The 266605-nt window shown below is 39.3% G+C and overlaps 1 pseudogene; it reads right to left on the bottom strand.

The window, feature by feature from the left end:
- Window positions 1–68050: 68050 nt before the first annotated feature.
- LOC128666875 (cytochrome P450 2G1-like) lies at window positions 68051–242277 on the bottom strand (annotated as a pseudogene).
- Window positions 242278–266605: the final 24328 nt, after the last annotated feature.

Below are 266605 nucleotides of genomic sequence, written 5' to 3' on the forward strand. Positions count from 1 at the left end.
TCTAGCCCTGCCAGATATAAGAGCATATAATCTTAGCTTCTTGGCACGTATAGCAAGCGATTGGATCTTCTCTAAAAACTATGTTCTAAATAATCATCTTGAAATAAATGTATGTAAACCATATCTTCCTGTAGCATTGCTTCATTCCTCCCCCAAAGAGTTACCATCAGAAATTAAGGGACTTAAAACGATTTCTAACCCCATCAAGGCATGGTGGAGAATATCAAAACTTCTCTCAGTTAATACTAGGATATCAAATTATCTCCCCCTAAGAGGGAATCCGAGATTCCAACCTGGGTTAAACTCTGAGGTCTTTGGAAGATGGCACAAGAATGGCTTAAATAAGTTATCTTATCTGATAGACAAGGATAGAAAGAATGTTAAAACATTTGAGGGGTTGAAAGTAGAGTTTACTTACCTAATAAAAATGTTTTTGCGTATCTGCAGATAAGGCATTTTCTCTCAGAAATAACTAAAGAAGCAGGTTGGTGTTGGGTATTAGGCAAATTAGAAAATTGGCTCACACTTACAAGAACTGATCGGATGTCCATTTCCCCATGTTATCATCTACTTGATATTAACAGGGGAATCCCCATCTTGGCAAAGCTAGTATTAACATGGACTTCACTCTCGGCTCAGAATATGATAGATCCAAAGACTTACAATATACTATAGATAAAGTAGCAAAGACCACGCTCTCTGCTACTTGGCAAGAAGCACATATTAAACTTCTTCATAGAGCATACTTCACCCCAGAAAAAGGTTACAGGGTTCATAACTTGGAGTTCAATAGATGTCCCAAATGTTCACTCCCAGCAGCTGACCTCGAACACATGTTTTGGCTATGTCCAAAAATTAGAAATTTTGTTTGAACAGGGTGTTGAAAATCCCCTCATTGACTTTATCTTTATACCAGATTATATTATGCTTAGGGAACTCAAATGAACGACATGCAAATGAAAAATTGGTGTCTATATCCATTCTGGCTACTAGATATCTAATATGTAAAAAATGGAAAATGCAAACAGTGCCCAGTATCTCTGAAATTAAGAACTGCCTGAAAAAACAGTGTATATTGGAATAAAAGGATACAGACATAGACAATGAAGCAGATATTAAGAACTTCTTTAATAAGTGGGCAGTGTATATTAAAACACTCCCCGAGAACGAAATATAATATATGATCTTCCTATTTCAAAACTCAGAAATAGTCCTGTTGGGAATCTGGTAAATGGAGTAGAGGGAGGAGAAGGTAATTCCCAGGTTTATTAATTTTTTTCCCCTTCCCCTCCCTTTTTCTTCCCCACCCCCTTTTTTTTTTCTTTTCTTTCCCAGGTTGTGTCTGTAGGTGTTTTGGTTGTTCTCTTGTGGTGGGGTTATGACAAATGAAGAATTAAAAGGAAAAAACCCAACATAAGGTGTTTTCAAAACATGTATTTTTATGGTCTGGGCTATAAAGATAGTAAATTTCCTTTTTGGGAGGACCCTTTGTTCGGTATCATGTAATATGTCTTATTTTTGTAAAACTGTCTGAATATTGGAAGACATCAATCTTTCTTTTTGATTTATGTCCGCAGTATTGTATAACATTGCCTTTTGTTGGTTAATAAATAATTAAAAAAAAAGAATTGCATGCTCTGTTTGAATCATGAAAGAAAAGTTTTGGGTTTTATGTCCCTTTAACAACCAGCGCTGTACCCTGTACGACGCTGGTCGTTATGCCCTAAAGGACCAGTGGCATACCCTGTATGTTGTTGCAGTCCTGGGGCACTGCAGAAATAAAGTTGCAGAGTTACCGAAGCACTTACTCTGTGGCCCTCTCTGCATCGGACAGCGGTGGGACTGATCGTTGGTGGGTGGGAGGTTAAGGAGGGAGGCGGGTGGGTGGCCCATTGCTGGAGGAGGCAGGAGTGGGTGGGACCGCTTCGCCACGCTACAGGGAAAAAAAACAATTTAAAGCTGCATGATTGAGAGGAAAGGAGGGCAGAGGGAGGAGGGGCAATGAGGGGGATCCTATGTAGGATAATTTGAGGAAATGGGATCTGGGAGGGGGGTTTGGGTATTGAGGGGGGGGCAGCTACACTACAGAAAAATGTTATTGTATGTGAGAAGATGGTGTGCGCTAGGAAAAGAGATATTAAACACCTCTCTAATAAACAATATCCCTAGGTATTGTCTGAATAGGTAAAGATGCAAAGTAAAAAAACTGAGGTATAGAGAGGGCGCCATTGGCTAAAAATATCAACACTTCCAGGAGTTAATAATATAACAATTATTTAATTTAAAATACAAGAAATAAAATTAATATTGAGGGACGTCTCCCTACAAACACATAAACAGGATATAAGATCTAAAAAACCTGACTTACAGTCACAAAGTGTACAAAAATCTAATATAGGTATGATGCAAAATTGTACTTAATATTGTCGGTAATATGGAACCTATACTATGTATAGATACAAATATAACTTGTAAATGAATGTCACAACGATAAATTCAGAAAGTTTGTTGCCAATGTCACTCCTATTTTAGTAGTAAACAATGTCACAGATTGGAAGTTTGTTGCCAATATCATTCCAATTGGAGGAATACTTAATGTAGACTTGATTTTACTCAGACATCTGATGGTAAATGTAAAAACAATGGGTGCTCTTAGTGGAAGCACATTGCCGTTCGTAAATAAAGGAGAGAAATGGTACCTGTGTCTCTATGAGTGTTTCTAACTTGCAAGCAGGTACTTTACCCTTCTCTTGTGGCGGGTGTATTACCGGGTCTTTCGATGAGACGCTTACACTCCTACACTGAGTCACTTGTCAGACGAGTATCACTTGACCGATGGCGTCTGACGTCACGGCTTGCCTCCGTCTCAATGGAATAGACGGGTATTGCTTCTTCGGTGCGATCAATTATTCCCAGTAGTCAGATGTAGAAAAAAGATGATAACCTGCACTTAGTGCTTATGCACGCAGAAGACTGTTAAGGGGCAAATGAAAACCCTCCAGCTTGTAATGCAAAAGTGAAATTTTGTCAAATAATAACCCGGGTTATGGAACACAGTTCCTGAGTAACAAATAAGTGCTGGAGTAAACAATAAAATATCACAATGCTATATAGTCGATGCGTTTCGCCCATCTCTGGGCTTTATCAAGATCTTTATGGCATGTGGTATATTCCTTATAAACAATATCTTTGGTGGTGATTGGTGGAAACTTAATTAGTTTAGAATATTTAAGACCTGAGTTGAATCTTTAAGATGTGATTTTAGATTAAGTACGTGTGGTTGCAAAACCTATCCACATATTGAGAGAGGTTAGCTGAGACAGAATTAATTCCAGAGATTATGGTCCTCTCAGGGGGGTTTATTAGACATTTATGGACCTTAGGCAAAAAGGTAAAATATTGATATTCTGGGAAACTTAGGTGTTAAGTATGCAAATTATGTATCATTTAATATCCCATTGTTTTTGCCCTCAGTTAGAATTTTATTTAAGGAGCTCATAAATTTATCAGTTGGATTAATTTGTAAAATCTTGTAAGTTTTTACATCATTCAAAAGTCTATAGGCCTCAGTCATATATTTTTCTATGTCCATTATCACTATCCCCCCGCCCTTGTCCGCTGGCTTGATGGTTATTTGGGAGTTGGTTTGTAATTGGCTTAATATTTCTCTCTCTTTCTTGTTCACATTTTGTATCTTGAGTTTAGGGGGTTTACTTTTTTTCACTTCTTTTAATACAATTTTTTCAAATGTGTCAATATAATTTCCTTTGGCATAAGTAGGATAACATTTTGATTTGGGTTTAAGGTTAGTGTGTTGAAAGGCATCCACTGTTACATGTTGGTGTGTAACCTATTTCTCTAAAGGGCTTTTCATAAAGAACCTCTCTCACTCTTGAGAGTGAGATTTCTTATGAATTTTTTAATATGTATGTGGGTATTAAATGTGTTCATCCTTACTGTTGGGGCGTATGATAACCCTAAATTAAGTAATTTCTCTTGATCCTTAGTTCTATTTTGCTTAGGTTAAAGATACCATTATTTCCTTTATCTATCTCCACCATTTTGCTTCGTTTAGTGTTTCCTCCTAATCTCTTTCCTCACCTTTGTTCTAATTCCACTATTTGTAGATTTCTTGAGGTGCCCTCCTTTAGAGGGCTGTGATCTAAAAAAGATTTCTCTTCAGTGGTTAAGTGTTCATCGGTCAATGAATTATTCCTTAAAGGTGCAAACCTATTTTGTGTAGGTGTTATATGTGAATCGTTTCTTGGAGGTACAAATCTATTGTATGTAGGTGTTTGTGTGCCTATAATAATTCCATCTATTAGTGCTTTTATATCTTGGATATTCCCATTCATTGGCTCCCGGTGCATATTCTTTTTGTGAAGAATTGTTATAATTGTAGTTGTTACGTGAATTGGTGTATCGGATATAAAGGTGAGGGTATGGGTTGTGGTGGTCTTTGTGTTCATAGTAGTTCTGTGTGTTTAAATTATGATAATTCCTATTAGGGCCATTATTGTAGTGAGTTCTATTATAGTTTGAATTATACATATTCTGATATGTGCATGGATAGGGATATCTAAAATTCTGCATATAGTTATCATTCCTAGATGTGTTTGTGATAGTGGATTTAACGGTTTCTTTTTTCTAGTTAGTAGCTCTCATCATATTGGCTGATTTCAACAGCCAATAGGATTTCAGAAGCTCTCTGTAATGCTCATGGGATATCTCTCTATCAGACCAAACTTGCCCAGTAGTCTTCTTATCCCAGCGTCAAGTGGAATGATAGGAAATATCCCAGAGCAGAATAAGTTAGGGAAATAAGGTGATCAGTACTCACGGTAGACAGGGCAGTCCTTCAGGGCAATAAGAAGAAGGCAGAGAATGGTCAAGACAGGCTGAGTCGGGCAACAGGAAAGCAATCCAGCAGTGCAGCAGTTCAGGGGTAAACCAATAGAGTGGTCAGACAGGCAGAGTTTAATAACAGTATGGCAATCCAGCAGTTCAGGGGTTAAGCAAGCAGAGTGGTCAGACAGGCAGAGTTCAGTAACAGTATGGCAATCCACCAGTTCAGGGGTTAAGCAAACAGAGTTGTCAGACAGGCAGAGTTCAAAAACAGTATGGCAATCCAGCAGTTCAGGGGTTAAGCCATCAGAGTGGCCAGACAGGCAGAGTTCAATAACAGTATGAAAATCCAGCAGTTCAGTGGTTAAGCAAGCAGAGTGATCAGACAGGCAGAGTTCAATAACAGTATGACAATCCAGCAGTTCAGGGGTTAAGCAAGCAGAGTGGTCAGACAGGCAGAGTTCAGTAACAGTATGGCAATCCAGCAGTTCAGTGGTTAAGCAAGCAGAGTGATCAGACAGGCAGAGTTCAATAACAGTATGACAATCCAGCAGTTCAAGGGTTAAGCAAGCAGAGTGGTCAGACAGGCAGAGTTCAGTAACAGTATGGCAATCCAGCAGTTCAGGGGTTAAGCAAGCAGAGTGGTCAGACAGGCAGAGTTCAATAACAGTATGGCAATCCAGCAATTCAGGGGTTAAGCAAGCAGAGTGGTCAGACAGGCAGAGTTCAATAACAGAATGGCAATCCAGCAGTTCAAGGGTTAAGCAAGCAGAGTGGTCAGACAGGCAAAGTACAATAACAGTATGGCAATCCAGCATTAAGTAACACAGCACCCAGGAGCACACGAAGCAAGACCTATACTTGGGCACAGGTGAATGTAAGTGAGGTACTTACACAGCTGCAGGCTTCGCGCCACACAAGGAATCTGGACAGGCATCAGGAAGAGAGGCACGCTGCGGTGACTTCACTGCCAGCACCCGAAGCTCACCACAGCAGCCATGGCAACGGACGAAGTGGCCGCCGGGCAGCGTGACATTCTCATCTTATTGGCTGATTTGAATTTGAAGAATCAAATCAGCCAATAGGAAGGCAAGGTTCGTCAATTTGAAACGTCTACCTTGCATTCAACTTCAGTGTACGGCGATGACTGTATGAAGAGGACGCTCCACACAGGATGTCATCACCCTCCAGGATAGCTCTGCTGGGATGAAGATAGAAGACGTCCTTGAGATGGTTGAAGGTGTCGCCGACCTGGATGAAGATGAACGTCCAGACTTCAGGAACCGTGAGTAGTTTTTCTGGGGTAAGTGTTAGGTTTTTTTTGTTATATTAGGGCTATTGGCATTTATAAAAGAACTAAATGCCCTTTTAAGGGCAGTAAAAGAGCTGAATGCCCTTTTAAGGGCAATGCCCATACAAATGCCCCTTTAGTGGCAATGGGTAGCTTAGGATTTTTTAGAGTTATGTTTTTTATTTTGGGGGTTGGTTGGGTGGGGGGTGACTTTTAGGGGGGACTTTTTTTCTAACACTCTCTTCCCATTGATGTCTATGGGGGAAAGCGTGCACGAGCACGTCAAGTCAGCCCTTGGCTTTTGTGCGGTACGGAGCTTAACGCACCATAACGCGCAGCACAAGGAGGCTTTTCAGTAACTCGTAATGGCAGCGCTATGGAGAGTGCAATAACACAATTTGTTTTTACTTTATTTTCGCACCCTGTTTAGCGCAAAACTCGTAATATAGGTGAGTGTAAAGTCAGTGTGCCTTTAGAACATCCATTATTCAATTGGTAGCATGGATGGATTGTTTGATCATCTCACTTGAGCGGAGAACTTTAGATTGTGGGTCTCAGGCTTTTGTTATATTTTTATTGTTTAAAAAGATAATCCCTTTATTACCCATTCCCCTGTTTTGCAAAACCAACACAGTTATAATAATACAGTTTTTACCTCAGTGATTACCTTGTATCTAAGTCTCTGCAGACTGCCCCTTATTTCAGTTATTTTGACAGACTTGAATTTTAGCCAATCAGTGCTGACTCATAAATAAAGTGAGCACAAAGTTATCTATATGGCAGACATGAACTATCACTGTCTAGTTGGAAAAAAAACCTGTCCAAATGCACTAAGTTAAGAGGTGGCCTTCAAAATTAGCATATGAGCCTACCTAGGTTTAGCTTTCAACAGAAATTACCAAGACAACAAAGCAAATGTAATGCTAAAAGTAAATTAGAAAGTTGTTAAATATTGCATGCCCTATCTGAATTATGAAAGTTTTATCATTTTGACCAAACTGTCCCTTTTAAACTTTTTTTTTTACAGACAGTACATTGATTTGAACATGAACATTTTCAAGCCTCTTAAAGGGACAATCTACACCAGAATTTGTATTGTTTAAAACAATAGATAATCCCTTATTACCCATTCCCCAGGTTTGCCTCTGCAGACTGCCCCCTTATTTCATTGCTTTTGACAGACATGAAGTTTAGCCAATACAGACTCCTAAATAACTCCACGGGAGTGAGCACAATGTTATATATATCTATATGACACACATAAACTAGTACTAACTGTAAAAAAAATCAAAATGCACTGAGCTAAGAGGGGGTTTTCAACGGTTTAGAAATCAGTTTGAGCCTAGACTTCCTCAGTGTGTTGTATTAATTTGTTTTGTAATTTTTTTGGGGGTTAACTGTCTGGGACTCTGGGGATGGTGTAGATACCTGTGAGTGCTAATGAGCACCCAGGGCTGTGCAGGTTGCAGGGTCATGGGATGTGTACCCAGTCCAGTCTGAGAGTGCATTCCTCTTCCATGTTTTGTATATGTCTAGGGTGATTACATAAGCCTGTGCATCCTTGACTTGTTCCCAGTTTGTTTTATTGAGAGCTTGCATTGCATGGCTGTATTAGGGACCCAGGAAGAGGAGAGACCTTGACGTGGTTCCTGGCCTTTTCCCATTTGGTCAGATGAGGTAACTAACTCTTCCAGTTTTGCTTTTAATCATAGCTGAGTGCTTGCAAGTGAGTGCCAGTCTTCCTCTGTGTGTTGTTAATTTATTTTGTAATTTTCCCTATGGTCTTTGCACCCAGACTTGTCTGGGGTAAACTGCCTGGGCTCTTGGGACCAGTGTTAATTTTGTAGACTAAAACTAGACTTAAATGAGACATAGAGGCCCATTTATCAAGCTCCGAATGGAGCTTGAGGGCCTGTGTTTCTGGCGACCCTGCAGGCTCGCCAGAAACAGCAGTTATGAAACAGCGGTCTAAAGACCGCTGCTCCATAACCCTGTCTGCTGTTCTGAGTAGGCGAACAGAGATCATCACAATTCGAGTATGATCGGGTTGATTGACACCCCCCTGCTGGTGGCCGATTGGCCATGAATCTGCAGGGGGTGGCGTTTTGCTCTCCGCATTCAGCGAGGTCTGTCAGACCTGATCCGTACTGTCGGATCAGGTCCAACAGACCTTTGATAAATAGGCCTCTAAAACTAAAACAATTCTGATAATTTAAATATGACTAAAATAGCATTTAGTCAAAAGACTAAGGGGTGATTTATGAAAGTGTGAGTGGACATGATCCTCTGTAGCGAATCATGTCCGCCACTCAACGATAAATGCTGACAGCATGCGCTGTCAGCATTTATTATTGCACAAGCAGCTCTGGTGAACTGTTCGTGCAATGCCGCCCCCTACAGATTAGCGGCCAATCGGCCGCTAGCAGTGACTGTCAATCAACCCGATCGTATGCGATTGTGCGGATTGCTGTCCGTTGCCTTAGAGGTGTCGGGCGAGTTAAGGAGCAGCGGTCTTTAGGTTTTGTAGTGATGTCCTGGCACAATTTTCGTATTGCCATAGTTAGTCTCAATAAAGTTTCCTTTGCACAGGAACACTTAAAGGGATACTAAACCCATATTTTCTGCTAGCTGCAGAAACTTTAGGTTGTGTTGAGTTACTTAATTCTTGTTTTAACCATTAACAGCAAACTGTTAACGTTTTTATATTTGGGTAATATGTGCAATGGCGTTACAGACGATACAGTTTACCGCTTATTTTTTTATATTTTAATAGTTGCACTTTTTTGTTGATGAAACTTGGTTTTATTTCATTTTAAGCTTAATAAAGATGGCTAAATCTGTATCTGTATTGGATGTTTAAACAGGTTATTAGAGGTTTACTCCTGGGGTATATAATGAGTTTGGAAATGATAGGGAATTGGTTAAATAATACATTATACTTTAACTGGAGATTTAGTCGACTAAAACTATACTAAAACAATTCAGATGACTAAAATATGACTAAAACTAAAATGTTATTTTAGTCCAGCATATGCTGTCGGCATTTATCATGGCACAAGCATTTCTGGTGAAATGTTTGTTCAATGATGCCCCCTGCACATTTGTGGCCAATCGAACGCTAGCAGGGGGTGTCAATCATCCAGATCGTATCTGATCGGGAAGATTACTGTCGCCACCTCAGAGCAGACCTTAAACTTCTGTGGTAGATTGCAGCATCCGCTGCTTGATAAATCTACCCCTAAGACTAAATTAGCACTGCTGGGGACTGTACAGCTACCTGAGAATGCTATTGAGCACCCAGGGCTGTGCATGTTGCAGGGCCATTGGATGTGTACCGGGTCTGAGAGTGCAGTCCACTTCCGTGTTTTGTATGTATCATGGGAGATTACATAAACCTGTGCACCCTTGGGAGGTTCCCAGTTAGTTTGAGAGCTTGCATTGTTTGGCTTTATGAGGGACCCAGGATGGGGAGAGACCTTGACGTGGTTCCAAGACTTGACCTATTTGGTCAGATGCGTTAACTAACTCTTCCAGTTTTGCATTTAATCTTAGCTGAGTGCTTGCAAGTGACTTCCTCAGTTTGTTGTATTAATTTGTTTTGTAATTTTCCCTATGGGACTCTGGGGACTGTACAACTACCTGAGAGTGCTATTGAGCACTTAGGGCGGTGTATGTTGCGGGGTCATATGATGTGTACCCGGTCCAGTCTGAAAATACAGTCGACTGTTTTGAATAATTTATATATTCACACACACAATACATTGATAATAATAATAAACTTTTTTTTTTTTTTGTACTTGACTTTCTATGATAATTTCTTCTTCCCAAACATCAATTTTCCAAAGGAGGCTGATGTGCACACACACACACACACACACACACACACACATATATATATATATATATATATATATATATATATATATATATATATATATATATATATATATATATATATATATATATATAGCAAACAGGAGACAGCACTCTCTGGTCTTAATAATCAAGTAAATTTATTTTCCCCCAGATGCAGAAATAAAATGTCTTCCAGCGATTGGGATGCTATACACACTCTGATGGCAGACCCCTCTATTGTTATACGCCCGGCGGACAAGGGCGGAGCTATAGTCCTCCAGAATTACCAAGGCTACAAGAGTGAAATAGAGAACCAACTAGCTGATACCACCACCTATAAGGCTCTCCCTCTTGATCCAACTGTCACAGGCTGATAGAACATGCTGCACAGATGAACTGGATTGACTCCACACTACGGGATTGGCTAACTACACAATATCCCATCAGACCGATATTGTACACACCCTAAAATTCACAAGAAGCTCCATTGTTTCAGGCCGTGGCTCATTACTCAACCCCCTGGCAACCTACATTGACTCATTATTACAGTCGATGGTATTGAATATCAGATCCTATATACGCGACTCATCAGCCCTTATCACCAGCCTGACTAAATTGACCAATGTACAACCGGGGGACGTGCTTGCCAGCATTGATTTAACAAGCCTATACACTATTATCCCCCATGAATTGTACATGGTAATAGTGGCATCATGCTTAGACAGATATCCCTATGTGGGACCCCCAACCGGATTTATTATGGATCTGATTTCTATGTGCCTGAAATTGAACTATTTTAAGTTTGAAAAAATGTTCTACCTGTAGCTTATGGGCACCGCTATGGTCTCTAATATGGCCCTGGCCTTTGCGAACCTTTTTATGGAGCACATAGAAGTGAACATTTTCAAAATATACGACCACAGCCAAGTGTATTTCTATAAACGGTATATTAACATCATCATTGTGGTATGGCGTGGCACACTGGAGTCTTTCCAAGAATGGACCAATACCCTGAACAACATTGGGGGACATGTCAAATTGAAGGCTGTCTCAAGCTACACATAGGTGGACTTTCTTGACCTTAGAATCTTTAAGGAGGGTACGTCTCTAGGCACTACCCTATTCAAGAAGAAGACAGACCAGAATACGCTACTGCATGCCTCCAGTTACCACCCAAGTTCACTGATCAAAGCCATACCGAGGGCGCAGATGCTGATGTGCAATAATACATAGGAAACACGACGGGATGTCCAATTAAATTAAATGGAGAACAGGTTTAGGAACAGAGGGTACAACAGCAAACTAATCAAGGGAGCTAGACTGCACCTGAACGCAGACCACACCAACAAGCTGAATACATAGAAGAGGATTAACTTCATCACAACCTATACCCCCAACACTAGAACATTGGGGATGACCCTGAGGGAAAAATGGGACATTGTGGAGTCTGACGGAATACTGCCATACAAAGGCTATGAACCACCGAGGATTGGATACAAAAGAGGAAGGAATTTGAAGGACATCCTGATGAGGACGGATCCTATACACAGCTATAGCAAGGTAACAACTACTAGTAAAAAGGATCTTACAAGTGCCCTAGTTGTGTCACATGTAATGCCATGCTACAAGGAAGCTAATTCCGACATCCACACACTAATGAGAGATTTAAAATCAAACACTATCTCACATGTTCAACTAAATTTGTGATCTATATATTGAACTGCAATTGTGGCCTGTCCTATATAGGTAAGACCTCAGATGACATTAAGAAATGGATGGCTAACCATAGAAGTGCCATACATACTGCAATTGATAAGGGAAAACGTGATCAGCCTGTGGCCAGACATTTTATGGTGAAAGGCCACTCAGTGGAGGACCTTAGGTTTATATTGATCAACCATGTCCAACCTCTTATCCGTGGGAGCAATAGTGGCAAACTGCTATTACAGAAAGAGGCTGAGTGGATATACAGACTGGGCACTATCCACCCCAGGGCCCTGAATATGGGCATCGATTGGCATTGCTTCTTGTGAGAACTCATCATGACCATCTGCCTTCGCTGCACTCTGAACTATAGTATCCTCTGTATTAAGAAGGTCATTTCTTTCTAAAAATGGGCTTCTTTCCCATGATAAGCTAACCTTGACTTTGTTGTTTATGCCTTGTTTCTGTGTATGTTGTTATCCCTGCTATTTCTCCACTGGTCATGTCAGATATATTACTTGTGTAACCTGTATCAGCTTGTCTGGTGGGTTAGGTGGCAGTGGCCCCATCTGTCTGTTTAACGGGTACATATTGAGGTTTTTGGGGTTCCACCTAGGTTAATAGTTCTAGAAGTTGCGGATGGGGACTTATATCCCCCCATCATTTCCCCCATTAGCTCCACTTTGTACTTGCAGGGACATCCTCCTTTAAACATCTTTAGTGGCAGCCTCCTTTGCCCTACTAGACACGCTTGTACATCACCCAAGTGGGTCCTATTAGGCAGAAAACACACGGTACCAGACTATCTGCCAGGCACACTTTATAAACACACTATATGCAGTATGTCCGGTACGCTTTAGTACCTTTGATATATGTACATTATCCCACATATCTTCCTTCCCCTAGTATGACAGCCAATAATTATATGTTTCGTATATATATCGTATAGATCTCATATATGTTTAATTCAAGGCCAACATGCTTCTAGACTCATGTTTAGGATACAGTATATCCACACATAGGAGGCATACTAGGTTATCCTTATCTGGTGCTAGCTTGTTACATATGTCCCTACATGGTTTACTACATACATTTCCAGCTATTACCCTGTTTGGGTTTTGACCAGCCACATAAGGGCTTGCCCCTCACAACCTATCCTACGGTTGTTCTCTAAGACAGGGGGCGGTTCCCCACATGTGATACGAATGCGCACGGAGCAACGGCAAAGCGCTACTACATAGTGGCCTCCTCTATCCCGGGTGTATAACCTAAGTAGCCAGGGGGTCAGTTACTGCTACAGAGGGCAAGGAACACATTCCTAAGGTAACCGCTCAGGGATCGCGATGTGTTTGTTTACGCAAAGTACTACATTTCCTAGGCAACAATTCCAGGATTGCCTTATATTGGTTTGCGCTAAGAACTAGAATGTACCTAACCCAGTGGCCTGTTACTACTATATTGAGCATTAGTGGGAGTCTTCTGAATATCCCCTGAATGATCCTCCTTGGGATATACGGTATTACTACATTTTTCTATGTCTATGCTTTATGCATATTGGCAAATTGTTTGATGGTAATGATTATTATTAGTTACTGTTACATGTCCCTATGTTAGCTCTGGCCCATAAGTCGTTTACAGTTCTAGTGCACCTCCTGTGTCATGGGTTTAGTCTGTGGATTCAGATGTGGTGTCTAATCCTGGCCCATTTATGGATCTAACATACGTCTTTATAATGGAGCTTACAGACTTAGGAAGAGATATTGTTGCAGAATCTAAAATTTTCTTGTAAAAATGTTCATGTAGATATCTGTTATATATGACTAAACCCCGATGCATCCTTTCACCCTACTTAGTTATATTAAGAGTATACCCTAGAGCAGTCCTGTGGTTAAACTGCTCTAGTTAGTTAATTAATAATTTTTTTTTGCAATTTTTGCTATGTATTTGCCACTTTGTATATATTTTAATTGTATAATGACACTGTGTTGTTTACCTGGACTGGTTGCCTAGGCAACAGTCTTTGGCGTTTTTTTCACAGGGGTAGGGTCTTGTGTGAGGGTATAAATGTTTGATTCACTGCCTGTAACATTGGTCTGATGAAGGGGAGCATTCCCTGAAACGTCACTAAATAAATTTACTTGATTATTAAAGCCAGCGAGTGCTGTCTCCTGTTTTCCATATCCTTTCCTTATTCTAGCACCCTTGTATATATATATATATATATATATATATATATATATATATATATATACAAAACACGGAAGGGAACTGCACTCTCATACCGGACCGGGTACACATCCTATGACCCTGCAACATGCTCAGCCCTGGGTGCCACTGGCACTCACAGGAAGATGTGCTGTCCCCAGAGCCACAAGCAGTTAACCCCAGACATATACAAAACACGGAAAGGGAACTGCACTCTCATACCGGACCGGGTACACATCCTATGACCCTGCAACATGCTCAGGATGTGTACCCGGTCCGGTATGAGAGTGCAGTTCCCTTCCGTGTTTTGTATATGTCTAGGGTGATTACATATTCCTGTGCACCCTTTTTTTGTTTTCAGTTTGTTTGGATTTGAAAGCTTGCATTGTGTGGCTGTTTTAGGGTCTCAGGTATTGGAGAGGACCTTGACGTGGTACCTGAGCTTGTCCCATTTGGCCAGATGCGGTGACTAACCTTTCCATTTTTGCTTTTAAATCTTAGCTGAGAGCTTGTAAGTGAGTGCTGGGTTTTCTCTGTGTGTTGTATTAATTTGTTTTGTAATTTTCCCTATGGTTCTTGCACCCAGACCTGTCTGGGGTTAACTGCTTGTGGCTCTGGGGACAGCACAGCTTCCTGTGAGTGCCAGTGGCACCCAGGGCTGAGCATGTTGCAGGGTCATAGGATGTGTACCCGGTTCGGTATGAGAGTGCAGTTCCCTTCCGTGTTTTGTATATGTCTAGGGTGATTACATATTCCTGTGCACCCTTTTTTTGTTTTCAGTTTGTTTGGATTTGAAAGCTTGCATTGTGTGGCTGTTTTAGGGTCTCAGGTATTGGAGAGGACCTTGACGTGGTACCTGAGCTTGTCCCATTTGGCCAGATGCGGTGACTAACCTTTCCAGTTTTGCTTTTAAATCTTAGCTGAGAGCTTGTAAGTGAGTGCTGGGTTTTCTCTGTGTGTTGTATTAATTTGTTTTGTAATTTTCCCTATGGTTCTTGCACCCAGACCTGTCTGGGGTTAACTGCTTGTGGCTCTGGGGACAGCACAGCTTCCTGTGAGTGCCAGTGGCACCCAGGGCTGAGCATGTTGCAGGGTCATAGGATGTGTACCCGGTCCGGTATGAGAGTGCAGTTCCCTTCCGTGTTTTGTATATGTCTAGGGTGATTACATATTCCTGTGCACCCTTTTTTTGTTTTCAGTTTGTTTGGATTTGAAAGCTTGCATTGTGTGGCTGTTTTAGGGTCTCAGGTATTGGAGAGGACCTTGACGTGGTACCTGAGCTTGTCCCATTTGGCCAGATGCGGTGACTAACCTTTCCAGTTTTGCTTTTAAATCTTAGCTGAGAGCTTGTAAGTGAGTGCTGGGTTTTCTCTGTGTGTTGTATTAATTTGTTTTGTAATTTTCCCTATGGTTCTTGCACCCAGACCTGTCTGGGGTTAACTGCTTGTGGCTCTGGGGACAGCACAGCTTCCTGTGAGTGCCAGTGGCACCCAGGGCTGAGCATGTTGCAGGGTCATAGGATGTGTACCCGGTCCGGTATGAGAGTGTAGTTCCCTTCCGTGTTTTGTATATGTCTAGGGTGATTACATATTCCTGTGCACCCTTTTTTTGTTTTCAGTTTGTTTGGATTTGAAAGCTTGCATTGTGTGGCTGTTTTAGGGTCTCAGGTATTGGAGAGGACCTTGACGTGGTACCTGAGCTTGTCCCATTTGGCCAGATGCGGTGACTAACCTTTCCAGTTTTGCTTTTAAATCTTAGCTGAGAGCTTGTAAGTGAGTGCTGGGTTTTCTCTGTGTGTTTTATATATATATATATATATATATATATATATATATATATATATATATATATATATGTATTCCTAAGGGTACTTGCACTCTCACTTTCAAAAGTTAACAACCAGGGTGCCAGATGCATTATATTGATACAAGATGAAGCAAAGAACTGCACTTGCTGGATTTACAAGTATCACATTTCTCATCTTTAATTGATTCCAGTGAGTGCAGTTCTTTGCTTCATTTTATATATATATAAACACAAACACACGCATGATTGTATCTAAAAATGTGATTGTGTATGTATATGTATATATATATATATATATATATATATATATCTGTGTGTGTATGTGTTTGTGTATATGCATGTTTACATACATACAGTACATTGATAATAATAAACTTATCTATGATCATTTATTTCCTTACAAGGGCCTAAATCAGGGGCGTATTATGGACTAGGTCAACAAGGCCAGTGCCTAGGGCAGCAGATCTGGGATGGGGCAGCACATCTGTCCTATCATCTCTCTAAAAGCCAGCACACAGTACAGTGAGTTATAAAGTGCAGGCTTTTACAGAGAAGACAAGGCACATGCGCTGATTAAGGTCGCTCTTTACAGGCAGTGGTCCTTTAAACCGTTGCTTCATTTAGAGCCATCAGCATTTTTGCAGTGGAAGTGTTCTTGGTGAGAAACTTGTCCGGGGATATGCTTACAAGGTGAGGCTGGAGGAGAAGACCTTGTGCCGATACGCGGCCTCGCCTTGTCAGCTGTGGTGGTTCTGCAAGCGCAATGCTTATTGCAGGTCTTAGTAACTAACAGACTGGATGCGTCTGTGCACTGCTTAGATCAGCTTGTGATGTCTAATCATAAACTCTCAGTGCTAATGTATTGTAGCTACTAATAGCTAGCTTTTTCTGCTTCATGTGATGTCTAATCATAAACTATCAGTGCTAATGTATGTTAGCTACTAATAGCTTTCTCTGCATTCATGTGATGTCTAATCATAAACTCTCAGCGCTAATAATGCATGTTGGCTACTAATAGCTAGTTTTCTTTGCATTCATGTGATGTCTAAACATAAACTCTCAGTGCTAGTGTATTTTAGCTACTAATAGCTAGCTTTTTCTGCTTCATGTGATGTCTATTCATAAACTCTCAATGCTAATGTATGTTAGCTACTAATAGCTTTCTCTGCATTCATGTGATGTCTAATCATAAACTCTCAGCGCTAATGTATGTTAGCTACTAATAGCTTTCTCTGCATTCATGTGATGTCTAATCATAAACTCTCAGCGCTAATGTATGTTAGCTACTAATAGCTTTCTCTGCATTCATGTGATGTCTAATCATAAACTCTCAGTGCTAATGTATGTTAGCTACTAATAGCTAGCTTTCTCTGCATTCATGTGATGTCTAATCATAAACTCTCAGCACTAATGTATGTTAGCTACTAATAGTTAGCTTTCTCTGCATTCATGTGATGTCTAATCATAAACTCTCAGTGCTAATGTATGTTAGCTACTAATAGCTAGCTTTCTCTGCATTCATGTAATGTCTAATCATAAACTCTCAGCACTAATGTATGTTAGCTAATAATAGTTAGCTTTCTCTGCATTCATGTGATGTCTAATCATAAACTCTCAGCGCTAATGTATGATAGCTACTAATAGCTTTCTCTGCATTCATGTGATGTCTAATCATAAACTCTCAGCGCTAAAGGCACTGTAGGGCCCAGCATGGGCCTGTAGCAAGCTAAGGGTTAAGGCAAAAGGGAGTGATATAGGAGAAGAGGGCAGGCTAGGGAGGTTAGTAGCAACATTGTTGCTCAGGAGGGAGGAGCCCCCCGTGCTTACCTTAAAAGTGGAGAATACAGCTTCCTGGCCCTCTTCTTCCTGGATTCCGGAGCAGAGACGTTTTTCTGCTATTGTTCAGGGAGATATTAATTTTCTCTTAACAATGCAGCATTCAAGATGATCCACACTGCCTCCAAAACGTTTTCATGAGCTGGAGTTCAGAAAATATGGGACAGAAAAGCAGAAAAAACAGATAAGTGAATTAGATATTATTGATGAGCTACAGGATATTATCCCATCAACACAATACACGCAGTCACAAGCCATTAAAACGTCTGCAATGTCAACACATAAAACCCATGCAGTTGTAAGGGCTGATATTCATGCCCCTAGTGATGGAGATTACTCAGCCTCTGCATCTTCAGCAATGGCTCGGCCTTCTCAGAAATCAGCACATCTCCAGGCTCAAGGCCAGATTGCTAGTGACCATAGGCCCCAGTCTTATCCAACATTCAGGATGGGCCTGTGTTGGTATCAGGAGATCAAATGGCCTCCCCGATTGCTAGGCCTCAATCCGATAGGCCTCCCCTGATGCAACAAAGATCCCCAGAGGCTTTGGCCCACTCAGCTGCCCACATGGCCTTCCCACTGCTAACTAGGCCTCAATGTGATAGGCCTATTCCAGTGCTACAACTACCTTCAGAGGTGTTGGCCCACTCGGCGACTCACATGGCCTCCCCACTACTAGCTAGGCAACAAAATCATACAGAGGCTTTGGCCCACTCGGCCTCCCCAGTCGTGCCCCCCTCGGATGGTTTACACCTAGTTGCCCATATGGCCTCTCCAACAACTGCCCTTACAGGCCCAGGCATGGTCCCAGTTGTAGGCGTCGCTGCCTTCCGGAATCTTACCTGAGACAGCAGTGTCTTCCCTGTTCGCCGCGATCCCTCCTTCTGCAGTGTCAGACGTATCTTCATTCTTGGCATCTATTGCGGCGGTGATGTCCCCATCGAATCCTCGTGTGCCGGTCCAGGCCTCGTCTGCGTCACCGGAAGTGACCATCATGTGGGCTCCCACTTCCGGTTACGTCACCGACGGTCATATCAGCATCAGGAATGGAAGCGATCAGTCGGGTCCTCAAGAGGTCACAACAGGCGAGCACCAACAGAGGACGTCGGCCAGGGAAGGTTTAGCAGGCTCAAGGGGGGCAAGTACATGGCAGCGGAAGGCTAATACTAGGGGTCCCTCAAGATCAAGAATGATAAGGGGTAGGGTGCTTTGCGGTAACGCTCGGGGCCTAAAACCTGCATCAGGTGCAAGCAGAGGGAATGCATATAGAGGGCTCAAAAAGCAAAGAGGTAACACTGCCCAAAGTCGTAAGGAAAACCCCATGGTCAGAGGAACCAGGCTTCTTTCTGTGCTGACTCATAATAACGATAATATGCAGAATAATGAAGGACAAATGAATGTGAAACAAGCACAAGGGAGAATTAATTTGAATGAACGGCCAATTCATGATGGTGTCATCATAGGGGAGTATGTTCCCCACAGTTTGGCTACTAGCAGCATGCAAGGCACAAATGATGCATCATCAGGGACATATATGGATAGGGGGACTGTGAATGTCACTATACCACCACAATTTCACACAGGGCCTTCTAATAGTATGAATGCTGAGCTTATGAGTGGTACTATGAGCAAATTAACTGCGGACCATGCAAGCAGGGGTGTGCAACAGGCAGCAGCTTTAGGGGCTACTAACATTGGCACTAGGAATGAATCAGCTGTAGAGTATGCGAGAGGGAATGTACAACATTCAGTAGGATTAGGGGCTACTAATCCTTCCATTCCCTGCGTCCGTAGTGCTTGCGATTTATTTTCTTTATTTCAGAACACAGCACAGCCTGAGGCTCAAATGCATGACATGCCTGGCCCATCGGTTTCTTCTTCAGCCTAATGCAGTTCGTCCAGGATACCAACAGAATTACAGTCAGGGCCATGTCCACAGCAGGGTGTTGCCAGTACTTCAAACCAACAGGATGGGGTTGATCCGGTTGGGGTGTCTACATCCGCTATACCATTACAGAAACAGTGTCAGGTCCCGGTAAGTCAGGCACATTTACTCATGACAGACCTGATTTAGCTGACTCGTCATTCTCTGACTCAGAATGTGACAGTGACACCTCACTGGGGTTGAAGGGTAAGGGCCAGAAACGCATGTTTTCCATGGTAAAAAGAATGTGGCAGGAATTTCAATCAGGCTCATTCAAGAAAACAGAACAGCCACAATTGGCGGTTGCATTATCTGAGTCCTCGCACGTCCCAAATTCCCAGACTGAACAGCGCCCACCCGTTAGTTTAGTCTCTGAGCATAAAGTTGCTCTCCATGGTGATTCTTTGTCATCTTATACTCCCTCATTACATGGGCACTTAAAACAGAAAACTGTTAGTAAAATACAGCAAGGTAAATATGTGAACATATTTGAATTGTCAGCAGAGGTTTGTAGGCAAAGGGAAAAGAGTGCAGATGGTACCGGGCCCAAAGATTTAAACGTCCAGAAGCCTTTGAGGAGTGGCTGATAGGCTTTAGAGTGTTTTCCTCATGTTATTTAGAATAATACCACAGCCAGTGTCACGCTATTCTGAAGTATACAGAAAATATACACTGGATTCAGAGGAAATTTGGTGAAGGAGCATGGAGAGAATATGATGCAGAATTTAGGCAAAAGATGGCTGGTAACCCAGTCCTCACGTTTGACACCACAGATACACACTTGTGGCAACGCCTTGGATCTCATGGGTCTTCCACTAATTTTTCAAACCAATCCTTTCGGGCTCCTAAGGGTAAACATAGGGGGGGGGCATCTGCAGGGCATTGCAGGAAAATAGATGTGACAGAGGTAGTTCTTGCGCATTCAGACACACATGTAGGTCCTGTGGGGGAGCCCATGCAGGGGTTGAATGTGCAAAGAAACGAGAATACACAGCCAGCAGACCACAAGGTAAACTTGCTCCTGTTTCAAAGAGCTCCAACTTCGGTGAAGGTGCACGCTCTTGAACCTTGGCTCAGGGAGTATCCAGACCGCCAGGCAGCAACCCTGCTATCTGACGGTTTTTCTAGTAGTTTCTGTATCCCCGTGAATCCCAGGCATGAAGGGATACACATGCATTCGTAATTTAAAATCAGCTTACCAATACCCGGAGGTGGTGAGGGAAAAATTTAGAAAGGAACTTAGCATGGGTCGTATTATAGGCCCCTTCCCTTCCCCCCCTTTGGCAGACTTCATAATATCACCCTTGGGAGTAGTGTCCAAAAAAGAAATAGGAAAATTTTGACTGATACAGCACCTCTCTCACCCTAGGGGCAGTTCAGTCAATGATGCAACTGATCCTGAACTCAGCTTGGTACATTATCAATAGAGCTGGTATGTAGGGTGGGACCAGGTGCTTTGTTGGCAAAATTGGACATTGAATCTGCCTTCCGATTATTGCCCTTACATCCATCCGCATTTCATCTTATGGGTTGTAAGTTTGACGGTGGTTTCTATGTGGATTAGTGCCTGCCCATGGGCTGTGCCATCTCCTGTGCTTTGTTTGAAACATTTAGTACCTTCTTGCACTGGGCAGTAGCTCATTCGGCGGGCACTGATCACATAGCTCACTACCTAGATGACTTCCTCCAAGTGGGAAGACTAGGGACTGAGGAGTGTCAGCAATTAATGGAGTCAATGCGTAGCCTCATGTCTCACTTTGGGGTTCCTTTAGCGGAGGATACGTCTGAAGGCCCGGGCACTTGCCTTACATTCCTGGGTATTGAAATTGATACCGTAGCCAGGCTTTGCAGGCTACCCTCCGGTAAAGTACACAATATGCTTGAGGCGGTTAAAGCGGCCGTTTCTAAAATAACCATAACACTTAGGCAGCTGCAGTCTCTCCTTGGTTTTCTTAATTTTGCGGGTAGAGTCATTCCGATGGGAAGGGTCTTTAACCGTAGATTGGAAGCAAAACTTAAAGGTAAAGTTAAACCATCAGACAAAATTTGGGTAATCGAAGGTATGAGAGCTGATCTAAAAGTTTGGGAGACTTTTCTCCAGCAGTTCAATGGGATTCGACTGTGGCACTCTGAGCCCATTCATCTGTTTACGGATGGTGCAGGATCCAAGGCTGCCTCTGAAGGCTTACCTTGTCGCGGTTTCCTTTGGCAGCTCCTCCATCCTGGATATCCCTGCTCCCTTTAGTACAAGCTTCACTAGCCCCAACTACCTGGCGCTCCTACGTGAGACTGTGGCAGGAATGGGAAGTATTTTGTCGTCATCAGAACATTGAGGCAGCAGAGGCATCACAAGTCACTCTGTGTGACTGGCTGGCGAGTCTTTGGCATGCAGGCGCCCGTCAGGGAGCTGTTCATTCACGCCTAGCGGCCTTAACCTTTTTCTACCGCACGCTCGCCTTGCCGGATCCGGCTAACTAAAATTTTGTGCTTCAAGTTGTGAAAGGTTGGAGTAGGTTGCAACCCCAGCATAAGGACTCTAGGGAGCCCATTACGCATGACCGGCTTGAGCGGCTGGTAGAGGCTTTGAGGCATGTTTGCTCTACCGCCTATGAGTTTTTGTTATTTAGAGCTGCGTTCATGTTAGCCTATTCAGCAGCCCTGCGGGTAGGAGAACTCGTTTCGCCATCAAAAACTAGGATGGATAAGGGTGTTCAATTAGGCCACATTAAAATCGGTGCAGATTCTATGTTACTGTACTTGCCGAGGTCGAAAACGGATCAGGAGGGTAAGGGCATGTGGATTTCCATACCTAATTCGGAAGGGCAATGCTGCCCCGTAATCTCACTGAAACAATTCTTAGATATAGGCCTGCGACTCAGGGCCCCCTTTTAATGCATGATAATGGTACTTCTCTATCATTATTCCAATTCCGCAGAATCCTAGCTAAGGCGGCCTCTCAAGCGGGTTTGGATGTGACTAAAATTGCCCCTCATTCATTCTGTATTGGGGCTGCCACTAATGCTGCTTTGCTGGGCTCTTCGGTAGACACTATTCATCATCTGGGAGGATGGCGCTCTAATAGATACCGTGGTTACGTTCGACCTGTTGTTTGACTATTGTTTTTAGTTTGGTTGCTAACTTTGTTTGTTTTTACAGGAGTGGGGCACTCGTATGTGCACTGGGCCTCCATCCGTAGTTTATCACTTTCCGGGGGCAAAATTTGGGCTTCTCCTCTTCCAAAGCGTCAGTGAGATGGTTGGGGGAAAGAGGGATGTGCTGGCCTACTCTTCCATCCTGTATATCGGAGGCCCTAGTACACTGGGGTAAACCTCATGTAATTATCATCCATCTAGGAGGAAATGACCTGGGCGCCATCCCAGTCTTGGAATTAATTAAAATCATGCAAGCGGACATTACATGGATCCGGGCTCGAATACCTGACGTGTTGGTGGGGTGGTCACAGGGAATAAGGGATTTATAATTAAGCATGATTCCATTACGGCTGACAAGTTACATTATTACAGGTGAGATAGGGTGCATTTGGAGACTGTGGCCCTAGATATCTTTATAAATGATATCCGTAGAGCTATAGCAACCCTCCTGTAAGTCAGGTTGCGGATAGTTGCAGATGGCGGCACAGTTATCATTACGATGCTACCTTGTGGCGGGAGGTAGCGGCCCTGTTGCGCTGGAAAGGGTGAACGGGAGGAGTGATGACCAATCTAAAAGTGAGAGGGGTGGATAGCCTCAAGTGCACGTGGGGTGCCACTCCTTCCCCTTGCGGTCACGTGATCTCAGCAACCCCTTAGTAGCATTTCCATGAGTAGAGGTCCCCCTTTGCTGCAGATTACATTTTTGGGCCACTTGCCTCCTGCAGCGCTGGGTTTATTGTAGCATTCTTTCTTGCCGCCATCATAGCCCTTGTCGGTTCGTTATTATTTAAGTTTAATAAATATTTTTAACCTGTGACGGTTAAAATTTACCCATGAACAGTTGTGTGTTTTTTCATTTAAGTTAGTTATTAAAAGTTTACCCTCTCTGCTGGTAATGACTGTTAGGCATTTAATCCCTTATGTATGTTAGCTACTTAATAGCTAGCTTTCTCTGCATTCATGTGATGTCTAATCATAAACTCTCAGCACTAATGTGTTGTTAGCTACTAATAGCATTCTCTGCATTCATGTGATGTCTAATCATAAACTCTCAGCGCTAATGTATGTTATTGTTAGCTACTAATAGCTTTCTCTGCATTCATGTGATGTCTAATCATAAACTATCAGTGCTAATGTATGTTAGCTACTAATAGCTTTCTCTGCATTCATGTGATGTCTAATCATAAACTCTCAGCGCTAATGTATATTAGCTACTAATAGCTTTCTCTGCATTCATGTGATGTCTAATCATAAACTCTCAGTGCTAATGTATGTTAGCTACTAATAGCTTTCTCTGCATTCATGTGATGTCTAATCATAAACTCTCAGTGCTAATGTATGTTAGCTACTAATAGCTTTCTCTGCATTCATGTGATGTCTAATCATAAACTCTCAGTGCTAATGTATGTTAGCTACTAATAGCTTTCTCTGCATTCATGTGATGTCTAATCATAAACTCTCAGCGCTAATGTATGTTAGCTACTAATAGCTTTCTCTGCATTCATGTGATGTCTAATCGTAAACTCTCAGTGCTAATGCATGTTAGCTACTAATAGCTATCTTTCTCTGCATTCATGTGATGTCTAATCATAAACTCTCAGTGCTAATGTATGTTAGCTACTAATAGCTATCTTTCTCTGCATTCATGTGATGTCTAATCATAAACTCTCAGCGCTAATGTATGTTAGCTACTAATAGCTAGCTTTCTCTGCATTCATGTGATGTCCAATCATAAACTCTCAGTGCTAATGTATGTTAGCTACTAATAGCTGGCTTTCTCTGCATTCATGTGATGTCTAATCATAAACTCTCAGTGCAAATGTATGTTAGCTACTAATAGCTTTCTCTGCATTCATGAACCCACAGAGTAAATAGTAAACAGACACTTAAACAGTTTCATTACTTGAATAATGGTAATTACTGTATGTTGTTGCATGTAAAGGGCAGTGATTGTTTCAAGGTGTATTCTTCTTTCCCTCCCTTCCTCTCTCCCTTCTTTCCCTTTCTCCCTTGTTTCCCTCCCTCCCTTCTTTCTCTAAACTCCCTCCCTTGCTCCCTTCTTTCAATCTTTTCTTTCCTTCACGACTTTTCTCTTCTCTCTCTCTCTCTCTCTCTCTCTCTCTCTCTCTCTCTCTCTCTCTCTCTCTCTGGGGCCCATTTATCAAAGGGCTTGCGGACCTGATCCGACACTGCGGATCAGGTCCGCAAGACCTCGCTAAATGCGGAGAGCAATACGCTCTCCACATTTAACATTGCACCAGCAGCTCACAAGAGCTGCTGGTGCAACGCCGCCCCCTGCTGACTCGCGGCCAATCGGCCGCCAGCAGGGAGCTGTCAATCAACCCGATCGTATTCGATCGGGTTGATTTCCGGCGGTTCCTGTCCGCCTGCTCAGAGCAGGCGGACAGGGTTATGAAGCAGCGGTCTTTAGACCGCTGCTTCATAACTTGTGTTTCTGGCGAGTCTGAAGACTCGCCAGAAACACGGCCCTTCAAGCTCCATACGGAGCTTGATAAATGGGCCTGGTACTCTCTCTCCCTCTCTCTCTCTCTCTCTCTCTCTCTCTCTCCCTCCCTTCCTGCTTTCCTTTCCCTCCCTTTTTTCCCCTCCCTTCTCTCAGGGAGAAAATGGTATGAGATAAATGCAATTCAACCCACCTGTATGCAAGTGTTTTACTAGTGCATTTTCTTTTTAATTGTTATTAAGAAACAAACAAAACAAAAACATTATACACAATGATCCAAAAAAAATATTAAGTGGAAAAAAGGTCTAAAACCTTTGAGGGGGGGCAGCAGAATTTTGAGTGCTATATATATATATATATATATATATATATATATATATATATATATATACATACACACACACATATACATACATACATATTTTTGTAATAATATTTATTAGATGGTGTTATTATGAGTGTAACTGTACTTTGTGATATATTTTTGATATGTTTTGTGACACTCTTTTGTTTAGCAAAACAGTTAACCAGATCTCTAAAAAAGTGCTAACCCGACGAGCGTTATTTTGAATTGCGCTCAAGTGATCGCATTAACTTTCAACTTTAATGCTTGCAATAAACCCGACGCTCACAAAGCCCCGCAGTAAAACCTCTTATCGTTCGCGCACAGACGTTAGCTCTGCAGTCGTAAGTAATCTGGCCCATTGTGTGCAGTACATTACTCCCACCACAGGAGTCGCTGTGGCTTCTGATTTTACTGTATAATAGCACATTGCTTGCTGTATTATTATTATTATTAATATTATTATTTCTGAGACCTTATCTGTGATCTTCAGTTATGATGAAGTTTATTAGTGTGTAGTCAGGTGTCAGGTAAGGAGAAGCCATGAGATATATAATACCAGGGAGGGGAAAAGACAAGGGGTGCTGTAGAAGTGACACTTACATGCTCTATCTGAATCAATAACTGACTCTCCTATTACATTAAGCAATCAGTATGGCAAACAGTATGGCCACATTATACTGCTAGTATTTAATGAGCTTGTTTTGGGGGGTCTATTTGTTGGCAACTATGGTTACATTGTCAATACAATTATGCAAACATTTTAGTGCATATTTATTATAAGTTTAAAAGTAGAAATGCAGTTCACAGAAACTTGGAAAAAAACAATAATTTAAAGGGATAAAAAGGTAAAAAATGAAAGGGGGCATTTCAATTTGAAAAAGAATAATTTTTGCAGTATACTTCCATTAACAAAAATGCTTCTTATAAAAGCTATTTCTCTTTTTCTGTGGCGTACAAACATATCCTATGTGAGCCGTGCACAAGTATTTAAATATTACACCTTCTCAGAGAGTCAGCAGTAGCCTGTATGACACAATTTATGTCTTCAGAAGCAAATCACACCACAGCCACCTCTCTGAGCATGCGCAGTGTTTGAATAATGGTGCACAGGACCTCGCAGAATATGTGCGTATACGGCAGGAAAACAGTAATGGCTAGATTTAGAGTTCTGCGGCCAAAGGGGTGCGTTAGCTACGCGTGCTTTTTTTCTCCCGCACCTTTTAAATACCGCTGGTATTTAGAGTTTACAGAAGGGCTGCGTTAGGCTCCAAAAAGGGAGCGTAGAGCATAATTTACCGCCACTGCAACTCTAAATACCAGCGGTGCTTACGGACGTGGCCAGCTTCAAAAACGTGCTTGTGCACGATTCCCCCATAGGAAACAATTGGGCCGTTTGAGCTGGAAAAAAAACCTAACACCTGCAAAAAAGCAGCGTTCAGCTCCTAACGCAGCCCCATTGTTTCCTATGGGGAAACACTTCCCAAGTCTGCACCTAACACCCTAACATGTACCCCGAGTCTAAACATCCCTAACCTTACACTTATTAACCCCTAATCTGCTGCCCCCGCTATCGCTGACACCTGCATATTTTTTTAACCCCTAATCTGCCGCTCCGTACACCGCCGCAACCTACATTATAACTATGTACCCCTAATCTGCTGCCCCTAACACCGCCGACCCCTATATTATATTTATTAACCCCTAATCTGCCCCCCACAATGTCCCAGCCAGCTACCTACAATAATTAACCCCTAATCTGCCGACCGGACCTCGCCGCCACTATAATAAATGTATTAACCCCTAATCCGCCTCACTCCTGCCTCAATAACCACCTGCCTACACTTATTAACCCCTAATCTGCCGAGCGGACCTGAGCGCTACTATAATAAAGTTATTAACCCCTAATCCGCCTCACTAACCCTATAATAAATAGTATTAACCCCTAATCTGCCCTCCCTAACATCACCGACACCTAACTTCAAGTATTAACCCCTAATCTGCCGACCGGACCTCGCCGCTACTCTATTAAATTTATTAACCCCTAAAGCTAAGTCTAAACCTAACCCTAACACCCCCCTAAGTTAAATATACATTTTATCTAACGAAATAAATTAACTCTTATTAAATAAATTAATCCTATTTAAAGCTAAATACTTACCTGTAAAATAAACCCTAATATAGCTACACTATAACTAATAATTATATTGTAGCTATTTTAAGATTAATATTTATTTTACAGGCAACTTTGTAATTATTTTAACCAGGTACAATAGCTATTAAATAGTTAATAACTATTTAATAGCTACCTAGTTAAAATAATTACAAAATTACCTGTAAAATAAATCCTAACCTAAGTTACAATTAAACCTAACACTACACTATCAATAAATTAATTACATAAAATACCTACAAATAAATACAATTAAATAAACTAACTAAAGTACAAAAAATAAAAAAAGAACTAAGTTACAAAAAATAAAAAAATAATTTACAAACATTAGAAAAATATTACAACAATTTTAAGCTAATTACACCTACTCTAAGCCCCCTAATAAAATAACGAAGCTCCCCAAAATAAAAAAATGCCCTACCCTATTCTAAAATTAAAATAGAAAAGCTCTTTTACCTTACCAGCCCTGATAGGATTCTATCAGCCAATCGGATTGAACTTGAATCTGATTGGCTGATTCTATCAGCCAATCAGAATTTTCCTACCTTAATTCCGATTGGCTGATAGAATCCTATCAGCCAATCGGAATTCGAGGAACCCATCTTGGATGACGTCCCTTAAAGAAGGATGTTCCGCGTCGGCGGGATGAAGATGGATCCGGAAGAAAGAAGATTGAAGATGCCGCTTGATAGAAGACTTCATCCGGATCATGGACCTCTTCAGCTCCCGCTTGGATCAAGACTTCATCCGCATCATGGACATCTTCAGCCCCCCCTTGGGCCAAGACTTCAGCCGGATCATGGACATCTTCAGCCCCCGCTTGGGCCAAGACTTCATCTGGATCATGGACATCTTCCGCCCCCGCTTGGGCTTGGATGAAGACTTCGGAGCCTGGACCGATCGGTGATACCCGGCGTGGTGAAGATAAGGTAGGATGATCTTCAGGGACTTTTTAAAGATAGCATTATTTTCATCATATCTTATAATTTACTATAAAAAAAATTATAAAATAGGATTTTTTTAAAAAACACACTTTTTCTAACTTTGACCCCCAAAATCTGTTACACATCTACAACCACCAAAAAACACCCATGCTAAATAGTTTCAAAATTTTGTCCCGAGTTTACAAATACCTAATATTTACATGTTCTTTGCAAGTTATAGGGCAATAAATAAAAGTAGCACTTTGCTATTACCAAACCATTTTTTTTTTTCAAAATTAACGATAGTTACATTGGAACACTGATATCTGTTAGGAATCACTGAATATCCCTTGACATATATATATATATATATATATATATATATATATATATATATTTATATATATATATATACTTGTGCAGCTTCGAAAAATTCGTTTCGGTTCAGATCGATTCGGATCGATTCAAATTTCGGTTCGGATCTATTCGAATTCGGAAAAATTCGTTTTCATATTCATTCGGATTCTTTCGGATTCGGAAAAAAATCGGTTCGGTTCCATTCGGTTCTGTTCGGTTTGAATCGATTCGGAAATTCGGAATTTCGGTAAGTGTTAGGTGGGATGTGCTGTGTATTACACTAGTATTATGTACTGTATATTAGGTTTAACCCATAGCAGAGTGATAAAACCTAATATACTGTACAATACTAGTGTAATACATGGCCATCCGAATCTACCGAATACATCCGAATCGATTCGGATGTATTCAAATCGATTCGGATGTATTCGAATCGATTCGGATGTATTCGAATCGATTCGGATGTATTCGAATCGATTCGGATGTATTTGATTCAATTCGGATTTATTCGGTAGATTCGGCAGTATTTTAATTCGGAAATTCGAATCGATCTGAATCTCCAAATTTTCCGAATTTTCCGAATCGATCCAAAACGAATCGCACATGTCTATAGACAACCCGAAGTATTGATCTAGGCTAATTTTAATATATTTCATGCCACCATTTCTCCGACAAATGCGATCAAATAAAAAAAATTGTTAACTTTTTCATAATTTTAGGTTTCTCACTGAAATTATTTACTAACAGCTTGTGAAATTATGGCACAAATGGTTGTAAATGATTTTCTGGGATCCCCTTTGTTCAGAAATAGCAGACATCTATGGCTTTGGAATTGCTTTTTGTTAAGTAGAAAGCCGATACATTCTGCTATGCACCACACTTGTATTATGCCCAGCAGTTAAGGGGTTAACTAGGTAGCTTGTAGGGAGCGTGAAGGTAAATTTTAGCTTTAGTGTAGAGATCAGCCTCCCACCTGACATATCCCACCCCCTGATCCCTCCTTTGACTCCCTCAAAAAGCTCTCTTCCCTCCCCCACCTCACAGTTGTCACCCCTTTCTTAAGTACTGGCAGAAAGTCTGCCAGTACTAAAATAAAAGCCTTTTTTTAAATATATATTAATAGTTTCTGCAGTGTAGGTTCCCCCCTAACCCCCCAACCTCCACGATACCCCTCAAACAGCTCTCTTATACTCACCCCTCTTCCTATTTGTGGCCATCTTGGGTACTGGCAGCTGTCTGCCAGTACCCAGTTTGCAAGAAAAAAAAAAAAGAAAAGTGTTTTTGTTGTTTTTTTGTCATAAAAGCCAATTTTCTGTAGTGTAGCTGTTCCCCCTCAAAAAACTACCCCCCTCCCCTCCCAGATCCCTTTCTTTATATTAGAATTACCCCCCCCCCCCTTTCCATCTCCCTCCATCCCAGGACCTGTATATGGAGACTTTTGAGATGAATATCTCCTCTGACTAGAAAATATAGTGATTGGTGAATTGTGTGAATTTGGGATAATATTTTTCATCCCATGAAGATGAAGTCTATAAGGATGTAACTTCTGTACATGTCAGTAATATATTTTAAGGTTTTGCTGCATTATAAAGAACTCTCAAATTGTCATTTTTAATGAAGAACATTAGCAACATCAGGGATGTTTGTTGATGAAAAGCTCCATAGCAACCACTCATGAGAGTCTATGAGTCTATGAGGTCATCACTACAGGGTCTTGTGATGTAATAATGCTCTGAGTACATAAATTTAATGTTTCAGTATTTTCTTAAATCATTTGCCAGAGAATCTTAAGAGATTAAGATAATCCAGCCATTTTCAAGAGAGAAGACAACAGCTACAGTCCAGTAAAACGGCAGCAGCCAGTGTCCATTAATACACAAAGAGTCAGCATCTATTGAGAGGTAAATATCAGCATCTATTGACATTTAAAGTTTTTAGAAAAAAGGCCCTAAATCTAATCTGTATCTAACATTGTTTTGCAGTTTGCCAGTCCTCCTCAATAATGAACTGCCAGCTGATCTGCATCATCTACTTCCTGCTGTGGTCTGAGCTCTATGCCAGACCACTCCCTGCAGACTGGAGTGGAGAGTCAGTGGAGGTTGAAAACAGCGTTGATCTGCTAGAGACCTTGCGGGAGAAGCGCTCCATAGTAGGAAATATTCTGAAAGGAGCAGCGAAGAAAGCAGCAAAAGCGGCAGCAAAGAAAGCAGCCCAATTGGTGGCCCAAAAAGCTGCCCAATTGGTGAAAAAGAAAGCAGTAGAGGTTATCAAGGGAAAGTCCAAGGACTCGAGTAAAGATGAGGCTGTTCCCACAATTGATTCTAATCAATAAAAATATAACCTTAAAAAATGATGGATTAGGACTGGTCTGTTTATACAAAATATGAAGTTTTCCTTAGTGTTAGTTATATATAGTCGTGTATGTGTCTGTGTCTCTCTGGTAGGTGCTTATATCAGTAGCAACAAAAGGCTGTAATAGGTTATATGTACAGCAGGGTTTGTGGGGTGTGTAAGTGTAAACTCACATATAAAAGTGTTAATATTTGTGTATGGAATTCAAGAGTAACAACGCCCTTAAAGTGCATGTGATACATTTATAGTTCATCCTGAGCATCTCTATGTAAAAAAGGAAATATTTTACCTAAAAAAAAAATCATCTCCCCAGAGTAAGTGCTGTGTAAACAGTTAGACTTCAGCTACTGTCCAGCTGAGAATTGAAAGAAGAAAAAATAGCTAATCAGCATCATCAGTGCTGAGGTAATGTGTTGCCTTTGATATGATCTCATGAGATTTCTTAGAACTTATTTAAACTGAATAGGAAAATAACATGACTGTGTCTGCACATAACAGATGCACTCTCCCTTCCAAGTCCTAGGACAAGCATCCTGACTGGCTGCTTAAAGTCTCTTTTACAGTGGGGTGTAAATACTTAGGATATCTGAGGTAAAATATCTTCCTTTTTTATATAGAGATGTTCAGGTTATAATTCTAGTCAGCATTTTACAGCTATGCTGCATCACTTTCATGTGCTTCAAAATCTGTGTATCATGTCACTTTAAGGGTAGGACATCCATGACAAAATAATTCCTTCATTCACCAGCCAACACCAGTAATGGGTTAAAATAAAAGAACAGCTTTGAAGACATCTGCAGGCACAGGAGGAAAACAATGCTACTGTAGTGGTACCCATCAGTTTCATGCCCATTTAACTAAAATATTCAAACTAAAAGGTTTGTCCACTTTTGCAAATCATTTTTCAGGACAAATATTATAGGTATGAAACCAACAGATGACTACAAAATGTATTAAACAAGCATCCAACAAAACACCAAACATACAAATAACCTTCTGTACAGGGCAACTGTAACACACAGAGTGTTCAGTATCAATAACAAGATCCCAGAGACTTCATCCCAAAGAGGGAATGTACCTTCATAATAGTTTATTTCCTCTCCCTTGTGATTAGGTCACTTTATTCCTACATCAGACTGACCCTTTAACCCATTAAACATGTCACTGTCATTAGGTCACTTTGTTCCTACATCAGACTAACCCATTATCCCCTTAAAGGGCCATTATGCACTCAAAAAATATTGGCTAATTAAATAAAGCATTAAAAGAAAATAAAGTTTTAAATTAACATGTATTATCAATTTTACTGCTTAAGGTCCTAAAAATGATGTTAAAGTTTAAAGTCCTCTGACTTCATGAGAATACGTTTGTAGTACCCAGTAGCTGCAGAACAAGGCTTTTTTCCACAGTCCCTAACTTGTGTTTAGAAAGCCCTCCTGCTGGAGCGGTCTCTGTAATGTGCTTTGTAGTGCAGAAATATTTTGAAAGGCAGAAACTATGTAGATATACACAGAAGCTGAAGAATTCCACTTCCCTTTCCCTCTCCGGTTACCACAGATCTCCTCTAGTCTCTGCACACCCTTATAAATGCCGTGGTAACCGAGAGGGGGGAGGGAAGTGGATTTCCTACAGCCTTAGAACGGACAGAAGGGAAAATATGCTGCTGAGTTTAGTAGCTTCTGTGTATATCTGCATCTGCTGATTTCACACAGTCCGTTCTAACGCTGCAGGAAATCCACCTCCCTCCCCCCTCCCGGTTACCACGGCATTTAATTAGAGTGTGCAGAGACTGGAGGAGATCTGTGGTAACCGGAGAGGGAAAGGGAAGTGGAATTCCTCAGCTTCTGTGTATATCTACATCGTTTCTGCCTTTCAACATATTACTGCACTACAAAGAACATTACAGAGACCGCTCCAGCAGGAGGGCTTTCTAAACACAAGTTAGGGAGTGTGGAAAAAAGCCTTGTTCTGCAGCTACTGGGTACTACGAACGTATTCTCATGAAGTCAGAGGACTTTAAACTTTAACATAATTTTTAGGACCTTAGAAGACATTCCAAAGTATTGATCTAGGCCCATTTTGGTATATTTCATGCCACCATTTTACCGCCAAATGCGATCAAATAAAAAAAAAATTTCAATTTTTTTACAAATTTTTTCACAAACTTTAGGTTTGTCACAGAAATTATTTACAAACAACTTGTGCAATTATGGCATAAATGGTTGCAAATGCTTCTCTGGGATCCCCTTTGTTCAGAAATAGCAGACTTATATGGCTTTGGTGTTGCTTTTTGGTAATTAGAAGGCTGCTAAATGCCACTGCGCACCACACGTGTTTTATGCCCAGTAGTGAAGGGGTTAGTTAGGGAGCTTGTAGGGAGCTTGTAGAGTTAATTTTAGCTTTAGTGTAGTGTAGTAGACAACCCAAAGTATTGATCTAGGCCAATTTTGGTATATTTAATGCCACCATTTCACCGCCAAATGCGATCAAATTTTAAAAAAACTTAATTTTTTTTGCAATTTTAGGTTTCTCACTGAAATTATTTACAAACAGCTTGTGCAATTATGGCACAAATGGTTGTAAATGCTTCTCTGGGATCCCCTTTGTTCAGAAATAGCAAACATATATGGTTTTGGCGATGCTTTTTTGTAATTAGAAGGCTGCTAAATGCCGCTGCACATCACACGTGTATTATGTCTAGCAGTGAAGGGGTTAATTAGGGATCTTGTAGGGAACTTGCAGGGTTAATGTTAGCTTTAGTGTAGACATCAGCCTCCCACCTAACCCATCAGACCCCCTGATCCCTCCCAAACAGCTCTCTTCCCTCCCCCACCCCACAATTGTCCCCGCCATCTTAAGTACTGGCAGAAAGTCTGCCAGTACTAAAATAAAAAGTATCTTTTTTTTTATTATTATTATTTTTTAGCATATTTACATATGCTGCTGTGTAGGATCCCCCTTAGCCCCAAACCTCCCTGATCCCCCCCAAACAGCTCTCTAACCCTCCCCCTCTACATTATTGGGAGCCATCTTGGGTACTGGCAGCTGTCTGCCAGTACCCAGTTTACAAAAAAAGATATATTTTATATTTTTTCCCCCCACTTTTCTGTAGTGTAGCTTCCCCCCCCCCAGACTAAACCCCCACCCCCTCCCAGATCACTTAGATTATATATTTTAAATTTTATATACCCCCCTCTCTCCCTCTAAATATAAACAAAATCTGTTCCATAGTGTAATGGTTCCCACCCGCTCCCTCCCCGTGCATGCGCGCGCCCGCCCGCCTCCCCCGTGCGCGCCCCCAGCGATCCCGCCCACCTCTGCATTACCTCTGCATCAGGATCGATTCCAGCCGCTTTCAACCCCAACATCGTACAGGGTACGTAGCTGGTCTTTAAAGAACAGGTTGTGTGCGACGTACCCTGTAGGACGCATGTCGTTAAGGGGTTAAACATGTCACTGTCATTAGGTCACTTTGTTCCTACATGAGACTGTCCCTTTAACCCATTAAACATATCACTGTCATTAGGTCCCTCTGTTCCTATATGAGACTGTCCCTCTAACCCATGAAACATGTCACTTTCACTAGGTCACTTTGCTCCTTTATGAGACTGAACCTTTAACCCATTAAACATGTCACTGTCACTAGGTCACTTTGTTCCTACATGAGACTGACCCTTTAACCTAATAAAGCTGGTCTTTAAAGAACAGGTTGTGTGCGACGTACCCTGTAGGACGCATGTCGTTAAGGGGTTAAACATGCCACTGTCATTAGGTCACTTTGCTCCTACATGAGACTGACCCTTTAACCCATTAAACAGGTCACTGTTATTATGTCACTTTATTTCCATATGGCACTGACCCTTTAACCTATTAAACATGTTACTGTCACTAGGTCACTTTGTTCCTATATAGCACTGACCCTTTAACCCATTAAATATGTCACTGTCATTATGTAACTTTGTTCATACATGAGACTGATCCTTTAACCCATTAAACATGTCACTGTCATTAGGTCACTTTGTTCCTACATGAGACTGACCCTTTAACCCATTAAACATGTCACTGTCATTAGGTCACTTTGTTCCTACATCAGACTGACCCTTTAACCCATTAAACATGTCACTGTCATTATATCAGTTTGTTCCTACATGTATATTTATATGTTTAATGGGTTAAAATTCCAGTCCCATGTAGGAGCAAAATTACCTATAAATTCTCAAGGGTACTTGCACTCTCACTTCCAAATGTTAACAACCAGGGTGCCATATGCATTATATTGATCTAAAATATGCATGATTGTATCTAAAATCTACTGTATATATATATATATATATATATATATATATATATATATATATATATATATATATATATATATATATATATATATATAAAAACATAATTTATGTAAGAACTTACCTGATAAATTCCTTTCTTTCATATTGGCTAGTGACGTGAGGGGCAAAGTTTCCCAAACCTCAAAATGCCTATAAGTACACCCCTCACCACACCCACAATTCAGTTTAACGAATAGCCAAGTAGTGGGGTGATAAAGAAAGAAGTAAAAAGCATCAAAAAAAGGAATTTTGAAATAATTGTGCTTTATACAAAAAATCATAACCACCATAAAAAGTATGGGTTGCATGGACTCTTGCCAATATGAAAGAAATTAATTTATAAGGTAAGTTTTTACATAAATTATGTTTTCTTTCATGTAATTGGCAAGAGTCCATGAGCTAGTGACATATGGGATAGTAATACCCAAGATGTGGAACTCCACAGAAGAGTCACTAGAGAGGGAGGGATAAAAATAATAACAGCCATTTTCCGCTGAAAAAATTAATCCACAACCCAAAATACATAGGAAGCAAATACATCAAAACAGTAGAATTTAGTAAATATATGCAAAGAAGACCAAGTTGCTGCTTTGCAAATCTGATCAACTGAAGCTTCATTATTAAAAGCTCACAAAGTGGAGACTGATCTAAAAGAATGAGCTGTAATTCTCTGATGCGGGGCCTGACCTGACTTCAAATAAGCCTGATGAATCAAAAGCTTTAACCAAGATGCCAAGGAAGTGGCAGAAGCCTTCTGACCTTTCCTAGAACCAAAAAGATAACAAATAGACTAGAAGTCTTCCTGAAATCTTTAGTAGCTTCAACATAATATTTCAAAGCTCTTGCAACATCCAAAGAATGTAAGGATCTCTCCAAAGAATTCTTAGGATTAGGACACAAAGAAGAAACAACAATTTCTCTATTAATGTTTTTAGAATTCACAACCTTTGGTAGAAATTTAAATGAAGTCCGCAAAACTGCCTTATCCTGATGGAAAATCAGAAAAGGAGATTGACAAGAAAGAGCATATAATTCGGAAACTCTTCTAGCAGAAGAGATTGCCAAAAGGAACAACACTTTCCAAGAAAGTAGTTTAATGTGCAAAGAATGCATAGGCCCAAGAGGTGGAGCCTGTAAAGCCTTCAAAACCAAATTAAGACTCCAAGGAGGAGAGAATGATTTAATGACAGGCTTGATACTGACCAAAGCCTGTACAAAACAGTGAATATCAGGAAGTATAGCAATCTTTCTGTGAAATAAAACAGAAAGAGCAGAGATTTGTCCCTTAAAGGAACTTGCAGACAAACCTTTATCCAAACCATCCTGAAGAAACTGTAAAATTCTAGGAATTCTAAAAGAATGCCAGGAGAATTTTTGAGAAGAACACCATGAAATATAAAACTTCCAAACTCGATAATAAATCTTCCTAGAAACAGATTTACGAGCCTGTAACATAGTATTAATCACTGAGTCAGAGAAACCTATATGACTAAGCACTAGGCTTTCAATTTCCATACCTTCAAACTTAATGATTTGAGATCCTGATGGAAAAATGGACCTTGAGACAGAAGGTCTGGTCTTAAAGGAAGTGGCCAAGGTTGGCAACTGGACATCCAAACAAGATCCCCATACCAAAACCTGTGAGGCCATGCTGGAGCTACTAGCAACACAAACAATTGTTCCATGATGATCTTGAAAAACACTCTTGGAAGAACTAGAGGCGGGAAGATATAAGCAGGTTGGTAACACCAAGGAACTGCTAACGCATCCACCGCCTCCACCTCAGGATCCCTGGACCTGAACAGGTACCTGTGAAGTTTCTTTTTTAGATGGGAAGCCATCAGATCTATTTCTGGAAGACCCCACATCTGAACAATCTGAAAAAACACATCTGAATGGAGCGACCACTCCCCCGGATGTAAAGTCTGACGGCTGAGATAATCCACTTCCCAATTGTCTACACCTGGGATATGAATCGCAGAAATTAGACAGGAGCTGGATTCCGCCCAAGAAAGTATCTGAGATACTTCTTTCATAGCTTGGGGATTGTGAGTCCCACCCTGATGATTGACATATGCCACAGCTGTAATATTGTCTGTCTGAAAGGCCAAACCTGAAGAGCCCTGAAAATATTGATTGGTAACCTCGCCTCTTGAGATTTCCAAACCCCTTGTGCTGTCAGAGATCCCCAGACAGCTCCCCAACCTGAAAGACTTGCATCTGTTGTGATCACAATTCAGGTTGGATGAACAAAGAGGCCCCTTGAACTATACGATGGTGATCTAACCACCAAGTCAGAGAGAGTCAAACATTGGGATTTAAGGATATTAATGGTTATATCTTTGTATAATCCCTGCACCATTGATTAAGCATACAACGCTGGAGACGTCTCATATGAAAACGAGCAAAGGGGATCGCGTCCGATGCTACAGTTATGAGACCTAAAACTTCCATGCACATAGCTACTGAGGGGAATTATTGAGACTGAAGGTTCCGACAAGCTGAAAACAATTTTTTTTAATTATTTTTTTAAGGTTTTTATTAAGAAAATAAAACATGAGATTACAAATCATTGACACATTACATCAATCCATAGTGCAAAAATAGGAAAATCATACAGAGTCATACAAGTAGTGTCAATTAACCGGAGTTGACATATTTACTTATATCTATATATATATATATATGTATCATCCTACACAATCGTGTTACAATACTCCTCCCACAGAAAGGTCATGGCTAGAAAATCCTCTAATCTTACTGTATTAACATACCTGGCTTTTTCCAGTACTAGGGTGTGAGTAACTAAGGAAGACCATTCAGAGACAGTTGGGGTTTCGGTAGACTTCCAGTGTCTCGGGATTAACCTTCTGGCAAAATTTAACAGAATAAGTAATAGCTTGAATCTGATTTTGCATTTGATTTTAGGGAGATTATTGAACAAAAATACAGTAGGGATTAATGGGATAGAGACACCCACAACTCGCTCAATAGCTGTTTTAATATGCAACCAGTATTGGGAAATGTATGAACATGACCACCTTATATGTGGGAAATCCCCTAATTTTTTACAATTTCTCCAGCATTTAGGAATTGTGTGTTTGAACATATATGATAATCTAGCAGGTGTATAGTACCATTGATATAGTCTCAGGTTGGTTTCTAAATGGGTGCTTGATGAAGTGAAACTACTCATATTGAGAAAGATTGTGCTCCACTCTTTCAGGGTGATCTGTACTTGAAAGTCCTCCATCCATTTATCTGTGTATGGCAGGAGATTTCTGGAGTGATGGGCAAGGAGTATTTTATATATAAATGAGTGTGAGCCGCTAGAATATGTGTGGCGTTGCACAGTGCTTCAAACAATGTTAGTGGTCTACTAAAGCAAGCTGTTTTCGTATGAGTGGAAATATGATGACTAATTTGGAAATATTTGAACCGCGGAGCCCAGAATTCTCCATAGGTTTCTTGTAGTTCTGTTTTGGGTTTGAGTTTGCCGTTTAGTAAAACGGCATGGCATGGAATTGTGTCCTGAAAGGAGGCCATGTCGGTGCGTGTTGCGTTAGGTGATATCCTAAGTTCGGGATTATTTTGTCGAGGTGTCAGCGGGGAAGGTATAGAAGAAATATTAGGTGACTTAGCAATGTATTTATCCCAGGTAGAGAAAGTCAATTTAGTGAGCTGAAAGGTGTAGGGACCCAATTGCTTTTTCTGAGCTAGATCATGTTCCATGCTTATCCATTCTTTATGTGGGGCATGTTTGCACCAATCAATAATACGTGAGAGGATGCATGCCGTGTGATAAAAGCGAAGGTGTGGCATACCCAACCCCCAGCTAGCCTTAGGCCTATATGTTATGGGTTTAGCAATTCTTGGGTGTTTGATGTGTCAAAGAAAATTGTTTAGTATGCCCTGAAGTTTATTAAGATAAGAGCTGGGTAAGTCAATGGGTACTGTTTGAAAATAATATTTTTTTTTAGGTAACACAGTAATTTTTATCGCCTGTAGTCTACCCAACCAGGACAGAGATTTGTGGTACCCGCTGTTTAATTCTTGTTGTACATTTTTCAATAGGGGTAAGTAGTTACTCTCGAATAGTTTTTGTGGGTCAATGTTGATCTGGATCCCCAAATATTTTAAAAGGTTTTTCGGTATGCGTAGGAGTAAGTCTGATTTATCAGGGTGTTAGTGGCTTCTGGCATTGCTACACTCATACATTCTGATTTGGAATCGTTTATTTTGAAGTTGGAAAATTGGCCATAAGTATGAAACTCCTTATTGAGTTCTTTTATAGACTCTAATGGGTTGGTGATTGATAGGAAGATGTCGTCGGCATATAGCGAGACCTTATATTCCTTCTTGTTTATTGTGATACCTGAGATCCTTCTATTATTTCTAATTCTGGCTGCTAGGGTTTCCATGGCTAGTGCGAATAGCAGAGGGGACAGGGGACATCCCTGTCTCGTGCCATTGCATATCATGAAGGGATTGGAAAAGGAATCATTTAGTTTAATTTTAGCATTTGGGGCGCTATATAGGGTGGTGATTTTTGATATAAAGAACTCTGGGAAGTCAAAATTAGTTAGCGTGTGCTCGAGAAAGATCCAATCCAGCCGATCAAAAGCCTTCTCCGCGTCCATTGATGCAAAGACCGCTGGTGTCTTTTGTTTTATGGTGTGCTCTATAATTTTAGTGATTTTTTGGGTGTTGTCACAGGCTTCTTTGTAGAATGAGATGGGATGAAAGTTTTGAGGGGTATCAGGTGTTTTGCCCGCTTTGGGCAAGACCACTATGTTTGCTTCAAGCATGGTGGCAGGAAAAGGGTGCAATGTGGAGACCTCATTAAATATTGTATGCAACTGTGGTATAAGGATGGGGGCGAATACTTGATAGTATTTGGCGGTAAAGCAGTCAGGACCTGGACCTTTTTGAGATCCTTTACTGCTAACGTGATTTCGGGAATCAAGATAGGGGTATCTAGAATCTACCTTTGAAGTGCTGTCATTTTTGGTAAATTACAAGAGTCCAAAAACGCCTGTAAAGAAGTAGTAGCATCTGCATCAGAGTTTATGGGTATCTTGGGAATATTGTATAGCTTTAAATAATATCTCATTTTAAGGGTCGTTTGGACAACGGTGTTTTGGGAGGTTTTGATTTTGTGTATAAATTATATAAATTTAGACCGTTTTAAGGCCCGAGCTAGCATTTTCCCTTTGTGATAATATGTTTGTTTCAATTTTAAGGAGGCTTTTTGATATTCTACGGCAAGATAAGTGTTCAATTGTTCTCTGGTTTCACGGATTTCTCTGAAAATATTTGCGATGGTTGTGTCGTTTATATGGGCGGTGACCAGCTGGGCTAATTTGGAACACAAAGTAGAGTATGTTTGTCTAGACATTTTTTGGAGATGTGAGAGGGTTCACTTATGAGCTTCCCATACTGTGAAAGGGTCTGTGACGGAGTTAATGTTGTTATGAAAGTATTCAGATAAAAATGGCGTTTCATTTATCAACAAATGGCTGGTGTGACAATAGGGAGTCATCTAGACGCCATTGGAATGGGCCTGAGGGTGCATTAGGCCATTTAATTTTTATTACTACTGCCGAGTGATCTGACCACGATATGGGCACAATGGTGGCACGTGATACAAGGGAAAGGGCAGACTGATTGGCCAAAATATAATCTATTCTGCTGTACGTGTGGAAGGGATTAGAATAAAAAGTATAGTCCCTACTAGAGGGATGTATAAATCTCCATACATCGTATAGATTGTTGTCTCTCAGGCCCCTCCACAAGTAAGCTGTCGTATGTTTCGAAATTCTAGACTTTGGATTCAAGTTATCTAGGGTTGGCTTTAGGGGAAAGTTAAAGCCCCCTCCCCTAAGTATACTGGGCCCCTATGTCCAATAGTTTCCAAAACATAGATCTGGAAAAGGGGATATGCTGAGAGTTGGGGGCGTAAATATTGACCAGAGTGACCGGTCTCCTGTATAGTAGGCTGGTAATTCCTAAGAATCTACCATCGTTGTCTTTAACAATTTGTGTTAGCACAAAGGAAACATTCTTACGAAACAAAACACTTACCCCACAGTGTTTAGTAGGAGCTGTGCTGTGGTAATGTTGAGTGTAGTGGCTGCACATTTTTCTAAAAAATTAGATATACAATCAGATGTCATGTCAAAAACGTAATATAAACCTAAATAATGTTAACAGAACAAGTAGAGCAATAACTTAATTAGAAAGAATAAACAGATCTTATTGTAATATTCAGAGCCTGGCATAAATAGCCAGAAAGGCGAGACAAGTGTTATATGCGTTCTATAGTGGGGGGGGGGGGGGGGGGCACTTGTCTCATCACCTTTACTGAATGACTAAACAAGTAGAAAAAAGAAAAACAGGGGGTGTTGGGGTAAGCACTATAATTATCTATAAGGTGAAGGAAAATAAAACAAGGGGGCACCTTTTCATACGATACTGTAACTAGGTAAAACATTCAACAACGAATGAAGCAGGAACAGAATATTAACAATGTATATGCTACTGTATATAACATTTTTAGCAGACGCAAAAGTCTTGTACCTCTTGCTGGTACATTAATTATGCTTCGGGATACTCAGGTCCTATAAAGGGGGTCTGATGTAGGGAGTTTGTCTCAACAATCATGTTCCCCAAGTGTTTCTGACCTAATGTTTTGAGGCAGAAGGTGTAAAATAGCGGTGTTGTACTCACTATTAGGTGATCAGGGGTACGAGTTACCTCTGCACTCCAGGTGCCGGAGTAAGCTTTCAAAGTCCTCAGACATTTTGAGACTTTTCTCTGTTATGCGTAATGATAGTAGGGTATCCCTAGGATGGGTGTCTAAGGTCTTTGACGAGGTGGCTTGGGATGTACTGATCGTATAGGCGTAGGTTCTCCATCCTGAAGTGATTAGGGTCTTTTTTGTTGCTTGGAGCAGTAGACCATGTGTTAGTGTCGTTCTGTTGGGAGCTTCTAGGCAGATCCGGTGTGGGCATGTCAGGCAGATCTGGTGGGTCTAGACCCAAGGTTTCACAGAATCTCTGAACATATGAAGCATCCCTGCATAGCAGGCGTCTGTCTTTGTGAATCACTAGCAGGTGTGTTGGAAAGCCCCATCTGTATGGAATGCACTTATTGCGAAGCAACTGAGTGAGAGGGGAGAATTTTTTGAGTTTTTGAAGTGTCCTTTGGGCTAGATCGGCATAAAATTGAATAACTGTGCAAGAAATCTAATTGGTTGTTTTTCCTGGAGAGGGTAAGGAGTTCTTCCTTGTCCCTGTAATTCTTAAATTTGATAATTATATCTCTAGGTGGTGCTAAGTCTGGAGGCCTAGCCCTCAGGGCTCTGTGTGCTCTATCCCATGGGATTTCCTCTTTAGAGTTATTGCCCTTAAAATAAGTGAACAGGGCTGGCAGGTATGTAGGGAGATCTTTGGGGAGGACTGATTCGGGCACTCCACGGATGCAGAGATTTTTCCTCCTGCTCCTGTTCTCCAGGTCTTCTATTTTAGTATGTAAAGAGTCTATAGCATGGTGATAGTATTCCACTTGTGATTGCCAATTATCAAACTCCTCTCTCATAGTGTCATTGCCGTCCTCCAGTGCTTCCACCCTAAAACCTAGTGTGTTGATATCCTGTTTTAGGTCGACCAGCTCTTTGCGGGTGCATGCATGGACTATGTCCGCCACATCTTGCTTGGAAGGCAAGGTAGATGATATCTGTACTAGATCTTGTGGAGATATGGTTGCAGGTGGATTTTGTAGCGGAGAGGGTGGTGATGTGGCAGGAGAGGTCTGAGAGTTAGGTGTAGTGGATGTGCCTGTGGTACTGAAAAAGAATGCCACAGAAGGGCCAGTGCTTGGTGTTACTTTCGGCATTGTATCCCTCTTGGTGGCTCTTTTGGAGGCCATACTGCAGTTTATAGATTAGGTATGCTGTCTCTGGGATTGTATATATGGGCCTGTCCTTTTCAGTGCAGTGGGCTTCAATATGGCACCAAGCGGTATTCGGCAAGAGGCTTATTTGTAGCTCCACGTGCAGACACTGTAGAGGCTCCGTAGACAGGGTATAACCAGTAAGTCAATATGATCTGTGTTAAATCTGAGGGCTTAGGTCTTATCTGGTCAGTTTGGAGCCCTATTCTCTATCCTTAGTATGTTCTATGGTAAGGAGTTTAGCACGTGGATGGCGTGATACCGTATCTAGTGTTAGTCAATATGTGGTATTGTAGGCAATGTTCCTAAGTGCATACGAACCCTTGCAGAAACAGTGCCATGATATTGACTTATCTTATATATCTGTGGCGGTCAGGGAAGGCCATGTTGAGTCTGTGCAATTATTACTGTCAATAAACTTAGGCCCGAGAGCTGCTGCACCTCTGTTCTATGACGTCAGTTTGAGCCGACCAATTTTACGGGTGCAGGTACTGTTGTGCGCAGCTGATGTTCCGCTCCTCAGGGTGATAGTTAAATTTTCACCAAGTTGATTTTTAAAGCATTAATGCCCCTTTATATTGCATGCTTACTCTGAGCTAAGAATTCATGCGGCCATCTTAACCGCTACCGGCTCCGCCCGTGTGTCAAGCTGAAACCAATTTAATCGTCTCTTGTCTGTTAGAGACAGAGTCATGGACACTGAATCTACCTGGAAACCTAAAAAGGTGACCCTTGTCTGAGGAATCAAGGAAATTTTTGGTAAATTGATCCTCCAGCCATGTCTTTGAAGAAACAACACTAGTTGATTTGTGTGAGTTTCTGTAGAATGTAAAGACTGAGCTAGTACCAAGATATCGTCCAAATAAGGAAACACCTGAAATACCCTGTTCTCTGATTACAGAGAGTAGGGCACCAAGAACCTTTGAAAAGATTCTTGGAGCTGTCGCTAGGCCAAATGGAAGAGCGACAAATTGGTAATGCTTGTCTAGAAAAGAGAATCTCAGAAACTGATAGTGGTCTGGATGAATTGGAATAGGAAGATATGCATCCTGTAAGTCTATCGTGGACATATAATGACCTTGCTGAACAAAAGGCAAAATAGTCCATATAGTCACCATTTTGAAAGTTGGCGCTCTTACAAAACGATTCAAATTTTCAGATCCAGAACTGGCTTGAATGAATTTTCTTTCTTTGGGACAATGAATAGATTTGAGTAAAACCCCAGACCCTGTTCCTGAAATGGAACTGGTATGATTAGCCCTGAAAGCTCCAGGTCTGAAACATACTTCATAAAAGCCTTTACTGGATTTGCTGGGATGCGTGAGAGAAAAAATCTTCTCACAGGAGGTATTACTCTGAATCCTATTCGGTACCCTTGAGAGACAATACTCTGAATCCATTGATTTTGGACAGAATCTGCCCAAATACTTTGGAAGAATCTTAATCTGCCCCTACCAGCTGAGCTGGAATGAGGGCCGCAACTTCATGCAGACTTGGGGGCTGGCTTTGGTTTCTTAAATGGCTTGGATTTATTCCAACTTAAATAGGGTTTCCAATTGTAACCAGATTCTTTGGGGGAAGGATTGGGTTTCTGTTCCTTATTTTGTCGAAAGGAACGAAAACAGTTAGAATCTTTAGATTTACCCTTAGATCTTTTTTTATTTTTTTTATTTCTTTATTATACATAGCCAACATAGAATATAATAAGCAAGAATCAAGACATTCATCATTACACAGGACTTAATAAGGGGAACCTCCGGGTCCGCGAGCATCTACCTTAGAAGTTGTAGCTCCTACCTTTGTATCTTATGGTATAACTCTAAAATTTCTTATCCAAGAGCCGGGGAAGACTTGTAACAGGACTAGTTCAGCGAAGCTGATAGAGGAGACAAATGGAGACAGAATCCGCCGCTGAATTTGTAATGAGTAAGTCTTAATGATAGGTGCCCACTCTACCAAAAATATCTTAATTCTTTTCTCTGAAGCCTGGGATAAATGAAAAGATTCATATATAATTTGGGATTGTATCCCTTTAAGAATTAACACTAAGCTAGGATTGAAAATATTATATCTAACTATTAGTATGATGGTGTTTAAGATCCGAATTTTCGAGTCTGTCCTGGAATTGAGTACCAAACAGACTATATCTTCCAGGGAAAACGAGTAAACCCCATTATAGAGTCTATTGAACCAATATTGAATTTTCTGCCAGAGTTGTTTTATTTTGGAGCAGTGCCATAACATATGCATGAGATCTGCTTTACCATATGAACAGAGCTGGCAATCAGCCCCTTTAAGAGGATATAATTTAGCTATCCTAAGAGAAGATAAATAGAATTTATTCATTAATTTGACATGAGATTCTTTCCAGCTTACCGAAATAGGATAACTGGCTACCATCTCAAGGCTATGAGAAATCTTCTCCTAATCAATTGTAGGGATATAAGAGAGCCATGAATTAACCAATTTTTCACCCGCCAGTATACCCTGTTTAGTGAGCATAATATCGTAGATTAGAGAGATTGATGTATCTCCTGCTATGAATTTTTGGACACAGATCTTGACCTCGGACCACTCAGACCTAATTGAGGAGTACCAGCTTTGGTAGCTAACATAATGACGGATTTGAAAGTACGCAAAACGATTCCCCTTATGCAGAGAAAATTGTGGAAAAATCACTTCCCAAGGTAGAATCTGGTATTGATCATTCAATAACTGATGAATATCCTTGAGGCCTTTATCCTGCCATTCTTGGAATACTTTTTGGTCTATTCCTGGAATAAAAAGCTGGTTACCCCTAATAGGTAGGAAGTCAGAAAATAAAGGATCAATTTCTAACATATGACAAAACTTCTGCCATACGCAGATCAGGTTTTTAAAAGACTGTAGGATGGAGACTTTCCGAGGAAGTTTATGTACCGGGCAGTGTGGAAGAGCCTTCAAAGACCATGGATCAATCAACTGGGATTCAAAATCGAGAGAAGCAACCCTATTAGTTTGTGCTAGCCAATCTATAGCTATCTTAAGCAGTGTAGCAAAATTGTAAAATCTAATATTAGGAAGAGCTAAACCAGCATTCAGGATTTTTTGTGACAGTCTTTCCAATGATATGCGTGGTTTTTTAGATTTCCAGATAAATTTGGAGAACCAGGAGTTCAATTTGCGTAGATCTTTATTTAGTATGATTAGTGGCAAATTTTGCATAGGATAAAGAATCTGTGGAAAATTATAGTTTTAATCAAATTAATGGACGCTGTGATGGATAAAGGAAAAGCAAGCCATAACTCAAGATCTTCTTTGATCTTTTGAAAAAGAGCACCGAAATGTGCTGAATACCAATGTTTGGGATTTTTATGGATCTCCAGCCCCAAATATTTTATGGCGGTAACTGTACGAAACATTGAATTAGTTTGTTCATTATTATGTTTACCTAACCACATAAATTCGCTTTTATCCAAATTAGTCTTATATCCCGCAAAGGAGCTAAATTCCTCCAAGGTACTTATGACCTTAGGGATTGTCTCACTGGTATTTTGTAAACATATTAAGATATCATCCGCATAGAGTAGTACTTTTAAGTTTTGGTCTAAGGCTGGAATCCCGGGTAAGATTTCTCTCAACCTAGTTGCAAGCGGCTCAAGGGCGATGTTAAACAAAAAAGGTGAGAGGGGACAACCCTGTCTTGTCCCCCTCTTTAATATTATCTTAGGAGAAAGCATACAATTACCCTTAGGTCTTTTATCCTGAGGCCAAAAACTCCCTTCCCCCCAGTGACAGTTGAAATAATTGAATCCAACTGAGAACAAAATATCTAGATTTAGATACCATGTCAGCATTCCAATATTTGAGCCACAAAGCTCTTCTAGCTAAAATAGCTAAAGACATAGATTTAACATCAATTTTGATGATATCAAAAATGGCATCACAGATAAAATGATTAGCATGTTGAAGCAAGCGTACAATGCTAGACAAATCAGGATCTGTTTCCTGTTGCGCTAAACTTTACAACTAAAAAGTTGATGCAGCTGCAACATCAGCCATAGAAATGGCAGGCATGAGAAGATAGCCAGAATATAAATAAGCTTTCCTTAGATAAGATTCAAGTTTCCTATCTAAAGGGTACTTAAAGGAAGTACTATCTTCCATAGGAATAGTAGTATGTTTGGAAAGAGTAGAAATAGCCCCATCAACTCTGGGGATCTTTTCCCAAAACTCCAAACTAACTGCTGGCAAAGGATACCATTTTTTTTAAACCTTGAAGAAGGGATAAAAGAAGTACCAGGCATATTCCATTCCTTAGAAATCATATCAGAAATAGCATCAGGAACTGGAAAAAACTCTGGAGTAACCACAGGAGGTTTATAAACAAAGTTTAAACATTTACTAGTTTTAATATCAAGAGGACTAGTTTCCTCAATATCCAACGTAATCAACACCACTTTTAACAAGGAACGAATATACTCCATTTTAAATAAATAAGTAGATTTGTCAGTGTCAATATCAGAGGTAGGATCTTCTGAATCAGATAGATCCTCATCAGAGGAGGATAATTCAGTATGTTGTCGGTCATTTGAAAATTCATCAACTTTATGAGAAGTTTTAAAAGACCTTTAACGTTTATTAGAAGGCGGGATAGCAGATAAAGCCTTCTGAATCGCATCAGCAATAAAATCTTTTATATTCACAGGGATATCTTGTATATTAGATGTTGAAGGAACAACAGACATTGTACTATTACTGATGGATACATTCTCTGTATGTAAAAGCTTATCATGCCAACTATTACATACCACAGCTGGATATATAATCTCTACAAATTTACAACAGATACACTTAGCTTTGGTAGAACTGTTATCATGCAGCAGGGTTCCAACAGTGGTTTCTGAGATAGGATCAGATTGCGACATCTTGCAAATGTAAGAGAAAAAAACAACATATAAAGCAAAATGATCAATTTCCTTATATGGCAGTTTCCAGAATGGGAAAAAAATTGCAAACAGCATAGCCCTCTGACATAGAAAAAGGCAAGAGGCACATAGGAATGAAGTTTTAAATAATGAAATTATTTGGCGCCAAGTATGACGCACAACGCAAAATAAAATTTTGGGCCGCTAACAACATCCGGAAATGACACACTCGCGTCATTGCAGATGCAACCTTGTGCAAGGAACTCGGCATCAACTAAGACGCCGGAAATGATGAACTTGCATCACCGAACATACCTTTGCGGCAAAAAAATTCTCGCACCAAGAATGACGCAATAAATATCAGCATTTTATGCCTCGCGAGCCTAATTTTGCCCGTAAAAATTTAATGAAAAAGCAGTCAATTTGAAAAAAGACTAAACCCCAGGTAAGAAAAATATTTTCCTAAATATGTTTTTTCCCAAATATGAAACTGAATAGTCTGCAAAAGGAAATATACATAAACCTGACTCATGGCAACTATAAGTACAATACATATATTTAGAACTTTATATTAATACATAAAGTGCCGAACCATAGCTGAGAGTGTCTTAAGTAATGAAAAACATACTTACCGAAAGACACCCATACACATATAGCAGATAGCCAAACCAGCACTGAAACAGTTATCAGTAGAGGTAATGGAATATGAGAGTATATTGTAGATCTGAAAAAAGGGTGTATTTATAGGCATTTTGAGGTTTGGGAAACTTTGCCCCTCCTGGTCGGATTGTATATCCCATACGTCACTAGCTCATGGACTCTTGCCAATTACATGAAATATAAGAAAATGGCAGGCATGCGAAGATAGCCATAGAAATGGCAGGCATGAGAAGATAGCCAGAATATAAATAAGCTTTCCTTAGATAAGATTCAAGTTTCCTATCTAAAGGGTACTTAAAGGAAGTACTATCTTCCATAGGAATAGTAGTATGTTTGGCAAGAGTAGAAATAGCCCCATCAACTCTGGGGATCTTTTCCCAAAACTCCAAACTAACTGCTGGCAAAGGATACCATTTTTTTTAAACCTTGAAGAAGGGATAAAAGAAGTACCAGGCATATTCCATTCCTTAGAAATCATATCAGAAATAGCATCAGGAACTGGAAAAAACTCTGGAGTAACCACAGGAGGTTTATAAACAAAGTTTAAACATTTACTAGTTTTAATATCAAGAGGACTAGTTTCCTCAATATCCAACGTAATCAACACCACTTTTAACAAGGAACGAATATACTCCATTTTAAATAAATAAGTAGATTTGTCAGTGTCAATATCAGAGGTAGGATCTTCTGAATCAGATAGATCCTCATCAGAGGAGGATAATTCAGTATGTTGTCGGTCATTTGAAAATTCATCAACTTTATGAGAAGTTTTAAAAGACCTTTAACGTTTATTAGAAGGCGGGATAGCAGATAAAGCCTTCTGAATCGCATCAGCAATAAAATCTTTTATATTCACAGGGATATCTTGTATATTAGATGTTGAAGGAACAACAGACATTGTACTATTACTGATGGATACATTCTCTGTATGTAAAAGCTTATCATGACAACTATTACATACCACAGCTGGAGATATAATCTCTACAAATTTACAACAGATACACTTAGCTTTGGTAGAACTGTTATCATGCAGCAGGGTTCCAACAGTGGTTTCTGAGATAGGATTAGATTGCGACATCTTGCAAATGTAAGAGAAAAAAACAACATATAAAGCAAAATGATCAATTTCCTTATATGGCAGTTTCCAGAATGGGAAAAAAATTGCAAACAGCATAGCCCTCTGACATAGAAAAAGGCAAGAGGCACATAGGAATGAAGTTTTAAATAATGAAATTATTTGGCGCCAAGTATGACGCACAACGCAAAATAAAATTTTGGGCCGCTAACAACATCCGGAAATGACACACTCGCGTCATTGCAGATGCAACCTTGTGCAAGGAACTCGGCATCAACTAAGACGCCGGAAATGATGAACTTGCATCACCGAACATACCTTTGCGGCAAAAAAATTCTCGCACCAAGAATGACGCAATAAATATCAGCATTTTATGCCTCGCGAGCCTAATTTTGCCCGTAAAAATTTAATGAAAAAGCAGTCAATTTGAAAAAAGACTAAACCCCAGGTAAGAAAAATATTTTCCTAAATATGTTTTTTCCCAAATATGAAACTGAATAGTCTGCAAAAGGAAATATACATAAACCTGACTCATGGCAACTATAAGTACAATACATATATTTAGAACTTTATATTAATACATAAAGTGCCGAACCATAGCTGAGAGTGTCTTAAGTAATGAAAAACATACTTACCGAAAGACACCCATACACATATAGCAGATAGCCAAACCAGCACTGAAACAGTTATCAGTAGAGGTAATGGAATATGAGAGTATATTGTAGATCTGAAAAAAGGGTGTATTTATAGGCATTTTGAGGTTTGGGAAACTTTGCCCCTCCTGGTCGGATTGTATATCCCATACGTCACTAGCTCATGGACTCTTGCCAATTACATGAAATATAAGAAAATGGCAGGCATGAGAAGATAGCCATAGAAATGGCAGGCATGAGAAGATAGCCAGAATATAAATAAGCTTTCCTTAGATAAGATTCAAGTTTCCTATCTAAAGGGTACTTAAAGGAAGTACTATCTTCCATAGGAATAGTAGTATGTTTGGCAAGAGTAGAAATAGCCCCATCAACTCTGGGGATCTTTTCCCAAAACTCCAAACTAACTGCTGGCAAAGGATACCATTTTTTTTAAACCTTGAAGAAGGGATAAAAGAAGTACCAGGCATATTCCATTCCTTAGAAATCATATCAGAAATAGCATCAGGAACTGGAAAAAACTCTGGAGTAACCACAGGAGGTTTATAAACAAAGTTTAAACATTTACTAGTTTTAATATCAAGAGGACTAGTTTCCTCAATATCCAACGTAATCAACACCACTTTTAACAAGGAACGAATATACTCCATTTTAAATAAATAAGTAGATTTGTCAGTGTCAATATCAGAGGTAGGATCTTCTGAATCAGATAGATCCTCATCAGAGGAGGATAATTCAGTATGTTGTCGGTCATTTGAAAATTCATCAACTTTATGAGAAGTTTTAAAAGACCTTTAACGTTTATTAGAAGGCGGGATAGCAGATAAAGCCTTCTGAATCGCATCAGCAATAAAATCTTTTATATTCACAGGGATATCTTGTATATTAGATGTTGAAGGAACAACAGACATTGTACTATTACTGATGGATACATTCTCTGTATGTAAAAGCTTATCATGACAACTATTACATACCACAGCTGGAGATATAATCTCTACAAATTTACAACAGATACACTTAGCTTTGGTAGAACTGTTATCATGCAGCAGGGTTCCAACAGTGGTTTCTGAGATAGGATTAGATTGCGACATCTTGCAAATGTAAGAGAAAAAAACAACATATAAAGCAAAATGATCAATTTCCTTATATGGCAGTTTCCAGAATGGGAAAAAAATTGCAAACAGCATAGCCCTCTGACATAGAAAAAGGCAAGAGGCACATAGGAATGAAGTTTTAAATAATGAAATTATTTGGCGCCAAGTATGACGCACAACGCAAAATAAAATTTTGGGCCGCTAACAACATCCGGAAATGACACACTCGCGTCATTGCAGATGCAACCTTGTGCAAGGAACTCGGCATCAACTAAGACGCCGGAAATGATGAACTTGCATCACCGAACATACCTTTGCGGCAAAAAAATTCTCGCACCAAGAATGACGCAATAAATATCAGCATTTTATGCCTCGCGAGCCTAATTTTGCCCGTAAAAATTTAATGAAAAAGCAGTCAATTTGAAAAAAGACTAAACCCCAGGTAAGAAAAATATTTTCCTAAATATGTTTTTTCCCAAATATGAAACTGAATAGTCTGCAAAAGGAAATATACATAAACCTGACTCATGGCAACTATAAGTACAATACATATATTTAGAACTTTATATTAATACATAAAGTGCCGAACCATAGCTGAGAGTGTCTTAAGTAATGAAAAACATACTTACCGAAAGACACCCATACACATATAGCAGATAGCCAAACCAGCACTGAAACAGTTATCAGTAGAGGTAATGGAATATGAGAGTATATTGTAGATCTGAAAAAAGGGTGTATTTATAGGCATTTTGAGGTTTGGGAAACTTTGCCCCTCCTGGTCGGATTGTATATCCCATACGTCACTAGCTCATGGACTCTTGCCAATTACATGAAATATAAGAAAATGGCAGGCATGAGAAGATAGCCATAGAAATGGCAGGCATGAGAATATAGCCAGAATATAAATAAGCTTTCCTTAGATAAGATTCAAGTTTCCTATCTAAAGGGTACTTAAAGGAAGTACTATCTTCCATAGGAATAGTAGTATGTTTGGCAAGAGTAGAAATAGCCCCATCAACTCTGGGGATCTTCTCCCAAAACTCCAAACTAACTGCTGGCAAAGGATACCATTTTTTTTAAACCTTGAAGAAGGGATAAAAGAAGTACCAGGCATATTCCATTCCTTAGAAATCATATCAGAAATAGCATCAGGAACTGGAAAAAACTCTGGAGTAACCACAGGAGGTTTATAAACAAAGTTTAAACATTTACTAGTTTTAATATCAAGAGGACTAGTTTCCTCAATATCCAACGTAATCAACACCACTTTTAACAAGGAACGAATATACTCCATTTTAAATAAATAAGTAGATTTGTCAGTGTCAATATCAGAGGTAGGATCTTCTGAATCAGATAGATCCTCATCAGAGGAGGATAATTCAGTATGTTGTCGGTCATTTGAAAATTCATCAACTTTATGAGAAGTTTTAAAAGACCTTTAACGTTTATTAGAAGGCGGGATAGCAGATAAAGCCTTCTGAATCGCATCAGCAATAAAATCTTTTATATTCACAGGGATATCTTGTATATTAGATGTTGAAGGAACAACAGACATTGTACTATTACTGATGGATACATTCTCTGTATGTAAAAGCTTATCATGACAACTATTACATACCACAGCTGGAGATATAATCTCTACAAATTTACAACAGATACACTTAGCTTTGGTAGAACTGTTATCATGCAGCAGGGTTCCAACAGTGGTTTCTGAGATAGGATTAGATTGCAACATCTTGCAAATGTAAGAGAAAAAAACAACATATAAAGCAAAATGATCAATTTCCTTATATGGCAGTTTCCAGAATGGGAAAAAAATTGCAAACAGCATAGCCCTCTGACATAGAAAAAGGCAAGAGGCACATAGGAATGAAGTTTTAAATAATGAAATTATTTGGCGCCAAGTATGACGCACAACGCAAAATAAAATTTTGGGCCGCTAACAACATCCGGAAATGACACACTCGCGTCATTGCAGATGCAACCTTGTGCAAGGAACTCGGCATCAACTAAGACGCCGGAAATGATGAACTTGCATCACCGAACATACCTTTGCGGCAAAAAAATTCTCGCACCAAGAATGACGCAATAAATATCAGCATTTTATGCCTCGCGAGCCTAATTTTGGCCGTAAAAATTTAATGAAAAAGCAGTCAATTTGAAAAAAGACTAAACCCCAGGTAAGAAAAATATTTTCCTAAATATGTTTTTTCCCAAATATGAAACTGAATAGTCTGCAAAAGGAAATATACATAAACCTGACTCATGGCAACTATAAGTACAATACATATATTTAGAACTTTATATTAATACATAAAGTGCCGAACCATAGCTGAGAGTGTCTTAAGTAATGAAAAACATACTTACCGAAAGACACCCATACACATATAGCAGATAGCCAAACCAGCACTGAAACAGTTATCAGTAGAGGTAATGGAATATGAGAGTATATTGTAGATCTGAAAAAAGGGTGTATTTATAGGCATTTTGAGGTTTGGGAAACTTTGCCCCTCCTGGTCGGATTGTATATCCCATACGTCACTAGCTCATGGACTCTTGCCAATTACATGAAATATAAGAAAATGGCAGGCATGAGAAGATAGCCATAGAAATGGCAGGCATGAGAAGATAGCCAGAATATAAATAAGCTTTCCTTAGATAAGATTCAAGTTTCCTATCTAAAGGGTACTTAAAGGAAGTACTATCTTCCATAGGAATAGTAGTATGTTTGGCAAGAGTAGAAATAGCCCCATCAACTCTGGGGATCTTTTCCCAAAACTCCAAACTAACTGCTGGCAAAGGATACCATTTTTTTTAAACCTTGAAGAAGGGATAAAAGAAGTACCAGGCATATTCCATTCCTTAGAAATCATATCAGAAATAGCATCAGGAACTGGAAAAAACTCTGGAGTAACCACAGGAGGTTTATAAACAAAGTTTAAACATTTACTAGTTTTAATATCAAGAGGACTAGTTTCCTCAATATCCAACGTAATCAACACCACTTTTAACAAGGAACGAATATACTCCATTTTAAATAAATAAGTAGATTTGTCAGTGTCAATATCAGAGGTAGGATCTTCTGAATCAGATAGATCCTCATCAGAGGAGGATAATTCAGTATGTTGTCGGTCATTTGAAAATTCATCAACTTTATGAGAAGTTTTAAAAGACCTTTAACGTTTATTAGAAGGCGGGATAGCAGATAAAGCCTTCTGAATCGCATCAGCAATAAAATCTTTTATATTCACAGGGATATCTTGTATATTAGATGTTGAAGGAACAACAGACATTGTACTATTACTGATGGATACATTCTCTGTATGTAAAAGCTTATCATGACAACTATTACATACCACAGCTGGAGATATAATCTCTACAAATTTACAACAGATACACTTAGCTTTGGTAGAACTGTTATCATGCAGCAGGGTTCCAACAGTGGTTTCTGAGATAGGATTAGATTGCGACATCTTGCAAATGTAAGAGAAAAAAACAACATATAAAGCAAAATGATCAATTTCCTTATATGGCAGTTTCCAGAATGGGAAAAAAATTGCAAACAGCATAGCCCTCTGACATAGAAAAAGGCAAGAGGCACATAGGAATGAAGTTTTAAATAATGAAATTATTTGGCGCCAAGTATGACGCACAACGCAAAAATAAAATTTTGGGCCGCTAACAACATCCGGAAATGACACACTCGCGTCATTGCAGATGCAACCTTGTGCAAGGAACTCGGCATCAACTAAGACGCCGGAAATGATGAACTTGCATCACCGAACATACCTTTGCGGCAAAAAAATTCTCGCACCAAGAATGACGCAATAAATATCAGCATTTTATGCCTCGCGAGCCTAATTTTGCCCGTAAAAATTTAATGAAAAAGCAGTCAATTTGAAAAAAGACTAAACCCCAGGTAAGAAAAATATTTTCCTAAATATGTTTTTTCCCAAATATGAAACTGAATAGTCTGCAAAAGGAAATATACATAAACCTGACTCATGGCAACTATAAGTACAATACATATATTTAGAACTTTATATTAATACATAAAGTGCCGAACCATAGCTGAGAGTGTCTTAAGTAATGAAAAACATACTTACCGAAAGACACCCATACACATATAGCAGATAGCCAAACCAGCACTGAAACAGTTATCAGTAGAGGTAATGGAATATGAGAGTATATTGTAGATCTGAAAAAGGGTGTATTTATAGGCATTTTGAGGTTTGGGAAACTTTGCCCCTCCTGGTCGGATTGTATATCCCATACGTCACTAGCTCATGGACTCTTGCCAATTACATGAAATATATATACAGTATATATATATATATATATATATATATATATATATATGTGTGTGTGTGTGTGTGTGTGTGTATGTATGTACAATTGCAAGAAAAAGTATGTGAACCCTTTGGAATGATATGGATTTCTGCACAAATTGGTCATAAAATGTGATCTGATCATCATCTAAGTCACAACAATAGACAATCACAGTCTGCTTAAACTAATAACACACAAAGAATGAAATGTTGCCATGTTTTTATTGAACACACCATGTAAACATTCACAGTGCAGGTGGAAAAAGTATGTGAACCCCTAGACTAATGACATCTCCAAGAGCAAATTGGAGTGAGATGTCAGCCAATTGGAGTACAATCAATGAGATGAGATTGGAGGTGTTGGTTACAGCTGCCCTGCCCTATAAAAAATACACACCAGTTCTGGGTTTGCTTTTCACAAGAAGCCTGATGTGAATGATGCCTCGCACAAAAGAGCTCTCAGAAGACCTACGATTAAGAATTGTTGACTTGCATAAAGCTGGAAAGGGTTATAAAAGTATCTCCAAAAGCCTTGCTGTTCATCAGTCCACGGTAAGACAAATTGTCTATAAATGGAGAAAGTTCAGCACTGCTGCTACTCTCCCTAGAAGTGGCCGTCCTGTGAAGATGACTGCAAGAGCACAGTGCAGACTGCTCAATGAGGTGAAGAAGAATCCTAGAGTGTCAGCTAAAGACTTACAAAAGTCACTGGCAAATGCTAACATCCCTGTTAGCGAATCAACAATACATAAAACACCAAACAAGAATGGATTTCATGGGAGGATACCACAGAGGAAGCCACTGCTGTCCAAACAAAACATTGCTGCACGTTTACAGTTTGCACAAGAGCACCTGGATGTTCCACAGCAGTACTGGCAAAATATTCTGTGGACAGATGAAACCAAAGTTGAGTTGTTTGGAAGAAACACGCAACACTATGTGTGGCGAAAAAGAGGCACAGCACACCAACATCAAAACCTCATCCCAACTGTGAAGTATGGTGGTGGGGGCATCATGGTTTGGGGCTGCTTTGCTGCGTCAGGGCCTGGACGGATTGCTATCATCGAAGGAAAAATTAATTCCCAAGTTTATCAAGACATTTTGCAGGAGAACTTAAGGCCATCTGTCTACCAGCTGAAGCTCAATAGAAGATGGGTGTTGCAACAGGACAATGACCCAAAGCATACAAGTAAATCAACAACAGAATGGCTTAAACAGAAGAAAATACGCCTTCTAAAGTGGCCCAGTCAGAGTCCTTGACCTCAACCCGATTGAGATGCTGTGGCATGACCTCAAGAAAGCGATTCACACCAGACATCCCAAGAATATTGCTGAACTGAAACAGTTCTGTAAAGAGGAATGGTCAAGAATTACTCCTGACCGTTGTGCACGTCTGATCTGCAACTACAAGAAACATTTGGTTGAAGTTATTGCTGCCAAAGGAGTTTCAACCAGTTATTAAATCCAAGGGTTCACATACTTTTTTCACCTGCACTGTGAATGTTTACATGGTGTGTGCAATAAAAACATGGCAACGTTTCATTCTTTGTGTGTTATTAGTTTAAGCAGACTGTGATTGTCTATTCTTGTGACTTAGATGATGATCAGATCACATTTTATGACCAATTTGTGCAGAAATCCATATAATTTCAAAGGGTTTACATACTTTTTCTTGCAACTGTATGTTTACATACATACTGTTCATTGATAATAATAAACTTATCTATTGTAACACACACTAACTTAAAGTTAGAAGTTTAGAAATGAGTGTTATATTGTTTAGCAGACCTTACAATTAGAGTGTGTCTCACGTAGATTATAGTGAGGTTTAATCTATGAAAACCCACATATAATCTGGGTGAGTGGAATTTAATGTGAGATCTCCTGCTGTCATGAACAATAAAGCTGAGTGTGATTGTGGTTCTCACTAAACAAGTAATTGAAATGAAGCAGTTAAGGATCTTAATACAAACTGCAGATAAAACTAACATGCATGCTAAAAATATATAATAGGCTTTGACACAAAAATAGGTAGGTTTTTGATATAAGTGTAAAAAAATGTGGATGATACAAAGTCTAGATAAGACTCACCTCCGGAGAGTAAAAGTAATCTATTTCAGTGGTGATTCAGTGTGCTGAAAGGCAGACAGCAGGGAGATGGGAGAGCAGCACTCAGAGCCGCAGCACAGAACGAAGACACAGCGTTCAGGTCCGTGAAACCGGAAGTTTGGGTGACGTCACGAAGACAGCATGAGTTGGTCAGCGTATGCCGACAGGAGAGCAAAGAGGGAGGATCCACTTAGGATGTCCGGAATTGGCTGAGAAAGGAAGCATGTAACTTCAATACCAAGCAAGGTATTGAATGTTACCAGCTCCTTTATGGCCAAGTGTGTTAGCGTGAACCGCCCCTTAAAGAGACATGCTCCTATTGTGACATCTATGATCATTTCTCCTTCCCAAACTACAATTTTGCAAAGGAGTCAGATTTGATTAATATCTAGCTATATAGGGAATTAACTGTCCATAACTTTTGTGTTTTTCTTACAATATGATTTTAATATTTTTATTTTATATTTATTTCCTTACAATGGCCTAAATGTATAGTTTGTAAACATTTGAGTACATACATAAAGAAATCATAAAGAGGAGTATATAAAGAAATTAAAAGTAAGTTTTCATTTACTATTTTATTTTCCTTTTTTATATTTCCTCTTTCTCTATCTCTTTCTCCAACTCCCACAGTTTTTTCTTTCTTTCATTCCTTTTGTATCTCTCTATTTCATAAGCTGTCATGATAAATGCTTTATAAATAGGACTTGATATTGTTTTTTAAAGGAAGATACACAATTACCAACTCTAATTTCTTTGTACTTATTTTCTTTCGGATGCAGAAATGTATTGTGAAAGGTTGTTAATCAAGACAGTGTTACAGAAAATGTTCAGGAATAACTTTACACGTCTTTCCGAAATAACCAAGAAAAATTCTAAAGTGGTTTGACAACATAGGCAACATGGCTGATGATGTTGGAGCACTTGTAGGAAAAATGAATGACAGAAAATCTAGAGGTAATATATGTGTTTGTACTTTATATTCTGAAGACAGATGCCCTCTTCATTGTGCTACTAATAGAAACTCTAGACAGATTTTGCTGCCCAGGGAAACAGTGGACAATCACAAAACAACAATTCCACACCAACAACTACAAATGTTTCCTCTTCAAACGATTATATACAGGATTTTATATTGCGTTCATACACCCCTAAGTGTGCTTCAGAACATAATTCTTCTAAAATTCTACTTGAAAACACTTCAGAAACGTTACATTTGAAAAAGATACCAAAGAAAACACATACTGTTGGCACATGGACTGGCCCTTACATATTTTTTTGAGAAGGTTTCAAATCAGGCTTGTATTTTTTAAGACGTGAACACTGTCTGTGCCTTAAACCACCAACTGCAGTGCATCAAACAGTTGACAGTACAGAAAAGTTTTTTAGATAAATCAAACGATGAAGATATATGTCAAGCAGATGCTAATTCATTGAAAAACTTTGTTGAACTTGACACAAGCTTTGTCAAGGCAGATACATCCATGCTTGAGATACCAGAGTTTAGCAGTGTTCATCAGGAACTCTTCTGAAGACGACAACATAATGAATGTCATCTATTTCATATAATTTTTTATTGTATTTGAAAGCTGCTTGGATATACTTTTGTCCTATATGAAATGTAAGCATAATGGAGGATGTGATCGCCGTGTATATGAGGTATCAAAGAGACTTGCAGGAACTGCTCTGAGTGCTTACGTTTTTTGTAAAAAAGGGTCACAATTTCTTGCGGTGGCAAAGCCACACAAATGTTGGTAAGGGTTAAGTTGGCAACACTTTATTGTGTGCTGCAGTAACTTGTACAGGTAATCACTTCCACAAGTTAAAGCAATATTTCAAAGTATTACACATCCCATATGTGTCAGCACAAACTTTTACAAACATCAAATAACTTATATATACCCAGCTATAGATTACCACTGGAAGAAAGATAGAGAAGGGACTTTACAATTCATGGAAGGGACTGGACTATATTTATCAGATGATGGGCAATGTGATAGCCCAGGTTTCAGCACAAACACTTTACCTATACAATGATTGAAAACACAACTCAAACAATAATTACATTCCATACTGTTAAAGTTACAGAGACAACTTCATCACTAGCCACGGAGACCCTTGCTTTTAGAAAATATTTAGACAGTCTCATCAGTGATGAACATACCATTTCTATTCTTGCAACTGACAGACAAATTGGTATCAGAATTACCCACATATAAAAAGGACAATAGGAGAATGAGGAAATTAGCTAAAACTTGTAAGTGTACTTTTGTTGAATAGTAGTAATGCACTACTCAGAGCTGGCTACTGTTTGGTGGCTGCTGAACATTGAAATCCAGCTAGCTACCAGTAGTAGTGCATTACTGCTCTACAACAAAGTAGTGCATTAATGCTCTTCAACAAAGGACACTTACAAGTATTATAAAAGTTGCCTCATTCTCTTAGTTTCCTTTTGTTGAAGAGCAGTAATTCACTACTATTGGGATAAAACTGGAAGCCAAAGTTCAACAGCCAGCAAACAGTAGCCAAATCCAAGTAGTACATTAGTGCTCTTCAACAAAGGACACTAAGAAAATGGGGCAAATTAGAAATTAGTCAATTGGCTTTATTTTTCAACGAAAAGTAAAGTATGCACATGACCTAGGCGCACTTTTCATTTAGGGACAACAAAATAGTGAATACAATTGTTTTATTTATTTTTTATTCTTTCAACACCATGAAATAAACAAATTATTTACAATTTCATTTTTCAAATATACATGTATTTCACATACAATGTAAGAGAGCTGACAGAAATTAATCCAATTGACATGAAAGGGAACAGCGCACCTGTGCACACTGAAGAATTAGATTAAATTAGGAAACATCCGATTGGAGCAGCGACCTTGTCCATCAATGTGAGCCAATCCTCCTCCAGACTTGGGCGGTAGTGCTGCAGAGACATACCGTATTTTTCGCTCCATAAGACGCACTTTTTCTCCCCTTAAAAGTAAGGGGAAATGTCTGTGCGTCTTATGGAGCGAATGTGTGTGTGCCCTGGAGCCAAATCACCAAGTGCAGGGGAAATGTTCCCTCTAGTGAGCGCGGCAGCACATTGATTTGATTGACACCGCGCACAAACAAATTATTCCCGCGCACCAAGAGGCAGTTGAGATAGCACCTCATATGTGGAGGGTGCTGTGGCCTGGATAAACGGAGCTGGTGCGGAACATCTAATTGTAAGTTTAGACAACTTATTTTGGGCATGTTTAAGGTCTGTCTTGCACAATATTGCATTACAGAAAGTACTAAATCTGATTACTTATCAGCGGGCTCTAAATTTTATAAGTGCTCTGCTCTGGCGAATGGCGAGCAGAGAACTTATAAAACATTGAGCTTGCTAATAAGTAATCAGATTCAGTAATGTCTGTAATGCAATTACATTACTGAATCCACGCAATTTTCCCCATACTTTTAGCCCTCCTGTGGGCTAGCACTGCACCGGAGCGGTCAAATTGCCAATACAAGTGTAAATATTCGTTAAAATCTCATGTATTGGCAATTTGACCGGTCCGGTGCAGTAGGGGTAAAATTAGGGGGAAAGATAGTGAGTGCCTTTCCCGCTGTATTACGATTGCTCTCCTGCTGAAGGTTACCGGATATGCTGCAACTCCTGCACCTTTCCTACTTCTGGCAAGGAAGCTTGTCAATATTTACAGGGATTGTTTGCTGTGTGTGTTGCTAGTGTACGAGCACTCGCCGGACACCGCTCGGACTTTAGGGGAAATTAAACTGTGACACAACTGTAGTCTTTCCCTCCTGGCAATCACTAGTATAAAAATCAGCAAACAATATTTCTTACTGGAGTTGTGGCATTCACGGTTACCACGGGATCTGTGTGTAGATTCTTGCCCTGGCATCTGCTTCAAGCTGTTACAACTGCATGATTTGAAATCAAGTCCCCCAACAGTTGGCAGAGTATTAATGTCAGCAATTAAACTTCACAGAGGGTCCATTTATCTGAGCGTCAAACTATCTTCCTGTTGTGTGTCAAAAACTTAATGAAAGTCAAATTCCATATAAATGAATTTTTATCCAAAATATTTTAAATCAAATTAAAATGTATGGAATGCACAAATCTCAAGCCATAATTTAAAACTTTGCATTCTATTTATTAGTAATCTGATAGGAGGATAGATTTCTTATTGATGTTTCCTCCTGTTGTATGTCTTGTATTCCCTCAACATGTACCTAGGTTGTCTCAATTCCATATTTTCCTCTACTCCTCCTCCCTCTCTTAGTTGTTTTGGGGCCCTCTGAGTGTGCTTGAGAATGTGAGTGTGTTTGAGAATGTAAGGGAGAGGGTGTAAATTGATTCAGAATATTTTTTTTCTTGTTTTCCTCCTCTAAAAACTAGGTGCGTCTTATGGTTAGGTGCGTCTTATGGAACGAAAAATACGGTTTTAACTCTGAAGTTAAAAGTAAGTTTATATTTAAAATTCACATTCATAATTACTCATGTAAGTACGCAAATAGACTATATACCAACTATGCGCTAGTACATTTATTCAGGTTTTCAAATAAACAATCATTGAGTGGTCCTTTAAAAGCAGAGTTCGGTATGTCTGATCTTCGCAGACGTGACAATTTTTCTTGGCTTTTTTGAGTGAGACAGATTCATTTTTATTTATTTTTTTAAATGTTTTCTCTTGCGAGTAGTTTTTTTTGGAAATATAATTCTGTACCTTATTAACTGAATCTGATATTGTCTGTGACTGTTTGTTTAAAAGCCTCAAGAGAAGACTTAATCATGCTCTGAACAGCTTCCTCGGAGTACTGAGGTTTATTATCCTCAGATTCTAACCAAATGTTGATTGCAAATAAATATATGTAAAAAAGGCAGGAGCCTGCAATACAGGTGACTCCCCAAGGGAAAGTTTCAGGGAGTCAATAGCTTCTTATTAACTTTCTGTTGAAGGGATTTTTTGCCGAGGTTGGTGAGGGGTTTTGTGATGACACTATAGTGCAGCACAAACTTCCTATAGTACCCTGCAGTGCCTAGGAAGGACATAACCTGCTTCTTAGTGTTAGGGGTGGCCAGACCTTTATTGCGTCTACCTTACTGGTGGTAACTTTCCTCCCCCTACTCTATGTCCCAAGTATTGCACGTCTGCCATGCCCTGCTATCACTTATCAGGTTTTATGGTTAGCCCAGCTGCGGCAATGAGGTCCAGTACACTGGCTAGGTGTGGTAAATGTTTACTATCGGTGCTAAAGCTGGAGTGGATGTCACAAGTAGTAATCAATAAATTATAATAAATAATAAGTAGTAATCAATCATTTAAAATAAGCAAAGTAGCGTGGAAAATGTAATACATCATGAAATTTAATGACAAAAGGTATCACATAAAAATCAAATACCACATGGAAAAGACAATAAAAACTATTTTCTTGAGATATGCACACACGCCTATAAAAACACAACTGGGTGTCCAAGGTACCTCGGTTAAAAGTCTGAGCAGCATTTGTGTTTGGCCAAATTCTTATCAAGGTCTGCCCACTGTTCAGAATTTGGTTTGGCAATAAAATTCCCTTCAGAAACTATCCCCGGTGGAATATTGTATTCGTCTTTGTATCAAAGTACTTACAGGTGTGGAAGTAAGATCCGTACCTGCATGAATTCTCTTGCAGTCTGTATCATTTGGTAACAAGCAGATGCTAAATCCAGCATTTCTTCTCCTTACCCGTCACAAAGTATAGTGTTCGCTCTTGGTTGGGTGAACCTCCTGGTCACCTGAACCTTGCTCATATCACCCCAGTGCTGTTAAGGGATTCCCTTCACCACTTTCTGTGTCGGGGTGGAATCTGGAATTCCCTTCCAGCCAGGGATGGTGTTTTCCCGACTTAGCTGGTTGTGTAGGACCACACACATTGAGTACTATGTACTCAATCTGCTCCTATGCATCAGTATCTTCGTACATGCCATCTGATACGTGTCACAATTTAGTCTCTCAAATCTACGCGTTTCACCCGTAAGGGCTTTTTTCAAGATATTGAGATGCTTGTACTAAGTGGATTTTTTAACTATTTTCCTTCTTCTTGATTTGTTAAGCAGATGATTGGAATCCTCCCTTAAAGTAACAATGTTCTTTTTTAATTGAATTGCTGTCATTTAAGGCGGAATATTCCATCTTATAGATTCCCAATACTAAGTCCATAGCCCTGTATACATCATAGCAATGAAAATTACATTAGACTATTATGATAACAAATGGAGACACACATTTTGATAGATTTTAGATGTTATTTATTACCAGATATATTAATATTGAAATTACTAGCTTTATAGTTCTCTGTTCAATCATACATTATTTCTAATTCTGAGTTGAGACTCCCAGGAAATATCGTCTTCAATCTATAAATACGTTCTGCTTCCCTCTTTAGAAGTTTCTTATCATAATCTCCCCCTCTGCAATCTGGTTTGACTCTACATATCCCCCAGAATTTGAAGTCTTTTAATTTATTTTGGTAAATCTCACTAAAGTGTTTAAAAGATGAGTCTCTCTGTTTCCTTTCTCAATCAGACACAAATGCTCTATAATCCTCTCTAGTAGTGTCCTAGACGTCTCCCCTATATATTGCTTCTTACAACTGTACTCTATTAGGTATATTACTCCCTTTTCCTTGCATCTGATTGTGTTCTTAATTTTAAAAACTTCACCAGTCTGAGTAGAGAAAACATTCCTTTATCTTACTGCTATAGTGGCAGGATCTGCAGCAGAAACATGGGTAGACACCTAACACTTTCTTACCAATTACATCTAATTGTTCCTGTTAAATTCATTAGGTGCAAGCATGTGTTTCACATTTTTTACCTTTTGTAGATAAACCATTGTGAGCATATCTCCTATGATTTGGTCTGCCCTGGCTATGTGCCAGTGTTTCCTAATGATTTTCTCCACATAACTGTGCTAACTATTGTAGTTTGTAATAAATGGAACTTCTAACTTAAGACCTGTATCTTCTACTACATTACTAGCTTTCGCTTTATAATTCAACAATTCTCTTCTGTCTTTCATTTTTGCTCCTATATATGCATCTTCCACTATTTGTTCATCATAATCCCCTTTTGCTAAACCTCTCCCTGAGAATTTTGGCCTGCTCTTCAAAGTTCACCAATCTTGAGCAGTTCTTCCTTACACTTAGAAACTGTCCCTTAGGTATATTCAATTTCAATTTCTCAAGATTGCAGCTATTCGAGTGGATGACATTATTAGCATCCACTTTCTTAAAAAAAATCCTAGTATAAACACTACTTTCCGATTTTCAAATATTTAAGTCTAGAAAATGTATCTGTTCTTTACAATATTCAAATGATCATGCATAAACATAACATTTACAGTTACCCAGGACCCAGGCGTCCTGTAAGAGAAAACTAATTCCTGAAGAAAAACCTGTGCAGGACCAGATCCCCGGAAATAGTCCAAGCAATTAGACAAAGAGAATTTAGAAACTGATAGGATGAGGTTCTGCTATATGATTTGTGAGAAGATAGGGAAAAAGAGGAAGAAAGATACAAAATTGATAAGACATTTCTAACAGGAAGGGATACTGAGGTTGAGATGGCCAAAGAGGGGTTATTAGAAGAAGGGAATTGCCATTTCTGATAACGTAAGTTATCGTTCTGGAAATCATTGAGTAAGGAGGGACTGAATAAGCTCCCTGAAGGGACCAAGTCTGAAGAAATACGTCTACATCTAGAACTTTAGGATCTGGGTGTCAGCTGTAAAAGGGAGGTATATAAAAATTCAAGATAGAGGCAAAAAGGTCTAAAATGAAAGGAACTCTTAGAAATTAAATTTGAAGAAATATATTCCTGTGTAATTTTGCTTGAAGCTCTGAGGTCAAGTGGACCCCAATCTGCTGCAGTTTTCCATAATCCTAGGATATACACTGCTGAAATAGAAATGTTGTAAAGAAGACATTGAAGAAATATCTGAAAGTAGTTTTGATTTGGTACCCAATTTAAATAACAAACTGCAAAAAATGTCCATTCTTAAAAGAATAGAAATAAAAGTAGGAAGGTGAGGTTGAAAGTGACGAATTGTAAAATGTACATGTAGACCTGAAACAGTTTGTAGAACCCAAGGATTTGAAGGAAGAAGAGACACATTTTCTAGAAATATAAATGTCCTCCCACCTATTGTTTAATGAGAAAAAAAGGGGTGTGATGTGTAGTAAAATTAACTACCTGAATAGGGTCTAAGTCTGATCTAGTTTGTCTTTTAGGGGTCTGGAGTGGTCTGTTTTGAAAGTGAGACCTGTTAATCGAGGGCATCAGAATCTACATTTTACGACCGTAGTGAAAACCCATTGTTGGAGGTAAAAAAAAAAAATATTGGTAGAGGTTTTGACCTTATTTAGAGAATAAAATGTGTTAACATATTTCCCTAGTTCTTTTAAGCCTAATTCCCCAAACAAAATACCTTTGCTTTAGGTAACATTTCAGTAGGAGTGAAATCTGCAAGCTTTGGATCAATTTTTCGAAGTAAATATCTATGTCATTGTGTAGCTATAGCAGTATTTGCATTTCTTGTGTTTATTTGAATCCATTTTATGATTATGTTTGGATCTAATGTAGAATCATTAGTGATTGCTGCCTCCGATAATTCACATTTTTTTTGTGATGGGACCAAGGGAATATAATAATTTATCCAAACAAGATTTAAGAAATCTGTCAGGGCCATGGTAACTACTAAATTTAGGGGAAGCAATACATTTTAAAATGTTAGCATCTATGTCAGGAGTTGAATAAGATTTGTGAGGAAGCCCAGGGCAAGAGCATTCTGAACGTAAATTGTTCCTAGTTTGTTTATCTAAAGGTTTTCTAATATAGAGGTCAAAGAATTTAGCAACAATTTTAAAAGTATACTATCTAGTAAAACAAGGATGTTATAAATCCTCTGGTTTTAAAGAAGGATTACCTAGATTACCAAGTAAAATATGTTGGAAATTTTTAGAATTTTTTTTCTTTTAGATTTTTAATTTTATGGAGAAGACTCTGATTCTTTAGATAAGTCACGGGAATAGACAGACATACCATGATAAAGAATCATTGTTAGAATCTGAAAAAAAAGTTTAAAAAAAAAATTAAATTATCCTCTGAGTCAGAAGAAGAAATCATATGACTAGTATAAGTTAAAGGGTGAGACTTCTGATCTATGTAAATGTATTGCCCCTTTAAAAGATTGAAACAACGGAAATGGCAACCCCTGTCGATCATTCATATAGCAAGCCACTGAGCTGTTTTTCTTACCTGGCAGATTGCTTCTCTTTCTGTATGTATTTGTATTGTGACCCTGGGAAAAGTCTCCCTATGGGTGATGTAAGAAACCAGATGGGGACTCCTTACCCAATGTGCTTAGAGGGCTATGGCAGCTCCTCACCGACGAGGCCCAAAGGAGGCCAAAATTATCTTCTGGGGTCGATGTTTACCGTGTTCAGAGGAGAATTGGCTGGTATTTTGGGGCTAGACTGACCTTGTTAGGCGAATCAGACTGATATACTTTAGAAACAGTTTTCTTTGTGAAAAGCACAATTGGGCTAAAAGAAGCTATTCCAAGGTGGTAACCGGGCCATAAAACAAGTCACTGAGCTGTTGTTCGTTCCTGGCAGAATGCTTCCATTTCTGTATATACTGGAGGATAGTATGGATATTACAGAGTGAATGAGAGTAACAGCAGTATTAAAGCCTTTATTTAATGTTTAACTTCAAGTTGTAGATATTATTGGTTAATTGAAAATTACAGAAAACACATTTCAATCCATTAAGAACCTTTTAATTATATTTAGAATAAATTTTATAAAAAAAACAAAAACATTAAAGTGGAAAAAGAAAAAACTTCAATAGCGCATTAACAAGGCTGTATAAAATTAAATGATTTGGAGACATTTGTATTATTCTTTAACTAATTAAGCCATAAAAGCATGTATTAATAATGTGCAAGGGCATCAACAACTACAATAAAACTAATGGGCAGATACTTTGAATAGAAAATATTATCGTGGCACAAAGGAGATTTCAAATGATATGGGGTGATTGAGAAATCCTGTTAATTTTGGGGCAATATCGTCATCAGTAAATTTTGTCTCTGAGGTCAGGGTGAAGTTCTGTAGAATATTGGTTAGGAAAAGAAACAGCTCAATTATAGCGAGTCCTTCTCCGGGACATCTCCGCTTTCCTGTAAAAAATAGAAAACAGTTAGATGCCAGCAGCTCTATGGTGACCATGGGAAAACTAAATAAACATCAGCAATCTACAGAGGATAATTATTGTTGAAGGTTATTACCTGCAGAAAAAGCCATCATAGCATCATTCTTCTTGAATCCACCATTCTCATCTAAGAAGTGGTTGGGGTTGAATTTGTACGGTGTAGAGAATTGGCTCGGATCACGGTGAACAGTACAGAGCAATGGGTAGACATCAGTGCCCTTAAAAAATTAAAGTATTTAATCATTATTGTATTTTTTTTTTTTTTAAAGAAACTGATATTTTACTTCATTACAGGAATATATAAATGACAGTTCTTGGAGGATCATGGGTCTTATACAATAACCTCAAACTCCTAAAGATTTAATTTATTATGGGTCAGATTACAAGTAAAGCTCAAACATATTAGCTCTATTGTGTGTTAACATTGCTCGAGAGCAATCAATAGTGTCTCTAGTTTTGCACTGACAATATAATATATTTCTTATCTCTCAAGCAATAGTTTAGTGTGCACTAACCTTTGCTTGTTGAAGAGCACAGGTTCATTAAATCTCTCACATAATAGATTACTATGAGGGTGCAAAGTAAACTTCATAGAGTACTACTCTTGAGCACTAAGCCGACAGGAGGAAAAAAAAAATATGTAGTGGAGTTCTTCATTTAATTTAGTGCTATACTATGTTAAAGAAACTTAAGCATAAGACACACACACACACACATATATATATATATATATATATATATATATATATATATATATTACCCCTTCCTAGTCATGCCTCTCAAGTACCATATCCCTTTAATTCTGCTACAAATTAATTTAGTTAATAATCTTTAGTTTTCAAATTATTACGTCTAAATATAACCTAATCCTTCATTTCCATGGCATTTTCATGTGTTTTGTTATGTTAACTAGCAAGTGATAGTCATTTTCTTCCAGTCTCAAAAAGCTCTAAATTTGATAGCAATATTTTAGATTGCACTTGAGTGCAACACTTAATTAACCAATTTTAATTTGAGCACAATGAGCACACTATGGGGCCGATTAATCATGGCCGAATAGGGCCAAATCCCACTATTTCCACACGAGCCTTCAGTCAGGCTCGCCGGAAACAGGAGTTAAGAAGCAGTGGTCTTAAGACCGCTGCTCCTTAACTCGTACACTGCCTCTGAGGTGGCGGACAGCAATCCGCCCGATTGCATACGATCGAGTTGATTGACAACCCCTGCTAGTGGTCAATTGGCTGCAAATCTGCAGGGGGCGGCATTGCACAAGCATTTCACAAGGAATGCTTGTGAAATGATAAATGCCGACAGCGTATGCTGTCTGCATTTATCGATGACTGGTGGACATGATCGTTACAGCGGATCATGTCCACCAGACAAATGATAAATCGGCCCCTAATAGTTCTCTCTGCACTAGCCATTAAAAGTATGACACAGTAAAAAGGTTTCAGTTGTGTTAAGATGTTTTTGTATATATTTTAATTATACTGTATATCTTTTATACTTTTTAATAGTAACTTTGCGTTATAGAATTTATATGTAGCTAACGCTATATATTGGATTTATGTGTATTTTTCACTAATTATAGATTGGTCACTTTGGTTATCCATATTTCCCCTATCAATTTGAGACCATTATTATTTTCTTGAGTGTTGCGCCACTATTAGTATGAGACATCATGCCGGGCACAAGAAAACAGTAAAAAACTGAAATTTGAGATTAGAATCAACGGGAATGTCGTCTTCAAGGAAATATGTAATAAGAGTTCACTGAGTTCTTTTTGTCAATGTCCATGCTTAAATTGTTCCATGATATCTTATAGAGGCAACATAAAATGGGTGTCAAACATAAGGGTTAAGATTTAACATATTACTATATCACATGTGCATCTATTTGAATTTCAGCCATTCCAACTGTTGAAAGGATATAAGGGGGGAGGGGGGGTCCAACTGGGATAATGAGCGGTATTCCTTTTGTCTGTTTATAGTTAGTTAGTAGGTGAGTGAAGAAGGGCTTGCCAGTAGAACTGTATGTTATGGTATAGAGGCAAGCAGTCATTTTTGAAGTAAGAGTATTCCTCTACTGAAAGGAGTTCAGATGTATTTAGTAACCAGTCTTGCAATGTGGGCACAGCTGTGGACTTCCACCTGCGGGCAATAAGTAGCCTGGCACTATTAACGCAGTACTGCAGGAGTTTCCATCGAATTTTGCATATTTTACCTGGGTTAAGGCTTAGAAGGGCCGTAAGGGGAGACAGACTAAACCGTTCCCCCATGACAACTTTCAAGTGTGCGGTGACCGCCTCCCAGAAGGGAAACAGTTTCGGGCAATGCCACCAAATGTGTGCTAGTGTACCAGGAGACCCACAACCCCTCCAGCATGTCACATTAGTGCTTGGGTATAAATATTTAAGTCTGACTGGAGTAAGATACCATTGAAACAAAATTTTATGGTTAATCTCTAGAATCCTAGGAGAGGTCGAGGATTTAGAGGAATGGTAGCAGATATTTTCCCATTGTTCTTTGGATATGGGGAGGTTTAGATCAGATTGCCAATTAGAGTCATAAGAGGAGGGAGGCAGTGTAAGGCTGTTATCCAACATCTTTTTTACTTTTGATAAGGAACCTCTGGGTACTGTCCCTTCATAGAAGAGCCGCTCGAAACAAGTCAACTCTCTCAGTAGCTCATGTTTTTGGGGTGAGGATCCCAGGAGATGTGTTAATTGGGCATACTTTAAACACCGGGAGAAAACTCCCCCTGCAGTGTCAGTAAGCTGTGGTCTCGATATCAGGTTTCCCCCCTCGGTCAAACATTTAAACGGGATTGTCTGGTTTATGTCCAGCTGGCCTGGTTCTGTTGGGATTATCCCTCTACTGAATTCTGCATTAATTGGCACAGGGGTCATGGGCAAAACAAACAATGAAATTCCCTTAACCTTAGCCCGTACCTTGTCCCATGTTTGAAAGATATGTGAATATAGTTGTGATGATCTAGCATAGACGAGTCTACATTTGTGGTTAATCCAGCATGGTGGGCCTATAGTGGGGGAGCCTAGTAAGTGGGAGTCTATAGAAGCCCAGGCCTTGGTGGGAGCGTGTTCATGCCATTCCCAGACTCTCTGTAGCGTCACTGCCTTGTAGTATTGGGAGATCAATAGGACCCCCAGCCCTCCCGCACCCAGTGGTTTTATAAGGACTTTCTTGCTTATACGGGGTTTGACATTACCCCAAATAAAAGAGTTTATTACCGACTGTATTTGGGTTAGGTATGACGTGGGTAAGTGTATTGGAGCAGCTTGGAGGACATATAAGATCTGCGGGAGGGTGGTCATCTTGACCGACTGAATCCTACTCCACCAGGAGATAGGTCTGGTCTGCCAGGTATCAAAGTCTCTCTTAAGTTTATGCAAAATGGGTAAATAGTTGTATTTGAATACTTTATTGATAGTTGGGGCAAGGTTAATACCTAAGTATTTGATTTTATCGTGTAGAAGTCTGTATTGACATTGGGCTCTAAGGGCTTCAAAGTCTCCTCCACGCATATTAACGTTGAGAACTTCTGATTTTTGGGCATTGATCAGGAAATTGGAGTGACTGCCAAATCTATCGAATTCACCTAACAAATGTGGCATGGATTCAGGTGGCTGAGTGAGTAGGGTGAGGACGTCATTAGCATAGAGGGTAAGTTTATATGTGTTAGGACCTAACCTCAATCCCGTAATATGGGGATTATTTCTTATGTGCAACGCTAGTATTTCAATCGAAATAGCAAAAAGCAGAGGAGACAGAAGACACCCCTGTCTCGTGCCGTTTTGTATGTTGAAGCTATCAGATAGTGTCCCATTTACCCGTACTCTTGCGGTGGGGTGAGAGTATAAGCTAAAAATCCTTTGGGTCATAACAGAACCAAAGCCGAATGCCCCCAAAATATGTTTTAGGAAATTCCAGTCCAGCCGATAAAACGCTTTTTCAGCATCTGTAGAGATTAGAATAGAAGGTATGTCTGACCGGCTGGACTGTTCAATCAAATATAGGACTCGAATAGTATTGTCTCGCGCTTCTCTTTTTGGTATGAAATCCGTTTGATTGACGTGGATGACTTGGGAAAGAATTAGATTAATTTGAGCTGCCAGTATCTTGGCGTAAAGTTTTAGGTCAGTGTTCAGCAGTGAGATTGGTCTATAGTTACCTATCAGAGTGGGATCTTTACCGGGCTTAGCTATTACCGAAATATGAGCCTCGAGAGAGCTTTTAGACCACGTTTCGCTTTTGTCTTTGGATTTTCTATTTTGTATTTTAATACATTTAGAGCCGGCAGTTATCTTACAGATTCTGATTATGTTTTTTGAAGCTTCTACTTTAACAAATTAGGATCATATTTTATATATTTCTGTATATCTTTTACAATTTAAATTGCACTTTGCATTTTCTCTTTTGTAAAATAAAAACACAGCTTCAGAAAATGGGAGGGGCAAAGGAGTTCCCTGGGCTGAACAGGGTATTTCTGAAGCTCCCTAACAAGTCGTGAAATGCTGTAAGCATTTTAAACAAGCTGGTCTCAAAGATTTTTCTTCCCAACTGTATACAGGTTAAGTTTTTCTCAAGATTCAAAATACACTTATTTAATTGAATAATAAAATAACATATACTAAACTACAAGTAAAAACAAGTTAAATTGTAATGAAAACATTTAAGTTTAATTTGTAATTGATGCAAACTGATCATTTATATCAGCCTTAGGTATTCTTCAGTTACCTCCTCTCTTCCATGTTAAATTCTGTATCACAGAGAGCTTCATCACTTTCTATGAAAGGTATATCTTATCTCAGGTTCCGCCCTTTTTCTCACTCAGTAAGTTCAGCCTCTGTGAGGTCTGCACTATAATTTCTCTCCAAACTAGAGAATATTTACTTATTGGTCCCATAGAAAGTATTGAAGTTCTCCTTTAAATAAAGGAAATACAAAGTGCAATGTAATTTGTAAACGTACACATAAATATACAAAGTATAATCTTAATTTGTTAAAGTTACACAGAAACTATGAAAGTATAATCATAATTTGTAAAAACACAATCCTAAATGCACTGCTGTATACAGAATAAAAGACAACATATTAAGTGCAAAGTTTAAAGATAATAAAACTTAATCTGAAGTGTAAAGTAATATAAAATCCAAAGCACAAAGTATAAAGCATAAATGCAGCAGAACTACCATGTCATGCAGTGCTATATTGCACTGGGCTTGTCTCTCCACATTCAGAAATGCAGGAAACACTCCTTGAAGAGGTATAGCAAAATCTGCCTTTTTAAGAATTTTACTAGGGATCTTGCAGTGCTGGAGGATCATTTTGGATCATCTCACTTGAGTTTAGAGCTTTAGATCAACAGGCCCTATGTGAGATTCCTGGATAAAAAAAACTTCCATGTGTATGAGCTATTGCAGGCTTTAAGTTTGTAAGTTCATGTGTATATATAGGATTACTGATTATAAAATGTTCTCTAGATAGCCTTTATATGTTGAGTTGCACTGATCCCAAAATGTGAGAATTCTAGTTATTTTATCTTTCCCTGCATATGTGTTTACTAATTATAATAATTAATCTCTCGCACTCACAAAGATGGTCACTCCCTTGACCTGATCTTTAGCTATTGATGCACTATTTAAAACTTCACTAACTCTCCTTTTCCTCTCTCTGACCACCATCTCCTCACTTGCAACATATCATACATCTCTACAACTCTCCCTCCTTCTACTCCTCACACCAAATTTCACAGAAGCATTATGTCATTAGATCAGCAACAGCTTGCTGATTCCCTCAAACCTCCATCTCCTCCTTCTCCTGCCCTGACCAAGCTATCTGCTAATATAATTCCACCCTTACATCCGTCCTTGACAATCTGGCCCCTCTTACCATAGCTTGGAAATCACACACTCATCCTCAGCCCTGGCATACTCCTCTGACATGGTACCTACGCAGATATTCCCATACTGCTGAGCAGCACTGGAGAAAATCTCGGAGTTCAGCTGATTTCCTTCACTACAAGTTCATTTTGAACTCCTACTATTCTCCCCTTAATCTCTATAAGCAACATTACTTATCTACTATTATCTCTAATCCTTCTTCAAACACAAAATGTCTGTTCTCCACTTTCAATACTCTTCTCCGCCCACCCCCACCCCCTAATACAACTTCTCTGTCAGCTCAAGACTTTGCCAGCCACTTCAATAACAAAATCGACTCCATCAGAAACAAAATCAGCTCTCAACATACTTCCATTCTCTCACCCCCTGAAACGCTCGCAATCAACCACAACCCACATAGCCATAAATTTAGCTTTTTCTCCCCTGTAACTGAAGAAGAAGTTGTGGCACTTATATTGCCCTTCCCTCTCTTCTACCCTTACCCCTATACTCCCACACATTTTCAACCTCTCCCTCAACACCGTTATATTTTCCTCATCCCTGAAACATGCATTGGTCACACCTATCCTCAAAAAACCTTCTCTTGATCCAACCGCCCCATCCAACTACCACCCTATTTCCCTACTCCCTCTTGCCTCAAAACTTGTCGAAAAGCTAATATATGCACGTCTATCCCATTTCCTTACATTAAACTCCCTCCTCGACCCACTGCAATCTGGATTTCATCCCCATCACTCCACAGAGACAGCAATCATTAAGGTTACCAATGACCTACTTACAGCAAAATCAAAAGGCTACTTCTCTCTTCTTATCCTCCTTGATCTGTATGCATCCTTTAATACTGTTGATCATCCTCTTTTGATACAAACCCTCCAATCCTTCGGCATTTGTGACACAGCCCTCTTGTTGTTCTCTTCCTACCTGTCAAACCGTACCTTTAGTGTAGCCTTCTCTGGGGCCTCCTCTGCCCCATCACCACTTTCTGTTGGGGTACCGCAAGGCTCTGTCCTCTGTCCCTTTCTCTTCTCAATCTACACGTCATCATTAGGTTCTCTAATAAAGTCTTACGGGTTCCAATATCATTTGTATGCCGACGACACCCAAATCTACTTCTCTGCACCAGACCTATCTCCTTTCTTGCTAACTGCCTTTCTCACATCTCTTCACTACCTCAATCTAAATCTCTCCAAAACTGAGCTCCTTATTTCCCCCCCCTTCTTCCAAAATCTCCACCCCCAATTTCTCTATAACTGTCGACAACTTGATCATTACTACTACGCCGCATGCCAGATGTCTTGGGGTCACACTTGACTCAGATCTTTCTTTCACTCCTCACATTCAGTCCTTGGCTAAATCCTGCCGCTTCCACCTTAAAAACATCTCTAAAATTAGACATTTCCTTACACAAGACACTACTAAGATTTTAATCCACTCTCTCATCCTTTCCCGCCTTGATTACTGCAACTCTGTCCTCTCTGGTCTCCCCAGCTGCCGCCTAGCTCCTTTACAATCCATAATGAATGCCTCTGCCAGGCTCATCTTCCTTACACGTCGCTCTTCATCTGCTGCACCACTCTGCCAATCTCTTCACTCGCTTCCTCTTGCCTCCAGGATTAAACACAAAATTCTCCCTGTGACATACAAAGCCCTCAACTGCACTGCACCCCCCTATATCTCAGACCTTGTCTCCAGATACTCTCCCTCCCGTCCCTTTCGCTCTGCTCATGACCTCCTACTCTCTTCCTGTCTTGTTACCTCCTCACACTCCCGCTTACAGGACTTCTCCAGACTGGCTCCCATCTTGTGGAACTCTCTGCCTCGCTCCACAAGACTCTCCCCTAGTTTTGAAAACTTCAAGGGCTCCCTAAAGAGTCTACTGTTCAGGGATGCATTCAACCTACACTAACCTTTCTTTATACTGTTTCCTCTCCTCCATTGCTATTTTCTTGAACCCCCTTAGCATGTAAACCTAAGAGCCATGCTGTTTGTAGATCACCTTCTTTAGAGCTGACTACAACAGTGCGACTCTTGGCAGGGCCCTCTACCCGTCTGATCCCTATAAATGTTTCCTTGTATTCTGCCTATGTTTATAGCGTTGCAGAATCTGTTGGCGCTCTACCAATAACCGATAATAATAATAATAATATTAAGAGGCATCCAGCCTCATATATGTTGTGTTACTGGCTATATACTTGTTTTATTTTCTGGGTGAATTAGCTATATACTTGCTTTCTGTATTATGACTAGCTTTATACCTACCTACAGATGTGATTTTAATATAGAATTCTAAATGGGTTGCTAAATGTATGTCAGCTTACTGGCAACTATATAAAACTCCTCGGGGGGCGGAGCTAACAGCCAACAAGAGCAGTCGTGTTTGAGAAGAGCTCCTGACATTGTGCCTTACAAAAGTGACTTTATAGTCAATCTACCCTATTTTATGGCCAAACTTTTGTCAAATAGTCCTTACTGAAGACAGTCGTCATACTTTCGGCTGATAGCCGGACTACCCAGCTGAGATTTTCAGGCTCAAGCGACACCCTGACCTGACTCGACTCCAGCACCGGGGGAAACATCTTACAGCTGCTCCGGAGGGTCGGGGATCCGCTCCGGATCCATTACTAGCTGTAATCAGCTTGACTAGGTGCAAGATTGAGCCTCCAGGTCCTCCCTTACGAAGCCGGCGAGAGGAGCCAAGCGGGTCTGCCGTGCTACCCCTCACTACTAACCTAGCCGCCCGCGGTAGCGCATCTGGAGAAACCGCATCACCCTGCATATTCGCGGCTCATCAGGATCGCCTACTCCCACCTCTACAGTGAATCCTCCTGGGACCGTCGTAGGCCTGGATCCACGTACACCCTCAGGCTGCGCTGTTTGGCGCGAAACCCCGCCATCTTGTTGGGGGCCTATCTAGACCTGCAGTCCGTGCTCACGGGAGCCTGGCCCTCACCGAAGTAGATCCAGACACCTCCTTGCTGACAAGAAGCGAAACGGAGCCTGAGAAGTATTGGTGAGTGAAAGCCTAGCGGCTCCAAACACCCAGTGACATACGACACACGCTGCCCGACACCCTAACCGAGCCATCAGAGGGGAGACTAGCCAGACATGGGACTCAGTGGATTTTAAGTAAACTCCCTCATTAATGAAGCCTGGGCCCCTAAGTTAAAGCCTGCACTTTTCCCTGCCACTGACCGGCATACCTAAGGGAACCAGACGGGCACAATTCTCAGTGAACACAACCGTTAATTTTTATTAGCCTAGGCTTTGGCAAACTCTGGTCCCTATTTACAAACTTTCCTGGGCCTTCTTGTTTTCATAGCTATTGTTGGGCTCTGAGATGAATCCCTACTCTATCCTTTAAGCCCTCCTGGTCGTATCCACTGTTTCCGGGTTATTTTTTTGTGCTCAACCTGTGTAGGGGAGTTTCGGCCGACTCCTGCCCCTGCATTTTGATTCCCGCTGCCTCCTTTTGTATAGGCAAGATCTTGGTCTGGTTTTGACTATAAGAGATGGAGGGGTAGAAGCCGGGTGGAACTTCAGGGCCTCACTCTTAGGATGTGTGTTCAATCCCGTCTCTAAATGTAACTAAAGTGTCTTAATGTAACCTTATTGAATCTGTCTATACAATCTAGCCATACATTGTCTAACCTACTTAGCAACTTGTTCATAGGTTTGTCAGTCGAGTGACCGCTTAATTGAAGCAAACATGCCTCACACTGCTAGAAGGCAGTCTAGGGCCCCAGGTCCATCCAAGAAAACTGTCTTGGACCACTTCACACAGCCATTGCGGAGGCCTGATGAAGAGTCTCACAACGACCTTAGTGACTCAGAGTCAATTGCAGAGAGATCTCAACCTGAAACTACTTCACCTTCCAGGTCCCAACACTATATCACAGAAGTAACTCTCAAAAAAATATTTGCACAGCAGACGCGCTCCATCACTTTGGAAATACAAAGGAGCCATGCCGAACTTAAGAAAGATATAGGTGAAATTGGGGACAGAGTAGATTCATTGGAGAGGCGACAAGATGACATCACTACAGACCAGTCTAATCTACTGGCATACTCTGAGTCGTTAGCTGACCAATTGAGCCAATTAGAATTCAAACTGGCGGATGTTGAAGACCGGGCCAGACGGAATAATATCAGATTCCGGGGCATCCCAGAAGATGTTTCGCCTGCAGATCTACAACCCTACTTGTCTGAACTCTTTAATAATCTGCTTGATTCTACCGAAGGTATGACCACCACAATGGAGAGGGCACATAGAGCCTTGCGCCCAAGATCAGTCTCACAAGACAAACCTAGAGACGTCATAGTCTGCTTCCACAGCTTCCTTTTCAAAGATAAGCTCATGCAGGCCGCCTTCCGCAAGCCACAATTGGCAGAGAAATTCCAGAATCTCCAGCTTCTACCGGATCTATCGGCTCATACTTTGCAAAGCCGCAGGCTCTACCAACCAGTCACTTCCGAGCTTAGAAAAGCGGGCCTTAAATATCGCTGGGGTTACCCTGCCAAGCTGATAATCACCAAGGACAACCAGACCCACACTGTCTCATCGCTGGCCCAGGGCACTACTCTGCTTGCACAATGGGGCCTCATAAAAGGCAGCACAACAGAACCAGCTCCACTCAAAGCAAGATTGAGGGCCACGGCGCCTGATTGGCCGCTTGGGGTCCAGCAACTTAAAAGACAGAAAACCCAAGCAATTCAGGATTCTCAGGATTCTTTGGTGACTCTACCCTGACCATTGGTCACGTCCAAAGTGGAATGAGGTTCCACACCTGACTTTCCACTTTATGCTTCTTTTCCCCAACATGGCCATCTGGGGGACCCCTGACAGAAGTCAGGCCTAACTTGTTTCAAGTACATATAAGCTTTCATCTTTTGTTATATTCTAATCAAAACTAAACTGTGGTTGATGTCTGAAGACATCTAATTTTCTTGTTGATAACCTTCTTTTTACAGGTTAAGCTTCACTAAATGGTAACAAGGGGCCACCCTAGCACAGGTTTAGCAAGCAAGTCCAGTTGGGGAGACACTGATAATGTTGTTGCTAAAGTTGTTGATGTTACTAAATTTGTTGGCTAATGTATGATTATTATTGTTTATGTTTACATAGTATTATATCAGGGCACTTCTAAAGGGACCATGACACTCCTTAGTTGCATACAACTCACACCTTCCCTCAGCATGAGCTCATTGTCAAGTTGCCTTCACATTAATGTTATTGACGAAAATCATTTAATTTATAGTTAGAGTGAGGCCGGATACCCCGGCCCATCCTCATATAGCTCCCCCCCAAAAAAAAGGCAGCCCACGCCAGGGTTCCACCTAGGTGGACTATTTCCACCTCAAACCTTAGTACAGTACTCACAGACACAGAGTATACACTGAATTTCTTACATCATCATACCCCCATTCTTCCTCCCCCCCCCCTTCCCTTTCACGTTAAACTAATGGCAAATCAACTCAGACTACTCACCCATAACGCGAAAGGCCTCAACTCCCCTCACAAGTGGAGGCTTCTGGCCAGAGAACTCCAATTCCATAACCCCGATGTTGTCTTTATACAAGAGACTCATTGGAAATTAGACGCCCCGCAGCGTTTCCACTCCCGTTCTTACTGGAGACCTGATCACTCCCCTTTTGTCAAGAAAGCCAGGGGCACAGCCATACTCCTACATCGCAGAGTAGCATACGAACCCATTCAGACGTTCAGAGACCCTCAGGCCAGATTCACCATACTAATCTGTAAATTAAATCACGTGCTACACACATTGGTTTCCATCTATCTCCCAAATTCTCGCCAACCTACGTGTCTCCGCAAGATTCTCCAATTAGTAGACCAATATAGACAGGGACGAGTAATTTTAGCGGGCGACTTTAACATGACCTGGGACCCCTCATTGGACCGTAAAACTAAGACCCCGGACAACTCCAATCCCCAAGCAAACAGTCTCTCCGCTAAGTTCCGGGCTGTAATGACCCACTATGGCTACTTTGATATATGGAGATCCTTGCACACCAGAGACAGAGACTATACTCAATACTCATATCCTCATAAGACCTACTCCCGGTTAGACCACATGTTTTGTCATGCAGAGACCTTAGACTCGGTTATACGTTCAGAGATTGCTGTAAGCTCCTGGTCAGATCATGACTTAATCTTTACAGACTTACACCCCATGGACAAACCCACACTTCAGACAGGTTGGAAGCTCCCACGTCATATCCTAACAGACATCGCGTTTAGGGAAGAACTGAGACATGACTTATCCGAACTAATCAGACAAAATGACAATGGACAGACCCCAGCCGATACCTTATGGGGTGCCATCAAAGCAATGGCCCGCAGACTTATTATCCGCAAACAGAGCCAATTGAGAAAATTGGCTGGCCTAACGCTTGCACAGGCGCATGCCAAACTCAGACACCTGACGGACCTAATACATCCTGATCAGGTGGGGTTCATCTACAACAGAGAGGGCCCAGACAATACCAGACGCCTCATTAACATCATGAGCGAGTCAACCAGGATGAAAAAGCCCTTCTCGGTTATCTCCTTAGACGCCGAGAAGGCTTTCGATCGAGTCCGGTGGGACTATCTATGGGAAACGCTCCAAGCCTTTCAGTTTCCGCCTGAAATCTGCATGGCTAGTAAAGCCCTGTACTCGACCCCAACGGCATTTGTCAGAGGGTTGGGTTTACGAACCTCACCGTTCAAAATATCTAATGGCACCAGGCAGGGGTGTCCTCTTTCGCCCCTGTTGTTTGCTTTGGCGATCGAACCTTTGGCCATGACAATCCGGTCGGACACGTATCTCGCAGGGGTTAGACTCTCGGGCTCGCTACATAAAATAGCACTGTTCGCAGACGACGTAACAGTTTTCACCACGGACCCGGCCAAAACAATACCTAGATTGCTGGAGACTTTAGAGACTTTTGGAAATCTCTCCTACTACAAACTTAATACAAACAAAACAGAAATTTATTGGTGGGGATATCCGCCAACCTACATCCGCGAGCTAACGGACAAATATCACTTTAAGTGGTTAACCGAGCGGATTACCCACTTAGGGGTTAAGCTGTCTCCTAGTGCCCAACAAATGATTAAAGATAATTACCTCCCCCTCCTAGTGGAACTAAGGAAGTTAAAGGACAAGTGGGACCACAAGTCCATTTCATGGATAGGAAGAATAACTTCTCTTAAAATGTCTTTCCTCCCCAAACTGACATATCTGTTTCGCTGCTTGCCAATTAGAGTGCCAAGACACCTTCTCCTTCAATTCCAGAGCGAATTCACGAAATTCATCTGGCAAGGCAAAACTCCCCGAATCGCCCATAAGACACTGCAGTTTCATATCCCGTTAGGAGGATTAGCATCACCGTCGGTAGTGAAATATTATGAAGGTGCCATGCTAACGCATATCTCCCAATGGGGAGTGCTTCAGTCTCGCGACAGGTGGAGGGTACTTGAGCAAGCATCACTGCCGCCCAGTGTTCTCCTCCGAGATGTTCTCTGGATTCCACAACACAGTCGCAGATCATTGAACATAAGCAATCTGGTCATCCTGGAGTGCTTATCAGTCTGGGACAGACTAAGACATCGCCAACTTATTGCCCCCCACCCTTCCCCAATAACTTTGGTTGCCGGTCTACTCCAGAATTTACCGGACACCCATCCGAACACGTGGGCTCGGTTAGGGATCTCTAAAGTCTCAGACTTTTGGTCCACCACTAACCTGGACGAGTTTTTAACCCTGACACAGCTTAACCCGCAGACAGATGTCCCTCAGTTTCTCAGGTTTGAAATATGTAGGATTCAGAGCTTCCTGAGAAGTTGGAGATTTCTTCCATCTGCTTCTCGCCCCCTTACTCCTTGGGAGTCTACCTGGCAGGGTGGACGCAGACTTATCCGGCCACTTTCAAGGCACTATGCCCTACTAGATGGCACTTCTCCGCCGACACTGGCCCCACATCTCTTAAGATGGAATATCCTTCTGGGTTTTGAAATCACTATTGAAACTTGGCAAAGAGCCATCCAGTTAACCAAGAAGACACTACATTGTGTAACGATGTTTGAGACATACTATAAGGTCCTCTCTCACTGGTACTTTGTCCCTTCAAGATTGTCTAAAATGTTCCCAGGAACCTCTCCTCAGTGCTGGAGAGGCTGTGGTCATCGTGGCAGCCTACTGCATATCTGGTGGGAATGCCCCATTATTAGACCCCTATGGGAAAGAGGAATACGGACCCTCTCAGAATATGGCATTAGGGTGACTGCTGGCTCGGCGTTAGCCCTTCTCCACTTAAGACTACACGCCCTACCCAGTCACCAAGGTCGGTTTGGAGTCTATCTCCTGGCCTCAATTAAGACCAGTATAGCCAGGGCCTGGAAAAGAGAGGCCCCTCCTAGCTGGGAGGACATCATCCACACAATGGCTTATCTGTACACAATGGAAAAGCCCATATATTTTGATCTCAATAAATCTGACTTATTTGAGATGATTTGGGCTGACTGGAAGAATGATCATGATACCTTGTGGCACCCTCGAGCTCTGGGAACGGACACCTAATCTGACGACAGGTGACTGGACTATTCTATCTGACAGGTACCGTATGTAGGTGCCTAGAGACACCCACTACATCACGCTTCCCCCCCCTTCCCCACCTCATACTTATGAAGCCCTCCCCTTCCCCCCCCCCGTGTTGATTTACTATACTCAAAACTCATTAGCTAAAGTGCTCTGCTGTACTCTCATTTATTTATTTATTTTATTTTCTTATTTTCCAAATGAGTGAAATTTCATGTGCTGGGTCTTATGACCCAAATTCCCGTTTATTTCCATTAATGAAAAAAGGGGTCCTGCGAGTCCCCAACTGTTATGTTATGTATTCGTAAAATTTTGAATAAAAAATATATTTAAAAAAAAAAAAAAAAAAAAACTCCTCTGTATATATGTGGTTACTGGCTATTTATCTGCCCTTTGTCATTATAGTTTTTTATATTATATAGTTTTGGATTGTCTAGCTCAGGGCAGTTTCTAAACCATAATATTTGAGTATGGAACAATTTTATCACATAGATAAATATCAAGGGTAAAACGGGTACTGGTTGTGAACTGTTAAGCATTTATACATGGCATCTGCCATGGGCGCTTATCCATCCGGCTGGAGCCACATTTTGGAGATGAGCCAGTCCTGGCCTGAAGGTTTGGAGGAGGATCCAGAGCTGTGCTTGAGAATCTCAATGTTGGTGTGGGTAGTAGCACAAGATGTTTCTGCAGCATCTCTTTGAGGACTGGTTGAGTGCCTTTTTTAGAGCTCTTGTTTTATGTACTTTGTGCATGAAGTGATCCTTGCACGTCTTCCTATCACCAAGACTGTTTGATATGTCTTCTAATGCCCATGCTGTAATCTGTGCTTGATTATATGTACCATGATACTAGCATACCTATGTGTGTCGTGTCCTTCTGAATCTGACCCTAAAATGTACCCTGGCATATGTCTTGTGCCTTCTCCTTGTCTGTACCTTGTACTGTGGATTGTTTATCTGGATAAAGAACCTTGGAACTGTTTCCTGATTTATCCTGGTAATCACCCCTTTTGCTATGAATACTGATTATATGGTGCTGACCCTTGGCTTGTCTACTGACTACCTTCCTGGTTTTACAAACCAGTAAAACACTGCTGTTATCTGAGGCGGAGTAAAGTCCTGACCTGCTCAAGTCCTGTAGAAGTAGTTCCAGCTATCAAAGCAGGTAATTATTTTATTATCTTATATCAGTGAGGGTCAACCTTTTAACAAATGGGTTCTACAGATCAATATTTTAGAACTCTTAAGGGCCCAAATCCAAATGTTAATTACAGACTCAATGACACTTTACTGACTGTTACAGATGAGGAACAGGACTTGGGAATTATTATTTCAGATGATTTAAAACTTAGTAAACAATGTAGTAATGCAGCGAGTAAGGCTAGCAGAATTCTTGGATGTATTGGTAGAGGTATTTGCAGCAGAAATAGTAAGCTTATTATGCCACTTTATAGATCATTAGTTAGGCCTCATCTTGAGTATTGTGTGCAGTTCTGGAGGCCATATCTTCAGAAGGATATTAACAAACTTGAATCTGTGCAAAGGAGGGCTACCAAAATGGTACATGGTCTAAATAAAACTTACCAGGATAGGCTCAATGACCTAAATATGTATAGCTTAGAGGAGAGAAGGGAAAGAGGTGATATAATAGCAACTTTCAAGTACATTAAAGGGTTTAGTAAAACTGAGGCTGTGGGTATTTTACATAAAATGGAAAATTCAAGAACAAGGGGTCATGAGCTCAAGCTAAAGGGTAGTAGATTCTGGAGTAATTTGAGGAAGCTCTTCTTTACAGAAAGAGTGATTGATTTATGGAATAAACTTCCTCAAGAGGTAGTAGCAACAACCACTGTGGGGGACTTTAAAAATGTTTGGGACAAGCATAAGCCTATCCTACGAACTAGATAAGTTTATACTGTTAGGTAAGGTTGGTCAGACTTGCTGGGCCTATGGCTCTTATCTGCCATCAATATCTATGTTTAAAGAGACAGATTTAAAGGGACATAATACCCATAATGCTAAATCACTTGAAAGTTCTGAAACATAACTGTGAAAAGCTGATGAAAATATCACATGAACATCTCACATGAACAGTAAAAAGGAAGATATTTTATCTAAAGATATATTAAGCTTGCAATAGTAAGTGCTCAGTAAACAGTTATTCTTCAGCTACTGTCTAGCTGCAGGTTGAAAAAGAAAAAACAACAGCCAATCAGCATCAACAGTGCTGAGATCATGCTTAGCTTTATTGTGATTTCATGAGAATGAAATCACACAATATTTCCTAGTAAACTTTCTTAAAAGGAAAAAAAACATGACTGTGCCTGCACGTGCCAGGTGCACACTCCCTTGCAAGTCCTGGGACTAGCATCCTGATTGGCTGTTTTACAGTGGGGTGTGAATACTTAGGATATTTTTATGTAAAATCTCTTCCCTTTTTTACATATAGATGGTCAGGTAATATATTCTAGTCAACGTTTTATAGCTATGCAGCATCACTGGCACTATTCGTGATCCGTTTGGTAGAACTACAGGTATTGCTTGGAATACACTTACAGTCACATTCATGTATTTGCCTACCGCATAGAGGTCTGATAATGGTTTGCTGTTTTAACATGGTGATACGGGGCTCACTCATAACAGGCATCTATATCCCATTTTCAAATCAGTGGAGTTCTAGTTGTAATAATAACTTTTGGCACGTTACCCACCACCATTTATATATTAAATATGTAAACTATGTTTGATTACACGTGTCCTCTGTGGGGGCTTTCTCTGACCTCTCAATTATATCACTTCATCCCATTGGGGGCGGGCACTAGACTCGCTCTGTCTGGAAGGGCTGTAGGTACTGTTCAGACATCACATACTGTCTTATTTATTTCTGTACCGCTTAGAGATGTAGTAGAGTTTTGTGCAATAGGAACTTGTGACACATTATGTTTCGCTACGGGAATTGTCCCCAATCACTAGCCAGTCTGGTATATCTAATATTACCCTCTAATATAACCCTCACATATGGGCTACAATCTGTACACAATGGTACATAATACACATTTATACATATGACATTACTCCTACCAGGCTCAATACACCCTAGATAAGACATTGGGTGTTTTTTGGTTTATCCACAATTACACAGTTTACATCTATAGTGTATGACACATGATACATTGTTTCCAAGCCATATAGTATGTACAATGTTATTTACTTTGGTAACTCCTGTTCTACAGTTAATCACTGTATTCTGTATTTTGTTGTTAATAATTAATGCATTGTATCAACATCAACTGTCAGTATGTGGCTAGCATGTTAAGAGTGTTTTTCACTAATTGTTCATTGTTTTTTCATGTTCACTTTTTTCAGGTGTTGTCTGTGGTTTTGATTTTCTTAAATTGCTTAATTGGTTACCAGCCAGCTATATGTTGCCTAGCAACTAATTTTGGCGCTTTTTTAACAAGGGGATGGGTCCTTGTATGTATAAATGTTTGGCACTTTGTATTGTTCTTTGGTCTGAGGAAGGGGAAGCTTATATTTAAGACTAGAGAGTGCTGTCTTCTCTTTACTATATTATTACCCACATTCAAGCACCCTGGCATTTGTGACACAGTTCGTGAGAGTGCACTTGTCCTAGTATCATATATATATATATATATATATATATATATATATATATATATATATATATATATATATATATATAACTCTGCTATATACTTTCATTATTTATTGTGTCCCCTTTTCATGAAATTCCATTATGAAATTGTGAGCTTTTCAGTTCCTGTTAGAAATGGAAGTGCAGAACACTGTTATATTCTGCACAGTCATTGGCTGCACACTCTAGTGACCTATTTATAACTGTTCCTAATTGGTCACAGCAGAGAAGGTAACCTAAGTTACAACATGGCAGCTCCCATTGTTTTATAGACACTAAAACTTTACAATTATTGTATCAATATTTCAACAGCTAATGAAACGTTAAAATAAATCTACATGCTATTCTCAGACTAATCTTTTCTTTGAATGTATCATTCTACCTACCATTTTTTATGGCTAGATTACAAGTGGAGCACTATTTAACACTCCCGCTAGAGCGTTAACTGCACTAAAAGTAATCTTTTTACATGTCTCGGGTTGTGCTTGTATTATTGGTTAAAAGTAAACTGTTTTTGCTTGCATAGAAGTCAATGGAGCAAAAAAAGTGACAAAAAAACACCCTACGCGCGTGCAAATTTAATTGCATATTTTCAAGCGCCCTAACCGGACATGAAAATATTAATATTTTACATTTCAATGTTCTGCACTGAGCAGAATATGTTCTACCTATTTATAAATACTACATCTATCAGGACCGACTCACCTCCAACCCATGGCTCCAGCCGGATAGTTAAGCGCCTGGTGGTATCTGAATGCTTAACAGGGCCCCCTCTTGTGGTATTTATTTTTACCTCTTTTACCTATCTCCTACCAATGCATAGAATGCTACCTTGCACATTAAAGTCAGATGGAACCTTTACGTTTAGCGTTTTGAACTTAAAGAAACATGAAACCCAAATGATTTTTTTTTTCATGATTTAGAAAGAGCATGCAATTTTGAACAGCTTTCCAATATACTTCAATGTTTTTATTTGCTTCATTCTCTTGATATCCTTTGTTGAAAAGCAGTAGCTGTTGATTGATGGCTGAACATTGAAGCCTCGTTTGATTGGCTGACCCATGTGCATTGCTATTTCTTAAACAAAATAGATCTAAAGAATTCTCCTGCAGCCCCAAGAAACACCATTTCGGAGGTTTAAAATTCATAGAGAATGAGATTTTTATGCAAAATGTTGAACAATGGGTATTTCATCACAAAAGTTACATTTGGTAGCACCTCAATTTTCTAGAACCACTTGTGAGTAAAATACACAAATAAGTCAGATTTCACTAACAATGCTACATAGTTTAATTTAATTTACCTTGGGAATGGTATATCCTTGGAATTTGGTGTCTTTCATAACTGAATGTGTGACGTTTAGTGGAGCAATATCAGCGAATCTCTGTACTTCATTGATTACGGCTTCTGTATAAGGCATCTGGCTCCGATCAGACAGCAATGGAAGTCTGTTTCTTCCGATCACCTGGTCAATTTCCTTGTGAAGTTTAGCTGTCACAGAAAATATTTCTATTAAAAACTTTCAAATATTTTAAGACTTTTTATCAAAGGGACACTAATATCAAAATTAAACTTTCAAGATTCAGTTAGTGCATGCAATTTAAAAAAAAAATAATCTAATTTACTAAAACTATCAAAATGTGCACAATATTTTCATATGAACACTTTCTGAAACACCAGCTACTAATTAGTTGACAGTATATACTGTATACTGTATAGATACACAAACATTTTGTAATTGGCTGAAGGCTGCCACATGATACAGGGAAAATAGAAGTAACTTGAAATTTGTCAGAAAAAAAATGTACTACTCATTTGAATTTCAGACTACAGATCTGATGATCAAAATCTCACTAGCATGGAGAGAATGATGTAAAATATTTTTTGAACATTATATAGTAATGAGTCTCTCTTTTACACCCAGAGCCCTGTATACTGAGTTAAACAGCTCCCAAGCTAAAATTAGCTTTTTATAAAATAGTTTGAGGGACCTTACAGTAGTTCATGGATAATCTCATTAGAGTGGAGAGTTTTAGATAATCAGGTAGAGTTAAATTATTCTGGGGTGATTGACAAGCCCAAGGGTGGGCCAAACAAAGAATTGCTTGGGCAATTAAATACAGGCAGCAGATAATACCTTACAAGCCCCTAATGTGAGTGTACAGGTTCTCTAGCTTGGAACTTTGACCACATTATGCTAAATGGGTTGGTGATGACGGTTGTATTATAAAAATCTCAACTCATTCCATGGGGCCAAATTATCAAGCTCCAAATGGCCCCTGATGCCCTTGTTTCCGCGCGAGCTTTCAGGCTCCCCGGAAACAGCAGTTATGAAGCAGCGGTCTTAAGACCGCTGCTTCATAACTGGTCTGCCTGCTCTGAGGCTGCGGACATCAATCCGCCCGATCCTATACGATCAGGCTGACTGACACCCCTGCTAGCGGCCAATTGGCCGCAAATCTGCAGGGGGCGGCATTGCACAAGCAGTTCACAAGAACTGCTTGTGCAATGATAAATGGTGACAGTGTATGCTGTCGGCATTTATCAATTTGCAGCGGACATGATCCGCTATATCGAATCATGTCCGCTCGCACAATCATAAATATGCCCCTAAAGCTTGAAAGAAAAAATTTGGGTTTAATGTCCCTTTAAAGGCGAAAGTCTTTTAGTGCAGGCCCTGGGATCTGCCGCACTTCTATTACCACCCCCTGAGCCTCTGTGAAGAAGGGCCGGGATAAGCGCTCCTATCTAGCGCGCTAGAGCTAAGTATTTAAAGCTACAGGTGAATTTTTTTCACCTTTAGCAAAGAAACAATTACATTAGTTAATGAAAACAGATGTAAATGTTTCACAAATATTCAGTACAGTTATAGCTAAAGGAACAGTCTCGTCAAATTTAAACTTTCATGATTCAGATAGAGCAGCAATTTTAAGCATCTAATTTACTCCTAGTATAATTTTTTCTTCATTCTTTTGCTATCTTTATTTGAAAATGCAAGAATGTAAGCATAGGACCCGGCCGATTTTTGCGGCAGCACTTTTTGATTGGTGCTGAACCAAAAATGGGCTGGCTCCTAAGCTTACATTCAAATAAAGATACCAAGAGAGAGAAAAAAAAAATCATAAATTACAAAGTTGCTTAAAATTGCATGTTCTATCTGAATCAGGAAAGTTTAATTTTGACTATACTGTCTCTTTAAAACAAAACAAATACCAAATGGGAAAAGAATATTTGAAAAAAAACAAAGTATTTTGAATATTGGTTATGAAAGTTTCGGTCAAACCCAAATTTAATAAAAGCTTTTATTGTTTTGGTGAGAGCTGTTACTGTGCACAACCTGATGGATCATATTTCGGTATGTTCCGTGCACCAGCATATTAAAAAGTATGTCTGCTCAGCGTGTTGGTGGCAATTTGTATCATGTTAATAGAGTCATAGCTTATACACCAAGAGAGACAACTGGATCTCCGAACAGATAACCTATTTACAATGCTGGTGCATGAAACATATCGAGATATTAGGCATTTGCAATATTTTTTTTCAGAGATTTGTGTAATGAGTCCCAAATATGGCCTTAGGCAATGGGATTTGGCAATATTTGGCGCCGGATAAATTAGTGATATAGTGCAACAGACATATGTCTGTATAAATCCAGGTATTTTAGCGTTGCACTTTATTTATTTATTTAAAATGGGCCATATTACGAGTGGAGTGCAATATTTGTGCTCCACTCAGTAATACCAGCGTACGCAAATGTGCGGTGGTATTACAAGTTGAGCGCAATGCGAACATGATCTTACATTCTCATTGCAGGGAAGCTTTGTGCTCACAAGAGCGCGCATACATAGGGGCCTATTTAAGAACGTGCGAACGGACATGATCCGATATTGCAGATCATGTCTGCTGCACATTGATAAATGCCGACAGCATACGCTCTCGGCATTTATCATTGCACCAGCAGTTCTTGTGAACTGCTGGTGCAATACCACCCCCTGCAGATTAGCCGCTAGCAGGGGGTGTCAATCAACCCAATCGCATTCCATCGGGTTGATTTCCGGCGATGTCTGTCTGCCGCCGCAGAGCAGGCAGACAGGTTATGGAGCAGCGGCCTTTAGAAGGCTCGGCAGAAACACGGGGCATCAAGCTCCATACGGAGCTTGATAAATATGCCAATATGCTCCAATGGGAGCCTCATTCTCATGCAGTCTGTTATAAAAACATTTTGCTGACAGGGCAAAAGACTGAATATGTAAATTGTGTCCCACTTTCTGCCTGTGAAGTCAAAACCTAGTTGCAATAAAATATAATATATTACTCAATTAAATGTTTATCTTAATGACTAAAGACTTAGAATCTTGCATACAGATCTAGATTAAGTCCTATTCTTTCTTTTAAACTCTGAACATACTCTAATATTTGTTCATCAACTTTGCTAAAGCAATTTGCAGGGTTTGCAGACAGAAAGGCAGATTGCTGAAGTTTGTAGAACACAGTACACCCCTGTATGTAAAGCAACAGTGAAATTTGGGATTTAAAAAAAAAAAAAAAAAGTTTAAAAGAAAAATTAAAAAAAACATTATTGCTGAAGATGGGGTCCCTCTTATGGGGGACCTCCCGGGGGCCGGTCGGTAGTTCCGTGGCTGCCCAAAATAAATGAGCTCCTCTCACCTCAACAAGAAAATAAATGAGCTCCTCTCAGCTCAGTTCTATTCAATCATTTTTCGCGCACTGTTGAGGGGGAGGAGCCTTGCAAAGCATCATCACGTGACTTCAGTGATGACGTATCCGGACCGGCTTAGCACCACCTCACTCGCACAGGCTGAACTGTGCGATTAAGCCAGTAAAGGGATGGGTTGGAGGGTGGGAGTGGTGTCTGCATGAAAAGTAATAGCTAATATGACACAGGAATGTAGGCTCTACCGCACGTGCGGTTAAATTAAAAAAAAAACTGAAAAAAAATTACAAAAAAAACAGTTTGCAGCAGAAAAGAAAGAGAAAGCGCACATCCGATTCAAGGTAGGAGTACTTTATTCAGGCACAACACACGCTAGTAATGCACTTACTAGAAAAAAGTAAAAAGACAGCAGTGTACAAAAAATCAATACGGCTTCACCAGAACATAAGGCAGCGGGAGATCCAGGGCGTCCAATTGCAATTTTCAAACGATACCCGGCAAAGGGAAAGTTCTTTCAACCAATCGGATACGTCCTTGGGCCACCTGACGTCTGTATCTACGGATCCTTTGGACAGCCACAATACCTCTACGCGTTTCGCCGGTGACACCCCGGCTTTTTCAAGAGTAATAGGCTGTAGTGATATCAGTCCTTTTATAGCTAGTAGCATTGTTCCAATTAGTCCACGGAAACGCCACATACAAATAAAAGGTAAGTTTAAATTTGGGAGGCTCAATTGACACAGAAAAAAGGTTAAAATGATAAAATCAAGACATTTTCTAATTCCACAGTGAAAAAATCAGTAAGTGTATATAATATAAAACACATATATATAAATATAATACAGTCATCGATGTTAATGTATACAAACATTATTTACAAATGAAAAATTCATAGTGACATTAAAACAGCTATATTAAAACTGTAATTGCACACGAGAAAATCAATTCATAGAAGAAAGTTGATAATATTCTACTACACTCATAATTGTATCTAAAAAAAATATAATATGAACCATATGTTTAATGTTTAAAAGTTAAATGGATTTAAGTTAAAATGAATTCAAATGGATTTAAGTTAAAATGAATTCAAACTCAAAATGAATTTAGATTTAAAATTTAAAATAATTCATAAAAGTTAATAATACACTAAATGCTTCCTTTCTTGTTACAATCTACTGTTGTTAGAGAAACGCTTGAACATCTAGATCTATATTTAAACCCAGGGGTGTAAGGCTTTTAAGTCTATATATCCACTCAGTTTCTTTTCTCCTTAGATGAAGTAACCTATTGGTAGTACCTGGTGGGACCCAATCTATTATTTGTATACTTAAGCCCTTGGTATCACTGCCATGTACCTTGGTGAAATGTACTGGTACACTATGTTTATCAAAATTTACTTTGATGTTATATAGATGTTCGCTGAATCTCTTAGATGTTTTTCTCTTTGTATGACCAATGTAAATGTGGTTACACTTACAAGAAAGCAAATATACTGTGTAAGTTGTTTGGCAATTACACCTATATTTCATATTGAAACTCTCAGTCCCATTATAATTAAAAAAGAGATCGCCTCTTTTAACAAAAGGGCACATTGTACACAGTGGTTTATTACACTTAAAGGTGCCTTTCGCAGCTGATACCCAATTGACTAAACTACCTCTGGAGCTTGGTGGATCTTCAATATTATCCCTAAGCCTACTGGGAGCTAAATAGTTCTTAAGATTTTTTTTTTTTTTTTAAAGTTATGACAGGTCTATCTCCTATCAGACTACCCAGGATGGGATCCGATTTTAAAATTCCCCAATGCTTGTTTAAAATCTTTTTTATTATAGGTGCCCCTTCATTGAAACTAGTTATAAATCGGATATTATGATTATTCTCTTTAAAGTCAAGACTATTATTTCTATTCGTACAAACCACTCTTTTATCCCTGTCTAACAGTTTGTTTCTATCACAAAGATCTGCTTTATTTTTCACTTTTTTTAGGATATCTAAATCGTAACCCTTATGGATAAACTTATTGTCCAATATTCTGACTTCTTCTTTATAGTCCTCAAAATTAGTGCAATTGGGTTTAACATGAATATACTGGCTCACTGGTATATTGTTTTTCCAGCTATTCAAATGTGCACTATTTGCATGAACAAAACTATTTTTGTCCACTGTTTTTCTGAAGTTACGGACTGATATCATATTAGTTGATTCATCTATATATAAAATGATGTCCAAAAATTCAATACTTTTATTGGAACTATTGCCAGTAAACTTCAAATTATAATTATTGTTATTGATATATTCAGTGAATTCAGTTAATGACTCTTCAGATCCCTTCCATAAAATTATTATGTCGTCTATATATCTGAAGTATTCCAGCATATTCTTACTGAAAGGGTTATTATTCCAAATAAACCTTTTCTCAAAATTATCCATGAAAAGGTTTGCGTACGATGGGGCAAACGTAGTCCCCATCGCCGTCCCCTTTAATTGTAAATAATATTTTCCTAAAAATTCAAAATAATTATGTGATAGAATAAACGAAATGCAATCCAATAAAAATGTCAGATGAGATTCAGGGATATCAAATCCAGTGAACGCTTCTTTAATGGTATCTACTCCCTTCTCATGGGGGATAACCGTATATAGTGAAGACACATCAAATGTAGCCCACCTTAGATCATCCTCCCAAGACCGTCCCTCGAAGATTTTTATTGTTTCTGCGGTATCCTTAAGATAAGCCCTGGTTTTAAAAAACCAGAGGTTGCAAAAAGTAATCCACATATTTGGACAAATTGTGGCATAAGGAGCCAATGCCAGAAATGATGGGACGTCCCGGAGGGTTTACAAGATCTTTATGGATCTTGGGAAGATGATAGAAGGTGGGCATAGATGGGTCAGATGGCTTAATGAAATTAAATTCATCCTGGTTTATAATATTTTCTTCTTTAGCTTTCTTTAATAGAAAATCCAGCTGTTTTGAAAAATCAAAGGTAGGGTTAAACGTTAGACACTTATAAGTTAGGTGATCGCTGAGTATATTATAGGCTTCACCTGTATAAGCATTGCGGTTCTGGATCACCAGACCACCGCCCTTATCGGCTGCTCTGAAGACTATATTGTTATTTTTCTTTAATGTGTTCAAAGCAGCTCTCTCTTTAGGAGTAAGATTGTCATTATATTTATTGAGTTTACATTTAGTGAATTCTACTTCAAGATCCTTACACACTAATTTATTAAACAAAGAAAGTTGTTCACCTTGCATCTGGTGAGGATAAAAACTTGATTTGCCTTTTAAATTTGTGTGTCTTATTTGTAGGTCCTCTTCATATAGAGACAAGTCTAGTAAATCTTCTTCAATATTAAAATTGATGTTAGCACTAGAGTTATTATGCTCTAAACTGGAATTTTCTACAAGATCCCCAGTGTTCAGTTCAAGACATTTTAGAGTACTAAGTATATCAATGTCACCACCCTCCAAATAGTTTCTATTGCAGGGTACTTGTTCACGGTTTTTAGGGTCCTTAAAGAAGTATCTCTTAAGTGTCATATTTCAGATGTACTTTTGAATGTCCATATAGACTTCAAATTCGTTGGGCTTCGATTTCGGGGCATAATTCAGACCTTTTCCCAACAATCGGACATCATCATCAGTCAGAACTACATCCGAGAGATTCACAATCTCCTTTCTCATACACTCTAGTTCAACCTTCTTCTGTTCCCTTCTCTTCTTTCTAAGTCCTCCTCTTCCCCCTCGTCGTGTTCTAAGGCTCTTTTTAGGGGTCTTTCTCTTATATCCCAATTTACTGACTTTTCTCCACCCCAGGATAGTTTTCTGTCCCTGTAATGATTTGATTGGCCCCTGTCTAAAAAATATGTCTGTACGGGGGACTTAGGTTTAGCTCCTAATCTATTCCAAGATGAATAAGTCGGAGTAGGAGGGGCATTATCGTCACTCAACACTTCATATCTGTTATCATTGGTACGATGATTATGATCTCTTTTGTTGTTAAAGAACTGACTATTTTGGCTCTGTCTGTTAAATGAGTGTTGAGGCATAGTATGATTCTCATTTCTTGATCTAAAATCATAGGAATCATCTCTATTATGTGTGTTATGATTCCTAGAGTGGTTACGCCATGGTAGATCCCTAGGACCCTAATTCAAATTGTCTCCCCTGTATGGACCGGGATTCTCCCTTCTTTCACTCCAAGATCCATTGCTCTTAGGGTTTTTATTATGATTGTTATTATTATAATTATTGGCAGTATTGGAATTAAAATTGCCTTTCTTCCCTTTATTACCAATTGGTGTTTGTTTTTTATCTTTATCGTGATAGCTACTATTCATTATACTATTTGAATAGCTATTTTTCCTCATCATTTTATTCATATGATTGTTTGCTGTTTGCTCTCTATAAGTATGTTTCTCCTCTATAGGATTAGCATTAGTACTATTATTTCCAAGAGATTCAGCGAGTGTATCATAATTATTAGCTTTATTATAAGTATACACAACATCATCTTTATAATCTCTGACATCTCTTGTCAATTTCTTCTGTTTTTTTAGGCTTAAATCCTTTTCTAATTTAGCTAATCTAGATTGAATATTAGTGTTGAATGTTTTCCATTCTTCAATTTCGCTATAGGGTTGTATCTTATCAACTGCGTTTTTAATCTCGGTTTCTAAACATTTCAGTTTATGTTCCCTATATCTGACTAGTATTTTAAGAAGGGTCGTGGAGCAATTGTGAAATGCTTTCTCCCAATCTAGTGAGAATTCCACCTCATCTAATCTAAAAACAGGAACTTTAAAAAATCTAAGACCCCTGGGTATAACATCGTGTAACAAGTAGTTGTCTAAAAGTAGCAGATCCTGCCATTCTCTTATATCTTTTTCTAGGAGGTCTTCAAGATTCCTAAAAAGATTGACAGGTTTCTCAATCTCAGGAGTAACTGAGTCTTCTAAGTTTAAAATATTGATGGATCTTTGTCTATCTAATCTTGCAAGATATTCCCCAAAGCGATTTTCCACTGCCATACTAAAAGGCTGGATAGATCACACAATGTATGTTAAAAAGTGTTTAGCTGGAGGACACTTTTGCCTTAATGGGACAAATTTACAAATATCCAGCAAACTGGTTTCCAAACAATTCAAAAGCTTGCAACAAGTCTAGGTAGCTAAAACACATATGACATGTAATTGAAGCAATGTGCAGACGATGGGGAAATTTTATACCATATAATGAAAAAGTTATATAAAAATGCAATACAATTTCATGCAATGTAAACCGAAGATCTCATCTATATATCATCTGGAGACACAAATGAAAAAATCGTTTAGAGGTGAGACCATTAGAAATGGAATTAACAATGCTGTTACAAACAAACCTGATGTTGTTAAAAGGCAATCCTAATTCAAGTGTTTTACTATCAGGCACGATATAAATTAAAAAATTTAAAAATGAGAGCAGCAGCCTAAAAGGAGACTAGATCTATGGACACATACAAAATACACAAAAAAGTAAGGCTGCGCTGCAATAAAAGACACAAAAATCACACTACGTGACTCACGGAATATGGCAGGAACGTCAATGGTGATAGTAGAAAACTTCCACAGTAATATCCCAAACAGTTGGCTTTCACTGTAATATCCAAAACAGTTTGGCTTTCACTTTTTTGGGGTATAAATGATTTATAATTTTTCCAATGGGGGGGCTATTGGAAAAATGATATTTTCTTCAGAATTTTTTTCTTCTTCTTCTTTTGACTGGGGGTTCATGTGCGGCTGTTTACATACGGAGGAGCCTCCACTGGTCAAAGGCCTTCAACATTAATATATCTAGTGCAGAATGCTGCAGCCAATTTTGGGATTTGTTACACATCTCCAAATAACAATAATGCACATGCCTAAAAGATATGCTCCAAGTGTCGGTGTTCAGTTAAAACCCTCACTTGTTTGCCTGATTTTTTTTTAAAGTTTGCCATTATAGAGTATTACACTGGCCCTTGCATTGGCAGACTTAAAGGGACAGTGTACCCTAAAATGTCCTTCCCTTTAATTGGTTCCAAATACTCCATTTTACCTGCTGGAGTATATTATACTGTTTAAAAATAGGGATACAAATAAATGAAATGATACCAAAGATTTTATAGTTTAAGTTCCAGATTCATATTCCTTTACACATTCGACAACAGAAGGAAAGGTTCTAAATTAAGGTAAGGGTAAAAATAGAACAAGACAGAGTTTTTGGTTTTATGTAATAAGAAAAATGAGACACTATTGGCAGAAAAAAGTTTAGCGTTAAAATCTAAAGATCTAAAATCAGATATATACAGAAAAGAGAGCCATTGTTCCAGGAACAGCTCAATAGCTCATTCTATGGTATAGTTGCAACCTGGGAGTAGCTTAACAAGGTCAGTCCAACCCCAAAATACCAGGCAATTCTCATCAGAACAAGGGGAATGGCAACCCCATACAATTGTTTCGGCCTTGTCAGTGAAGTGCAGCCATATCCCCCTAGGCACATTGGGCTAGGAGTCTACGTCTGGTTTCCCTGCGTCACCCTTTCCCCAGGGTCATAATACAAAGAAATACAGAAAGAGAAGGCTTCTTTCAGGAATGAACAACAGCTCGGTAGCTTGTTGTATGGCACGGTTACCAGCTAGGAGTAGTTTAATCTAAAGATCTAATATCAGATAATATATGAGAAGACATAATAAAATGGAAAGCTTTGCAGAAAGTTGTTTGAGAGAAAGAGATTATCAGGCCAGGATTGAAAAAAATAATCATTCCACATCACTAAGAGATAGTGGTCAGAAACTGGGTGATATTTACGTCTGATAGGGAATATACTCCCAGAAGTTCTAAGCTAAATTTGCGGCATATAAAAAAAGATACATAATTAACTATTTGATTTACATGAGATTTATATTGATTTACATTTCTCAATGTGGAAAAGTAACATTTTCTAGTTTCTGGGGCCCAGGATTCTTAAATAAGATCATTAGCTTCCCATGAAATAATAAGACCAGGATCCACCAAAATTGTTCAAGCAATGAATCAGAGAAACAGGTATAAAGATCTTCTTTAACAATAGAAACGATTCTGGGAATCACAGTAAATGGATGGATCACTCTTTGAGGTCTCAGGAATGCACAGCTAACAGTAGCTTAAGGTCAGTGTGCCAGCTAAAATACAAAGTTAAAAGTTCAAATGAGATGTTAAAATATCCAGATCAAATTTAAAATGTCTACATTCAATTTGAAATTTCAGGAGTCAGATAATGAGAGCCAAAGACCCCTATGGAATTCAAAAGGCTGGGAAGGTTTTATGCTTTAATAAGAATGTTTCTGTCCAAGCAACAATGAATAGTTTCTTCTGTGATGTTGGATAAGTCATGTAATTTCATGCCTCCAAGATGATTGATAATGAAACACAAAAACATTGTTCATATGAAGAACAGGAATTGGATTTGATTAAACGTTTGATGACATATGTAGGAAATGGGAATAATATCTGAAAAAGGGAGTTAAGTGAATTGAGAGGAAAATATAAAATGCAAAAGGATAATACAATTATATAAAGACCAGTATCAGTAGCAGAAATACTCAACAGGGGGCCCAGGTACAATATTTTTATGGGCCACCCAAAGTTAGTAAGTAATAATATAAGTGATGCTCTATATAATTATTTTGAAGATAGATAGATATATAGATAGAAGATAAACAGATAGATGATAAAATTGATAGATAATAGGTAAACAGATATATGATAAAATAGATAGATAAAAGATAAACAGATATATGATAAAATAGTTAGACAGCTAGAAAAAAGATAAACAGATATATAATAAAATAGATAAAATATAGATAGGTGAAAAGATAGATAAAACATAAACAGATATATGATAAGATATATGATAAGATGGATAGATAGATAAAACATAAACAGATAGATGATAAAATTGATAGATAGATGATAAAACTGATAGATAGATCATAGATAAATACATATATGATAAAATAGATGGATAGATAGATAGATAGATAGATAGATGGATAGACCTCCATTCCCCACACATAAAGGTTCACCGGCATTAGGATTGTACACATTCTGCACACATAAAGGTTCACCGGCATTAGGATTGTACACATTCCGCACACATAAAGGTTCACCGGCATTAGGATTGTACACATTCTGCACACATAAAGGTTCACCGGCATTAGGATTGTACACATTCCGCACATGCCTAAGTAGATACTCACTGCCATGGGCCCCCTAGAATTTGGGCCCTGGTGCCACTGCACCTGCTGTACTAATGGTAGCTCCGCCCCTAACCAGTATTAACAAGATGTATGTGGGTTGTGGTTACTAAGAAGTGCCTCCAAATAGGCAAAGGATTAAATTTATCTTGTGAACATGAGGTCCCAAATATGGTAGTGTATATGGTGCTTAGGTTCACAAATTTAAATGGATATCTTGGATTGTAAGTAACAGTGCTATAAGTGCACAAATACAATGAATAAAATATCTTAAATAATTTATTACACTTTATAGTAGAAGAATAATAATCAATAGACCGGTTTAAAAATATCTAGCATAAAAAACATTCATGGATCCATGTATAAAAAAACATATGCAAACAAAATAAGATCATATATCAAAACACATAAATAATAAAAGCAATGCGAAAAAATGAGAAAGACCTAAGGAGAGGCCGAAACGCATTGGCTATTCAGGTAAGCCTCATTTCATTTGTTTATGTGATATTTTTAGCAATCTTGCACTATTTTGTGTTTTTTGTATTTTACAGGTTAACACTGGGAATTTTTTGTTCTATTTTTTATTTTTTAACCATTTTTTAACCTTTTGGATCACAGTATCACCTATAAGTTCAAGGATTTTTCCTATAACTAAGGAGTACTACTGACTATTTTTCATATAGGATTATCATTATTATTATTCCATTTTTTTCACATCCACAGTTGACACATGTTTTGACACTTTTTCTCCATTGGAACAGAGGATTTTAATATTAATATTTGATACACAAGTTTCTTTTTTTCACTTTTGGCTTCAGTTACTTCACTGAGACTTTGTTTATTTTTCACGGAACCCCCTTTTTTACACACGTGTGGACACAAACTCATCATTTTATGAATATACTGGAGAGAGGTTACTCCACCACCTCTATACCTAATAGATGTATATTTTATCACAATTTGACTGATTCTATATTTATATGTGTTTTTGATATATGATCTCATTTTTTTCGCATTGCTTTTATTATTTATGTGTTTTGATATATGATCTTATTTTGTTTGCATATGTTTTTTTTATACATGGATCCATGAATGTTTTTTATGCTATATATTTTTAAACCGGTCTATTGATTATTATTCTTCTACTATAAAGTGTAATAAATTATTTAAGATTTTTTTATTCATTGTATTTGTGCACTTATAGCACTCTTACTTACAATCCAAGATATCCATTTAAATTTGTGAACCTAGGCCCCATATACACTACCATATTTTGGACCTCATGTTCACAAGATAAATTTAATCCTTTGCCTATTTGGAGGCACTTCTTAGTAACCACAACCCACATAGATCTTACTCTCAAGATATACTAGGTATCCTGACCCTAAGGAGCTATAAGGATTCCCCCTTTTTTTTTTTTGAGTGGAGCGCAGTGAGAATCTCATCTTTCAGTATTAACAAGATATAAGGAAAATGAAAATCCATTAATTGATAAAGCAAACAACTAAAATTAAATAAAATATGGTAAGGAACATGAGTATCAGTTTTCTCATCTAATTAAAAGAAAGAGGAATTTGGAAAGCATATTTGTTTATTTATGAACACTACAATGAAACTGATTGGTCTATTTAATTTTTTTGCAGAGCAGCCTTTTGATTGGCTGTCATTTACTGGACATTTTTATTTACCTTATTATAATGTTGTATTTTTTTGGTTATTTAAGTTTTTCAGGGTAAAGGTGTTAAAAATAATTTAGTGGGTTGGCATAAGGATTTTGAGGGGTATCAATGGTATGTTTTAGTATCTGATGAGTAATTACCATGTGAAAAAAAGTCTAGTGGATTAAAATGGTTAAAATTTTGAAAAATAGCTCAGCCAACTAAGTTAACTTATGCTAAAACATATTTTTTATAATCATGTAAAGGGGCATTCAAGTCAGATAGAGCAAATCATTTTTTATTTTTTTTAAATAAATTTTTTATTGAGGAACAAAATAAGTTTAACAAAAACAAGATGACAAAGCGAAACATAAATGTAGAAGTTACAAATTTTGTGCTGTCATCTAACAGAAGTCAGTACTAGAATATAAATGATACAACATCTTTGATCTATTATATTAATATACTTGGTACATTTTAAAATAAAGAGAAAAAAAAAAAAAAGCCAAGATGTCTTTATCGAGTAGTGATGATATATATCTATACATGTTCTTTCCTCATTTTTTTTTTTCAATTTTATGCTTTTGTAAGGATACAATCTAGCTCAATAGCTAAAGGAGGAATAGAATCAACTACTAGACTTGTATCTTAGTTTCTAGATATCCAGCGTACCCCTGTCAAAATAATAATCGTCGTTCCCTCAGTTTGGGTCTGTATCAGACTGAACTTAGTGTGGCTTTAATAATCTTAAATAAGAGAACAAAATTACTTAGTTGGAATTGATATGTAGTCGCAGTAGATATTATGTGCATTCACTGTAGCTTTACAACAGGGGGGGAAAGAAGCAAGGAAACAAAAGAGGAGAGGGGAAGGGAAAGAAGGAAGAGACCAGGAGGAAGAAAAAAAAAAAAAAAAAAAATTACTCATTCCTTTTCCTCATTACTTTTAGGGGTCCCTTAACGTGCAATGTACTAAATGGTTCCCTGTCATCTATGAGTGCTGTAGCGCATTCCATTTGTACCAAATTTCATGGAAGAGTTCTAGCTTGTTTAGGTATCTGAATGCAAATTCCTCCATTTGTCTAATATGGTCTATTATAGCTATTATTTTTTTGGGTGATGGAGAGGAGGTTTGCTTCCAATCTCTGGCTATAGCCAGCTTCGTAGCCATAAGAATGTACAGGGCAATATGTTTGTCAGGTTCTAACATCTTCGGGAATTCGTGATGCAGGAGACCCACTGTAGGGGTTGGACAGAGAATTATGTCTAGTGATTTGAGGACATCAAATGCAAATCCCCAAGTTTTCCGAATTATAGGACAGTCCCACCAAATATGGACCTGTGTTCCCAAGTGACCACAATTACGCCAACATAAGGGAGAGGCCTGCGGGTAGTATTTATTCAGTGTAACCGGCACAAAGTGCCACCTAGTGGTAATCTTATAGTAAAGTTCCCACAGAGTTGCACTATGTAGAATTTTCCTCGCGTTAATTAGCTCTCTAAGCCATACTGTGATCTCAATGTTAACGTTAAGCTCCTTCTCCCAGGCTTTGTATTGACTGTGCTTAGTTTTATCTGTAGGAGTTATCAGTAAATTATAGTGAAAGGAGAGAGATCCTTTGAGTGATTTGCCTATATTCCATCTTTGTTCCCATCTAGTAGAAGGTCTAACTGTTTGACCTGATAGTCTCCATGCCTTGAGAATACTTGCCAGTCTGATAAATTCAAAGTGCAGGGAAGAGGGTATGGAGAGCTTAGCCTTGGCCTCTTCAAATGACAAGAGGAGATCTTCATTATAAAGAGATGTGACTGGTTCGTTAGCTGCCTCCTTCCATTGGCCTATATGTGTTTCAGGCATAGAGACCAAAATGTGCCTTATTCTATAGAGTGGGGAGGGATGTGGTGCAACTGATTCCATATTTTTTCTGGAATCCCAGTGCAGAAGAGTATTCAAAATGAGTGGGTGTACAATTTGTAAAGATCTACGCACGTGTATCGGTATCCAAGGGAGATCCTGAAGTACAAGGGCCCCAGGGATCAGAGACTGCTCCACCTCATACCACCTGGGCCTGTCACCCTCGAGGCTCCACCCAACCATATGGGCCAGTCGTGCAGCATCGTGGTAAATTAGAACGCTAGGGTAGGCTAATCCCCCTCTGTCTAAGGGTTGCTGAATCGTTGTAGTCGCGATTCTGGGTCTTCCTCCCTTCCAAACATAGTTTGAAATTAGGCTCTGTAGTTTATTCAATATAGGTCTGGGAACTGAAAGGGTTATGCACCTAAAAAGGTAAGTAATTTTAGGGATGAGCGACATTTTAACCGCCGCTATACGCCCTGTCCATGAGAATTCTCTGAATTCCCAGCTTTCAAGCAGTTTCTTAAATTCCGGAATACGGTCTGTGAAATTTTTCTGGATCATAGTTTCCGGATCTGGGCTCAGGTGAATGCCCAAATGTTTAACAGAAGTAGCCGACCATTGGAAATCGTATTTTCTTTTCAAGAGTTTCAACTCAGATTCGGGGACATTAATGTGTAATACTTCGGTTTTAGAATAGTTCAATTTATAAAAACTACATTTAGAAAATGTGTCCAAGCAGCGGAAGACTGCTGGTAATGAAGTAGACGGGGATGTGAGTAATAGAGTGACGTCGTCAGCAAACAACGCAATCTTGTGTGCTGACCTCCCGAAGTTTATGCCTACTATATCGGGGTTTGCTCTGATCAACTGGGCCAGGGGTTCAATAGCCAACGCAAATAGCATCGGGGAAAGAGGGCAGCCCTGTCTGGTTCCATTGAGGATATCAAACTGGGCGGACTGAAAACCGACTCCATTAATCCTCGCTGTAGGGGCTAAGTATAAGACTTTAACCGCTTTAAGAAATTGTGGGGGAATTCCAAAAGCCTCCAAGGTGCACCAAAGATAATCCCACCTGACCCTGTCAAACGCTTTTTCAGCATCAAGCGACAGGGCCAGGAGGGGAATCCCTCTTTTCTCAGCATCGTATAGGATATCAAATAATCTTCGAGTATTATCTGGGCCTTCTCGGCCTGGGACAAAGCCTACTTGGTCCGGGTGGACTAATTTACACAAGACTCTAGCTAATCTATTAGCCAGAATTTTGGAATATAGTTTTGTATCAGAGTTTATCAGAGAGATTGGTCTGTAGCTCTGGCATAGACTAGGGTCTTTGCCCGGTTTCAATATGGTGATGATGTCTGCTTCCAAAAATTCATTTAGGCAGACTCCAGTGTTAATAAAAGAGTTATAAGTTCGTAATAAAATTGGTTCAATGGTTTCACTAAAAGTTTTGTACAAGTGACCCGTGAATCCATCCGGACCCGGGGCCTTGTTTCTCTTAAGCTGAGCGATCGCAGATTTTAATTCTGCCAGAGAGATCTGTGAGCTTAACATGTCAGACTCCTTCTTATCTATACAAGGTAAGTGCAAAGAATGTAAAAGAACTCTAATTTCATCTATGGAGTAGACTTTACCAGAGGTCTCATCTGCCAGGTTATACAGATTAGCGTAAAAAGCTCGGAATGCCTCTCCAACATCTACAGGAGATGTTACCAGTTTATCTTCCCACGCTATGGAAGCTATAGTTCTCTGAGCTTGTCTTAGTCTAAGTTTAGAGGCTAACAAAGTGTTAGCTTTGTTATTATGATAATAGTAGGTTTGTTTAAGCCTGAAGAGAGATTTTTGTATCTTAGCGAGCTCATATCTATTGAGTTCTTCTTTTAGGAACTCAAGTGTCTTTGCGCCTTGTACAGATGGGTTTGCTTTTAATATAGATGTTTGATGTCTGAATTCACATGTTAATTCTGCTAGTGATTTGCCCTGTTTTTTCTTTAAGATAGCAGCTCTGTTAATTAGAGCCCCTCTAAGGTAAGCCTTAAGAGAGGCCCAGATGTACTGCACATCTGTCTGTGCATTATCATTGAGCTGAATAAACTCCTGCAGACTATTTTTAACTTCCTGCAAAGTGAGGGGATGCGATATCAACCATTCCTCGTATCTCCACTTTTTAAAGATTGTAACCTGAGGAGTGGAGAAAGTAGCTGTCACGGGGTCGTGATCTGACCATGGAATGACTTCAATTCTGGAGGAACTAATTTCATTCAGAGTGAGCGGCTCAACAAAGATAAAATAAATTCTAGAAAACATCTTATGGGCACTCGAGTAGAAAGTGAAATCATTGTCCGAGGTATGCTTAGCTCTCCATACATCATATAGGCTATATTGGGCCATCAGATTTCTAAATGCGGCAGATAGAGAACTGGTGGAGCGGGCCGGAGCTATTCTGGGGGTCCCTTTTTTGTCTTTAAGGGGATCCATAACAAGATTGAAATCTCCTCCAATAATTAATGTTCCCTGTTTAATTGTGGCAATAAGTTTAAGGACATGTTTTAAAAAAGGAATTTGTCTAGAGTTCGGGGCGTAAAGATTAGCTAGAGTGTATTTTCTTTCATTTATTTTACATATAAAAATAATGTATCTAGCTTCAGGATCTACTTCTGTATGTATTTTCTCAATCTGAAGGTTATCTTTGAGGAGGATAGCCACTCCTCTAGATTTAGTGGAGTGAGAGGCCTCTAATTTAGTAGAAAAGTTTTTAAAGGAGAAGGGGATGCTTTGGGTTCTGATCCAATGGGTCTCCTGGAGCATAATGATATTAGCTTTGAGTCTCCTAATGTTGGTTAATAATAGACTTCTCTTGGTCGGGGAATTGAGGCCTTGGACATTGTGAGTGAGGACTTTAATTTCCATATTGCGAGAGGAAGAGAAAAAAAAAAAAAGAGGGGGAGGAAGTGGCGGGAAAGAGGAAAGTAGGGATATAGGGGAAGGTTGATAAAGCTATATACTATCTGTGCGTGTGGACCTGTTACAAAATTCACATTATGTGAGAGGGGGTAGATGAAATTTTAATAAACAAGCTATACAAGGCCAAACAGGGACTGAGGATGGATTCTTTTAAGTTCAGGGCGTGCTGGAGATCTGAAGATAGTAAGTAATAGTTTGGGGGGAATAGGGGGATATTCAGCGGGTAAGCACCGCTATAAATTAGGGATTTAGGTAAAGATATGTTTACGTACTATATGTTAGAATGCTGAAATAGAAACAATGGTTACCACCTAATATAAGGGGGGGGGGCGGGATAACCAACTTATATGATTATTAGGCATATAGATTGTACGTTTCAGTTGAACAACAATAAACTTGGGACCGGATTAATTCCGGATCAAACTTAACCAAATACAGTATAACCTTAGTAACAATAGCTCATACCTTGTCACATGAAGATCTAAAATATAATAAAAAAATATGTTACAAGTATATGTTTTGAAAAGGAAAAGCATGCAGGAGTACATTGCAATAACACTTCGTCATTTGTGAGGAAGATAGGATATTATTAACAACTATATACCAGTCCAGAGTGTAAAAATATAGTGCACAACTACCTAATTACAGGGTAGAATTGCATACAGGTCAAAAGTTTGTGCCTGGTATAGGGTGGAACGTTTTATTGGCGGCAGGCAGTCCTTACAGGACTTTTTTCTCTTTTTCTCTTTCCTCCTACTACCTTCGTGAAACTAGAGAGAGACAGAGAGATTGTTCAGTGAGAAAAAAATTTGTATGTCTAGTTAGGTATGGCCCTGTAGTAAGGGGGTAGTGTTAGAGATAAATCTTATTTCCATATTAAATATTATTAGTGCCCATAGTAGTGTTATAAGTTCAAGTTTTCAGTTACTCAGTATATGATATATCCTCTCTTTTTAGTTTTAGTTTAATCTTACTGATAAAGAGGATATTAGAAGACACTTAAACTTTGCTTTCCTAGAGACTGAGTAGCTTTTACTCTCGTGTGTAACAGCTATGGAGATGAGGCTGCTACAAAAATTAGATATGGTAAATACATGAGCTAGAGGAATATCAACTATCAGAATTAAAACATAAATTACACAGTCTCTACTATAATTTTAAAGTGGACCTGAAAGGGAAGAAGAGCAGTATGACACAATAAGACTCTACAATTTTATATGTTATAGGTCTGAGAATGTCTTGCGTTCGCTCTTAGTAAGCGTTGACCACCATTATTGTAAGGGATGTCTTAAGGGTAATGGTGGCTCAGGACTGGAAGCTGCAAGGGCAAGTGCATAACTCCTACTTAAACTTAAAGTTAACTCTATATAAGATAGAACAAGTGTATATATTTGTGTTATATAAACAAACTGTTATTGTCAATGAATATAATATACAGTATCAGTTTAAACTCATAAATAAACCTGAAAGGAAAGAAAAACATTAGCAATATCAGCACTTTGTAGTATTGAATTTAGAATGTCTGGATATAGCACAAGTTCATATGAAATGAGGGTTATCCCTCATTATAAAAGGACATGAATCTTGAACACAGGTGACTCAGGATCCAGAGCTGCAAAAACAATATGTCATTAGCTATTACAGAATATACTTAGGCATTATGGTGCCTAAAAGTAAGCCAACATGAGTAAGATAGCTTTGATGTTAGGTTCAGAACATGCGACCTATGGTGTTTATAGTCATATTGTTTATCTTTCTTTTTTTTTCTTCCTCTTCCTCTCCTTTCCTCCTCTACCTTTTTAACTCTTGCTAAGGTATTTAAAATAATAAATAGGAGCTTAGCACTTATTTATGCCCAGGACCATCAAATTATTATTCCGCTTGACAGTGTGGGTTAATGACCTGCTGAGTGGTGTTTCGTCTCTTTGAGGCAGGAGAAGATCTTCTGGGTTTAGGGCTCCACTCCGAGGCATCAGTCCGTAGGGAGGTAGGTTCCAGGGTTGTGGGGCTGTTAGTAGGAGGGTCATTTTGAAGAGGTTTGGGGTCCTGGTGTGCAGGTCCTGAAGCTTGGGGTTTTTGTAAAAAGTTTAGTTTGCTGAGTATTTCCATCCCCTGAGTCAGGTTAGATACATTATAAGTAAGTCCATCATATTGGAAAATAATCCGGACTGGGAAACCCCATCTATATTTAATGGAGTGCTTGCGAAGGCATTGTGTGATCGGCTGAAATGATCTTCTTTTTGATAGAGTATGAGTAGATAAATCAGGAAAAAATTGTATTTCTTTATAGGGATCTGGTAGGTCTTTATTCATGAAGGCTGCTCTAAGAATCTTTTCCTTAAAGGTATAGTGGTGAAATCTGACAATTATATCTCTCGGTTGTGCCTGGTTAGAGTTCCTTGGCCTGACTGCTCTATGGGCTCTGTCAATTTTTGCATCTTGGTCTAGTGGCGAGTTGAGTAATGCTGCAAACAGCTCTTCCAGGTATTTATTCAGGTCTACGGTTAAGATACTTTCAGGGATACCTCTAATACGTATATTATTGCGTCTAGACCTGTCTTCAAGGTCAGCTAACTTTACTTCAAGGTCAGATATCATTTCAGCTAAGGATTGAGAATAAGCAAGGAGATTAGAGTGATCAGTTGCCAAATCCTCATGTTTGTGTTCCAAGGTGTCGGTTCTATCCCCCAAAGATGAGATTTCTCTTTTAAGGTCTGCAACCGAGGTTCTTATTTCTTGCTTCAAAGAGGAATGGTGGGAATCCATTTTAGCAGAAAGTGAGTTCATGAGTTCTTTGAGGGAAGTATCTTCTGAATTATAGATAGATTTTTTTCCAGTCGGGGGTATTTCTTCATCTCCTGGGCCAGACGGGGAATCTCTGGAATCATCATCTGAAAGGTCCCCTTCTAGTAGAAATTTACTATGAAAGTGGTCTGCTACAGTTCTTTTAGGACCTATATTATGTTTACCAATGTTTTTCTTTCTGTTAGAATGAGACATTTTTAGTACGTTATGTCTCAGGTATAACCAGCAATCTGCCTCAACAATTCTCTGGATGTAGAAGGTGTTGGCAAGTTACTCTCCCTTCTCTTCTCTCACCTCTTCCTCTTATTCTCCTTTCTTTATCTCTTCTCCCTCTCTCTTCACAGATACGCTACTCCTCAGGATAATTGCCCTCACAGGGCCATCACGGGAAAAGGAACTTGGGGTATGACCTACTGCCACAACTGACAGCAGGAAAGGGAGGAGGAGAGCATATCATAGGCGACAGTAAATCAAGAAGCTTTGTAGGAGGTACCTTCCTCTTTTTTTTTTTTTTTTTCTCTTTCCCCTTTTTTTAGGTTCCTGCACTCTTTCAGTGATAGGTGTCACAATTATATATGAAACAACAAGTGGGTGCTAAGGCAAAACAGTGCTATGAAAATATACTCAAGAACTATCTGGGAGCCCCTTTTTTCTATTTTCCTTTTCTTCTCCTTTACTGGCGTTGAGGTAGCACCTAAGCTCACTCTTTATAGTGTAGTTGTGAGAGCCTGAGCTATATTATGCTTATTATACAGAGCAGTGAAAATGACACAAAAAACAAAGCAATAGAAACAGCAAAAGGGGTACAAGGTTCCCAGGAGTGAGTTGTCAGGGGTTATGCTCAGTTTGAAATAAGCAAAAATTTGTAGAAGTTTGTAGTCTCTTCAATCATTAATACTTTATAAATATTTGCAATGAGAGATATTGGCACATACAAATATATTCCCTTAAAGTGTTGTGGATTGGTACCTCTGGGTATAAGTGATCAAGAGCAGCAAACAAACTCTTATAGATAATCTTAGCTGCTAGCTAGTAAACTCTTACAATACTTATAAGGCTCCTGTCTTTTACTGCAGCAGTGTTGTAGTTCGTATTGGTTAGGCAAGATTAATAGTATAAAGGAGTACAAATTAGTAAGCAGGGTCAGCGCCTATGGTTGCAGCTCTGCTTCTCTATTAGGCAGTTAGAAAGTTTATGAGTCCTGCACGCTGATTGCTGATGCCGTATGGTGTCTTACAAATAGAGCCAAATAAGTCTCAATTAAGGGGAGATTTGCCAGGCGCATATGATTGAATAATAGGGCTAACTAAATATGCCCTTACCTTTCTCCTCTTCCGTTGTCTTGGTACAGTTTGCGCTTCCGTGTAATGTGCTTATGATCCTCCTGGATTGTAATGGCGGCTGTTCGCGCCAAAGTAGTGTGAAGAAGATGCGGCCTACGGGAAATCTTTCAGAGTCCTTTGAATCTCCGCAGTGGTCCGGTTGTGAGCCAATCTAGCTCTAATTTCAGGTTTCTTACAGATGTAGTCACTGTGGTCGTTGCGGAGAGGAGATCCAGCAGTTAGGCGATGACCCGGCTTCTCCGTGCTGTAAATTTGTCTGATGTGTTGACCTGTAATTGCAGGCAAGCTGGGCGGACAAAATAGGTATACCGCTGATTCCAGATGCTCCTATTCTCTGAAGCCTCTTATGCGGGTTCAGCTTGCCGGAGGTGGTGTGTCTGCTGCAGAGCGGACCCCCGCTGCGAACTGCTCCCGGTCAGTGTAGTTCAAAAATCCTATCTATAATTATCTAGGATATCTGGAGGTGCAAAAGTATATATATTTTTTTTAATTTTTTAGGCTCTAAGGTCACCTAATAAATGCCTAAGTTAGCTAACTGAGGGAGAGCTCTTTCTCAAGACGTCTCTCCTGCTTGGCAGCTGGCTCCGCCCCCGCAAATCATTTTTTTAATTAGTTATGACATTTTCTGTGTTCTTTTGGTATCCTTTGTTGAAGAGAATAGGCACATATTCTCAGCAGCAGCAATGAACTAATGGGAGCTACAGTAGCTGTTGATTGGTGGCTAAACATATGTCTTGTGTCATTGGCTCATCAGACGTGTTCAGCTAGATCCTGGTAGTGCATTTATGCTCTAGAGCGGACTTTAACTATGTATTTATTCCCTTTGCAGGGGATGAACATATTGTTATATGCATTCAAAAGTACATTAACAAAGTGTTCTACCATATAAGAGCATATTAGAGACAGCACAGAAATAGCCATTATCCTGCCTACTATCCTCCCAAACCCCTTCTCTGTTGCAACCCCCTCACCATCCTGAGTCTCGAATAACCAGCCACAAATATTGAGAGGTTTGCTCTTGTAAACGTAGTCCTACCTTGTACATCTGGATATGTCACTAGGATTAACATCGTGTGTCTCAGTGTTGTAGCCACAGTATCTCCTGCACCAAGAAACAGGCTGTGAACTGATAGCAAAAGATTTTTTATGGTGAACTGTGAGTTAGGATTCGTTTTTTCCTGCACAAGACACAAAGAATATCCTCATTGTTATACTATTAATAATATGCAAGTGAGGGCTAGATTACAAGTGGAACACTAATTTATACATATATAAACACATAAATATAGATATGTATATTCATATACATATATATATTTGCTGCCCATTGCTACACGACTTACCCCCTTCTCTGTGCTAGTTCTTATGTCGTTTCTCACAGAATAAGATTGAGACTCCAATATAGAGGTGGTGTACAGAGCACCTAAAACTGAAGGCTAAGGTGACTATAGTGTAGTGAGTCTCATACAGTATCTAGTACTAAAAAGATAATAATATAGATTTAAAAAGAATATAAAATCCAAAAATGTAATACATCAAAGTAGAATTTAAAACCATGGATCCATGAGTACAATAAACCATAAAAACATCAAAGCAAATTACGTTAACCTGAATACATATGTGTAGACAACTTCAATCAAGATTGTACATGGATGGTCTGCTCATCAGCAAACGATAGCACTATATAATATGGCAGTGTGTCCCTACCAGTCCCAATGAGGGAACATATACAAAAAAGTGGTAATATAAAAAAACGTGTATGCCAAAGGATGTGTATAACACTGGGAATCTATTTAAAGAACATCCCTAGATCCTAATAAAAAAGGGAAAACAGGTCCAAAAATGTTTTATGTGTACACAGAAATGGAAAAATTAAAAATCCAAAACTTGCGATGTGTGCAAAAAGTGAAAATGATGCAGAAAAAAATGCAGAAAAAAAAAAATCAAAAACAAAACAAAAGTTCTTCCAAATAAAAAAGGTGTAAGGTTATAAAGTATATAATGAAAAATATCAAACTTGTATTCCTGGTGGTGAGATTTTCTGTGATTTGTCCGATGTCCCAAAAGTCTTTAGAATTATTTTCTAGAAGTCCTGAGATATCCTGTGAAATTTAAAATAGATAGTGCAGATTGTTTCCAAATTGTATGCTAATATCAGAATTAAGCTTACCAGGTCGAAGTCAACGCGTTTCGGCCTTGTAAACAGGATTTTCTCAAGACTAAGTCTTGAGAAAGGCCTGTTTACAAGGCCGAAACGCTTTAACTTCTAATTGGTAAGAACATTTGTTTTGTTTTTTTCTGCTTTTTCTGCAATTTTGGATTTTTCATTTTTCCTTTTCTGTGTACACATACGAAATTTTTTTGGACCTTTTTTCCCTTTTTTATTAGGATCTAGGGATGTTCTTTAAATAGATTCCCAGTGTTATACACATCCTTTGGCACACATGTTTTTTTATATTACCACTTTTTTGTATATGTTTCCTCATTGGGACTGGTAGGGACACGCTGCCATATTATATAGTGCTATAGTTTGCTGATGAGCAGACCATCCATGTACAATCTTGATTGAGGTTGTCTACACATATGTATGCAGGTTAATGTAATTTGCTTTGATGTTTTTATGGTTTATTGTACTCATGGATCCATGATTTTAAATTCTACTTTGATGTATTACATTTTGGGATTGTATATTCTTTTTAAATATATATTATTGTCTTTTAGTACTAGATACTGTATGAGACTCACTATACTATAGTCACCGTAGCCTTCAGTTTTTAGGCACTCTGAGCCAATGGAAGCACGTTCTTGTGAGCTCAATGCTTCCGTGCAATGCAAATGCGAGGTTATGTTCACATTGCACCTAACTCATAGTACCAGCGCATATTTGTGTGCACTGGTATTACTAAATTGAGCGCAGATATAAGCTTTTGTAGAAGCGATATTTTGCGCTCAACTTGTAAACTAGCCCATAATGTTTTATGTCTATAATAGGATTTTGTCTTGGAATCCAAAATGTCACTTAATAGTTTAGATGTAAGACGTTACATGTAATAAAGAATTTCTCAATAACGTTTAGAAATACTCAAATTGCCATTTTAAACTTGCTTAAATACAAAAATTGTCTATAAAAATATTAGGCATGTGCATTTGTTTTGCTACTAATGCAAATTCATTAACAAAATGTGGATATTCTCTTCGTTTTCACGACACAAATATCCTAACAAATGCACCCTGGATTTTAAAGAAAATGGATAAATACTGACAACATTTTTGAGCATTCATTTGTTTCCTTTAAATGGTTAAATACTTATCTTTAACCTTCTGGAGAGCCACAGTTACCTGCTCCTATTCTTGACAGAGCCCCAAAGTTGATAATACGAAGCTTAGATATATTAAATAATAATTATTTATCCAACATTGTGTTTTATTTTATGACTAAGTAGCAGCATATAAATAATTTTACTCCTCTTTAACCCTTGCCTTTAAATGCTTCCCATTTTCTAATATATATGAAATATACTCACAAGCAAGTGTGTGAAAAAACTGCCAGAATCTTATTTACATCGAAAGATCTCCAGTTTAATTAAACCAAATATAAAAAGCTCAACACAGATAAAAAAACACATTACCGGTTTCGGTGGGTAAACCACCTTTTTCAAGAGTGATAAAGAGTTTTTCAGCGAGCTGTGTTGGTTGTTTCTTTGTTGAGGTATAACTGACTGAAAATTTACATTGAAAATCTTAAGAGGGGAATTAAAAAACATTCCCAAACCCTGAAGAGAAACTGTGCATGCTAATTTTGAGAGATTACACTCATAAAAAAACTATCTAATAAAAGTTATTTTTAAAAAATGCATAAAAATGTTACAAAAGCTCAAAGATATTAAGTCTCAGGAAAAAAGGGGCAACAAAAAGCTTTAACAGGGATATATTCAAACATGCATGATGGGGGAAACCAGACGTGGACTCCTTGCCCAGTGTGCTTAGAGGAATGTGGCTGCACCTCACTGACGAGGCCCATAGGAGGCCGAAACGATCGTCTGGGGTTGTCATGTTCCTTGTTCAGAGGAGAATTGCCTGGTATTTCGGGGCTGGACTGACCTTACTTGGCAGGATCAGACTGATATACTTCAGGAAAATTTTCTTCTGTGAAAAGCACACTGGTCTAAAAGAGGCTGCTTCCGGGTGGTAAATCGCCATAGAACAAGCCACTGAGCTGTTGTTCGTTCCTGGTAGAGCACTTCTCTCTTTGTATGCAAATTATTATGACCCTGGGGAAGTCTCCCTATGGGTGATGGGGGAAACCAGACGTGGACTCCTTGCCCAGTGTGCTTAGAGGAATGTGGCTGCACCTCACTGACGAGGCCCATAGGAGGCCAAAACGATCGTCTGGGGTTGTCATGTTCCTTGTTCAGAGGAGAATTGCCTGGTATTTCGGGGCTGGACTGACCTTACTTGGCAGGATCAGACTGATATACTTCAGGAAAGTTTTCTTCTGTGAAAAGCACACTGGTCTAAAAGAGGCTGCTTCCGGGTGGTAAATCGCCATAGAACAAGCCACTGAGCTGTTGTTCGTTCCTGGTAGAGCGCTTCTCTCTTTGTATGCAAATTATTATGACCCTGGGGAAGTCTCCCTATGGGTGATGGGGGAAACCAGACGTGGACTCCTTGCCCAGTGTGCTTAGAGGAATGTGGCTGCACCTCACTGACGAGACCCTGGGGAAGTCTCCCTATGGGTGATGGGGGAAACCAGACGTGGACTCCTTGCCCAGTGTGCTTAGAGGAATGTGGCTGCACCTCACTGACGAGGCCCATAGGAGGCCAAAACAATCGTCTGGGGTTGTCATGTTCCTTGTTCAGAGGAGAATTGCCTGGTATTTCGGGGCTGGACTGACCTTACTTGGCAGGATCAGACTGATATACTTCAGGAAAGTTTTCTTCTGTGAAAAGCACACTGGTCTAAAAGAGGCTGCTTCCGGGTGGTAAATCGCCATAGAACAAGCCACTGAGCTGTTGTTCGTTCCTGGTAGAGCGCTTCTCTCTTTGTATGCAAATTATTATGACCCTGGGGAGGTCTCCCTATGGGTGATGGGGGAAACCAGACGTGGACTCCTTGCCCAGTGTGCTTAGAGGAATGTGGCTGCACCTCACTGACGAGGCCCATAGGAGGCCGAAACGATCGTCTGGGGTTGTCATGTTCCTTGTTCAGAGGAGAATTGCCTGGTATTTCGGGGCTGGGCTGACCTTACTTGGCAGGATCAGACTGATATACTTCAGGAAAGTTTTCTTCTGTGAAAAGCACACTGGTCTAAAAGAGGCTGCTTCCGGGTGGTAAATCGCCATAGAACAAGCCACTGAGCTGTTGTTCGTTCCTGGTAGAGCGCTTCTCTCTTTGTATGCAAATTATTATGACCCTGGGGAAGTCTCCCTATGGGTGATGGGGGAAACCAGACGTGGACTCCTTGCCCAGTGTGCTTAGAGGAATGTGGCTGCACCTCACTGACGAGGCCCATAGGAGGCCGAAACGATCGTCTGGGGTTGTCATGTTCCTTGTTCAGAGGAGAATTGCCTGGTATTTCGGGGCTGGACTGACCTTACTTGGCAGGATCAGACTGATATACTTCAGGAAAGTTTTCTTCTGTGAAAAGCACACTGGTCTAAAAGAGGCTGCTTCCGGGTGGTAAATCGCCATAGAACAAGCCACTGAGCTGTTGTTCGTTCCTGGTAGAGCACTTCTCTCTTTGTATGCAAATTAATATGACCCTGGGGAAGTCTCCCTATGGGTGATGGGGGAAACCAGACGTGGACTCCTTGCCCAGTGTGCTTAGAGGAATGTGGCTGCACCTCACTGACGAGGCCCATAGGAGGCCGAAACGATCGTCTGGGGTTGTCATGTTCCTTGTTCAGAGGAGAATTGCCTGGTATTTCGGGGCTGGACTGACCTTACTTGGCAGGATCAGACTGATATACTTCAGGAAAATTTTCTTCTGTGAAAAGCACACTGGTCTAAAAGAGGCTGCTTCCGGGTGGTAAATCGCCATAGAACAAGCCACTGAGCTGTTGTTCGTTCCTGGTAGAGCGCTTCTCTCTTTGTATGCAAATTATTATGACCCTGGGGAAGTCTCCCTATGGGTGATGGGGGAAACCAGACGTGGACTCCTTGCCCAGTGTGCTTAGAGGAATGTGGCTGCACCTCACTGACGAGGCCCATAGGAGGCCGAAACGATCGTCTGGGGTTGTCATGTTCCTTGTTCAGAGGAGAATTGCCTGGTATTTCGGGGCTGGACTGACCTTACTTGGCAGGATCAGACTGATATACTTCAGGAAAGTTTTCTTCTGTGAAAAGCACACTGGTCTAAAAGAGGCTGCTTCCGGGTGGTAAATCGCCATAGAACAAGCCATTGAGCTGTTGTTCGTTCCTGGTAGAGGGCTTCTCTCTATGTATGCAAATTATTATGATCCTGGGGAAGTCTCCCTATGGGTGATGGGGGAAACCAGACGTGGACTCCTTGCCCAGTGTGCTTAGAGGAATGTGGCTGCACCTCACTGACGAGGCCCATAGGAGGCCGAAACGATCGTCTGGGGTTGTCATGTTCCTTGTTCAGAGGAGAATTGCCTGGTATTTCGGGGCTGGACTGACCTTACTTGGCAGGATCAGACTGATATACTTCAGGAAAGTTTTCTTCTGTGAAAAGCACACTGGTCTAAAAGAGGCTGCTTCCGGGTGGTAAATCGCCATAGAACAAACCACTGAGCTGTTGTTCGTTCCTGGTAGAGCGCTTCTCTCTTTGTATGCAAATTATTATGACCCTGGGGAAGTCTCCCTATGGGTGATGGGGGAAACCAGACGTGGACTCCTTGCCCAGTGTGCTTAGAGGAATGTGGCTGCACCTCACTGACGAGGCCCATAGGAGGCCGAAACGATCGTCTGGGGTTGTCATGTTCCTTGTTCAGAGGAGAATTGCCTGGTATTTCGGGGCTGGACTGACCTTACTTGGCAGGATCAGACTGATATACTTCAGGAAAGTTTTCTTCTGTGAAAAGCACACTGGTCTAAAAGAGGCTGCTTCCGGGTGGTAAATCGCCATAGAACAAGCCACTGAGCTGTTGTTCGTTCCTGGTAGAGCGCTTCTCTCTTTGTATGCAAATTATTATGACCCTGGGGAAGTCTCCCTATGGTTGATGGGGGAAACCAGACGTGGACTCCTTGCCTAGTGTGCTTAGAGGAATGTGGCTGCACCTCACTGACGAGGCCCATAGGAGGCCGAAACGATCATCTGGGGTTGTCATGTTCCTTGTTCAGAGGAGAATTGCCTGGTATTTCGGGGCTGGACTGACCTTACTTGGCAGGATCAGACTGATATACTTCAGGAAAGTTTTCTTCTGTGAAAAGCACACTGGTCTAAAAGAGGCTGCTTCCGGGTGGTAAATCGCCATAGAACAAGCCACTGAGCTGTTGTTCGTTCCTGGTAGAGCGCTTCTCTCTTTGTATGCAAAATATATTCAAACACGTCTTAATATGTATATGTATGTATATATATATATATATATATATATATATATATATATATATATATAAAAATATATATATATATATATATTTATGTGTGTACATATGTGTATTATATTTTTGCAATATTCATATTTCATAAAATGTTTAACTGTATTTGTATTGTAAATATTTCATATTCCAATGTTCTTCACATAGGGGAATATGTTTTAAGTATTTTTAAATATATATTCCTATATATTTATCTGTATATATCTATACTTATTTATAATCTTATAGATATATAGGTAAAGATATATTTTTTTACCAAAATACCATCAGATATAGGTAGAAATATGTATTTATGAATAAATATAACATATTTTTCTATGTGAAGAATATTGGAATGTAAAATATTGATATTTCAAGTTGGGTTAGTGCACGTGGTTAAGCGTGATTTGTTTGGTTGCTTTTCACACTCCTTTGAAATCTATGGGGGAATGCGTTCATGCGGTAGTTGTACTCTAACTGTAGCATTTTGAACACGGCTTAGCACGCAAGTGAAAACGTTATACTTTCAACTTGTTATACACGTGGTACCGATGCTTGCATAGTTGACGTACCAAAGGGGGGGGGGGGGGGGGGGCGATAAATTGTGCTCCACTCGTAATATAGCACATTATGTGATAGAATTATTCCCTATATTTCCTTCTATTGGTTGATATAACGTGTCAATATAGTGCCCCCTTTTTTCCCATGTGGACCCACATAATACAGGGGAGGCACATTTAGAGTTTCACAAACCTGTTCCATCTTGATAAGGAAACAATCAATAAAATCTCTGGGGTCATCAGGGTCTATTGATTTCTGGTTGATCAACACTTTGTCTTGTAGATAGCCAATCAGTTCTTCTGATACATTATAGATCTTTTGGTGTGGTCCTGGAATGTATTTCATTAGCCCAGGAATGGTGTCCTCCAACTGCAACAACAAAAGTTTAAATTGCATTCAAATATGAAAGAGCAGTAGACAAACAGTATTTAAATTGTACATTGTGTTTATAGATGGTAGGAAATTAATTAAAACTGCATCTACAATTTGCAAGTTGCTAATCAAATGAATCACATAAATTGAAAGTTAAACCAAAATATGTCTATAGTTCTCCTATAGTAAAAACAAATATGTTAAATAAAAGTAAACATAAAAAATAGATAGTTTTGTTTTATTGCAAAATGAGCAATTAGAATGTCTACTTGTAGCCCCTACCTTCAGGGAGATAAGAGCAGGCATCTTTTAAATGTAAGTTGCATTCTGCCTCTATTGAGCATGAGCAAAATAGGTAAGGAAATGTATATTAAGAGGGCGCTAAACAAAGCTTAAGATACTAGATACAATGCTCTCAAAAAACTAGTTTATTTATGATCTTAGTAACAATGCGTGTTATTCACAATCTAATAAGACTTGGGACGTCTCCCTATGGGTCTAGAATACAATGATTAAAATGTATTTAAAAATCAGACATTAAAACATACATCTTATTTGTATATTAGTAGTATATTGCTACCTTACAATTCTTCTCCAAAAACATTCCCAAAAAACATCACTCTCTGTAACCATGCACTTGCAAATAATATACAAGACTTCCTTAGTAGGTAATTTTGGGTCTAAATATTCAATATCACCTTATTTTGTGTCTAAATGTAAGAGATTTCTAAGCTAATGTCAGAGTGTCCAGGTGGCTGTATGGCAGTTTTAAAGTTAGTGAGTTCTCATAGATCTCCGTTCTATGCAGATATATTAAGGTGGGCTATCAAATACCTTGCTTCAGTGAAGCTTCTGTCACAATGAATTCTGTGGGGGGGGATTTCTGATGTCCCGTTGAGTCTGTAACAAACAGGTTAGTTCACTTACCCTCCTGGCAGTGTTGCAAAGTATCCACTTGTTCCCATGTGATCGTGTAGTAACGTCACAGTTATAACGTTTTTTTGAATGTGGTTGGATTCGTCGCTTCTACAGTATTACTGGTGACACAAAGTTGATTCCATTACTTGCTCTTAGTGCTATATAGCACGCAAGTTAGGAATAATGAATTTCACTTGTAAGTTGATTCAATGCAGAATAACAAGTTAACAGGTGAATCCACGTTGATTCTGTGTACTTGCTCTTAGTGCAGCATAGCACGCAAGTTAGGAATAGTGGATTGTAGGTTAGTTTGATGATGATAATAGTATAGGTTATATGTTGCAACAATTGACAGTTCATGTATAGCTGATAAACTGTAAAATCCTGTAAAGTCCTTGGTGGGATATACCTCACCCTCTGTGAATATAGCTGCCTTTTAACCTTCAACGCGTTTCACCCTATTATGGGCTTTTTCAAGATAAGTAATAGGCAGGTATACTGAATCTTTTATAGCCATGTGAGACTTTCTTATCGGTCTGGCTTTAATTAGTTTTGCTTAAGGTGGTATTGCTTTCCAATATTCATTTCTAATAAAGGTGGTATATTGCTAATTTCTACATACATCTGAAATACATAAATCTAAAAAAATGTTTTAAAAAAGAATACATATCTAATAAAAATCTGATAAAAATGATTTATAACACTTTGTCGCATGTTAGTTAGAAAAAACTTTAAAATTCATGTTACATATTACTCTGACCTGTAATATTAATATAGGTGTTAATTTGTGTGTCTACTATGATATTTTCATGAGCAAAAAAGACTGTCTCTCTATAATTATCCAAATAGTAAGCCAGATCAAGTTGCTCTAGAAGATTTATGACATCACGTTAGATTTGCCTTTTTGTAAAGGCCATAGTCTCCTTGTACGTCTGTGACAGGACGTAATTGACAATACACGAAATAAATAAATAATTAAAAAAGTAAAATCCATTTAAAATTATGAATAATACAGGTTGCAATCTATTCAATTTTCAACTTGCGTTTCTGGCTCACCTGAAACAATGGGCCTCCGAAGCAGAAACCACTACTTGATAAATGGAGCGCTGAGTGTAAACAATAATATCTTGTCATTTAGGCAATATTTACATAATACATGTTATAGATGCAACCTAAGGTAGTTTTATATAATTTTTAATACTTTTGTATACATAGTATTATCAGAAAGCTAGCACAGCACTGTCACTGAGGTAATAGTTATTGTTTTAATAAATATAGACTAGAATTTGCATTCAAAAAATATTCAGGCAGAGATTATTGTGTTTTACTGGAAAGAAACATTGTAATTTTGATTAATTTAAAATAAATAAATCTATAAATGAAAAAAGTCTGTATTTTATAAAAAATCTGGATTTTGGAATTCTGGATTTGGGGGTTTGTATCTGTATATACATATATAACAATTATTTAGATACAAGTGCCTTATCTTGATATATAATTGCTAGTATATAGTTGGCTCATTTATTTGCATTGTTACCTGTCCCCAAGTTGAACTCATAAGACTGAAGGTCTCCTCCACTAAGCTGATTAGCTTTAGGAATCTCTCGTCCTTGTAGTCAAGGCTGTTTCCAAATATAATAGATAAAAAATACCTTGGCTACGGCATCCACAAACATTGTAGATGGATTTACTGGTGACCCTAAAAAAAATATATCAACAATATTTATTTAATATTAGGCAAAATATCAATCAAGATGCAAAAGAGAATTTAAACAAATCGATTTTAATTATTTACTTATTACCACCTAAAGCAGGGTTCTTCAAACTTTTTTTCTCACGCCCCAATGCAATGATACCTTATACATTTGTGACCCTATTTTTATGCTTTGTTTGAACATTTCTGAAGTAATATACAACAGGGTAGCTGCAATTTTCGCCAAAGTAACTTAAATGTGTGAGTACTTTATTTCTGATTGTAGTCAAACTTTAAAGTATTGTAAAAGGTAATAATACACATACGCACACTTCCATACAATACACACACACTCTTTTACAAAACACACAAACACCACACACACACATTACAAACAATTTCATACAACCCACACTCTCATATAACACACATCACACACTCTCATACAGCACACGCAGACATACCACACACACTCTCATATAACACACACACACTCTCATACAACACACACACTCATATAACACACACACAAACACCACACACTCGCATACAGCACACGCAGACATACCACACACACTCTCATATAACACACACCACACACTCTCATACAGCACACGCAGACATACCACACACACTCTCATATAACACACACCACACACTCTCATACAGCACATGCAGACATACCACACACACTCTCATATAACACACACACACTCTCATACAACACACACACTCATATAACACACACACAAACACCACACACTCGCATATAGCACACACAGACATACCACACACACTCTCATACAACACACATTACAAACAATTTCATACAACCCACACACTCATATAACACACACACACCACACACTCTCATAAAACACAAACACATTACAAATACTTTCATACAACCCACACACTCATATAAAATACACCACACACTCTCATACAGCACACACAGACATACCACACACACACTCTCATACAACACACACACTCATATAACATACACACAAACACCACACACTCGCATACAGCACACACAGACATACCACACACACTCTCATATAACACACACACACACTCTCCTACAGCACAAACACACAAGCTAGAACCCAGCAAAATGGTGTTGTGACCCAGTAATGGGTCCTGACCATTGGTTTGAAGAACCCTGTACTAGAGAGGTGCACCGTTGTATTGTACTATAACTTACAAAGATTTAAGGTGCTACTATACCCTTGCTATGCTTACCACCACATAAATATATATATATATTAAAAATATATACATCTTTGCATATCCTTATATATATAAACTTTTAAATAAAATATAATTTTTCATTACCTAGATATTTTTCATAAGAAATGGCAAATCTCAAAATCTCTGTTAAATCCTTTCTGAATAAGGCTATCTAATTAAAAAATCCTAGTCTATTTAAAATGCCTATTGTGTCTCATCCCCCCCCCCAACCAATGTCGGTTTCCATAGCAATTCCCATAATAACTAGAGCTTTAGGGTTATAATTATGTTTATTTTTTAAATGTACTGAGATAGGGTTTTCTTATTTCCTTTTACAATACATAGGACGTACCACCCCCACAGCTAAAAACAAGAATATCTGAACATATATATATATAATATTGGAAAAGGAAGTAAGAAACACCCTATCTCACTACATTTCAAAAAGAAACATAATTTTAACCTAAAGATGTAGTGTTTATGGGAATGGCTAAGGTAACACATTGGCGAAGTAGAGACATAATAGGCATTTCAAATAGATTTAAAATTAAATAGATTTTTGAATTAGATAGCCTCATACTAAAATGATTAAACAGAGATTTTGAGATTTGCCATTTCTTAAGAAAAATATCTAGGTATTTAAGAGTTTATTTATATAAAGGATATACATATATCCTTTATATATATATATATATATATATATATATATATATATATATATACAGGGAGTGCAGAATTATTAGGCAAGTTGTATTTTTGAGGATTAATTTTATTATTGAACAACAACCATGTTCTCAATGAACCCAAAAAACTCATTAATATCAAAGCTGAATAGTTTTGGAAGTAGTTTTTAGTTTGTTTTTAGTTATAGATATTTTAGGGGGATATCTGTGTGTGCAGGTGACTATTACTGTGCATAATTATTAGGCAACTTAACAAAAAACAAATATATACCCATTTCAATTATTTATTTTTACCAGTGAAACCAATATAACATCTCAACATTCACAAATATACATTTCTGACATTCAAAAACAAAACAAAAACAAATCAGTGACCAATATAGCCACCTTTCTTTGCAAGGACACTCAAAAGCCTGCCATCCATGGATTCTGTCAGTGTTTTGATCTGTTCACCATCAACATTGCGTGCAGCAGCAACCACAGCCTCCCAGACACTGTTCAGAGAGGTGTACTGTTTTCCCTCCTTGTAAATCTCACATTTGATGATGGACCACAGGTTCTCAATGGGGTTCAGATCAGGTGAACAAGGAGGCCATGTCATTAGATTTTCTTCTTTTATACCCTTTCTTGCCAGCCACGCTGTGGAGTACTTGGACGCGTGTGATGGAGCATTGTCCTGCATGAAAATCATGTTTTTCTTGAAGGATGCAGACTTCTTCCTGTACCACTGCTTGAAAAAGGTGTCTTCCAGAAACTGGCAGTAGGACTGGGAGTTGAGCTTGACTCCATCCTCAACCCGAAAAGGCCCCACAAGCTCATCTTTGATGATACCAGCCCAAACCAGTACTCCACCTCCACCTTGCTGGCGTCTGAGTCGGACTGGAGCTCTCTGCCCTTTACCAATCCAGCCACGGGCCCATCCATCTGGCCCATCAAGACTCACTCTCATTTCATCAGTCCATAAAACCTTAGAAAAATCAGTCTTGAGATATTTCTTGGCCCAGTCTTGACGTTTCAGCTTGTGTGTCTTGTTCAGTGGTGGTCGTCTTTCAGCCTTTCTTACCTTGGCCATGTCTCTGAGTATTGCACACCTTGTGCTTTTGGGCACTCCAGTGATGTTGCAGCTCTGAAATATGGCCAAACTGGTGGCAAGTGGCATCTTGGCAGCTGCACACTTGACTTTTCTCAGTTCATGGGCAGTTATTTTGCGCCTTGGTTTTTCCACATGCTTCTTGTGACCCTGTTGACTATTTTGAATGAAACGCTTGATTGTTCGATGATCACGCTTCAGAAGCTTTGCAATTTTAAGAGTGCTGCATCCCTCTGCAAGATATCTCACTATTTTTTACCTTTCTGAGCCTGTCAAGTCCTTCTTTTGACCCATTTTGCCAAAGGAAAGGAAGTTGCTTAATAATTATGCACACCTGATATAGGGTGCTGATGTCATTAGACCACACCCCTTCTCATTACAGAGATGCACATCACCTAATATGCTTAATTGGTAGTAGGCTTTCGAGCCTATACAGCTTGGAGTAAGACAACATGCATAAAGAGGATGATGTGGTCAAAATACTCATTTGCCTAATAATTCTGCACTCCCTGTATATATATATATATATATATATATATATATATATATAGAGAGAGAGAGAGAGAGAGAGAGAGAGAGAGAGAGAGAGAGAGAGAGAGAGAGAGAGAGAAAGAGAGAGAGAGATAGAGAGAGTAACTTATGTTACTACATCTCATATACCACCTTAAGAATCAATTATCTGGCTCTTTTCCTTTAAAAGCTTTCCATTTCCCATACACCTTTGCTGGTTTATTGAAGGTTGATACCCACTCACTCTCCATCCTTTCTTGTTACTTGTCTAAAACAGAGTATCACTTGTTCTGTGATTAGCTTTGTCACCTTCAACTGAAGCTACTTCTCATCTAAAGCAGAAGTCACCTGTTGCAACTGCAGCACGCACGCCGCTCTAACAACTTCCAGCTTAACAAGCACAGGCCGCAATCTGCAGAGAGGATCAGAGAGGCTGCACACACACAGCTGCTAGAGCCAGGTTCCGTATGCAAGTGTTAGCATTGCCGTTAAGACTGTGAACTTATCTTTACCGTATGGTGTAATGTTTAACAGCGCAGCAAGCTGATACAGTATTCTTAACACTGTTTACAAATCTTTACTGCAAGGTGTATTATTTAAAGGCCCAGCAAGCTGAAACAGTAAACTTAACACTGTGAACTTTTCTTTACCACAAGGTGTATTATTTAAAGGGCCAGCAAGCTGAACATTATACTCCACATTGTGAACTTATCTTTACCGCAAGGTGGATTATTTAAAGGCACAGTATTACCTTAAAGGGGACCTCACTTATCTGTCACAAACCTATATAAACTGTTACTTATTATCTAAAAGTTTACATAGTACAAACTTATCTCTGGACCCAGATATAAATCACCTGATCTTACTACTTATAGTTTTGAGGTGAATATTCCGGGCTACATTAATCCAGGTGATTAAGACTCTGTCTCCTCACTAGCAGACAGACTTAATCACATGATACATACAAACTATTTACCAGAGAATACTCATAATCAGACTAAAGAAACAGCAATCGAATTGCTGATCATTACATAATAAACCAGCCCTAAAATCTATATTTGATAATAGAGCCCAGTGACCTGACATCACAAATCCATACCCTAAATCAGCGTTTGGATAGTCTGACACAGGCTTTTAGAGAGATGCAGGTAGAAAACCAGAGTCTCAAAGCCTGTTTAAGGGAAGCACTGTCAAATAGGAACTCTGGAACTGATCATCAAGCAGAACCCCAAATCTCCTACCCGGAGAAATTTTCTGGAGATCGTTCCACATTTAGGCAGTTTAGGAATGCATGCCTCTTGCTTTTTGACCTTCGTCCTAGGACATATGCAACTGATAGGTCCAATGTTCTAACCATACTCTCCTATCTCAGGGGAGAACCCAGGGCCTGGGCCGACTCCTTTTATGAGACCCAGGACCCCATTCTAAATTCCCTGGATGCTTTCCTAAAGGCATTATCAGACCTCTACGATGACCCCTACTGTCAAATAACTGCAGAAAGTAAACTCAGGAACTTAAAGCAGTCTAAAGCACCGGTAGAAGAGTACATTGCCAGATTTAGAATCTGGGCTAGAGATTCCCTCTGGAATGAGGTATCTCTAAAAAACCAATACCGTCTCAGACTTGCAGAGCAGATAAAGGATGAGCTCGCCAGGATTGGTATACCGGATCGTCTTGACGACCTTTATGCCCTCACGATTACAATTGACAGACGCCTTAGAGAGAGGAAGCAGGAAAGAAGCCCATCTACAGCACCTGTTCGCAGGGTACTGCCAACTCCTCCAACCGTTGGTCCACCGTCCAACCAACCCATGGATATCAGTTTTATTAGGGGTCCACTTACCCCGCAGGAAAAGGCTAGACGCCGAACTGCGAATTTATGTATGTACTGCGCAGGTACTGGTCATGCAGTTAAGGAGTGCCCTCTATTACTAAAGCAGAAGATAGGTAAGATCCATAACATAAAACATTGTTTCCACACAAAAACCACTGCTACAGCTTACCTTACCATTCCCTTGCTTTTGCAGTGGGACCGACACAGGATAGAGTGTAACGCCATTATCGATACAGGTGCTTGCGCCAACTTTATTGATTTACGTTTGGTTGAATTAAATAAAATACCCTTTCAGTTTAAAAGCACACCTTTGCCTATAAAAGTCATTGATGGTTCGCATTTAGCATCTGGTCCAGTGTCTCAACAGACTATTCCTTTACTCGTTTCCTCTCCACCTGGTCACACTGAAACTATCTCCTTTGACATTATTTCTTCTCCCATTTACCCTATTGTGCTGGGAATCACTTGGCTTCAACTACACCAACCTGTGGTACATTGGGATACCCTCACCATTTCATTCTCCTCTCCCTACTGTGTCTCAACTTGTTTTCCAAACACTCACTTGTTCACTACTTCCTCATCTCCTATTCCTACACAATATCTTGACTTCTCTGCTGTCTTCAATAAAACAGAAGCCGAGTCATTGCCCCCACATAGGCCTTACGATTGCCCCATAGACTTACTTCCCGGGGCAACCATTCCCTATGGCCACATATATCCTCTTTCTAGACCTGAATTGGCTCATTTAAAAACCTATATCACTGATAATCTAAAAAAAGGTTTTATTCGCCCTTCCACCTCCCCTGCCGGTGCCGGCATTTTTTGTGTGAAAAACAAGGATGGGTCTTTACGTCCGATAATAGATTATCAGGAATTTAAACAAGCGTACTAAAAAGAACAGGTACCCTTTGCCTCTCATTCCCGAGTTAATTGAGAGGTTAAGAGGTGCCACTATTTTTACTAAACTTGATCTTAGGGGCGCCTACAACCTTGTAAGAATAAGGTCCGGAGACGAGTGGCTGACTGCATTTAGGACCAGGTATGGTCTTTTCGAATATACAGTTATGCCATTCGGGTTGTGTAATGCTCCGGCAACATTCCAGAATTTCATTAATGATATCTTTAGGGACATCCTCGACACTTTCCTGGTGGTCTATCTAGACGATATTCTTATCTATTCTTCCTCTTTCTTTGAACATGTCAAACACGTCAGGTTAGTGTTATCCAGATTACAGACACATAAGCTGTATGTTAAGTTAGAGAAGTGTCTCTTCCATGTAAATGAAGTATCATTTCTTGGCTATCGCATTAGCAATAGCAGGATATCTATGGAGGATAGTAAAATCTCTGCCATCACCACTTGGCCTATACCTTCCAACATAAAAGAAGTCCAGCGGTTCTTAGGCTTCGCCAATTTTTACAGGCGCTTTATCTGCAATTTTGCAGCCATTGCTAGGCCACTCACTAACCTGACTAGGACCTCTAAGCCATTCATCTGGACTCCAGAAACTCAAAAGGCATTTGAACTCCTTAAATCTCTATTTGTTACTTCCCCAGTACTGCACATTCCCAACAGCAAAGCACAATTCGTATTGGAAGTGGATGCGTCCGAATACGCCATCGGATCTATTCTATCCCAGAGACTCTTACCAAAAGATCCTTTGCACCCAGTGTGTTACTTCTCCAGACTCCTTACACCTGCTGAACGCAACTATCCAGTGGGGGAAAAGGAGCTTCTCGCAATTAAAACTTCATTTGACCAGTGGAGACATTTGCTGGAGGGCGCAGAACTTCCAATAGTAATTTATACGGACCATAAAAACCTACAATATCTTCAAACTAGTCGTACTTTGTCAGCTCGTCAGCTCTTGTGGAGCTTGTACTTTTCACGATTCAATTTCACCATCACATATCGACCTGGATCAAGAAACGGTAAGGCGGACGCTCTGTCTCGAAAAGATATTAAGCCTTCCACAGCTCCTCCCAACTCAACAATAGTTCCCGTTACATCCATAATTGGTGTACTCTCACCTGATAGCACTGAATTAAAGAACCAACAACAACTGGATACAACAAAGGCTACTTACCCTCTCACCCCTGATCAAAACGGTATCCTCTGTAATAAATCAAGATATTACATACCACCATCTCTCCGGACAAAAGTGTTACCTATAACTCATGATTCCTCCTTAGCTGGTCATTTGGGAATACATAAGACCTATGACCTTCTACAAAGGCACTTCTGGTGGCCTTCTATGAGACACTCAGTAAAACAATATATAAGTTCCTATTCCACCTGTCAAACCTGTAAACCATCACATCAACTCCCTCTGGGCCTACTGCAAAATATACCCTTACCAGACTATCCGTGGGCATACGTCTCTATGGATTTTATCGTTGATCTTCCAAGCTCCTGTGGCAAGACTGTCATCTTTGTCGTAGTTGACCTGTTCTCTAGAATGGCCCACTTCATTCCTACAGCTTCACTTCCTACAGCACAGCAGACTGCAGATCTATTTATCAAAGAGATTGTTCGACTGCATGGCCTTCCAGTATCTGTTCTCAGTGACAGAGGGTCGCAATTCACATCCAAGTTTTGGAGATCCCTATGTCAATCTCTTGGCATTCAGCAACACCTGACTACATCGTACCACCCGCATACAAATGGGCTATGTGAACGTACCAACCAATGGTTGGAGCAATACCTGAGATGTTTTTGCTCCCATAAACACGACTCTTGGGCTTCGCTCCTTCCCCAGGCTGAATTTTCTTTCAATAACACTACTAATTCATCCACAGGATTTTCACCCTTTTATGTCAACTCAGGAAGGCACCCTCGTTTTCACCCGCTACCTCCTGCAAACAGTCCCTGTCCACAAGTAAATTACTTGGTCAACTCCATTAAACAGACCTATACTGTCATACAAGAGAACATCAAGCAAGCACAAGCCACCCAGAAACGATACTACGACCTACGCCATCGTCCCCAACCCGCCTACAAAGTGGGTGACTTAGTTTGGCTCGCCACCAAAAATCTTAAATTACCTACACCCTGTAGGAAATTCAATAAACTGTTTGTGGGACCCTTCCCGATAGTGGCTATAAGCAACCCTGTCACTGTTACCCTACAACTCCCAGCAACTTACCGTATACATGTCACATTTCATGTGTCACTTGTCAAACCCTGTGATCCCTCAACCCATGTCTCTCCATCTCCTCCAGAATCTCCTACACCTGACCCCGAATACGAAGTACATTCTATAGTCGACTCCCGAAGATATCACGGTGAACTCCAATACCTTGTCCACTGGTTGGGGTATGACTCATCTGAGGATTCCTGGGAGCCGGCATCCAAATCTATCGGCTCCCCGTCTGGTGTCTGTGTTCCACCGTAGGCATCCTGATCGTCCAGCGCCTTGACACCTCCTTGAGGTTCTTTTGAGGGGGGGATGTGACATGAACTCCTCAGTTCCACCTTAACTTATGTTACTACATCTCACATACCACCTTAAGAATCAATTATCTGGCTCTTTTCCTTTAAAACCTTTCCCTTTCCCATACACCTTTGCTGGTTTATTGAAGGTTGATACCCACTCACTCTCCAGCCTTTCTTGTTACTTGTCTAAAACAGAGTATCACTTGTTCTGTGATTAGCTTTGTCACCTTCAACTGAAGCTACTTCTCATCTAAAGCAGAAGTCACCTGTAGCAACTGCAGCACGCACGCCGCTCTAACAACTTCCAGCTTAACAAGCACAGGCCGCAATCTGCAGAGAGGATCAGAGAGGCTGCACGCACACAGCTGCTAGAGCCAGGTTCCGTATACAAGTGTTAGCATTGCCGTTAAGACTGTGAACTTATCTTTACCGTATGGTGTAATGTTTAACAGTGCAGCAAGCTGATACAGTATTCTTAACACTGTTTACAAATCTTTACTGCAAGTTGTATTATTTAAAGGCCCAGCAAGCTGAAACAGTAAACTTAACACTGTGAACTTTTCTTTACCACAAGGTGTATTATTTAAAGGGCCAGCAAGCTGAACATTATACTCCACATTGTGAACTTATCTTTACCGCAAGGTGGATTATTTAAAGGCACAGTATTACCTTAAAGGGGACCTCACTTATCTGTCACAAACCTATATAAACTGTTACTTATTATCTAAAAGTTTACATAGTACAAACTTATCTCTGGACCCAGATATAAATCACCTGATCTTACTACTTATAATTTTGAGGTGAATATTCCGGGCTACATTAATCCAGGTGATTAAGACTCTGTCTCCTCACTAGCAGACAGACTTAATCACATGATACATACAAACTATTTACCAGAGAATACTCATAATCAGACTAAAGAAACAGCAATCGAATTGCTGATAATTACAGAGAGAGAGAGAGAGAGAGAGAGAGAGAGTGGTAAGCATATATACATTTCTTTCATGTAATTAGCAAGAGTTCATGAGCTAGTGACGTATGGGATATACATTCCTACCAGGAGGGGCAAAGTTTCCCAAACCTCAAAATGCCTATAAATACACCCCTCACCACACCCACAATTCAGTTTTACAAACTTTGCCTCCCAGGGAGGTGGTAAAGTAAGTTTGTTTCTAGATTCTACGTTGATATGCGCTTCGCAGCAGGCTGGAGCCCGGTTTTCCTCTCAGAGTGCAGTGAATGTCAGAGGGATGTGAAGAGAGTATTGCCTATTTGAATTCAATGGTCTTCTTGTACGGGATCTATTTCATAGGTTCTCTGTTATCGGTCGTAGAGATTCATCTCTTACCTCCCTTTTCAGATCGACGATATACTCTTATATACCATTACCTCTACTGATTCTCGTTTCAGTACTGGTTTGGCTGTCTACTATATGTAGATGAGTGTCTTAGGGTAAGTCCTATTTTTTATGACACTCTAAGCTATGGTTGGGCACTTTATATGTAAAGTTCTAAATATATGTGTTTAAACTTATATTTGCCATGATTCAGGATAATCAGTATTCCTTATTTCAGACAGTCAGTTTCATTATTTGGGATAATGCATATGAAATATTTTTTTATTACCTTAAAAAGAAATTTTTCAATTGTCTTTTTTTCCCTATGGGCTGTTAGGCTCGCGGGGGCTGAAAATGCTTCATTTTATTGCGTCATTCTTGGCGCGGACCATTTTGGCGCAAATTTTTTTGTCATTTCTGGTGCCCTAATTGACGCCGGAAATTTGCGTATGGTTGCGTCATATTTGACGTTCAGATGTTTTTTTGCACCAAAATTGTGGGCGTCGTTTTTTCGGCGTCACAGGATGTGGAGTCATACTTGGCGGCAAAAAATATGGGCGTTGTACTTGGCGCCAATAATGTGGGCGTCATTCTTGGCACCAAAAAATGTGGGCGTCATTCTTTCAGTCTCATTTTTCATTGCTTCTGGTTGCTAGAGGCTTGTTCATTTGGCATTTTTTCCCATTCCTAAAACTGTCATTTAAGGAATTTGATAATTTTGCTTTATATGTTGTTTTTTCTATTACATATTGCAAGATGTCTCAACATGACCCTGGATCAGAATCTACTTCTGGAAAGACGCTGCCTGATGCTGGTTCTACCAAAGTTAAGTGCATCTGTTGTAAACTTTTGGTAACTGTTCCTCCAGCTGTTGTTTGTGATAACTGTCATGATAAACTTTCTAATGCAGATTGTATTTTCATTAGTAATAATCCATTACCTGTTGTTGTTCCTTCAACATCTAATGTTCAGGATGTCCCTGTTAATGTAAAAGAATTTGTTTCTAAATCTATTAGGAAGGCTCTGTCTGTTATTCCTCCTTCCAGTAAGTGTAAAAGGTCTTTTAAAATTTCTCATATTTTAGATGAATTTTTAAGTGACCGTCATCATTGTGACTTATCTGTTTCTGATGAGGATCTATCTGGTTCAGAAGATTCTGCCTCAGATATTGACACTGAAAAATCTTCATATTTATTTAAGATGGAGTTTATTCGTTCTTTACTTAAAGAAGTGTTAATTTCAGATATGGAGGAGTCTAGTCCTCTTGATACTAAATCTACTAAGCGTTTAAATTCGGTTTTCAAACCTCATGTAGTTATTCCTGAAGTTTTTCCAGTTCCTGATGCTATTTCAGAAGTAATTTCTAGGGAATGGAATAGTCTGGGTACTTCATTTTCTCCTTCTCAAAGGTTTAGGAAATTGTACCCTGTGCCATCTGATAGATTAGAGTTTTGGGATAAAATCCCTAAAGTTGATGGGGCTATTTCTATTCTTGCTAAACGTACTACTATTCCAACGGCGGATAGTACTTCCTTTAAGGATCCTTTAGACAGGAAGCTTGAATCCTTTCTAAGGAGAGCTTATTTATGTTCAGGTAATCTTCTTAGACCTGCTATTTCTTTGGCTGATGTTGCTGCAGCTTCAACTTTCTGGTTGGAGGCTTTAGCGCAACAAGTGTCAGACCATAATGCTTATAGCATTGTTAAACTTCTTCAACATGCTCATAACTTTATTTGTGATGCCATTTTTATATCATTAGAATTGATGTCAGGTATATGTCTTTAGCTATCTTAGCTAGAAGAGCTTTATGGCTTAAATCTTGGAATGCAGATATGACCTCTAAGTCAACTTTGCTTTCTCTTTCTTTCCAAGGTAATACATTATTTGGTTCACAGTTGGATTCTATTATTTCAACTGTTACTGGGGGGAAAGGAACTTTTTTGCCTCAGGACAAAAAATCTAAAGGTAAATACAGGGCTGCTAATCGTTTTCGTTCCTTTCGTCAGAATAAAGAACAGAAGCCTGACCCTTCCCCTAAAGGAACGGTTTCCGTTTGGAAACCTTCTCCAGTCTGGAATAAATCCAAGCCTTTCAGAAAGTCAAAATCAGCTCCTAAATCCGCATGTAGGTGTGGCCCTCATTCCAGCACAGCTGGTAGAGGGCAGGTTACGATTTTTCAAAGATATTTGGATCAATTCAATTCACAGTCTTTTGATTCAGAACATTGTTTCTCAAGGATACAGAATAGGTTTCAAGATAAGACCTCCTGTGAGAAGATTTTTTCTCTCTCGCATTCCAGTAAACCCAGTGAAGGCTCAGGCATTTCTGAAATGTGTTTCAGATCTAGAGTTGGCTGGGGTAATTGTACCAGTTCCAGTTCTGGAACGGGGTCTGGGGTTTTACTCAAATCTATTCATTGTACCAAAGAAGGAGAATTCCTTCAGACCAGTTCTGGATCTAAAAATATTGAATCATTATGTAAGAATACCAACATTCAAAATGGTGACTATAAGGACTATTCTGCCTTTTGTTCAGCAAGGGCATTATATGTCCACAATAGATTTACAGGATGCATATCTTCATATTCCAATTCATCCAGATCACTATCAGTTTCTGAGATTCTCTTTTCTAGACAAGCATTACCAGTTTGTTGCCCTTCCGTTTGGCCTAGCAACAGCTCTAAGGATCTTTTCAAAGGTTCTCGGTGCCCTTCTCTCTGTAATCAGAGAACAGGGTATTGCGGTATTTCCTTATTTGGACAATATCTTGGTACTTGCTCAGTCTTTACATTCTGCAGAATCTCATACGAATCAACTTGTGTTGTTTCTTCAAGAACATGGTTGGAGGATCAATTTACCAAAGAGTTCTTTGATTCCTCAGACAAAGGTAACCTTTCTGGGCTTTCAAATAGATTCAGTGTCCATGACTTTGTCTCTAACAGAAAAGAGACGTCTGAAGTTGGTTTCAGCTTGTTGAACTCTTCAGTCTCAATCATTCCCTTCGGTAGCTTTTTGCATGGAAATTCTAGGTCTCATGACTGCTGCATCGGACGTGATCCCCTTTGCTCGTTTTCACATGAGACCTCTTCAGCTTTGTATGCTGAACCAGTGGTGCAGGGATTATACAAGGATATCACAAATAATATCCTTAAATCCCAATGTTCGGTCTTCTCTGACTTGGTGGTTGGATCACCATCGTTTAATTCAAGGGGCCTCTTTTGTTCGCCCAACCTGGACTGTGATCTCAACAAATGCGAGTCTTTCAGGTTGGGGAGCTGTATGGGGATCTCTGACAGCGCAGGGGGTTTGGGAATCTCAGGAGGCGAGATTACCAATCAACATTTTGGAACTCCATGCGATTTTCAGAGCTCTTCAGTTCTGGCCTCTTCTGAAGAGAAAGTCGTTTATTTGTTTTCAGACGGACAATGTCCCAACCGTGGCGTATGTCAATCATCAAGGTGGGACTCACAGTCCTCAAGCTATGAAAGAAGTATCTTGGATACTTGTATGGGCGGAATCCAGCTCCTGTCTAATTTCTGCGGTTCACATCCCAGGTGTAGACAATTGGGAAGCGGATTATCTCAGTCGCCAGACGTTACATCCGGGGCGAATGGTCTCTTCACCCAGAGGTATTTCTTCAGATTGTTCAAATCTGGGGATTTCCAGAAATAGATCTGATGGCCTCTCATCTAAACAAAAAACTTCCCAGGTATCTGTCCAGATCCAAGGATCCTCAGGCGGAAGCAGTGGACGCGTTGTCGCTTGCTTGGAATTATCATCCTGCCTATATCTTTCTGCCTCTAGTTCTTCTTCCAAGAGTGATTTCCAAAATTCTAATGGAACGTTTGTTTGTACTGCTGGTAGCTCCAGCATGGCCTCACAGGTTTTGGTATGCGGATCTCATTCGGATGGCCAGTTGCCAACCTTGGACACTTCCGTTAAGACCAGACCTTCTATCTCAAGGCCCATTTTTCTATCAGGATCTCAAATAATTAAATTTGAAGGTATGGAAATTGAACGCTTGATTCTTAGTCATAGAGGTTTCTCTGACTCAATAATTAATACTATGTTACAGGCTCGTAAATCTGTATCTAGGAAGATTTATTATCGAGTCTGGAAGACTTACATTTCTTGGTGTTCTTCTCATAAGTTCTCCTGGCATTCTTTTAGAATTCCTAGAATTTTACAGTTTCTTCAGGATGGTTTGGATAAAGGTTTATCTGCAAGTCCTTTGAAAGGACAAATCTCTGCTCTTTCTGTTCTTTTTCACAGAAAGATTGCTAATCTTCCTGATATTCATTGTTTTGTGCAGGCTTTGGTTCGTATCAAGCCTGTCATTAAGTCAATCTCTCCTCCTTGGAGTCTTAATTTGGTTCTGAGGGCTTTACAGGCTCCTCCGTTTGAACCTATGCATTCTCTGGATATTAAATTACTTTCTTGGAAAGTTGTGTTCCTTTTGGCCATCTCTTCTGCTAGAAGAGTTTCTGAGTTATCTGCTCTTTCTTGTGAATCTCCTTTTCTGATTTTTCATCAGGATAAGGCAGTGTTGCAGACTTCATTTCAATTTTTACCTAAGGTTGTGAATTCTAACAACATTAGTAGAGAAATTGTTGTTCCTTCATTGTGCCCTAATCCTAAGAATTCTAAGGAGAGATCTTTACATTCTTTGGATGTAGTAAGAGCTTTGAAATATTATGTTGAAGCTACTAAAGATTTTAGAAAGACTTCTAGTCTATTTGTTATCTTTTCTGGTTCCAGGAAAGGTCAGAAAGCTTCTGCCATTTCTTTGTCGTCTTGGTTAAAGTCTTTGATTTATCATGCTTATGTGGAGTCGGGGAAGTCCCCGCCTCAAAGGATTACGGCTCATTCTACTAGGTCAGTTTCTACTTCCTGGGCTTTTAGGAATGAAGCTTCTGTTGATCAGATTTGCAAAGCAGCAACTTGGTCTTCTTTGCATACTTTTACTAAATTCTACCATTTTGATGTTTTTTCTTCTTCTGAAGCAGTTTTTGGTAGAAAAGTACTTCAGGCAGCTGTTTCCGTTTGATTCTTCTGCTTATGATTTCAGTTTTGTTCATTTAGATTAAAACTTTTGATTTGGGTTGTGGATTATTTTTTCAGCGGAATTGGCTGTCTTTATTTTATCCCTCCCTCTCTAGTGACTCTTGCCTGGAAGTTCCACATCTTGGGTATCTGCTATCCCATATGTCACTAGCTCATGGACTCTTGCTAATTACATGAAAGAAAACATAATTTATGTAAGAACTTACCTGATAAATTAATTTCTTTCATATTAGCAAGAGTCCATGAGACCCACCCTTTTTGTGGTGGTTATGATTTTTTTATATAAAGCACAATTATTCCAATTCCTTATTTCTGATGCTTTCGTTCCTTTCTTATAACCCCACTTCTTGGCTATTCGTTAAACTGAATTGTGGGTGTGGTGAGGGGTGTATTTATAGGCATTTTGAGGTTTGGGAAACTTTGCCCCTCCTGGTAGGAATGTATATCCCATACGTCACTAGCTCATGGACTCTTGCTAATATGAAAGAAATGAATTTATCAGGTAAGTTCTTACATAAATTATGTTTTTTATTTTTATATATATATTTTTTTATATCTAGTTGTTTAATGTTTAAAATATTTGAACTATTTGAACAAAATGTTTTTTAAAGTTTTTAAATCATCTGTGTGTGTGTCTATGTATGTAAATATAAATATATATATATATATATATATATATATAAATATATAAATATATATTTGTCATTTTTCACTCTGTGTTATAACCCTTACCTGATATAATTATGTAATCTGCCCTGTATGGACTACAAATACGGAAGCGGCATGGTAAAATGGACTACAAATACGACGGCGGCCTGGAAAAATGGACTGCAAAGATGGCTGCCGCTAATAGAACTACTAAAATGGTCACTGTCTTGTATGTATGCATCACCCAGGAATTATGTATTACAGGAACTGGATGTGACACATTACAGGAGTGAAACACAATAATGTGCTGAGTGACTAGAATTAAGAGGGTTGGACACCGAGAGGAGGGTACAAATTTTTAAAAACAAATAAGGGCAAAATACAGGGTTTATAAACTCGGCAAGAGGAGAGAAAGATTATATCCTTGAAAAAGCTTTAAGCGAAACATGTGTCGGATATAGCTAATGGAACTCTTTTACCAGCACTGTGAAGGGATTACAGGGTGCTTTGGACCCCAATTTAAGGTTTATAGGACACTATTATACCCCGTGTATATTCTCTTATGTGATTGATGTTTTGAGTTCTGTATGTGTTTTTAATAATTAAAACAGTTCTACGTATGCCGAGAGTGTGGCTGGTTATGTGCCAAACATAACACTGCTGTATTGGTTTGAGGTTTGCCAGAAAGTGAGTAATACTCTGTGAAGTGGCTTAAAATTATAAATTATAAACTTGATTGCATGCACTATTCTGCATTTCTGCATAGATTGAGAGAAAAAGCCAATTATTGGTTTTATGATGTTGGACATTGTATCCTCTTTTTAATTGTTTTTATATGCACTTTATGTTATAAATAAGTGTTATATTATATTGGTATAACTTTTTTGTGATTTTTACATTACATTATTCTTATGAGGAATATGTTGTTATGACAAAAAAAAAAGCGAATCAAGTTGGAGAGAAGGCAATGTCACTGTTTTTAATTGTCTGGAACTGACCATTTAATTTTGAGATTTCCTTCACCAGATTCTGCGCCTCCTCCTGAATCTTCACCTCTGTGCTCTTCTTCCCAAGTCCAAATTCCCTCAGGGTCTTAAGGGCAAATGTTCGCATTTGCTTCCAGCACTCGCCATTTGCAAAAGCCATTCCTGAAATAGATCAGTACATAATTACTAAATGTAGCCACCAATCAGCAAGCACTATCTAGGGTGTTGAACCAAAAATGGGCCGGCTCCTAAACTTTCATTCCTGCTTTTTCAAATATAGATACCAAGAGAACGAAGATAAATTGATAATAGGAGTCCATTAGAACGTTGCATGCTCTATCCGAATCATAAAAGAAAACATTTGGGTTTAGTATCCCTTTAATGCAAGCCTGTCAGCGTTCCTGCTGTGTGATCACCCTGCACTGTGTGGAACACATGGTGCTTACATTTCTGTGTGACTTGCTCTGAGGTTATTTAGCTCCCCTCAGCAGAAATAGGACTATTCCACCTTAAGGACTATTGCTTTCATTAACCAAAGTGTATAGATTATATACATATAAATACCATGTGTGTGTGTGTGTATAAAACAATATTAATTGTGAGGGGGTTGAAGTCTTGGTGAGTTCCCACACTTTTTTTGTAGGACTTGATCCCTGATATATATATATAGGACTATAAAACTAATTAACAGCACTGGAATGGAAGGTGGATTCTCACACAGAAAGAGCTTGTTAACCCACACTGAATTAAAAATATATAAAGGCAATACACTTCTATAGGCCGTATAACAATGAGTGGGTTAACGAACTGCAGAAAAAGGAGAAAAATTAATCAAACACAATATGGTGAACCTGAAATCGGTGATAAAAAAAATCCTTAAGGCTTAATAGGCCAATATCGTTATAGTCACCAATCCATAGTCCAGGCTTTGTAGTAAGAGACAACGAATAATGAGAAGGACAAGTCTCAGAAGGTTTGGGAAGTAATTGGGTGTCTGTTTCTTTGATAATACTGTGACCTTCTTCCCACAATCTTGCGTTTTACTTGGCACACTTCCTTTTAACGGTAGAATTTGTCAGAGTGCTGCTTAGATGAATGACGTGTTGTCGGCGTCTTCTGGTTGCAGGAAATCTGTATGGGAAGAAACAAGCGCAACCCAGATTCATGGTAATAAATCACTTTATTAAAAGCCCTACTGCACAACAATATGCACTCACAGAAGGGAAGTAAAAATGTGCCTTTAAATGAAGTTTAAAAAAGGATTCCTTGGCTCGTACAACCTCAATGCACGTATTAGTCTGGCCCCGAATCCTGTAACAGAAAATCCTCTTGAAAAAGTCTGCGTAATGCAGAGGAAACACGTTGGGGTACCAGTAAATGTTCAGAGAAACCAGTCTGTTGAACTAGCACTCATCACGCTTACCTGCGGGTGTTTGTGGTTTTTCCTGTTTATGAACTGCTTATCTAAGGATTCTGGGCCAGACTAATACGTGCATTGAGGTTGTACGAGCCGAGGAGTCCTTTTTAAACTTCATTTAAAGGCACATTTTTACTTCCCTTCTGTAAGTGCATATTGTTGTGCAGTAGGGCTTTTAATAAAGTGATTTATTACCTTGAATCTGGGTTGCGCTTGTTTCTTCCCATACAGATATACTGTATATATAGGAATATCTATTTAGAAATACATTGAGCATATTCTGATACTTATAGATAATTGGAATGTGAAATATTTACAGTAAATACAAAGTTAAAACATGTATTAAATATCTACTTAACAGCAAAGGGCTCCAATGCACTTCTATATAGGTCTATATATGTGTAGATATATATTCGTGTTTATATATGTCTGTAAATACATATATATATATATATATATATATATATATATATACAAAAATAAATACATAAATAAATATATATATGCATATCTTTTGACATGTTTAAGTATGTTTCTTAATGTTAAAGCCCTTTGCCATCTGAGCTCTCATATCTTTGAGCCTTTATAACTTTTTTACGCAATATTTTTTATTAGATAGCGTTATTATGAGTGTTACTGTACCTTTTAATGCATTTTTTATTTGTTTTTGTGTAACTTTTTTTTTTTTTTTAGTTTTATAAAGCTTTATTGTAAGAAAACAATATACATGTTACATACCACTGTTCTACAAATAAACATTGATACATAAGAGAGTTCAACAAAATTTTGCCCAACAACTTGAATAATTGGGTAAGTATTACTATAAGTCCATTAAAATAGATCCTTTCTTAGTCCAAGTCAATGAGTCCGAGGGTTTTCAGATAAAGGCAGTAACATTCCAGTGAAAATACATAACCAACAAAAAAATAAATAAAAATAAACTGATTACATTAAACTTCTTAGATAACATAGTAGCATGCTTCAGAACCTTTCAGAACATTACATAGCGTGTAATGCACATCTCTGTATAATGTATGTAATGTGTTGAGGTGTAGTATAAACTTTCAACATTATTGTAGTTGGAGATGAAATGGAAGGAGGGGGTTTCCTTAGAAGTAGCAGTAATAGTCTCCCTATTGGGCTATGTGTTAGCGTCTAAGGGTGTCAGGGAGAGGTGGTACTCCTCCCAAATGAAACGAATAGCATGGAAGTCATCTAGTTTTCTTGTTTTGAAATAGTGATATTGTTCCAAGTTTAAGGCCACATCGACCCTTTCTCTCCAGAAGTGGACAGTTGGTAAAGTGGGCTTTTTCCAAATATATGGAATATAACTTATAGCCGCACTGATCATTAATGTCAAGAGTTTAAGTCTATATGTGCAGCATATAGGTAGAGGTATATTGAACAGGAATGTCCATGGTGTAAAAGGGATAAGCGAACCTAGCACCTTCTCTATTTCTTTATTAATGTCTGACCAGTATTGTTGCGCAGGCGGACATGTCCACCAGATGTGTGTGAATGTGCCTCTGTGTTCGCAACCCCTCCAACACCTTGCATCACAGCCAGGTATCATTTTTCCCAGTTTATCAGGAGTATAATGCCATCTGCAGAGCAGTTTAATGTTCATTTCATTGACCTGCATAGATGAGGTTGAGGAGCTCATTTGTCTGTATATTCTATTCCAGGTCTTAGTTGGTTGATGGTCGTTCAATTCTGACTCCCATCTAGTAACATATGTTGGTGGCTGTATAGACTGATGAGAGAGGAGCATTTTATAGGATAGAGATAGGGTGCCCCTATGTGGTAGAGGTGTATAGCACATAGACTCAAATGGTGTCATAGGCCTAGAAATGTTGGGTTTGTTTGGGTGGGTCTGTAGGCTATGGTGAAGGTATACCAACCAATTATTATGATCAAGGTTCAGAATATCTAGGATTTCCTGTTTAGTTTTTAGCTTGCCGTTTTGAAGGGTAATATACCAGGGTAGAGCTTGTTGCATTTTAAGAGCGTGCTGGGTGTGTGTTTGAAGTTGAGTAAGGGACTTAATGTCATGGAGGAGTGGAGTCAAAGGAGATTGCGGTGTCGAGATTGACTTGTATGACCTTAATATCTTATCCTATGTCTTAAGTGTTTCTTGGACTGTAGTGGGCCAAGAAGATTTACCATGTTCAACACAGCCTCGGGTATCCGATGACCAACACTGTCCCACCAACGGGATACCACCGCAGATTGCGGATTCTATGGTTACCCATTCCTTGTGGTCTACATGTTTGTACCAGTCTACTATTCTTGACATGAAAGTTGCGTGTTGGTAGAGCTGGATATTCGAGGCTCCTATACTGCCATGTAGTTTATCGTGATATAAAGTATGGGTGTCAATTCTCGGACATTTATGTTTCCAGATGAAAGAGTTTATTATTTTTTGGAGTTGGTATATAAGCTTGTCAGAGATAGGGAGTGTTTGGAGGGGATACAGAATTTTCGGGAGAATAATCATCTTTACAGAATGAACTCTACCTAACCAGGATAAGGCTCTGTGTTTCCATTATGTTAGGGTAGAGATTATATGTTTTTTGAGGGGTTCAAAAATTAAAGGGATTACTTTTTGTGGAAAGGGGGAAACATAAACACCTAGGTATTTAAGAGCTACTATTTGTTGTTTAAATTGATATGTTGTGAGTAGTTGCAGATCTTATTGTGGTGTGCCTATGTTGATAAATTCTGACTTTGAGTAGTTAATGCGAAAGAATGACATCTCGCCATATTCTCGGAATGTTGACATGAGTGATGGTACAGAAGTTGCTAGGTCAGTTAAGGTGAGAATGACGTTGTCCGCATATAAAGAAGTCTTGAATTCGGTTTGGTCTACAACTATGCCTTTTATTTCCGGTGTATGTCTAATATATGTTGCCAAGACTTACATTGCTAAAATGAACAAGGTAGGAGATAGAGGGCAGCCTTGACGGGTACAATTGTTAATTTGAAAAGGTTCGTATAGGGAGTCATTCAGTCTAATTTTGGCTGTGGGCTTGTTATATAGGGTAAATATTTTATTAGAAAACTCAGTGTTAAAGCTAAATCTTAAAAGAGTGTGTTTGAGGAAGGACCAGTTCAGGGGGTCAAATGCTTTTTCAGCATCCATAGAAAGGATTACTGAAGGTATATGGTGAGCTGTTGCGTATTCTATGAGATTAAATATTTTAGTAGTAGTGTCCCTAGCCTCTCTATGTGGGGTGAATCCTACTTGGTTAAGGTGAATCAGGTTTGGGAGGATTCTGGCGGGTGGCAATGATTTTGGCATATAGCTTAACATCTACGTTTAGTAGGGAGATGGGGCGGAAATTTGAGGGGTCATTAGCTGGTCTGCCAGATTTGGGCAGTACCACCATATGTGCCTCTAGCATAGAGAGCGGGAATTTGGCTCCCTGAGCCATTTCGTTGAAGATCACGGCTAGGTGTGGAGCCAAGCTGTCTTGGAAAACTTTGTAGTATTTCGTGGAAAACCCATCTGGCCCTGGGCTTTTTCCATGTTTAAGTGATTGAAAGGCGTTTAGGATTTCTGGGATAGAGAAGGGAGAGTTAAGCTGTTCCAATTGGGGGTTTGTCAGTGTAGGTAGGGGGAATTTCTGAATGTAGTGGGCTAATTTATTTTGAAGTTGGGAGGGCTCAGCATTTGGGGTTATATGGTACCAATTTGAATAGTAAGAATAGAACGCCTGTAGGATGTCGGGGGTAGTAGTTTGTGGTGGTTTATTAGGGGGGTCTTAATTCATAAATATGTGACTTGAGTTTCCTTTATTAAGGGCTCTTGCCAAGTATTTACCACCTCTATTGTTCTGGTAGTGGAATAAGCTATTAGTCTTGCTTGAAAGATTATGGTACTATATTTGTAAAAAGTCATCAAAGGTTTGTCTAGTGTTTGTTATTTCTGTTAAGATATCTACATCTGATGGGGATTGTTTGTGAAGAAGATCTAAATTAGAGAGTTTGGTAGTGAGGTCGTCATAAGTTGTCCTTTGGGTGCATCTCATTTGGGCTCTACGTTTTATACGTTCTCCCCTAAGTAGGCATTTGTGCTTCCCTAGAGGTAGCAGTGTATATACCTAGTGGTACTGAGTTCTCTCATTACTATATATAAAGTGTATAGACCTAGAGGTAGCAGTGTATACACCTAGTGGTACTGAACTCTCTCATTACTATATATAAAGTGTATAGACCTAGAGGTAGCAGTGTATACAAATAGTGGTACTGAACTCTCTCATTACTATATATAAAGTGTATAGACCTAGAGGTAGCTGTGTATATACCTAGTGGTACTGAGCTGTCTCATTACTATATATAAAGTGTATAGACCTAGAGGTAGCAGTGTATATACCTAGTGGTACTGAGCTGTCTCATTACTATATATAAAGTGTATAGACCTAGAGGTAGCTGTGTATATACCTAGTGGTACTGAGCTCTATCATTACTATATATGAAGTGTATAGACCTAAAGGTAGCTGTGTATATACCTAGTGGTACTGAGCTGTCTCATTACTATATATAATGTGTATAGACCTAGAGGTAGCTGTGTATATACCTAGTGGTACTGAGCTCTCTCTTTACTATATATAAAGTGTATAGACCTAGAGGTAGCTGTGTATATACCTGGTGGTACTGAGCTCTCACATTACTATATATAAAGTGTACAGACCTAGAGGTAGCTGTGTATATACCTAGTGGTACTGAGCTGTCTTATTACTATATATAAAGTGTATATACCTAGAGGTAGCTGAGTATATACTTAGTGGTACTAAGCTGTCTCATTACTATATATAAAGTGTATAGACCTAGAGGTAGCTGTGTATATGCCTAGTGGTACTGAGCCGTCTCATTACTATATATAAAGTGTATAGACCTAGAGGTAGCTGTGTATATACCTAGTAGTACTGAGCTGTCTCATTACTATATATAAAGTGTATAGACCTAGAGGTAGCTGTGTATATACCTAGTGGTACTGAGCTCTCTCATCCTATATTATAAAAGGCCAAGTGTGTTTGTCTGAAGCCGTCATGCGCAGTAGAGACTGCACGCGGACAAACACACCTGGCCTTCAGCTGCAGAGTAGTGCGCACTGCAGAAGCTGCCTGGTGGGGGCGTGGCCGGCGGGCGTGACGGGCGTGATGAGGGGGCGTGACTAGGGGGCGTGGCCTCGCGGGAGCGCGCGGGAGGGGCGTGGCCAGCGGGAGAGACCAAAACAGAGGAAGGAAGGAAAGAATTTAGAAAGAAAGTGAGCAGAAGAGGGGGGAAGAGCAAAAGAGGGAGAGAGAGCGCAAGAGAGTGGGAGAGAGAGGGGGGAGAGAGAGCTCAAAAGAGAGGGGGAGAGAGAGAGCTCAAAAGAGAGGGGGTAGAGAGAGCTTAAAAGAGAGGTGGGAGGGAGAGCGCAAAAGAGGGAGAGAGAGAGAGAGCGCAAAAGAGAGGGGGAGAGAGCGCAAGAGAGGGGGAGAGAGTGCAAGAGAGGGGGAGAGAGAGGGCACAAAAGAGGGGGAGAGAAAGAGCTCAAAAGAGAGGGGGAGAGAGCGCGCAAATGAGAGGGGGGGGGAGAGAGAGCGCACAAAAGAGAGGGGGAGAGAGCAAAAGAGAGGGGGGAGAGTTTAAAAGAGAGCACAAAAGAGGGGGGAGAGAGCGCAAAAGAGAAGGGGGAGACAGAGTGCAAAAGAGGGAGAGAGAGAGCAAAAGAGGGAGAGAGAGTGCAAAAGAGGGAGAGAGAGACCGCAAAAGAGGGAGAGAGAGCGCAAAAGAGGGAGAGAGAGAGAGAGCGCAAAAGAGAGGGGGAGAGAGCACAAAAGAGAGGGGGAGAGAGCGCAAAAAAGAGGGGGAGAGAGCACAAGTGGGAGACAGCACAAAAGAGAGGGGGAGAGAGCGCAAAAAAGAGGGGGGAGAGAGCGCAAAAGAGTGGGGGGAGAAAGAGAGCTCAAAAGAGAGGGGGGAGAGAGAGCTCAAAAGAGAGGGGGGGAGAGAGAGCTCAAAAGAGAGGGGGGGAGAGAGTTTAACCCCTTAGTGACCAGACCACTTTTCAATTTGTTGACCATCTGGGACCAAGGCTATTTTTGCATTTCTGCGATGTTTGTGTTTAACTGTTATTTTCCTCTTACTCATTTACTGTACCCACACATATTATATACCGTTTTTCTCGCCATTAAATGGACGTTCTAAAGATACCATTATTTTCATCATATCTAATAATTTACTATAAAAAAATTATAAAATATTAGGAAAAAATAAAAAAAAACACACTTTTTCTAACTTTGAGCCCCAAAATCTCTAACACATCTACAACCACCATAAAATACCAATGCTAAACAGTTTCTAAATTTTGTCTTGAGTTTAGAAATACCCAATGTTTACATGTTCTTTGCTTTTTTTGCAAGTTATAGGGCAATAAGTACAAGTAGCACTTTGCTATTTCAAAACCATGTTTTTTCAAAATTGGCGATAGTTACATATTAACACCAATATCTGTCAGGAATCCCTGAATAACCCTTCAAATGTATATATTTTTTAAAAGAAGACAACCTAAGGTATTGAACTTGGGGTATTTTGACTTTTTTCATGCAACCATTTTTTTTTTTTTTTTTCAAAAGCTTTATTATTATTGCTCAACACTTACATGTTATCAGGTGTTAGAGTTCCTTGTTATATGGAAGTTCTGGGGGAAAGTGAGAGGAGGGAAAGGTGGGGACAAGAAAAGGCGGAAGGAGAAAAGCGGAGAAAGGGGGTAAGGGGGTGAAAGGCAGTAAATTTGCCAGTAATCTACCAGACGGCCAGCCCCCCGGGGGAGGGGGTGGTAATAAGGGCTTTGTTTGGGGATAGTGGGATATGTCCCATGTATCTTTCTCTAACTAGGCTGTGCTATACTATACCACATAAGAGTGTCCATTGGTTTTCATCTAAAAAGAGTCCAGATCTTATCAGGTGGTCTAGGCTTCTGCATTCTCTTCACTATCACCTGTCACCGGCCATTTTTCCTTTTCTTGGGTATTGTCACCCATTTTGGACATTGAGGGTGCGGTGGGAGAGTTGCCCTTTGTTCATCTTTGTTGTCCCGTAATTTTGGCAAGGAAGGTTGAGGGATTTCCAGGTGCTTGCAGAATTGGTCAATATCCTCAGGTTCCTTATAAACATACGTTTTATCTTCCTTGACCACTTTTATTGAAAAAGGGAAGCCCCATCTGTATGGGATCCCTAGCTCAGTCAGATGCAGAGTGAGGTATCGTGCCTCTTTGCGTTTTGCTAATGTCATTGGGCTTAGATCTGCATATATTTGAAGCCTGTCCTCGCCGAATGTAATGGATGGCCTTTTCCTTGCTGCTTGTAGAATCCTCTCCTTATCTGTAAACTTGTGGCAACAAAGGACAATGTCCCGTGGTGGTGCTGTGTCTGAAGGCTTCGCCCTAAGGGCTCTATGTATTCTGTCTATAGTGACTGTGTCATTATTTCCTGACTCCAACAGAAACCGGAACAAATTCTGAGCATATGATTGCAGTTGTGCAGGGAGAATTTTTTCTGGCACCCCTCTGATACGGAGATTTTGGCGCCGGCCTCTATTGTTTAAATCTTCAAGTTGTGCCTGTAACTGAAGAATAGTGGAGTTTTGTTGCTGCAATTCTAAGGCCATTGTGTCTGTCGTCATAACAGTTTCCTATGTCTGTTCCTCTAATTGTTGTACTCTATTTCCAGTGCATTTATGTCTCTCTTGATGTCTGCCAACCCATCTTTAATGGCTTTGTTAACCTGTAACATAAATGTGGCAGATCTTGTTTAGTAGGAAGAGAGCAGAGGTCCGCTTTTGTTATGGGTGAATTGCTTCCATCTGAAGACTGTGTTCTCTCTTGCATATCGACTTCAGTGTGGGTATATGGTGGTTCTAAATCTCCCCCTGTGTCAGTCAATTTGAAGAATGAGTTAAGTTTCCCTGCTCCTGGGGTTGCCGGTTTTTGTTTGTCGTTTTTGTTTTTATTTCTGGCCGCCATGATAGCGTGACTGCAATTATTCTGTGGTATAGCGTGTTTGGGATTCCCTTTTGGCTTATTCTGTAGCCTTGTCAAGCTGTGTTATGTTCAGATAAAGTCTTAAGTTGTACTTCAGGGATTTTTATGTAAGGCGCTCAATTCTGTTTCAGCGTTGTGTGTAAGTGACGTACCTTTTATGGCGTCTTTGCGGGATCCGTTATGGTGTACTCTGTGTTCTAAGCTTTGTGTGCTCAGGTTCTGTGGGCCTTTATGGTGTCTTGTGTCGTCTTGCTTAGTGAGAGTGATCGCACACTGCTTATGTCCAGCTTAGCGCCATGCGTTGTTCACCTGCAGCTCTGTTGTTCCAACTTTAGGTAGGCTTTTCTGTGCCCAGCTAGGCCCCGTTCTCTGCCGCTACAGATAAAAGGGCATTTCTGCCTGATAACACGACTGTCACTGTGGTCGCTTGCCTCCTGTGCTAGTCGGGGTTTGTTTTGATGCCCTTTAGCTGAATTGCATAAGATTTTCCCCCAGGTTGGGCCCCTATCTGGCTGATCACTATCGGAGCTCTAAAACTTTGCGACCATGCTCCTTCATGCAACCATTTTACCACCAATCTATGCCAAAGTTTTTTGGGGAAAAAAAATAATTTGATTTTTTGACAAATAGCAATTTAAGAATACATTTACTGATAAAATGGTAAGGGTTACTGCCAAATAACACCCTAATATGTCTTCAGTAGCATCTCCTGGGTACAGTGATACCACCCATGTATAGGTGTGTCGGGTTCTCTGTGGGCTAAAAGCCCTTATTTTTAGAGAGCGCATTCCAGTTTTTCAACTTGGAATTTTCACATCGGTCATCATGTACCCATGTCCTATTTGGGACATTTCTGAAGCTGGCCAATGGAATTTACCCCCATCAAACCATATATTTTTGAAACGTAGACACCCTAGGGTATTTAAAATGCTGGTATTTTAACACTTTCCATGCACTAATTCAACCACTAGTCTTTGTCAAACTTTAGGGTAGTTATTTTTTTGTGTTATTTTTCACACACATTGTATTTTATGCATGGATTTTCAGTTCCTGTTATGTGTTACTGCCAAAAAAACACCTCAATATGTGTTCAACAACATCTCCTGAGTACAGTGACACCACCTAAGTATAGGTGTGTCGGGTTCTCTGGGGGCTAAATGGCCTTATTTTTAGGTAGCGCATTCCAGTTTTTCAACTTGGAATTTTCACATCGGTCATCATGCACCCATGTCCTATTTGGGACATTTCTGAAGCTGGCCAATGGAATTTACCCCCATCAAACCATATATTTTTGAAAAGTAGACACCCTAGGGTATTTCAAATGCTCGTATTTTAACACTTTCCATGCACTAATTCAACCACTAGTCTTTGTCAAACTTTTGGGTAGTCATTTTTTTGTGTTATTTTTCACACACATTGTACTTTAGGCATGTATTTTCAGTTCCTGTTATGTGTTACTGCCAAAAACCACCTCAATATGTGTTCAACAATATCTCCTGAGTACAGTGATACCACCTATGTATAGGTGTGTCGGGTTCTCTGGGGGCTAAATGGCCTTATTTTTAGGTAGCGCATTCCAGTTTTTCAACTTGGAATTTTCACATCGGTCATCATGCACCCATGTCCTATTTGGGACATTTCTGAAGCTGGCCAATGGAATTTACCCCCATCAAACCTTATATTTTTGAAAAGTAGACACCCTAGGGTATTTCAAATGCTGGTATTTTAACACTTTCCATGCACTAATTCAACCACTAGTCTTTGTCAAACGTTTGGGTAGTCATTTTTTTGTGTTATTTTTCAAACACATTGTACTTTAGGCATGTATTTTCAGTTCCTGTTATGTGTTACTGCCAAAAAACACCTCAATATGTGTTCAACAACATCTCCTGAGTACAGTGATACCACCTATGTATAGGTGTGTCGGGTTCTCTGGGGGCTAAATGGCCTTATTTTTAGGTAGCGCATTCCAGTTTTTCAACTTGGAATTTTCACATCGGTCATCATGCACCCATGTCCTATTTGGGCCATTTCTGAAGCTGGCCAATGGAATTTACCCCCATCAAACCATATATTTTTTAAAAGTAGACACCCTAGGGTATTTCAAATGCTTGTATTTTAACACTTTCCATGCACTAATTCAACCACTAGTCTTTGTCAAACTTTTGGGTAGTCATTTTTTTGTGTTATTTTTCACACACATTGTACTTTAGGCATGTATTTTCAGTTCCTGTTATGTGTTACTGCCAAAAACCACCTCAATATGTGTTCAACAACATCTCCTGAGTACAGTGATACCACCTATGTATAGGTGTGTCGGGTTCTCTGGGGGCTAAATGGCCTTATTTTTAGGTAGCGCATTCCAGTTTTTCAACTTGGAATTTTCACATCGGTCATCATGCACCCATGTCCTATTTGGGACATTTCTGAAGCTGGCCAATGGAATTTAACCCCATCAAGCCATATATTTTTGAAAAGTAGACACCCTAGGGTATTTAAAATGCTGGTATTTTAACACTTTCCATGCACTAATTCAACCACTAGTCTTTGTCAAAGTTTTGGGTAGTCATTTTTTTGTGTTATTTTTCACACACATTGTACTTTAGGCATGTATTTTCAGTTCCTGTTATGTGTTACTGCCAAAAACCACCTCAATATGTGTTTAACAACATCTCCTGAGTACAGTGATACCACCTATGTATAGGAGTGTCGGGTTCTCTGGGGGCTAAATGGCCTTATTTTTAGGTAGCGCATTCCAGTTTTTCAACTTGGAATTTTCACATCGGTCATCATGCACTCATGTCCTATTTGGGACATTTCTGAAGCTGGCCAATGGAATTTACCCCCATCAAACCATATATTTTTGAAAAGTAGACACCCTAGGGTATTTAAAATGCTGGTATTTTAACACTTTCCATGCACTAATTCAACCACTAGTCTTTGTCAAACTTTTGGGTAGTCATTTTTTTGTGTTATTTTTCACACACATTGTACTTTAGGCATGTATTTTCAGTTCCTGTTATGTGTTACTGACAAAAAACACCTCAATATGTGTTCAACAACATCTCCTGAGTACAGTAATACCACCCATGTATAGGTGTGTCGGGTTCTCTGGGGGCTAAAAGGCCTTATTTTTAGGTAGCGCATTCCAGTTTTTCAACTTGGAATTTTCACATCGGTCATCATGCACCCCTGTCCTATTTGGGACATTTCTGAAGCTGGCCAATGGAATTTACCCCCATCAAACCATATATTTTTGAAAAGTAGACACCCTAGGGTTTTTCAAATGCTGATATTTTAACACTTTCCATGCACTAATTCAACCACCAGTCTTTGTCAAACTTTTGGGTAGTCATTTTTTTGTGTTATTTTTCACACACATTGTACTTTAGGCATGGATTTTCAGTTCCTGTTATGTGTTACTGCCTAAAAACACCTCAATATGTGTTCAACAACCTCTCCTGAGTACAGTGATACCACCCATGTATAGGTGTGTTGGGTTCTCTGGGGGCTAAAAGGCCTTATTTTTAGGAAGCCCATTCCATTTTTTCCACTTTGAATTTTCACATCCCATGCACCCATGTCCTATTTAAGACATTTCTGAAGCCGGCCAATGTAATTTACCTCAATCAAACCATATATTTTTGAAAAGTAGACTTCCTAGGGTATTTCAAATGCAGGTATTTTAACACTTTCCATGCACTAATTTAACCACTAGTCTTTGTCAAACTATTGGGCATTCATATTTTTGTGTTATTGTTCACATACATTGTACTTTAGACATGGATTCACAGCTCCTGTTATGTGCTACTACCAAAGAAGACACCAATATGTGGTCACCAACATCTCCTGAGTTCAGTGATACCACCTATGCATAGGTTTGGTGGCTTGTTTGGGGGGGTGCAATGCCAAATGTCTGACATGCGTTTGTGATTTCTTTTCACATTTAACATATTTTCTTTGCCTATCGTCTTTTTGGGGGGTCTTTTAACATACCCCAATTTATTTGTTTTCCATGAATGTGCATATATTTGAAAAGTTGACACCCCAAGGTATTGTATATGGTGTGCTTTGAAGCCTTTGAAGCAACCGTTTAAGCCCAAAAAATTGGAGAAAGTGTATGGTGGTTATTTTTCAATTTTAATTTTTACAGACACATTGCTTTTTGACTATGATTTAGGAGAGACTGTTGTAAGTTATTGCAAAAGAAAGAAGAACCCGGAAGAAAAAATTGAGGAAGGGTTCTGTGACCCCCATGGAGGCCAAGTGGAGGAGTCGTACAGGGGCCAGTAGGCTGGGCCTCTTGAAAGTAGGTGGTGTGACGTAGAGGATGTGAGGCAGTTCAGGAGCATAACGCGCGAGGAGAAGCTGATGCTCTCCTGCCCGCAACGGAATGGCGGGACCCGGTGTACAGCAGGTGTTTTACCTGACTTATGGTGGCTACTATCCAGGAACGGTTTCAGGGACGGTCAGAGCGGCCAGGGCGGATGACCGGGAGCATCATATGAGGAACAGAACGGGTGAGGAGAAGCTGTGGTTTTTCGTTGCACAGCGGACACGTCAGGAGCAGTGTACAGCGGGGGGGCCTCTCCCTGCTTTGGCGGCATTTTGCAGGAGCAGTAACACAGTGGTGATAAGGGCTGGTGGATTCTGTCAGGAGGTTCAGGAAGGTTTACGGCAGCAGAGGTGATCCGGATGAGACGAGCTTACAGCAGATGCAAGTAAGTAGTGGAAGGTGTGCATGCAAAAGGGACGATATGGAGAAGTTCCGGAGCTTACGGCAGGCATTTGGCTGGCTGGGGTGTGATGGTGTAGACGCTGCGGGAGTAGGGCAGCAAGGGCCTGTAAAGGTATGGGGGCGGGTAGGTGGTTGGTCCCATTGTCCGGAGAGTATCGGGCGGGCCTGGCTAGCAGATAGGTGCGGCATTGGGAGCTGGGACAGGGGTACACGGCAGGGGTATATTGGCCCTGAGTGGGTGGCTAAGTGGATTACCTCATGGGGGGAGCTGATCGGCACGGTTCTGGGAGCCGTGTAAACAAGTGGTTTAGCTGACGGGGAGTATCATTGGCTGGGTACGGCCTCCCCCTGCAGTTTCAGGAGCATTGACGGGCAGTTTTGGTGTGTCGGCTATTTTTGGGGGGTACTAGCCAGCCCAGGGGGGAATAGAGTGGGGTTCTATCGGAAGAGCCGGATAACAGCAATGGTGGCAGTAAGGGAGCATGGGCCCTGTATGCCTGACTGGGAGGAGCGGGATGTAAAAGGTGGCATGGGTGAGGGCTTTGCAGGCTTCACAGTGTGGGTCCGAGTGGAATAAAGGAAGGGCCATAGGGATAGAGGGCTAGATAGCTGTTAGCGGGCAGTGGTGAGAATAGGTATTTTAGCGGGAAAGGGGGTTTAGGGTGGGGAGCCGCAGTGTTTACCTCTCCTGGAGCCCGGTAATTGTCTAGTTAGTGGGGTTTCTGGGGGTGGGTACATGGGAGTTGGCTGGTAGAAAGTATGGGTCGGGTTAGGGGTGGGAGGTGTTCTGGGGCAGGTGTGCCGTAGAGGGGAATGGGAGTGGCAGTTGGTAGCCCTTGTGAAAGGACAGATGAGCTGGTTGCTTAAAGGCACAAGCTGTTCTTGTGGGAGGGGTTTGTCCCCACTTGGATACCTGTCTAGATTTCCAGGTGGGGGGCGGGGAATTTCCCGGGGTCCAGGAGCATTTGGAGGGCTGAGCTGAGGTTGTGGGGCTAGATCAGATCTATCAGGTGGGGGTACTGGTAGGGTGGAACGGGGAGGAGTTGGTAAAGGGTGGTTAAAGGGGTCAGGGTAGGGGCAAGGGGTGTTATTACTTCAGGGGAGAGTGCAGGAGGGTGTAATGGCAAATGGGGGGGGGGGGGGCATGGGCAGCTGTCCTGGAAGTATACGGCTGGTGGGCATGGAAGAAGTCCCAGCTATCACAGAGGAGGTTAATAAGCATCAGGCAGTATTTCACAGATGGCATTGGACAAGTGCAGGAGGGTTGAAGAGGTAAAAGGTCAACTGGAGCAGCACGTTGCGGATGGTGGGAGATTGGGGTATTTTCAGGGGGCCCTTGTTGCGGGCTATTTGGAAGAGCTGGGTTTGCAGTGGATGGTGGTTAGAAATATCAAGGGAGTTTGATTTAGGGTTTTGGGGTTTTTGTTGGGAGCATCCTGTTTGGTCCGGTTCGTTAGTTGTTTAAAAAAAAAAAAAAAAAAAAACAGTTTCCTGGGGCATAGTGCTTCTATACTGGTTGTTGCCTTGTACGCAAGAGTTTGGTAGTTCGAATCCAGCGGTGCCGCTGGGTCCCTTTTAGCCCCCCCCCCCTCTTTTAAACTCTAGTGGCTCGGGTTAGTAGGTGTTTGGTTGTTGTGTCGTGGGTACCTGTGCCAGTGTTGTAGCATATGGGTTAGCTTATCTATCGTTCAAGCAGAAGGTTTGGGATTTGATCCCAGCTACTGCTACTTTCTCCTGGAATGGGGCACTCTAAATTTGTGATATAGAGGTGTGTTTTGCTGAGGTAGGGTTATAGCTGCTGTGTGTATATGGCCCTTAGTGGGTGTAGGTGGGCTTTGCGTTTATGATTGGGTTCAGATTGTGTGGACTGCAGGTATAGCCGTCCAGCCTTTTCATCTCATGTCAGGACCTTTATGGTAGAGCTCCTCATTAGGTCACTGTCCCATGGTAATTCAAGTAGTTAAAAAAAAAAAAAAAAAAAAAAAGAATAATTATATACATATATATGTATATAGTAATCATATAGTATCAGTTGGACAGATAGCTCAGCATGCTTTGGCATTGCTGGCGGTGCTCTCTAGCTACCCAAGGGTTGCAGGTTTGATCACCGGTGAGGTCCTCTCAGCCTTGCATCCTTCTGAGGTTGATAAAATGAGAAGCACCTCGAGACCCTTATGGGTGATTAGCTTCGCTTTCCAAGTTCCCTATACATAAGTACAGTTGTGGATTCTCTAGCGGTAAGCACCATTGTCTTGTAGCCTTATTTAAAGGAACAGTACACTGTAAAATTGTTTTCCATATATGTATTTTAAATTTCTTGTTATATCACCTGCAGAGTCTAAAATATTTGAGAAATTGCATTTTCGGATTTATTTGTGTATCTGAAGTAGCTGGTTTTGTGCTTTGAAACCACAGCCTATTACAATGGGTTGAGCTTCAGGTAATATCAGATTCCTTTATGTTATCACGTTCATGTACACAGACTTGCTTCCTTATCTTATATTTGTCTGGAACACCAAAGCTCATTACATAGGGAGAACAATGGAAAATGATCATTTTATTACTTAACTATCATGCCCCCACTGAGGGTGTAATCTCTTCTTCTGTCTGTGTTTTCTTAGGCTCGTCAATAGCGTATTCGCCAGTATCAAAACTTTCTGGATAGGTCGGGAAACCACAAGCTAAATCAGCTATTTCAAATGCTGAAATAGGAGTAAAGGAGCTACTTTCAACCAATTTAATACACTCTAGCTGGTAAAAAGGATCATTGGGAATAATTTAAAGGGGAGAAAGTTTTTGGGTGAACTGTCCCTTTAATGGTATTTGTGCCATGATTATCCGACCCCTTCAGTTGAGGGTTGGAGTATCAATTGTGTGGGTGGGTTAGGTAATTGTGGAGCCCCCCCCCCCCACTCATTCCATGGTTTCTTATTGTTTCCTTCCAGATTCTCCTGGGTTTTAAAAAAAAAAAAAAAAAAAATTTGGGGGGGGGGGGGGGGGTGCGTGGGCTTCCCGATGCCAGTTACATGTGGTCCGGTGTTTTTATTTGTATTTGGTGTTTATATGGGTATATAGGTTCGTCATATGTAGATTTGTATATAGGTTCATGGGTGTAGGGCAGTCTCCTGGTTATATATGTCCTTATGTGTTGGTAGTTCTGATGTTGTGGCTTGGTGGGCTACTGCTTCCATTGTAGAAGGAGGTTCGCGTTTCATATTTTCTAGGGTTCTTTGGTGGAATCTGGCATCGTCAGGGTATTATGATGTTCTAGGCGCCTTTCTGGTCTTTCTCTCCGCTGGGACAAGGTCCAGATTGTTATGATTTGTGTTCGTAAAGGGGCTAGTCTTTTATTTGTTTTTTGTTTGGTTTGTCGGCTTTATCCGGATATACCTTAGTGGTTCGCATGCCTGGATCGTAAATAGATGGCCAGGAGTTGATTCTTCCCCGGGTGCTGATGATTCGGTGTTCCTCGGTGGTCTCATGGGTGTACTTACGTAATGGTAAGTAGGAAATGGAGAGTCTGAGAGTTCTTTGACATCCTGTGGTTCCCCAGTTGGTGTCGAGTACTCCAATTGTCAGGGGGGGGTCGTTCGTTTTACGGTCCATATTAGATTATCCTGGCTTTACTCAACTAGGGTCAGGCCCCTGTTGTCCTTTTGGCATTTTTCAGTTATGTGGAACCCATTTTCAGTCATGTTTGTTGAAGGCGGTTTTCCGATCTGTGTATCCTGTCCCTCCTCTCATTGTATAGGTTTTATTCTGAATTTTTTATGCGTTCAGCTCTTGTCCATCCATAATGATTTTGCGGTTATGATTTGAGGGTTGTCAATAGTAGCAGGTCATTGCAGTAATTTTCCCTAGGCTTTCATTGGTAAGCGGAGGAGCAGGAGAGGTTGCATAGTGGGTGTTTGGTCTGGTTGAGGCTTCTGGAATCTTTAGCTGCAGTGTGAGTATGCAACGCTATTCAGGAGGCAGCATTCATGAGTAATTAATTGGGTGGTCCTGTTGATAGTGATTTGTTCATTGCATGGGATCTTTGGCCGTTTGTGTGGGATTGCTGAATTTGTCAGTATTATACGCTGGGGATTAAGGGAGTCTGTGGTGATCCTCCAGGGGGGTCTTGGTTTGGGGGGCCATAGGGACCTCCAGTGGGTTGGTTAATTTGGTTGTGAAGCTTTCGCTTCATGCGGGGGTTTTGTGAGGCATGGCGTATACTCTGGCAAGGGTGTTGGTGGGGGAACCTGGGGTTTTGTTTCCCACCCCGTTTTTGACAGCTCTGTTAATATGGAGGGTGGGTTGGTCCTATTTGTAGGTGTATCAATTTTTGCAATTATTGGATTATAACGCATGAGGTTGCAAAGGAAGTATTTCTTTGCTTTAATAGGCCATTTTGCCAGGTTTTTATGTTTGGGGAGGATTCCGAGAGTTCATCCTAATAAATGGGGTTGAGCTTGTAAGTATAGCGAATCCCATCACTTTATCGCATAGTGTGATTGGCATGCTCTGTTATATTATATCGGCCAAAAAAAGCACGCCCCTTCCTTGGGCGATCAGTGGGATATTAGCATTTTATTCCTGATCCCTGCTTTGACCCAATGGCAGTGTATTTCTCCTGTTGGCGGTGTTAATGCCGTTTTGGCCTCAGGGCTGAGAACTTCTAGGGTGGGACGGGAGATCAGGCTGATAAACCAAAAGCCAATATAGGGTTATTGTGCACGGATGTTGGTGGATTGGAAGGTTGTGGCTTTGAATCTAAATTGTCATGTTTGATTTGCGTATGGGTCCAGCTTTTAATTCCAATACATGTGGACAATTTGATACTCTTCAGCGGGTTAGGTGAATTGGGGTAGTGGTAATGAGGAAAGAGAATGTTTGAGTGGGCGGCCTCTTTGGCATCCGCAAAGCAGTGTCATTTTTGCATCTGGTGGCATGTGGTTACTTGATTTGATGTAATGGTCCGATAAGTCGGACGAGTTTCATAGTCAGGTTTGGGGTCCTTATGCGTTAGCGCTGCTGACGCTTAAGCAGGAGTGTGAGGGTTCAAAACCAGCGGTAGATGTTTGTTTGAATATGTGGTCTTGGGGCCCGTTATGTTGATTAAGTTCCAAGTGTTGGGTTCTGGGGGAGTTACCCTGGATTGTTGATAGTAAGTTTTCGTACCATAGCGGGGTTATAAAGGCCGTTGGTGGCGGGGCTCGACGTGGTGTCGAGCTGTGGCGGGGGGTGTTTGCCTATTTTGTGGTGGTTTTGATCAGAGTGGATTGTTGGTACCTCCTGTTTGATTGGCAGGGGAGAATTTGATAAAATGGGGCGTGCCCTTCTTAGTGGTAGGATCGGCACGTGTGGTGGATGGGCAAGCCCCCCAGGGTTTTATGGATATGATTAATTGACTATTTGGGAATGTTATTGATATATTATTTATGGTGTTCAATAAAACAAGCTGCGGCCTTTATAACCCCACCTTATTGTGTCATGGATTTATTTAAGCGGAACGTAAGTGCCTAGTATGGGGTCAAGAAGAACCCGGAAGAAAAAATTGAGGAAGGGTTCTGTGACCCCCATGGAGGCCAAGTGGAGGAGTCGTACAGGGGCCAGTAGGCTGGGCCTCTTGAAAGTAGGTGGTGTGACGTAGAGGATGTGAGGCAGTTCAGGAGCATAACGCGCGAGGAGAAGCTGATGCTCTCCTGCCCGCAACGGAATGGCGGGACCCGGTGTACAGCAGGTGTTTTACCTGACTTATGGTGGCTACTATCCAGGAACGGTTTCAGGGACGGTCAGAGCGGCCAGGGCGGATGACCGGGAGCATCATATGAGGAACAGAACGGGTGAGGAGAAGCTCCCTCCCTCCCCTTTTTTCTATGTGTTTTAGCGGCATGTCGCAGCTTGGGGGTGGCGGGGGGTGTTTGCCTATTTTGTGGTGGTTTTGATCAGAGTGGATTGTTGGTACCTCCTGTTTGATTGGCAGGGGAGAATTTGATAAAATGGGGCGTGCCCTTCTTAGTGGTAGGATCGGCACGTGTGGTGGATGGGCAAGCCCCCCAGGGTTTTATGGATATGATTAATTGACTATTTGGGAATGTTATTGATATATTATTTATGGTGTTCAATAAAACAAGCTGCAGCCTTTATAACCCCACCTTATTGTGTCATGGATTTATTTAAGCGGAACGTAAGTGCCTAGTATGGGGTCATACTTCAGGTTGTTTTCTGCAAGGCACCCTGAATACCCCTTTGCCCCCCATGCATAGGTTTGCCAGGATTTTGGGAAGGTTATGTTACAATGTTATGACTTGTGATTTTAGTTATTAACAATGAAAGTATTTCTTCTGATAGGCCTATCTTTAGTTTGGGGCCTATCACATACCCCACTTTTATTTATTGCCATGAAAGTGTATATTTTTGAAATGTTGACACCCCAAGGTATTGTATATGGTGTGCTTTGATGCCTTTGAAGCAACCGTTTTAGCCCAAAAAATTGGAGAAAGTGTATGGTGGTTATTTTTCAATTTTAACTTTTAAAAACGCATTGCTTTTTGACTATGATTTAGGAGAGACTGTTGTAAGTTATTGCAAAAGAATACTTCAGGTTGTTTTCTGCAAGGCACCCTGAGTACACCTATGCCCCCCATGCATAGGTTTGCCAGGATTTTGGGAAGGTTATGTTACAATTTTATGACTTGTGATTTTAGTTATTAACAATGAGAGTATTTCTTCTGATAGGCCTATCTTTAGTTTGTGGCCTATCGCATACCCCACTTTTATTTATTGCCATGAAAGTGTATATTTTTTAAATGTTGACACCCCAAGGTATTGTATATGGTGTGCTTTGATGCCTTTGAAGCAACCGTTTTAGCCCAAAAAATTGGAGAAAATGTATGGTGGTAATTTTTCAATTTTCATTTTTACAGACACATTGCTTTTTGACTATGATTTAGGAGAGACTGTTGTAAGTTATTACAAAAACATACTTCAGGTTGTTTTTTGCAAGGCACCCTGAGAACACCTATGTCCCCCATGCATAGGTTTGACAGGGGTTTTGGTTAAAAAAAAAAAACAGGCCCAATTTTAGAAAAAAAAAAAGAGTAGTGAAATGTAAAAATCTGGCACAGTAAAAGTAAAAAAAAAAAAAAAAAACCATCTAACAGTAAACATAACCAAAAAAAAAATATATATATATATATATATATAAAACACCAAATGTATTTATTTTTTAAAAAATTGACCATTGTATGGTACCGCTTGAAGCAGTCCCCAATGCAGAGTGCAGGCTGTCCAGGGCAATCAGGACAGTGATATATGGTGTCCCTTCTCTTCCCCCTCTTGGTACAGACTCTGCATTTTTTTGTGGTTTCTGCTTTGTGGCAGTAGGGGGGATTTTAAAAATAAAATGAGTAGCCCCAACTCTGCTCTCTCCCATCACCGCCCGGGGAGCAGGTGCATCATGGTACAAAATCCCAGTAATAATCTGGAGCTGAAACTGTAAAAAAGTTTTTTTAACTCTGGGGTTTGCTTTTTTGAACAACAAAAAAGCGTTGTGGGTTGCAATCTGCATTAGATAAATTGCAACCTTTTTGTACCAGGCCCTTGTCTTCCGCATAATTAGGTAGGGCTGCAGCAGCTGATCAGCCAGATCAACCCCACCCATATGCCGGTTATAAGACTTGATGCACACTGGCTTCCTAAGGGATTAAATGCCTACCGGTCGCTAGCCGTAGAATAGAATATAAAACACTTATACTATAATAAATAAAAACACTTATACTATAATAAATAAAAACACAACAACTTTTTGTGGGTAAAATTTTAACCGTCACAGGTTAAACATTTATTAACTAAACTAAGTAACTGTGGTAACCAACAAGGTCAGATGGCGGCTGAACGAATTACTATAATGACAACCCGGCACAGCAGAAGGTAAACGGCCCAAACGGAAACTGCAGCAGAGCGGAACCTCTGCTCATAGAAAAAATTGCTACTAAGGGGTTAATGAGATCACGTGACCCACCCGCAAGGGGAAGGAGGGGCACCTCACGTGCACATGAGGCTATCCACCCCTCACACTTTTAGATTGGTCATCACTCCCCCTGTTCACCCCCTTTCCAAGGCAACAGGGCCGTTACCTCCCGCCGCACGGGCATGGAAATAAGGACTACCCCCTACAAAGGGATCCGCTACTCAGCCGCCAGAAGCCAGGTATGCCAGATATGGTAGACCAATAACTAAATAGGTTGACAAAGTTAGCCTGAATAGGCATACCCGTCGCCCAACTAGGGGACAAAATTTAAAATTTGAAAATGCTCAATCAATAATGTGGCTACTAAATTAGCCTGAGAAGGCAGACTTAGCGCCTAGAACATAAATTTGGAAGCCATCTCATAACAGGGAAGGGAGGGAGGGGAAAGAACTCGTCTGCACCGGATTCCAGGAAGAAGAGGGCCAGGAAGCTGATGATCCCCACTTTTAAGGTGAGTAGTGGGCCCCTCCCTTGCATGCAACATTGTTGCAACTAACTTCCCTAGCCAGCCCTCTTCTCCTATCTCTCCCTACGGCTTTAACCCTTAGCTTTGCTCCAGGCCCAATTGTGCCCTACACTGCCTTAAGGGATTAAATGCCTACCGGTCGCTAGCCGTAGAATAGAATATAAAACACTTATACTATAATAAATAAAAACACTTATACTATAATAAATAAAAACACAACAACTTTTTGTGGGTAAAATTTTAACCGTCACAGGTTAAACATTTATTAACTAAACTAAGTAACTGTGGTAACCAACAAGGTCAGATGGCGGCTGAACGAATTACTATAATGACAACCCGGCACAGCAGAAGGTAAACGGCCCAAACGGAAACTGCAGCAGAGCGGAACCTCTGCTCATAGAAAAAATTGCTACTAAGGGGTTAATGAGATCACGTGACCCACCCGCAAGGGGAAGGAGGGGCACCTCACGTGCACATGAGGCTATCCACCCCTCACACTTTTAGATTGGTCATCACTCCCCCTGTTCACCCCCTTTCCAAGGCAACAGGGCCGTTACCTCCCGCCACCAGATAGCATTAAGATGATAACTGTGCCGCCACCGATAAAGGACAAACACAACCCAACCAGACTTAAAGGAGGGTTACTATGGCCTTACGGATATCTTTTATAAAAATATCTAGGGCAACTGTCTCCAAATGTACCCTATCCTTCCTATAATAATGGACCTTGTCGGCTGTTAGAGATTCGTGTTTAACCACAAATCCCCCAGTACCTGTGACGGTTCTACCAACTGAAGAGTTTATCTTCTTCCTAACCTTGTAAGCGGCGCTGTGGGAAGACATGTGACGCCATTCCAACCTGGGAACTATATTGGACCAACCGACCAACACGTTCGGGATGCGAGCTCTGATCCATGCAATATCCGCTTGCATGATTTTAATAAGCTCCAAGACAGGAATGGCGCCCATATCATTGCCACCCAAATGAAGGATTATGACATGAGGTTTACCCCAGCGTACTAGGGCCTCTGAGATGCGCGATGGAAGCGCTGGCCAACACATCCCTCTCTCACCTACCCATCTAATTGACACTTGGGATAGAGGGAAACCTAAATTCTGCCCCCCCGGAAGGGCCGAACTACGAATGGAGGCCCAATGAACGTAGGAGTGCCCCACGATCCATATCCTTTTAGCGCCGCTGACGGGTCCTGTAAAGACACACGAGATTAGTACTGAAAACAAAACACACTAACCAACATATTATTCAACAACCGGTCGAATGTAACCTTTAAACTTATTAGAGCGCCATCTACCCAAACGGCAAATGGCTTCAGCGGAGGAACCCTGCAGCGCGGCATTAGTAGCTGCCCCTATGCGGAAAGAATGGGGGGCTATTTTTGACACATCCAAACCAGCGTGCGCAGCAGTCCTCGCTAGCACCCTACGGAACTGGAACAAAGATAGAGAAGTCCGGTTCGCATGTATTAACAAAGGACCCTGTTCCTCTGGTCTGTGTACTAAAAACTGGTTAACCGCCATCACCGGGCAGCAGAGACCGTTAGACTGAGGAATAGGGATCCATGCCCCTTTGCCCTCTTGATCCGTCTTAGATCTGGGCAAATAAATTAACAGTGAATCTTCTCCCGCTCTGACGTGGCCGAACTGAAGGCCTTTGTCAGTGCATGATTTGGACGGTGCCACGAGCTCGCTTATACGAAGCGCAGCCGAATAGGCTAATAAAAACGCAGCTCTAAATAACAAAAACTCATAATGCGTTGCGCAGATGTCCGGCAAAGCGACCACCAGCCGTTCAAGCCGGTCATGCGTGATGGGCTCCCTAGAGTCCTTTTGTTGTGGTTGGAGCTTGCCCCAACCTTTGACAACTTGCCGCACAAATTTAGAACTGCCCGGATCCGGCAAAGCAAGCGTACGATAAAAGAATGACAAGGCGGCCAACCGAGAATGAACCGCCCCCTGCCGCGAACCCTTTCGCCAAAGACTCACCAGCCAATCACATACTGTGTCCTGAGACGCTTCAATCGCCTCCACATTCTGACACCGGCAAAAGTCTTCCCATTCCCGCCATAGCCTGACATAGGAGCACCATGTCCTAGGTGCAAGGGACGCCCGCACTAGAGGGAGCAAGGATATCCAGGACGGAGAAGCTGCCAAAGGAAACCAGGACAAGGTAAGCCTTCTAATGCAGCATGAGGGGCCAAACGTCTGAACGTCACCCAATCAAACCTGGATAGTGCATCTGCCAATACATTATTAACCCCCGGGACGTGACGCGCTTGAAACTGGATATTAAGTTCAAGACAGCGTAAGACCAGATGCCTCAGTAAACAAACTACAAGCGCGGAAGTGGCCGAAAGACCGTTCACCGCGTGGACGACACTGAGATTATCTGTCCAGAAATTAATCGTCCTGTTTGCAAATTGATTGCCCCAAAGTTCAACCGCCAAAACGATAGGGAAAAGCTCCAAAAGGGGTAAGGTTACGTGTTAAGCCCCTGGCCGACCATTCTGGCGGCCAAGGGCCTGCACTCCATTCCCCCCGGAAATACGCCCCATAACCCTTCGACACCGCGGCGTCAGTAAATAAATGCAACAACTGACTGGAAATGGGCTCAGATCGCCATAATCGGATCCCATTGAAGTCCTGAAGAAAAGTCTTCCAGACTCTCAGGTCAGCTCTCATGCCTTCTGAAACCCAAATTTTTTCAGAAGGCCTGAGTTTGCCCTTCAGCTTAGCTTCCAATCTCCGATTGAAAACTCTCCCCATGGGGATAACTCTGCCTGCAAAATTCAAAAGGCCAAGTAATGACTGTAGCTGCCTAAGCGTGATGGTCGCCATGGAAACAGCCGCTTCAACCGCCTCAAGCATATCCCGTACTTTGCCATCAGGCAGCCTACAAATTCTGTCGACAGTATCAATTTCGATACCCAGGAATGTAATACAAGTGCCCGGGCCCTCAGTCTTGTCTTCAGCCAGTGGGACACCGAATTGCAACATAAGGATTCTCATGGAGTCCATCAGCTGCTGACATTCAGTAGTTCCCGGACTCCCCACCAAGAGGAAGTCGTCCAGATAATGAGCAATGCGGTTATTAACTGCCTGTTGCTCCAAAACCCAGTGCAAAAATGTACTAAAGGTTTCAAACAAGGCGCAAGAGATGGCGCAGCCCATAGGCAAGCACCTATCTACGTAAAATTCTTTTTGGAATTTGCAACCCATCAAATAAAAGGAAGAAGGGTGCAAGGGCAGCAGGCGAAAGGCTGATTCAATGTCCAGCTTTGCCAACAAGGCTCCTGCGCCCACCCCCCGCACCAAATCCAGGGCGCTATCAAAGGATTGATAACGCACTGAGCTGAGTTCCGGATCAATAGCATCATTGACGGAATAGCCCCTAGGGTGAGATAGGTGGTGTATTAGACGGAATTTTCCCAATTCCTTCTTGGGTACTACACCAAGTGGTGAAATGACCAGATTCGGCAAAGGTGGCGAGGAAAAAGGACCCACTACCCGGCCCATAGATATCTCCTTGTCCAGCTTGACCCTAACAACCGAAGGGTGCTGGTAAGCTGATTTGAGGTTACGATAGCCTCTGGAACCCTTAATGGCTTTCGTCACAGGTATACGAAAACCGTCCTTAAACCCTTGAAATAACAAAGACGCTGCGCGCGAATCTGGGTACACCCTAAGCCATGGCTCAAGGGCGTGCACCTTCACCGGTGTTGGGGCCTTTAGGAACAAGAGAGAGCTTGTTCTGAGCTCTACCGGGTGCTGAATCCTTTTTTCTGGCACACTCGCTCCCGGGGTGTGATCCAGCACAGTATCGGCATACGTGCCTGAACGCACATGAATTACCTCTGTCGCATTTATTATCTTGAAATGCCCAGCAGGTACCACCTCTGCGCTTCGTTTTGGAAGCACGAAAGGACTGATTGCTAGAGGAAATGGAGGAGGAGGGTGACCCCTGCGGGCCTAGGCGTTGCCAAAGATGTGAGTCAGTTGTATCGAAGGTGAGCACAGGATTACCCGCCATCTTTTGCCTAAACTCAGCATCATAATCTCTCCAGGCCCCCTCAGCAAACTTCCTCTGAATCCAATGGATATTATCAGTATATTTAAGGATAGCGTGGCATTGGCTCGGGTATTTCTCCAAGTAGCAAGAGGAGAAAACTCTAAAGCAGATTAGCCACTCCTCAAAAGTTTCAGGACGCTTAAACCGTTTAGGTCCAGTACCGTCCGCGCTCTTCTCTCGCTGCCTACAAGCCTCAGCAGATAATTCAAATATATTCACATATTTGCCCTGCTGTATTTTTTTAATTGTCCTTGGTTTCAAATGACCGTGCAATGATGGAGTATAAGATGGGAAAGAATCGCCGTGTAAGGCCACTTTCCTTTCTGGGATTAAGTTAATAGGTGGACGCTTGTCCCCCACTATAGTGGTGCTCTGCACAGCTTCTGGGGAACCTACCGCAAGCTGCGCCTGCGCCATGCTGCCGACTGCGCCTGACTGCATTACCTGCCACATTTTCTTTACCATGGCAAACATGCGCTTCTGACCCTTACCCCTTAGCCCAAGTGAAGTGTCACTGTCACATTCAGATTCAGACAGGGATGAGTCAACCTGGTCATGTCGGTCATGTGTAAATGTAAAGGGCTTACCAGGAATGGCCATTGCGCCGTCCTGATGCTCCATACCGGAGGTGGAAGGACCAGGAACCGCCCCGCTGTCCTGCTGCAAGGAATCAGCCGTGCTCTCACGCTGCTGTGCATCCGCCTGCTCCTGTGGAATAACCGCCGAAGCCGAAGGCCTATCAACCTGGTTTGCTTCCATGCTCAGATCCCCTTGAGATGCGTTCTGTAAAAAAGAAAACAGGTCGCGAGCACTACGGACACCGGCAAAGGGGGGGTTAATAGGACCCAAGCCTGACCTATTATTTGCATGTAAGCCTGCCTGTCCTATTTCATTTGCCCTTTCATGCCCCACATTCACATTCCTACCCTGTAACTGAACTAATGAAGCAGGATTGTCCCTTAACTCATGTGACCGTGATGTTGGTAACACATTCAAAGCATCATTTGCAATTCTACTTACCCTCACATTCGAAACACTCATAGGTTCAGCTTGTGCATTCACACTAGAATTCCCCAACTGCGCCACAGCGCGTGCATTCATATTGAGACTCAAAGGATCAGCCTGTGCATTCATACCAGACATCCCTAACTGCGCCACAGCGCGTACATTCATGTGGGGTGATGTCGCACTACTTGGCTGAGAATCTGCCCTAATTTGCTGATAATGTAACCTATTGTGCTGAACTGCGCCATTAGCTTGCCCCTGTGCGGTATGCTGCTGGGCCGCAATAAGCTGACCCTGAGCGCTATGCTGGCGCGCCAAATTAACTTGTCCCTGAGCCTGGGCGTGCTGACCCTGCGGTTCAATCGCACTTATTAGCCCTCCTGGATTGAAATCTGATTGAGAATCTATCGCCCTGGTTCTCGCTAACATGCCCCTACCTAAGGGGTTCAACCTGTTAGCTCTCGTTGAAGCCCCCCTTCTACTTTTAAGGCCTTTATGCGTGACCCCGCTAATTGGATCCTGAGCCCTGCTGCCAGTAAATTGCAACCTGGTATTAATGCGAGATGGCGCCTTCCGTTGCCGAACTTGAGGACCCCTTCGGCCCCATAACCCACCCCCGGCCGCCATCCTCTCATGGTGCTCACCTTCCTGGAGCTGCAGAGGATGCGACCGTTCCCGCGAAGTCCCGACGCTGAAACCGGAACCGGAAGTGGATGGGCGCGTGACCGGAACTTCCGGTTGCACACTTACCATTGGACCCTGAGGACCCGCGGCCTGGTTTGGAGGACCGGACACCGACGCCGCGTGGAGCTGGAGCAGAGGACCCGCCGGAGAACCTGGAGGACCCGACGGAGGAGCCTGCATACCCGCCGGGGACATCGCCGCAACTAAAGACGCCAGGATGGAAGACACCGCCGAGACCGCCGACGGAGGAATCGCGGACATGAGGCAGGATACCGCTACTTCAGGTAAGCCTTGTTGCGGTGTGGAGACGGGCTGGGGGTCTAATGATGGCAGAACAGGGGCTTGTTGCGCAGGCGAAAGCACCACAGAACCGGGCCCAGCTCTTGAGAGGGCATGCTGCGCCGGCGCCGAGGCCAAATTTTCAGGGGCATCTGCGGGGGTTAATAGAGAGGGGCCCCGTGTAATGGCTAAATCTGCCTCAGTGCCTGCACTTGCACCACGTGTTGAGCCCCTATCTAACCTGGGCCTAGCTAAAGGGGTAATTGAGGTTTCAACATAGGCCTCAACCGGTACATGTGAAGCTACCGAAGGTGGACTGGAAGCCTGAGGCCTAGCCTGAGGGCCAGTTGCTTGGAGACAGGCTGATTGCTCATCCGGCCTAGCCATTGCCACTGAGGCATAGGCTGAATCGTCTCCTTCCACCCCCTCACCTGCTGCATGGATATCTAACCTGCTAACAGTGTGACTCATAATGTTTGTCTGTGCTATACTAGTACTAGGCCTAGTCTCAGTAGTATACTGTGTGGGTGGAATTATGTCATCTAGCTCTTCAATGTCATCCAGTGTACTTATCTGTTTTTTCTGTTTTCCAGATCCAGGTTTCTCAAACACCAACTCGTGGAAGCGCTGAGGAGGGAGTTTAGATCGTCTGGATCGCTGCATTGTTCACAGAAATGAAGAATTACCCTGAACAATAACAGAAAGAACTCGTCTGCACCGGATTCCAGGAAGAAGAGGGCCAGGAAGCTGATGATCCCCACTTTTAAGGTGAGTAGTGGGCCCCTCCCTTGCATGCAACATTGTTGCAACTAACTTCCCTAGCCAGCCCTCTTCTCCTATCTCTCCCTACGGCTTTAACCCTTAGCTTTGCTCCAGGCCCAATTGTGCCCTACACTGCCTTTATGATCTCAGCTCTGCCACGTACAGAAACCGCCACCGTCCTCTCTGTGTGGATGGTGGTAAGAAGGTATACATCCTTCTTGTCTCTGTACTTCAGTGCCAACAGCTCCTCTTGGCACAGAGCTGAGGTCTCCCCCCTTCGTAGCCGGGTGCGTACAAGTTGTCCTGGGAAACCTGCGCGGTTCTTTTTAAATGTACCGCAAGCTACTGTATCAAAGCAATACAGTAGCTTGAACAAAAGGACACTTGTATAAAAATTGTCTAAGTACAAGTGATACCCTTTGTTCATTAGGGGTAATATCAGGTCCCAGACAATCTTGCCAGTGGTTCCCATATGTTCTGGGCAACCTGGAGGGTCAAGGTGGCTATCCTATCCCTCATACACCCGGAAGGCCTGAGTATACCCAGTCTCGCTGTCACAGAGCTTATACACCTTTACCCCATATCTGGAGCGTTTGGAAGGAATATACTGCTTGAATCCCAGCCTTCCCTTATACTTAATTAGGGATTCATCAACGTATATATTCCTTCCAGGTGTATAAGCCTCTGCAAACCTGGCAGAAAAGTGGGTTATCAGGGGGCGGATTTTATACAGCCTGTCAAATTGGGGATGCTCCCTAGGGGGGCACAGGCTGTTGTCGCTGAAGTGCATGAAATGCAGAATCATTTCATACCTCTTCCTCAACATAGTCTGGGAGAAAATGGGGGTAGAGCAGATGGGGCTAGTACTCCAGTAGGAGCGAATGGAGGGTTTCTTTATGATGCCCATCAGCATAGTCAATGCCCAGAATTTTTTGAATTCTGGCACATTGATGGGGGCCCATTGCTGCTTTGCCAAATATGTTCCAGGGTTTGCAGCACGGAACTGATGGGCATCATAAATTAGTTTGGGCGACAATGTTCCCCAATATATCATCGCCCAGAAACACTTCCAGAAACTGCTGGGGGCTAAAACCTGCCACATCTATATTTATGCCAGCATTTGCTGTGAAGGGTGGGATATCTGGCCTCTGGAGATGAGGCGTTACCCACTCTTCAGCAGCAATGGCAGCAACACGCCTCCTTCTGGCAGGGGGGCTAGCAGGGGGGCTGGCAGGGAGGGTAGCAGGGGGGCTGGCAGGGGGGCTAGCAGCCACAGATACATCACTATCAGTTGAGACTGCATCTAGTGATGTATCTGAGCACATGGCAGGGTCAAAATTGGGGTCTGAGTCAGAAATAGAGGCATCTGACTCTGACGCAAGGATGGCATACGCCTCCTCAGCACTATATCTTTTCTGTGACATTTTTGTATCTGTCACAGAAAACAATTACTAAAAAAAATTAAATTAACTAAATTAATTAACTAAATTAACTAGCAAAAAAGTACAGCTATGCTACTGCCAGTGATTTATAGCGATCACTGGCAAGCTAGGGGTTAATGGCTCTGAAAATTAAATGAAATTAACTAAATGTTTCTGAAAAGAGCCTTTGGGTTTTTGAAAAATTACAACAACAAAATTAACCCCTAAAAAATGCACAGACAGCAAAAAAGTACAGCTATGCAACTGTCAGTGATTTATAGCGATCACTGGCAAGCTAGGGGTTAATGGCTCTGAAAATTAAATTAAATTATCTAAATTAATTAACTAAATTAACTAGCAAAAAAGTACAGCTATGCTACTGCCAGTGATTTATAGCGATCACTGGCAAGCTAGGGGTTAATGGCTCTGAAAATTAAATTAAATTAACTAAATGTTTCTGAAAAGAGCCTTTGGGTTTTTAAAAAATTACAACAACAAAATTAACCCCTAAAAAAATGCACAGACAGCAAAAAAGTACAGCTATGCAACTGCCAGTGATTTATAGCGATCACTGGCAAGCTAGGGGTTAGTGGCTCTGAAAATTAAATTAAATTAGCTAAATTAATTAACTAAATTAACTAGCAAAAAAGTACAGCTATGCTACTGCCAGTGATTTATAGCGATCACTGGCAAGCTAGGGGTTAATGGCTCTGAAAATTAAATTAAATTAACTAAATGTTTCTGAAAAGAGCCTTTGGGTTTTTAAAAAAATTACAACAACAAAATTAACCCCTAAAAAAATGCACAGACAGCAAAAAAGTACAGCTATGCAACTGCCAGTGATTTATAGCGATCACTGGCAAGCTAGGGGTTAATGGCTCTGAAAATTAAATTAACTAAATGTTTCTGAAAAGAGCCTTTGGGTTTTTAAAAAATTACAACAACAAAATTAACCCCTAAAAAAATGCACAGACAGCAAAAAAGTACAGCTATGCAACTGCCAGTGATTTATAGCGATCACTGGCAAGCTAGGGGTTAATGGCTCTGAAAATTAAATTAACTAAATGTTTCTGAAAAGAGCCTTTGGGTTTTTAAAAAATTACAACAACAAAATTAACCCCTAAAAAAATGCACAGACAGCAAAAAAGTACAGCTATGCAACTGCCAGTGATTTATAGCGATCACTGGCAAGCTAGGGGTTAATGGCTCTGAAAATTAAATTAAATTAACTAAATGTTTCTGAAAAGAGCCTTTGGGTTTTTAAAAAATTACAACAACAAAATTAACCCCTAAAAAAATGCACAGACAGCAAAATGCAGCAAAAAAAAAGTGCACCTATGTTACTGCCAGTGATATATAGTGATCACTGACAAGCTAGGGGTTAATGGCTCTGAAAAGAGCCTTTGGTTCTATATTTTTTAACAAATAAAAGAAATAAATCTCTCTCTCTGCTAAATACAGGTCTCTCTCTCTCTCCAACAAAATGGCAAGTGAGGAGAGGGAGGGAGATCCACACTGATCATAGTCAATATTTACAAATATTGACATGATCAGACAAATGGGGTATTTTATTATTATTATTTTTTTTAGGGTGGGAGGCTCAGATTGGGTGACCCTAGCTTGCCCCTATGATGATGCAGGCTAGGGACACTCCCAGAGGCCCCATGATGCACTGGGCATCGCCATCTTGGATGCCTAGTGAAGGGGGAGGGGGGGCTATTTGGGCTTTTTTTTTTATTTTATCCGTTTTTTTTTTTATTATTTATTATTTAATAACCAACTAAGTGCCTCGACCCACCGAGGCACTTAGCACACAAGCAGAGCATCGGAAGCGTGTCCGATTGCTTCCGATGCTCTGAAACACTGCCGGGCTCCACGTGGAGCGAAACCGGAAGTGATCACTCGTGGGGGAGTGATCAATCCGGTCCCGGCACTCGGGAACAGTATTGCAGGATGCCTAGACCTCAAGGCAAGCCTGCAATACTGTTAGAGCAGCTGGAAGCGATTTCGATCGCTTCCAGTGCTCTGTTAAACCGACAACGTATGCCATACGTCCTCGGTCGTTAAGTGCAATGGCAGCAACACGCCTCCTTCGGGCCGGGGGGCTAGCCGGGGGGCGGGCCGGGCGGGTAGCAGGGGGGCTGGCAGGGGGGCTAGCAGCCACAGATACATCACTATCAGTTGAGACTGCATCTAGTGATGTATCTGAGCACATGGCAGGGTCAAAATTGGGGTCTGAGTCAGAAATAGAGGCATCTGACTCTGACGCAAGGATGGCATACGCCTCCTCAGCACTATATCTTTTCTGTGACATTTTTGTATCTGTCACAGAAAACAATTACTAAAAAAAATTAAATTAACTAAATTAATTAACTAAATTAACTAGCAAAAAAGTACAGCTATGCTACTGCCAGTGATTTATAGCGATCACTGGCAAGCTAGGGGTTAATGGCTCTGAAAATTAAATGAAATTAACTAAATGTTTCTGAAAAGAGCCTTTGGGTTTTTGAAAAATTACAACAACAAAATTAACCCCTAAAAAAATGCACAGACAGCAAAAAAGTACAGCTATGCAACTGTCAGTGATTTATAGCGATCACTGGCAAGCTAGGGGTTAATGGCTCTGAAAATTAAATTAAATTATCTAAATTAATTAACTAAATTAACTAGCAAAAAAGTACAGCTATGCTACTGCCAGTGATTTATAGCGATCACTGGCAAGCTAGGGGTTAATGGCTCTGAAAATTAAATTAAATTAACTAAATGTTTCTGAAAAGAGCCTTTGGGTTTTTAAAAAATTACAACAACAAAATTAACCCCTAAAAAAATGCACAGACAGCAAAAAAGTACAGCTATGCAACTGCCAGTGATTTATAGCGATCACTGGCAAGCTAGGGGTTAGTGGCTCTGAAAATTAAATTAAATTAGCTAAATTAATTAACTAAATTAACTAGCAAAAAAGTACAGCTATGCTACTGCCAGTGATTTATAGCGATCACTGGCAAGCTAGGGGTTAATGGCTCTGAAAATTAAATTAAATTAACTAAATGTTTCTGAAAAGAGCCTTTGGGTTTTTAAAAAAATTACAACAACAAAATTAACCCCTAAAAAAATGCACAGACAGCAAAAAAGTACAGCTATGCAACTGCCAGTGATTTATAGCGATCACTGGCAAGCTAGGGGTTAATGGCTCTGAAAATTAAATTAACTAAATGTTTCTGAAAAGAGCCTTTGGGTTTTTAAAAAATTACAACAACAAAATTAACCCCTAAAAAAATGCACAGACAGCAAAAAAGTACAGCTATGCAACTGCCAGTGATTTATAGCGATCACTGGCAAGCTAGGGGTTAATGGCTCTGAAAATTAAATTAAATTAACTAAATGTTTCTGAAAAGAGCCTTTGGGTTTTTAAAAAATTACAACAACAAAATTAACCCCTAAAAAAATGCACAGACAGCAAAATGCAGCAAAAAAAAAGTGCACCTATGTTACTGCCAGTGATATATAGTGATCACTGACAAGCTAGGGGTTAATGGCTCTGAAAAGAGCCTTTGGTTCTATATTTTTTAACAAATAAAAGAAATAAATCTCTCTCTCTGCTAAATACAGGTCTCTCTCTCTCTCCAACAAAATGGCAAGTGAGGAGAGGGAGGGAGATCCACACTGATCATAGTCAATATTTACAAATATTGACATGATCAGACAAATGGGGTATTTTATTATTATTATTTTTTTTAGGGTGGGAGGCTCAGATTGGGTGACCCTAGCTTGCCCCTATGATGATGCAGGCTAGGGACACTCCCAGAGGCCCCATGATGCACTGGGCATCGCCATCTTGGATGCCTAGTGAAGGGGGAGGGGGGGCTATTTGGGCTTTTTTTTTTATTTTATCCGTTTTTTTTTTTATTATTTATTATTTAATAACCAACTAAGTGCCTCGACCCACCGAGGCACTTAGCACACAAGCAGAGCATCGGAAGCGTGTCCGATTGCTTCCGATGCTCTGAAACACTGCCGGGCTCCACGTGGAGAGAAACCGGAAGTGATCACTCGTGGGGGAGTGATCAATCCGGTCCCGGCACTCGGGAACAGTATTGCAGGATGCCTAGACCTCAAGGCAAGCCTGCAATACTGTTAGAGCAGCTGGAAGCGATTTCGATCGCTTCCAGTGCTCTGTTAAACCGACAACGTATGCCATACGTCCTCGGTCGTTAAGTGCAATGGCAGCAACACGCCTCCTTCTGGCAGGGGGGCTAGCAGGGGGGCTGGCAGGGAGGGTAGCAGGGGGGCTGGCAGGGGGGCTAGCAGCCACAGATACATCACTATCAGTTGAGACTGCATCTAGTGATGTATCTGAGCACATGGCAGGGTCAAAATTGGGGTCTGAGTCAGAAATAGAGGCATCTGACTCTGACGCAAGGATGGCATACGCCTCCTCAGCACTATATCTTTTCTGTGACATTTTTGTATCTGTCACAGAAAACAATTACTAAAAAAAATTAAATTAACTAAATTAATTAACTAAATTAACTAGCAAAAAAGTACAGCTATGCTACTGCCAGTGATTTATAGCGATCACTGGCAAGCTAGGGGTTAATGGCTCTGAAAATTAAATGAAATTAACTAAATGTTTCTGAAAAGAGCCTTTGGGTTTTTGAAAAATTACAACAACAAAATTAACCCCTAAAAAAATGCACAGACAGCAAAAAAGTACAGCTATGCAACTGTCAGTGATTTATAGCGATCACTGGCAAGCTAGGGGTTAATGGCTCTGAAAATTAAATTAAATTATCTAAATTAATTAACTAAATTAACTAGCAAAAAAGTACAGCTATGCTACTGCCAGTGATTTATAGCGATCACTGGCAAGCTAGGGGTTAATGGCTCTGAAAATTAAATTAAATTAACTAAATGTTTCTGAAAAGAGCCTTTGGGTTTTTAAAAAATTACAACAACAAAATTAACCCCTAAAAAAATGCACAGACAGCAAAAAAGTACAGCTATGCAACTGCCAGTGATTTATAGCGATCACTGGCAAGCTAGGGGTTAGTGGCTCTGAAAATTAAATTAAATTAGCTAAATTAATTAACTAAATTAACTAGCAAAAAAGTACAGCTATGCTACTGCCAGTGATTTATAGCGATCACTGGCAAGCTAGGGGTTAATGGCTCTGAAAATTAAATTAAATTAACTAAATGTTTCTGAAAAGAGCCTTTGGGTTTTTAAAAAAATTACAACAACAAAATTAACCCCTAAAAAAATGCACAGACAGCAAAAAAGTACAGCTATGCAACTGCCAGTGATTTATAGCGATCACTGGCAAGCTAGGGGTTAATGGCTCTGAAAATTAAATTAACTAAATGTTTCTGAAAAGAGCCTTTGGGTTTTTAAAAAATTACAACAACAAAATTAACCCCTAAAAAAATGCACAGACAGCAAAAAAGTACAGCTATGCAACTGCCAGTGATTTATAGCGATCACTGGCAAGCTAGGGGTTAATGGCTCTGAAAATTAAATTAACTAAATGTTTCTGAAAAGAGCCTTTGGGTTTTTAAAAAATTACAACAACAAAATTAACCCCTAAAAAAATGCACAGACAGCAAAAAAGTACAGCTATGCAACTGCAAGTGATTTATAGCGATCACTGGCAAGCTAGGGGTTAATGGCTCTGAAAATTAAATTAAATTAACTAAATGTTTCTGAAAAGAGCCTTTGGGTTTTTAAAAAATTACAACAACAAAATTAACCCCTAAAAAAATGCACAGACAGCAAAATGCAGCAAAAAAAAAGTGCACCTATGTTACTGCCAGTGATATATAGTGATCACTGACAAGCTAGGGGTTAATGGCTCTGAAAAGAGCCTTTGGTTCTATATTTTTTAACAAATAAAAGAAATAAATCTCTCTCTCTGCTAAATACAGGTCTCTCTCTCTCTCCAACAAAATGGCAAGTGAGGAGAGGGAGGGAGATCCACACTGATCATAGTCAATATTTACAAATATTGACATGATCAGACAAATGGGGTATTTTATTATTATTATTTTTTTTAGGGTGGGAGGCTCAGATTGGGTGACCCTAGCTTGCCCCTATGATGATGCAGGCTAGGGACACTCCCAGAGGCCCCATGATGCACTGGGCATCGCCATCTTGGATGCCTAGTGAAGGGGGAGGGGGGGCTATTTGGGCTTTTTTTTTTATTTTATCCGTTTTTTTTTTTATTATTTATTATTTAATAACCAACTAAGTGCCTCGACCCACCGAGGCACTTAGCACACAAGCAGAGCATCGGAAGCGTGTCCGATTGCTTCCGATGCTCTGAAACACTGCCGGGCTCCACGTGGAGCGAAACCGGAAGTGATCACTCGTGGGGGAGTGATCAATCCGGTCCCGGCACTCGGGAACAGTATTGCAGGATGCCTAGACCTCAAGGCAAGCCTGCAATACTGTTAGAGCAGCTGGAAGCGATTTCGATCGCTTCCAGTGCTCTGTTAAACCGACAACGTATGCCATACGTCCTCGGTCGTTAAGTGCTTTTTTTTTAAGACGTATGGCATACGTCGTCGGTCGTTAAGGGGTTAAAAGAGAGGGGGAGAGAGAGAGTGCACAAAAGAGGGGGAGAGAGTGCAAAAGAGAGGGGGAGAGAGCGCAAAAGAGAAGGGGGAGAGAGCGCAAAAGAGGGGAAGAGAGAGTGCAAAAGAGGGGAAGAGAGAGCAAAAGAGAGGGGAAGAGAGAGCAAAAGAGAGGGGGAGAGAGAGAGCAAAAGAGAGGGGGAGAGAGAGAGCAAAAGAGAGGGGAAGAGAGAGCAAAAGAGAAGGGGGAGAGGGAGCAAATGAGAGGGGAAGAGAGCAAAAGAGAGGGGGGGAGAGAGAGAGCGCGCAAAAGAGGGGGGAAGAGAGAGAGCAAAAGAGGGGGGAGAGAGCAAAATAGGGGAGAGAGAGAGCAAAAGAGGGCGAGAGAGAGAGCAAAAGAGGGCGAGAGAGAGCAGATGAGGGGGGAAGAGAGAGAGCGAGCAAAAGAGGGGAGAGAGAGCAAAAGAGGTGGGAGAGAGAGAGCAAAAGAGGGGGGAGAGAGAGCACAAGAGGGGAGAGAGAGAGCAAAAAAGGGGAGAGAGAGCAAAAAAGGGGAGAGAGAGAGAGCAAAAGAGAGGGGGGGAGAGAGAGAGAGCGCAAAAGAGAGGGGGAGAGAGAGGGATCAAGGGTTGGAACCGCGGTACCTAAAAAATTGGCCCGTGTACACAGGCTTTAGGACTAGTTACTATATATAAAGTGTATATACCTAGAGGTACAATAAGCAAAATCTTCCAGCGCACCCGGCAGCAGTGAGACTTAATCACAAAAACACCAAGCAAAGTTGAAATAAATGAATATTTATACCTGTTTATTAGGAAAGTCCTTCACATATACAGTTAGGCATAATGTTGTCCCACAGGTAGGATTGAAAAACAGCAAAAGACAGGCAGCAAGGTAGAAAAATATAAAGACTGGTCAGACGCGTTTCCTTGTGTTACATCCTCAGTGACCATACTTACTACCCATGATACACTGCCTTAAATACAGGTGAGCTGTTAACTCACAGCAATCAATTAGTTAATTAAAGTGAACTTAATACTATAAGGCAGGTGAGCATGAGCAAAGTATGTGTTTTAAACTACAATTTTTTTGTCCTGTCATGAATACTCAAATTAACACACAAAAAATAAAATAAAAGACATAATAAACATCCTAAATGTAAAGATATGACATTATTAATTAAATACAAATGTAAGTATTAAACTGAGTGATAACAGTAATAAAAATAAAATTAATTATTAAATAATGTCTTTTAATCTGAAAAAATTATCAAAAATTACTAAAAATGTATTTCAACAATTATGTCGAAATAAGTGAACCCTGTAAAAATAAACTAAATTATACTATTGATCTACAAAAAGTTTTACATCCCAATCAAAGTTTAAACCTGCTGGCACCCTAGTGCCCAACTGAAAAATCCAGTAAACTTCTCTTTTACTGAGAGCAATACCTCTATTGCCACCTCTTGGGTGCCTAGGAATCAGTTGGATCGCCTGGAATGTCAGCAGTGAACTGTCAGAGTGGTGATGTTTTTTGAAATGCAGGGAAATAGGCGTAGTGGACTCTGGATCATCAATTGAGCGTAAATGCTCTAAAAAGCGATCTTTTAACGCACGAGTCGTTTGTCCTACATACTGCCTATAGCACCCCCTACAGGTCAAAAGGTATATAACGTAGCAGGAATTGCACGTCATATGTTCACGAATTTCAAATATCTTTTGATAATTCGTAGATGTAAAAGTAGTGCCAAAAGATGCAAAAGCACAAGACTTACACCTTTTACTTCCACATTTATAAAAACCAGGTTTAATAGAGAGCCAGTTTTTTTGAGTTTGTTGACGTGGTAACATAGAGGGAGACAGCATGTTCCCCAAGGTTTGTGCCTTACGGGACACAAAGCAAATACCCTCCCTAACAATATCTACCAAACTTTCATCAGTGGTCAATATAGGGAGAGCTTTCCTGATTATGTCACAAATCTTGCCATATTCCATACTGTAGGAAGTGATAAATTTTAATTTATTAAATTTGTCTGAAGCCTTAAATTTGCCTGACACAAATAAGTCTGTTCTGTCTAACTGATCAACATCACTTTTAGTTTGAAGTAAGGCTGTGCGTGAATAACCTCTCATGACTAATCTGTCGGTCAAATCACTAGAGTGTTTTTCATAACTTGTTGAGCTTGTACAGTTACGTTTAATTCTCATGTATTGACTTTTGGGAATGGATTTGATAGTATGATATGGATGACATGATTTGGCATTCAAAATTGTATTTCCAGCCATTGGTTTTCTGAACAACTCAATTTCTATGCAGGATTTTTGAACATTTGAATGTAATTCAATATCCAAAAAAGGAATTGAATGTGGACTAATTTCCATGGTGAACTGTAAATTAAGTGAGTTGTTCTGTAAGTATTTGAGAAACGGGTCAAGGAGGTCTCTAGGACCTTTCCAAATCAACAAAATATCGTCGATATAGCGACCAAAAAAATGTATATAATCCCTGAAGGGGTTCCCATCTCCATAGACGTGGGACAGCTCCCACCAACCCAAATATAGGTTGGCATAGGAGGGGGCAAATTTGGCCCCCATCGCCGTCCCACGCCTCTGGAGATAGAAATCCCCCTCAAACAGAAAATAATTATGGGTCAGCAAATAGTCAACTGAGACCTCAATGAACCGCTTCAATGCAACATCATATGTAGAAAAATTGTCCAAAAAGAATTTGATAGCCAAAGCTCCCTTGTCGTGAGGAATACAAGTGTATAAAGAGACCACGTCAATAGTAACGAACATATAGTCCTCCTGCCAAACTAGGCTCTCAATTTGTCTGATAACATCAGACGTGTCTCTTATATAACTCATAAGGCTCAAGACAAAAGGTTTTAAATACCCATCTATCAATTCAGAAAGTGGCTCATTCAATGAGCCTATTCCTGCCACTATGGGTCTGCCAGGTGGACTGGTGGCGTGTTTGTGAACCTTCGGCAAATAATGAAATATAGCCTAAACAGGGTGCTCAGTATATAAGAAGTCAAAATTAGCCTGTTTAATAATGCCATCACTCATGGCTTGCTCCAAAATAATCTTCAATGCTGATTTAAAATAAAATACAGGATTACTTTTGAGTTTCTCATATACCGTGACATCCAAGAGTTGTCTGTAAGCTTCACTTAAATAATCTTGACGATTAAGAACCACCACCTTACCACCTTTATCAGAATTACGTATGACAAGTTCATGCTTATTTTTTAATTCTTGAATAGATTGAAATTGTGCTTTAGACAAATTAGCTCTATGGTGTTGTTTCTCACTTTCAGTTAAACTTAGTTTTTTCAATTCTTGTTCGACAGTTTTTTGAAAGACTTCTATGGAATTGGATCTAGATTTAACTGGATAAAACTTTGATTTACCCTTCATTTTTGTTATATCCTGGGTAACCCCAATAGGATAAGGGTTAAATTCCAAGTTTTCTCTATCCAATTCCATTAGGTCCAAAATAGAACATTCCTCAGAAAAATCTAGACCACATCTAATGGGAACTGGTCTCTCCTCTACCACCACACCTTGAGTATTTTCAGTGACTCCCAAAAAGTGTTTTTTGAGAACAAGCGATCTCACAAATCTATTGAGATCTACCACTGTATTAAAAAGATCAAAGTGTGTGGTAGGAGAGAAACCAAGACCCAGAGATAAAACCTCAATTTGTGTTTTAGTTAAAACACAAGAAGAAAGATTAATAACATTATTAAGATTCATGCATATTTCTGGAACTGCGTTGCTCTCCTCCTCTGTGGGTAACGCCTGGGCTTGGGTATCTGATCCTGACTTGAACTTCCCTGACCTTCCTCGTCCCCCTCTGCGTATTTTTTTCGGCGTGCAGTGGACTTCTGTTGGCCCTTCCCGTTTTTTGACTGTGATACATTGCTTGTATTTAATGCAAAAGATGATAGTCCTTCCGTAACAGTAGAGGCTTCAACAGATGTCTCAATGTCAGAGGAGTCATAGTCATATTCAGTGTCAGTATCTGCAAATCTCACTTTTTTGTTATCAGAACCTCTGCCCTTATAGGAACTTCTGTATCTCCTTCTTATGTTTGTCACTGTCCATTTATATACTTTATTTAACTCATAGTCCTGTTTATCTCTCATTATTTTCTGTTTTTTTAAAATTCCAAAGGTTAATCTTAAAATCAGAAATGACCTGTTGCAATTTATTATCATATTTTGCAAAATCTGGATTGTCAGAAAGTGGACGCAAATAAGACTGTAATTTCTGTTTTTCATCACTCAATTCTTGACGCAAAGATTTTTAATATTCTATGAGTAGATCAATGAGTGCTAAAGAACACTCTGTAAGAATATTATTCCATTTATCAATGAAACCTTGATCTGACACTTGGAAAGAGGGGAATTTTCTGATTCTAAGCCCACGTGGTATTCGCATTGCTTTTTTATACATCTGGAAGCTTTTAATATCCATCTCAATTCTTGTGTCATTTTTCAATAGAGAATCCATTTTGAAAAAAAGACTGTCCAGATTAGAATTTGCCTCCTTTTCCATAGTGTCAGAATTAAAAAGGTCTTCAGTGTCACTTATTTCTTCAGCAAATTGCTGCAAGACAAATCCCCCTGCTGCCATATCTAGCTGTATAAATCCTTATATCTAAATATATTTGCTTAGTATTTGTATACTTAAATGCTAAGTGTACAGACCTAGAGATAGCTGTGTATATACCTAGTGGTACTGAGCTGTCTCATTACTATATATAAAGTGTACAGACCTAGAGATAGCTGTGTATATACCTAGTGGTACTGAGCTCTCTCATTACTATATATAAAGTGTATATACATAGAGGTAGCTGTGTATATACCTAGTGGTACTGAGCTGTCTCATTACTATATATAAAGTGTATAGACCTAGAGGTAGCTATGTATATACCTAGTGGTACTGAGCTGTCTCATTACTATATATAAAGTGTATAGACCTAGAGGTACCTGTGTATATACCTAGTGGTACTGAGCTGTCTCATTACTATATATAAAGTGAATAGACATAGAGGTAGCTGTGTATATACCTAGTGGTACTGAGCTGTCTCATTACTATATATAAAGTGTATATACCTAGTGGTACTGAGCTGTCACATTACTATAAATAAAGTGTATATACCTAGTGGTACTGAGCTGTCTCATTACTATATATAAAGTGTATATACCAAGTGGTACTGAGCTCTCATTACTATATATAAAGTGTATATACCTAGTGGTACTGAGCTCTCATTACTATATATAAAGTGTATATACCTAAGGGTACTGAGCTCTCATTACTATATATAAAGTGTATATACCTAGAGGTAGCAGTGTATATACCTAGTGGTACAGAGCTCTATCATTACTATATATAAAGTGTATATACCTAGAGGTAGCTGTGTATATACCTAGTGGTACTGAGCTCTCATTACTATATATAAAGTGTATATACCTAGAGGTAGCTGTGTATATACCTAGTGGAACTGAGCTGTCTCATAACTATATATAAAGTGTATAGACCTAGAGGTAGCTGTGTATATACCTAGTGGTACTGAGCTGTCTCATTACTATATATAAAGTGTATAGACCTAGAGGTAGCTGTGTATATACCTAGTGGTACTGAGCTCTCATTACTATATATAAAGTGTACAGACCTAGAGATAGCTGTGTATATACCTAGTGGTACTGAGCTGTCTCATTACTATATATAAAGTGTACAGACCTAGAGATAGCTGTGTATATACCTAGTGGTACTGAGCTGTCTCATTACTATATATAAAGTGTACAGACCTAGAGATAGCTGTGTATATACCTAGTGGTACTGAGCTCTCATTACTATATATAAAGTGTATATACCTAGAGGTTGCTGTGTATATACCTAGTGGTACTGAGCTGTCTGATTACTATATATAAAGTGTATATACCTAGAGGTAGCTGTGTATATACCTAGTGGTACTGAGCTGTCTCATTACTATATATAAAGTGTATATTCCTAGAGGTAGCTGTGTATATACCTAGTGGTACTGAGCTCTCACATTACTATATATAAAGTGTATATACCTAGAGGTAGCTGTGTATATACTTAGTGGTACTGAGCTCTCTCACTACTATATATAAAGTGTATAGACCTAGAGGTAGCAGTGTATATACCTAGTGGTACTGAGCTGTCTCATTACTATATATAAAAAGTATAGACCTAGAGGTAGCAGTGTATATACCTAGTGGTACTGAGCAGTCTCATTACTATATATAAAGTGTATAGACCTAGAGGTAGCTGTGTATATACCTAGTGGTACTGAGCTCCCATTACTATATATAAAGTGTATAGACCTAGAGGTAGCTGTGTATATACCTAGTGGTACTGAGCTGTCTCATTACTATATATAAAGTGTATAGACCTAGAGGTAGCAGTGTATATACCTAGCGGTACTGAGCAGTCTCATTACTATCTATAAAGTGTACAGACCTAGAGGTAGCTGTGTATATACCTAGTGGTACTGAGCTGTCTCATTACTATATATAAAGTGTACAGACCTAGAGATAGCTGTGTATATACCTAGTGGTACTGAGCTGTCTCATTACTATATATAAAGTGTACAGACCTAGAGATAGCTGTGTATATACCTAGTGGTACTGAGCTGTCTCATTACTATATATAAAGTGTACAGACCTAGAGATAGCTGTGTAGATACCTAGTGGTACTGAGCTCTCATTACTATATATAAAGTGTATATACCTAGAGGTTGCTGTGTATATACCTAGTGGTACTGAGCTGTCTGATTACTATATATAAAGTGTATAGACCTAGAGGTAGCTGTGTATATACCTAGTGGTACTGAGCTGTCTCATTACTATATATAAAGTGTATAGACCTAGAGGTAGCTGTGTATATACCTAGTGGTACTGAGCTGTCTCATTACTATATATAAAGTGTATAGACCTAGAGGTATCTGTGTATATACCTAGTTGTACTGAGCTGTCTCATTACTATATATATAAAGTGTATAGACCTAGAGGTAGCTGTGTATATACCTAGTGGTACTGAGCTGTCTCATTACTATATATAAAGTGTATATACCTAGAGGTAGCTGTGTATATACCAAGTGGTACTGAGCTCTCATTACTATATATAAAGTGTATATACCTAGAGGTAGCTGTGTATATACCTAGTGGTACTGAGCTCTCATTACTATATATAAAGTGCACAGACCTAGAGATAGCTGTGTATATACTTAGTGGTACTAAGCTGTCTCATTACTATGTATAAAGTGTATAGACCTAGAGGTAGCTGTGTATATACCTAGTGGTACTGAGCTCTCATTACTATCTATAAAGTGTATAGACCTAGAGGTAGCAGTGTATATACCTAGTGGTACTGAGCTGTCTCATTACTATATATAAAGTGTATAGACCTAGAGGTAGCTGTGTATATACCTAGTGGTACTGAGCTGTCTCATTACTATCTATAAAGTGTATATACCTAGATGTAGCTGTGTATATACCTAGTGGTACTGAGCTCTCATTACTATCTATAAAGTGTATAGACCTAGAGGTAGCTGTGTATATACCTAGTGGTACTGAGCTCTCATTACTATCTATAAAGTGTATAGACCTAGAGGTAGCAGTGTATATACCTAGTGGTACTGAGCTCTCTCATTACTATATATAAAGTGTATAGACCTAGAGGTAGCTGTGTATATACCTAGTGGTACTGAGCTCTCTCATTACTATATATAAAGTGTACAGACCTAGAGGTAGCAGTGTATATACCTAGTGGTACTGAGCTCTCATTACTATATATAAAGTGTATATACCTAGAGGTAGCTGTGTATATACCTAGTGGTACTGAGCTGTCTTATTACTATATATAAAGTGTATATACCTAGAGGTAGCTGTGTATATACCTAGTGGTACTGAGCTCTCTCATTACTATATATAAAGTGTATATACCTAGAGGTAGCTGTGTATATAATACTATATACCTAGTGGTACTGAGCTCTCATTACTATATATAAAGTGTATAGACCTAGAGGTAGCTGTGTATATACCTAGTGGTACTGAGCTCTTATTACTATATATAAAGTGCACAGACCTAGAGGTAGCTGTGTATATACCTAGTGGTACTGAGCTGTCTCATTACTATATATAAAGTGTAGAGACCTAGAGGTAGTTGTGTATATACCTAGTGGTACTGAGCTGTCTCATTACTATATATAAAGTGTATATACCTAGAGGTAGCTGTGTATATACCTAGTGGTACTGAGCTGTCTCATTACTATATATAAAGTGTATATACTTAGAGGTAGCTGTGTATATACCTAGTGGTACTGAGCTCTCATTACTATATATAAAGTGTATAGACCTAGAGGTAGCTGTGTATATACCTAGTGGTACTGAGCGCTCATTACTATATATAAAGTGTATATACCTAGAGGTAGCTGTGTATATACCTAGTGGTACTGAGCTGTCTCATTACTATATATAAAGTGTATGGACCTAGAGGTAGCAGTGTATATACCTAGTGGTACTGAGCTGTCTCATTACTATATATAAAGTGTATAGACCTAGAGGTAGCAGTGTATATACCTAGTGGTACTGAGCTCTCATTACTGTATATAAAGTGTATAGACCTAGAGGTAGCTGTGTATATACCTAGTGGTACTGAGCTGTCTCATTACTATATATAAAGTGTATAGACCTAGAGGTAGCTGTGTATATACCTAGTGGTACTGAGCTGTCTCATTACTATATATAAAGTGTATAGACCTAGAGGTAGCAGTGTATATACCTAGTGGTACTGAGCTGTCTCATTACTATATATAAAGTGTATAGACCTAGAGATAGCTGTGTATATACCTAGTGGTACTGAGCTGTCTCATTACTATATATAAAGTGTATATACCTAGAGGTTGCTGTGTATATACCTAGTGGTACTGAGGTCTCATTACTATATATAAAGTGTATAGACCTAGAGGTAGCTGTGTATATACCTAGTGATACTGAGCTCTATCATTACTATATATGAAGTGTATAGACCTAAAGGTAGCTGTGTATATACCTAGTGGTACTGAGCTGTCTCATTACTATATATAAAGTGTATATACCTAGAGGTAGCTGTGTATATACCTAGTGGTACTGAGCTCTCTCATTACTATATATAAAGTGTATATACCTAGAGGTAGCAGTGTATATACCTAGTGGTACTGAGCTGTCTCATTACTATATATAAAGTGTATATACCTAGAGGTAGCAGTGTATATACCTAGTGGTACTGAGCTTTCTCATTACTATATATAAAGTGTATAGACCTAGAGGTAGCTGTGTATATACCTAGTGGTACTGAGCTGTCTCATTACTATATATAAAGTGTATATACATAGAGGTAGCTGTGTATATACCTAGTGGTACTGAGCTATCTCATTACTATATATAAAGTGTATATACATAGAGGTAGCTGTGTATATACCTAGTGGTACTGAGCTATCTCATTACTATATATAAAGTGTATAGACCTAGAGGTAGCTGTGTATATACCTAGTGGTACTGAGCTGTCTCATTACTATATATAAAGTGTATAGACCTAGAGGTAGCTGTGTATATACCTAGTGGTACTGAGCTGTCTCATTACTATATATAAAGTGTATATAACGAGTGGTACTGAGCTGTCTCATTACTATATATAAAGTGTATAGACCTAGAGGTAGCTGTGTATATACCTAGTGGTACTGAGCTGTCTCATTACTATATATAAAGTGTATATACCTAGAGGTAGCTGTGTATATACCTAGTGGTACTGAGCTCTTATTACTATATATAAAGTGTATAGACCTAGAGGTAGCAGTGTATATACCTAGTGGTACTGAGCTGTCTCATTACTATATATAAAGTGTATAGACCTAGAGGTAGCAGTATATATACCTAGTGGTACTGAGCTCTCATTACTATATATAAAGTGTATATAACAAGTGGTACTGAGCTGTCTCATTACTATATATAAAGTGTATAGACCTAGAGGTAGCTGTGTATATACCTAGTGGTACTGAGCTGTCTCATTACTATATATAAAGTGTATAGACCTAGAGGTAGCTGTGTATATACCTAGTGGTACTGAGCTGTCTCATTACTATATATAAAGTGTATATACCTAGAGGTAGCTGTGTATATACCTAGTGGTACTGAGCTCTCATTACTATATATAAAGTGTATAGACCTTGAGGTAGCAGTGTATATACCTAGTGGTACTGAGCTGTGTCATCACTATATATAAAGTGTATATACCTAGTGGTACTGAGCTCTCATTACTATATATAAAGTGTATAGACCTAGAGGTAGCTGTGTATATACCTAGTGGTACTGAGCTGTCTCATTACTATATATAAAGTGTATATACCTAGAGGTAGCTGTGTATATACCTAGTGGTACTGAGCTGTCTTATTACTATATATAAAGTGTATATACCTAGAGGTAGCTGTGTATATACCTAGTGGTACTGAGCTCTCTCATTACTATATATAAAGTGTATATACCTAGAGGTAGCTGTGTATATAATACTATATACCTAGTGGTACTGAGCTCTCATTACTATATATAAAGTGTATAGACCTAGAGGTAGCTGTGTATATACCTAGTGGTACTGAGCTCTTATTACTATATATAAAGTGCACAGACCTAGAGGTAGCTGTGTATATACCTAGTGGTACTGAGCTGTCTCATTACTATATATAAAGTGTAGAGACCTAGAGGTAGTTGTGTATATACCTAGTGGTACTGAGCTGTCTCATTACTATATATAAAGTGTATATACCTAGAGGTAGCTGTGTATATACCTAGTGGTACTGAGCTGTCTCATTACTATATATAAAGTGTATATACTTAGAGGTAGCTGTGTATATACCTAGTGGTACTGAGCTCTCATTACTATATATAAAGTGTATAGACCTAGAGGTAGCTGTGTATATACCTAGTGGTACTGAGCGCTCATTACTATATATAAAGTGTATATACCTAGAGGTAGCTGTGTATATACCTAGTGGTACTGAGCTGTCTCATTACTATATATAAAGTGTATGGACCTAGAGGTAGCAGTGTATATACCTAGTGGTACTGAGCTGTCTCATTACTATATATAAAGTGTATAGACCTAGAGGTAGCAGTGTATATACCTAGTGGTACTGAGCTCTCATTACTGTATATAAAGTGTATAGACCTAGAGGTAGCTGTGTATATACCTAGTGGTACTGAGCTGTCTCATTACTATATATAAAGTGTATAGACCTAGAGGTAGCTGTGTATATACCTAGTGGTACTGAGCTGTCTCATTACTATATATAAAGTGTATAGACCTAGAGGTAGCAGTGTATATACCTAGTGGTACTGAGCTGTCTCATTACTATATATAAAGTGTATAGACCTAGAGATAGCTGTGTATATACCTAGTGGTACTGAGCTGTCTCATTACTATATATAAAGTGTATATACCTAGAGGTTGCTGTGTATATACCTAGTGGTACTGAGGTCTCATTACTATATATAAAGTGTATAGACCTAGAGGTAGCTGTGTATATACCTAGTGATACTGAGCTCTATCATTACTATATATGAAGTGTATAGACCTAAAGGTAGCTGTGTATATACCTAGTGGTACTGAGCTGTCTCATTACTATATATAAAGTGTATATACCTAGAGGTAGCTGTGTATATACCTAGTGGTACTGAGCTCTCTCATTACTATATATAAAGTGTATATACCTAGAGGTAGCAGTGTATATACCTAGTGGTACTGAGCTGTCTCATTACTATATATAAAGTGTATATACCTAGAGGTAGCAGTGTATATACCTAGTGGTACTGAGCTTTCTCATTACTATATATAAAGTGTATAGACCTAGAGGTAGCTGTGTATATACCTAGTGGTACTGAGCTGTCTCATTACTATATATAAAGTGTATATACATAGAGGTAGCTGTGTATATACCTAGTGGTACTGAGCTATCTCATTACTATATATAAAGTGTATATACATAGAGGTAGCTGTGTATATACCTAGTGGTACTGAGCTATCTCATTACTATATATAAAGTGTATAGACCTAGAGGTAGCTGTGTATATACCTAGTGGTACTGAGCTGTCTCATTACTATATATAAAGTGTATAGACCTAGAGGTAGCTGTGTATATACCTAGTGGTACTGAGCTGTCTCATTACTATATATAAAGTGTATATAACGAGTGGTACTGAGCTGTCTCATTACTATATATAAAGTGTATAGACCTAGAGGTAGCTGTGTATATACCTAGTGGTACTGAGCTGTCTCATTACTATATATAAAGTGTATATACCTAGAGGTAGCTGTGTATATACCTAGTGGTACTGAGCTCTTATTACTATATATAAAGTGTATAGACCTAGAGGTAGCAGTGTATATACCTAGTGGTACTGAGCTGTCTCATTACTATATATAAAGTGTATAGACCTAGAGGTAGCAGTATATATACCTAGTGGTACTGAGCTCTCATTACTATATATAAAGTGTATATAACAAGTGGTACTGAGCTGTCTCATTACTATATATAAAGTGTATAGACCTAGAGGTAGCTGTGTATATACCTAGTGGTACTGAGCTGTCTCATTACTATATATAAAGTGTATAGACCTAGAGGTAGCTGTGTATATACCTAGTGGTACTGAGCTGTCTCATTACTATATATAAAGTGTATATACCTAGAGGTAGCTGTGTATATACCTAGTGGTACTGAGCTCTCATTACTATATATAAAGTGTATAGACCTTGAGGTAGCAGTGTATATACCTAGTGGTACTGAGCTGTGTCATCACTATATATAAAGTGTATATACCTAGTGGTACTGAGCTCTCATTACTATATATAAAGTGTATAGACCTAGAGGTAGCTGTGTATATACCTAGTGGTACTGAGCTGTCTCATTACTATATATAAAGTGTATATACCTAGAGGTAGCTGTGTATATACCTAGTGGTACTGAGCTGTCTCATTACTATATATAAAGTGTATAGACCTAGAGGTAGCTGTGTATATACCTAGTGGTACTGAGCTGTCTCATTACTATATATAAAGTGTATATACCTAGAGGTAGCTGTGTATATACCTAGTGGTACTGAGCTCTTATTACTATATATAAAGTGTATAGACCTAGAGGTAGCAGTGTATATACCTAGTGGTACTGAGCTGTCTCATTACTATATATAAAGTGTATAGACCTAGAGGTAGCAGTGTATATACCTAGTGGTACTGAGCTCTCATTACTATATATAAAATGTATATAACAAGTGGTACTGAGCTGTCTCATTACTATATATAAAGTGTATAGACCTAGAGGTAGCTGTGTATATACCTAGTGGTACTGAGCTGTCTCATTACTATATATAAAGTGTATAGACCTAGAGGTAGCTGTGTATATACCTAGTGGTACTGAGCTGTCTCATTACTATATATAAAGTGTATATACCTAGAGGTAGCTGTGTATATACCTAGTGGTACTGAGCTGTCTCATTACTATATATAAAGTGTATAGACCTAGAGGTAGCTGTGTATATACCTAGTGGTACTGAGCTGTCTCATTACTATATATAAAGTGTATAGACCTAGAGGTAGCTGTGTATATACCTAGTGGTACTGAGCTGTCTCATTACTATATATAAAGTGTATATACCTAGAGGTAGCTGTGTATATACCTAGTGGTACTGAGCTGTCTCATTACTATATATAAAGTGTATAGACCTAGAGGTAGCTGTGTATATACCTAGTGGTACTGAGCTGTCTCATTACTATATATAAAGTGTATATACCTAGAGGTAGCTGTGTATATACCTAGTGGTACTGAGCTGTCTCATTACTATATATAAAGTGTATATACCTAGAGGTAGCTGTGTATATACCTAGTGGTACTGAGCTGTCTCATTACTATATATAAAGTGTATATACCTAGAGGTAGCTGTGTATATACCTAGTGGTACTGAGCTGTCTCATTACTATATATAAAGTGTATAGACCTAGAGGTAGCTGTGTATATACCTAGTGGTACTGAGCTCTCATTACTATATATAAAGTGTACAGACCTAGAGGTAGCTGTGTATATACCTAGTGGTACTGAGCTGTCTCATTACTATATATACTACGTATAGACCTAGAGGTAGCTGTGTATATACCTAGTGGTACTGAGCTGTCTCATTACTATATATACTACGTATAGACCTAGAGGTAGCTGTGTATATACCTAGTGGTACTGAGCTGTCTCATTACTATCTATAAAGTGTATAGACCTAGAGATAGCTGTGTATATACCTAGTGGTACTGAGCTCTCATTACTATATATAAAGTGTACAGACCTAGAGGTAGCTGTGTATATACCTAGTGGTACTGAGCTGTATCATTACTATATATACTACGTATAGACCTAGAGGTAGCTGTGTATATACCTAGTGGTACTGAGCTGTCTCATTACTATCTATAAAGTGTATAGACCTAGAGATAGCTGTGTATATACCTAGTGGTACTGAGCTGTCTCATTACTATATATACCTAGTGGTACTGAGCTGTCTCATTACTATATATAAAGTGGTATAGACCTAGAGGTAGCTGTGTATATACCTAGTGGTACTGGAGCTGTCTCATTACTATATATAAAGTTGTATATACCTAGAGGTAGCTGCGTATATACCTAGTGGTACTGTGCTGTCTCATTACTATATATAAAGTGTATATACCTAGAGGTTGCTGTGTATATACCTAGTGGTACTGAGCTCTCATTACTATATATAAAGTGTATAGACCTAGAGGTAGCTGTGTATATACCTAGTTGTACTGAGCTGTCTCATTACTATATATAAAGTGTATAGACCTAGAGGTAGCTGTGTATATACCTAGTGGTACTGAGCTGTCTCATTACTATATATAAAGTGTATATACCTAGAGGTAGCTGTGTATATACCTAGTGGTACTGAGCTGTCTCATTACTATATATAAAGTGTATAGACCTAGAGGTATCTGTGTATATACCTAGTGGTACTGAGCTGTCTCATTACTATATATAAAGTGTATAGACCTAGAGGTAGCAGTGTATATACCTAGTGGTACTGAGCTGTCTCATTACTATATATACTACGTATAGATCTAGAGGTAGCTGTGTATATACCTAGTGGTACTGAGCTCTCTCATTACTATATATAAAATGTATAGACCTAGAGGTAGCTGTGTATATACCTAGTTGTACTGAGCTGTCTCATTACTATATATAAAGTGTACAGACCTAGAGATAGCTGTGTATATACCTAGTGGTACTGAGCTGTCTCATTACTATATAAAAAGTGTACAGACCTAGAGGTAGCTGTGTATATACCTAGTGGTACTGAGCTCTCATTACTATCTATAAAGTGTATAGACCTAGAGGTAGCTGTGTATATACCTAGTGGTACTGAGCTCTCATTACTATATATAAAGTGTATATACCTAGAGGTAGCTATGTATATACCTAGTGGTACTGAGCTGTCTCATTACTATATATAAAGTGTATAGACCTAGAGGTAGCTGTGTATATACCTAGTGGTACTGAGCTGTCTCATTACTATATATACTACGTATAGATCTAGAGGTAGCAGTGTATATACCTAGTGGTACTGAGCTGTATCATTACTATATATACTACGTATAGACCTAGAGGTAGCTGTGTATATACCTAGTGGTACTGAGCTGTCTCATTACTATCTATAAAGTGTATAGACCTAGAGATAGCTGTGTATATACCTAGTGGTACTGAGCTGTCTCATTACTATATATACCTAGTGGTACTGAGCTGTCTCATTACTATATATAAAGTGTATAGACCTAGAGGTAGCTGTGTATATACCTAGTGGTACTGAGCTGTCTCATTACTATATATAAAGTGTATATACCTAGAGGTAGCTGCGTATATACCTAGTGGTACTGTGCTGTCTCATTACTATATATAAAGTGTATATACCTAGAGGTTGCTGTGTATATACCTAGTGGTACTGAGCTCTCATTACTATATATAAAGTGTATAGACCTAGAGGTAGCTGTGTATATACCTAGTTGTACTGAGCTGTCTCATTACTATATATAAAGTGTATAGACCTAGAGGTAGCTGTGTATATACCTAGTGGTACTGAGCTGTCTCATTACTATATATAAAGTGTATATACCTAGAGGTAGCTGTGTATATACCTAGTGGTACTGAGCTGTCTCATTACTATATATAAAGTGTATAGACCTAGAGGTATCTGTGTATATACCTAGTGGTACTGAGCTGTCTCATTACTATATATAAAGTGTATAGACCTAGAGGTAGCAGTGTATATACCTAGTGGTACTGAGCTGTCTCATTACTATATATACTACGTATAGACCTAGAGGTAGCTGTGTATATACCTAGTGGTACTGAGCTGCTCTCATTACTATATATAAAGTGTATAGACCTAGAGGTAGCTGTGTATATACCTAGTTGTACTGAGCTGTCTCATTACTATATATAAAGTGTACAGACCTAGAGGTAGCTGTGTATATACCTAGTGGTACTGAGCTGTCTCATTACTATATATAAAGTGTACAGACCTAGAGGTAGCTGTGTATATACCTAGTGGTACTGAGCTCTCATTACTATCTATAAAGTGTATAGACCTAGAGGTAGCTGTGTATATACCTAGTGGTACTGAGCTCTCATTACTATATATAAAGTGTATATACCTAGAGGTAGCTGTGTATATACCTAGTGGTACTGAGCTGTCTCATTACTATATATAAAGTGTATAGACCTAGAGGTAGCTGTGTATATACCTAGTGGTACTGAGCTGTCTCATTACTATCTATAAAGTGTATAGACCTAGAGGTAGCTGTGTATATACCTAGTGGTACTGAGCTCTCATTACTATATATAAAGTGTATATACCTAGAGGTAGCTGTGTATATACCTAGTGGTACTGAGCTGTCTCATTACTATATATAAAGTGTATAGACCTAGAGGTAGCTGTGTATATACCTAGTGGTACTGAGCTCTCATTACTATATATAAAGTGTACAGACCTAGAGATAGGTAGCTGTGTATGTACCTTGTGGTACTGAGCTCTCATTACTATCTATAAAGTGTATATACCTAGAGGTAGCAGTGTATATACCTAGTGGTACTGAGCTGTCTCATTACTATCTATAAAGTGTATAGACCTAGAGATAGCTGTGTATATACCTAGTGGTACTGAGCTGTCTCATTACTATATATAAAGTGTATATACCTAGAGGTAGCTATGTATATACCTAGTGGTACTGAGCTGTCTCATTACTATATATAAAGTGTATAGACCTAGAGGTAGCTGTGTATATACCTAGTGGTACTGAGCTGTCTCATTACTATATATAAAGTGTACAGACCTAGAGGTAGCTGTGTATATACCTAGTGGTACTGAGCTCTCATTACTATATATAAAGTGTATATACCTAGAGGTAGCTGTGTATATACCTAGTGGTACTGAGCTGTCTTATTACTATATATAAAGTGTATATACCTAGAGGTAGCTGTGTATATACCTAGTGGTACTGAGCTGTCTCATTACTATATATAAAGTGTATAGACCTAGAGGTAGCTGTGTATATACCTAGTGGTACTGAGCTCTCTCATTACTATATATAAAGTGTATATACCTAGAGGTAGCTGTGTATATAATACTATATACCTAGTGGTACTGAGCTCTCATTACTATATATAAAGTGTATAGACCTAGAGGTAGCTGTGTATATACCTAGTGGTACTGAGCTCTTATTACTATATATAAAGTGTACAGACCTAGAGGTAGCTGTGTATATACCTAGTGGTACTGAGCTGTCTCATTACTATATATAAAGTGTAGAGACCTAGAGGTAGTTGTGTATATACCTAGTGGTACTGAGCTGTCTCATTACTATATATAAAGTGTATATACCTAGAGGTAGCTGTGTATATACCTAGTGGTACTGAGCTGTCTCATTACTATATATAAAGTGTATATACTTAGAGGTAGCTGTGTATATACCTAGTGGTACTGAGCTCTCATTACTATATATAAAGTGTATAGACCTAGAGGTAGCTGTGTATATACCTAGTGGTACTGAGCGCTCATTACTATATATAAAGTGTATATACCTAGAGGTAGCTGTGTATATACCTAGTGGTACTGAGCTGTCTCATTACTATATATAAAGTGTATGGACCTAGAGGTAGCAGTGTATATACCTAGTGGTACTGAGCTGTCTCATTACTATATATAAAGTGTATAGACCTAGAGGTAGCAGTGTATATACCTAGTGGTACTGAGCTCTCATTACTGTATATTAAAGTGTATAGACCTAGAGGTAGCTGTGTATATACCTAGTGGTACTGAGCTGTCTCATTACTATATATAAAGTGTATAGACCTAGAGGTAGCTGTGTATATACCTAGTGGTACTGAGCTGTCTCATTACTATATATAAAGTGTATAGACCTAGAGATAGCTGTGTATATACCTAGTGGTACTGAGCTGTCTCATTACTATATATAAAGTGTATAGACCTAGAGGTAGCTGTGTATATACCTAGTGATACTGAGCTCTATCATTACTATATATGAAGTGTATAGACCTAAAGGTAGCTGTGTATATACCTAGTGGTACTGAGCTGTCTCATTACTATATATAAAGTGTATAGACCTAGAGGTAGCTGTGTATATACCTAGTGATACTGAGCTCTATCATTACTATATATGAAGTGTATAGACCTAAAGGTAGCTGTGTATATACCTAGTGGTACTGAGCTGTCTCATTACTATATATAAAGTGTATATACCTAGAGGTAGCTGTGTATATACCTAGTGGTACTGAGCTCTCTCATTACTATATATAAAGTGTATATACCTAGAGGTAGCAGTGTATATACCTAGTGGTACTGAGCTGTCTCATTACTATATATAAAGTGTATAGACCTAGAGGTAGCTGTGTATATACCTAGTGGTACTGAGCTGTCTCATTACTATATATAAAGTGTATATACCTAGAGGTAGCAGTGTATATACCTAGTGGTACTGAGCTTTCTCATTACTATATATAAAGTGTATAGACCTAGAGGTAGCTGTGTATATACCTAGTGGTACTGAGCTGGTCTCATTACTATATATAAAGTGTATATACATAGAGGTAGCCTGTGTATATACCTAGTGGTACTGAGCTATCTCATTACTATATATAAAGTGTATATACATAGAGGTAGCTGTGTATATACCTAGTGGTACTGAGCTATCTCATTACTATATATAAAGTGTATAGACCTAGAGGTAGCTGTGTATATACCTAGTGGTACTGAGCTGTCTCATTACTATATATAAAGTGTATAGACCTAGAGGTAGCTGTGTATATACCTAGTGGTACTGAGCTGTCTCATTACTATATATAAAGTGTATATAACGAGTGGTACTGAGCTGTCTCATTACTATATATAAAGTGTATAGACCTAGAGGTAGCTGTGTATATACCTAGTGGTACTGAGCTGTCTCATTACTATATATAAAGTGTATATACCTTAGAGGTAGCTGTGTATATACCTAGTGGTACTGAGCTCTTATTACTATATATAAAGTGTATAGACCTAGAGGTAGCAGTGTATATACCTAGTGGTACTGAGCTGTCTCATTACTATATATAAAGTGTATAGACCTAGAGGTAGCAGTATATATACCTAGTGGTACTGAGCTCTCATTACTATATATAAAGTGTATATAACAAGTGGTACTGAGCTGTCTCATTACTATATATAAAGTGTATAGACCTAGAGGTAGCTGTGTATATACCTAGTGGTACTGAGCTGTCTCATTACTATATATAAAGTGTATAGACCTAGAGGTAGCTGTGTATATACCTAGTGGTACTGAGCTGTCTCATTACTATATATAAAGTGTATATACCTAGAGGTAGCTGTGTATATACCTAGTGGTACTGAGCTCTCATTACTATATATAAAGTGTATAGACCTTGAGGTAGCAGTGTATATACCTAGTGGTACTGAGCTGTGTCATCACTATATATAAAGTGTATATACCTAGTGGTACTGAGCTCTCATTACTATATATAAAGTGTATAGACCTAGAGGTAGCTGTGTATATACCTAGTGGTACTGAGCTGTCTCATTTACTATATATAAAGTGTATATACCTAGAGGTAGCTGTGTATATACCTAGTGGTACTGAGCTGTCTCATTACTATATTTAAAGTGTATAGACCTAGAGGTAGCTGTGTATATACCTAGTGGTACTGAGCTGTCTCATTACTATATATAAAGTGTATATACCTAGAGGTAGCTGTGTATATACCTAGTGGTACTGAGCTCTTATTACTATATATAAAGTGTATAGACCTAGAGGTAGCAGTGTATATACCTAGTGGTACTGAGCTGTCTCATTACTATATATAAAGTGTATAGACCTAGAGGTAGCAGTGTATATACCTAGTGGTACTGAGCTCTCATTACTATATATAAAATGTATATAACAAGTGGTACTGAGCTGTCTCATTACTATATATAAAGTGTATAGACCTAGAGGTAGCTGTGTATATACCTAGTGGTACTGAGCTGTCTCATTACTATATATAAAGTGTATATACCTAGAGGTAGCTGTGTATATACCTAGTGGTACTGAGCTGTCTCATTACTATATATAAAGTGTATATACCTAGAGGTAGCTGTGTATATACCTAGTGGTACTGAGCTGTCTCATTACTATATATAAAGTGTATAGACCTAGAGGTAGCTGTGTATATACCTAGTGGTACTGAGCTGTCTCATTACTATATATAAAGTGTATAGACCTAGAGGTAGCTGTGTATATACCTAGTGGTACTGAGCTGTCTCATTACTATATATAAAGTGTATATACCTAGAGGTAGCTGTGTATATACCTAGTGGTACTGAGCTGTCTCATTACTATATATAAAGTGTATAGACCTAGAGGTAGCTGTGTATATACCTAGTGGTACTGAGCTGTCTCATTACTATATATAAAGTGTATATACCTAGAGGTAGCTGTGTATATACCTAGTGGTACTGAGCTGTCTCATTACTATATATAAAGTGTATAGACCTAGAGGTAGCTGTGTATATACCTAGTGGTACTGAGCTGTCTCATTACTATATATAAAGTGTATATACCTAGAGGTAGCTGTGTATATACCTAGTGGTACTGAGCTGTCTCATTACTATATATAAAGTGTATAGACCTAGAGGTAGCTATGTATATACCTAGTGGTACTGAGCTCTCATTACTATATATAAAGTGTACAGACCTAGAGGTAGCTGTGTATATACCTAGTGGTACTGAGCTGTCTCATTACTATATATACTACGTATAGACCTAGAGGTAGCTGTGTATATACCTAGTGGTACTGAGCTGTCTCATTACTATATATACTACGTATAGACCTAGAGGTAGCTGTGTATATACCTAGTGGTACTGAGCTCTCATTACTATATATAAAGTGTATAGACCTAGAGGTAGCTGTGTATATACCTAGTTGTACTGAGCTGTCTCATTACTATATATAAAGTGTATAGACCTAGAGGTAGCTGTGTATATACCTAGTGGTACTGAGCTGTCTCATTACTATATATAAAGTGTATATACCTAGAGGTAGCTGTGTATATACCTAGTGGTACTGAGCTGTCTCATTACTATATATAAAGTGTATAGACCTAGAGGTATCTGTGTATATACCTAGTGGTACTGAGCTGTCTCATTACTATATATAAAGTGTATAGACCTAGAGGTAGCAGTGTATATACCTAGTGGTACTGAGCTGTCTCATTACTATATATACTACGTATAGATCTAGAGGTAGCTGTGTATATACCTAGTGGTACTGAGCTCTCTCATTACTATATATAAAATGTATAGACCTAGAGGTAGCTGTGTATATACCTAGTTGTACTGAGCTGTCTCATTACTATATATAAAGTGTACAGACCTAGAGATAGCTGTGTATATACCTAGTGGTACTGAGCTGTCTCATTACTATATATAAAGTGTACAGACCTAGAGGTAGCTGTGTATATACCTAGTGGTACTGAGCTCTCATTACTATCTATAAAGTGTATAGACCTAGAGGTAGCTGTGTATATACCTAGTGGTACTGAGCTCTCATTACTATATATAAAGTGTATATACCTAGAGGTAGCTGTGTATATACCTAGTGGTACTGAGCTGTCTCATTACTATATATAAAGTGTATAGACCTAGAGGTAGCTGTGTATATACCTAGTGGTACTGAGCAGTCTCATTACTATATATACTACGTATAGATCTAGAGGTAGCAGTGTATATACCTAGTGGTACTGAGCTGTATCATTACTATATATACTACGTATAGACCTAGAGGTAGCTGTGTATATACCTAGTGGTACTGAGCTGTCTCATTACTATCTATAAAGTGTATAGACCTAGAGATAGCTGTGTATATACCTAGTGGTACTGAGCTGTCTCATTACTATATATACCTAGTGGTACTGAGCTGTCTCATTACTATATATAAAGTGTATAGACCTAGAGGTAGCTGTGTATATACCTAGTGGTACTGAGCTGTCTCATTACTATATATAAAGTGTATATACCTAGAGGTAGCTGCGTATATACCTAGTGGTACTGTGCTGTCTCATTACTATATATAAAGTGTATATACCTAGAGGTTGCTGTGTATATACCTAGTGGTACTGAGCTCTCATTACTATATATAAAGTGTATAGACCTAGAGGTAGCTGTGTATATACCTAGTTGTACTGAGCTGTCTCATTACTATATATAAAGTGTATAGACCTAGAGGTAGCTGTGTATATACCTAGTGGTACTGAGCTGTCTCATTACTATATATAAAGTGTATATACCTAGAGGTAGCTGTGTATATACCTAGTGGTACTGAGCTGTCTCATTACTATATATAAAGTGTATAGACCTAGAGGTATCTGTGTATATACCTAGTGGTACTAAGCTGTCTCATTACTATATATAAAGTGTATAGACCTAGAGGTAGCAGTGTATATACCTAGTGGTACTGAGCTGTCTCATTACTATATATACTACGTATAGATCTAGAGGTAGCTGTGTATATACCTAGTGGTACTGAGCTCTCTCATTACTATATATAAAATGTATAGACCTAGAGGTAGCTGTGTATATACCTAGTTGTACTGAGCTGTCTCATTACTATATATAAAGTGTACAGACCTAGAGATAGCTGTGTATATACCTAGTGGTACTGAGCTGTCTCATTACTATATATAAAGTGTACAGACCTAGAGGTAGCTGTGTATATACCTAGTGGTACTGAGCTGTCTCATTACTATATATAAAGTGTACAGACCTAGAGGTAGCTGTGTATATACCTAGTGGTACTGAGCTCTCATTACTATCTATAAAGTGTATAGACCTAGAGGTAGCTGTGTATATACCTAGTGGTACTGAGCTCTCATTACTATATATAAAGTGTATATACCTAGAGGTAGCTGTGTATATACCTAGTGGTACTGAGCTGTCTCATTACTATATATAAAGTGTATAGACCTAGAGGTAGCTGTGTATATACCTAGTGGTACTGAGCTGTCTCATTACTATATATAAAGTGTATAGACCTAGAGGTAGCTGTGTATATAGCTAGTGGTACTGAGCTCTCATTACTATATATAAAGTGTACAGACCTAGAGATAGGTAGCTGTGTATGTACCTTGTGGTACTGAGCTCTCATTACTATCTATAAAGTGTATATACCTAGAGGTAGCAGTGTATATACCTAGTGGTACTGAGCTGTCTCATTACTATCTATAAAGTGTATAGACCTAGAGATAGCTGTGTATATACCTAGTGGTACTGAGCTGTCTCATTACTATATATAAAGTGTATATACCTAGAGGTAGCTATGTATATACCTAGTGGTACTGAGCTGTCTCATTACTATATATAAAGTGTATAGACCTAGAGGTAGCTGTGTATATACCTAGTGGTACTGAGCTGTCTCATTACTATATATAAAGTGTATAGACCTAGAGGTAGCTGTGTATACACCTAGTGGTACTGAGCTCTTATTACTATATATAAAGTGTATAGACCTAGAGGTAGCAGTGTATATACCTAGTGGTACTGAGCTGTCTCATTACTATATATAAAGTGTATAGACCTAAAGGTAGCAGTGTATATACCTAGTGGTACTGAGCTCTCATTACTATATATAAAGTGTATATAACGAGTGGTACTGAGCTGTCTCATTACTATATATAAAGTGTATAGACCTAGAGGTAGCTGTGTATATACCTAGTGGTACTGAGCTGTCTCATTACTATATATAAAGTGTATAGACCTAGAGGTAGCAGTGTATATACCTAGTGGTACTGAGCTGTCTCATTACTATATATACTATGTATAGATCTAGAGGTAGCTGTGTATATACCTAGTGGTACTGAGCTCTCTCATTACTATATATAAAATGTATAGACCTAGAGGTAGCTGTGTATATACCTAGTTGTACTGAGCTGTCTCATTACTATATATAAAGTGTACAGACCTAGAGATAGCTGTGTATATACCTAGTGGTACTGAGCTGTCTCATTACTATATATAAAGTGTACAGACCTAGAGGTAGCTGTGTATATACCTAGTGGTACTGAGCTCTCATTACTATCTATAAAGTGTATAGACCTAGAGGTAGCTGTGTATATACCTAGTGGTACTGAGCTCTCATTACTATATATAAAGTGTATATACCTAGAGGTAGCTGTGTATATACCTAGTGGTACTGAGCTGTCTCATTACTATATATAAAGTGTATAGACCTAGAGGTAGCTGTGTATATACCTAGTGGTACTGAGCTGTCTCATTACTATATATACTACGTATAGATCTAGAGGTAGCAGTGTATATACCTAGTGGTACTGAGCTGTATCATTACTATATATACTACGTATAGACCTAGAGGTAGCTGTGTATATACCTAGTGGTACTGAGCTGTCTCATTACTATCTATAAAGTGTATAGACCTAGAGATAGCTGTGTATATACCTAGTGGTACTGAGCTGTCTCATTACTATATATACCTAGTGGTACTGAGCTGTCTCATTACTATATATAAAGTGTATAGACCTAGAGGTAGCTGTGTATATACCTAGTGGTACTGAGCTGTCTCATTACTATATATAAAGTGTATATACCTAGAGGTAGCTGCGTATATACCTAGTGGTACTGAGCTGTCTCATTACTATATATAAAGTGTATATACCTAGAGGTAGCTGTGTATATACCTAGTGGTACTGAGCTGTCTCATTACTATATATAAAGTGTATAGACCTAGAGGTATCTGTGTATATACCTAGTGGTACTGAGCTGTCTCATTACTATATATAAAGTGTATAGACCTAGAGGTAGCAGTGTATATACCTAGTGGTACTGAGCTGTCTCATTACTATATATACTACGTATAGATCTAGAGGTAGCTGTGTATATACCTAGTGGTACTGAGCTCTCTCATTACTATATATAAAATGTATAGACCTAGAGGTAGCTGTGTATATACCTAGTTGTACTGAGCTGTCTCATTACTATATATAAAGTGTACAGACCTAGAGATAGCTGTGTATATACCTAGTGGTACTGAGCTGTCTCATTACTATATATAAAGTGTACAGACCTAGAGGTAGCTGTGTATATACCTAGTGGTACTGAGCTGTCTCATTACTATATATAAAGTGTACAGACCTAGAGGTAGCTGTGTATATACCTAGTGGTACTGAGCTCTCATTACTATCTATAAAGTGTATAGACCTAGAGGTAGCTGTGTATATACCTAGTGGTACTGAGCTCTCATTACTATATATAAAGTGTATATACCTAGAGGTAGCTGTGTATATACCTAGTGGTACTGAGCTGTCTCATTACTATATATAAAGTGTATAGACCTAGAGGTAGCTGTGTATATACCTAGTGGTACTGAGCTGTCTCATTACTATATATAAAGTGTATAGACCTAGAGGTAGCTGTGTATATAGCTAGTGGTACTGAGCTCTAATTACTATATATAAAGTGTACAGACCTAGAGATAGGTAGCTGTGTATGTACCTTGTGGTACTGAGCTCTCATTACTATCTATAAAGTGTATATACCTAGAGGTAGCAGTGTATATACCTAGTGGTACTGAGCTGTCTCATTACTATCTATAAAGTGTATAGACCTAGAGATAGCTGTGTATATACCTAGTGGTACTGAGCTGTCTCATTACTATATATAAAGTGTATATACCTAGAGGTAGCTATGTATATACCTAGTGGTACTGAGCTGTCTCATTACTATATATAAAGTGTATAGACCTAGAGGTAGCTGTGTATATACCTAGTGGTACTGAGCTGTCTCATTACTATATATAAAGTGTATAGACCTAGAGGTAGCTGTGTATACACCTAGTGGTACTGAGCTCTTATTACTATATATAAAGTGTATAGACCTAGAGGTAGCAGTGTATATACCTAGTGGTACTGAGCTGTCTCATTACTATATATAAAGTGTATAGACCTAAAGGTAGCAGTGTATATACCTAGTGGTACTGAGCTCTCATTACTATATATAAAGTGTATATAACGAGTGGTACTGAGCTGTCTCATTACTATATATAAAGTGTATAGACCTAGAGGTAGCTGTGTATATACCTAGTGGTACTGAGCTGTCTCATTACTATATATAAAGTGTATAGACCTAGAGGTAGCTGTGTATATACCTAGTGGTACTGAGCTGTCTCATTACTATATATAAAGTGTATATACCTAGAGGTAGCTGTGTATATACCTAGTGGTACTGAGCTGTCTCATTACTATATATAAAGTGTATAGACCTAGAGGTAGCTGTGTATATACCTAGTGGTACTGAGCTGTCTCATTACTATATATAAAGTGTATATACCTAGAGGTAGCTGTGTATATACCTAGTGGTACTGAGCTCTTATTACTATATATAAAGTGTATAGACCTAGATGTAGCAGTGTATATACCTAGTGGTACTGAGCTGTCTCATTACTATATATAAAGTGTATAGACCTAGAGGTAGCAGTGTATATACCTAGTGGTACTGAGCTCTCATTACTATATATAAAGTGTATATAACAAGTGGTACTGAGCTGTCTCATTACTATATATAAAGTGTATAGACCTAGAGGTAGCTGTGTATATACCTAGTGGTACTGAGCTGTCTCATTACTATATATAAAGTGTATAGACCTAGAGGTAGCTGTGTATATACCTAGTGCTACTGAGCTGTCTCATTACTTTATATAAAGTGTATATACCTAGAGGTAGCTGTGTATATACCTAGTGGTACTGAGCTGTCTCATTACTATATATAAAGTGTATAGACCTAGAGGTAGCTGTGTATATACCTAGTGGTACTGAGCTGTCTCATTACTATATATAAAGTGTATAGACCTAGAGGTAGCTGTGTATATACCTAGTGGTACTGAGCTGTCTCATTACTATATATAAAGTGTATATACCTAGAGGTAGCTGTGTATATACCTAGTGGTACTGAGCTGTCTCATTACTATATATAAAGTGTATAGACCTAGAGGTAGCTGTGTATATACCTAGTGGTACTGAGCTGTCTCATTACTATATATAAAGTGTATATACCTAGAGGTAGCTGTGTATATACCTAGTGGTACTGAGCTGTCTCATTACTATATATAAAGTGTATAGACCTAGAGGTAGCTGTGTATATACCTAGTGGTACTGAGCTGTCTCATTACTATATATAAAGTGTATATACCTAGAGGTAGCTGTGTATATACCTAGTGGTACTGAGCTGTCTCATTACTATATATAAAGTGTATAGACCTAGAGGTAGCTATGTATATACCTAGTGGTACTGAGCTCTCATTACTATATATAAAGTGTACAGACCTAGAGGTAGCTGTGTATATACCTAGTGGTACTGAGCTGTCTCATTACTATATATACTACGTATAGACCTAGAGGTAGCTGTGTATATACCTAGTGGTACTGAGCTGTCTCATTACTATATATACTACGTATAGACCTAGAGGTAGCTGTGTATATACCTAGTGGTACTGAGCTGTCTCATTACTATATATACTACGTATAGACCTAGAGGTAGCTGTGTATATACCTAGTGGTACTGAGCTGTCTCATTACTATCTATAAAGTGTATAGACCTAGAGATAGCTGTGTATATACCTAGTGGTACTGAGCTCTCATTACTATATATAAAGTGTACAGACCTAGAGGTAGCTGTGTATATACCTAGTGGTACTGAGCTGTATCATTACTATATATACTACGTATAGACCTAGAGGTAGCTGTGTATATACCTAGTGGTACTGAGCTGTCTCATTACTATCTATAAAGTGTATAGACCTAGCGATAGCTGTGTATATACCTAGTGGTACTGAGCTGTCTCATTACTATATATACCTAGTGGTACTGAGCTGTCTCATTACTATATATAAAGTGTATAGACCTAGAGGTAGCTGTGTATATACCTAGTGGTACTGAGCTGTCTCATTACTATATATAAAGTGTATATACCTAGAGGTAGCTGCGTATATACCTAGTGGTACTGTGCTGTCTCATTACTATATATAAAGTGTATATACCTAGAGGTTGCTGTGTATATACCTAGTGGTACTGAGCTCTCATTACTATATATAAAGTGTATAGACCTAGAGGTAGCTGTGTATATACCTAGTTGTACTGAGCTGTCTCATTACTATATATAAAGTGTATAGACCTAGAGGTAGCTGTGTATATACCTAGTGGTACTGAGCTGTCTCATTACTATATATAAAGTGTATATACCTAGAGGTAGCTGTGTATATACCTAGTGGTACTGAGCTGTCTCATTACTATATATAAAGTGTATAGACCTAGAGGTATCTGTGTATATACCTAGTGGTACTGAGCTGTCTCATTACTATATATACTACGTATAGATCTAGAGGTAGCTGTGTATATACCTAGTGGTACTGAGCTCTCTCATTACTATATATAAAATGTATAGACCTAGAGGTAGCTGTGTATATACCTAGTTGTACTGAGCTGTCTCATTACTATATATAAAGTGTACAGACCTAGAGATAGCTGTGTATATACCTAGTGGTACTGAGCTGTCTCATTACTATATATAAAGTGTACAGACCTAGAGGTAGCTGTGTATATACCTAGTGGTACTGAGCTCTCATTACTATCTATAAAGTCTATAGACCTAGAGGTAGCTGTGTATATACCTAGTGGTACTGAGCTCTCATTACTATATATAAAGTGTATATACCTAGAGGTAGCTGTGTATATACCTAGTGGTACTGAGCTGTCTCATTACTATATATAAAGTGTATAGACCTAGAGGTAGCTGTGTATATACCTAGTGGTACTGAGCTGTCTCATTACTATATATACTACGTATAGATCTAGAGGTAGCAGTGTATATACCTAGTGGTACTGAGCTGTCTCATTACTATATATACTACGTATAGACCTAGAGGTAGCTGTGTATATAGCTAGTGGTACTGAGCTGTCTCATTACTATATATAAAGTGTATAGACCTAGAGGTAGCTGTGTATATACCTAGTGGTACTGAGCTGTCTCATTACTATATATAAAGTGTATAGACCTAGAGGTAGCTGTGTATATACCTAGTGGTACTGAGCTGTCTCATTACTATATATAAAGTGTATAGACCTAGAGGTAGCAGTGTATATACCTAGTGGTACTGAGCACTCATTACTATATATAAAGTGTATAGACCTAGAGGTAGCTGTGTATATAGCTAGTGGTACTGAGCTCTCACTACTATATATAAAGTGTACAGACCTAGAGATAGGTAGCTGTGTATGTACCTTGTGGTACTGAGCTCTCATTACTATCTATAAAGTGTATATACCTAGAGGTAGCAGTGTATATACCTAGTGGTAATGAGCTGTCTCATTACTATCTATAAAGTGTATAGACCTAGAGATAGCTTTGTATATACCTAGTGGTACTGAGCTGTCTCATTACTATATATAAAGTGTATATACCTAGAGGTAGCTATGTATATACCTAGTGGTACTGAGCTGTCTCATTACTATATATAAAGTGTATAGACCTAGAGGTAGCTGTGTATATACCTAGTGGTACTGAGCTGTCTCATTACTATTTATAAAGTGTATAGACCTAGAGGTAGCTGTGTATATACCTAGTGGTACTGAGCTGTCTCATTACTATATATAAAGTGTATAGACCTAGAGGTAGCTGTGTATATAGCTAGTGGTACTGAGCTGTCTCATTACTATATATAAAGTTTATATACCTAGAGGTAGCTGTGTATATACCTAGTGGTACTGAGCTGTCTCATTACTATATATAAAGTGTATATACCTAGAGGTAGCTGTGTATATACCTAGTGGTACTGACCTGTCTCATTACTATATATAAAGTGTATAGACCTAGAGGTAGCTGTGTATATACCTAGTGGTACTGAGCTGTCTCATTACTATATATAAAGTGTATAGACCTAGAGGTAGCTGTGTATATACCTAGTGGTACTGAGCTCTCATTACTATATATAAAGTATATAGACCTAGTGGTACTGAGCTGTCTCATTACCATATATAAAGTGTATAGACCTAGAGGTAACTGTGTATATACCTAGTGGTACTGATCTGTCTCATTACTATATATAAAGTGTATAGACCTAGAGGTAGCTGTGTATATACCTAGTGGTACTGAGCTGTCTCATTACTATATATAAAGTGTATATACCTAGAGGTAGCTGTGTATATACCTAGTGGTACTGAACTGTCTCATTACTATATATAAAGTGTATAGATCTAGAGGTAGCTGTGTATATACCTAGTGGTACTGAGCTCTCTCATTACTATATAAAAAGTGTATAGACCTAGAGGTAGCTGTGTATATACCTAGTGGTACTGAGCTCTTATTACTATATATAAAGTGTATAGACCTAGAGGTAGCAGTGTATATACCTAGTGGTACTGAGCTCTCATTACTATATATAAAGTGTATATAACGAGTGGTACTGAGCTGTCTCATTACTATATATAAAGTGTATAGACCTAGAGGTAGCTGTGTATATACCTAGTGGTACTGAGCTCTTATTACTATATATAAAGTGAATAGACCTAGAGGTAGCTGTGTATATACCTAGTGGTACTGAGCTGTCTCATTACTATATATAAAGTGTATATAACGAGTGGTACTGAGCTGTCTCATTACTATATATAAAGTGTATATACCTAGAGGTTGCTGTGTATATACCTAGTGGTACTGAGCTGTCTCATTACTATATATAAAGTGTATAGACCTAGAGGTAGCTGTGTATATACCTAGTGGTACTGAGCTGTCTCATTACTATATATAAAGTGTATAGACCTAGAGATAGCTGTGTATATACCTAGTGGTACTGAGCTGTCTCATTACTATATATAAAGTGTATAGACCTAGAGTTAGCTGTGTATATACCTAGTGGTACTGAGCTGTCTCATTTCTATATATAAAGTGTATAGACCTAGAGGTAGCTGTGTATATACCTAGTGGTACTGAGCTGTCTCATTACTATATATAAAGTGTATATACATAGAGGTAGCTGTGTATAAACCTAGTGGTACTGAGCTCTCATTACTATATATAAAGTGTATATACCTAGAGGTAGCTGTGTATATACCTAGTGGTACTGAGCTCTCATTACTATATATAAAGTGTATAGACCTAGAGGTAGCAGTGTATATACCTAGTGGTACTGAGCTCTCTCATTACTATATATAAAGTGTACAGACCTAGAGTTAGCAGTGTATATACCAAGTGGTACTGAGCTCTCATTACTATATATAAAGTGTATATACCTAGAGGTAGCTGTGTATATACCTAGTGGTACTGAGCTGTCTTATTACTATATATAAAGTGTATATACCTAGAGGTAGCTGTGTATATACCTAGTGGTACTGAGCTCTCTCATTACTATATATAAAGTGTATATACCTAGAGGTAGCTGTGTATATACCTAGTGGTACTGAGCTCTCATTACTATATATAAAGTGTAAAGACCTAGAGGTAGCTGTGTATATACCTAGTGGTACTGAGCTCTTATTACTATATATAAAGTGTACAGACCTAGAGGTAGCTTTGTATATACCTAGTGGTACTGAGCTGTCTCATTACTATATATAAAGTGTATATACCTAGAGGTAGCTGTGTATATACCTAGTGGTACTGAGCTCTCTCATTACTATATATAAAGTGTATAGACCTAGAAGTAGCTGTATATATACCTAGTGGTACTGAGCTGTCTCATTACTATATATAAAGTGTATATACCTAGAGGTAGCTGTGTATATACCTAGTGGTACTGAGCTGTCTCATTACTATATATAAAGTGTATATACTTAGAGGTAGCTGTGTATATACCTAGTGGTACTGAGCTCTCATTACTATATATAAAGTGTATAGACCTAGAGGTAGCTGTGTATATACCTAGTGGTACTGAGCGCTCATTACTATATATAAAGTGTATATACCTAGTGGTACTGAGCTGTCTCATTACTATATATAAAGTGTATGGACCTAGAGGTAGCAGTGTATATACCTAGTGGTACTGAGCTGTCTCATTACTATATATAAAGTGTATAGACCTAGAGGTAGCAGTGTATATACCTAGTGGTACTGAGCTTTCATTACTGTATATAAAGTGTATAGACCTAGAGGTAGCTGTGTATATACCTAGTGGTACTGAGCTGTCTCATTGCTATATATAAAGTGTATAGACCTAGAGGTAGCTGTGTATATACCTAGTGGTACTGAGCTGTCTCATTACTATATATAAAGTGTATAGACCTAGAGATAGCTGTGTATATACCTAGTGGTACTGAGCTGTCTCATTACTATATATAAAGTGTATATACCTAGAGGTTGCTGTGTATATACCTAGTGGTACTGAGCTCTCATTACTATATATAAAGTGTATAGACCTAGAGGTAGCTGTGTATATACCTAGTGATACTGAGCTCTATCATTACTATATATGAAGTGTATAGACCTAAAGGTAGCTGTGTATATACCTAGTGGTACTGAGCTGTCTCATTACTATATATAAAGTGTATATACCTAGAGGTAGCTGTGTATATACCGAGTGGTACTGAGCTCTCTCATTACTATATATAAAGTGTATATACCTAGAGGTAGCAGTGTATATACCTAGTGGTACTGAGCTGTCTCATTACTATATATAAAGTGTATATACCTAGAGGTAGCTGTGTATATACCTAGTGGTACTGAGCTCTCTCATTACTATATATAAAGTGTATAGACCTAGAAGTAGCTGTATATATACCTAGTGGTACTGAGCTGTCTCATTACTATATATAAAGTGTATATACCTAGAGGTAGCTGTGTATATACCTAGTGGTACTGAGCTGTCTCCTTACTATATATAAAGTGTATATACTTAGAGGTAGCTGTGTATATACCTAGTGGTACTGAGCTCTCATTACTATATATAAAGTGTATAGACCTAGAGGTAGCTGTGTATATACCTAGTGGTACTGAGCGCTCATTACTATATATAAAGTGTATATACCTAGTGGTACTGAGCTGTCTCATTACTATATATAAAGTGTATGGACCTAGAGGTAGAAGTGTATATACTTAGTGGTACTGAGCTGTCTCATTACTATATATAAAGTGTATAGACCTAGAGGTAGCAGTGTATATACCTAGTGGTACTGAGCTCTCATTACTGTATATAAAGTGTATAGACCTAGAGGTAGCTGTGTATATACCTAGTGGTACTGAGCTGTCTCATTACTATATATAAAGTGTATAGACCTAGAGGTAGCTGTGTATATACCTAGTGGTACTGAGCTGTCTCATTACTATATATAAAGTGTATAGACCTAGAGATAGCTGTGTATATACCTAGTGGTACTGAGCTGTCTCATTACTATATATAAAGTGTATATACCTAGAGGTTGCTGTGTATATACCTAGTGGTACTGAGCTCTCATTACTATATATAAAGTGTATAGACCTAGAGGTAGCTGTGTATATACCTAGTGATACTGAGCTCTATCATTACTATATATGAAGTGTATAGACCTAAAGGTAGCTGTGTATATACCTAGTGGTACTGAGCTGTCTCATTACTATATATAAAGTGTATATACCTAGAGGTAGCTGTGTATATACCGAGTGGTACTGAGCTCTCTCATTACTATATATAAAGTGTATATACCTAGAGGTAGCAGTGTATATACCTAGTGGTACTGAGCTGTCTCATTACTATATATAAAGTGTATAGACCTAGAGGTAGCTGTGTATATACCTAGTGGTACTGAGCTGTCTCATTACTATATATAAAGTGTATATACATAGAGGTAGCTGTGTATATACCTAGTGGTACTGAGCTGTCTCATTACTATATATAAAGTGTATATACCTAGAGGTAACAGTGTATATACCTAGTGGTACTGAGCGCTCATTACTATATATAAAGTGTATATAACTAGAGGTAGCTGTGTATATACCTAGTGGTACTGAGCTGTCTCATTACTATATATAAAGTGTATGGACCTAGAGGTAGCAGTGTATATACCTAGTGGTACTGAGCTGTCTCATTACTATATATAAAGTGTATAGACCTAGAGGTAGCAGTGTATATACCTAGTGGTACTGAGCTCTCATTACTGTATATAAAGTGTATAGACCTAGAGGTAGCTGTGTATATACCTAGTGGTACTGAGCTGTCTCATTACTATATATAAAGTGTATAGACCTAGAGGTAGCTGTGTATATACCTAGTGGTACTGAGCTCTCTCATTACTATATATAAAGTGTATAGACCTAGAGGTAGCTGTGTATATACCTAGTGGTACTGAGCTGTCTCATTACTATATATAAAGTGTATATACATAGAGGTAGCTGTGTATATACCTAGTGGTACTGAGCTGTCTCATTACTATATATAAAGTGTATATACCTAGAGGTAACAGTGTATATACCTAGTGGTACTGAGCTTTCTCATTACTATATATAAAGTGTATAGACCTAGAGGTAGCTGTGTATATACCTAGTGGTACTGAGCTGTCTCATTACTATATATAAAGTGTATATACATAGAGGTAGCTGTGTATATACCTAGTGGTACTGAGTTATCTCATTACTATATATAAAGTGTATATACATAGAGGTAGCTGTGTATATACCTAGTGGTACTGAGCTATCTCATTACTATATATAAAGTGTATAGACCTAGAGGTAGCTGTGTATATACCTAGTGGTACTGAGCTGTCTCATTACTATATATAAAGTGTATAGACCTAGAGGTAGCTGTGTATATACCTAGTGGTACTGAGCTGTCTCATTACTATATATAAAGTGTATATAACGAGTGGTACTGAGCTGTCTCATTACTATATATAAAGTGTATATACCTAGAGGTTGCTGTGTATATACCTAGTGGTACTGAGCTGTCTCATTACTATATATAAAGTGTATAGACCAAGAGATAGCTGTGTATATACCTAGTGGTACTGAGCTGTCTCATTACTATATATGAAGTGTATAGACCTAGAGGTAGCTGTGTATATACCTAGTGGTACTGAGCTGTCTCATTACTATATATAAAGTGTATAGACCTAGAGGTAGCTGTGTATATACCTAGTGGTACTGAGCTGTCTCATTACTATATATAAAGTGTATAGACCTAGAGGTAGCTGTGTATATACCTAGTGGTACTGAGCTGTCTCATTACTATATATAAAGTGTATAGACCTAGAGGTAGCTGTGTATATACCTAGTGGTACTGAGCTGTCTCATTACTATATATAAAGTGTATATACCTAGCGGTAGCTGTGTATATACCTGGTGGTACTGAGCTGTCTCATTACTATATATAAAGTGTATAGACCTAGAGGTAGCTGTGTATATACCTAGTGGTACTGAGCTGTCTCATTACTATATATAAAGTGTATATACCTAGAGGTAGCTGTGTATATACCTAATGGTACTGAGCTGTCTCATTACTATCTATAAAGTGTATAGACCTAGAGATAGCTGTGTATATACCTAGTGGTACTGAGCTGTCTCATTACTATATATAAAGTGTACAGACCTAGAGGTAGCTGTGTATATACCTAGTGGTACTGAGCTGTATCATTACTATATATACTACGTATAGACCTAGAGGTAGCTGTGTATATACCTAGTGGTACTGAGCTGTCTCATTACTATCTATAAAGTGTATAGACCTAGAGATAGCTGTGTATATACCTAGTGGTACTGAGCTGTCTCATTACTATATATACCTAGTGGTACTGAGCTGTCTCATTACTATATATAAAGTGTATAGACCTAGAGGTAGCTGTGTATATACCTAGTGGTACTGAGCTGTCTCATTACTATATATAAAGTGTATATATCTAGAGGTAGCTGCGTATATACCTAGTGGTACTGTGCTGTCTCATTACTATATATAAAGTGTATATACCTAGAGGTTGCTGTGTATATACCTAGTGGTACTGAGCTCTTATTACTATATATAAAGTGTATAGACCTAGAGGTAGCTGTGTATATACCTAGTTGTACTGAGCTGTCTCATTACTATATATAAAGTGTATAGACCTAGAGGTAGCTGTGTATATACCTAGTGGTACTGAGCTGTCTCATTACTATATATAAAGTGTATATACCTAGAGGTAGCTGTGTATATACCTAGTGGTACTGAGCTGTCTCATTACTATATATAAAGTGTATAGACCTTGAGGTATCTATGTATATACCTAGTGGTACTGAGCTGTCTCATTACTATATATAAAGTGTATAGACCTAAAGGTAGCAGTGTATATACCTAGTGGTACTGAGCTGTCTCATTACTATATATAAAGTGTATAGACCTAGAGGTAGCTATGTATATACCTAGTGGTACTGAGCTCTCATTACTATATATAAAGTGTACAGACCTAGAGGTAGCTGTGTATATACCTAGTGGTACTGAGCTGTCTCAGTACTATATATACTACGTATAGACCTAGAGGTAGCTGTGTATATACCTAGTGGTACTGAGCTGTCTCATTACTATATATACTACGTATAGACCTAGAGGTAGCTGTGTATATACCTAGTGGTACTGAGCTGTCTCATTACTATCTATAAAGTGTATAGACCTAGAGATAGCTGTGTATATACCTAGTGGTACTGAGCTCTCATTACTATATATAAAGTGTACAGACCTAGAGGTAGCTGTGTATATACCTAGTGGTACTGAGCTGTATCATTACTATATATACTACGTATAGACCTAGAGGTAGCTGTGTATATACCTAGTGGTACTGAGCTGTCTCATTACTATCTATAAAGTGTATAGACCTAGAGATAGCTGTGTATATACCTAGTGGTACTGAGCTGTCTCATTACTATAAACCTAGTGGTACTGAGCTGTCTCATTACTATATATAAAGTGTATAGACCTAGAGGTAGCTGTGTATATACCTAGTGGTACTGAGCTGTCTCATTACTAAATATAAAGTGTATATACCTAGAGGTAGCTCGTATATACCTAGTGGTACTGTGCTGTCTCATTACTATATATAAAGTGTATATACCTAGAGGTTGCTGTGTATATACCTAGTGGTACTGAGCTCTCATTACTATATATAAAGTGTAAAGACTTAGAGGTAGCTGTGTATATACCTAGTTGTACTGAGCTGTCTCATTACTATATATAAAGTGTATAGACCTAGAGGTAGCTGTGTATATACCTAGTGGTACTGAGCTGTCTCATTACTATATATAAAGTGTATATACCTAGAGGTAGCTGTGTATATACCTAGTGGTACTGAGCTGTCTCATTACTATATATAAAGTGTATAGACCTAGAGGTATCTGTGTATATACCTAGTGGTACTGAGCTGTCTCATTACTATATATAAAGTGTATAGACCTAGAGGTAGCAGTGTATATACCTAGTGGTACTGAGCTGTCTCATTACTATATATACTACGTATAGATCTAGAGGTAGCTGTGTATATACCTAGTGGTACTGAGCTCTCTCATTACTATATATAAAATGTATAGACCTAGAGGTAGCTGTGTATATACCTAGTTGTACTGAGCTGTCTCATTACTATATATAAAGTGTACAGACCTAGAGATAGCTGTGTATATACCTAGTGGTACTGAGCTGTCTCATTACTATATATAAAGTGTACAGACCTAGAGGTAGCTGTGTATATACCTAGTGGTACTGAGCTCTCATTACTATCTATAAAGTGTATAGACCTAGAGGTAGCTGTGTATATACCTAGTGGTACTGAGCTCTCATTACTATATATAAAGTGTATATACCTAGAGGTAGCTGTGTATATACCTAGTGGTACTGAACTGTCTCATTACTATATATAAAGTGTATAGACCTAGAGGTAGCTGTGTATATACCTAGTGGTACTGAGCTGTCTCATTACTATATATACTACGTATAGATCTAGAGGTAGCAGTGTATATACCTAGTGGTACTGAGCTGTCTCATTACTATATATAAAGTGTATAGACCTAGAGGTAGCTGTGTATATAGCTAGTGGTACTGAGCTCTCATTACTATATATAAAGTGTACAGACCTAGAGATAGGTAGCTGTGTATATACCTTGTGGTACTGAGCTCTCATTACTATCTATAAAGTGTATATACCTAGAGGTAGCAGTGTACATACCTAGTGGTACTGAGCTGTCTCATTACTATCTATAAAGTGTATAGACCTAGAGATAGCTGTGTATATACCTAGTGGTACTGAGCTGTCTCATTACTATATATAAAGTGTATATACCTAGAGGTAGCTATGTATATACCTATTGGTACTGAGCTGTCTCATTACTATATATAAAGTGTATAGACCTAGAGGTAGCTGTGTATATACCTAGTGGTACTGAGCTGTCTCATTACTATATATAAAGTGTATAGACCTAGAGGTAGCTGTGTATATACCTAGTGGTACTGAGCTGTCTCATTACTATATATAAAGTGTATAGACCTAGAGGTAGCTGTGTATATAGCTAGTGGTACTGAGCTGTCTCATTACTATATATAAAGTTTATATACCTAGAGGTAGCTGTGTATATACCTAGTGGTACTGAGCTGTCTCATTACTATATATAAAGTGTATATACCTAGAGGTAGCTGTGTATATACCTAGTGGTACTGACCTGTCTCATTACTATATATAAAGTGTATAGACCTAGAGGTAGCTGTGTATATACCTAGTGGTACTGAGCTGTCTCATTACTATATATAAAGTGTATAGACCTAGAGGTAGCTGTGTATATACCTAGTGGTACTGATCTGTCTCATTACTATATATAAAGTGTATAGACCTAGAGGTAGCTGTGTATATACCTAGTGGTATTGAGCTGTCTCATTACTATATATAAAGTGTATATACCTAGAGGTAGCTGTGTATATACCTAGTGGTACTGAGCTCTTATTACTATATATAAAGTGTATAGACCTAGAGGTAGCAGTGTATATACCTAGTGGTACTGAGCTCTCATTACTATATATAAAGTGTATATAACGAGTGGTACTGAGCTGTCTCATTACTATATATAAAGTGTATAGACCTAGAGGTAGCTGTGTATATACCTAGTGGTACTGAGCTGTCTTAAAGTGTATAGACCTAGAGGTAGCTGTGTATATACCTTGTGGTACTGAGCTGTCTCATTACTATATATAAAGTGTATAGACCTAGAGGTAGCTGTGTATATACCTAGTGGTACTGAGCTGTCTCATTACTATATATAAAGTGTATATACCTAGAGGTAGCTGTGTATATACCTAGTGGTACTGAGCTCTTATTACTATATATAAAGTGTATAGACCTAGAGGTAGCAGTGTATATACCTAGTGGTACTGAGCTGTCTCATTACTATATATAAAGTGTATAGACCTAGAGGTAGCAGTGTATATACCTAGTGGTACTGAGCTCTCATTACTATATATAAAGTGTATATAACGAGTGGTACTGAGCTGTCTCATTACTATATATAAAGTGTATAGACCTAGAGGTAGCTGTGTATATACCTAGTGGTACTGAGCTGTCTCATTACTATATATAAAGTGTATAGACCTAGAGGTAGCTGTGTATATACCTAGTGGTACTGAGCTGTCTCATTACTATATATAAAGTGTATATACCTAGAGGTAGCTGTGTATATACCTAGTGGTACTGAGCTCTCTCATTACTATATATAAAGTGTATAGACCTAGAGGTAGCTGTGTATATACCTAGTGGTACTGAGCTGTCTCATTACTATATATAAAGTGCATAGACCTAGAGGTAGCTGTGTATATACCTAGTGGTACTGAGCTGTCTCATTACTATATATAAAGTGTATAGACCTAGAGGTAGCTGTGTATATACCTAGTGGTACTGAGCTGTCTCATTACTATATATAAAGTGTATATACCTAGAGGTAGCTGTGTATATACCTAGTGGTACTGAGCTCTCATTACTATATATAAAGTGTATAGACCTTGAGGTAGCAGTGTATATACCTAGTGGTACTGAGCTGTGTCATCACTATATATAAAGTGTATATACCTAGTGGTACTGAGCTCTCATTACTATATATAAAGTGTATAGACCTAGAGGTAGCTGTGTATATACCTAGTGGTACTGAGCTGTCTCATTACTATATATAAAGTGTATAGACCTAGAGGTAGCTGTGTATATACCTAGTGGTACTGACCTGTCTCATAACTATATATAAAGTGTATAGACCTAGAGGTAGCTGTGTATATACCTAGTGGTACTGAGCTCTCATTACTATATATAAAGTGTACAGACCTAGAGGTAGCTGTGTATATACCTAGTGTTACTGAGCTGTCTCATTACTATATATAAAGTGTATAGACCTAGGGATAGCTGTGTATATACCTAGTGGTACTGAGCTGTCTCATTACTATATATAAAGTGTATAGACCTAGAGGTAGCTGTGTATATACCTAGTGGTACTGAGCTGTCTCATTACTATATATAAAGTGTATAGACCTAGAGATAGCTGTGTATATACCTAGTGGTACTGAGCTGTCTCATTACTATATATAAAGTGTATAGACCTAGAGGTAGCTGTGTATATACCAAGTGGTACTAAGCTGTCTCATTACTATATATAAAGTGTATATACCTAGAGGTTGTTGTGTATATACCTAGTGGTACTGAGCTGTCTCATTACTATATATAAAGTGTATATACCTAGAGGTAGCTGTGTATATACCTAGTGGTACTGAGCTCTCATTACTATATATAAAGTGTATAGACCTAGAGGTAGCTGTGTATATGGCTAGTGGTACTGAGCTGTCTCATTACTATATATAAAGTGTATAGACCAAGAGGTAGCTGTGTATATACCTAGTGGTATTGAGCTGTCTCATTACTATATATAAGGTGTATATACCTAGAGGTAGCTGTGTATATACCTAGTGATACTGAGCTGTCTTATTACTATATATAAAGTGTATAGACCTAGAGATAGCTGTGTATATACCTAGTGGTACTGAGCTGTCTCACTACTATATATAAAGTGTATATACCTAGAGGTAGCTGTGTATATACCTAGTGGTACTGAGCTGTCTCATTACTATATATAAAGTGCATAGACCTAGAGGTAGCTGTGTATATACCTAGTGGTACTGAGCTCTCATTACTATATATAAAGTGTATATACCTAGAGGTAGCTGTGTATATACTAGTGGTACTGAGCTCTCATTACTATATATAAAGTGTATAGACCTAGAGGTAGCAGTGTATATACCTAGTGGTACTGAGCTCTCTCATTACTATATATAAAGTGTATAGACCTAGAGGTAGCAGTGTATATACCTAGTGGTACTGAGCTCTCTCATTACTATATATAAAGTGTATAGACCTAGAGGTAGCAGTGTATATACCTAGTGGTACTGAACTCTCTCATTACTATATATAAAGTGTATAGACCTAGAGGTAGCAGTGTATACAAAAAGTGGTACTGAACTCTCTCATTACTATATATAAAGTGTATAGACCTAGAGGTAGCTGTGTATATACCTAGTGGTACTGAGCTCTCATTACTATATATAAAGTGTATAGACCTTGAGGTAGCAGTGTATATACCTAGTGGTACTGAGCTGTGTCATCACTATATATAAAGTGTATATACCTAGTGGTACTGAGCTCTCATTACTATATATAAAGTGTATAGACCTAGAGGTAGCTGTGTATATACCTAGTGGTACTGAGCTGTCTCATTACTATATATAAAGTGTATATACCTAGAGGTAGCTGTGTATATACCTAGTGGTACTGAGCTGTCTCATTACTATATATAAAGTGTATAGACCTAGAGGTAGCTGTGTATATACCTAGTGGTACTGACCTGTCTCATTACTATATATAAAGTGTATAGACCTAGAGGTAGCTGTGTATATACCTAGTGGTACTGAGCTCTCATTACTATATATAAAGTGTACAGACCTAGAGGTAGCTGTGTATATACCTAGTGGTACTGAGCTGTCTCATTACTATATATAAAGTGTATAGACCTAGGGATAGCTGTGTATATACCTAGTGGTACTGAGCTGTCTCATTACTATATATAAAGTGTATAGACCTAGAGGTAGCTGTGTATATACCTAGTGGTACTGAGCTGTCTCATTACTATATATAAAGTGTATAGACCTAGAGATAGCTGTGTATATACCTAGTGGTACTGAGCTGTCTCATTACTATATATAAAGTGTATAGACCTAGAGGTAGCTGTGTATATACCAAGTGGTACTAAGCTGTCTCATTACTATATATAAAGTGTATATACCTAGAGGTTGCTGTGTATATACCTAGTGGTACTGAGCTGTCTCATTACTATATATAAAGTGTATATACCTAGAGGTAGCTGTGTATATACCTAGTGGTACTGAGCTCTCATTACTATATATAAAGTGTATAGACCTAGAGTTAGCTGTGTATATGGCTAGTGGTACTGAGCTGTCTCATTACTATATATAAAGTGTATAGACCAAGAGGTAGCTGTGTATATACCTAGTGGTACTGAGCTGTCTCATTACTATATATAAAGTGTATATACCTAGAGGTAGCTGTGTATATACCTAGTGATACTGAGCTGTCTTATTACTATATATAAAGTGTATAGACCTAGAGATAGCTGTGTATATACCTAGTGGTACTAAGCTGTCTCACTACTATATATAAAGTGTATATACCTAGAGGTAGCTGTGTATATACCTAGTGGTACTGAGCTGTCTCATTACTATATATAAAGTGCATAGACCTAGAGGTAGCTGTGTATATACCTAGTGGTACTGAGCTCTCATTACTATATATAAAGTGTATATACCTAGAGGTAGCTGTGTATATACCTAGTGATACTGAGCTGTCTCATTACTATATATAAAGTGTATATACCTAAAGGTAGCTGTGTATATACCTAGTGGTACTGAGCTGTCTCATTACTATATATAAAGTGTATAGACCTAGAGATAGCTGTGTATATACCTAGTGGTACTGAGCTCTCTCATTACTATATATAAAGTGTATAGACCTAGAGGTAGCAGTGTATATACCTAGTGGTACTGAGCTCTCTCATTACTATATATAAAGTGTATAGACCTAGAGGTAGCAGTGTATACAAAAAGTGGTACTGAACTCTCTCATTACTATATATAAAGTGTATAGACCTAGAGGTTGCTGTGTATATACCTAGTGGTACTGAGCTGTCTCATTACTATATATAAAGTATATAGACCTAGAGGTAGCTGTGTTTATACCTAGTGGTACTGAGCTCTCTCATTACTATATATAAAGTGTATAGACCTAGAGATAGCTGTGTATATACCTAGTGGTACTGAGCTGTCTCACTACTATATATAAAGTGTATATACCTAGAGGTAGCTGTGTATATACCTAGTGGTACTGAGCTGTCTCATTACTATATATAAAGTGCATAGACCTAGAGGTAGCTGTGTATATACCTAGTGGTACTGAGCTCTCATTACTATATATAAAGTGTATATACCTAGAGGTAGCTGTGTATATACCTAGTGATACTGAGCTGTCTCATTACTATATATAAAGTGTATATACCTAGAGGTAGCTGTGTATATACCTAGTGGTACTGAGCTCTCATTACTATATATATAAAGTGTATATACCTAGAGGTAGCTGTGTATATACCTAGTGGCACTGAGCTCTCATTACTATATATAAAGTGTATATACCTAGAGGTAGCTGTGTATATACCTAGTGATACTGAGCTGTCTCATTACTATATATAAAGTGTATAGACCTAGAGGTAGCTGTGTATATACCTAGTGGTACTGAGCTGTCTCATTACTATATATAAAGTGTACAGACCTAGAGGTAGCTGTGTATATACCTAGTGGTACTGAGCTCTCTCATTACTATATATAAAGTGTATAGACCTAGAGGTAGCAGTGTATACAAATAGTGGTACTGAACTCTCTCATTACTATATATAAAGTGTATAGACCTAGAGGTAGCAGTGTATACAAAAAGTGGTACTGAACTCTCTCATTACTATATATAAAGTGTATAGACCTAGAGGTAGCTGTGTATATACCTAGTGGTACTGAGCTGTCTCATTACTATATATAAAGTATATAGACCTAGAGGTAGCTGTGTTTATACCTAGTGGTACTGAGCTCTCTCATTACTATATATAAAGTGTATAAACCTAGAGGTAGCTGTGTATATACCTAGTGGTACTGAGCTGTCTCATTACTATATATAAAGTGTATAGACCTAGCGATAGCTGTGTATATACCTAGTGGTACTGAGCTGTCTCATTACTATATATACCTAGTGGTACTGAGCTGTCTCATTACTATATATAAAGTGTATAGACCAAGAGGTAGCTGTGTATATACCTAGTGGTACTGAGCTGTCTCATTACTATATATAAAGTGTATATACCTAGAGGTAGCTGTGTATATACCTAGTGATACTGAGCTGTCTTATTACTATATATAAAGTGTATAGACCTAGAGATAGCTGTGTATATACCTAGTGGTACTGAGCTGTCTCACTACTATATATAAAGTGTATATACCTAGAGGTAGCTGTGTATATACCTAGTGGTACTGAGCTGTCTCATTACTATATATAAAGTGCATAGACCTAGAGGTAGCTGTGTATATACCTAGTGGTACTGAGCTCTCATTACTATATATAAAGTGTATATACCTAGAGGTAGCTGTGTATATACCTAGTGATACTGAGCTGTCTCATTACTATATATAAAGTGTATATACCTAGAGGTAGCTGTGTATATACCTAGTGGTACTGAGCTGTCTCATTACTATATATAAAGTGTATAGACCTAGAGATAGCTGTGTATATACCTAGTGGTACTGAGCTCTCTCATTACTATATATAAAGTGTATAGACCTAGAGGTAGCAGTGTATATACCTAGTGGTACTGAGCTCTCTCATTACTATATATAAAGTGTATAGACCTAGAGGTAGCAGTGTATACAAATAGTGGTACTGAACTCTCTCATTACTATATATAAAGTGTATAGACCTAGAGGTAGCAGTGTATACAAAAAGTGGTACTGAACTCTCTCATTACTATATATAAAGTGTATAGACCTAGAGGTAGCTGTGTATATACCTAGTGGTACTGAGCTGTCTCATTACTATATATAAAGTATATAGACCTAGAGGTAGCTGTGTTTATACCTAGTGGTACTGAGCTCTCTCATTACTATATATAAAGTGTATAGACCTAGAGATAGCTGTGTATATACCTAGTGGTACTGAGCTGTCTCACTACTATATATAAAGTGTATATACCTAGAGGTAGCTGTGTATATACCTAGTGGTACTGAGCTGTCTCATTACTATATATAAAGTGCATAGACCTAGAGGTAGCTGTGTATATACCTAGTGGTACTGAGCTCTCATTACTATATATAAAGTGTATATACCTAGAGGTAGCTGTGTATATACCTAGTGGCACTGAGCTCTCATTACTATATATAAAGTGTATATACCTAGAGGTAGCTGTGTATATACCTAGTGGTACTGAGCTCTCATTACTATATATAAAGTGTATATACCTAGAGGTAGCTGTGTATATACCTAGTGGCACTGAGCTCTCATTACTATATATAAAGTGTATATACCTAGAGGTAGCTGTGTATATACCTAGTGATACTGAGCTGTCTCATTACTATATATAAAGTGTATAGACCTAGAGGTAGCTGTGTATATACCTAGTGGTACTGAGCTCTCTCATTACTATATATAAAGTGTATAGACCTAGAGGTAGCAGTGTATATACCTAGTGGTACTGAGCTCTCTCATTACTATATATAAAGTGTATAGACCTAGAGGTAGCAGTGTATACAAAAAGTGGTACTGAACTCTCTCATTACTATATATAAAGTGTATAGACCTAGAGGTAGCTGTGTATATACCTAGTGGTACTGAGCTGTCTCATTACTATATATAAAGTATATAGACCTAGAGGTAGCTGTGTTTATACCTAGTGGTACTGAGCTCTCTCATTACTATATATAAAGTGTATAAACCTAGAGGTAGCTGTGTATATACCTAGTGGTACTGAGCTGTCTCATTACTATATATAAAGTGTATAGACCTAGAGGTAGCTGTGTATATACCTAGTGGTACTGAACTGTCTCATTACTATATATAAAGTGTATAGACCTAGAGGTAGCTGTGTATATACCTAGTGGTACTGAGCTGTCTCATTACTATATATAAAGTGTATAGACCTAGAGGTAGCTGTGTATATACCTAGTGGTACTGAGCTCTCATTACTATGTATAAAGTGTATAGACCTAGAGGTAGCTGTGTATATACCTAGTGGTACTGAGCTGTCTCATTACTATATATAAAGTGTATAGACCTAGAGGTAGCTGTGTATATACCTAGTGGTACTGAGCTGTCTCATTACTATATATACTACGTATAGATCTAGAGGTAGCAGTGTATATACCTAGTGGTACTGAGCTGTCTCATTACTATATATAAAGTGTATAGACCTAGAGGTAGCTGTGTATATAGCTAGTGGTACTGAGCTGTCTCATTACTATATATAAAGTGTATAGAGCTAGAGGTAGCTGTGTATATACCTAGTGGTACTGAGCTCTCATTACTATATATAAAGTGTACAGACCTAGAGATAGCTGTGTATATACCTAGTGGTACTGAGCTGTCTCATTACTATATATACTACGTATAGATCTAGAGGTAGCTGTGTATATAGACATGAAAATTATCCTCCCTATATGTATGACCTATATGTAACATCTGTTAAACATTTGGCCCAACTTCTAGATGGCTCAATTCCTAAATTATTATTTTAGGGTATACACAGTGTACAGTATAATTTCATATTATTTTAGAGGTTTAATACTCCAGCTAGGCACTTGCTTATATTTAGTGCATACTGGCTATTGATAGTACCCTATACGTATAGCCTTTCCTGCCCCCAAGATTTTTTTTTTCTCTTCATCTAATTCCTTAGATTCCTATTATCATACATTATTAGCCTCACCTACAGATGTCTTCTTGCTATGAATAATTGGTTTAAGGATTCTATTCTCACAGATTAATTAAATAATTGTATAAAGTTCTTCTCATGGTTCAAAAATTGACGTCATGGGCCCGATTTATTAACTGGTGGGTGGACATGATTCGCTGTAGAGGATCATGTCTGCCCGACATCGATAAATGCAGACAGCATACGCTGTTGGCAATTATCATTTCAATCCAATCGGCCGCTAGCAGGGGGTGTCAATATAATTGCAGTCCGGCACCTCAGATGTGGCGGACGAGTTCAGAAGAAGCGTTCTTACAACCGCTGCTTCTTAACTCCTAATTCCAGCGAGCCTTCCAGCTAGCGCAGAATGAGCAGCATCCGCTGCTTAGTAAATTGGCCCCCTAGACTTATCCTTAACTATCCACTATGACTAAACACACAGCAGATATATGTCCATAAGTGGCCTAATGAGTATCTGGAGGTTATTTAAATACAGTAGATTTGCATAATCAACAAATGCACAATAAAAAGACAATATAATAGCACTTAGTAAGAACTTCAAATGTGTAGTAGATTTTTTCTGACAAATTTCAAAGTTATGTCTATTTCCACTCCTACTGCATCATATGACAGCCATCAGCCAATCACAATACGTATAGTCAGTGAATTCTTGCACATGCTCCGTAGGAGTTGGTGACTCAGAAAATGTAAATATAAAAAGACTGTGCACATTTTGTTAATGGAAGTAAATTGAAAAGTTGTTTAAAATTGCTGCTCTATCTGAATCATGAAAGTTTAAATTTGACTTGAGAGTCCCTTTAACTTAAATGATAAGCATTTTGTAACTGTTAGGTACAACTTTTTTCTCTACTATATCATAAGTGCAGGCATTCTTACAATATTATTTTTTTGTGAGCTTGTTCAAATGTGTGTAACAATCCTCTTGAAAAAGTCTGGATTGATACCAGATACATACAAGTCGTCCTGCTGGCAGTAAATCCGGAAGTTTAAACGGCTATCTGCAAACTGCAAAGACTGACCTTTGCTTGCCGGGGAGAAACATATGGTGATATTGTCACACACTGCTTGTTTTATTTTAATTCTTCTACGTATATTTTTGTGTTTTGCGCTATATTAAGTGCATAGTAAAACTTTTACCCTTAGAGAGGCTCTTTTGCGCTCTTGTCTTTTTTCATTTTTTCTAGCATTTCATTGGGAGGGAGTCAACAGAGACCCTTCGTTCATAAAGAGCAGCAGCCTCATTGCTACCACAAACAACGGCTTTGGGGATACGACCACTGTATATTGTGGAATCAACTAGCTCATTTTCATCTTTCCACTTTTTTTTTGGTTTCGACTAGGGACTCACTCACAATTTCAAGGTCGGTGACACGATTTGATATCAAGATTCCCATTTAAGATTATTGGGACATTCCTACCAATTTTGGGGCAGTTGCTGTGGACTGAGTGAATTGCTTCATCACATTTGGTATTACTGGTATACATGCAAAATGATACAAATTACGGTACCATATTAACGGTTTAGGGAAGCGCTATTGTCTTTTTAACTTTTTGTTTAAATTCCACATGGCTGGCAGGAATACAGCCTGGTTGTGTCTGCTCTATTCAAATCCAAAGATCAACAACATTTGTTTAATACATTGATTGAGTAACTAAGCGGGTAGATACTTTCTGCCACAGGGACAGTTTGTGTTGGATTTGTTTTTCTTTAAATAATAATAATTATAATCATTCTAATTATTATTATTGAAAAAAAAAAAAAAATGTTATGTTTACTCAGGTTCTTTGTCTTTTATTAAACTTTGAATGAAGATCTGAAACCATTTATTGTGACTAATGTCCAAAATGAAGGAAATAAGTTAACCCCTTAACAACGCATGTCGTACAGGGTACGTCGCACACAACCTGGTCTTAAAACACCAGCGACATACCCTGTACAACATTAGGGGTTTAAATTGTCTGGAAGCGATCCTGCTCGCTTCCAGACGCTTTCCGGTTATTGCAGTGATGCCTCGATATCGAGGCATCCTGCAATAACACCCGTTGGCCATCCAATGCAGAGAGAGCCACTCTGTGGCCCTCTCTGCACCGGACATCGATGGCCGGTATCGTTGGTGGGTGGGAGCTGCAGTGGGAGGCGGGTAGGCGGCCATCGATGTGTGCTATGACGTGGAGGGGGGCAGGATCACGGGCGTGACTGTCGGGAGCGCGCACGGAGGCGCGCACACGTGCACGGGAGGGCGGGGGCGGGCGTGTGCACAGGGTGGAAGCGGGTGGGAACGGCTACACTACAGAAATGTAAAAAGAAGGGGCGTGTCCGGGCAAGGACCCAAGATGGTCGACAAACTGAGAGCTCTGTAAAGTCAGTTTACAATCCGCCTTGTAAATTGGATATCTATCAGCCATCCAGTGCTAAAGTGTACCTAAATATCTTTCAACTACTGTGCCAAGCTGGAATATATAATTTGTGAACAGAACAGGGCTTTTCAGACCGGACCGTTGAGGTCTGTTGGCGGCTCTCGTGGAGAGAGATCTCAGCACCCCCCCCCGGGGGAACCGGGTTAGCAGAGCAGATTAACTATCTCTGTACATCAACCAATTTAACGATCCTGAAGAGAATATATCTTTGATCATGGAGGAGGACCTACACACCAAATTGCAAGCTTTATTTGCGGAGTCTGAGAAGCAATTTAACAAAAGCTTTGACCGTCTCATGGAAATAATTGGATCGCAAAATAAATGTGCAGAATCGGAGAGGGAGGCTATGCCGAGTGCCGAAGTTGTGCTCATCCGTTATGACTTACCTAGCATGAAGCAGCAAAAAGTTGGTGCCGTTGACTTAATTCCGGAAGAAGCGGATGGATCATTGGTCCCGCGGGTCCGGGACGCGCCGACAATGGGGATCTGTATGACAGCTGGCAGAGAGTCCCCCATCAATACATGGTCCACGGCAGAATCAGACGTTGCCTACCTTGTTGGAAACAGCCAAACTGAGGTGACTGGTGGGGTTGGGGTGGGGAGAGCGGCCGGCTCCCTTACATGCGGCCCTGCTGGTGTGCAAAAACAAAAGCTGCAGATAGACTGTTGCTGTGCAGCTGCCTACACAATCTCAGCCAGGTACCTCCACCGACGCATGCTGGAGGATTTGTGGCTGGCCCCTATTGTAGCCTACCATCTTAAGGAACTGGGACTCTGGGGACTTTTCAGGGCTGGAGTCGGCTAGCGGAGGAGGCATGTTCGCTTTGCTGGCGGGCTGGGGAGCAGGCCTGTATCCGAGCATTTGCCAATACCACGCACTCACATTTTTACTACGGCCTGGTCTACGTCAACGCATCCTACCGGCTGTGGAGAGTTAGCTGGGAACAGTAGAGACTTGGGACTGTATTAACGGCTCTAAACTGTAATCACTGATTATTCACAGGTCTGCTGGTTTGCTAGTATGGCGGTTATGCCCTTTGCTTTATACATTGTGTAAAAAACGCTATGAAGGCCCAAAAGCCTGATGTCTGTTCTTGCAGCCTATATTTGCTTAGAGCTACTCCCATTTATGTTGCCCCTTCCACTATTTAGTATTGAGGAAATAGGTTAGGTTTGCAATTAGTATCTTCTATATGGATATGCCCTGATGTTTCTCCCATAATATTTAGGGTCCCTTGATTTATTGGACTAATGGTTAGGGAAACCTTTCACAGATTTAGAAACCATTTATTCAATATCTATCTATGTTATAGATTCACCTGGAGATGGTTTGTTCATAACTATATATCATAAGCTCTCGTACCAGTTATAGTTGAGAAGTAAGTTCATCCCAGGTGACACTTAAATTGGATTTCTATCTGATTATTTTCATGTGTCGTGTTGCTTAGTTATAAGTTATGCTAACTATAATATGGACAAGTATAAGCCCGTATATGTCAAGAATTGGGCATCGAAATTAGGCTTATATTGAGCTGTTTGTCTAAACACATGTTAATTGTCCGTTTGAACATGTACTTATGTAAAATGGGGTAATATCCATGGCCAGACACTGTACCTTTGGGTTCGGATTTACTTAGAATGTGCAGATGTGAGGGCATGCTTGTTCTATTTAACATGTAAAGTCTGATGTATATCAAATGGGCATGTTGCCATGATGTTTCTTCCTGAGAATATATTTATGTTTGCCATATTACCTCAATAAAAATTATTTTTAAAAAAAAAAAAGAAATATAAAAAGAAAAAGTGAAATAGAGTGGGGAACAAAATAATTTCAAAAAGGCATCTAAGGGATCTGGGTGGGGGTGGGGGGTTGCTCTTTGGCTGGGGGGAAGCTACACTACAGAAAAAAAAAAATATATATATATATATATATATATATATATATATATATATATATAAAAAAGCAGTTTTCTTTTTAAGTAAACTGGGTACTGGCAGACAGCTGCCAGTACCCAAGATGGCGGGGACAAATGTGGGGTGGGGGAGGGAAGAGAGCTGTTTGGGAGCGATCAGGGGGTGTGATGTGTCAGGTGGGAGGCTGATCTCTACATTAAAGCTAAAATTAACCCTGCAAGCTCCCTACAAGCTACCAAATTAACCCCTTCACTGCTAGACATAATTCACGTGTGATGCGCAGCAGTATTTAGCGGCCTTCTAATTTCCAAAAAGCAACGCCAAAGCCATATATGTCTGCTATTTCTGAACAAAGGGGATCCCAGAGAAGCTTTTACAACCATTTGTGCCATAATTGCACAAGCTGTTTGAAAATAATTTCAGTGAGAAACCTAAAATTGTGAAAAATTTTACTTTTTTTTCATTTGATCGCATTTGGCGGTGAAATGGTGGCATGAAATATACCAAGATGGGCCTAGATCAATACTTGGGGCTGTCTACTACACTAAAGCTAAAATTAACCCTACAAGCTCCCTACATGCTCCCTAATTAACCCCTTCACTGCTGGGCATAATTCACGTGTGGTGCGCAGTGGCATTTAGCGGCCTTCTAATTACCAAAAAGCAACGCCAAAGCCATATATGTCTGCTATTTCTGAACAAAGGGGATCCCAGAGAAGTGTTTACAACCATTTATGCCATAATTGCACAAGTTGTTTGCAAATAATTTCAGTGAGAAACCTAAAGTTTCTGAAAAAATTTGTGAAAAAGTGAACAATTTTTTTTATTTGATCTCATTTGGCGGTGAAATGGTGGCATGAAATATACCAAAATGGGCCTAGATCAATACTTTGGGATGTCTTCTAAAAACAAATATATACATCTCAAGGGATATTCAGGGATTCCTGAAAGATATCAGTGTCCCAATGTAACTAGCGCTCATTTTGAAAAAAAGTGGTTTGGAAATAGAAAAGTGCTACTTGTACTTATTGCCCTATAACTTGCAAAAAAAGCAAAGAACATGTAAACATTGGGTATTTCTAAACTCAGGACAAAATTTAGAAACTATTTAGCATGGGTGTTTTTTGGTGGTTGTAGATGTGTAACAGATTTTGGGGGTCAAAGTTAGAAAAAGTGTGTTTTTTTTCCATTTTTTCCTCATATTTTATAATTTTTTTATATAAATTATAAGATATAATGAAACTAATGGTATCTTTAGAAAGTCCATTTAATGGGGAGAAAAACGGTATATAATATGTGTGGGTACAGTAAATGAGTAAGAGGAAAATTACAGCTAAACACAAACACCGCAGAAATGTAAAAATAGCCCTGGTCCTTAAGGGAAAGAAATTGAAAAATGGCCTTGGTTCTTAAGGGGTTAAGGGCAACATACATTTTTCTGTATACAACAAAATACACTAAATAAATCAACAGTATCTAATACATTATCTTAATAAATGGTTTACTCACCATATCCCTGTGTAAATTTGTCAATTGTAGGAACTCTTCCACGGACTCCAAATTCTTCTGCATGGTCAACAAGGGCTTCCTTCACTGCCTGATATCCACAAATGAAAACCACAGGCCGCAAGCCAAAGTACAATGTATAGACTGGGCCATACTGGTCCTGAAGCTGTAAAATAGATCACAAAGGGATTATGGTAAATATCTAAATATGACTTTACTACATTTACCCCTAACCAATTAAAGTCTATGGTCAGATTTTAATATGTTTTCAAAGGTTGGGGAGTATTAAAGGAACATCAGATTCATTTTTTATGCATGCACTGCATTTCAAAAGATCTACATGCAAAACAGTGGTTTATAATTATTTCAAATAATAGTTTTGTTATCAAAATTTGTTTTGTTTTTCATTCCAGGAATACACCCCTTGAAAAGCCTTTTGAGAGTTGTTTAAACAAAAAGAGTGATGTTTTGGGGTCACAACTCCCACCTAAGATTATACCACTCCTCTTTGTGCAAAAAAATACCCATTATCCAATATCATCCATATTTTTTATTCACAGATAGAGATTATTCATACTTATGTAATTCTTCTTTCGCATATGAGTTAAATGGTAATATTGAACACTGTAAGTAATAGGATGTATTATATATATTTAGTTATAACACTTTTTTATACTCTTATGTTACAGATATACTAATGACATGCAAAAAATGCCTTATTGGGAATGTAAACATCACTTCCGGTTTTGCAAACAATTCAGTCACTTCTGGTTTTACCAATGAGATTAGTTTGTTCTATACACCACACAGTAATGAGGTTTGGCACCAAATGGGAGTAAAAGTTAGATTTATGTGTAGTGAATTCATTGCCATGAGATATATAATGATTTAAAGAGACAGTCTACTCCAGAATTATTATTGTTTAAATAGATAAATAATCCCTTTATTATCCATTCCCCAGTTTTGCATAACCAATACTGTTATATTAATATACTTTTTTACTTTTGTGATTACCTTATATCTAAGCCTCTGCAGACTGCCCCCTTATTTCAGTTCTTTTGACAGACTTGCATTTTAGCCAATCAGTGCTGACTCATAAATAACTCCACTGGAGTTAGCACGATATTATATATATTTCACACATTAGCTAACACTGTCTAGCTGTGAAAAAATGTCAAAATGCACAGTGATAAGAGGCGGACTCCAAGGACTTATAAATTAGCATATGAACCTACCTAGGTTTAGCTTTCAACAAAGAATACCAAACAAACAAAGAAAATTTTATGGCAAAAATTAGAAAGTTGTTTTAAAATTGCATGCCCTATCTGAATCATGAAAGTTTAAAGTTTGACCCTTTAGGTTAATTGTGCAGTTAGGACTTTCATGTTAGATAACCCTATTTATTCTGTGTGTACATCTGAGTAACAAAATGGAGTCTGACTGTGCAATCGTACTTCTTATCTCATAGATTTAATTTTATATTTTAAATTAAGCTATGTTCATAAAACTTAAAAGGTTAACTTAAATATGGCATACATTTCATTTATATTAAAGGTACATCTCATATGTAATTACTCAAAATATACTTTCAACAAATATTTATGTTTTGAGCGGTTATGTTTTTCATTCCTGGGGGTCGATCCGATAAAAATCGTCGCCCGCAAAAGCCGGCGACGCCAATATTTACGCTGGTTTGGTATCACATATACGGCGTAACCTAGAAGTTACGCGCGTATATTTCTGCCGTCGCCCGTAGTTTTTTGGGCCATAGGCAGGTATACCAAACCAGCGCAGTTTGGTATCAAATATGCAGCGTAAGGACTTACGTGGCGAAAATGGAGAAATCTTACTCCATTTTCACCTTGCCACAAAAAGCAGCCGTAAGAAGCCTTACGCTGACTATTGGAGCCCCGTAACTCCCTAAACTAACTAGAAAATAAACCTAACACCTAACGCATGCGCAATGTCTTTCTACCTGTCAACCGCGATCTGCTAAATAAAACCTAGCACCTAACGCATGCGCAATGTCTAGCTACCTGTCAACCGCGATCCCCCCCCACCCCCCGAAATCCCTAATAAAGTTATTAACCCCTAAACCGCCGCTCCCGGACCCCGCCGCCATCTACATAAACCAACCCCCTACTGTAAGCCCCTAAAACCGCCGCAATCTACCTTATCTATCGTCTAATGTGAACCCCTAAAACCGCCGCCATCTACCTTATCTATCCCCTAATCTGACCCCTTACACCGCCGCCACCTATATAAAAATTATTAACCACTAATCTAATCCCCCTACACCGCCGCCATCTATATTAATATTATTAACCCCTAATGTAAGCCCCTTACACCGCCGCCATCTATATTAAAATTATTAACCCCTAATTTAATCTACCTACCCCGCCGCCAGCTATATTATCTATATTAACCCTAAGTATATTATAGTTAATATAGGTATTACATTACATATATTAACTATATTAACCCTAATTATATTAGGGTTAATATAGTTAATATAGTTACTATAGTATTTATATTAACTATATTAACTCTATCTAACCCTAACACCCCTAACTAAATTTATATTAAATTAATCTAATTCATATTATAAACTAAAATATTCCTATTTAAATCTAAATACATACCTATAAAATAAACCCTAAGATAGCTACAATATAATTAATAATTACATTGTAGCTATGTTAGGGTTAATATTTATTTTACAGGTAAATTGTTAATTATTTTAACTAGGTCTAATAGCTATTAAATAGTTATTACCTATTTAATAGCTACCTAGTTAAAATAATTACCCAATTACCTGTAAAATAAATCCTAACCTAAGTTACAAATACACCTACACTATCAATAAATTAAATAAACTACAAATATCTATCTAAAAATACAATTAAATTAACTAAACTAAATTACAAAAAACAAACAAACACTAAATTACAAAAAATAAAAAAAGATTACAAGATTTTTAAGCTAATTACACCAATTCTAAGCCCCCTAATAAAATAATAAAGCCCCCCAAAATAAAAAAAATTTCCCTGCCCTATTCTAAATTAAAAAAAGTTCAAAGCTCTTTACCTTACCAGCCCTTAAAAGGGCCTTTTGTGGGGCATGCCCCAAAGAATGCAGCTCTTTTGCATTTAAAAACATATACAATATCCCCCCCATTACAACCCACCACCCACATACCCCTATTCTAAACCCACCCAAACCCCCCTTAAAAAAGCCTAACACTACCCCCCTGAAGATCTCCCTACCTTGTCTTCACCACACCGGGCCGAACTCCTCATCCGATCCGGGCGATGTCTTGCTCAAAGCGGCAAAGAAGAATTCTTCCTCCGGCGACGTCTTCCTCCAAGCGGCAAAGAAGAATTCTTCCTCCAGCGACGTCTTCCTCCAAGCGGCAGCAAAGTCTTCTTCCTTCCGGCAGCATCTTCCATGAAGCGGCATCTTCAATCTTCTTTCTTCGCTCCGCCACCGCGGAGCTTCCATCCCGGCCGACGACTGAACGACGAATGAGGTACCTTTAAATGACGTCATCCAAGATGGCGTCCGCCGAATTCCGATTGGCTGATAGGATTCTATCAGCCAATCGGAATTAAGTTAGAAAAATCTGATTGGCTGATTCAATCAGCCAATCAGATTCAAGTTCAATCCGATTGGCTGAACCAATCAGCCAATCGGATTGAACTTGAATCTGATTGGCTGATTGAATCAGCCAATCAGATTTTTCTAACTTAATTCCGATTGGCTGATAGAATCCTATCAGCCAATCGGAATTCGGCGGACGCCATCTTGGATGACGTCATTTAAAGGAACCTCATTCGTCGGGAAGTCGTTGTGCCGGAAGGATGCTCCGCGGCGGAGGAGCGAAGTAAGAAGACTGAAGATGCCGATTTGCTTGAAGACGTCGCCGATAGAAGAAGACTCTCTGCCGCTTGCTTCAAGACATCGCCCGGATGGATGAAGACTTCACTGCCGCTTGCTGGAACACATCACCTGGATCGGTTCGGCCCGGCTGGGTGAATACAAGGTAGGGAGATCTTCAGGGGGGTAGTGTTAGGTTTATTTAAGGGGGGTTTGGGTTAGATTAGGGGTATGTGGGTGGTGGGTTGTAATGTTGGGGGGTGGTATTGTGGGTTTTTTTTGCAGGCAAAAGAGCAGTTTTCTTTGGGGCATGCCCCCACAAAAGGCCCTTTTAAGGGCTGGTAAGGTAAAAGAGCTTTGAACTTGTTTTAATTTAGAATAGGGCAGGGAATTTTTTTTATTTTGGGGGGCTTTATTGTTTTATTAGGGGGAATAGGTGTAATTAGCTTAAAAATCTTGTAATCTTTTTTTTATTTTTTGTATTTTAAGGGTTTGTTTGTTTTTTGTAATTTAGTTTAGTTTATTTAATTGTATTTTTAGATAGATATTTGTAGTTTATTTAATTTATTGATAGTGTAGGTGTATTTGTAACTTAAGTTAGGATTTATTTTACAGGTAATTGGGTAATTATTTTAACTAGGTAGCTATTAAATAGTTAATAACTATTTAATAGCTATTATACCTAGTTAAAATAATTAAAAATGTACCTGTAAAAATAAATATAAACCCTAACATAGCTATAATGTAATTATTAATTATATTGTAGCTATCTTAGGGTTTATTTTATAGGTAAGTATTTAGATTTAAATAGGAATATTTTAATTAATAATATTAATATTAGATTTATTTTAATAAGAGTTTAGTTAGGATGTTAGAGTTAGATAGGGTTATTATACTTAATATATATATATATAATATAATAACGATATTAACTATATGAACCCTAATATAATTAGGGTTCATATAGTTAATATATATAATATAATAACTATATTAACTATATTAATCCTAATATAATTAGGGTTAATTTAGTTAATATAGCTGGCGGCGGTGTAGGGGGATTAGATTAGGGGTTAATACATTTATTATAGGTGGCCGCGGTGTAGGGGTATGTAGATTGTAGGCAAAAGAGCTGTTTACTTTGTGACAAAGCCCCGCCAAAAGCCCTTTTAAGGGCTGGCAAAAGAGCTGTTACTTTGGGGCAATGCCACGCAAAAAGCCCTTTTAAGGGCTGGCAAAAGAGCTGTTACTTTGGGGCATGCCCCGCAAAAAGCCCTTTTAAGGGCTGGCAAAAGAGCTGTTACTTTGGGGCAATGCCACGCAAAAAGCCCTTTTCAGGGCTATTTGTAGGGTTAGACTTAGGTTTAGTGGTAGGGATAGTTTAGTATTTTAGGGGTTGAATAATTTAATATAGATGGCGGCGGGGTAGGGGGGATTAGATTAGGGGTTAATAATTTTAAAATAGATAGCGGCGGGGTAGGGGCTCACTTTAGTGGGTAGGTAAGGTAGATGGCGGCGGTGTTAGGGGCTCACTTTAGGGGGTTATAGATTTAATATAGCTGGCGCCGGTTTAGGGGTTAATAACTTTATTAGGTAGCGGCGGTTAAGGGGTTAATACATATTTTATTGTTAGGCTAGTGAGGGGGGATAGCGGATAGAGGGTTAGACGTGTCGGGCTATGTTAGGGAGGCGTGTTAGACTTGTCGGGCTATGTTAGGGAGGCGTGTTAGACAGTGCGGGTGATTTAGACTTTTGTCAGGTTTTGTAGGCGCCGGCAGTTTCTAACGTGCCGCAAGTCACTGGCGACGCCAGAAATTTGTACTTGCGCAGATTTCTGGACATCGCTGGTTTGTCAGACTTACGGCACGTTAGCATCTGACGGCGACATATATGGGATAGCTCGAGTTGCGAGCTGAAACTGCGGGCGACGCGGGTTCCCTCGCTTGCGCCGCAAACTGCGATCTATATCGGATCGCGCCCCTGATATATGCAAGTGAATTAATAACTATAATGTATTTTTTTTTTCAACAGGAGAAATAAAAAAGTAGTCATCTTTACATAAATCATCTGTTAATGGAAAAAAACTAAAACATTCATTAATATTCCATTTTAATTTTTGGATAGCTCACACATAAACCATAATTTGGCACCCAATTACATGCTGACAGCACACTATGGCCTAGATTTAGAGTTGGGCGGTAGCCGTGAAAACCAGCGTTAGAGGCTCCTAACGCTGGTTTTTACCGCCCTCAGGTATTTGGAGTCAGTGATTAAAGGGTCTAACGCTCACTTTCCAGACGCGACTTTTCCATACCGCAGATCCCCTTACGTCAATTGCGTATCCTATCTTTTCAATGGGATCTTTCTAACTCCGGTATTTAGAGTCGTGGTTGGAGTGAGAGTTAGAACTCTAACGACAAAACTCCAGCCGCAGAAAAAAGTCAGTAGTTAAGAGCTTTCTGGGCTAACGCCGGTTCATAAAGCTCTTAACTACTGTGCTCTAAAGTACACTAACACCCATAAACTACCTATGTACCCCTAAACCGAGGTCCCCCCACATCGCCGCCACTCGATTAAATTTTTTTAACCCTAATCTGCCGACAGCCACCTACGTTATACTTATGTACCCTTAATCTGCTGCCCCTAACACCGCCGACCCCTATATTATAATTATTAACCCCTAACCTGCCCCCCACAATGTCGCCGCCAGCTACCTACAATCATCCGCTTGGATGAAGACTTCACTCGGATCATGGACATCGGAGGATGGGCTTGGATAAAGACATCGGAGGAGCTCTTCTGGATCGATCGGTGAACCCGGGCTTAGTGTTAGGTTTATTTAAGAGGGGTTTGGGTTAGATTAGGGGTATGTGGGTGGTGGGTTGTAATGTTGGGGGGGGGGGGTATTGTATGTTTTTTTTCACAGGCAAAAGAGCTGAATTTTTTGGGGCATGCCCCGCAAAGGGCCCTTTTAAGGGCTGGTAAGGTAAAAGAGCTTTGAACTTTTGTAATTTAGAATAGGGTAGGGCATTTTTTTATTTTGGGGGGCTTTGTTATTTTATTAGGGGGCTTAGAGTAGGTGTAATTAGTTTAAAATTGTTGTAATATTTTTCTAATGTTTGTAAATAATTTTTTATTTTTTGTAACTTAGTTCTTTTTTATTTTTTGTACTTTAGTTAGTTTATTTAATTTTATTTATTTGTAGGAATTGTATTTAATTTATTTATTGATAGTTTAGTGTTTGGTTTAATTGTAGATAATTGTAGGTATTTTATTTAATTAATTTATTGATAGTGTAGTGTTAGGTTTACTTGTAACTTAGGTTAGGATTTATTTTACAGGTAATTTTGTTATTATTTTAACTAGGTAACTATTAAATAGTTCTTAACTATTTAATAGCTATTGTACCTGGTTAAAATAATTACAAAGTTGCCTGTAAAATAAATATAAATCCTAAAATAGCTACAATGTAATTATAATTTATATTGTAGCTATATTAGGGTTTATTTTACAGGTAAGTATTTAGCTTTAAATAGGAATAAGTTATTTAATAAGAGTTAATTTATTTCGTTAGAATAAAATTATATTTAACTTAGGGGGGTGTTAGGGTTAGGGTTAGAATTAGCTTTAGGGGTTAAAAAATTTATTAGAGTAGCGGTGAGCTCCGATCGGCAGATTAGGGGTTAATACTTGAAGTTAGGTGTCGGCAATGTTAGGGAGGGCAGATTAGGGGTTAATACTATTTCTTATAGGGTTATTGAGGCGGGAGTGAGGCGGATTAGGGGTTAATACATTTATTATAGTAGCGCTCAGGTCCGGTCGGCAGATTAGGGGTTAATAAGTATAGTTAGGTGGAGGCGACGTTGGGGGCGGCAGATTAGGGGTTAATAAATATAATATAGGGGTCGGCGGTGTTAGGGGCAGCAGATTAGGGGTACATAGGGATAATGTAAGTAGCGGCGGTTTACGGAGCAGCAGATTAGGGGTTAAAAAAATATGCAGGTGTCAGCGATAGCGGGTCGGCAGATTAGGGGTTAATAAGTGTAAGGTTAGGGGTGTTTAGACTCGGGGTACATGTTAGGGTGTTAGGTGCAGACGTAGGAAGTGTTTCCCCATAGGAAACAATGGGGCTGCGTTAGGAGCTGAACGCGGCTTTTTTGCAGCTGTTAGGTTTTTTTTCAGCTCAAACAGCCCCATTGTTTCCTATGGGGGAATCGTGCACGAGCACGTTTTTGAAGCTGGCCGCGTCCGTAAGCACCGCTGGTATCTAGAGTTGCAGTGGTGTTAAATTATGCTCTACGCTCCCTTTTTGGAGCCTAACGCGCTGAAAACCCTGCCATTCTGTAAACTCTAAATACCAGCAGTATTTAAAAGGTGCGGGGGGAAAAAAGCATGCGTAGCTAACGCACCCCCTTGGCCGCAAAACTCTAAATCTAGGCGTTTTAAATGTTTTAAATCAGTGTCATGTACCTTGTAAAGCAATTGCCTATTAATGCAGCTTATTCCAATATTAATGATTTATCTTGAGCAACTTAAAAGAGATCTTGTGGGATATCTATGCCCTGGAATCAGGGATGCTTTCAGATGGTGAAAGGGGGTACTGCAGTCATGGCAGGAGATTGGTAGTCCAGGGACCTGATAGGGTGCTGGCTTTCTGGTTTTGGGGTCTCCATGGGTCCCCCTCTGACTGCTGCTGACAGCTGGATTAGACGTTTAATCAGGAGGGGCTGGCCCACAGGCTGCACAGCTGGAAAGTCCCAGAAAGCCATGCAGCAATAGGCTTGCAAATTCGGGGGGGGGGGTACCCTTGTCTGGGTGTGTTTGTTTTTAGTGTATGTGTGAGTGTTTGTATTTGAGTCTTTGGGCTCCGTTTGTGAGGCAGCAAATGCTGCTTCAGATTCCCATTGTTTCAGGCTTGCAAGTTAAGAAGTAGTGGTCATATGATCTAGATGATTGACAGTCCCTGCTTGTGGCCACTTGGCCGCCAGTAAGCTGGGGGGCGGCATTGCACAAGCATTTAACTAGAAATGCTTGTCCAATGAAAAATGCTGACAGTGTATAATGTTGGCATTTAGCGATGTTGAGCGGACATGATTGGCTATAGCAAATCATGTCCGCTCGACATATGGAACATTTACCCCTTTCTGTTGGTGTTAGTGTGTGGGTGTTTCTGTGAGCGTGTGTCTGTGCCTTAGTTTTTTGTGGGTGACTGTGTGTGAATTGTTCTGTGGATGTCTGTGTAAATGTGTGCCTGAGTGTTTGTTTTCAGTGTTTGTTCCTTTTTAGCACAGTTTGACCTTACTGCTGAATAGTCTCAAAAGTTATACAGACTTTTCTAGAAGTTACCAACCTACCACTAAACCCCTCAACCTTTAAATCAGTGTTTAAGCAGTTCAGGGGGCTTGCTTTTAGCCACCACATAATATTGGTATCATATAGGCATATTCCTTGCCAAGATAATTAGAACTCCATATTTGTCTTGCAATCCTTATTGTTTTTATTTTGTTTTGCTTTGGTTTTTGACAAAAAAATATAGTCTAACTCATTAGTTGTCAGGTCAATGTGAGCTGAGTGTCTCTGTGTGTGTTTCTATAGGGGTCTGTATGAGTGTGTATGGGTCTCAGTGTATGTGAATATTTCTGAGTGTGTTTTACTATTGTGAAACAATATTTTTAAGTTTGACTACACTTGAATAAAGTGTGCACATACGATAGTCACTCGGCCAAAAATGACACAGGTGAAAAGGGGGAGGGGGGCCTTGGTCAATGGTTTATTAAGGGGTTCCAAAATTGCTAGTGGCGGCCCTGCATGGAATTCCCAACTCATAGTGTGCAGGTCATTGCATACAATTTTTATCTTAACAACTTTTTTCATGGGTATATTGGTATCAACCATCTTCTCTCTCTGACAACCCTTGTCTGTACCATTCATTATCATTATTATTAGGAATACAAATTGGGGGTCAAAAGGAACCTTTTAACATATATGGGTCTATTTTTTAAATACCAGGCGGACATGATTCCCTGTCGGCATTTATCATTGCAAAAGCATTTCACAAGAAATGCTTGTGCATTGTCGCCCCCTGCACATTTGCGGCCTATTGGCCACTTGCATGGGGTGTCAATCATCCTGATCGGATCGGGATGATTGCAGTCCGCCACCTAAAAGGTGGCGGACAAGTTAAGGAGCAGCGGTCTTACGACCTGAAACCTCGAGCAGAGCGAGCAGCATCGGCTGCTTGATAAATCTCCCCCCTAGCCTGAATCACCGAATGAAACAAGAAACAAAAAAATGGCGGTTTTCAACTATTTAAGCTGTAACTGCAAGAGAGAGATAAATACATTGTTGTGCACTGTTTCAACCCTAACATTACATACACAATGCAGTTTAAACCTTATTTATGGTAATGCAAATTTACATTTTACTTATGATAATATATAATATGCAAGTTACACTTTTGACAGCCTTTGAAAAACAACTTTACATATATTAGGATCTAAAAGTACAAAGCATATGTAAATAAACATGAATAATCCGTCCTCATTTAACATAGATACCATACAATATTTAGCAGTGTGGATATGTTAAAAATTGTGCTCACCAATTAGTCATAACTTTGGGAACTGTTTGTCCTCAAACTGACACAATATTTGGATGGATACCACATGTGTGGATCTTCAAAATGCTGAAAACTCATTGAATTCATTGACTGAATGGTAGAATGGTGGTGTTTTATGTTTCTTTATGCCACCTCCTGGTTGTTAGGAGCCCTCTACTGCATCCAAAACAGGTACCACCATGCATTCTCAGTTTAAGGGAATTTTATAAACAGGAGACATTTTCTTGTGATGACTTCCTGAAATTTCCCAAATACAGCAGAAAAGGAGTTCTGAGATAAACCACTAAAATACCCTTCTGCTGACTAGAAATTTCCAGATGCTATAAAATATATGCAGCACCCCCCATCTTGGTCATTCCAAGAAAAATGGATAGCAGCACTACCATATAAAAATTAATCAATCTTTATTTAAGCCATCATAGCAAAAAAATGACAACGTCATGCCAAGAATTGATTAGTGCATTCATTTTTTGGATCCAGTTCCTCCTTAGGACACTGCATAGGCTTATAAGCTATTACCTATTAAGCCTATACATCTCAAAGATTTCTGAATCCTTGGGGGCGTGTACAGTTAGTCTCACCCCCTCCTGTGGCCATTTATACATGATTTACATGTTTGCAAGGTATAACACTGTTTGGAGATTGCCCTGAAATATTGTTAAAGAGATATGACACCCAACTTTTTTTTTCATGATTCAGATAGAGCATGTAACTTATTTTCTTTGTTTTCTTGGTAGCTTTTGTTGAAAAGCAGGGACATAAACTTAGGAGCTAGGCCATATTTGGAGCACTATATGGCAGCAGTTTTCCAGGAATGTTATCCATTTGCTAAAACAATAGAGGGCAGCACTATTTCCTGTCATGTAGTACTTCAGATGCCTACCTAGGTATCTCTTCAACACAGAATATCATGGGAATGAAGCAAATTTGACAATAGAAGTAAATTGGAAACTTTCTGCTCTGTCTGAATCACAAAATAATTTTTTGGGTTTCATATCCCTTTAAATATGTCCAAATTGCCCTTTTGGGGACTTATTAAGTGCCTAGAGGTGTTGAATTAGAAAGTCTGTTGAAAAGTGCATTTGCATTGTGCTCCATTAAAGGGACACACCCTTTGAAAATCTCATAGAGTTATATATCTTGTCTACTTTAACAGAAATAAATTATTTTCTGCGCTTATCAAGCGATCTTGGTGCAGAGTCTATGCATGAAACCATGCACACTTAGGGCCAGATTACGAGGAGAGCGTGATATTTGTGCTCAACTCATATTTTAAGTGGCCCGCAAAGCGAACTCACGTTCGCACTGCATGGAAGCCCTGTGCTCGTATCGGATCAGGAGCAGGGGTCTTATGACCGCTGTTTCTTAACTTCCGTTTCAGGCGGACCTGAAACGAAGGGGGTTGGAAGTAGCATTCGCTGCTTAAAGGGACAGTAAAGTCACAAAAAATCTTTCATGATTTAAATAGGGCATGTAATTTTAAACAACTTTCCAATTTACTTTTATTACCAATTTTGCTTTGTTCTCTTGGTATTCTTAGTTGAAAGCTAAATCTAGGAGGTTCATGTGCTAATTTCTTAGACCTTGAAGACTGCCTCTAATCGGAAAGCATTTTGACAGTTTTTCACCACTAGAGGGCGTTAGTTCATGTGTTTCATATAGATAACATTGAGCTCTGGCACGTGAAGCTCCTAAGAGCAAGCACTGATTGGCTAAAAATGCAAGTCTGTCAAAAGAACTGAAATAAGGGGGCAGTTTGCAAAGGCTTAGATACAAGGTAATCACAGAGGTAAAAAGTGTATTATTATAACTATGTTAGTTATGCAAAATTGGGGAATGGGTAATAAAGGGATTATCTATCTTTTTAAACAACAAAAATGCTGGTATTTACTGTCCCTTTAATAAATCAACCCCACTGTCTTTAGGTTACTTTGTTTTTATACAGCTATAATCTATTAAAAGCCTTGCAGTTATAAGGTCTCATTGTTTCTACTTTGGTCTATCCCTTTAATTGTGTCTTTGTCATTTGATTACTTTTCTTCTACAAAGATTTAACCCTTTAACTTATATCACTTTCATTAGGTTGCCATAATTCTACAAAGCGCTGACACTTTAACCTATTAAACATGTCACTGTGATTAGACCACCTATTTTCAATAAAGTCCTGACATTTTACCCATAAAACATATCTTTAATTAAGTAAATTTGGTCCTATATGGGTCTGACCCTTAATTAATTTAAACATGTGATGTGACCAAGTCACTTTGTTTCTGCATGAGACGAACAGCTTATCTCATTAAGTTTAACAATAATTATGTAATAGAAATAAAGTTAAATCCCACAAAGCAACCACAAACCTTCATAAGAGATCTGGCCATTTCACCTAACTTTAGCTGTAGCAAATTTCCAATCAGCGGTAGAGGTGTTGGACCTGGAGGAAGGTTACGTTTTTTGTACATTTGGTTCCATGTCATATAGATGAAAATGCTGGTTATGAGCAGAAGGAGCAATGTTCCAAACCCTGTGATGTCCATGATAGATAGCTAAGATATACTTTTACTTCTAAAACTATGAGATAGGTATTTCCAGTAACTCCACCTACAAATAAAATGTTCTGGGTGGTGTTAAATGACTCCAAGCAAAATAACAAAATATTTTAAATATGTATATTCTGCTTATCTGTCAGGTAAGTATAAACCCTTAAGCAACTCTTTGTCATGTGATTACTTTTCTTCTACACAGATTAACTTTTAACTTTTATCAGTGTCTTTGTTTGCTTTAATACTACAAAGGACCAACACTTAAGCCATAACATATCACTGTCATTAGGCCACCTTGTTCCAACATAGTCCTGACCCTTTACCCATTAAACATATATCTCTAATTAAAGGGACAGTCAACACCAGAATTTTTGTTGTTTAAAAAGATAGATAATCCCTTTATTTTCCATTCCCCAGTTTTTTGCAAAACCAACACTGTTATATTAATACACTTTTTACTTCTGTGACTAACTTGTATCTAAGAATCTTCTGACCGCCCCTAATCACATGACTTTTAGTTATTTTGCATATAGTTGCATTTTAGCCAATTAGTGCAGTGTCTGCCACTAGCCACGGGCGTGATCACAATGCTATCTATATGGCCTACATGAGCTTGCTCTCCCCTGCTGTGAAAAGTAAATAAAATAGAGGCGGCCTTCAAGGGCTTAGAAATTATCATATGTGCCTCCCTAGGTTTGCTTTCAACTAGAATACCAAGAGAACACAGCAAAATTGTTGATAAAAGTAAATTGGAAAGTTGTTTAAAATTACATGCCCTATTTGAAAAATGAAAGGTTTTTTTTGGACTTGACTGTCCCTTTAAGTCAATTCACATAGTTGCCAACATTTCAAAAAAAAATCCAGGGACACTTTGCAGCAGAGCAAGCAAGCGGGTTACTGGAGTATTGACGACCTACTGTTCAACTGCTCCGCCCACTCAGTTCTGCAATCAAAACACACCCATTTGAAAGTAATAGTATAATTTAGACTTTAGACTTATCCATAGTTTATTATACAGATTACAGCACCAAGCTCTTACATCTACACAGTCTCTGGAACACATTCTGGGCATATGGTTATTTATACAACACAGCATAAAAATTAGAAAGACAAATAATATGTGAACCCATTCAATAATAATAATATTCCATTAGGAATGAATTATATTTAAATAATACACTATATCTATTTATCATCTATCTATCTGTATATATGTGTGTGTATGTGTATATGTTGGACCTGCAGGGTATTCTATGTTATATAGATGAGATGAAGGAGCAACTTTCTTAATCCTGTAATATATATATGAGAGACATCTAAGAGATGTTTTTACTTTTAACTCTGTGAAATAATTAAGTATTTATCAGGCAAGTATACTTATTATATCATCATTAAAATGTCACTATCTTTAGGTTACTTTGCCCCCGTAATAATATAACCTGTTAAGTATCTATCAGGCAAGTATACTTATTGGGGGGTATTTATCAAAGCGTCAACTGATAATACGCTGGAATCCAACGTCGTATTTGACGCGAGACTTATCTGCCGTAGTTAACAAAGCGTCAAGATCTTCAAATGTTGAAATGCTTGCTGAAATATATGCTAGGACAAAATTATATCACTGGCACTACGTACGTATTAAGGAGTAAAAGTATACTTAACTGTGGTTGTCACTTCTGTCACCTGAAGCCGACGCTTCCTGATATCGGCCAGGAAATAGGGGAGTGACACACAGTATTTTAAGGGGAAGGGGTATTGTGTGTGGAGGACAGAGTCTTCTCTGATTTTAATAATTTACTATTAAAGTTTACTTTTAGTTTATACCTAACAGTTAGGAATGAGTGCTATTATAGTCCCTTATTCTCTCTCTCTCTTTAATTTATTATGAAATATACGCTCCCACAATCTCAATCCGACGCAGATCAATGCTTGCGTCATTACAGATGTTCCGAATTCACATTCGACTCTATTTGACCCTTTTCCCAATTTATCAAACATTTAACAGGTATGCTCACGTCTATTCCGAAGCAGCGTACCTAGTTTTCGATCCGCCACCCTTGAGGCCGTGGATGCCATAGAAGTCAATGGGAGTCTGAAAACACAGAAAGCTTATGTTCGATGCAGAAAGCTTATGTTCGATGCTGCAAGAGAATGAAGTATATTATATGATAAAAGTAAATTAGAAACTTTATTAAAAATGTATACCCGTTTTAAATCAAACAATATTATTGAAATAACATAATATAGCTAACTTCCTTTTTATTCTTTTGGAAAAATCTATTTGCACCATGTTTAAGCCATGTAATGCACTCTCCACTTTGCACCAAATTGGACGTAACACTTTTCGCACCAATTATGACCCAAACTCCTAAACAACCCACACACTAGTGAATTTTTTAACCACTTTTTATTGGAATATGCATAATCACATGATGTATGACATCAGCCAATCTGATTCAAATAATCATTTTAAAATATCACTAATTAATCAAATTGCTCGATACTTGTGTCATTGATCACTCATCAGAACTTGTAAGTGCCATTTGTTACATTGTGTATTATACTTTGAAAGTATGTATATGTGAAATTAGTATTAAAATTGATGTTTGATTCTATATAATCTTAAGATGATAGCTCAATGGGATAGCCCACCGAACATTAAACTGTCATGATTCAGATACAGCAGAAATTAAAATCACCTCTTTGCTGTCATGCTATTTTCAGTGTAATTCTTCCTTCTCTAGAATTTCCTTTTCAGTAAGAAATGTCATCTTATATGCCAGCCCATTTAATAACAACTGTGTAGGGGTGGTTTGAAAAACTAGATTGCAATCAGGAGGGGTTACACAGGTACAGAAAGAAAACTGGCCCAGCTCTTAAAATATCAATTGATTGAAAATAAATACATATGAAACCCTGATTACATGTTATATTCACAATTATTCCTTCTCAGAATAATAATAAATGTACACTATATACATATAGTGGTATAAATAAACACAGAGATATGAAAGACAACATTGTTTAGAACAAAAGAGGAATTTAGGGACATGTTTGCAAAAGATTTCTGACATAACACACACACACACACACATATATATATATATATATATATATATATATATATATATATATATATATATATATATATATATGGGAGTCAAAGGGTAAACAGCGCTTATGGAGATTCTTAAAAACTGAATAATATTAAAGTCTCGGCAGTGTTGGTGGGTAAAGAAAACAAAAAAAAGGGAAGAGAAGTATATGAATATACGTATATATATTAGAGTCTTTGATAGGATATTGGAATCCTAGTGTAATGAAGGCGTAATAGATACCCTTACCAAAAGTTACCTCAATCCTATGAGGTAAGTTTGCCGCATTGGAGGATGTATCTAGTGGTTGAATGAATCCTGGATGTTCTGGTCTGTATAAAATCGCTGCCTCTTGGAGTAGAATGGGATGTGGGTCCCCTTTGTGCTGGTTTCTTTAGGAAACTTCCTGTATTTATTGCCTCTTGGAGCTTGGTTTTCTTGTCTTGGTATGAACTTTAAGTGTGGCAGCACTCACTCGTGCTTAGTGGCACCTACTGGGATCTCTGTGTCCCAGCTCACTGTCCTTGGGCTCTCACAACCTCCGTCAGGGGCGTAGTCTCCAACAGCAAACGAACAGGCTCTCAGTCAAGTGATAAGTATAAAATGACTTTTAATAAAATAGTATAAAAACACAGTGTACAGAAAGTTCCGTATTAAAATCCTGCAACTAGTTTCTCAGCTGGCACGCTGTTTCCTCAGGCATGGACGCCCCTGACGGAGGTTGTGAGAGCCCAAGGACAGTGAGCTGGGACACAGAGATCCCAGTAGGTGCCACTAAGCACGAGTGAGTGCTGCCACACTTAAAGTTCATACCAAGACAAGAAAACCAAGCTCCAAGAGGCAATAAATACAGGAAGTTTCCTAAAGAAACCAGCACAAAGGGGACCCACATCCCATTCTACTCCAAGAGGCAGCGATTTTATACAGACCAGAACATCCAGGATTCATTCAACCACTAGATACATCCTCCAATGCGGCAAACTTACCTCATAGGATTGAGGTAACTTTTGGTAAGGGTATCTATTACGCCTTCATTACACTAGGATTCAAATATCCTATCAAAGACTCTAATATATATACGTATATTCATATACTTCTCTTCCCTTTTTTTTGTTTTCTTTACCCACCAACACTGCCGAGACTTTAATATTATTCAGTTTTTAAGAATCTCCATAAGCGCTGTTTACCCTTTGACTCCTATTTTTCCTATATTGTATAGACTTAGTCTATCATACAATATTTGTACCTTCATAGCTGCTCTATGAGATTTTCATACCTCTGACTAGCGCATTTACTTGAGTAACGCTTGTTTCCACTCACTGACACTGAGTGGTAACATTCTACTTAATTCTATATATATATATATATATATATATATATATATATATATATATATATATATATATATATATATACTGACACACACAAGTATGTGCAAACATATACTGTATGTACAAATTCTAGCATTAATAATCTTTTTTTTAATTTGTTTTTAAATATGAGATAAAGCACATCATGACTTCTAGAAATACAAATACACATTAATTTATGTGAAAGTATCATATAACAAATAAATATAACTTTCTATGAGATATTGTTTGTTGAGCTATAAATCTAGCTATTTCTTGGACATTAACAGATGAAAAATAAAAGATTAGCTTTAGAGAAATGTGCATGTTCATCGACAGTAATGAAATGGTATAAATAAAGTTGGGAAAATCCCAAATAACCGTGACATCGATGACTGTTAGTTAACAACAGTCCGATGCTCATTGTGCTGTACTTGATGTGCGTGTTTTTGACGTTTTTATTTATAAATAAGGGCATCGTATATGGATCCGCGGCAGCGACGTCTGGCGAGCGTATTGATGTCGGCGAATGCACTGAATTTGACGCTTTGATAAATATCCCCCATTATATCATCAATAAATGTCACTATCTTTTAGGTTACTTTGCTCCCGTAATGATATAACCTATTAAAGCCTTGCAATTATAATAATAATTATTGCTTCTAAGTTGGCCTTTCCCTTTAAACCATTTAACAAGTCTTTATCATTTGATTACTTTTCTTCTACAAAGATTTAACTACTTAACTTATATCACTGCCATTAGGTTACTTTCATACTACAAAGGACCAGCACTTTAGCCTATTAAACATGTCACTGTCATTAAGCTACCTTGTTCCAACATAGTCCTGACCCTTTACCCATAAAACATATATCTCTAAGTCAAATCAGTGGTAGAGGTGTTAGACCTGGAGGGTATTCTATGTCATATAGATGAGCTGAAGGAGCAACTTTCTCAACCCTATATGAGAGGCATTTAAGAGATGTTTTTACTTCTAACTCTATGAGATAAATAAGTATTTCAAGTTATTCCACCTATAGATTACATTTTCTGGGTGGGGGTTAAATGACTCCAAGCAGAACTTTGAAATACATATACAAATGTTGTGTTGTTATGCATATCTATCAGGTGAGTATACTTATTATATAATCATGCTAACCCTCATATGGGCAGTTTAATTCTCTAAAGAAGGGTGCTAAATGCGGAGGTCCCACAGAGTGGTAATCTGGCTCCCATAGAAAGTAATGAAGAATCTCCCAGGGGACAGGAAATATGATGTTGTTGTTTTAATGGGGCCTGATGAAGAGAGCTCATGTTCTGAGGTAATTTCACGCCGAAATGTGAGTTACTTGCCGGGAATTGGTCCAGAGAGAACTGTCTCTGCTTAGAACTTTCCCTTGGTATGACTAACACAAGTTCATTTTAGTAAAGGAAATCTTAATTATGAAAACCAAGATAAAAGCATGTATTTAGGAATGTGAACTAGAAACGCTGATTACAGTACAAAGTTGTGACCAAAATATGATGCCCAGGAGGCAAATGTTACAGCTCTGGAAGGCAAATGGCAAAACTACTGTACAGGAGTCTGTGATTGAAGATGGCACTAGAAGTCTGTGACTGAAGTTGGAGATCATATCAAGATACAGGTCTTAGGAGTCTGAAACTGGACTTAGATATAGCAAAAGGACTTGGATATAGCAACTGAACACAGGACTTGGATGCAGAAACTGAACATAGGACTTGGATGCAGAAACTGAACACAGGACTTGGATTCAAAGCCCCACCAGGGTTGCTCAAGAAGCTGTAGGTAGAGTGCAAAGAGATACAAGTTAAGGTATAAACTAACACGAAAGAAACATGTCTAACACAAGTAAGGGTCAGAGTCCAAATCTTTAGCAACATATCCAATTTGGTAGACCAAGAACGAAGTCAGAGAACAAGGCCGAGGTCAAATTCCAGAAAATCACAATTGTAGAAATGGAGGAAAGAAGCACTAGCAGAGGAAACACACAATGTAGTGGCTAGTAAATCAGGCTTTCATAGGGCTAGATTACAAATGGCGCACTAACTGTTGTGCGCAAGAAAAAGGGGTTTACCGCAGCTGTTTGCGCCAGTTAGAAGTAAAGCGCATATTACAAGTTGAAAGTAAATGCGTTTGCCTGAGCGCAAATTAATTTAACATGTGTCGGGATAGCCCCACTTCAGAGCTCTGGTTAACTGTTACGCAAGACTAAAAAGTTGCAAAAAACACATAAAAAATACATTTAAAAGTTCAGTGACACTCACAATAATACTATCTAATAAATATTATTTATTAAAAAAATTGCATTAAAAAGTTATAAAGGGCTCAAAGATACGAGGTCTCAGGTGTTAGAGAAAAAAAGGCAGGAAAAGGGCTTTAACACAGGGATACATACAGATACATGTCTATATATATATATGTGTGTGTGTGTGTGTACATATGTATTTACAGGGAGTGCAGAATTATTAGGCAAATGAGTATTTTGACCACATCATCCTCTTTATGCATGTTGTCTTACTCCAAGCTGTATAGGCTCGAAAGCCTGCTACCAATTAAGCATATTAGGTGATGTGCATCTCTGTAATGAGAAGGGGTGTGGTCTAATGACATCAACACCCTATATCAGGTGTGCATAATTATTAGGCAACTTCCTTTCCTTTGGCAAAATGGGTCAAAAGAAGGACTTGACAGGCTCAGAAAAGTAAAAAATAGTGAGATATCTTGCAGAGGGATGCAGCACTCTTAAAATTGCAAAGCTTCTGAAGCGTGATCATCGAACAATCAAGCGTTTCATTCAAAATAGTCAACAGGGTCGCAAGAAGCGTGTGGAAAAACCAAGGCGCAAAATAACTGCCCATGAACTGAGAAAAGTCAAGCGTGCAGCTGCCAAGATGCCACTTGCCACCAGTTTGGCCATATTTCAGAGCTGCAACATCACTGGAGTGCCCAAAAGCACAAGGTGTGCAATACTCAGAGACATGGCCAAGGTAAGAAAGGCTGAAAGACGACCACCACTGAACAAGACACACAAGCTGAAACGTCAAGACTGGGCCAAGAAATATCTCAAGACTGATTTTTCTAAGGTTTTATGGACTGATGAAATGAGAGTGAGTCTTGATGGGCCAGATGGATGGGCCCGTGGCTGGATTGGTAAAGGGCAGAGAGCTCCAGTCCGACTCAGACGCCAGCAAGGTGGAGGTGGAGTACTGGTTTGGGCTGGTATCATCAAAGATGTGCTTGTGGGGCCTTTTCGGGTTGAGGATGGAGTCAAGCTCAACTCCCAGTCCTACTGCCAGTTTCTGGAAGACACCTTCTTCAAGCAGTGGTACAGGAAGAAGTCTGCATCCTTCAAGAAAAACATGATTTTCATGCAGGACAATTCTCCATCACACGCGTTCAAGTACTCCACAGCGTGGCTGGCAAGAAAGGGTATAAAAGAAGAAAATCTAATGACATGGCCTCCTTGTTCACCTGATCTGAACCCCATTGAGAACCTGTGGTCCATCATCAAATGTGAGATTTACAAGGAGGGAAAACAGTACACCTCTCTGAACAGTGTCTGGGAGGCTGTGGTTGCTGCTGCACACAATGTTGATGGTGAACAGATCAAAACACTGACAGAATCCATGGATGGCAGGCTTTTGAGTGTCCTTGCAAAGAAAGGTGGCTATATTGGTCACTGATTTGTTTTTGTTTTGTTTTTGAATGTCAGAAATGTATATTTGTGAATGTTGAGATGTTATATTGGTTTCACTGGTAAAAATAAATAATTGAAATGGGTATATATTTGTTTTTTGTTAAGTTGCCTAATAATTATGCACAGTAATAGTCACCTGCACACACAGATATCCCCCTAAAATAGCTATAACTAAAAACAAACTAAAAACTACTTCCAAAACTATTCAGCTTTGATATTAATGAGTTTTTTGGGTTCATTGAGAACATGGTTGTTGTTCAATAATAAAATGAATCCTCAAAAATACAACTTGCCTAATAATTCTGCACTCCCTGTATATGTGTATATATGTATTTACAGACATATATACACATATAAACACATAAATACATATATAGAAGAACATTGGAGCCTATTGCAGCCAAGTAGCTGAAAACATGTAAAACCATATTTATATAATATTAATATTTAATTAAATGTTTAAAACTATGTATGTACTGTAAATATTTCACATTCCTATGTGCTTCACATAGGGGAGCACATTCTAAGGGGCTGAATTATCAAATGGAGGGCGGACATGATTCGCTGTAGTGAATCATGTCCGCCTGACATCGCTAAATGCTGACAGCATACGCTGTCGGCATATAACATTGCACAAGCAGTTCTGGTGAACTGCTTGGGCAATGCCGCCCCTTGCAGATTCGCAGCCAGTCGGCCACTAGCAGGGGCTGTCATTCATCCCGTTCGTATTTGATCGGGCTGATTGCTGTCCGCCGCCTCAGAGGTGGCAGACGAGTTAAGGAGCAGTCATTTTAAGACCGCTGCTTCTTAACTCCTGTTTCCGGCGAGCCTAAAGGCTCACGCGGAAACAGGTGCATTAGGCACCATTCGATGGATGATAAATCAGTACGCATGTATTTTGAAATAAATATTCCTATATATCTGTTTATATCTATACCTATATATAATAATCTATATCAAGGCTCAAATTTACCAGTCACCCACTTGCCATTGGCGAGTGGAAATTTAAAGGTGGCGAGTAAAAGTTAGTGAGTGAATGTTAAATAAAATTTCACTCACTGTCCGAAGTCTGTTAGCATCTCCAGGTCTCCTATGACCTTTTTATGACTGTCAGCAATCTCTGCTTTCTCTCAGTTCAACATCTTCCTTTTTCTATGCAGCTGTTGTCTTTTAGCCCATATTCAGCTAATTGCCAACTGCAAACAGGTGTACTGCTGGGGAGCACTAGAGCTTCATACAATCTGCAAATGTTGAAAACAGCAAAACCCTATGGTGGCAACGTGGTAGAGAAGAAGGCTGCAAAGCAGGTGACTGAGCAGTTGCCCAATAAAAAGAAGATTTATTGACAGATCACCAAGTCAAAGTTGACCCATGAGAAACATTCTGCCAGGGCTACTAGTGAAGGTCCAACTTATTTTACCAACATGCTGGCTTATCAAGGAAAAGTAGTCAAGTATCTAGGCCCCAAAGTCATAGAGGGAATAATAGTAGACTGTGACAGGGACATACAAAGTACATCATTTTATTTTGACATACATAAATTTCATGCACAACAAGTCCTTTAATTTTTGTAATGTATATATGTAATCTTGTGAGACACATATATATGCACAGTGGTTATTAATGAAGAGTAAATTATTGTCAAAAAATGCTTTGCCTGCACCATGTATCTAGAAGTAACGGATAAGTCATACATTCATGATAACACTTTAGCTTTATACTTGCAATAGGAGTATATATGATAAACATGAGAGTTCTTCCCGTTTGTCTATAAATTAATATATACTTATCTATTCATTATTTTATGATCTGGTACCTCAAAGAGAGGACATTTTCAGAGTCCAGCATATCACAAAGGGCAGGACAATTATCAACAGCAAGTGGTGGACCATCAACTTATATAGAGGAAGGACTCCCACTCCTCATGGGCAGTATATAATGTCCCACTTCTCATTGGCAGTATATAAGCTCCCACTCCTCATGGGCATTATATAAGCTCCCACTCCTCATGGGCAGTATATAAGGCCCCACTCCTCATGGGCAGTATATAAGCTCCCACTCCTCATGGGCAGTATATAAGCTCCCCCTCCTCATAGGCAGTATATAAGCTCCCACTCCTCATGGGCAGTATATAAGGTCAACTTCCAATGAAACCAGTCAGTCTTTAATCAGCTGATACTGTCCCAGATATAAGAAGCAGCAACCCAGATACTAGGGCTTGAAGAGGTACAGGTGAGTATTTATTTATTTTTACCTTTTTTAATATTAATCATTTAAATGGAAAGAGATTTCCCTGGTGTGTATAAGATGAGAAAACAGCTATTTTATCTTTATATCTAAAAATGGTTAAGAGATGGTGTGATAAAATATTATAATATTTGGGGGAAAAGACACCAGGCCAAAAGGTTTTTACCCAATGGTAGATTATTAATGGAATTTAAAACCTTTTGAAGAGGAATAGGTTACTCCTGTCAGTACAATCAAACAAGGTTTGTATTCTGGAAGAACTGCTAAAGTGCACAATCATGTGAGGAGGCCCCCAAGGATGTTAGTAAAATAAACATTTGCTTATAAAATTATTGAAAGCTGTTTGCTATCTGTTTGCTCTGACATACCTCTTCTCCTCTGACGTTTTCAACTCTGAAGATGTTATTTTGGTAGGAATTTCACCACAGACCCCATGCAAGCAAGGGTGCAACTTTGTCACTTCCATGAAAATATAGATATTTCCTCAGAAAATTTAAAACCTTTTGAAGAGGAATAGGGTACTCCTGTCAGTACAATCAAACAAGGTTTGTATTCTGGAAGAAATGCTAAAGTGCACAATCATGTGAGGAGGCCCCCAAGGATGTTAGTAAAATAAACATTTGCTTATAAAATTATTGAAAGCTGTTTGCTCTGACGTACCTCTTCTCCTCTGACGTTTTCAACTCTGAAGATGTGATTTTGGTAGGAATTTCACCACAGACCCCATGCAAGCAAGGGTGAAACTTTGTCACTTCCATGAAAATATATATATTTCTTCAGAAAATTGAGCAAAAAAAGTTTGTGGGTCAATTCCGCAGTTTGTAAATGCTAATGGGAGAATGAAAATCAGTATCATGTGATTTCTTTAAACAAGTTCATTGTTGGATTAATACCCCACAAACAGCTTTATGAGATTTATATATATATATATATATATATATATATATATATATATATATATATATGATGTTTTTTGCAAAAATATATATTTATACTTACAGTCACAAAAGTGAGTACACCCCTCACATTTTTGTAAATATTTGATTATTTCTTTTCATTTGACAACACTGAAGAAATTACACGTTGGTACAATGTAAAGTAGTGAGTGTACAGCCTGTATAACATTGTAAATTTGCTGTCCCCTCAAAATAACTCAACACACAGCCATTAATGTCTAAACTGTTGGCAACAAAAGTAAGAACACCCCTAAATGGAAATGTCCAGATTGGGCCCGGTGTCATGAGACTCAGTGTTACAAGGTCTCAGGTGTGAATGGGGAGCAGGTGTGTTAAATTTGGTGTTATCACTCACACTCTCTCATACTGGTCACTGGAAGTTCAACATAGGACCTCATGGCAAAGCACTTTCTGATCTGAAAAAAAGAATTGTTGCTCTACATAAAGATGGCCTAGGCTATAAAAAGATTGCCAAGACCCTGAAACTGAGCTGCAGCACGGTGGGTAAGACCATACATTGGTTTCACAGGACAGGTTCCACTCAGAACAGGCCTCGCCATGATCGACCAAAAAAGTTGAGTGCACGTGCTCAGCGTCATATCCAGAGGTTGTCTTTGGGAAATAGGTCTGCATGGCTGTCATCCCAGAAGGATGACTCTTCTAAAGATGATGCACAAGAAAGCCTGCAGTTTGCTGAAGACAAGCAGACTAAGGACATGGATTACTGGAACCATGTCCTGTGGTCTGATGAGATCAAGATAAACTTATTTGGTTCAGATGGTGTCAAGCGTTTGTGGCGGCAAACAGGTGAGGATTGCAAAGACAAGTGTGTCTTGCGTACAGTCAAGCATTGTGGTGGGAGTGTCATGGTCTGGGCCTGCATGAGTGCTACCGGCACTGGGGAGCTACAGTTCATTGAGGGAACCATGAATGCCAACATGTACTGTGACATACTGAAGCAGAGCATGATCCCCTCCCTTCAGAGACTGGGCCACAGGGCAGTATTCCAACATGATAATGACCCCAAACACACCTCCAAGACGACCACTGCCTTGCTAAAGAAGCTGAGGGTAAAGGTGATGGACTGGCCAAGCATGTCTCCAGACCTAAACCCTATTGAGCATCTGTGGGGCATCCTCAAATGGAAGCTGGGGGAGCACAAGGTCTCTAACATCCACGAGCTCCATGTTGTCATCAAGGAGGGGTGGAAGAGGACTCCAGTGGCAACCTGTGAAGCTCTGGTGAACTCCATGTCAAAGAGGCTTAAGGCAGTGCTGGAAAATAAAGGTGGCCACACAAAATATTGACACTTTGGGCCCAATTTGGACATTTCCACTTAGGGGTGTACTCACTTTTGATGCCAACGGATTAGACATTAATGGCTGTGTGTTGAGTTATTTTCAGCGGACAGCAAATTTATACTGTTATACAGGCTGTACAATTACTACTTTACATTGTAGCAAAGTGTCATTTTTACAGTGTTTTCACATGAAGTATTGTCACATGTAATAAAATATTTACAAAAATGTGAGGGGTGTACTCACTTTTGTGAGATACTGTGTATATATATATATATATATAGCTATAGATGTATATATATATATATATATATATATATATATATATATATAGATGTATATATATATATATATATATATATATATTTTTTTGAATAGATTTAGAGTTCTGCGGTAGCCGTCAAAAGCAGCGTTAAGGGGTCCTAACACTGCTTGTGGCCGCCCGCTGGTATTTAGAGTCGTGTAGGTAAAGGTCTAACGCTCACTTTCAAGCCGCGACTTTTCCATACCGCAGATCCCCTTACGCCAATTGCGTATCCTATCTTTTCAATGGGATCTTCCTAACGCCGGTATTTAGAGTCTTGGCTGAAGTGAGCGGTAGACCCTCTACCGACAAGACTCCAGCCGCAGAAAAAAGTCAGTAGTTAAGAGCTTTCTGGGCTAACGCCGGTTTATAAAGCTCTTTACTACTGTGCTCTAAAGTACACTAACACCCATAAACTACCTATGTACCCCTAAACCGAGGTCCTCCCACATCGCCGCCACTATAATAATTTTTTTTAACCGCTAATCTGCCGACCGCACACCGCCGCCACCTACATTATCCCAATGAACCCCTAATCTGCTCCCCCTAACATCGCCGACACCTACATAATATTTATTAACCCCTAATCTGCCCCCCCAACGTCGCCGCTACCTACCTACACTTATTAACCCCTAATCTGCCGACCGGACCTCGCCGCTACTCTAATAAAGTTATTAACCCATAAACCGCCTCACTCCCGCCTTGCAAACACTATAATAAATATTATTAACCCCTAATCTGCCCTGCCTAACATCGCCACCACCTAACTTCAAGTATTAACCCCTAATCTGCCGATCGGACCTCGCCGCTACTATAATAAATGTATTAACCCCTAAAGCTAACCCTAACACCCCCCTAAGTTAAATATAATTTTAATCTAACGAAATAAATTAAATCTTATTAACTAAAGTATTCCTATTTAAAACTAAATACTTACCTGTAAAATAAACCCTAATATAGCTACAATATAATGAATAATTATATTGTAGCTATTTTAGGATTTATATTTATTTTACAGGCAACTTTGTATTTATTTTAACTAGGTACAATAGCTATTAAATAGTTATTTACTATTTAATAGCTACCTAGTTAAAATAATTACAAAATTACCTGTAAAATAAATCCTAACCTAAGTTACAATTAAACCTAACACTACACTATAATTAAATAAATTAAATAAATTACCTACAATTACCTACAATTAAATAAACTAAACTAAATTACAAAAAAAAACCCCACTAAATTACAAAAAATAAAAAAAGATTACAAGAATTTTAAGCTAATTACACCTACGCCCCCTAATAAAATAACAAAGCCCCCCAAAATAATAAAGGTCCCTACCCTATTCTAAATTACAAAAGTTAACAGCTCTATTGCCAGCCCTTAAAAGGGCTTTTTGCGGGGCATGTCCCAAAGTAATCAGCTCTTTTGCCTGTAAAAAAAAACACAATACCACCCCCCAACATTAAAACCCACCACCCACATACCCCTACTCTAACCCAAACCCCCCTTAAATAAACCTAACACTACCCCCCTGAAGATCTCCCTACCTTGAGTCGTCTTCACCCAACCGGGCCGAAGTCTTCATCCGATGGGGCAGAAGAGGACATCCAGACTGGCAGAAGTCTTCATCCTATCTGGGCAGAAGAGGACATCCGGACCGGCAGACATCTTCATCCAAGCGTAGTGATGTCGCAAACATAAAAATTTGGGTTCGCAAACGGCGAACTTCCACAACTGTTCGCGAACCGGGCGAACCGCCATAGACTTCAATAGGCAGGCGAATTTTAAAACCCACAGGGACTCTTTCTAGCCACAATAGTGATGGAAAAGTTGTTTCAAGGGGACTAGCACCTGGACTGTGGCATGACGGAGGGGGATCCATGGCAAAACTCCCATGGAAAATTACATAGTTGATGCAGAGTCTGGTTTTAATCCATAAAGGGCATAAATCACCTAACATTCCTAAATTGTTTGGAATAACATGCTTTAAAACATCAGGTATGATGTTGTATCGATCAGGTAGTGTAAGGGTTACGCCCGCTTCACAGTGCGAAGTGTAGGTGATATACCTGCCCTGACCATGCTTTGCAGACCAGGTATCAGTGGTCAGATGGACCCTTGCCCCAACACTGTGTGCCAGACATGCCATTATAGCAGACTTATATGGCTTTGGCGTTGCTTTTTGGTAATTAGAAGGCTGCTAAATGCCACTGCCCACCACACGTCTTTTATGCCCAGCAGTGAAGGGGTTAATTAGGGAGCATGTAGGCAGCTTGTAGAGTTAATTTTAGCTTAAGTGTAGTGTAGCAGACAACTCAAAGTATTGATCTAGGCCCATTTTGGTAAATTTCATGCCACCATTTCACCGCCAAATGCGATCAAATTTAAAAAAAAACAAAAAAAAATTGCAATTTTAGTTTTCTCACTGAAATTATTTACAAACAGCTTGTGCAATTATGGCACAAATGGTTGTAAATGCTTCTCTGGGATCCCCTTTGTTCAGAAATAGCAGACATATATGACTTTGGCGTTGCTTTCTGGTAATTAGAAGGCTGCTAAATGCTGCTGCGCATCACATGTGTATAATGGCTAGCAGTGAAGGGGTTAATTAGGTAGTTTGTAGGGAGCTTGCAATGTTAATTTTAGCTTTAGTGTAGAGATCAGCCTCCCACCTGACACATCAGACCCCCTGATCCCTCCCAAACAGCTCCCTTCCCTCCCCCACCCCACAATTGTCCCCGCCATCTTAAGTACTGGCAGAAAGTCTGCCAGTACTAAAATAAAAGGTTTTTAATTTTTTTTTAGCATATTTACATATGCTGTGGTGTAGCATCCCCCCTTAGCCCCCAACCTCCCTGATCCCCCCCAAAACAGCTCTCTAACCCTCCCCATCTGCCTTATTGGCGGCCATCTTGGATACTGGCAGCTGTCTGCTATTATTTCACTGTCAAAAAAGTGTTGTTTTTTTTAAATGTACACTACTGTTACACCAGATATGAGTGGTGGCACTGGGCAAGTGGGCAAGTATACGCTGTGAGCCTGACACACACGCTGGCAGGAAGGCAACTGCAATTAGATTACACAGGAAAAAAAAAAAAAGCAGACTGATGTTCTAGCCCTAAAAAGGGCTTTTTGGGGTGCTGTCCTTACAGCAGAGATCAGATGAGTCCTTCAGGACTGTAGTGGACACTGAATACACTAGCCTAGCTATCGATTTCCCTATTAAATCAGCAGCAGCTACACTGTCCCTCCTCTCACTAAGAATGCAGCTTCCAAATGAATCTAAAATGGATGCTGTCCAGGAGGTGGGAGGGTCTGGGAGGGAGGGTCTGCTGCTGATTGGCTGTAATGTGTCTTCTGACTGTGAGGTACAGGGTCAAAGTTTGCTCAATGATAAAGAATAGGGGGCGGACCGAACATCGCATATATTCGCCGTCCGCAGCGAACGTGAACATGCTATGTTCGCCAGGAACTATTTGACGGCGAACTATTCGCGACATCGCTATCCAAGCGGCATCTTCTATCTTCATCCATCCGACGAGGAGCGGCTCCATCTTCAAGACATCCGGCGCAGAACATCCTCCTTCCCCGACGACTACACGACGAATGAAGGTTCCTTTAAGTGACGTCATCCAAGATGGCATCCCTCCAATTCCGATTGGCTGATAGGATTCTATCAGCCAATCGGAATTAAGGTAGGAAAAATATGATTGGCTGATTTAATCAGCCAATCAGATTCAAGTTCAACCCGATTGGCTGATCCAATCAGCCAATCAGATTGAGCTTGCATTCTATTGGCTGTTCCGATCAGCCAATAGAATGCACGCTCAATCTGATTGGCTGATTGGATCAGCCAATCGGATTGAACTTGAATCTGATTGGCTGATTGAATCAGCCATTCAGATTTTTCCTACCTTAATTCCGATTGGCTGATAAAATCCTATCAGCCAATCGGAATTCAAGGGACGCCATCTTGGATGACGTCACTTAAAGGAACCTTCATTCGTCGGGTAGTCGTCGGGGAAGGAGGATGTTCCGCGCCGGAGGTCTTGAAGATGGAGCCGCTCCTCGTCGGATGGATGAAGATAGAAGATGCCGCTTGGATGAAGATGTCTGCCGGTCCGGATGTCCTCTTCTGCCCGGATAGGATGAAGACTTCTGCCGGTCTGGATATCCTCTTCTGCCCCATCGGATGAAGACTTCGGCCCGGTTGGGTGAAGACGACTCAAGGTAGGGAGATCTTCAGGGGGGTAGTGTTAGGTTTATTTAAGGGGGGTTGGGTTAGAGTAGGGGTATGTGGGTGGTGGGTTTTAATGTTGGGGGTGGTATTGTGTTGTTTTTTTTTACAGGCAAAAGAGCTGATTACTTTGGGGCATGCCCCGCAAAAAGCCCTTTTAAGGGCTGGTAATAGAGCTGTTAACTTTTGTAATTTAGAATAGGGTAGGGACCTTTATTATTTTGAGGGGCTTTGTTATTTTATTAGGGGGCTTAGAGTAGGTGTAATTAGCTCAAAATTCTTGTAATCTTTTTTTATTTTTGTAATTTAGTGGGGTTTTTTTTGTAATTTAGTTTAGTTTATTTAATTGTAGGTAATTGTAGGTAATTTATTTAATTTATTTAATTATAGTGTAGTGTTAGGTTTAATTGTAACTTAGGTTAGGATTTATTTTACAGGTAATTTTGTAATTATTTTAACTAGGTAACTATTAAATAGTTCTTAACTATTTAATAGCTATTGTACATGGTTAAAATAATTACAAAGTTACCTGTAAAATAAATATTAATCCTAAAATAGCTATAATATAATTATTCGTTATATTGTAGCTATATTAGGGTTTATTTTACAGGTAAGTATTTAGTTTTAAATAGGAATACTTTAGTTAATAAGATTTAATTTATTTCATTAGATTAAAATTATATTTAACTTAGGGGGGTGTTAGGGTTAGGGTTAGACTTAGCTTTAGGGGTTAATACATTTATTATAGTAGCGGCGAGGTCCGGTCAGCAGATTAGGGGTTAATTCTTGAAGTTAGGTGGCGGCGATGTTAGGGAGGGCAGATTAGGGGTTAATAATATTTATTATAGTGTTTGCGAGGCGGGAGTGAGGCGGTTTAGGGGTTAATAACTTTATTAGTGTAGCGGCGAGGTCCGGTCGGCAGATTAGGGGTTAATAAGTGTAGGTAAGGTAGCGGCGACGTTGGGGGGCAGATTAGGGGTTAATAAATATAATATAGGTGTCGGCGATGTTAGGGGCAGCAGATTAGGGGTACATAGGTATAATGTAGGTTACGGCTGTGTAATGCAGGTGTCAGCTATAGCGGGGGCGGCAGATTAGGGGTTAATAAGTGTAAGGTTAGGGGTGTTTAGACTCGGGGTTCATGTTAGGGTGTTAGGTGCAGACTTAGAAACTGTTTCCCCATAGGAAACAATGGGGCTGCGTTAGGAGCTTAACGCTGCTTTTTTGCAGGTGTTAGGTTTTTTTCCAGCCCAAACTGCCCCATTGTTTCCTATGGGGGAATCGTGCACGAGCACGTTTTTCCAGCTAGCCGCTACCGTAAGCAACGCTGGTATTGAGGGTTGAAGTGGCGGTAAATATGCCTTTACGCTCCCTTTTTTGAGCCTAACGCAGCCCTTCAGAAGCAGCACTAGAAAAAAAAGACGCGTAGCTAACGCACCCCTTTGGCCACAAAACTCTAAATCCAGGCGATAGTCTGCTATGTGCAGAACATTGGAATGTGAAATATTTACAGGAAATACACAGTTTAACACTTTATTAAAAATAAATATTAAATAAATATGACTGTTCAGCTACTTAACTGCAAAGAGCTCCAATGCACATAAATATACTGTATGTCTATATGTATGTACACATGTATTTATGTGTTTATATGTGTATACATGTCTGTAAATGCATCTTTAGACATGTATATGTATGTACACACATATTTATGTGTTTATATGTGTATAAATGTTTGTAAATACATCTTTAGACATATATATGTATGTACACACGTATTTATGTGTTTATATGTGTATAAATGTCTGTAAATACATCTTTAGACATGTATATGTATGTATCTCAAAGTTAAAGCCCTGTTAGCGCTCCACTCATAATCTGGCCTTCAGTGTTTAAAGGGATAGGAAAGTCAAAATTAAACTTGCATGATTCAGATAGACCACGTATTTTTAAAACACTTTTAAATTAACTTCAAATTTCAAATGTGCTTTATTCTTTTGGTATCCTTTGTCGAAAAAGGAATATACACATATCTTACACTAGTGGGAGCTAGCTGCTGATTGGTGCCTGCACACATTTGTCTCTTGTGATTGGCTAACTAGATGTGTTCAGCTAGCTGCCAGTAGTGCAACGCTGTTCCTTCAGCAAAGGATAACAAGAGAATGAAGCAAATTTGATAAAACAAGTAATTTGGAAAGTTTATTAAAATTGTATGTTCTTTCAGAATCACAATAATAAAATGTAGCTGTTTCCTGTTCCTTTAATGTCTCTTTAAATAACATAAAAAGCAAACAGGTCAATCCAGCACACAACGGTCCCTGCACGAAACTCCAGAGACCCACTCCAGTCTCAAAGTCCATCAAAAAAATCCACCATGAGTAGCAGCAACATATATTTATTATATTAACACAACAATACAGTAGCGTGCTTGTAAAAACTGACTTCGGAGAAGGGCTTTAAAGAGAGGTAATGGATGAGCGCTATCAAAATGTAACAGACTACACATGGTGGATTTTTTTGATGGACTTTGAGACTGGAGTGGGTCTCTGGAGTAGCGTGCAGGGACTGTTGTGTGCTGGATTGACCTGTTTGCTTTTTGTGAAGTTTTTCCACTTGCAATCCAAGCACCTAGGCCCATAAGAGAATTGACCCTAAAGTATATGATGGAATCAGCACACCAACGTTTGAAAACCTTCTCTTTTACAGATATGGAGGCTGCTTGTATCACCGCCTTGACTAAAGGCTCCAGAGAGTTTCTAAAAATGGCCCCTACAGAAACAGTAACAAAAGAGTTTGAAAAGTTACATAAGAAAAGGGTAGCCTATGATTTACATGCAACAACTCTGGCCGAGTATCAGAATACCTAGAGGGTTCCGCAAGAATGCACGACCCACTTTGATGAGAGACAACACTATTTACTGTGATAAATTCGAACAAATTTTAAACAAATGTTCGATGGATTTAATGGTCCTAACCGTGGATTGTTTAAATAAAGAGATTGGAGAACAGGATTATCTGCAGAACCGGGTCTATCGATGGAAGTATGACCCGGAAGGCGTAGGACGTAGATCAACTTCCGGTTTCCTTAGACGCCGTAATCGCTATCTAGCTAAAAGCAAGAGTAGCTCCGGATCTTCGAATGTGTCCCTGGGGGACTCAGAGGCCGACCACGGAGAGGTGGACGCAAGCACCGTCGCTACAAAGGGGAAACAACAGCGGCAGCTACGATCAGCAAAAGGCAAGAAAAAGTAGATGTGGATATTGCCAACGGAATCCCGGTAACATTGAATGTACATACCAATGTTAGTTCAGAGGACACTGTAGTTAACATATCAAGTGTTGAACTTTCTAATGATGAACTATACACGCTAAATAGAAGGTTATCCTTCTGTCCTAGGAAGGACTGTGACTTTTTCCAATTAAACAAAGATCTATAACCCGACATATGGAGAAGTTAAAAAAGAAAGAGCTGCTTTTAATTTGGCTCAGTTTGGGTTAAAGAAAAAAAGTTCTTTTATACCACCTCAAAGTAACCATAGTGTTGAGACGTTTATTAATTTAGTTAAAAACGATGTAGTTAAACTACAGGAAAAAGTCACTAAGATCAAAAATTGTAGATGGGATTTAACATCATGCAGAGAAAATGTTAATAAAAGTAAGATTAAGCATATTAAAAATCTAAAAGGTAACTTTTCTTTTAATGATGTGGCTGCTGCGAAATCTTTAAAATCAAGGAATGATATCATTTTCAAGAGAGCAGACAAGGGTAGGGCTATTGTGGCTTTAGATGAAAGCTATTATGTTGACAAAATTAAGCAACAACTAAATGTACCACAAGTATACAATAAGTTGCCTCACAACCCTGTGTTCTCTATTCAAAAAGAATTGAAAAATATTTGTCTAAAGGCATTTAACTATGGTCTAATTGATAAGGATTTGTATAATTTTTTATTTATTGAACATCCATGTACTCCTGTGTTATGAACCTTACCAAAAATTCATAAGAATTTATATGCCCCCCCTGGACGCTCCCAATTGTTGCAAGCACCAATTCGGTTTTGACTAATGTGTCAATTTTTCTACATAGGATTTTGAGACCTTATGTGGAAGTATCTAGTTCATTTATAAAAAATACTGGAGATTTTCTAAGAAAGGTTGACACATTGGAATTAGAAACAGAGAAGTATATATTATTCAGTTTAGATGTAGAGAACTTATACACCTCAATTACCCATGAAAGTGGGATGGGGGCTGTAGAAACAGTATTGGATACCAATGAGAATTACTCTAAAGCTCAAACACACTTTTTATTACAGCTTTTAGAACTGATTCTATATTGTAATTATTTTCTGTTTGAAGATGATTATTTTTGCAGGTACAGAGCACTGCCATGGGTTCCAACATCGCCCCAATCTATGCAAATATATTTATGTATGTGTTCGAAGAAAAATTTGTTTTCAGTAATCCTGGATTTCATCGGTATGGCGCCTGTTGGTGGCGCTATATCGATGATATCTTTGGTATTTGGTGGGGCGACGTTGGATCCCAATTGGCATTTGTGACTGAATTGAATGGAGCCACTAGGCATATTAATTTCAAGCTGACATGGAGTGAAAGTGATATTACATTCCTTCATACTAAAGTGATCAAAAGAGGGAGGGAATTAAATGTTGACTTATTTAGTAAAGATACAGATAGAAATAGTCTGTTACATTTTGATAGCGCTCATCCATTCCCTCTCCTTAAAGCCCTTCCCTGAAGTCAGTTTTTACGAGCACGCTGCTGTATTGTGTTAATATAATAAATATATGTTGCTGCTACTCATGGTGGATTTTTTTTCTATAAATTACCAGCCCTTAGAGTCTGCTAGAGAGCTGAAGCTTATTTTCTTCATATAAAATCTAAATTTGTGATGTTACAAGGCTCTACCTCTTTAAGATTCCTCTTGAGCTTGCTAACCTGTGTAACATCACATGACACGTAAGATAAACCTATCCAACCTTTCCTAATTGCTTGGTTGTTAACGGCAAGCTCCTTATCCAATTAATGAACTTGTTCATATTACTAAATCTTAATCTACCTAAATAGTACTGACATTTTCAATTTTTGTTCTAGCCAGATCGCTCATTTATATAGAAGTCTCTGCTACAGGCAATATCGCCATTTGCAAATCCACATTGGATCTGTGTGCAACTATATTCAAGTCAAGGCACCCCCCACCATCAGACCAGATCAACCTCTCCGTAATCAGTGGGAGTCAACTAGTTATCCCGCAGTTCTGTTTAAACTGTTATTGGTACAAGCGGCACCATCCACCTTGCCCATCGGATCTGTGCACAGTATAGAGTCAGCGCCCTTACAAGTAGTGATCACTGCTTAGTATGCAACTAAACTACACAGCATGTGACCAGAACTCAGTCTGCCTCTTTCATCACTGAATACTGGCACCTTCTATTAAATCTTTTTTTTATGGAAAGCACATATTTAATTATTTGTAACCAGCTAGAATAGTAAGGCAGCCATCTTGCCTCTCAGTACTTATTGATATTAACAGCAGCAGCTTTCTTTGGGCTAGGTTACCAGTGGAGCTCAAAATTGTGCTAAAGAGAACATGATATTTGCACTCCACTCGTAATACCAGTGCACACAATTGTATTATAAATCCAGCGCAATGCGAACATTTAAAAGCTTTGCACTCAATAGAGCGTGCTTCCATAGGCTCAAATGGGAGCCTCGTTCTTATGCAGTGAGACACGGCATGAGAACCTAGCGCAGTGAAGGGTGTAAGTTGTATAGCGATGGGCAGCAAATTGAAATATATATGCATATAAGCACATACATATATATTTACAGGAATATCACTGTCCCCATGCACGATAAATTAGTTCTCCACTTGTTATCTAGTCCCTTATGAGCATAGTATACATAATAGTTACCGAAGAGCAACGCTAACTGATAAAATTTACTTAGTGGAATTCCAATTATTGCTGTATAACAACTACAAATATATCCAGCCGAGCTTTCAGCTAAAAAAATAGAGGTCTAATTATATATACAGATAGGATAATAAGAATGTTCTGCTGCTCTGAAGGTGATCTGAACAGGAAAATGCAGAAGAACACCGGAGATAGAAAATAAAAAAATGATTAATTTCATGGTTAACGTTTAGGGCCTGATGATCAAAAGTTTGCAACAAAAACAGACATTTAGTCACCAATCAGCAAGCACTACCCAGGTTCTGAACCTAAAATGGGCCAGCTCCTAAGATTTCATTCCTGTTTTTTCAAATAAAGATACCCAGAAAACGAAGAAAAATATCTGAATCATGAAAGAAAAAAAATTGTGTTTAGTGTCCCTTTAAACGTTGTGTAATAAAATGTTAGTAAATGAAGTTGTAGTACTGTAATAGACTGTAGTACTAGACCAGTAATATTAGTGAGAGTTGATCAATGGTTGTGGTATGGAATGTTTAGTAGTAATTGGCGCTAAGACTAGAGGTCCTTCACCATGGCGGTGGATAAAGGATATGTGGTTTGTTAATAAGCATCAAGAGAGTAGCATGTTAAATTCAAGGTGTCAAAAAATCCCCCACACTAAGGGTAGATGACGTTGTTACCAGGGCCGGCTGCAAAGACATCCTTTTTTTAATCTTTTTAAAGCTTCATCATTAATTCCGTGGTGTGCCTGTCCAGTGGATGGACAGGAACATAAAGTCTCAGTAATTGGCGGTAAGACATTAGATCCCTCACCCTGGCGGTAGGTGAGGATTATAGTATTTAGGTAACACCAAGAAAGTAGTGTGTGACACTCAGTGTGTCTAAGGAAGGCAGCGTTTTTTAAAGGAGGAGTCCGAGTCAGAGGTGCTAGTAATTTGGGCTAATTCTTTGGATCCCTTACCCTGGGATATCTTATGTGGGTAACACTAAGAGAGTAGCGTGTGAAACTCAAGGTCGTGGAAGGAAGGTAGCATTTTTTGAGAGGGTAGAGTAGCAGTAGCATGAGCACAAAGTCTTTATAATTGGTGATAAGACTTAAAGTCCTTCTTCCTGACAGTGGGTAAAGGATATGTATTTGGGCAACACCAAGAGTGTAGCTTGTTCAACTCAAGGAGTCAAAGGCCAAAC

The sequence above is a fragment of the Bombina bombina genome, chromosome 7 (genome assembly GCF_027579735.1).
Source record: "Bombina bombina isolate aBomBom1 chromosome 7, aBomBom1.pri, whole genome shotgun sequence".
NCBI lineage: Eukaryota > Metazoa > Chordata > Amphibia > Anura > Bombinatoridae > Bombina > Bombina bombina.